General features: G+C 52.0%; 1 protein-coding gene across 8 annotated transcripts; it reads right to left on the bottom strand.

Moving 5' to 3' along the window:
• Positions 1–32,515: 32,515 nt before the first annotated feature.
• Positions 32,516–259,973, bottom strand: LOC133210912 (ankyrin repeat and fibronectin type-III domain-containing protein 1-like). 8 transcript variants are annotated; one of them, XM_061350762.1, is made up of 24 exons: positions 258,904–259,248; positions 254,358–254,483; positions 190,474–190,667; positions 188,070–188,287; positions 105,541–105,581; positions 72,373–72,501; positions 48,054–48,255; positions 47,531–47,738; positions 47,027–47,221; positions 46,661–46,774; positions 45,837–45,934; positions 44,384–44,474; positions 42,380–42,487; positions 42,081–42,180; positions 41,450–41,582; positions 40,166–40,285; positions 39,477–39,692; positions 38,988–39,154; positions 38,116–38,266; positions 37,753–37,921; positions 37,315–37,481; positions 36,591–36,801; positions 35,657–36,324; positions 32,516–33,704 (listed from the first exon to the last, which is right to left on the bottom strand). In XM_061350762.1, exons 3-24 carry the CDS (start codon positions 190,544–190,546, stop codon positions 33,417–33,419), a joined length of 3,867 nt encoding a protein of 1,288 aa, XP_061206746.1. In that variant the 5' UTR covers positions 190,547–190,667; positions 254,358–254,483; positions 258,904–259,248; the 3' UTR covers positions 32,516–33,416. The 8 variants fall into 8 exon arrangements, with proteins under 8 accessions (XP_061206746.1, XP_061206747.1, XP_061206743.1 ...); XM_061350763.1 differs by lacking the exons at positions 254,358–254,483; positions 258,904–259,248 and adding an exon at positions 259,717–259,973; XM_061350759.1 differs by lacking the exons at positions 254,358–254,483; positions 258,904–259,248 and adding an exon at positions 211,162–211,356.
• Between the last annotated feature and the right edge of the window lie 1,603 nt (positions 259,974–261,576).

Raw genomic sequence — 261,576 nt, 5'->3', positions numbered from 1 at the left:
GGGTGGAAATCATAGCATCCCAGAATCCCAGACCGGTTTGGGTTGGAAGGGACCTCAAAGCTCATCCAGTTCAAACCCCCTGCCACAAGCAGGGACACCTTCCAGTAAACCAGGTTGCTCCAAGCCCTGTCCAACCTGGCCTTGAACACTGCCAGGGATGGGGCAGCCACAGCTTCTCTGGGCACCCTGTGCCAGCGCCTCAGCACCCTCACAGGGAAGAGCTTCTGCCTAAGAGCTCATCTCAGTCTCCCCTCTGTCAGGTTAAAGCCATTCCCCCTTGTCCTGTCCCTACAGGCCCTTGTCCAAAGCCCCTCTCCAGGTTTCCTGTAGCCCCTTTAGGCACTGGAGCTGCTCTAAGGTCTCCCCTTAAGGAGACTTCTCCAGGCTGAAGCAGCCCAGCTCTCTCAGCCTGTCAATATCCATAGCAATTATTTAATTTTTTGATATCTAAATGAAATCTTTCCAGACTTTTCCTTTTCTCCAGAGAAACTGTGCTTAATTTGATCAAAATTCAGGACAAGCCTTGACTGCTCTGAATCTGCATTTAGTGAAAAAAGCAATAACATTAATCTGAAAAATCTCATGCAGCATCCTCCAGACCCAGTGGTGCTCCAGCTCCTGGCTGCAACTTGGAGAGTGAAGGTGAAGAAGGGGTAGGAGAAGGTGACCTCTTACAGCACACTGCATCTGGGGCTGTCTGTAGGCAGGGTGCTGTGGGCAAGGAGGATGTGAGCTCCTTGCTGGAGAAGAGTGAGGTTATGAGAGTAAGCTGCCCTTCCCTCCACATTGATGCGAAGCCCAGGCCTGAAACTGCTCCAGGGTACAGCAGGGGGTTGGCAGGGTTTGTCCAAGGAGTGAGTGATTTATTGACCTTCTGCGTCAAAGGACATTCCTCATTATTCAAATCAACTTGAATTGTCCAAGTCAACTGACAGTCGTGCTTCTCAGTGCCTTCAGACTTCCACAGGCCTTGTCCCATCACCTACTGGACACCACAGGGGCTCCTGCTGTGCGCTTGCACTCTTGACTCCTGCACAAAGCCAGAAACAAGAGTAACACAAGTAAGAGACAACATAAAGCTGACTCTCACAGCTGTGCCAGGGGGTATGGAGCACTGACTGGGACCTTGCTGGAGACTGGCTGTGCTGGACCCAGGATTTGCAAACAAGCTGAATGGGATAATTCAAGGGGGAATAGCTTTAACCTGTCAGAGGGGAGACTGAGATGAGCTCTTAGGCAGAAGCTCTTCCCTGTGAGGGTGCTGAGGCGCTGGCACAGGGTGCCCAGAGAAGCTGTGGCTGCCCCATCCCTGGCAGTGTTCAAGGCCAGGTTGGACGGGGCTTGGAGCAACCTGGTCTGGTGGAAGGTGCCCCTGCCCATGGCAGGGGGTTGGAACTGGATGATCTTAAGGTCCTTTCCAACCTAAATCAGTCTCGGATTCTATGCTCCAGGTTTCCCCCACTGCATCTCTGCTCAATTCAGGTGCAGGTTCTAGCCCTTCTGCTTCTTTTCTTGTGCCTCTGCTTTGCTTCATGACCTTGCCCTGATGTCACACACCACTCCTTGTCGCAAGCTTCATACCTCCAACCAGAGCTGCCCCTGGAGGCTCCTTGCCTTGGTCCCGTACAGGTCTCTCTGATCCTCTCCCTGGTGAAGAGCACCATCCGGCCCAGCCCCTCCACCTCACTGGCCAGGGCATCCTGCTTGCCTGAGACTCCCCTTGCTCTCCGTCAAAGTTAGCCCTGGCCATGTCTCTCCGAAGACTCCTCTAGCTAAAAAGACATCAGTCACAGGAGTCCCAGAGTTCTGCTGACTAATTTTGACTGGAATCAGGAAGCTGAGGTTACAGGCAGAAGTTATGAATGAAAAGAGCCAGCCCTGGGTTCCATGCAGACCAAAGGCATTACTATTCTATGCGATGTGTAATTAAATTGTGGACCTCATTGCCACAGGATGCCATGCAGGCCAAAAATACACACTGCTTTGAAATGAGATTGGATAAATTCACTTGGGCATTCATTCACTGTGTGGTGGCTGTGACGGGTGATGGCACGCAGACCGCTGCTGGCTCAGGAAGTCAGGCATCAATTGCTAGAAAGTGGAAGGGTATCACAAGGGCAGTGGCCTCCTCTATCTGCCTGCCCTTTGTCATCATCACTGGCTGGGGAAACACTTCCTCAGCTGACCCAGACACACTGCATCCTGCTCTGCTGCTCTCTGCAGCTGCATCCACAAGATGCCTTGTGCAGAGAACGGCACCCTGCAGAGTGGTGGGGATCTTGCCTTGTCCTAGCTGTGTGCTCTCCTGAATCACCTCACCCCCAGGTAACCTCTCCCAGATCAACCCTCCAAAACCAGGGCTCGAAACCTTTCTCATTGCACATGACCACCCAAAGGTGCTGCTGCTGCTGCAAGGTTAGCAGTTCCTGGCCGTTTATGCCCAGATCCATTCACAAGCCCATGAACCCTTTGGGCTTGTCCTTTCCTTGCACACTGAGGGTCTCCTGGGATGGATGAGCACGAAGCCAAACCCCTGGCTTGCACTACCTACCTGCCCATCCAGGAGTGGTACTGCCAAGCATCTGCTCTTCCTGACTCCCAGCAATAAAATCTCTGCAACCTCTAGTCTGGCACTTGCTATTGTGCCTCTGGATTAGGATGAAGGGAGCATAGGAGCATGTGCCATGAGCACTGGACTTTGCTGGCTGTGTTTACAGGGGACTGGCACTGGTGGTTCACACCAGTTTGCCCTGCTGCTGTCCTGCTGCTGGTTGGCCGTGGTGCCTTGCACATGGGCAGACTGGGGCATGGGGTGGGGCAGAGCCAAGGGCGCAACCTCCCCAGTGGGATGTTTCCTTCACTCTCCCTTTCATGAGCATGAAGCCCTGGATCCCCTGTGGAAGCAGAAGGAGTAAAATTCTGGTAAAAACTTTGACTTTGGGTTTTGGTTTTGGTTTTTGATAGATCATTGAGGGGAAAAAAAGATGAGAAATGGATAAGATGCTGGAGGAATAAGGCCCAAAGCTTGGAGGAGCTGATGAAGGAACTGTAGGGAGAATATGGTTTCTTTATATAAACCCCAGGAAAGGGACCATGCCCCTGCAGAACTGTGAGTTGTGCACGTCATTTTGGAGACCCAACTCATTCTCACTTAAACAGAGGGCAGAGAAGTGTGGCTTGAGAGTGTCGGTGAAAACATCCAGTGCTGAGGAAACTGTGCTGGCATGAGCAATTGGATGGCCTGCATGACCCTCACTGCTCCCTTGGCACGGTGTCTGTCACCTCCCACCCTACTCCAGTGTCACAGGCAGCATGGCAGCCGGAGCTTTGTAAACACTTTTGCTGACATAAATCAGGAGCACCACTGCTGGAGCAGTCATTGTCCCATAAGCATCAGTGACGGATGCTCCCAGGAATAGTTTTCCTGTTCTTCTCTTTTGGGCAAGGTTGCACATGTGATTTTGAGGTGGAATAGGTAGGTTTCGGGCATGCAAGGGACAGATGAACATTGCCAAAGCCATAATAACAAAGCAGATGCTGAGATGGGAGTGGGGCCATGCACAGACTGTAGCTGTGGTACAGGAGCATCTCAGACTGTGGGTGTTGATGGGACAGGTGAGGACCACAAGGATGGCCTTGGCTGGGTTATCAGTGGAGATGGAGGTCAGGAAAAGTGGCTAATGGGTGTTTTGTTGTGCTCAAAACCGTCCACCCTTCAGTTCCTCACTTTTGTTCTGGTTTCTCTTTTCAAAGGAATTACTTTTATTTTACTTCTTAAAATAATGATTTCCCTGTCCTCTCAGCTCCTCCAGAAGCCCTTGCTTTCTGGCATTCCTGCCTCATCTCCATCCTGCCTTTCCTCATTGCACTATTCCCCCTCGCCCTCATTCCCATCCCTCCTCCCACCGTCTGCATCCTTCCAGCCCTGCACAGCCTCCCCTGCCCCCTTCCCAGGCCCGGAGGTACAAATGATTAGATTTTCAGCCCAATTAAGGCAGGCTGTCTCCTGGCTGGGACAGAAAAGGTTTGGCTCTGTAAGGTGGGAAACAAGCTTTGACAAGTCCTGGCGTCCCCAGCGCCCTCCGATGGCTCTTCCCGCTGGGCTCCTTTGTGCTGCTCCAGGAGCAGGGCCAGGGCTCAGCTGGGGGTGCTGAGGGTCTCCTCTAGCCCCTCCTCTTCCCCAGCCCAGCAAAAAGAATAGCTAATTAAGAGGTCTAAACGCAGGCAAAACTAATTCCCTATTCAGAGCTCTGACGGGCAGTGGGGAAGGAGGGGGAAGGAGGCAGGGGTGAGCTGGAGATTGTGGTATCAACTTCTGCAAAAGCCAGGGACCTGGGGGAGACAGTTAACTCTCTCCTTCCTGCCGTCTTGGTGAGACACACCACCTCATGTCCCTCGCACACCAGGGCAAGGCCATGGAGTCCCCCTGTAGCAGTGATGCTCAGGCACACATGCTGCAGATCCCTCTCAGCCCCACTGTCCTGGCTCTATCTTGTACAGGCTCTGCAAAGAGAAGCTTCTGACATGTTTCCATCACCTACCACCCATGGGTAACATCAACTGGCCTCACTTGTACCCAGCAGCACCATGTCATTGCTGTGAGCCCCTGGACAGCCCCTCTGTCCTACTGCCAGGAGCACACTGCTGCCTGTTCCTGATCTGAGTCATGAGCCATCAACATCTCAAGGCACCTGGGGATGAGCCCAAACAGCTCAGCTTCCCACTTGTGCCTGTATCCTACAACCCAGGGACCAGCTCATGTGAGGCTGCAATACCATGGAGGCAGCATGGCTGCATCCAGTCCAGTCCAGCCCTGCCCCTGCCCTGGGAGGTTCCTGCTCTTTTTCTGGCTTTCCATAGCATGACCAGAGCCTAGCACAGTCACTTACCTGGCTCCAAGTGGTCAAACTTTGGGTAAATGGAGGTGAAGAGCTGAGGCTGCACTGGAAGAGGAACTCAAGGTGATGCTGCTGGGATTTAATTTTCTTTGCTTTAAATAAAGGAACCACATGCACCCAGATGAGGCGCATAATGAAGTGCTCTTTATGCACCTCATCTGGGTGCATGTGCAAGAGGTTCCTGAGCACCTATGCAGGGAATTACATGACTGCCACTGCAGGCAGGATACGGCCATTTCCTACATGCCCAGATCAACCTGTATCTGCAAAGCCAGGTACCCCTGCAACCCTGAGGCTGGTCATTGGGACATGACCCACACACCGCCCATGCCTGCTCCACAGCCAGCACCAGGATAAGCCCAGGGCCTGCTCCCATGTTCCCATGCAGAGGCACAGGACACAGGGAGCCTTAAAAATCTTTACATCTTAAAATAATGAGCCTTAAAAGTCTTCCAGAAAAGTCTGTCCCCTTGGTTTGTATGCTCTGTGTGAGCTGAGCTTCCTGGAGGCTGAGGACCTCACTGGAGTAGGGGTGTCCCCAGATAGGTGAGAGAGGAGATAGCAGATAACCTGTGGGTCACAGCTACTTCTGCCTCCAGTGACATCTCTCTTCCCTCCCTCCAGCTCCTGCCAGACACGTCAAAGTTCACATATGAGCGAAGGTAACTCCATTTAACTCCTGCCCTGAGCCACCCAGCCTCCAACTCCAGAGGCTGGACACTCACACAGTATGGACCAGCAAAGCATTGCTCTCTGCAGGACAGCATCATTTCATGACTGGAATTTGGTTACCTACTCCTAAACCCCAGCTGCTGTGCTCAGAGCCCAGCCTCTTCTGCCATGCATGGCACATTCAGCACCCCGTTTTCCTCAGCAGGACACCCCATGGCCATCAGCTGTGGTGTGTGGTGATGCCTGTCCTGCAGCAGGCATCAGTGTCCTGCACCAGGGGGGACACTGATGCCATCTGCACTGGCATTGAATGCACTGGGTGATGGCAAGTGATGAACATGTGGCCCCAGCCCATCCTCTCCTCCAGAGGTTATCTAGAGAAGGATGAGGAAATCAGTGATAATTAGCCTCCCGGCATGAATCCCTGTTGGGAGTGATGAACGGTGCCAAAAAGAAATCCAAAAGCTTTTGTCTGCCAGAGAGCTGGGAACATTCAGGCCAAACTGTGGTTAGTAGCAGAGTGGAATCTCCAGAGCTTCCTAGCCAGTCAGTGGCTGACTGGGAGCAGCCTCATCACACTTACCTGGGTCTCTGGAGGAGCTAGATGCAGCTAAGAGCTGGTGCAGGAGGCGTGAAGGGTGTCCCAGAGCCATGCTCCCAGCACACTTTGCTGTCCCAATCATCTGGTAGGAAGCAGGACTCAGCTCTGAGCAGCAGCAGACCAGGCTCCAATGGCTGTTCCTATCACAGAATCACACTGAATCACAGAATCATTAGCATTGGAAGGGACCTCTGAAGATCATATGGTCCAACCCCCTGGCAAAGCAGGGCCACCTAGAGCAGGATACACACAAGCCTTTCAAGCCTCCTTGAGCTTCTCTGCACATGCTGGTGCTCTGCTCTAGGAAGGGTTTCTCCCGTGAGTTTCCAGTAGCTTCCTGCGATACTCTATTAAAAAAAAAGTTCAACAGGGTCTTGCTCTGCCTCTAAGTGAGAGGCATGTATTGCAATTCTAGTTGTCTTTTCTGAAGGAAGCCCTCATCTAGTGACTGTTGAGCAATCAGGTCTCATACTACTATCAATCGTGGTTCCTTGTACTCGAGTTCTATCCACTGGCACCCTCCAAGGCAATGCCCATGTGTTCCACATGCTCACAGCCAGCAACAAGTCCTGCTGTAAATCTGCTCCAGCCTGAGGAGACAAGACAGACAGAGTGGGGGGAGACACCCAGCTGTCTATTTTCCATTAAAATGGAAGTACTTTCTTTGAAAGAAATTGGGTGAAAAGCATCAGGAAAAATCTGGAGAATTTCCATGAGGTTTTGTGATGTCGTGTCTTTCAAAGAGATTCCACAGAAAATACTAGCAGCCAAGTGCCTTCATACTGCTGGAAAGCTGGGGGAGATGGCCCTGGGTGATGTTATGCCTTGAAACCTTTGGGTGATTTCACCTAAGCAGGAAGAGGAGTTCAGAAAAGAAGCAAAAATGCCAGCCAACACCTCCAGGCCAGCCGGGGTGTTCAGCCAGCCAAGAGACCTGGGTATCCCCATCCTTGGCCCAAGGGTGCATCTGCTGAAGGGAAGCACATGAGCCAGGGCAGTAAGGAGGGGTGCTAAGGGCCCCTCAACAGAAACAGCCCTCTTCCTGCTTGGGCTCTGTGGTGTGGCCATTTCCTTGGTCTGGGCCCCAATTAAAAGAGCCAAATGGAAAGGGCTGGAGAGAAAGAGTGAAAGAAAGAACGTTTCCTGCCCGAGGAGATTAACTCTCCAAATTACATGTGAACAGAGAGGGAGGCGAGAAGGGAAAAGGAAACCCAGCTTCCACCCCAATAAAAGCCAGTTCATTTAATAAAGGAGGAGCAAGGAGGGGGAAGGTGGCTGAAAGAAAATGGGGCTGGGGAGTGTGGAATTAGCCTTGTCAAACAAGGGGCTTTGCTGTCCCAGAACTACTTCTTTATTGTTCCAATTTTTCATGCTTACTTAGCTCTCAATGCTGCACAAGACAACAGCTCATTATCGGGGGGGACACGACGACACAGGGGAGAACGGACACGACTGCGGCAGTGCTGAGAGTGGAAAGGAAATAAAATTTTGAGAAAAGGAGAGCTTTCCCTGGGGCTTCGGGCTCTGCCCCCCACATGGAGCTGCAGACGTCATGGCTGGGAGGAGTGCAGCAATTCCTAGTGGGAAAAAGGGTCTCCAAAATCTTTAGCACCAGCACCCATACAAAAGGAGCTGACCCTGAAATGCCATCTTATGGCCTGGGGAGGGGGAAGGAGGATGACGCAGAAAGCTCTTCCATCTCCTTAATGCTTGTGTCCCAGCGGCTGCTGGCGGAAGAGGGGCTGAAGTGGGGCCAGGGCAGCCGGGAGTGCAGGGACAAAGCCTCCTGTGCCCCGTGGCCAGGCTGTCGTGTTCATAAGGACCAGGAAGCCAAGGCACATCTGTGGCATCATTGTCTACTGAACAACATCTGCTCTGACTTTGGAAAGCTACTTTCAGCCTCCTCCCGGGGCTCCTTGTTTGCTTTCTCCCCAGGATTTTCCTGATCAGATTGGCGTGGCTTACAAAGCCGAACTCACACCAGAAAGGGTATCAGGATGTTTGTGGGGAGGAAGGTTATGCTTCATATTAATGATGCTGCCTTATAAAGCCCTGTTTGCACAGGCTCATAACTCTCTGAAAAATGCTGCCTTTTAGGATCAGACAGCAAGGACAGGGACTTGCTTTCCACCCAGTCACCTCCCAGCAGTACTCTTCGCTCTCACACACAAGATCAGCACTGCAGGACTGGGCAAGCTGGAAGACACAGAGAGGATGGAGGAGCACCAGAAGCAGAAGAGCAGCTATGGCCAGGCTGGACATTTTTCTGTGGTCCTTCATAGAGACACAGGATACAAAAGTGCAGCCCCACCTTCCAGATAACCACTGTTTGGAGCCTTCAGCCACCAACCAAAAGTGGCAGCCGTAGAGAACCAGTTAGGGACACTCCTGGACTGTGAGGAGCAGTGACATGGGCATTCAGGACTTGCTTGACACCTGTAGTGGATGGAGGGGTCATCTTATGTTTTTATATAGGTTCAGCTGTCCATCTATCCATAGCTCAGTTAGTCTTAGGATGACATAGGGGAGACTGAGATGAGCTCTTAGGCAGAAGTTCTTCCCTGTGAGGGTGCTGAGGCGCTGGCACAGGGTGCCCAGAGAAGCTGTGGCTGCCCCATCCCTGGCAGTGTTCAAGGCCAGGTTGGACGGGGCTTGGAGCATCCTGCTCTAGTGGAAGGTGTCCCTGCCTGTGTCACGGGGTTGGAACTGGATGAGCTTTAACGTTGCTCCCAATACAAACCAGTCTGGGATTCTATCATTCTGTGAGCAAGTACTCGTACACTGAAGCTGAACAGCTTCAGTGAGCACTGAGACTCAGCACTGCCATTGTCCTCAGTAAAATCTGTGGAAGGCTTCCAAATATGAAGATGTTTGGCTTGGAGATAGCTTGTAGTTGTGTTTGCACATTACAGGTTGGGTCACTCTTTCTCAATGGAAGATGGTTAACCCTTCCAAAACAAAAGCCTCTGCAAAACTCATTGATGTTCTCCAAGGGTGAAGCAAAAATATTCCCCCATTCTCCCCAGTCTACTTGAATTTTCCAGTTACTGGATCCAGTTTCCACTTGGGAAGCTGCAGGCCCAGTGAGGTCTGTTCTGGAGGCAGGAGGAGTGAGGGTCCCTCAGGACACCCTTAAACTTCCTGGGGTTCCTGTTCACCAGTCACAGTCCATTCAGGTAGGTATATGGTGCCATCAGGGACAAAAAAGTAGCAGAACGGTTACATGCCCAGGAAACCTTTGTAGGCCAAGAAGCTTCTGATGGACCAAAGCCACCATGGCCATGGCAGAGGGTGTACCCAAGCCATGGATACCACAAGGTCCCTTTGATCTATGCCAAATGCTGATGCTGGCTACCTGGTTTACAGCAAGCCACACTCTCGTAGTCCTGTGATAGGAACCCTGGAAACTTCTCAGTATTCAGAAACAGGTCCTTTTCTCAAAAAATGTGAGAATCTCTCGCTTGGAGAGCTGCAGACAGTCCCTCCCACCATGTACTGACAGTGTGTGGCAGCCCCATGCTTGGGCTGCAAGCCTGCGGAAAGCCTACCTGATTTTCAGGCTCTGAGGGGGAGACTGCAGCAGGTGGGTTATAGACCCAATGTCACTGCTCTGTCAGAAGTTTCCCTCTTTTAGAAGGTCTTTTTCTGCTCAGGAATGCTACCTCCAAACCTCTGCAGCTGTAAAATCTTCTGAGGCAGTAGATAGAGAACAAAGTGAGCAATTAATGCCATCGTGCCATGCACTGCAGTACCTGGATCACTCCTTGCATTGATCCCAGAAGCAGACTGCTTGGCTTGTAACAGCACCTCTGGGTAGGGTTCAAACAGTTCAATACTGCTGTCAGGGCTGAAGCTTTACCTGTCAGGGGTTGCTGTGGCATTTGCCACCTGCCTGCGGGGGGCTATGCGCAGTTGCACAACCAGACACAGCAGTGATGGGGCAGGATGGGGCCCTCACAGGCAGGCAGAGCCCTGGCACCCAGCACAGGACAAGAGTGTCTGCACAGAAGTGTCACTTCTCCCAGTCCCACTGGGTCTCCCCAGCATGTCCTGTCTGTATTCTTCCCAGTCTGGAGATGTCCAAGTCCCCAGAGCGGAGGGCTGTAGCTGATGCTTGGCTGCTCCCAGCAGCAGGTGATCAGTGGGAACAAAGTGCAGTCCCATGGTGTGAAGCGGGGCAGACAGACAGACAGGCTAAGTAAGCCTAAAGCCAGGCTGAGGCCCAGCATCCCTGCTCAAAGCCTCTCAGGATGATAACCCCAACCCCTCCATAAGAAACTTCTCCTCCCTGCTCAGGTGTGATGAGCTGGGGGAAGCTCTGGGGATGCATGGCCAGTACCTGGGCAGTTTGGATCTGTGCCCATATGCCCAGGGACTGGCACTTCCTTTTCTCTTCCCATCACTCCCCTCTGCACTCTTCTCCTTCGGCTTTGCCTTCAAACAGTAAGGAACAAATTCCAGGGATTTTGCCTGGGGGCCCACAGAGTGGGGATGCGAGCTGGTCTCCATCTGCCTGCGACCGAGTCTCTCCCTCTCACTGGAAATTGAAAGCAGAAGCCATGGAGCAGTGACAAAAATCTGCATTACGTTATGGCAACTGGATTTCTTTTTTTTTTTTCTTTTTTTTTTCCTGAAGATTTTATAATACATCGTTTTGAAACGCTGCCAGTGAGATCAGCATCAAAGTGAGAGGAGCGCCGCGGAGAGAACAATGGTGGCGGAGGGTGGGGGGAGCAGGGTGGCTGGGTATTGATGTGTAATCCTTTTTAGAGCCTGACCTAGAGACAGCATGGGATATTTTACTTAATTTTACCTTTTTTTTTTTTTTTTTTTTCCCTGAAGCGCAGATACCGTTTAGTCTGCTGAGGGCAGCCAGTGAGAGCACAGCCCTAGATAGAGGTGCTGGATTGCATTAGGGCTGAGCCGCAGTTAACCCGCCTTACGCTGCCGCTGCAGCCCCGGGAGGGCAGGGAATGGTGCAGTGGGGGGGGGGGGGGGGGAGACGGGACGGGACGGGAAACGCAGAGAGGTCCAAAACAGAAGCTCAGGAGAGACCAGATGGAGAGGAGAGCAGAGCAGGGGAGGAGCATGCTGCTGCCGCCAGGGCCAGGGCTCCGGATCCTGCTGGGAATTACAACCCAGAGACATCATCACCTTCAAGGGCAGCGGCTCTGGCGCTGCCAGCGCGGTCTTCTGGACTCTGCCACGGGCCGCCCCTATCCTCCTCCAGCAAAGCCCAGCCAAGCCAGGGGAGCACTCCCACGGCCCCCAGTGCCTTGACATCAACTCCTTGGCCCGTGTGCTTCCCTTGCTACCCAAGCAGTCAGTTTTACTGCCCTGTTTCCCTCACCATGAGGGTTCCTCCTTCAAGCCAAGAAAACACAGGACCTTTCCTAAACCGTGCCCTGCTAAAATCCTCCCACTGTACAGAAAGGTGAATAACAGATCCCAGCTCTTGTCCCAGTGGCAGTGAATGCTGTAAAGCCTGCTGGCTTGGGGGCTGGGTGTCAGGGTCTCGGGGTGCTAAGGTGCTTCCCAGAGCCTGAGTCTCTTTTAGGTTCTTTTGGCTTGAAAAGAAAAAGAAAGATTAATCCCCAAATTAGCCGTTCACTGTAATTTTGTCACAGTAGCTGTATCAGAAGCACTGATGGTTCTGAACAAATTCTTAAGGATAAAGGTTGCCCAGAGAAGCTGTGGCTGCCCCATCCCTGGCAGTGTTCAAGGCCAGGTTGGACGGGGCTTGGAGCATCCTGCTCTAGTGGAAGGTGTCCCTGTCTGTGTCACGGGGTTGGAACTGGATGAGCTTTAAGGTCCCTCCAACCCAAATCTATCTGGGATTCTATGATGATTCTCCACTCTGCATATGCAGCAGCCTCTCCAGCACCACATTCAGGGACTAGCCCTCTTTTTCTTGCCAGATGCAGGTGACATTACATAGCAGTAATTGCTCAATTCCTTCACACCATGGAGAATTGCTCTGCCCGTTGGAAACCGTAAATTTTCCATGTAAACTACAGCTCACCTCATTAGAAGTGACTGATGGCAGCAGCTCAGAGCTTCCCGGCTTAGGAGATAGCTTGCTAGCTAATGATATGCTGATAATTAAGTCCAATCCTTCCCAAGAAGAGCTTCCCCTACCAGTTAATCCCACCAGCAAATAATGTAGATTGACTTTGTCTTGGTGTGTAAATGCAGGACAGGCCATGACAGCTCTATCCCAAGAGCTCTCAGCTCTCCCACACGAACGGGTCCCTACTGCACCCTGTGGGCTGGTTGGGTGGGGAGAAGATGCAAAATGCCTTGGTGAAGCGCAAACTCAGCTGAGGTCCAGCTACCCCATCACAAACCAGTACGTGTAGAGACAGCCCCAGCCCACCATGTGGGTGTGAGGAGTGAGCACAGTGTGGTGGTCCAGGATGGCAGTGCTGGGGTGCAATGAGGAGCATCAGAGAGACCCCAGATTATGTCCATGTGCAGCTTGGGCTTGCCAGGGCAGCATGTACTGCAGAGGAGAGGCTGGCTGAAGGAGCAGTTCACCTCCTGCCACCCTGCCCTGCTCCTTCTGCGCATGCAGCACTGAACAGCACTGTGCCGTGAAGGCACAAGAGGCAAGAGATAGACATTTTGGTGCTCATCTCCCAGGCAGGTATGTCCCAGGCAGTGTGACATGCTACTGTTGGGTTGACAAGTACGGATCTAGAGAAAAACACTCCCTGTTGGGCCTGTCCCAGAGCTGAGCTCTACATACTGTCATGTCTGTAGGCCTTCCTCCAGCACTCCAGACCTTCCTGGGATCATGGAAGACATCTTCCTCCTAGAACCTCTCAGTGACACCAGTTCTGGGTAACATCTCCAGACCTGGAGAGCGGTGCAAGTCTAGTTCCTGAGCAATTTGTCTTCCTAGTGCTCTTCCTCCTCCTAGGCAGGGATGCCTGGTGCCTCCAAGAGGTGGTGAATGGCAGACTCTGAGGCATTGCCCAGCACTATGCCAGATGCAGATGCCCAGCCTCTGCCTGGAAGAGTCCTGCACCTGCTTAGCATGGACATCTTACCACTGATTCCACCATCATACATCAGGCAGAGCATGGTGCTGAGATGCTCTGGCTATAGGGCTGCGTGACGCAGGGAGCACAGGGAATGAAACCCTCCTGGAGAGGCTGCTCACATGGTAAGGCTTGATGGAGCTCCGCTGGGATCACGTGGAAAGATTTCTAGCTGACAGTGAAGTGCTTCCTACTTCTGTTGTGAGCCTGAGCTGTCCTGCCGTGCGTTGCACCCATCTGCTTCCAGCAGCTGCCAGTCCTTGGCATGAGTTTCTGAGAGAGACCACGGGGTGGGAGAGTGAAGTGGTCTCCTCAGCTCAGGGACGGCCTCAGTCACTAACATTAAACCCACCATTGTGCTTATGGCAAGTATCAAAAGGACCTTTGACTTCAAGACTGTCAAAACCTGCCTGCCTGCAGTTAAGATGCTGTGGCAAGTCAGTGGTGCTCTTGGTGGGGAAATGGGGAAGGGTACCAGCAATGGCAGCAAGTCTTTCAGGATGGTTGCAGATAGCCATGGCCGGAACAGGAAACCCTTTGCACTTGAGGTTTCAAACCACGGTCTTTTCCTCTCCACCTTTCCATCACATGCACCCATCTAATTGACAGTATACTGGGCACTTCCCCCAGACCTGTCCCCAACCCACTCATCCTGTTCCTTGCTCTGGGTGGATGGGGACATTGTCCTGCTGACACTGACCAAGCCTTCTGACCCCATCATGTGTGGATGTCAGCTTTCAAGGGATGCACCTTCCCCTCTGAGGCTCAGTTGTAACGCTAACAGGGCGGGTGGAAGGAAGGGGAATTCGGATCTGCCCTTTCACAGGGACACTTCACCACCCAGTACTGCCTGGAGGCAATGAGTCCAGCCTAGTGAACGAATGTCCTCCCAGAGACACCTTCACCTGGGACAGGCTGGGCACAGGCTGTCCTGGACAGCTTGCTGGAGAAAGCTCCTCCCAGTACATGTAGTGGGTAGCCAAGGCAAGGACCAGGCACTGAAATGCCACTTGGGCCTCTGTCACAGTGGCTTGCAGCCCACCCTTGGCTGTGGGCAAGGTGGACGCACCATGTCTGTATCCTCTCCTCCTGACCATGGAGCAAACAGCTGCTTGCTCCTCCCTTCCAGCCAGACTCTAAAAGAGGAAATCATCTTCTCTCCCCAGTCCCACCCCTTCACCTGCCTTTCTAAAGGTGGAAGGTGAGGGGAACCTCCTTCATCAGCTGATTTCAGGGATTTCCTCCACAGCAGGCAGGAAAAGGGCCATGCTGTGTGGGGAACTGACCTTCAATGTCCCCTCCACTCCTGCTGCAGCACAAGAAAGTCCCGGGGTCCCTGACCGCTGCCTAAGGTGGGCCACAGGTTTCCTGCCCCCATAAAGCTAAAAGAAGCTACAGATTTTTGGGAAATGCAGAAAGAAACTGGTTCCTCCATTCCCTGCCCACCAGTCTTCCACTTCTACTATCCGGCCCTGGGATGTCTTCTATCTCCCAGTCTGGGATGATTCCAGTTTGCTTTCTGCAGAATCCAAGCAGGACAGCCACCTCCTCCCTGCCACCCTCACGTAACTCAGAGGCTCCCAAGTCCAAGGCTCCACCCCATGTGCCTGGGATGGCTCCCAGTCCCGGGCCAGCAGCTCCCAGTAAGCAGGAGGCTGCTGCCCACCCTCCCTCTCCTTGGGTGTAATGATCGAGGGTGCCAAGGAGGGGCCAAGCACACACACACACTAACACCTCTGAAAGGATCAGGCTGTCTTTAATGAAAAGCAACAGATGGGTATAGCTGGCAAGTGCAAGCTTCCATGGTGGGGACCTGTAATGATGTCTTTAAACATTGTGAGTGTGTCTGTCTCTCACTCATGTCCCTTCTGCTGTGCAGCGTTGGGGATGCCTCTCCCCAGCCCTGTCTCCAGCGGGGCAGGTCAGGGAGATGAAAGCATGCCTTCGAGCCCAGGCTCACACCTCCTAGGAGACGGACATCGCCTCCCAGCCCGGGGACAATGGCAGGGTCTGGTTCCCCCGTGTTGTCTCTAGGTGATGTCACATCGATCAGAGCAGCCACACTGAGGGGAGGGGAACAAACATGCAGCACACAAAGGAGGCCTCTTTGAAGTCCTGCAGAGGAGTGTGCCTGCTGCCTCCGGGCCACGGCTCTGTGTGAACCGCACAGAGCGCCAGGAGGGTGCATGCGGTGGCTTCAGGGGAGGCTGGAGCCCACGAGTATCCACGGTGCTCCCAGGTTGCAGAGGGGATGGAGGCTTTGGTTTCCTATACCTGCAGTCTGGTTTGCACATGAGCCCTTCCTTAGCTTGGGCAATGCAAACTGGCCTTTCAGTAGCTGCAGAGATGTTCACTGACAGAATTCCAGAGTCCCAGAATCAGACTGGAAGGGACCACTGGAGATGATCCAGTCCAACCCCTTCCAAGGCAGGGCCACCAGGAAAAGGTCACACAGGTATGTCTCGGGAGAGGGACATGCCACAACCCCCCAGGCAGCCTGTTCCAGTGGAGGAAATTTTTTGTAGCTTAGTTTATGGCCATTGCTCCTCGTCTTGTCCCTGAGCACCACTGAGAAGAGTATGGCACCATCCTCCTGGCACCCTCATGTTAACCACACTGACTATACTGGGTTTCAAAGAGTTGCCCTTGGTTTGCAGCCAGTGGTGGTATCAGTGACAGGGATTGGTAATGGCTTCAAGGTGACAGAGGGGAGACTGAGATGAGCTCTTAGGCAGAAGCTCTTCCCTGTGAGGGTGCTGAGGCGCTGGCACAGGGTGCCCAGAGAAGCTGTGGCTGCCCCATCCCTGGCAGTGTTCAAGGCCAGGTTGGACGGGGCTTGGAGCAACCTGGTCTGGTGGAAGGTGTCCCTGCCCGTGGCAGGGGGTTGGAACTGGATGGGCTTTAAGGTACTTTCCAACCCAAACCATTCTGTGATTCTATGATTCACTTGGCCACCCAGAGCCAGAGCTCTGATTGCAAGCAGTAATGAAACACATTTGGGTTCTTCACATTTCTCTCCTGATGGAACAATTTTCTCCACATGCAGGAGTCCTGGGAGAAAAAAGAAAGACTTGCTGCAGGGGAAAAAGGAAAATCTAGGGAAAAAGGAAAGCCTTGCTGGATCTTACAACTCCAGGATCTGGGAGTTTGATGGGAAAGCAGCGGCATAGATGCCACATATGCTCACACCACCACTGCCTTAAGAGAGTCCAGTGTGTGACCAGCCTTCAGCAACTTGTAAAGCAGAAAAGGTAGGGGCTTATTTAAATTTGATGTGCTATATGTATCAGCAGCTGGATTTGCCATCATATTTTCTCCTTTGTTGTGCACAGCAGTGGTTCCCATCCACAAAAGAAAGAGCATATAGCACCCATCACTGTCTTTCTTGGTCTCGCTTCAGCCAATGTTACTGCACTGGTGGCTCATGGAGCAGCCTAGGACAAACCTTCCAGTGTCATAAACAAGCAAAAGGAGCTGTGCTGCTGGGAAAGCTGGGCAGAAGAGCAGCAAGCAGCCCTGGTGCGTGCAAGATGAGTGCATGGAGAAGGAACTGGACTGGAAGACCTCCCATCCTCACACTTCAAATGTGCACATACTTTGGCACAGGCTGCAGCATCACAAGCCATATCCCCAGCCCAATCTGGCCCTGGTGCGTTGGGGCGTGATTCCTATGGACTTCAGAGCTCATCTCAGAGGCTGCACTTCTTGGAGAATAACTCCCAGATTAGTATAATTCTCATTTTACACACTCACTAAATGCTGAATTGGTGCCAGCCACACTGGGTACTCACCTCCACCCAGAGCACAGCTTCTGGCTCTGGTCACATCACAGCTGAGCAGAGCAATAGAAACCACTGGCCACAGTTTGTTAAAAGTGACTAACTGATTTCAGCATCTCCCTTTTAATTAAAAAATTAGGGATCAAACCAAAAGCACCTGACAATTCAGTTTTGAGACGGAGCAGTGCACTTGTCATCTGGGAAAATCAGGTGGCAGGCAGCTAAAAATAGAGACCTCCTGAGCCTCAGAAAACTATGTCCACTTGTGATGGTTTTCCTCCACTCCAGCCACACATAAAACCATCAAAACCTTTTCCTCTGCTCCTCTGTTTGGGCAACAGTTTAATCAAACATCACATGTGTGCCAGGGCAGCCACAGACAGGCCCTACTAATGAGCAGGCTCTGCAAGCCGTGGCTGCAGTTTGTTTTCAGTGTTAGATGCTCATGAAAGTGGTGGCGATATTTAAAAATAAGGATGTTTTTTTCATCTCCTGAATGGAAGATGGCCTGTGCCTGGGTTCTTACAGAGAGGTACTTAAAGCCCCTCAGGAGCCATGTGGTGCTGCAGCAAGGAGGGTGGATACTTGTGCCAGGTCCTGCCAGCATCCTTTCTCTTCCAAACTACTCTGAACAAAGAGACTGGGGAACAGTTGGACTTGATGATCTTAAAGGTCTTTTCCAACCAAGGCTGATTCTATGATTCTATGAAAGAGACACCCCTTGGTACCAGGTGGTGGGCTGTGCACACCTTGTGCATTGAGGTTGCAACAGCGGGCAGTGCATGCCTGTGCAGTGATGTGCTGATTGAGGTGCAAGTGTTCAGAGCCCATGGTGTGCTGCTCTTCCTCTTTGAACCCACAGCACTGGCAGATGTGGCATCAGGCACAGCGTCTTTTTAAATGGCAGAGCATCTTCTGGAGCACCTCCACCTTTAAAGGAACTACCTTATAAGCTTGTAAATCTTCACAGCCAACTGAATAGACAGTCTTGCCTTGCGTCTTGTGTCTGCTGGCTTGCACTTGGAGAAGAGGCATCCGAATCCAAGAAACCAAGCAAAGAACACTGTCAGCACAGAGAATGCCTCTGGCTCACAGGGATGAGAGGGAAGATAAAAGAAATAAAAAATGAACCAAGCTTTTAAGCAGAAGTTCTATAGCATCTTTAAAGGAAGGAGGTAACAGCTATATGCAACATGTCATTCTCCTGTTGGATCCTCTTTGCTCCCAGCAGATCTCCTTTCTCTTAACAGTGCAGTGCATTATTGCCTGCATAAGCTACCAAACATGATCAACCGATAGAAATTTTTTCACCAAGCGGGTTCATTTCTCTGGCATCTTGGATGTCAAGCATTCCTGAGGCAATGTGGTGAAAATGCAGCTCACAAGCGGGGCATGTTTCGGGGCTGCAGTAAACAGCAGTGCTACTCCCTCTCAGGGACTTCTCCTCCCTGCTCCGTAACCCAGACTGCGCCACAAAGGAGCAGATGCTGGCACTGCTGCAATTTATTTTAATTCCAACCCCTGTCTTTTTCTCCCCCCCCCCCCCTTTTTTTTTTTTTTTTTTTTTGATTTTGCGTGTGTCTGGGTAAATTTAGTTCCCATAAAAGTGAAGGACTGTCATCACGAGCTCTGGAGCCAACCATACTGCCGGCAGCTGTTGTGCGGGCTGTGCACACACAGCCCCCGCTTGCACTTTGGTCTGTCCTCCCCAGCCCCATGCAGCCCTTTGGTAGGTCCAGCTCCTGACCCCCTCATCTCTGCCCCGTGGTCTGGACCCCCAGCTCAGCTCACATCACACAGCCTCCCTGCCTCTGCTCCTCCCAGCCCTCCTGATCCCCTCATCCTGGCTTCATCCTTCCTGATCACCATCTGCCCCATGCTGCAGCATGATCCTCCTGAACTCCTCATCCTGTCCCATCTCCTGCACCCTTCTGAGATGGGTGTCCAGGCAGAGGTTCCGTCCCTTCAACCAAGGCAGTATCCCAAGGGCAGCTGAACCCTGAGGGGCGACAGGACAAAGTCCTGCTGAGGGGTCTCTCCTCACATGGCAGATCACAGTAAGGTAGCTCTCCTTGTACGGGGATCTTGCCGAAGGGAGCTGCACATGGCCAGACAGAATGGCCATGCTGGAGGGTCCTGCAGCACTCCCCAGTCCCAGCACCTCTGTCTTGTTCCTCCCCTGTGCTGTGCAACATCCCTTGGCTCCTTCTGGGCATGAGTGGACCCTCCTCAGTGGGGTTCATCTCACCCAGGTCTGTGCTGTCATGGATTCAGGGCAGGGGCCCAAGGAACTCTACAGGCAGACTGCTTTTCATTCAAGTGCTGAGAGACCCCATCCCACCGTAGGCAGTCCAAGGGGAATCAAGGGGTGAGCGCTTCTGTCCACTTTCCCACAGCTCTAAGATCACAAGGGGATTCCCATTTCCTCCCCTGAGCCATGAGATGGGTCTCAATGCCTGGGGAGCCCTTTTCCTGTTTTCAGGGCTGCTCTTTAAATGGAAGAGTTTGAACATGGTTTGTGTTCTGACACACCTTTGTTTGTGGCTCTGCATCCCTCTTACCCTGATTGCTGGAATGGCCAAGTTCCCCCAGCTTCCTCTTGGCCTTTCTTACTCATTGCATTGCATCTGGTCCTACCTCCTGCACAGTGTCTGGGTGACTCCAGCTCCTTTCCCTGCCCAGGGCTGGGTCCTGCAGAAAAGTCAGCATGGGTCTGGATTATAAGGCTTCCTCCATCCTGCCTGCATGGAGACACTGTTCTCCGAGGCAAGGGGAAGGCAGCTCCTTGGGGATGGATCTTCTTCAGAGTGGATTCAGCCTCTAGCAGAGGGTTGAAATTGCCTGGGGCACAGCCAGAAGGACTCAGCCCACCGGGAGCTTGCTCATGGCAAGAAACACAACGCTTGCACCAGCAAGAACCGAGAGGCTTTTCAAAGCATCCAGACCAGCTCTCCACACACTCCCCTTCTGAAGCTCTTTAACACCTCAGACAGGAGACCCTAAAGTCTCTACCAGTGTCTGCTGAGCTGGGAGAGGAGTACACATGAGGAGTCCCCATGCAGGAGCAGGTAATGCTCAGCCTTTTGCTGGCCCTGCTTGGAGCTATGTTCTGCCAGCACACTGCATTCCCATGAGGATGCAGTCTGCTGGCAAGCCTGACCAGTCCCTCCAAGCTGCTGGTGGGCTGTCCCTGCCAAGGACTCATCCTGCTCCTGATCCACTGGGAAGCCAACTGCACAGGAAGCCAGGCTGAGCTTCTTCACCCTCTCCTGCTCTGCTGCGCCACTGGAATCTTCTCCATTCAGCATCTCCGGCATCCGCACGGTGCTCCTGAAGCCTTGCCATGAGTTTGCCTGTGCCCCCAGCTGCTTCCATCCCTCTCCCCATGGAACAAAGGGTGATTCACATCTAAGGGGCTTGGAGGGGCAGCCTGGGGGCACAGTGGGGTGAGGTGTTTGACAGGGGTCAGCAAAACTTCACCTTGTGTGGAGGAGATGGCTGGGAAGCGGTTAACACTTTGGTACTGGATTGATTTCTCCTGGAAGGAAGGAAGTGTCCTCACACAGAAAAAATGCAGAAATAACAGGGTTGGGTGTTTTTTTAAATTTTTTTTTTGTTTTTTCTTTTTTTTAAAAATAGCTATTCTTTTTTTTCCAGCCATCTGTGCCATTTGCAGCTGATGGGAGGGGGGATGGTGCTGGATGGGGGGAATCATTTGGGTTTGGGACCGATACTGCACTTACAGTCTACAAAACAAGAGAGGACATCTGTCCCCAGTGGAGTATTACGCACAGATCTAGGATTTTAGTATTGCGTTCACATCCAGTGCTATCATCACAGATGCACAGAGCTGAGATGGTCATGCACAGTCCTGCACTCCCTCCTCTTTCCTGTCTTTGTCTGCAATCTGCCACTGCTGCACCTGAGCAACAGTGGGGAGCATGCCTCTGCCTGGGCTACAACCTGATCCTTCGCACCTCTGCAAGGCCAGCCATGGAGAACAGCTTCCTTTGCAGAAGTTCTTTCAGGAGCAGCCTTCAGAGACTGCAAACTCATTCTCCTCCAGATAAGATGTCACTGCAGACAGCACCATCCCAAGTGCTAGTCATGTAGTGCTGCAGCTGATGTGCTGGCTACAGATGCCCCTCAGAAATGCTCTAACTCCTGTTTAGTGACTCTGGTCACTGGCTATGCTCCTTGTTAGCATGTCATCAGCCAAGTGTAAAACCTGCCAGGCTTGTTTGGGTGTTCTGCTGGTGCTTCCACACAGATCCCGTCGACTGGTGCAGAGGAGCAGAGCCATTTGCTGGGGAATGGCTGCTGGGAGCATCCCAAGGGAGCTCCCGCACAGGAAGAGTGTGCAGGAAGGGAGGAGGCTGCTCCTGCTAAAACTTGGTCCCACAGGGAAGACAGCAATGCTGAGGTGAGACTCTGCTGGGATGCCCTTAGTCACAGTCCTGGAACTGGCATGGAGGCCAGAGGTCCTGGATGGGTGCTTGCTGGCCCTGCCATGTGCCTGGAGTGGGGTGGGCTCTGTCTGCAGCAGTGCCTCTTTGCCAAATGCTTTTCAACAAAACCTTCATCCTGACATTGGTTTTTGCTTTTGGCATGTCTCTCCTCTGCCTTGCCTGGTCATTTCTGATGGTGTGATCACCCATGCAGCATTTTCAATCCCACCAAAAGAGCTCATTCAAGTTGTTAGCAAATATTCAAATGAAGCAAGATGCTGCTCTTGTTGGCTCAAGCGGGGCAACACCCAGTTGTGTGCAATGTGCTCAAAGTGTGAGGTCTTGAATAAAGAAGTGACCTGGGGAATGCAGCTCTGCTGGAGAGGTCCTAGGTCCCTTACTCCTGCCCTTGAATCTGGAGGGTAGAAGGTGGAGAGGAGAGGGGCAGATGATAGATGAACCATAGGAAGAAGAGGGAGTTGCGTGAGCAGATCATCCCACATGAATTTTATTATCTATAGATAAGTGTGAAGGTTTTCATGTGCCAACTGGAGGTTTGCATGTTGTCCAGAGCAGGCAAATGGAAGCAAATGTGGTGAGGAGGAGACAGGTAGAGTTGGCAGGGTAGAGAGGACTACCAGTGATTGGGAGAACCTGTTATGACAGCAGGGAAGTGAGCATGTGCCCCACGGTTCTTTATAAGCCCTTTTGTCAATTGCACTCACTTGCCTTGGGGCTTTGGAAGAGAGAAGCACCAGACTGGTGGCTACATCCCATGATTTACAATACATCTGATATTTCTAGCCCATTAATAAAACATGCAGTTGGCCATGAAAGGCACATCTGCGTATTTTGAAGACTATAATGGATAAAGCTCTGACACATGGATTTCTGTAAGAAAACTAGCGCTGTAAATAGCATTCCAAAATGATGTATTCCATCAGATTCAACGGGACAGTTATTGTATGCTAATTAAATACTACTGAAGTATTCAACGGTTGGATGGTGAATAAAGACACAATTTTAGAAAGCCACACAGTCCCTCAGAACACCCACAGACTCCCAAGACTTTTACTGCTGTCCTCAGCCTGCAACCAACTCTGATAAGAGGCTGTGGACAGGCAGGACAGGCTATTTCCCTAAAAACTGGATCCAGCTATCAGCAGTATTAACTGAGTCAAGTCACCTGTCTGTCAAGACCTCTGGGATCATGGGCACAGCTGCAATCCACTGTCCAGGTGGTTTAATGGTATCAAAGATTACACATCCTGTCTCCTGGAAATCAGGAAGCGGTAAATGCTCCACCCCTGGCAGTGTTCAAAGCCAGGTTGGACAGAGCCTTGGGTGACATGGTTTAGGGTGGGGCATCCCTGCCTGTGGCTGGGGTTGGAAGTGGGGTTGGAGCTTTAAGGTCTCTTCAATCCGAACCAGTCTGGGATTCCATGATCACTTGCTCCAGTTATTTGTTTTCTGCTGAGAGAAGAGCTCCACACACTCCTCATTGATGCCTCTTGCTCCTTCCCAGGATGACTTCCTGTGTTCCTTTCCAAGGCTTTCTTCACTTTAATTGGACTTTCTTCACTTTTAATTGGACTTTAAGCCCAACCTTATTTTGCCTTTTGAATGTGTGTTTTGGGCCCTTCAACCCACGCAGACTCTTACAGGCTACAAACAAACAAACAGGTAAAAAAGAGCGAACTGCAGAGATCTCCAGTGTTTGCCATGGGAGATGTGTGCCAAGAAAGGTCTTGCCCCAGCTCTAAACTGACCTGCTCAAGCCCCTGGATGTTGGCTGCAGGCATGGAGAGCCCCAAGGGAGTTCCCAGGAGCAGTACTGTGCTCCACAGTGCCACAGAAAACCCTTCTCCAAACTCCTGTGCTGTGGCAGACCAATTCTCAAACAACTCCAGCTTGTGGGGCTTCCTCCTCCTCAGCCCTTTTAGCAGACAGACAGAAAGCTAATGGAGACAGACAGACAGATAGACAGACAGATGTCCAAATCTTCACTGGTGCCTGACATCATAATATACATGTAAGATCTCATTCCACCCAGCACCTTGGTCTGGAAGCTTTCAGATGAACCAGCCCAGGAGTGCTATGCTCTCTTTATAAGAGCAGTGTATTGATAGAGCCTTTGGACACTTTCAAGTCTGCTAAAAAGATGTTTTGAGGTGACAGATCTTAAGCAACACACAGAGCTGAGTGCTGCTCTGCTCTCCACACCCTTCCCGGCTGCCAGGGGAAAGCAGCCACTATCAGTGATAGCTGGATCCAATTTATTAGGCGCTTCAAGGAGACATTCATCAGGCAAGGAGATAAATAATCTTCAGATGGAACAATTAAATTTAATTGCCTGAAGATTATTTGTCTCCTTCCCTGATGATTGTTTCTGCTGAGAGCCTTATAAATTGGATCCAGCTATCAGCAATATTAACTGTGTTTCCCCTAAAGACTGGTCCAGCTGCCCAGACCAAAACACTGGGCTCAGAATAAACTTTCACTCTTACACATGGAAAATGATGTTGCCTTGAGGCTTGTGTCTTTTTCCTAGCAGATAGACAGGTCCATCTTCTAGTGGCTGGGTTTTCTGGTCCATGGTGGGTGCCTCCTGAGCTCAGGAGGGCTGCTCCTACTCCGGTGGCCCTGTGGAAATGATGTCCTGCTTGGAAAAGGCTTGAGGAGGGACATGGTGAGTCCTGAGATGGACCATGAAGGGCTGCAGTGAGCTGGATTTCGTTGTGGCTGGAGTACTGAAGAGGGTGGTGGCATCCGTAGCATGCGATGGAGCAGTGACAGCATACGCAGGAGCGTGCTTGTGCTGCCTGCAAGAGAAATAGTGACAGAGCCACATCTCAGACCGGAGAGATCTTCACCATGTGTCAGTCTGCCAGGTCAACACCAGTAAACTGCAGGAGTTTTCCATGAAGAGAAAGAGACAGGGTAGCCACCATATTCATTTACTCCAGGCCAGGACCTGGAGTAAAGCTTGAACCTCCTCAACAATCCAGGAGCCATCAACTCTGTACATGTCTGAAGTCTGGAAAATATCCTAAACATGGGAGAGGAAAGGGAGAGAGTTGATCCTCAGCTGGTGTAAATCAACAGAGCTTCATTTGACGTTGTTGGACGATTACTGAGACTTATGTCCTCTGACCCCAAAAATTTCTAGGGAGGGAGGTAATGACTGCAGAGGATTCCAGAGTTGCAAGAGATTTTCCTCCAGCCTGGCTGCAGGGAGGCTCTAACTCAGGGGGTTGGAAATTGCAGGGATAAGTGTCTGGGTGAAGGAAGGGAAGAAAACGCCCCAAGATTCCTCACTCTGCATCCCAGCTTGAAGGTAAGCTGGAAACCAGAGAGGCTGAACTGCAGGGACCATATTCATGGGGAGATCTCACTCTCCTGAACCTTTCTGAATGTGGAGGATGGATGGCTCTGGATTATGAGCACCATGATCTCTGATCTAAGCCAACCTCTGGGCACCCATGGAGTCCAACACGTCTGCCAGGCAGGACTGAGCTCAAGTCCACACTGTGCACCATGGGAGCCATCAGCCACTCACCCCACGTTGTCCGCTCTCCTGTGCTGGGAGGACTTTGGGCTGTTGGCAGTCACCAAGAGCCATGGGCAAGGCAACATGCAGCTCAAATGCTGCTGATGCTCTGACAGACGAGCAGCGTCCAGACGTCCCTGAGCACAAGGCAGCGTTCGGTGGTGTGGGCTGGGTGCCAGCGCTGTGTGCTCCTTCCTGCGAGCAGCACAGAAAAGACCCTGGAATCAACATGTTTACTGACAGACTCCTGCTCTGTTGGCCTGGTTTTCTAAGGAAATGAAGCTTGTGCAATCACATTGTCTGGGGGTGTCTGTTCCTAATAACTTCTCAGTCCACCAGCCAATTCCAATCTGATCTGATGGAGAGGGAGAGGTCTCAAAATATTGCATTCTCCCAAGTGTCTCGGCAGTACACTGAGGTGTAGGTAACTTGGACAACGCAAGGAATGGAAGCATCTTCTACACAACATCATGGAGGAAAGCAATGAGGTCGTGGTCAGCAGGTAACCCACAGCCCTGTTGGGAAGAGGACCACACCAGCAGTAGACAGAGCTTGATGAGCATCATCAGCTAGGAGAAGCATGCATGTTCGAAAGGACGTCAGCTCCAGCTAGGCATAGCTTAGGGCTGCCTGCAGTTAGCGCATGTCTGGGCAGAGGAGGACAGAGTCTGCAGCAAGCCACGGCTGCCAGAACGTGTGGAGCTGAGCACTAAAAAGCCTCTAGCTCCCAAAGTGCTGGGGCTGAGGGATGCTCGACGACGGGAAGGTGTGTGATCCTGGAGGGCAAAGTCTCCCTTCCGCTGCGGATGGGCGTTTCCAGGAGTGGAGCTGTGGCATCGGCTCCTCCCCAAGCAGAGCGGGACCCACTGGCGCCCCGCATAGTGTCTTGCTTCAGTCTGGACAGGATCTGGATTGCAGTGCCTTGTTTCTCCTCTCGTTGCCTCTGGTTTAATTTGCTGAAGGCGCTCGATGGTGCACATGGTCTTTCTAGCTCAACCCTGCCAGTAATATGAGCTTAACAGAGCTGGAGAGGACTTTTTTTTTTTTTTTTTTAAGTGCTATACAAACATGATTTGTTTTGTAATAACTCTTCTTCTGTTCTGTTTTGATGATGGCTCTGGGATCTGAGGGACTCGGAGACAGCTCAGAGCAGCTCAAATTCCTCCCACATGTTATCAATTAACATCTTCATTAAACACCCAGATCAAAGCCCCTTCCAGCCCGAGCATGACAGCGCAACAGAGCTGGGCTTTGTGAAGTCACCCACAGTTGGTGACAAATCAAAAAGGGCTTGGTTTGTCCCTTACCAGCCACACATAGAAATGGGATGTAACTGCCCATGGAGGGAGTGAGTGTCCTCCCACAGCTCCTCATCACTACGTGGACCAGAAAACAAGACACAAACCATGGTGAGGGATGAAGGACCTGCTGCATGTGTGCTTGCTAGGAGAGGCACTGTCTGCAGCAGCAGATCACCACTCCTTGTCAAATCACTGGTCCCACTGGTGTCAAGGGCATCTCTCCAGTTGATTTCATTGAGACTTGACCTCAAGTTAACCCAGCAAAGCAGAAGGGCTGGGAAAGTCATCTGGAAGGAGCCACCACCGCAAAGTTGTCCAGATGGCTTTTTCCTAGAGTCTCTCCAGTGCGTCTTCTAGCTCTATTTTACTGAGCCTGTGGGCATTCAGGAATCCCAACTCCTGGTAGAGTACAAGCTGCTTGTCTGTACCACCTCACACATCCCTGTGTGATCAGGCCTGGCCAGCACAGGGCCACAGCTTTCTGGTAGCATGGCTCCATCTCAGCTTGCCATGGCAGTGAACCCTGAGCTGGTCAATACCACACCATGGACTTTGTACAAATATCTGTGCTTCAGCCTGGTACAAAAAGGTATGTTTCCACTTACAGTCAAAACACCAAAACATGGGATTTCAATCCCTGTGGCAGCTTGGGTGCACCGTTAATCCATGCTCAGTGCTCAGCCTAGACAGAAGAGACTGCAGACAGGGTGGTCCTCTTGCAGCCCTTCTTAGCAAGAAAGCCCAACCCCTCGGCAAGACCTGGCAGGACTGGGTCCCACCATGCAGACAGGTTGCTCAGCTCTCCCTTCCCACTCTCCTTCCTGGGTACCACCATCTCACTGTGGTTCTTACTTCGTGCTTGTGATGGACACAGCAGGAACAGGCAGCCACAGCAAGAGGATGCAGCTGGGCACAGCAAGGGCTTATCCACCAGCCTGGAGGTGTGATCCATGCTCAGGTTTTACTCACACTGACTGCAGGATGCAACACTGGGACCCTGGCACATTCTTCTTCCTAAGGTTCTGTGCCCAAGCACACATGGCATTTGTGCCTGTCCTCCCAAACCTACCCAAGGGATGCTTTCTTTAAACCTATGTGGATCTATAATTAGTTGGTCATTTCATGCATGCTTTAAAATAAATTTAGTAGACTTTCGCACCTGGTTTCAGCTTGCTGGTGTAATTACAGGACAAACTGTGGGCAGAGCGAAACTCCAGCATGCACAGAAGGGGTGCCCTAATGTAAGCCCTACTGTTGTATGAAAGCCTCCACCCCATGAACTGCTCAGTTTTTCACTGATGGACAGCACTGGTGAAAGGACTGGGCAGGGTTTGTTCTTAATGTAGATCAATCAGCTGAGTGTTTTGCTCACGAAGGAGCAGGAGCAGCATCCCTGGGTGTGGGAATAGCACAACACTTGGGGGCATAATGTCTCCCAGTACACTTCTCCACCACAACACACACCCATGAACCACAGCACACACTGCTAATCCTTTCTGGGACACTTCACCCTTTTCCACCTCTTTCTCCAAGCAGCATGGCCAGGAGCTTGGTGGGGTGAATTCCCAGGACCTCAGTGGAAGCATCTAGTGCATTTAATTTGAGGTATTGCTGTTGGAAACTAGCTGTCTTAAGGGAAAACACTGGGAATCAGGTCAACTGATACCATACTGGCAGTGGCATTGCAGGTATAGGAATGTGGTCCAGCAGCTCAAAAACAGTCAAAGAGCAAAATCATACTTTTGTTGCTATCTTAAGATCAAATTAAACTACTTCAGGACAGACACAGTTGCACCTCCAAAAGTTCTTTGAAGCCTCAGTCAGCACAGTGCATGCTTCAGCTTTAAGAACTTAAAGCTTTGAGCATGTGATCTACAATCTATTGGATTAAGCTGGAGTTTGAGAGAATAACTATACAAAAAGCATTGGTTTAACACATCATCTGTTAGGTTTTTCTTTTTCCTTCCCACCACAAAGGCAGTTTAGTCATAATATAACTGTCACAAAGGACTGCTGGTTTCAACACATGGTATCCTTCAAAAGTTTTGGGTTAGGACAAACCTGTAGATAGGCACTGGCCTGTTTTTGTGTTGTGGCTTTTCAAGTGAAAATAAGTTTGGTTAAAAAAAGGACACCACCTTTTTTTTTTTTTAAGTGGAAAATAAAATAAAGCACTATTGCTCCCTCATGAATTTTTATCTTTGTATTTTCAGTTCCTGTTTTCACTATGTTTTATTTTGCACGTCTCTTTGGGAACAGACTTTCTTGTGTCCTAGGAATTTTCATGGATTGGAAAGAGCTGTTTCCTGCCTAGTCTATAGGTGGGTTTGAAGAACCTGAAGCCAAAAAATCCTAGACACACCAAAGTCAGACAGAGCTTTCCAATGGTGATGTTACCAGGACTCTCATCTCCTCTAATCCAAGTGTCTTTGTGGTTGGGAAATTGCAATCTTGCTCTAAAATCTGCATTGTCCAGCCTGGTTCCACATGGGAAGTGGCTTTGCCCACAGCGTACAGAGTAGGCCAGTGTGTGGTTTCTCAAAGAGACCTGGGCTGTCTGACTGAAGGCCACTTGACAGCAAGCCTCAGGCCAACAGTGTTTTTGCTCAGTGGCTGCTCGGCAAAGCTGCATCCTCAGTGGGCATCTGTGCTGGGGATGGAAAGTGTGGGCACCCCGCAACTCCTTGAGTCACCCAGCATAAATCTGATCACACCACACTGCAACACAGCAACTCTATTTATAAGCTGTGTGGGCAAACAGTCCATGCAACTGCACAGTAATTGTACAGAGTTCCTACAGATGATAGAGCAATAATTAGTAATTGCATGTGCCAGAATAGCCCTGGAACTTCTACAGTGTTTTGGATACTTGCTTGCTTTCTCACCTCCTGTTTGAGGGAAGAAAGGCTTCCACTGACTTAACAGATCACACTCAGAGCATCTCTCCTCTGTGGACAGTGCAGCTGCTTTATAGAAAGGGTACCTCTTCAGCTTTTCACCATAACCAGAACTAAGGACAGAAGTCCAGGTTAAAAAAAAGGAGGGAGAAAAAAGCAACAAAGAAAAGAAAACAACATCAAACCCCTTCCATGTTTCAGACGCAAAGAGCCAGACCTTGGGCAATACAAAGCTGGATTTGTGTCTGATAAACTGAGCGACTCCCTTTGGATGTGAGGAAAGAACTGCAGATGCTTTAGAACTGATGCCAACAAGCTCCTGATTTTGAGGAGGAAATTCAGTCCCAGTTCAGGTTTATGATGAAACTATACAATGTGAGCAAAATGCCATGCAGGCATGTCTCTTCTGATGGTGTATATTAATGCATCCATTCACCTTCATGGAAAATGTGCCAGTTTTCTCCTGCTGAACCTCTGGACCTGGGTCTACCTCCAAGTGGAGGGAGGAGATCTGGTTGCTAGACTGGACGAGTTGATACTCAGATGAGGTTTTCAAGGATGCCCATCCACCAGGATGTGGGGTTGTCTGGGTTAGGTGGGTATATGGTACGGCTGCTGTGCAGGGTGTCTGGGGCCATTCGGAGGGGATGGTTGTATGCTGGAGGTGCTCAACTGGCCCTGTGTGTACTGGAGGAAAGGGAGTGCTCCAAGCAAAATGATGCCTCTTTCAGCTCCAGCTCCATTGCTTTACCATGCCAGGAGGGAGCAGGGCTGAGGCCAAGTGCTCTGGGGATCTTCCTCCATCACCTGTGCCATGGTGCACATGCCAGTGAGAGCCAGGATAGGTCCTCACTGAGAAAGCCCTTTCGTCAAACCTCTGCCACCAGTGTGAGGAGACCAGGGCAAATGCTGTCAGTCTTTGTGCTGCTGAGGACAGCCCTGGCTTCTTCTCACCTGACAGTACACCTTGTCATGTTGTGCCATTGCCCAGAGAGCCATCATGAAGGTGGTGGGAGGTTGTCAGCCCTGTGCCAGCCTTGCTCGGGCTACTCACCGTCAGATGCATGGCTTTGGGTTGGAGAAAGAAGGGAACTGAGAGCAGCTGAGGCACAGGGTGGTGAAGAAGTGACAGAACAAAGGTTGATCCACCTAACTCAGAGCCTCAGTGCCCCTTAGGGCCTTGAGCCACTAAGCCCCAGTCAACTGTAACACCAGAGCATGCATGACATAGCCTTCAAATATTAAAACCCAACCTTCATGTAAACAGCTTATGACTCCAGGCTGGTTCAAGGAGCCACATAGACTCCCCACAGCTCTTAGTACTGAAGTTATAGCCTTAGAGATTGCCACATGCAGAGCCTACATAGTTTCTGATGTTGCTCCTTGGCTATGAGGAAGGGCAGGAGAGTGAAGACTTCAAGACCTGTTAGAAAGAAAATAGTGGGGTGTGCCCATGAAGGCATCCAAGAAGAGAAGGAGAATGTGAAAGCAATCTTCCGATACCTCAGGGGGGCTACAAGAAAGCTGCTTTAGCGTCCCTTCCAACTCAAACCATTCCATGATTCTATGATTCCCTGAAAAGATGAAACCACCTTGCAAGTGCCATTCTTCAAGAAACTTTGTGCAGCAGAGACTGCCCCAGAAATCCCTCTTCTTCCCAAGGTCCTCTTTGCTCTGCTCTTCATGCTAGTGCCACCTCATCATGCACCGTTTACCAGCGTAGAACAGATATGCCCATAAAGTCCATCTCACAAGGCTGAAGATGTACTTGGCAAAGGGGTGAGGCTTCTATCAGGACATCACACATCCCACTACTGCTCATAGAGGGGTTTCATACACAACTGCTATGCAACTTCTACCCTTCTCACTCTGACTGCCTCCAACTCTGCTTCTACCCAGACCTCTGCTCTTTCCCTCTTCGTCTTCCAGGAGAGGGGAGGAGGTCCCATGGAACCATGTATTGCTTTTGCTCCCGGCAGCCAAGTGATACATCCTACTATGCAGCCAGAGAAATTCCTGCAGAAAAGCACTGCCTAGCCATCAAGATCCTCTCTGGTCGAGGGCTCTGCATAGAGAAACGTGGGGAACCAGGTCTAGCTGCAAAGCTTGCCCATGGCTTGCCCAGCCAAAGAGTCAGCACCCAGCTTTGGGTCACAGCTTCATCTGTCTTGATGGCTTCTAGAAGAGAGCAATTGCTGAAGAGGAGGCCTTTCTCCCCTCTGAGGTAAAATAAAAGGTCAGCAAGAGCTGCATGGATCCATGCTCCAGAGCATGAGGTACACAGATGTAGTTTTCAGTTCATAACCCTGCTCTAATACTGAGTTCACTCTGTGACTTCCAGAAAACCGCATTAATAGTTTTCCACCAGTTGTGCCTTCCCTCTCCTCTGCCCCAGGCTCTGATCATCAGTAGGTGATGCATGTGAACAGGCTTTTGACAGGGAAGGGCTCCTGCCTCTTCAGAACATCAATGCTCATAGATGCTGAACAAGGGGAACCTCTGCGCTTGTAGCTTACTTCTTCCTTGACCTGGAAAAGTGGGATTGGTTTGAACTTGAGGCAGGAGTCCAGTGAAGGGCAAAGGAGATGGGAGAAGTGCCTTTTTAAATGTTCCTTTGCCTCTCACCTCTGCATCCCATGGTGGTGTCACTGATGACTGAGGTCGACGCAGTGCAGCTGACTTGTACCAGCTGAGGGGCTGGCACACAGTCCTCCCCTATGAGTGACTCTGACATGGGGTGGAGAAGGGCTTGTGCTGGGATATATCCCTGCCTGCACTGCAGCAAGGCAAGGAATGATGGACCTTCATCCTGGCACTCTGCGATGGGGTCTGCTGCCCACCCCAAACCCCTCCACATAAAGAGAAGGGGAGTGAAGTGGCTGCTAAAGGGGCATCAACAACACGGGGCTCATCACACCAAGGGCCACAGGCCCTTCACCTTGCTTGGAAGTGTTCATGCCAGTGGCAATAGAGTTGCGAGCTGTCACTGGCTTCCACTCTCTATTGGTGTTCTTCCCTTCAGGTCTTCACACACTTCACTGCAGATGCTCAGGGCCTCCAACCATCAGGTGTCCAGCACCATGTGGAGGTGGCTGCCTTTGCACACCAAACTTATTTTACTGCCTTACAGAGCAACAGAGCCCAGAAAAAAACATTTTTAACTTGCACTTTGCTCTCACACATGTGATTTGGGTGTTAATGTAAGCCTCCACTGAGAGCATCCACAAAATGCTCCTGGGAAAGGTAAGCCCAGCCCTTGACAGGACCAGTCTGTGGGATAAAGAAAAGCTACCCATCAAGCCACAAGAAGGAACAGTGCTATGCAGTCAGCAGCAGTAATCTTTCTTTACTATGGACCACATGAGATCAGAAAAATAACCTTGTTAACAGGAGAACTAGTAGCTAACAAAATGTCATGCTATAGGACATACAAGAGAGGCGAAGCACAATTACCAGAACAAAATAGCAACCGAGTAGGCAAGGAAACCCCAGGGTGGTGTGCAGGGTGATGATGCCCTATAGCAAATGTGGTATCAATACAGCCGTGTGCACCCCGTGTGTGCATGGGGCCAGCTGCCTTTAGAACAAGTCAAAGGGTCTTCACCTCCTACACAACTCCAGTATCTCCAGCACAATGATTATAAACTTATCTTCACAGAAAAAAAAATAAAATTGTCCCAAGAACTATGTGCAAGGATTGTTTCTCCAGGTACAGTGAAAGGAGGGCAGATGGGAAAACACCGTTCTTAGGGCTGTCCTTGGGACTCCTGCCCACTCCTTACTGACACCACAACCCTCCCCAGCAACCCTCTGTGGCTTTGCCTTCAGTGAATCCCCAACAAGTCTTTTCAGAAAAAGAAGAAAGAAAAAAAAAGGTATTGCTGCTTCTTTTTGTCATATTTTTTTCCTCTCTCATTCCCCCTCCTTTCCTTAAAAATGTTTACTTTCAGAAATTCCATTCCTGCAGAGATTCCTCCCGGGTTCTGAGGTCTCCGCGCTCCACCCTCCTCTTCTGCAGTCAGAAAAACTGACTCTTGATGTCTCTTTGGTTAAAAAAAAAAAAAATAAAATAAAATAACACAAACAAATAACACACAGCCCAGTATGATCCCATCCACCCCACGACGCCTGATGAGAGGGTGTCTGTGGAAGAAGGAAAAATCAGAGACAAGCTGTCTGCTCTCTGGAAGCTGAGGTCCCCACGCTGCCTGGCCGGCTGTCCTGCTCTCATACAGTGGTTGCTGGCCCGTACTGGAGCACCAGAGGGGATGTCTCCTTGATCCGGACATAGAACTGCCCCTCAGGCCGGGCCGTTTGGAGGGACAGAGGCAAGAAGTCATCAGGAAGCCACCGCTCACTGTCATCGGAAGCAAACACCAGTCCAAAGTGCTCCAGCTGCTCCTCGCCATAGCAGAAGGCAGCTGAGCCACCCAGAACACCGCGGGACATCTCATTCATCTCGAGCACCACCAGCTTCACCACCTCCCCAGCGGACGTCTGGCTGGTGATGTGCAGCTGTGGAAAGAGAAGAGAGATGGGATCTAAAAGGGAGAAATGGATGTAAGGGGGAGGAACGAGGAGGAACTGGGGGCCAGAGCCAGCACGCAGCATGTCCTACAGCGGTGATTAGGAAGGTGAAGAACTGCCACCCCGTGGTGCCTGGTGAGCAAATAGCAGCAGCCTGGGATGGAGCTGTGGGCAAGCTGTGCCCCAGGGTACCAGAACTCCTGTACTGCTTCCTTGCCTCCACTACACTGAGTCCTTACAGCTCGACTCTTGCATGTGGTACCTACACTCACCTGCTCAGCTCAGGCTGCCCACCATTCCATTATCTGCCCTGGAGAGGGATAGTCCCAGCCCTGCTCCTGGAATCTGTATAAACTCCCTCTCATGAGCAGGATCCAGACCATCAGATCAGCTGAACCACAATGGCTCTGCCAAACTAGTGGTGCTGAGCTGAAGCCTCTTTGGGAAGTGGCGCTAGATTTCATCCCATTCACAAGCTCAAGGTTCTCCCACCAACAGCTGTTCCTCTGTTTCCTTGGGAACTGCCCATGAATCCCAAATACAGCCAAGAAAATGAGCTCATCTGGGATTCTGGCTGCTAATGACCATTGGGAGCCCGCTGCTTGACTTAAAAGGCCCTGAAGCAGGACATCCATCCTCACCCAGGCAAGGCAATGGTTTCCTTTGGCACATGGTAAGGCTTGTGGGAGTGACTCGGCAGGGTGGTCCAAGCTCTCAGCCCACGTGAGACCTGCCAGCTCCCAACAACCACTGCAGGGCTCAGCTGGTTTACACTAGCCCAGGAGCCTTTCAACTTGCTTTTCTTAGAGAAGAACATCATAAAATGCTTCCAAACAGGCATGTCCAGAGCTTTGTGACTTCAAAAGCCACATGGGCAGCCTGCCAGAAACCCGAGGGCTGCACTTCAGTGCCACAGAAATCTATGGAAATTTATCCCATGGAAAATAAATACCGTGAGGCAGATTCCCCCCTGCTCCTAACACCCTGCTGGGTGTGGGGACACCAGCTATCAGAGCTGCCCAGCAAAAAAATCCATCTGCCCTTGGCTCTGCCCTTCCTCTGCCATTTTATGGGCACAATGGGCACTCAGGCTACTCCGTCAGCCTTGGCTCTGGGCACTGGGAATGTTGGAAGGGATATTTCAACAGGGGAAGAAGCTTCATGGTGGGAGGAAAGGAGGTGGCAGAGACAGAGGGGGACCTGCCCAAGATGTGTGTCCTGGAAGACCCATGAGGCATCCCACCCAGAGGAGATGAGGGTGACCGGAGATGCTGGGTCAGCTCTCAGAAGCAAAGCCCTTGTGGAGAGGAACCAGGTCACATAGCAGCTCCGCAGACCCTAATGCCTGAGCGAGGAAGCAGCTTTGCCTGCTGCCTTTCATGAGCTGGAGATGAGTGGCTCCCACTCTCCTTTCCTCAAAGGCACACATGGCTGGAAGGTGAGAACACAGACCCTGGGGTGAGGGGAGGCTGTGAGAAGGCCAGGGCTGGGCCAAAGGGGACATGGCTGGATTGCATCGGCAGGGCCGATGTGGTTGAACACAAGGAAGTGGTGAAGGAAACTCACCTATGCTACCTTTGCTCACTGCCTGCCCACCCTGGATGGCACTAACCTACTGAACCATGGGCTGAGAGCTGAAACATAGCTCTGATGCCTTGTACCCCCAAAATTCCTGATCCCGTGGCCCTGGCTCATCCCCTCTGCAGCTACAGCTATCACTCCTGAAGAACCACACACCCTACCCCTAGGCAGGGACATAGGGACTCAGGGCAGGAGTGCTGTGAGTATGCAGGGGACCTCACCCCTGGGATGGTGGAGGATGGAGAGGGAAGTGTCAGGTGAGAGGCATGCAAGCCCCTGCTGCCCACCTCTCCATCCTGCCAACCCTTTCCATTTGTGCCCAGCAGAGCCGTGGCACTGCCCTTTGCAGGCTCCAGTACCTTGACACTGGTCTCTTTGGAGAGTCCAGTCTCATATTGAGGGCAGACCCACAAGGTGACAGAGCCCAGCTTCTTCCCTTGATCACCCAAGCACCCAGGCTGCTCCGACTGCTCCTGGAAGTTCTGAGTCCACTCAGCCGAGCGCGTCCGGAAGATGGGCTGGGAGCCCTGTGTGCTGCGGCCGCGCTCGGCCCTGGGTGTCACCGCAGCACCCAGCCTGCGCTGGCTGCAGTGGCCCGTGGTCCTGCCGTCTGTCGGGGAGCTGTCGACAGAGCCAGGGCAGGACTTCCTGGCTGCCTGGCAGAGCGGTTTAGGGAAGTCCAGGCTGCTGGTTCGGACACAGTATGCCTGCCGCTTCTCCGTGATGCGCAGAAGCTCGATCTGTCGGCTGGGCAGCACGAAGTCGCTGTCGTATTGCTCAGGGGGTGGTTGGGGCTCCTCCGGTGCTGGCGGCAGTGGTAGGGGGGTCTTGAGCTCGTGGTTCTGCAGGACGTCCGGGGCGCTGTCCTGCAGGGTGCGGGCAGCCCTCCTACCACAGCACTCAGGACCCAGGGAGGAGTACACCAGGTCGAGCTCCTTTGGGCTCTGTGCCCTACTGGAGTCATAGTCACTGTCAGTGGCCAGGAACACCTCTGAGGAGCCCTCCTCATCCGACAACCCATGTGAGTCTGCAAGGGGTGCAAGAGAAGCAAAGAGAGGTTCAGCCTTGGTGTTGACAACCCCAGCTGAGGGGTTGGACTCATTTGCACCAGATGGGAGTCCAAGAAAGCCCCAGAGTGTTCAATCCCTCGCTGTACACCCATCCTGTGCTTGCTAAGACACAAGCAGAGCAGGTCCTACCCCAAATGAGACCAACTGCCCTGCCTGTACCCCCATGGTGCAGGGGTAGCCCTGGAGCCCACCAGGCAGGAGCTTTGCAAAGCCAGGTCCTTACCAGAGTTGAGCTTACGGCTGGTCTCTGGTGAGGGCGCCGGGGAGGTAAGGTACTCGAGGTGGGATGAAGTGGACCGGGTTTTCTCCTTCATTGCACCTCCAGCCTCACTGAGGAAGCCACTGAGAGACACCCCACAGGAGGGCTGCTTGTACCGGGCATGTTGCAGGGCATCCATAATCCAGCGCATCTCACGCCAGATCTCCTCCATTTGCTGAGAAAATAGGACAGGATGGATCCCTTCCAAAAAGCAAACAGCAGCAACAAAAAGGTCCCACAGCAAAACATGGGCTCTCCCACACACCTTTCCAAAGGGGCAAAAGGGGGAATCCCTGAGCCAGGAAATCCCAAAGAAGTGCTCTCAGGTGGGAAGATGCTGCTTCTACCACTGCTGGTTCAAGGAGGGGTGCTGAGAAAGGGGTAATGTGAGGTGCTCTTTCAAACAGCCATCCCAAAATGTACTTCCAGGCCCTTTTCTAGCAAGGTGGGGAGCTGCAGAGAAGGAGCCTTTGGCTCTCCTGTCAGGATTTTTAATGTGACTATTGCTGCACAAAGCCCTGCCTGCTGCTGCCCCGCAGAGAAACCCCACAGGGTCCCAGCCAAAAGGACCAGTGAACAGCCCCAATGCAGATGCTTCTGCAGCTCATCCAGGACATCACTGTCCTGGCTACATCCCACAGGCACAGTCAAGTTCAGCTCCTTCCCACCACGCTCCCACTGTGCGCACCTGGATATAGTCGTGAACCTGCTGGTGCCTCTGCTTTGCAGTGGAGAGCTCAGCATCGGAGAAGGCTTCTCTGAGGCTCTGCTGAGAGAGGAGCGACTCCAGCTCCAGGAGTGCGGACACCTGACAGTACTGGGTGATGAACTCCCGGTCGTATGTGAAGAAGTGGACTGAGGAATGGAAAAAAAAAGAAGGGGGGATTGGAAAATGTCAGGTATTGGCTGTAGATGCCCTACAGGCTCCCCCCAGCTCACTGAACACAGGGAGGAGGGACTGCTGTCCTCTAGTCTACCTGGAGAGCCCTCAGCATCCCCCTCCATCCCTCCTCTCCTGGAGAAGGTGAGGGAGCTCCAGCACACCCCACTGCCCATCCCATCTCTCAGGAGTTCTCAGAGGACAAGGAGACCAGCAAGGTTAGTTTTTGGTATTCCTTCTCCTCACCTAGCTCGAAGATCTGCAGCGGCAGCGTGAGGAAGCCAGAGCGAGGGGTGTAGGGGTTGTTCTGGCCTGGGGCGGTGCAGACGTCATCTGATGGAGGCAGCAGCAGCAGAAAGGAGACCTGACCCCCGAAGTCCAGCACTTCTTGGCTGTACAGACGGAAATCTTTGGCCTGCAAAAAGACACTGCAGTAAGGCTGCAAACATCAGCTGGTGGGCCCTCCAGCAAGTGCTCATCCACAGTGGAGTCCTCAGGGACTGCTTGAGGCCAGGGGGCATTGGTGTTTCAGCACACAGCCAGCGCTCCTGGCTTCTGGCATAAAATGCACACTTCCCTATCTCTCTTACTTCTTCTAAGTCTCTCTACCTCTTGCAACGGGATGTTCACCAGGGTCATCAGCTCCTTGACGGCCACTTGGAGCTCATGAAACAAGCGGTTCTGGGAGGTCTCAGCCTCTGGTTCTGCAGGAACAGGCTCCTCCATGCTGATCATCTTTTGCAGCCATTCCCACTCCTCCCTGGAGAAGGGCAGAGAAAGATACATGAAGGAGGGAGCAGCTTAGGATGCACCTGAACACGTAATAACTACAGACACTATATTTGGTCAGCCATTCCTCCCCCAGAGAGTGCAGCATCCCCAGGGATGAAGGAGCTACAGTGGTAGAGGGGGACCTTGGTTTGCTTCAGATTCAAAATGCCCTGCATGGCAGGCAGCGGGGCTGAGAGGCTAAGAGAGCTGGGCTGGTTCAGCCTGGAAAAGAGAAGCCTCCTTAAGGGGAGACCTTAGAGCACCTCCAGTGCCTAAAGGGGCTACAAGAAACCTGGAGAGGGGCTTTGGGCAAGGGCCTGTAGGGACAGGACAAGGGGGAAAGGCTTTAACCTGACAGAGGGGAGACTGAGATGAGCTCTTAGGCAGAAGCTCTTCCCTGTGAGGGTGATGAGGCGCTGGCACAGGGTGCCCAGAGAAGCTGTGGCTGCCCCATCCCTGGCAGTGTTCAAGGCCAGGTTGGATGGGGCTTGGAGCAACCTGGTCTACTGGAAGGTGTCCCTGCCCATAGCAGGGGGTTGGAACTGGGTGAGCTTTAAGGTCCCTTCCAACCCAAACCTGTCTGGGATTCTATGATTCTAAGGCTCTCTGAATTAGATGCTGCTGTCAGGAGATGAAGAGCAGAAGCAGGAGGCGATGTGGGCTCTTATGCCTAATGGAACAGAGGAGCCTGGCTGCTCTGCAAGCCCTACCTGGAGATGTTGGGATTAGAGCGAATCTTGACGTGGCACAGGATGTTGGGGAGTTGCTCTGGCACCAACACTCGGATCTGATCTACGGCACTGCAGAGCTTCAGGTAGCCCAAGTAGAGGCCCGGGGAGAGAGCATGGCTGCTCCGCTGGTGGTAAGCCAGCTTGTCCTGAGGAGAAAGGCACCATTGAATGGAGCAAGCTCTAGCAAGGGGGTGTCTCCCCTCCCTTGATGCCAGATGCCATGGCACAGCCAGCCCAGTCAGCAGAAGGGAAGCAGCAAAGTACAATCTGTTGCTGCCTGATGAGCCTGGCACCAGCTTGATGCCTCCCCTTGAAGCTACACAGGGTTTCTGCAGGCTGACTGTGCTCTGCTTCCCCTCTGCCTGCAGCCAGCACTGAACCCTTGGTGGCCCAAGGAGGAGCAGGAGTGCTAGCGGTCCTGCAATTGAACCAAAGGCAATCCCCTGCAACAACAGCACCGGGCAGCACCTGGATGGAGATCAGCAGCATGTCCAGAGCAGTGGGCTCCTCTGGGGAGGACACGGACTTGCGACTGCTCTGCAGCTTGCAGATGGGAACCCAGCGGACACTCTCAAAGGTCTGGTTGGTCTTCACCTCCTTCAGAGTGAGGATGAGGATATTGCCCTGTTTGTCTTTGACAGGCTCAAAGAAGACCTGCCCCAGGTCCTGGATACCCAGCAGCCCCTGCAAAAAGGGATGGGAAGGCAGGAGAAAGACAGTGTCAAGTGACATCCTCAAGGTACAATGCACTGTGGGACGGGGCACCTGGGACATGACTGGCCAGCTTGTATGGGGCTTGGAGCAACGTGGTCTACTGGATGGTCTCCCTGCCCATGGCAGGGCATTGGAACTGGATGAGCTTTAGGGTCACTTCCAACCCAAACCATTCCATGATTCTATGACTGGCAGCTGCCTGCTGGAAAACAACCTGCGTGGTGAAATACCCACTGACAGCTCCCAGACTTTCTGCATGAGATTGCCATGAAGCCGGACATCTCATGTACTAGAGAGGACAAGGCAGGGGCATCCCAAGCTGCTACTGACCAAGCCTTTGGCAGGATCGGCAGAGCCTGCAGCTTTCCTGGCTGCAGCACGTCCACGTGCTGCTCCCAAGTGCCCCACAAGAGGCACTTGCTCCTCACCCAGACTACCCTCACCTGCATTTGAGAGATGGCCAGCAGCATCTTGAAGCGTGTCTGCAGGATGCACGAGCAGGACGACTGGGAGACGGTGACACACTGCCGCAGCCACAGGATCTCATCCCACATACATGACACCTGCAACACACCAAAGGACTGTCACCACTGGCTGCAACTGCTTCACACGAAGGTGTCCTGGGGAAATACATTTGTCTTTCTGTTTGAGCTGGGTTAAGGATGTGCCTGAACACATATTGCCTTTGAGCAGAGGTGAGATTTCCAATGCCACAGACACCCCAAGAGCCTGTACCTGAGGCAAGTACCACATGTGTCCACTCAGACGTCTGTCTTCATCTAGGACTAAGACCTTAAGTTTGAGTAGAAGATAGCCAAGGGAAGGAAGGAGAAGGTAGCCTTCTCCTTCACTAGGAGCAGAAGATTTTGTCCCTGAACTGCCCACCTGCCCTTTCACTAAGCCTAATGACAGCAAAGACCAGCAGCGCCCTGCACATCCTGCTTTGTACAGCAGAGGCAGAGCTGTGGTGGCAGGATCAGTTAAACAGCCAAGAAGCTGCTGGCATCCCTGCAAAGATGCAGCAAGCACCCACTGTGGTGGCACTGGTGCACTGTCCCACCTTTGGACTTCCAGGGGCTAGGCTGGAAGTGCCATTCCCTAGTGGCCTCTTGGTCCAAGCCTGTGCTGCCACAGCATCTGGGGTGGAGGGAATCTGCTGCCATCTGAAGGTAGCAGTGGTCCATGATGGCCACTTGGCTATCCCGGGGCTGCTACTAGCTCTTGGCATTGCTCAGCCCTGCAGTGGCACAGCGAAGGTCCTGGAGGCAGCACCGGGAAGCCCAGGAACTACCAGATGTTGTGTTGTCTGATGCTCACTTTGTGCACATGGGGTGTCCCCTGACACTTCTCCCAGCCCTGAATCAGACCCAACCAGCCCCAGTGAGAATGCTGAAGCATGATGGGCACTGCTGCCTGCACAGGCAGCACTGGGGAAGGTGCTGCAATGAAGGTGCTCTACAGATAGTGAGACTCTTGAAGGACAGTGTCCAGGGCGGTTGCCATCATCTCAGCAGCATCTGGGGTAGCAGTGTTCAAGGCCAGGTTGGATGGGCCCTGGGCAACCTGCTCTAGTGGAAGGTGTCCCTGCCCATGGCAGGGGGTTGGGACTGGATGAGCTTGAAGGTCCCTTCCAACCCAAACCAGTCTGGGATTCTATGATTCTGTGTGTCAAGAGACCCACTGCTGCCATGTTCCAGCACACAGCACAGGGTCTCTAGCCAGCCCACCTTGATGAACCAGAGAAAATCCTGCATGAGCAGGCAGGAGTAGGTGTCATCAATCTCCACCACAGGGATCTGGTCTTCATGGGTCACCAGGATGTTGTCGTCCTTGTAGAAGATGGCTGTCAGGTAGAGGCCCCTGCATGGGAGGAAAGACAGACTTCAGTGTCACCCCTGGCTGCCAGCTTCATCTCCTAAGGGTCTCTCTCCCGAGGGCAGAGGAAATGCCCTGCCCCAGGTCCAGCTTCTCCCCAGCAGCTTGTGTCACAAGAGGCACAAAGCCAGTACAGGAGCAGGAACAGGAACACAACACTGCCAGTGTGGCAAGCTTGGCTGATGCAGGAGACACACTGTGGTGCCTGCAGGCCAAGGGTGAAGGTGGGCAGTGAGAAGCTGGTGGGGTCTAGAGGAGGATGGAGTGTTGGGTGATACTCAGAGATCAGGTACAGGGCTTGGCCAGTCCAAGTGGAGACACCAAGAAGAAACGTTTGATTTCTTGGCAATGGGAATCCTCTCTGCTGACACCACCAGCTTGCTCAAGGCAAGAACCCACTTCTGCACACCTCCAGACTCTGCAGGCACACACAGCCCCATGTGCCCACTGGGAGAGGGGCTCTCCACCACACCAGCTTCTCACCGCTTCAGTGTCTTGAGGAACTTGCTGCCAGGATGGAAGAGGTGCTTGAGGCTCTTGGAGACTGAGTGTTTCCTGCTCTGGGGCTGGTTCTTGCAGGGCTCTGGGGAGCAGAGAGCAGAGGATGCTGCAGCAGAAGATGAAGAGCTGAACCAGCATGGCATGCCAAGTCTCTGCCAAGCTGTCTCCCTGCTGTGCTCATCCATGGAACAGACATACTCCTGGTACCACCTCAGCCCCCTGGACCACACCACAACTCTGGACACCCTCCCCCCTTCTCGCCAGACTCCCCATGCGCTCACCATGGCAAATGCAGTGCTGGTGGACAGTCTTCACCTGCCCCAACAGATGGTCCAGAGCTTCAGCTTGTCCCCTTCGCCGTGGGGCCCGGCCATCGTACTCCCGCCAGTCTGTGGGGGACATACTAGCATCACCCCTTGGTCTGGGGGCAAAAGGGGGTCCCATGCCCTCCTCCCCATGGTACATGGCATGGCATGGCACCGGATGTGAGTGCTGGGCATCTCTGGGCAGGCTTTGGAAGATTCCCAGGAGCACCCTCCCTCTGCACAGCACTCCACGGCACCCTGCAGCACAGCAGGGAACACAGCACAGGGGAAGAACAAGGTCCCATCTGTTGCTGCTGATCTTTGCTGGCCTTAAAAATTCAAATCCTTTCCAGTGTCTTCCTCCAGGTCTTCCCTGGAGCTGCAGCTTTCCGGGGCAAGTGCCAGGAGCTGGGCTCACCTCAGCAAACACATTAATAAGGTCCTGCCAGCAGCAGGACTCAGAACAGGGTTGTGTACCCACCAGCTCTTTGTTAGCTTTACATTAATTGCTTCAAACACCCCGTGTCCTGCCTGCTGCTGTTTTCCATGGGTAGTTCAGCTCTGTTAACACTGACTGCAGCTTGCCACTATTTTTAGTAGCTTTAAAAACACCCAGGGAGGTGCCTGACTATACTCTGCTGGGCCAGGGAGGGATCTTTACTGAAGGGAGAAATATTAATGGAGATAAAAATAAATAAAACCCACTCATGTCTGATTCACTTCTGCATCAGTCCCACGTGGGAACGTGACCCATGTGGGGTGGCAAAGGGGCTTTAAAGTGTGTGCAAAGGGACTTATAGTGTGTCAGACACGACTGACACCCTGCCAGGGCAGGGTCAAGCCACAGCCATGCAGCGCAAGCGCAGGCTTTCTACATGCATCCATTTACATACGTGCAAATGTGGTTTTGCATCTTGCACCCTCGTGCTTTGTCCCTTGTGTAGCTGCAGCTAGAGCCACACATGGGGCCTGCATGGCTCCAGCCCCATCACTACTCACTGGGGTCAGACTTACACCTTGGATGCTCCCAGGCAGCAGCGTGCCTGGTCCCTCACTGCCTGCACCCCAGATGCTCATGGTGACATTCCATACACATCCTGTGGAACCACTGTGCAGCAGAAACCCATTTTGGGATGAGTGGTGAGGGGCAGAGGCCACCTGAGGGACCACTCAGCCCTGAAGTTCAACCCTTGGGTCTGCTTCTTCCAGTTCAGTCCTTCTAGCCTGGCTCCCGCAGCACCCTGGGGTGCATGTGTGACACTGGGTGACTTTTCCCCACTGCTTGCCCCATTGCCAGTGTTGGGAGGTGAGTGCTGACAGTCTGGAGTTTGTGGGTAAGGCTCATGACCCCTATTCCACCTCAGTGCTGGGGAACACAGGTCCCTGGGGATCGGCTGGATGGGCCTCTTGCCCATCATGCAGTGGCACAGGGAGGGCTTCACACCCACTGCCAACCAGGACCAGGACAGCTCTGAGGCCTTGAGGATACCTCCAGATGGGGCATCCCACCGTGTCTTCCCTCAGCATGTGCCAGTGGTGGTTTTGCGCAAGTTTGCCTGCTTTGGGGCAGATGTCATTGGGATGGTGAGGAGCTGCCCAGCACCAAATGACAAACCTCTGCTGAAAACCACAGGGCTGTTTTTCCTTCCTACCGAGAAGATGGCTGCTCTGCTTCCCTTTTACCTGGGAAAGCAAAGTATCCTCTTCCCAGCTTCTTTCTTAGGATGAGCTGACACAGGTGGCCTAAAATGGCTCAGCCAGGAGAACTTCAGGTTGAAAAATTGCTATTTGGCAAAGCTCCGATTGCCTGGAGGCAGCACCTGCCTGCCTAGTCTGAGATCCCAAGTGCTGCCTCCGTTGTCGGGTCCAGCAGACCCTATACCAGCAGGGAGAGGGACCCTGGATGGCACAGGGAGCTGCCACTTCCCTGCATCGACCCTGCAGCTGCTCGCTCCTGCCGGTGTTCCCAATGGTACTTACTAGAAGGGATGGCGAAAGGAGGCACGGAGACTTGTGGGGGACCCCAGCCCTTCATGTTGTAGGCAGACACCTGGACATAGTAAGCTGTGCCCTGTGAAAAGGGGAACCACACTCACCATTCTGGCACTGATCCTGGCTCAGTGTGCAAGAGAAAGAAGATTCCCCCCAGCCCAGTACACCAGAACACCATGGGCAGTACTAAACTGGGAGCCTGCAGCCCAGGTCATCAGCTCTGACCTCCCCTTCACTGTACAAAGCTTGATATCAAACACTAGAGAATCTCCACAGCCTGGGTGGGTGGCTTTTGTGGGAGAGGCAGAGGAAGGATGGGACATTGCAAATGCTCCTTGCCAGGAGATGCTCTAGCCCCAAAGACACAGGACTTCCACAGCCTGGAGGGTCAGGGTGCTGCCTTCCTGCTGGGATGTGCAAGGATTCTGGAGACAGGGAGCTGGCCCAGCGCTGTTGAGGGCTTGTAGCACAGTGACAGGGATTAAAGGCCTCTGATTAAAGCCCAGTCAAGCTGCCAGATGTTGCAAGGCCTCCAGGCATTTTTGAAGGCATACAGGAGCCTGCAAAGCAGCTCTGAAAGCTTGATGGATGTGCTTGAGCCATGGCCATTCAGCAAATGAAGACTCAAGCCCCATCCCACCACACACAAGGGCAGCTTCTCCTGCCCCACAGTGGCTCCTGGGTTTCAGCACTGCTGCTTTGGCCAAGCCCCTCTAACCACATTGATGCTTTCCCTGCTCCTCGAGCGCGTGGTCCCTGCCTGCCCAGAGTTTTGGTTCTGCAACTCCCTGGTAAGGGCAACCCAATTCAACCCAGCATCCCAGTGTTCCCATTCCAAGCTCCATTCCGCTGCAGTCCCCGTCCCACCCCATCTTCCCTGCAGTGATCCAGTATGTGCCTGGATCAGACAGCAGCCCCTGGGGAGGGGACAAGTGACAGCATAGTCCCTGCTCTTCCCAGCAAGATAAACCAGCTCGTAACTGTGACAAGCTCCTGGAAATGGGGACATGGCTGGTTCCCCCTCTCTAATGGGTGACGGTGTGAGGGGTCGATGTGTGCAGGTGGCCAAGGAACAAGCCACTGATTTATTGCCCAGGAAGAGGATAGCTGGAGACAGGAGCAGGGTAGGAACAGACAACAAGTCAGGTGCTCTGTGAATGAACCCATTCTGCCTTTTACCCCAGAGCCACAGGCACCCCTTCACTGGCTTTCCCCATTGTCAGGGTGGCTGTGAAGAGACACATAGACGCCTCTTCCAGCCTCACACTCTTGGCTCTGCCCACAGGCTGTGCTGAACACAGCACATACCACGGCACAATCCCATTCCTCCCACTCAAGATGATGCCCCATTCCCTCCCCACACTGGCTGCAGGGAAAGACCCAACAGGCTGCACCGTGGCTGTGAGCTCTTCCCCCACAGACTAGACCCCCATGAGCTCACCGACACCAGCCCCTGTATGGTGAAGTGCAGGTTCTTCAGCTTGTCGATCACGGCCTCCCCCATCAGTGGTGAGAAGGTGGGGAAGCAGCTCCACTCCACTGAAAGGAGAGAGACCCCAAGGTGCTGTGTGGTCCCAGAGCAGATACAGGCTACCAGGGCTGGCTGCAGCATGTCAGTACCATGGCAGCATGGGAGCTGGAGACAGGGAAGAGGAGGAGCCACGGCAGGGGGCACGGCACAGAGCTGTGATCCTCCTCGCCAAACCATGTCAGACAGGGTTAGCACTCTCAAACTATGGGTCAGGAACTGGGGATGGAGGAAATTCTCCCAGAAGCCAAAAACCATCTGGTTTAAGCAGGTGAGGGGTGCAGGAGCAGCACAATAACAAAGCACCCCAGGGTGCATGAGGGGGCAGCAAATCAGTGGCACCCTGAGTTTTGCCTTGGTGTAGGATGGTGGAGCAGTCTAGCTCAGACTGTTCAGCAGCCCTGGCTCCTCCTATGCTCAAGCACAAAGGTGTATTCAGTGTGCAAGCCTAGGCTCGATGAAGCTTGGAGCAACCTGGTCTGGTGGAAGGTGTCCCTGCCCATGAAAGGGGCTGGAACTGGATGAATTTAAAGGATTTTAAAGTTTAAATTGAATTCCAATCCAATACAGTCTGTGATTCTGCAATTCTACAATAGGAGCTTGGCAACACTGCTCACCCCTTAGCGTGCTGGTGTGGTGTGCATGGGGTGAGCACCCCAGCATGCCCCACTGGCACACTCAAAGCACCTGCCCATGGCTGCGTGTCCTCTGCACTGTGTGGGGACCCCATTCCTTACCTTTGTACTTGGTGACAACAGCTGAGTTGAAGCTCAGGGGCTCCCCAAAGGTCACCTGCACCGAGGAGCTGCTGGCCACGGAGAGGTGGACATGGGCAGGGGCATCTGGCACTCCTGGGAACAGAGAGTGCAGGGACCACTACACTGAGGACGATCACTCTGAATCCCACAGTGTCCCTCCTGGGCCTCCCCTCATTCCCAGCAGCATGCTTCCAGAGCATTCATATTGTGAGTCCTGGCTACAGAGTGTGGGGATGCTCTGATGGGTGGTGGTTCAGCCCCATGACTGCACCACACAGCATCCTGCTCATTCCCCCAGTGCTGCAGCTGGCCCCCAGGACCCCCAAGCCTCCTGCGGGCACTCACGGGCATGCTCAAACCCTGCCTTCATGCGCTTGTAAAGCCGGTATCGCCACTCCCAGGCCTTGAGCTGCTTCTCTTTGTTGGAGCAGTCGGGGTTGGGCGCCTCATTCACCACCTGTGCCGTCAGCTCATTGACGCGCTGCTCTGCTTCCCGCACCAGCGTGGAGAGGTGCAGTGAGCGGCTCTCCAGGCTCACGACTGTAGGGTGGGCGGCATGGCCGTGGGTCCCAAAGGGGAGCCAGCAACAGGGAAGAGAAGGTGGTTAGGGCAAGCTCAGTCTCTGCTGGCAACAAGTCCCCTCCCTGAGACCCCATTCTGTGCTCCATGTCCTGCTACTGGGCTCCACTCCAGCGCATGGCTGCACTTGAACCCCTGGTGCAGCCTGCACCAGTTTCCCACAGCCCAGTGACCATCTCCCCACGCAGACCCCACTGTTTAAGCTGCCCCACTCCACCAGATCAGTGACCACAGTAACAAGCACAGCATGGCTTCCCCATGCCAACTCACAGTGTGGGCTCTCCTTTGCTCCCGCCTGCAGCAGGGCCCTGGCGATGGGAACATTGTTGGTCATGATGGCGATGTCCAGGGGCAGTAACCCCTCACTGTTGGGGGTGTTTAGGTCCAGCTCTTCAGGGCTGTACTGCTTCAGCAGGTCCTGGACCCTGTCTCGGTCCTGCAGCTCCACAGCTTCGAAAAGGGCAGCATTGCTCTGGAACTGGGTGGAAGGAGAAATGCAGGTCAGCATAGGGCACCTTCCTTCACCCCACCAAACACCATAGCCCCTCACCCCACAAACCCAAACAGGAAGGGTATGCCCTGGTCCCAGGGGCTTGGGAGCATCTGCACTTTGCAGACACAACTGGGTGACGCTGAGCAAAAACCCAGACCACGTCCAGCTGAACTTGCTCCAGGGTGGCTTTTCTTAACACACCTTGGTCTTCCACCCAGGGGACAGCACTGCCCACACACAGACCCTCCACTCCCACCTTCCCGGCCACAGCAGTGCTAGATGGAGCCAGTGGGCACTGACCAGGTAGGACTTGCGGAGCTTCTCCTTCTCGCTCCGTCCCGCCAGGCTGCCCTCGTCAAAGGATGTGTAGTTGACACGGAATTTCCCTGACAGGTTTCGGTAGAGCCTCTTGGCTGCGTTGGGTGAGGAAGGGCCCGGAGGCTTCCTGGCCTGAGCCAGCTGCAGGTCCCTCATCTGCTGCGTCATTTTAGGGGAGGATGACCTGGGGGAGGGCAAGGATGTATGGGGAAACAAGGCATGGAGGGCGGACAGAGAGGCAGAGGCACATGTGCAGCATCGGAACTGAGGCACAACCCAGGAGAGCCAGAGCAGAGATGGAGCAGGGCTGAGGTGAGTGGCTGCAAGACAGGTGCCAGTGCCAGTGATGCCTTCATCCATCTGTTCTCAGCTGAGGTTGGTCTGTTCCTCCTTCCCATCACTGCTACTGGCCCTGCGGAGGTCCTGAGGGGTTCATATGGACCCTGTGGGTGAGATATCTCCATCCAGACCCAAGGGCCCATCTGGCCACACTCTCCCCTTGAGTTGGTATGCCTCAAGCAACCTCAGGCTGCTGTGTTCTGCAGCTTATCCCCATCCATCACAACAGGGAAATCTCTCCTCACTCCCATACTCCACCACCCAGCTCCAACAGAGATGGGCTGTCCTATTCCGGGTAAACAGCCCCCAGCCCCATGCTGGATGAGTTCTGCCCACCATGCAGCTGGCTTGGGATGGCCTCACAATCCCTCTCCACGTCCATCATTCCAGCAGGAACCTGTCTCCTGCACTCATTGCTGCCCCTCAGCCCTCTTTACTATGTGACTGTCCTCAGGATCCATTTATTCCAGAAAAGGGCAACCTCTGAAAGTGACCCAGGCTTCACAGCTGCTCCTCCCTCACCTTCTCCATCCACATTAATTATTAAGCTACAAAATCTTTTATTCACTGTAAGTTTGGTTTCTATTTTAAATAGCAGTGTTACGTAGTTACTAGGAAAGCTGGGACCCACGTGAACCCTGGAGAGGGGCTTTTGACAAGAGCCTGTAGTTAGAGGAAAGGGGGAATGGCTTTAACCTGACAGAGGGGAGACTGAGATGAGCTCTTAGGCAGAAGTTCTCCCCTGTGAGGGTGCTGAGACGCTGGCACAGGGTGCCCAGAGAAGCTGTGGCTGCCCCATCCCTGGCAGTGTTCAAGGCCAGGTTGGACGGGGCTTGGAGCAACCTGGTCTGGTGGAAGGTGTCCCTGCCATGGCAGGGGGGTGGAACTGGGTGAGCTTTAAGGTCCCTTCCAGCTCAAACCATTCTGTGATTCTATAACCTTTTCTTGGCTTCCCAGAGGGGGAGCTGACCCTCTCCTGCAGCCGTGACTCCTGTGTCCCCACCAAAACCTCTTCCCACAGTGCAGCATGGCCCCGCTGCTGTGAGGGCCTTTTGCCCATGAGTCATCCCTGACAGCTCAGAGGGTTTCCACTGGCGTCAAACATCTGATCCCCTTCTTGCCGCAGCCCATGGCACAGTTCCCAGACGAGGAGCACCAGGTCTAAAGAGCATTCAGCACAACTAACACTCAGCACAGTTTCTCCCAGTTTTGACCTCATACCCCTGTGCATAAGGTCAGATATTTAAGAGCAAGGTCTTCCCCGTATCATTTTATTGGTTAAATATCAAGCAAGGGGGAAGCGTGATAAAAAGCATGACAGTTGTCTTGAAGGCCATGCCAAAATGCTACCACGAGGCTGTGCCTGTGATTATGGTGTTTATAAAGCCATCATCAGAAGGCAGGATATTAATAACAACCTCGCTACGTGCTCTTCACTGCCCTGATTTCAGATTAGGCACAGTGGGCTGCAGGAGGCCTTTAATGATTTTACCTTTTATTACTGTGATATTTTTAAGAGGAAAATGATAGGGAGGTTGGCTCCTGCCAATCACTCATCTCACTGGCTTCAGCCTATGGATTTAGAGGTCTTGAGTGTGGCCCAAGCCTTGGTGTGAAGTTGCTGCCCTGGATTCCTCCAGGAATGGGTGTTATCTGAACATAGGGCTTTACAGACCAGGCTGATGGTGAACACCAACCCCGTGAGCTTCAGACACCCTAAGCAAACCATGCACTCTGTGCAGTAGAGTCCTGCTGGTTCTGATGGGAAGAAAGAGGAGCAGCTCTCCACCAGAAGGGCATCACCACGGCAGGAGAGATGTGCAAAATGCAGGGGAGGGCTGAAGGACCGTCCTTGGGCTCACTGGGACCTGCCCAGCTCTCAGTTGTCAGCTTACAGCCTGAGCACATCGTGCTTCATCATGGACATGGAACAGCTCCTGGCACAGCCACTGTGGAGGGCTCCTTATGCCAAATGGCATAAATGGCACATGCAAGCCTCTACAGACAGCTAGTACAAAACCCCAGTCATAGAAGGAGTGGAAAAGCATCACACAGTTCTGCTGTCACTGGTGCACATAAACTAAGAGAGAAAAGCCACCCATGCCTGTGCAGGCAGGGCATTTTGTCAAGAAGAGGCGATTAGGAAGGCAGGTCCTGACCCACAGGCCAAGACCAAGAAGCAAAGTGCTATCTGACATACTTAGGAATGAGAAATGGATCGAGTTGATACCCTCCAGCAAAACCTTGTCCTTTCATTTGCGTTTAAGAGCTCCCTGCTGCCCAAGTCCTCCTCTCTCAACATGCTTGTCAACAAGTTCCCTAATTCTGTTGTACTTCCCCTTCATCCAAGTGGGCAACAATGCTCTCCCACATCAGTAAAGGAAGAAAGACCCCAAAAGTACATCTCTGAAAGCTGGAGTAGACCCTGCTGTAACAGATCCCTGCTCCCTTCATGCCTGCTGAATCAAGGCTAAAAATGGAGAGGTACTTTAGGACAAAAGCACTTTTTTTCTGTCAATTAAAATGTACAGCAAATGACCCAGTAGAGGCAGAGTGCACAATTTGGAAGAGGTTTTCTCAGAGATCGTAACAACAGAGGCAACAGAGAGAAATTTCTCACTTGTTTTCCCTCATCTGATTTGCTTTTAACGAGAAATAGAGACGGAAATTATTCAGAGCTCAGGAGTGAACATCCACCTATATTAAACTGGCTGTGTCAAAGATAAAAGAGTTTCCTGCCCTGTGGTCATGAGTCATCTGGACTCAGTGAAATGGTCTTGATTTATCCAGAGCTAAACTTTGCCCTGGCACAACTGATAGGTGATAACAATACTCAGAGATTCTGTGCCCTCAAGATACGACCAGCTTGCCCCATGGCAAAGCCCCATCCTGCAGGGATGTGGTGAGAGGAGATCCCAACCTCCTCTGCCTTTGTTGCCTCAGTGCAGCCGGACTAAATTTACCTCAGCCACAATCAGTTCTTGTTGCTAAGTATTTGCCAACTTCCCACAACCACCACGGCACTGGACAGGTGCTTTGCTTGCCCCAGCAGTTCAGTCTTCTGGCCATGGGATGTGTTTGTGATCATTGAGAAGGCGGTGTGGACATCAGGTCTGCAACGCCATAAAGCCACATACCAGCAAACTCCATCACCCCCTCCATGTAAAAGGTTGAGGTTCTGACACAGGATGTGCTAGGGCTGGCCAGACTCATGTCATGAAACCAATGTAATGAGGATTATTTTCTTTTAAAGCACATGAGGATGGATGTGCATAAGACAACTTCATTTTACTCCTCCTGCAGCTAACACAAGCAAATCCACTGGGTACTTTATAACATTGTGGTTCCTGCATATTCTGGGTTTTAATGTTTCCAGTGCTGCAGAGCTTGGCTCAGTAAACAGTGTTAATAATTCTTGTAATTATATGATTTTAAGTGCATTTTGTTTAAGGGTGTTGTCTTTCTGAGTCTCAGCAAAGAACCAGTCCATGTCAGCCAGGGCTGCCCTATCCCACTGGCAGAGCTCAGACTCTCGGCTGGCTGGAAGGAGCCTTGCTCGCCCCAAGCCCAGCAGAACCTGTGTGTCCTTCTTTGATCACCCCATGAGGATTCATGCACCAGGGAAGGAAGCCACCCACTGTGTGAACCCCACACACGGGGGCTTTGTCCTCCCTGCCACCATGTGCTCCCATTCCAGGCGCAGGGGCTGGAGGTACCCAGGCAGGCAGGCAATGACTGTTCTGCCCTAAACTCACCAGACTAAATATAAGGAAGAAATATTTTATGCTGCAAGCAGTGAGGCACTGGCACAGAGAGGTTGCCCAGAGAGGTGGTACATGCCCCATCCCTGGAAACATTCAAGGCCAAGTTGGATGGAGCTCTAAGCAACCTGGTCTAGTCAAAGATGTCCCTGATCACTGCAGAGCAGTTGAACTAGATGACCTTTAAAGGTGCATTCCAACCCAAACTATTCTATGACTCTACAGTTCTATGATGTGAGTGGTGGGGACCAGAGTGGCCGTTCCACATCACCTCCCACCAGTGGGAGCCTGCATGGTGCTTATGTGCAAGCAATGCTGCTGCTGGTAGCAATGGTCTTCTAGCTATTCCCCGGGGCTGTCTAGTCCCTCCTGCTCCACACGATGGCTGTGGAAAGGATCAGCTCATGGGAGTCTGCCCATGCTGGCTACGAGAGGGCAGCTCGAGCCCCCAGGGCTGACACGAACTCAGCACCATGCTCCTGTCCTTGGGGTAGGGGTGGGTGTCTGTCACTTTGGGAAGCTGCTTCCTGCTTCCTGCAGCCTAACGTGGCCAAGACAGAAGCCACAGGGCTCTGTGCATGAGAAAAAGGATGGAAGATGAAAGGTGATGAAATGCTTTTAAAGGACAGGCTTGTGGTGAGGAAGAGGAGAAGTGTCCTTGCAGAGCTCATTGTAGCCTCATGGCACTGTGGATGTCAGTGGTGCATTAGCACAAGTTGCCAGGGATGCTTTCCTGAACCACAGATCAATTCAGTGCATAGGGTTATCCAATGAAGGAACAGGCAAAGGACAGGAGAAGCCTAAAAACCAGTTATCAGGTAGAGCCAACCCAACCCAGCCAACCTCACCCCAAACTGGGAGCTTCCATCAAGAGTTCAGCTGGTAAGATCAACATACAGGCTGCTTCCAAAGGAATGTGAGCGTGAGGAGTCTGTCCAGTCTGAGCACACTCAGCCTAACCCCACTAGGGTTAGGACCACGCTGACCCTTGGTGCATGCAGCAAAACACTTGTCATGGCCACAAACACTGTGACACTAAATACTCCACAGCAGAGACCAGTTGAGCTCCTCATATACAGTGGAGCTCAGCTCATGGGGACATGAGCCAGAAGCACAGTGTCCAGCTTGAAGAGGAGCTGCTGATGCGCTCATGTTGCCCATTCTTTTTGTTCAAGTATAAGCGATTTTTCATGACTGGAAAAATAGAGGCTGGATCCAAAATGGAGAACAAGTACGGGTGCACTTCTAAGAGTGGGATTTCACAACCCAATGAAAGGCACACTCAAAACTAGGACAAAACCCTGTGCTTAGCATCCCTGCAATGCAGCAGGGCTCACAGGAGCAGCCTGCACACCAGCTGCCCAGCTGGAGGTGTGAGGACCTCAAAAGTGATGTTGTGTGGTGACGACCTGCCTGTGCAAAGATGGAGCAAAACACTCCTGCTCCGTGGAAACGTGCCTGGAAAATGCACTTGCTTATTGAAACCTGGGTCCAGGAAAGGCACCAAACCAGAGCCAGGGCTTTGTTAGTTTCCTACAAATTTTCCCTCTTTCCCAAACTTGGCAAACCCACTAGGTTTTGTTTTGAATGGAGCCGAAGTGAACATGCCTCTTTTGTTTAGCAATAACAACTAACTTATACAGCCCCTGCTCCTGCCAGAACATTTTTGTTCGAGCTCCAGAAGCCCAATGCCAACAGCCCAATGCTCAGAGGACCTCAGGATGGTGCATGGCCAGGAGCTGCACAGCACTCAGCTCACTGCAGTGTCTCCCGAGCACCAGGAACCCATTTGCCAACACTGGTATGGCTGCATGTTGCCTCTGCCATCTCCATACCAGACATGCCATGGTGCATGTAGGTGCTTCTTGAGGAACTCGTGGCCAAAGGCAGGAGAGAATGGATCTCATGGACACACAACCTCCCGCAGTGGACACCCAGCAGCCCAGTACCTGGAGCAGAAGAGCACACCCTGGGTGAGACCTGCAACATCCCACCAGCGTTCAATGCCCTGCACCTCTGCAGGGGAAGAAGTGGAGGATTCCTCTGCAGGGGCAAGAGGGGCTCAGCATCATGCTTCAGTGCCCAGGCATCCCAGAAAGGGACGTTCTTTTGCATCCCTTGGGAACACTTGTGCTGAGGGTGCAGCTGCTCCCGAGACCAGCCCTCGCTCAGCTGCTGGAGGAGCTGTGGCAGCAGGGAAGCACACGGGAAGCACACAGGAAGCACATGGACTGGACACATCATGTCCCACATCTTCGGCCCAGTTGGCAAGTCAGCACTGTCCTCCAGAGGCATGGCCACATCCCCCAGTGCAGTACAGCAGGGAAGAGCCTGCCCCACTGCACCTAACTCCTAAATCACAGGCTCTGAATTTGGGACAGACAGAGACTTCAAGACTCCAAGAGAGGCTGGAAGACAACCAAGTAGCTCATTTGCTGACAGCCTGCGGAGGGCTCCCATAAAACACTCCATTTCTGCAGGCCCAGCAGTACCTCTGGGGGAGGAAGGGAGCAGAGACACATGAGCAAATTCTGCTGCAACATGATAATGCTGATGCTTCTTTCTGTTCTTTCTTTTTTCTTTTTTTTTTTTTTAATTAAGCATCCCAATCATTGTTTTTAAGTGAGTCCAGAATCCCAGTGGCTCAACTCCCATTAAAATACAATCAAAATCAGACTGTCAGCTCTCTGGTCCCTATGACCATCACTGTGGGGACTGCAGTTGCACTCATGCTGCAGTCACAGTGTGGCACCATCCTGGCTGTGCCCACACGTGCAGGTCTCTCCTGGGCAGCTGCTGCCCTGCCTGCATGCAGACCTCAGCCAGCACTGCCAGAACACTGGGGCACTTCTAAGGGACAATGCACAATGGCTGGCTCTCCAGCCAAGGGAGATGATTCTGACAGTACCATCAGCCCAGCACTGAGCTGTTCTTAAGTGGAGACCAGCTCTGGGCACCTTGACCTATCCATCCCCTTCAGGGAAGGGAAACATAAAACCTCAGAGGCTCACACGAACAGGGGTTAGGAAGGAGATGCTGGAGGGGAGAAGAAATGTTCCTTCAGGCCCTCAGCTGTGCATCCAGGCCAGCTCTGCTGGCTTCACTGTTTTCATTGAACGGTTTGGGCTGGAAGGAACCTTAAAGCTCATCCAGTTCCAGCCCCCTGCCACAGGCAGGGACACCTTCCACTAGACCAGGTTGCTCCAAGCCCCGTCCAGCCTGGCCTTGAACACTGCCAGGGATGGGGCAGCCACAGCTTCTCTGGGCACCCTGTGCCAGCGCCTCAGCACCCTCACAGGGAAGAACTTCCCCTATTTCGGTTTAAACTGAGCTGACTGAGGGTGTCCCTGCCTGAAGGGGCTCAGGGAGGGTGCAGCATCCCCCTGTCACAAGACCCGTTGTCCCTGGGAAGCCCTGGTCCTCACCCAGCAGCAGAGTCCCTTGGTACTGCAGATGCACTGCTGGGAGCTCTGCTCAGCCTGGGGCTCCCCACTCCCAGTCAGGGTAAACCCTCCTCACTGCGTGTCCCACAGTGCCAGCCTGTAATTGCTGCTTGACATTAAGTATCTGAGCAAGGAAGTCTTGAGTAAATGTTCTTGCCATGGGAACACACAGTGCTGAGTCTCTTTAATTACATTGTTTTTGTTTGGCTTGTTTTATTAGTTGTGCTGCGGCTTCCCCTCCCTGACAGCGCAGTGAAGCGCACACTAAATATGGCCGGGTTTAAAGCCCGCCGTGAAATCCGAACCGCGGCACCAGACTGGCTGGACCCGGGACACACCAGGGTTACGCGGGACACGCAGTCCAGCTGCCCTGCGCCAGCCCTGCACCCCGTCCTGCTCCAACACTGCCACCGCCATGGCCACACCACAGCCACTACCCTCCAGAACACCCGCACAGCCTCCTCTCCCTCACGCCACTAAACCCCGCTGGGAGCACAGCCCAGCCCTTCACTCTACGGGCCCCAGGCTGCCCTATCTCCATCATACCCTTTGCTTCCACACTAATCCCCATCCCACCTCACCTCCATCACACCCATCACTTCTCAGCAGTCCCTATCCCCACCCCACACCTGCTCAGCCCACCTCTGGCTGCCTCTCAGGGCCCAAGAGCCCTCTTCCCACCAGCCACACTGCTTTCATCTTCCTCTGCCCCTCTTGTTATTTTAAAGGCATTCCAGAGGATGCTGTCAAGCTTGGATGTGGTTTGGTTGGGTTGTTTGTTTTCGTACTGGAGGTTTTATGATCGCATTGGGAACAAGCCCTAATTGAGCTGCAATTCGAATTGCAGTCCGTGGGTATTTGTTTCATTTTTGGAAGGGCTGAAATGGCAGCTTAAGCTGGAGAGCGCATTTGGTTTTAACTGGAACCTGATGGAGATGGAACTGAGCAGGATGGGCTGCCCCAACCTGTGACTAAAGCCCATGGGGAAGCCCTGTGCAGCCACCATGGTGGCATGTACCCATGGTGCACCCTGTAATCACCTGAAAATCCTTCCACTGAAGGACAGGAGGCAGCTGGAGCTGGTCCTGCCATGACAAGCGCCCAGCACATAGCCTTGGGGACTGGTTTGGTTCAGGCTTGCTACCGTCCTGCAACCCCTGCACCCTGCAAACCCATGTCCTGCAATCCCAGCACCCTGCAAGCCTCTGCACTGCAGGGTCTGTAACCTTGGGCTTGCTCAGCAACCCAGAGAGGGAGCTCAGAATCCTACCTTGGTGTTGGGGCTGGCTGGGTGCTCCCTGTTCCACTCAGGAGCTGTCTCCAGACCAAGAGCTGCTCGCAGGGACCAGGCAGCAGAAAGATAGGACCTAAAGGTCAGTGTATAAACTACTCTTCACAGGGTCGGTGTCAACTTCTGCTGACCGTGCCCCACACTGAGCGCCAGAACTAGCAGTTCAGCCCCGGCACCCAAAATGTGCCTGATGCTTCTGGCACAGGCAACCAGCTGGACATTTGCAGGTAGGGACAGGAGGACAGACAGATTTCCAGTGCACAGAGGGACTGGCTGAGCACCTGCTCTGCACTGCGATGGCACTTCCTCCTTTCCTTTCAGGATGCCGGAAGCTCCAGATGCTGGAGCAGGTCAACAGTGCTCTGGAAGACACCTCCAACCTGCTGGCACCATCCTGGCTAAATCAGACTTCCGCATATTAAAAGCAGATGAGCAGTAAGGACTCACGGTCCCTCTTTCAGAAAGAAATCCTATCCCAGTTTGGCTTGCCAGGAACGAGCACTGCTCTGTGCCACAGATGCATGTGTGCAAACTTTTCTCGGGGGTATCAAATGCAGAAGCTGAGTCATACGACGCCTGCTCTCAAAGATCACTGGAGGCAAAAGAAGGGAGAAAAAATATCTCCGTTGCAGGGCCCCAGCTCAGACCCAGTTGGAGCAGAACTCTCAGTGTGGGGATGCTCAGCAATGCAGCCATAGCTTGGAGGAGTGAGAAGAGATGTAAGGACACGCTCATCCAAGCTTGGTTCTGTCCCTTGCTCTGACACTCGCTTCCTGGTAGAGAGCAGGGCAGGCTCCTGGGGAAGCTGCTGTGGCCTCCCGCGGCTTCATCAGCAGGCTGCATCAGCATCTCCACATGGGAGAAGAGGCCATGGGGGCTGGGATGGCATTGTCCTAGCTCCTCTGAGGGTTGCCACCATGTACCTGCACCCAGGCAAAATGCCCTGGAGCCAGGAAGCAGCACTAACTCATCTTCCTCTCTGATGGCTCAAGTGTGTGCAGGAGAGATGTTCTGCACTTCAGCATGGCCTCACACCAGGGTAACATCCCATGTTGCCTCCTCCTCATCCCCCCTGGGACCCACTGGGGCTGTTCCCCCTGACACTGAGACAGAGAATGCTGAGGCTCTGCAGCACCTGCATACCAGGCCCCTCACTTGGGTTCAAACGTTAGTTCAGTTCCTTGCTCTGCTGGAAATGGGGATCCTGGGAGCTGCATGGTTGTTGCCTGGCCTTGGGGCTTCAGCCCTAGCATGGGAGCACAGCTACATGCCATGGTGGCTAAGACCTACAGACTCATCACAACAGTGAGAAGCTATACGAACCCATACCTGCGAGGATGAGCAGCAAATCCTTTAATCTCCTGCGCCACCTGGTGCCACCAGGAAGAATACGCTGGTGGGATCCGGCTTGCATGGGAAACCACCTCTTCTCCAAAACCATGAAATTGGACAAAACTGGCCCAAGGAGGAATTCTGGAGGTCACCTGATCTTACCCACCTCACACCTGTGCCTGGTCTCCATTCTCAACCAACTGCGTCCAACCTGTACTTCACAGACCTCCAGAGGATCTCCCCAGCCCATCACTGGGATGTCCCTTCTGGTGGAAACCCACCTCCAGTCCATTCTCCTACCCAAGCCACCCAGATAGACAGGGACCGAGCTGCTCAAGCACACTGAGGCTGCACGATGGAAACCAGCACCGCTGGCTGAAGACTTCCAGTGCTGAACCCAAAGGGGTTATAAAAGGCAGGCCACAGACATTGATCTCAGCAGGGAGGAGGAGACGACAGCCAAGACACAATGGAAGAACAGACAAACGCACACACCCGGCTCCAGAGCTGCTGCCCAGCTGGTAAATGTTACTGGAGTCAGAAAACCCCTTTCCTGCGGGAAGGCAATCAGCGGGAGCCAGCTGGTAGTGATGGGCACATTGGTTGCTACCCACACGGTGTTCCTGGCACCTCTACCAAGAGCTGCCACCCCCCCTCAGGGGTCTCCTTGGACTGACATGTCCTAGGCTGGCTCCCTTTCAGCACAGCTTCATGACAAGGTTTGCTGCTGGCTTGCTCCACTACCAGCACCCACTGGGGTCTTCTCTGACCAGCCCCACCACGTAGCCCTGGTGCCAGTCTCATGCCAGCACCACCTAGTGGAATGCCAGAGGATCACTGCCCCTCAGCTACAAAAGCACTCCCGTAGCCAGAGCCAACCTTCCCTCCATGCATCTCTAGGAAAGTCAGGGTCTAAAGACTGCATTCCAAGAGGAGGAGCCAACTGGTTTTTTGCCATTTTGCTAGGAAACACCCCACAAGTGCTCAAGTGCTCTTGCAGTGGCACCAGCTGGGGAGACCTCAGCCTCAGCCAGGCTTCCTTCCAGCCAAGGTTTGTCTGCTGCCTCCATCCGACTGGAGCTTTCCCGCCCCCTGTCTCACCCCTGTAGCTGCATAAACCTTTGAGATGCCATCAGGTAGAGAAGCTCAAGCTGAGGATAACAGCTCTACGGAGGAATTGTCAGAGCCCCCAAACAGTAAGTAGAAAAGATTCCCACACTACTATAAAAGAGCAACATTAAAAACCATGGCAATCACCAGGTCAAACCTGACCACCAGGACATGCTCATCTATGCATCGATGTGACCAGTACTGCCAAGCACACCCATGGGAGAGGCAGGCATGCATATGCCCTTTCCTGAGGTCTCTCTCAACATGGGAGCTCTGGGAAACACTATCTCTTCTTACCAAGTATTGTCAGCTGCTCGAGACACTACCCAAGTTGACCTGAGCTCTGTTCCTTGGTCTACCACTGGGAGTGAAAGGCAAGTGATGCCCACAGCCAGTGGGAAATTGAGATAAAGATGATGCTGTCTTCTGTAAAGTGCTTTGAGACTTGCTAATGAGGAGCACCAACCAACCCTTGCTCTCTCTGCAGTCACTACTCCTGACCTGGACTTGCATGGGCAAGGGGGTGCCTCTAGAGATGGAGCAGGAAGTGCTGGGTGCTGCTGGAGGGCAGAGGGTGCAGTGGCCACAGCCTCTGCAGATAGGGACCTCAGCAGCCAGCCACTGCTTTCCAGAGGCTAACAACTTCACCAGATCTGTGCCAATTTCCACCAGGAATGCACCAACCCTGCCAAATTTCAAGTCTCTTTTCCAAAGCATGGAGGCACCAGAAATCCTCAAACAAAGAGGAGGAGAAAAAATCCTGCTGAAACCTGGGGCAGGAGGAGGCTGAGAAGGAGAGAAAAAGTTCAGCCTAATGTAGAGCAAGCATGGAATAATTCAGCCCAAACAGTTAAAGTCTGGCAAAGGTATAAGCAAAGAAACTCCCACTGGAAAGTGTTCTACAGCCTGAACAACAGCCATCTGCTGGCTCTGTCTACAATCAGCATGTTGGGCCAGAGGTGCCCATCTTGCCCCTTGCCCCTCCACAGGAGCACACGAGGATAACTTCATTGCAAGGGTGGCAGGGACCAGTGCCTGTAGGTGGCCCTGATGATAGGAAGTGACAGCACAGGGCAAGAAGAGACAACTCTGACCCCAGCACCTCAAGAGATCTCTCAAAGCAATAGGGAGATACCTGTTTACATGTTTACACCGAGCAGGAGCTTCGAGCCAGACATAAGCAGTTTGGGTTCCTCCACCACCAAGGGGCTGGGAAGCATGTCACAGAGCTGGTGGCCCCACCACATGGTGGGTACTGCTGTGGCCTTAACTCCCCTGAACAGCAAGGCAGGCTGGAGACGCCCAGTCATGCTACCATGCTCCTCACCCTGTTTCTCCTGGCTGTGCACTGCAAGGCAGCTTTCTCAGGACCACAATGCCCACAGACCTGGAAAGCCCTCTAGGTGCCCAGTGCCCCTGGCACATGCTGGCCTGGGAGGTACCACCTTGTCCCCCCTGTTAACATGGGGGGCTGCTCAGGCTGCAGTCAAGGTGCTGCAGTGGGGTGCCTACCATCCCCCTTAAGATCAGGAGAGCAGCAGTTATGGCAACACGGTCCCAGTGTAGCGCAAGGACAGCTCTATCAGTCTGCTGGCACTTCTACCTGGAGCGACGAGAAGCCGCTCAGGCAGCAGATACCTCCTCCATGGAACAGGAGGAGGATGATGGTACATGAGGAAGGCAGACTTGGGTCCCTGTGCAAACCATCATCCTGTTCCTGACCCACCTGTATCGTCAGGAAAAAGGGCCAAAGAAACTTCACGAGTTCAAATGAAGTTCACCTCAGCAGAGCTCTGCTCCATAAGCAAAACTGCTTTGCTGCTTGCCACGAGCCTTAAAAAGCTCGTGAACAGGGCAGAGCTGAGCCAGGGAGGATGGGGGGAGGATAGACACTGGGAAGATAGGACCTCTTGCCAGCATCAGCCTTCCACTTGCACAGAAAGCAGGCCAGCAGTCCACTGTATTATCCACTCCTTGCTCAAGTTGCTCCAGACCCACTCTGAGAGTCAAGGTTTCCTCAGACCCCCCCTTGGACAGCCAGCAGACACTAGGCACAGACCGGGGAAGCAGGAGCATTAGCTAAAGGTCACACAGGCTTATCTGTGTCCAGAAGCAGCCTACTTACTTCCCAGGATTTGACCCGCTTTCTGTCGGATTTCAGCGCACTGGGAAACCTGACACCAGCACCCGACTGGCACAGGAAGGATGTAGCTCTAAGCTGCTCCCGATGTGCAACAGAAGGAAGAATGAAGTAGAGCCGGTCTGGAGGCCCACGAGGACACAGGGCAGGGACAAGGCACCCTTGGCATGTGTTAGACCTTAGATGAGCTGCTTGCACACCAGCACAGATATGCCTTCCCAAGTCCCATTTTCTGACAAGGTTCAGGGGCAGAGCAGTCCCTCCTAGCACCAGGAACCTCACTAAGCCTCACCGGGCTGTCTCTCCCCTCAGAGCGGTTCTCCAGCACAAGGTCTCTTCTTCAAGGATTATGTCTTCTGATGAAGGCCAAGCTTGCAGAAAAGCTGAAGGCTCCATCACACAGAGGGAGCAAGCACCCTCTGACTCCAGAGCCCAGTGCACACTGACATTTAAACCCAAAATAATTTAGGATTATACCTGCCTGGATCCCCACATCCCACCTGCCCATCTCTGCTCCTTTCACTGCTTCTGATCAGAACTGGCTCCTCTTCCCCAGCAAAGATCCTGATGAACGAGAACACCATTTGGAGGGGGATCGACTCATTTTTTTAGCATCTGCTCCCTGGACAGAGGAGGTTCCACCGCACAGGACACCTCATGCATCCCAGAAACTTTGACCTTTGTGCACTCTGATGAAGTGGTAACATAAGCTAACAGCTTCAGATTGTGATTCTAAAGTTACAAAGCCTAAGAGTAAAGCTTCACCTGCCAGCTCTGACCTTGGAGCCAGCCAACATCTTGTCCATGGGGCTGGGGGAACAGGTTTGCCAGCAGAAGACCCCATTTACCAATTGTACTGATGCAACAGTCAGCTCCTTCATCAGTAGATCTCCAAGTGCCTGAGAAAACAGGTCAGTGTGCTGTGCTCCTTTTATAGGGTGAGAAACCAAGGCACAAAGAGGGGCAGATCTCACCCTCAGTCGCTCAGTTGGCCAGGAAAAGCCAGGTCCCCTGTGCCCCAGGCCAGCCTTTGTCCCCTGCCCCCAGCCCAGGCCATGTTTCTCTGATACGGGTGAAGCTCAGAAGCTTTGATGAGTCAGTCTGGGTGAGCCTGGGGGTGGAGAGGAGAAACAATGCTGCAGGAAGAGCTGAGTCACCACACTGCTAGATCTACCTCCACCTCAGAGGATGCAACCATGTGCTTGAAAACCCATAGGGTTTGTGTGGAGAACATCAACTCAACAAGCCACAGCATCCTGCTGAAGGTGATGATGTCTCCCCTTGGGGCAGTGGGCCAGAGTCAATCCTGATAACACCAAGAAGACATGTTTTTTGGAGCTCTGCTCAGCTCAGCAGCTGCTTTGGTGGCCATGCGTAACAAATGCTGACATTGTCGTATGTTCATTTTTCAAAGCTCAGAAACAACAGCTTTCACAGTGGACCATCACGAAGGAGCCTGCCCTGTCTTAAGGCAGGAGATATTTACCACCCAGCTACTAACTGGTCAGCTTTTACAGGGCCTGTTGTCACATGTGGATGGAAGCCAAACTATCTGAAAAAATCTGTTGAGGGCTCAGGTGAACTTCCAAACCATGGGCAAAGTGAAGACCTTGTGCCATTCTTGTCACCATTGTGACTTTGTCATGAAGACCTTGTCACCATAATCATGATGACACTGGCAGCTGCTGCCAACTGTCCAATTCCACTTTGGACAAACCCAAGTATGAACCTTGCTTTTTCCTGGCCCTGAAACTGGAACTTTTATCAGATCTGCACTATTTTGCACTGCCGACATGGAAAAACCTCCTCCGCACTGCCCAACAGCTCTTCATAAAAGACCTTCATCCCTCTTCAGCCCTCCCTGATAATAGTGCCAATAAAGGCAACAAAGGCATAGTGGGATGGGGTATTCCCATAGTGGGAATGTCCCTGGGGAGTGAGCTATTGCAGGGTGCATGGGGGTAGATGGATGAGCATTTCAATATTGAGGGAGAATGGGAAGAAATCTGGAAGTAAGGAGCAGAGTGGAATATAACTGCTTCTCCCTGACCTCCACCAGGCATGAGGCTCAGGAGATGTGGACTTCACTTGGATTCACAAACCTTCTCTTAAAAGCAAGAAAGCCAGCAGAAGACCAGTGGGTAAGAGAGGTAGGTGTGAAGCAAAATAATGGGGAAGAGTGAGTGTGCAGGTAGCAGGAAAGACTCAAGCAAAGGTAGAGAGAAATCTCAACACACCCAAGGACATGGTCCTTGGTGTCACAAGTGTCCTGGGCTGACTCCTACATACAGTCTGGCCTCCCCACTGAGTGCTGCCCATCCTGCCAGCATCCAAGGCAGTAGGCCCAAGAGATGCTCTCCAGGAAGATAAACAGGAGGTTCCTGAAGTTCTGGCAGGCAGAAGTGTCTCAGCCAGGAGGAAACTACTGAAGAGCAAAGAAAACCAACACAACAGGGACTGCCACTGTTTAAGGGACAAGGAAGGATTAAAAGTACTCCAATACCTTGAAAGTGCTGGCTGTCAGAACAATCTGGAAATGCTGATGCTTCTGAGTTTCCTGACCCCAGTGGCCCCAGCAGCATCAGCAGCAAGACCAAGATCAGAAATCTTTTCTGCTCCAAGGGCAAAGCTGTCCCAGGGCTGCAGCAGCCCAGGGCAGAGTGCCTGCCTTGCTGGGGCTCTCCATGCACACAGCTCATCCAGACCATCCTTCCCCAGCTGAGAATCAGCTCAAGGAGAAGCCAGGTTCAAAGCCACTGGTCTGAAACCTGACCACTAATAGGAAACCAAGCTTACTAACAATATTCCCACTAAAAGACAGATATTGAGACACTTTGTGTGCTGGCTAAGAAGATTAGAAGAGCTAAGACCCTCCAAATTCAGTGCACTACGGGAATACTAGCTGGTGTGGAGGATCCATGGGCCAATCAGGAAGGGCTTGACTCATGCCAAGATACAGACATTCATGAAGTTTCCCTTCCATGCCAAGGACTGGGGCATCCCTGCAGTTTTTCTGCAGCATAACCATGGGGCTGGGGCTGCCTGCTGTACAACCTTCTGGGCACGGACACACATCCATGGAGAAGAATTGGTGGGGATCCTACAGGATAAAAAGCATCGTCCACACTCCTCAGCAGAGATCAAGACATCCATACTGCTTTGCAGATCCAGGCCATGGGAAATGGCAAAGAGATGATGAGAATAAACCAAAACAAATCAAGCAAATAGGCTATTTGAGAGCCATCAATGTGCACTGAAGATAACGGATATGCTGCACTGAGAAATAATCTTACTGGGGCTCAGAGGTATTAGCTACCAGCAGATAACCAGAGCAACACATCGGCACAATACCTGAAGCTTGTCTTTGAAATAAATGGTGTTTGCTTCATTTGCTCCCAGTGAGGAAGGGATCAGGCTGAGGGCTCCAGTCCCAGACAGGGAGAACCTGGAAATCAGTCTTCTATGAGCGTTTCACTTCTGTCACTTTCCCAGAGGGCTCAAGTGACACAAGAAAAAAATGCAAATGGAACCACTGGACCTGCTGGAGCCAGCGCCTGTGGTGGCTAGTCATAATGCTGCACACAGAGGGGACCCAGCCCTTGGTCTGCTCCCAGCCTCTCCATCCTCATTGGAATCTCAAGCTGAGCTGTCTCTCCCCAGGTGAGGAGTAAGTCTGGGCTGATGGAGGTTGTTGCACCGGGAGGGGAGGCTTTGCACAGACCTTACAGATATGGATGGTCCCAAACTCACCCTATGCTGCTCTCCTTTCCCACCAGTGTCCATGGGATCGGGTGATCCCACCTCCCTGCCAGCAGCACAGGATGGCAGGAGTAGAGCTGCATGGACCATGACCCCTCTCCTGTTGCAAAGCCCCTACAGCAGACACATCGCTGTCATTGTGCACAGCAGTTGCCCTTGCGCCTCTCTCTGTTTGCAGACGATTCAGGCAATGAAGATACAAGATGATTTTCTGCAAACAAATAATTTGTTTTAAATGCTTTCCTAAAGGCAAACCCAACATTCAGGGACATATTTTGAGGGCTTGCTTCTCCCCATTCCCATCAGTGAGTTCCTCACAGTCACTGGTGAATCACTGTCCCACCAACTCCTACCCCATACATTCAGAGGCATCAACCATAGCCATCCCCAGGGTGCTGGGGATAAAGCTAAGCTCTTGAACCACATTGCCCCATCCACTTTTCAATGCCAAAAGATCTGTGACTCCCTAACTGGCATCCAATTCACACATGGAGAGGTGTCCTGGGAGGGTGGAGGGGGGCAGCACCAGGACCAGGCAGCCAAGCCCCCATCCCGCCTTGGTACAGGGGAGGTCTCCACAGATAGAGCCCTCCTTGGTGGGACTACAGCTCCTCTTGATCACATTTATCGCCCATAAACTGACTTTCCAGAGGCCTGCTGATGCAACGTCCATCTGCTGTGCTGGGGGAAAGCTCAGGCTGTCCTTGGGCAAGGGGCCCAGATGGAGGCTGGCTCCCCAGGCAACCGGGACATGCTGGCAGACCACAGAATTGTGTGGAAGTCCAGCTCCCATATGGCTAATTCAAAAAGTCACAGATACCATGAGCTTGTAAGGCAGAGAGTCTCCACAGCTATTAGGGGAATAGGGCGTGGGGGGAAGAGGAGCTGAAATGGAGAAGGGATGGAGACGGGGAGGGTGGAGAGGGGGAAGCTAAGACAAGCAGCAGAACAAAACATCCCATAAATCATGAGGAGCTGCTGAAATACCAGAACAAATGACCCCATAGCTTGGCCATTGTTCCCGAGCGAGGGCTTAAAGCCCTCCCAGTCGAGACAAAGCACCTCACGTTCCATTTCAACACTGTGCTGGCTTGCCCAAGACCTGTCCTTGGCACAGCCGAACTACACCCCGAGTAATGGCCAGGATTGGCGGGATGAGGAAGGTGACACTCTGGGCAGGGCTGGGTGCCCCACACTAGAGCAGATGTGGAGCCCACATCTCAGGCTGCCCCTAGCATCTCTGCTCTCAGATGCCCACATACCTTGAGGCTCTGGCATTCCTCCCCTTCCACAGAAAGGCTCAGGGCCTTGGTTTTCCCTCTTATTTTCCCTCACTCAGGCTAAGAGCTTCCTCAGTGGGAAGAGAAGGGGGCTCCACACCTCCTCTGCTGTGTTGGATTTAGTTAGGGGAAAGACAGCTCGAGTAGGGCTGTGAAATCCATAGGAGCTCTGGGCGCTCTGTCTTTAGCGTGCTGCTTCTCCCCACCTCCCAAAAAGTTGCTGACAGTTCACTCTGTGCTGGTTGCCCCTGGCAAACCATTGACCGTCAAGCAAAGAGTGCTGGGACAAGTCCTGTAGACCACTGTGATGGAAACAGCACAAGGCTTTTGTTGAGCTTTGCAGTAGCAGCCCTGCAGTGTGCTGGCTTGGGAACAGTCAGATGGATCAGCTGGCAGCTCAGCACCTCCCCCAGGCTCTGCAGCCCCCCAGGACTTCAGCACTGGGGTGCCAGGAGGTGAGGAGCCTGCTGATGGGGACAGGTCACAGTGCTGCCTGCTGATGGCAGCTGAGGGCAGCTATGGAAGGAGCCCAGCAGCACCAGGCACCTCCATGGCACAGATTTCACACCGCAGCACAGCAACAGGGAGAATTTCCACACCACATGAGACCACTTAAACCCAAAGGGGAAATGTTACAATATAAAATTTTAAATAACTTTCATGAAAATACTTCCATTAAAATCTTTTGCTTTATGACCAAACCCAAAGCATGAGGCAGAGTGTGGCAGTGGAGCCACGTGTGCCATCTCTGACAGCCCAATGGCATCAATGTGGCTCCTGTGCTTGGTGGCTGCAGTTCCTGCCCTCATGGCACCACGGTCCCATAGCACACGGACATCCACCAGTGGACATCCCCTCCTCACCTTCCCACCAGGCAGGCACGGGCTGCATGCAGAGCTGCTGGTCCCAGCGCACCCCTCTCAGTGAGGAGCTGAGGTTCAGCAGCGTGCTAGGAGTCAGGCAGCAAAACAAGCTGCAGGCAGGGCTGAGCCAGAGCCAGCTGCCTGCCTCTAACCACCAGAACACATGCTCCTGCCAGCGCTGCTTCAATAGCTCGTGACTGGCAGCCAAGCAGCAGAACGAGATAACGGGATGGTGGAAGTGAGAAATGTACTGCATTTTTCCTGAGCCACCACGGGAATAGGCAATTCTGACCTTGGATCACAGGGAGGCTTTCCAGCATGAGACACTCGAGGAGCCCAAAGAGAACAGGCAGCAAGCAGAAGTAAAAAGCAAGAAGAAGAAAACGGTGAACAAGAGCTGAGCATGGGAAAAGGAGAATGGGGGAAAGGCAAGCAGAGGAACAAATGGAAGAAGTGAAAACAGACAGAGAGCTAGGAAAGGAAAAGGAAGAGGTAAATGGATGCCAGGAGAACAAATCTGCTGGGGCTGGAACTCCCGATGAGCACCAGAGCTGGAAGGATGCGAGAGGGGGACGAGGCTCCCAGGCTCCTCACATACAAGAGTAAACCAGTGGAACGCAGTCATTTTATTGGATTAAGGCTCTCTTAGGAGGAAAGATAAATGTGTCTCATTTCTCAGGTGACATGTGCAAGAGAAGAGGAGGCTCTTTGCCTCAATTCACCCTAAGGGGGTGAAAAGGGATGGCTGATTTGGGGGTTGCTGTGAGGACAGCAGGAGGTCTCTAACGGCAGAAGGCGATGAGCTTCAGATGAAGAGGGCTTTTGTCTTGCAGGCCTTCATGCTGTTTATGCTTTGGAGCTAGATTAGTATCACAGACTAGCAGAGAGCAGAACTTTAATAAATCAGACCCCAAATCCGTCCTTGCCTCAGTTACCAGGTTTTGCCTTACTTGGAGCTCAGGCCGCTGCGGTGCCAGAGCAGGCACCAAACAACAAAGAGGAGGAGAAGGAAACCAGCAAAGGGGAACAGAATTGGTCACCAGCAGGACCCACTTTCTCCCGCAGCTTGGGAAAGCCTGGCTCTACCCTGCTCCCCCAGTGCCTCTCTCCAGGCACCTTCCAGCAGCAATACACTGGCTGGGGGGAGCCCTGGGCTGAGGTGATCTGGCACATTCACGGGGCCTAACACTGGGCACTTTGTGGCACTGGCTTTAAAAAAAAATTGCCTAAAAAAAAGCCTAATAATGAAGTATTTATTTCAGTAAACAACATGTGAATGAAATAAGTGTTTTCTCAATACTTCACTTTTTCCCTGCCTTCACTCCCTTCCCCCCAGCAAGTTTTTTTCACTAAGTGGAACTAACGAGGCTCTGCTCATGGCCGGGCTGGGAGCAGCAGCACTGCGCTCCGCACAGACACATGTGCTGTGTGAATAAAGCGTGCCTTGTGCCTGGGAGAAACGGGACCCACCGGCACGTTCCAACAGCCAGTGGGGAAGATGTGCACCGGCAGACACACCAACGTGAGACCTATGATGGGAGCATCCCCAGCTCCCATGAGACATTCAGCACCTTGTTTTGACAAGGCCTGTAGGGACAGGACAAGGGGGAATGGCTTTAACCTGACAGAGGGGAGACTGAGATGAGCTCTTAGACAGAAGCTCTTCCCTGTGAGGGTGCTGAGGCGCTGGCACAGGGTGCCCAGAGAAGCTGTGGCTGCCCCATCCCTGGCAGTGTTCAAGGCCAGGTTGGACGGGGCTTGGAGCAACCTGGTCTGGGGGAAGGTGTCCCTGCCTGTGGCAGGGGGTTGGAACTGGAGGAGCTTTAAGGTCCCTTCCAACCCAAACCACTCCTGATTCTATGATTATTTATTGTGGCAGCAAATAAGTGCACCTCCTGGCCCAGAGAGCTGCCATTGCCTAGGGATGCTGCCCCACAGGGCTCCCTGTCTCCAGGGCAAGGGAGAAGGCCCAAACAGAAGTGATGGGCTCTCTTGTCCCCATCCTACCTGGCATTGCTCAGCTGAGGGGACACAGTGTCAGACAGACCCTGTGATGCTGTGAGCTCCTTCTCTTCTACCTCAGCTCCATCCATGCTTACCTGGGCACCAGAACAACTGGGAATGCTGTATTTGCATCAAATCTGTATTATTTATATGTAGTATGTACTTATAAGCTTAGGCCAAGGGCACCATGGCATCGTTTTACCTGCCTCTGTGCAGAGGGTGAACATCCATGCAGCTCATAATCTCTGCTTGCTCCCTGGCAACAGGTAATGCAGGTCCAGGAGCCCTTCCTTGCCTTCAAGCCTTGGAATTAACATGGGCAGGATTGTCAGAAGCCACCGATTTAGGAAAATATGGTCCATCATTTCCATCCCCCTCCTACCCACATGGGATGAGCTGAACCCCTCTCATATACCATGTGGACGTTCACCCTCTGCACAGAGGCAGGTAAAACGATGCCATGGTGCCCTTGGGCTAAGCTTATAAATACAGATTACATATAAATAATACAGATTTGATGCATATAGGTATTTGCTCAGGAAGCCAAATTAGGCATCTGTAGTTTGCAAGGGCATGAGCAATGTTTTTGATCAGCCACAGAGCCCAGGACCTCACCTGCCCGGCAGTGCTCCTTGCGTGCAGCAAAACTGTTTAGAGCAACTAACCAAAGATGCTGATCCCGCTGCATTGATCATGGATTCCTGGAGTTGTACAAGAAATGCAGAGAAATGATGTTTCACATGAGGGAAAAGGCCGGGTTCCCCCTTGGGAGGACGAGGTTGTGTAGGACGCCTGCGTGGGAAAAGAATCTGAGTGCCTCCCGAAAGCTGTGTGGAAACCTGCCTGCAGTGTGCCCATTCTGTGTTTCATGCACAGGTATCCCCAGCTGTTCTCTGGAACCTGTGCTCCGTGCACGTAAATGACAAATCCCTGTACTGCAACAGCACAGCCAGCACAGCTCCTGGGTTATCTGCTTAACTGCTGAGTGTCAGAGAGACCCAGCACACAAGTGCAGGCACTCCAGCCCACCCAAGCCTGGCTGCCAAGTTGGACAACTGATCCAGCTTGAGGTATTTCCAGCCAAGGATAAACCCATGACCAGCTATCGCCCTCTGGCCAGAGCAGCTCCCTGCAGAAGCCGTGACATCAGGTCGTAATTAAACATGTAGGCCCTTTACCAATTACTGTAGTGTTACCAGTTCAAACACCGGGGTGGTCTATGCGGTGTGAGGTAAATTAAAATGACGCTAAGCTTTTCCATCCACTCAATTTGGGTATCCAACTATAATGAAATGAGATAGCACAAGTGTGTAGAAGCAGCATTTCAGGACATGGTTTAGTGGTGGACTTGGCAGTGTTAGGTTTATGGCTGGACTCGATGAGTTTAAAGGTCTTTTCCAACCTAAATGATTGTCTTTCAGGAATCACACCTTCCAGCCTCTATCTCCAATGCAATGGCATGGGGCAAACTGCAGGCAAAGGCAATTCCTCCTCACCAAGAGCTCATTCCCAAGCTGGCTTACAAAAAACCCATAAACCAGCATCACCTTCCACTGCAGTCACTGCTCTACAAGGTGCTTTGCAAAATACTATAAGACAGATGGTTTCCCCCAGGAAAATGCTACAGAGTGAATGAAAATGTACCACAAATAACCTGACACCACAGGGTTAAAATGGGATCTGGGGGCTTCAGGGAGACATTTAAAGGGAGAAATGAGATTTACTGACTTCTCTTGCTTCTTCATTGCAAATAAAGAGAAACTTTGGTTGGTTTTAATGAGTTCCTTGTTTTTCTATCTGGTATATTACAAATTCACATATTTGTCTATTTGGAAGATTCATGGTAACTGCAGAGCAGCTTTCCTGATGACATCATTTCAGCAAAGGAAAGAAAATTGTGCAACAGGGGAAGAAAGCAATCTGTCATCAAATAGCTTAAATTCTTTCTTTGTCTGCCTTCATTAATACCTACTCAGCTTTGATGCTTAACTAACCTCACAGATAGAGGAAGCCTTTGAGGAGGACTCCACAACCTCACACTGAAGTGGTAAAACATACAATAAATGCCAGAAAGATCTCCAAAACAAGCAGGGAAAAACAAAACCAAGCTCGACATTCTTGCAATTTCTAAGCATTTATTTTCTTCTTTGTACCCTCCTCTAGCCATCTAAGCAAGCAGAAAGCAATGAAATTTCCAGTTCTTTTAGATATCCTTAGCAGGTCACCTCTAATGCTGGGAGGGTTGACTATGATCTGCTTCCAAAGGCTGTTGCATCAGAGCCTGGCAACCCAGGATGAATTGCTCCCTGCTTAAGCAGGGGCTGCAATTTCAGACCTATGCTCAGCACAAGGGGCCTTGAGGGCACTGTAGCAGCAGCACTGGGGCAGAAAGGAGCAAAGGGATGGGTGAATGGGGGGTGGCCTGCGCTGGGGCACCTCGGACCTTCACAACACCCACCCCAATGTGTTCCCTGCCATGGCTTCTGGTGCCCCCACACTGGCTGTGGCCATCCCAGTGTGGCTCTTGGATCTTGTTTATCCAACAGATACGTGTCAGGCAGTGAAGAGCTGCGGGATGCATCCTCTGGAGCACCAGCTGGGAAGGGAATGGGAGAGGAGCAGCCATGGAGGGGAGAGGAGCACCCATGGGTTGTGCCCTCATGTGCCCCAGTTCAGCAGACGTGCATGTTCACATCCCACATGAGCCCCAAAAGACCACCATGGCTTAGTTCATGGGGTGTCCTTCAGGCCTCCATGGAAGCAGCTGCCTGGGTCTCCCTGCTGCTCCCTGTACTGGAATGAGGGGGCATGTTTCAGTTTGATACCCTGGGAGAGCTTCTGCAGCAGGCAGAGGGGTTTGAAGAGGGGTTGTCCCACAGCACATTGCTTGGACAGGTACAGAGAGTGGCAGCAGTGGGGACAGAGGTGGGGATGAAGAGGCAGGAGCTCCCTTCCCCAGCCCTGTCCTGCAGCTCTTACCATTCAATGCTCAGAGACCTGGGGCGGAAGGCAGACAGATCAGCCGAGGCATACTCAGCTTTCCTTCTCTTCTCCTGCTTCTGCTTCACCGACAAGCGGTGGGCAAATCTAGAGAGGCTGCTTTCCGACCTAGGGAAGGGGAGAGGAAAGACGTTAATGTCACTGCAGCTCCCTGTGGCAGGTCCATGGCACAAAGTCAAGTAATGCTCAGAGCTGAAAAGAGGGTCAGCAGCACCAGGACAGTGAGGCACCAGCTGGAGAGGGAAAGGGGGAAAAGAAATGGGAGCAGCAGCAGTGTTAGCATCACTTCAGCAGGCCAGGACCAGCATGGGTCCATGGTGTGCTGTTAGCAAAGCTGAAGCTGTGAGCTGGGTCCCTAACCCACTGCAGCACGATCATCTCCTGCCCAAACACCAGCCAGTGATGGCCGAAGCTGGAGACACACCACCTGTTTCAGCTTTTTTCACTACCTGCCTGAGAGAGGCTGTGCAGCAAGGGAAGTATCTGTGGAGAGAATCAAAGCAGATCTCTGCACACCCACACTCCTTTGGGGAAGCCCCGAAGCCCCTGGAGCTCCCAGATGGGGTTTCAAACACTGGGACAGCTTCCCTGATGAGGGCTGACAGGGAAATAAGTCCACATCAGAAATGGCTTGGAGGAAGAAACAGAAATGCGTGTGAGCAAACGGGTTTAGCTGCAAAACCCATCTGTGCTGAGGACAAAGCCCCTTCCTCCTAGGCGGATACTCCAGCATCGCTCCCAGTCCCTGGGACCGGGAGAAAATCAACCTCTGGCTCCGGGGCCATGCTGCAACACCCTGGCTCCAACAAGAAGAGAACCACTGTCCCAAGGCACAAGCACAGTCTCCAAGCCACCCAGATGTAGAAAGCTGGCACTGAGATTTGCTTTGGAGCCCAGCAGAGACCTGGGTGCCACAGCCCACCCCTGCTGCCCATTCACTGGGAGCAGAGGTGGGAGCAAGGGAGAAGCAGCTTGGGGAGCTGGAGCTGGGACACCCTAACTTGGGCACATGACCAGGCTGGTGGCACTGGTGCCGTCTGCCAGTCCTGCCAGCATGGCCACTGCCTCCCCTCCTTCAGTCCTGTGCCAGCACAACCTGCTCCCACTGCTCAGCTGGGCAGGGCATGCAATGCAGCAGGAGTGATCTGACCGAAGTTCCACAGGATGGGGATCAAACCTGGGGGGAGCCTTTGAACCTACACACATAACACTCTTCCTCTCGAGTCCTGACCAGTTTCAACCAAACAAAACACTACCCAAAACAGAAGGAAGAAGGGTTTTCTCAGAAACAAGAGGTCCTTGCTTTTCCTCGCAATAATTAAGCCAACCACGACCAGCTAATAGTATTTTTTCCCGATACATTTCAAATGCAGACATCTTCAATTCATTAACTCTGGTTACTGATTTATTTTTCAGCTTATGAATTTCTGTTGCTGGGGACGGGGTGGAGACAGCTTTCTGGAGAAGGCTCTCATCTCTCCAATCACCAGTGGGAAAGAGCCACTCAGACCTTCCAGGGTCACTCTTTACATTCTTGAGAAGAAAAACTACTTCGATGTAAAGGATGAGGTTTGCCCTAAAAGAAACCCAACAGAAAACCCGAAGCACAGCTTTCCCCTGCTCACAGCTGGAGGAAGAGGTGTCTGAAGAGGAGCAATCCAGGCACCTTAGGAGAGCTCACCGAGCAGAGCACAGCACCAACACATCCCCACCACCACACCTCTCACAGAATCAACTAGGTTTGAAAAGACCTTTAAGATCATCAAGTCCAACCATTACCCCAGGGGACAGATGCTGTTGGCTTCTTATAGCACCTCCTTAGTAGCATTTGAGTGTTCACACTGCGATAGAGGCTTCTGGAGTGAGGGTTCCATCCCCAGCTGCTAGCACACTGGCGATATTGATCTCTGGAGATGCAGGGACTGCATGAGAATGCTGTCCTGTTTGTTATGCTAGCCACATCCCCTCCATGCTCCCTGCACGGTTATAGCCATCCCTCCCAAAGTGGTCCCCAGCCCAAATGATCTGCATGAATGCAAGAAGGCAGACACCCCCTGTAAGAAACAAGTGCCTCTGTCATGCTGGTTACATGTCTCTTGGGACCAGTAGAACCAGAACAATTAAGAAGAAGCTCTTCCCTGTGAGGGTGCTGAGGCGCTGGCACAGGGTGCCCAGAGAAGCTGTGGCTGCCCCATCCCTGGCAGTGTTCAAGGCCAGGTTGGACGGGGCTTGGAGCGGCCTGGTCTAGTGGAAGGTGTCCCTGCCTGTGGCAGGGGGTTGGGACTGGAGGAGCTTTAAGGTCCTTTCCAACCCAAACCAGTCTGAGATTCCATGATTCTATGAATTATACAACCAGGAGGTTTACTCAATGCATCCACATGCCCCAAGCAGGCTTGCTCACAGAGCCAACAGAATCCACTGAGAAGAGCTGGCAGGTGGAAAACAGGGTGATGTGCAACATTGCCTGGAATGAAGGAGCATTAGTCTCTGGGGACAGGCTGCACTGACGGGGCTGGAGAAGCCACCTGAGTGCGCGGGGACATGCTGCATGGCATTGCAGAGGAAGATGCAGGGAGAAAAGGGATACTCTAGGGGATGTTCCCCACCTCAGGGCAGATGCTGTGCAGACCTGCCTAACCCAGGGTGGGTAAGTGAGACAGAAGTTGACCAATGCTGCTTTCACTCCCAGACCAACCCTTCAGCCTACCTGTAACCCACCCCCTCCGACTGCTCACAGCCAGGTTAATGGAGATGGCTCTGACAAGCCATTACCTCACCTTGAGAGCTGTCAGCCACTCATCCAGTGCTCAGCAATGAACCAGCCTCCTCTCACCTCCGCTGGACCCAAAAGCTCCAGCAGAAGCATCACTAATTAGAGAGCCAGGAGGACGTTCATGTGTCATCTGGCTATTTATACAGTGCAGCTTTACATAAACTGTTCTGCAGAAAAAGTAATGAATCATACCTGCTGTGCCGTGGCTGCAGAGGCAAACACATCCTGGCACCGGCAGCCTGCTCTGCCCCACTCCCCTTGCCCCACTAAGACCCTGCTTGTGGGTCAGCTTCCCCAGCTCCTCTTGCTGGGGCTACTCCACCCCGCAGGATCGGGGTGCTCCCAGGGCCAGGATGGTCTCAGAGCTGAGCACTGAGCCCAGAGTCGGTACTCAGTGGGTGGCAGCAGCGGTTAGACACTAACATGGGGAGGGAGGTGCTGTTGGGACCATACTTTCACTGCCCAAGTGCTTTCCAAATGCATGTAGATGTCCCTACCCCTTCAGAAAGATCAACATTAGGGGTCTTAAGGTAGAGACAGGGAAACTGAGGCACAGAGTGGCTGTGTGATTGAGGCAGGATCCCAATGGCTGTCGGCATCCATCCTCTTGTGCACTTCACTGGTGGGCAAGATTTTCATGCCTTCGCCCATCAGTATGAGCACACTCAGCACCACAAGTGTCAGTCTGAGGAGCAGGCACCCCAGAGAGCCACTGCCACCTTGACCCAGCTTCATCCCAGCCACAGGATGGTGACAAGGCCAGCACAGCTCCCCAGTTCCCCATGGGAGTGCTCATGGCCCAGCCTGAGCAGGATTTGGGGTGACCTGCCCACCCCACCATAAGAAGCAGCATCCCTGCAGCAGCTCACATCAGTGCTGCTATGGCTTGAAGGACCCTGGCACCAAATGCACCAGAGCCTGCCAAGGCCACCGGTGCTCCCTGGAGCCAAGGGGACACACGGGAAAAACCCTCAATTGAAACATCAACCGCAGTGCTGGGAAGAATTGTCTCCTGACAACCAGAGAAGGTTGTTAGCTACTGTGCTGTAGCATAAATCACACCTCTATGACTTGCCATCTGTCAGCCAGATTACACATGTTCAGAGTCTCATGTCAGTGCTGAAGTCAGAACACAGCATCTTTCCTGCAGAAAGAATTACCAGCCCTGGATACTCCTGCAGCAATACCCATTCTCAGTCCTTCCCTCCAAAGCTCCCAGCACAGCAGAGCTGACACTGCCAAGGATCCCACATGTGACAGCTCCCCCATACAACCACCTCTTCGGGCATACAATGGAGTGTCAGGACCCCCTGGCACCAACAACAGCACCCAGCCCTGGCCACAGACAGGGGCAGCCAGAGGCAGATACTGCTGCTGATGGGAGACGGGGACAGTGGTGTCGCCAGCCTTGTTTGTGCTGGTGTCTCTCAGGGTGTTCAAACAGGATGAGCAGAGGGTGCCCAGAGCAGCACTTGGGCCCTTGATGCCACCACAACCCAGACTGGCCAAGGAGGAAGACTCCAGCTTAGCACTAGAACATGCCATGTAATACCAGCCTGACGGTCATCTTGTCACCAGGCACAGTTTTTGGGGGTGTGGCCCCAACCTAGGTGATTCCTGGCTCTTGGAGGCATTGGGAATGCAGGCACAGACACAGTGTGATGGCAGCCTCTGGCTCTGCCAGCTCCCTAAGCCACCACAGCATACAGCATCCAGCACAAAAATCCACTCAGCTGTCTTCCCAGATGAGGACAAGGGCCTGAAGTGCCTCCCTCCACCCCCTCGCTGGCCAGGCAGTGGGTGAGCAGTATCACTAGTACAGAAATACACAGGTACTCAATTCATCCCTCTGGCTTCACCCGCTGTGCACAGGCATGGATTTGGTCAGGGTCTGCAGTGCCTCACCACCACATCCCCCACACCATGCCATCAGTGGAAAGCGATGACAAGCACAATCCCTGCCCCCTGGGCTCTGCATCCCTGCCTCTCCCCCATAGTGTCCCATGAAGGGACACGATGCTGCCTCTGCAAGGAGCAACACTATTCAGCAGCCTGCAGCCACTGGACTGCAAGAGCTGGCCGTGCAGTGTCCAGAGCTGCAGGACACACACACCATGCTCTGTGCTGGTACAGTGCACCATGCCATGAGTGTGGGATGCCCATGGTCATGAGGCAGTGCTGGTGCAGGCACTGGCATGGGTCTGGCAGCACCAGCGATGCTGCAGCTCTACCAAATATGCCCAGCCAAAGCCCTCACCACCACAGGCACGAGCCATTCCATCCCACAGAGATGGACATCTCCCAGCCTGGGCAGGAGTAACTCTCACTTGTTGCCTTCCCTATCTAGAGAATCGGGAGCCAGCACATGCTTGAATGTGGTTCTGAACTAACCCAGCTCCTGGCAGGCAGCTTCCAGCCTCTTGGATCAGCACAGGCAAGCACAAGTCCCAGGACAAGCTGTGAAGCAGCTGTGGGCAGCCTTGGCACCTGGCAGCAGGGAAACAAGCAGCGTTTTCAGCTGGTCCCCCCTTTGGGAACAATCACTGTAAAACCAGCTTTGGAGTTGGACTTATCCCCACCACAGGCATCCTGGCTGCAGCCTGGCCTTGGAGAACTGGACACTGTCTCCGGGTGAGCACAGCTCAGTGCACTCCCTGCAGCAGCAGGGCTCAGCTCCTGTGAGTCTTTCATTTGCACAGGTGCAGTTAGAATAAAATAGAAGGAAAACAATGGATGCTGGAAAGGTGCCTCCAGAGCAGGCAGACTGTTGGGAGAGGGAGGCTTTAGGAAGCGGACGTGCACTCAGCCAGCTCCGGGCCAGACTTGGCCCTGCTCACCGGAGCACAGCACACTGACCACGGCTCCAGCCATGACTGTACACCCGAAGCAGAAGCCAGGACAGGAGCCTGGGTGAGCTGGGCACAGCATGGTGCCATGCCGTGCCGGGAAGGATGCGCGGTGCCACACAAGCAATGCTCACTCACCTGCACAGCCGCTGCTTCCTTCCCTCCTGGCTCTGCTGATTGCCTGCTGCTGGAAGAGCAGCTCATCCAAGAGTGGCTCTTTGAGAGAATCCCTGTCCCCTTGACGCACACAGCCACAGGCATGCTCCCATCCTGGCCAGCATCCCCTGCTTCACTCCTCATCTGCCACCTCGGCGTCTCTAACACATCACCTCAGGTTTCTCACTTGCTCCGGGCTTGGCTCTGTTTTTGTGTGGTTTTTTTTCTTTTCTTTCATCCCTTTTTTTTTTTTCTCCCAATCTTGTTTCTATAGAAACGAGATTAGCAGAGGGGGAAATAAACCAGCCCCATGTGACTCAGATTCCGACACTGAAGAATCTCCTGGTCACGCTTGCCAGAGCTTTACGTAACCACGAGTCTGCACGGGCTCGGCTGAGGGGACCAGGCTGGGATGGAGGGACCAGACTTGGATGGGGGGAATGAGCTCAGGTGGGAGACCAGGCTTGGATGGGGGAACTGAGCCTGCATGGAGGGACCAGGCTTGGATGGGGGGACTGAGCTCAGGTGGGGGATCAGGCTTGGATGGGGAGAATGAGCTCAGATGGGGGACCAGGCTTGGATGGGGGGACTGAGCCTGCATGAAGGGACCAGACTTGGATGGGGGGACTCTGCTTGGATGGAGGGACTGAGCCTGCATGAAGGGACCAGGCTTGGATGGGGGCACTCCACTTGGACGGAGGGACCAGGCTTGGATGGGGAGACTGAGCTTGGATGAGGGGAACCAGATTTTGCTGTAGAAGGACCAACCACCAGGCAGGATGGAGCAATGCTTTGGGGTTACCTCCCCTGGCTTTGAGCTTTCTGTGGCACTCCTGATGCAACAATGTGCCACCAAATCCCACCAGCATCCTCAGAAGATGTAAGCCCCTGCCACCCTGTTGCCACTCTATTTGGCTACTTGTTAATATTGAGAGGGGGAGAAAGCAGAGAGTGCTGAAAACTGCCTGAGTCCCACTAAAACTTTTGGGGTGCCCAGGCAAGGTTGGGAAGAGGGAGGCCCAAGAAACCCCCACACTGCCAGACTCTCCTGCCCCAGCCCTCACCACTCAGGAAAGTGGGTTTGGCTGGCTATCCATGGGGTCATGGGTGACCATGAATATGGTGAGCTGCAGCCAGCCACATATTTCACACTCCTCACATTCCTCCTCCACAATTTCCTAAATCCATGAGCACCGTCCATGAGTTGAGATGTTCCACCACTGCTAGAGTGAGCAAAAGGCACAGGACTCTGCCCACAGTGAATTCCTAAGCCCTCGATGTGTTCCCTTAGCTCACAGATGGACACTGACTGCACATGGCTATTGCTGCCTGCCAATGCTGCCCACTCAGGCTTCTGCTGATGAGCCCCACATCGGTACAGGACACTGCAGATCTGGGGCTCACCCCCACTGCCCAGATGCTGCCCAGGGCTGGAAATGGGAAGCTTGGGTGATCTCCTGCTAGCACAAAACAGTTCAACCCCCGGAGCAGTGCAGTGCCTTCCCCAAGGCAGCAGCACAGGAGCTCAGTTGAGCTCATACTCCCTGAGCAGGGCTGCAGAGAGCATCTCAAGGGGATGTCGACCCAAAGAGCAGGGCATTGGAACCACACAGGGAAAGGAACTCATCAGGAAATTCTCCAATTCCCATGTTTCCTTCAGGGATTCATTGTCCCATGTCTCAGGCTGACTCAAAAAGTGATTAGTCTGCGAGATCTGATGCCATTACAGCCCAAGGTCTGCCCACAGGCTACCACATTAGGGAATCTCTCCCCCACTGAGCACCACAGTGTTGAACAGTTTGCCTCGGAACAGATCAGCCATCACCTAACAGTAATTTCATAGGATCTCAGACTGGTCTGTATCGGAAAGGACCTTAAGGCCCATCCAGTCCCAACCCCCTGCCACAGGCAGGGACATCTTGTCCAAAGCCCCTCTTCAGCTTTCTTGTAGGTCCATTTAGTGACTGGAAGCTGCTCTACGATCCGTCTTTGGGTTCCTCATCAGCCAAGGTAACGAGGAGTGGCAGCTCCACATCCCTCTTGCATTGTTGCCCCAGAGCTGGACTGTGGGGGGGTGTGTGTGCCCAGTGAGGGTTTGCTGCAAGGGGAGGAGAGTTCACCACCATGCTGAGGCTTCCAAGGCCAGAGAGAGGGACAGTAGGGATGCTGCCAGGGGGGAAAGAGTTGCAGGAGTTGCAGGAGATGGTAAAGAAAGCAGATGGAGGTCTCAAAAAGAGACAAGGAGAAATGTCTGAACAGCCCTGGGACACATTGCTGCAACTCAGGACAAGTTGACCTGAGTCCCTGAATGGTTCAGAGAACCTGAACCATTCTTCCTTGTGCCACAGCACATGTCAGTGTAAGCTGCCTCTTGGTTGATGAGTACCCTAAAGCCATAAAGAAGACAGATCAAAACCCCAGTAAGCAGAACCCAGGGCAGCCCTGCAGTAACAGGGGCTTAGGGAAGGGGCTTTCTGGCAGCAAATTTCTTGCTAGTCATCAACATTTGCCATGAACTGGGGGGCATAAGCAGCACTTAAAGACTGACAGTGAGCACTGCTTTGGCAGGCCTGGTGGATGCAGGCACCAAGGCTGATGCTGAGCTGGCTTCTCTGGGAAGGACCAAGCTGGAGCCTGCAGGCTCTGGAGCAAAGAGCCAGGATAAGCAGACAGGATCCTCTATTTAAAGTATGAGAACAGGGTCACAAAAAACTTCCACCAGCAAAAATGCTTCGATACGTACAGCTAATTATAGTTGGCATTATCAGGCTGCATTACAGTTAGCAAGTTGGTGGCTGGTCTCTATTTCTGACCCGCAACACAAGGCGGGTAGGTACACACAAGGATGAAAGGAGAAGGGAAGCAGGGGGAGAAGGACAGAGATACCTCACGGATGTATTTAAATAAGCAGCACAGCTGTTTCCAAACTGGAATAGGAGGCTTTATTTGGAGGGTACTTACAAAGAAAACCAAGGAAAGAAACACCACCCATCCCTTCAGAGCACTCTCTGGCAGCAAGCGGAGTGCCTCATGACTGTGCTTGCTCCAATCCCTTCAGCACCCTTCAGGTGTGCTCTGAGGTCCCACCCCTCCAAAAGCAGCACCCTGGGCTGACTTTTCAGAGCAATTTAGAGGCCAAATTAAAGCAGCATTCAGGAAGAAACCAAATCAAACATCCTACTTGCACTTCCTAAAGCCTGCTCCTGTTGGCCTGTCCAGTATTCAGCACCAGGGAGGTTGCTTCATGAGAGCAGAAGCAAATGACCACAGCAGCAAACCCTGGAAATGGACAGCATTTTTAGAACCTTTTTTCTTGTTTTCTTTGAAAACCAGAGTTTTGTCAAACTCAGAGTATTTGCTGCACAGAATCTGGTGCTAATCCAAGCAGAAGGAACCATCTGATGAGTCCCAAATTAAAATGTTCCTTTGCTTTGGCTTTCAAACATAGTATTTTAATACCCATGAACGCTCTGAATGGAAGGTAAATTTGCATGTCCTCCCCTAAATATTCTTTATCAAAACAATGATTTTGTTCATTTGCATTTTGACAATAACTGTCCCCGCTCTGGCCAACAGCTGCCGGTGCAGGAACAGAGATGCTGGGCACGTGTGTCCACAGCCTGGTGCGTCACACTGCACCCTCAGCCCCCATCATGCTTGTGCCACTGATGGGGACATGATGTGCAAAAGCATCGTCTTCCTCCCTGGGCATCAGCATTACCCATGGGCACGCACAGTCCTTTTGGGAACTCATCTCTATGTGGGTACAAGCGGAAGCATCTCATGGGCAAGCACAGTAAGGACGCAGTGGGACATGCTGCCAAGAGACTCTGCCCCTACTGATATGAATGTAGCCCATGAATTGGGCTGTGGGACTTCGGAAGAGGTGGGATCCTGAAAATGATATAAAATGATACAGAAATTTCCTCTTGCTCCAGACTCTAAATGATATTTAGACTGAGATCTTCTTGCACATACCATGTCAAGTTAAGACCCTGTTACAACCAGTGAGCTGTAAAACAGCTTAGAAGAAGAGAAGGATTTGGGGGCACTGGTGGATGAAAAGCTGGACATAACCCACAGTGTGCGCTTGCAGTCTGGAACCCCCCATGTGCTGGGTTGCATCCCCAGAGCGTGAGCAGCAGGTTGAGGGAGGAGAGTGTCCCCCTCCATTGTGCTCCGGGAAGACCTTCCCTGCAGTCCTGATCCAGCTCTGGGGCAACAGCACAAGAGGGGCACGGAGCTGTTGGAGTGAGTCCAGAGGAGGTCACGGAGATGCTGTGAGGGCTGGAGCAGCTCTGCTCTGGAGCCAGGCTGAGAGAGCTGCGCTGGTTCAGCCTGGAGAAGAGAAGGCTCCTTAAGGGGAGACCTTAGAGCAGCTCCCAGCGCCTAAAGGGGCTACAGGAAACCTAGAGAGGGGCTTTGGACAAGGGCCTGTAGGGACAGGACAAGGGGGAATGGCTTTAACTTGACAGAGGGGAGACTGAGATGAGCTCTTAGGCAGAAGCTCTTCCCTGTGAGGGTGCTGAGGCACTGGCACAGGGTGCCCAGAGAAGCTGTGGCTGCCCCATCCCTGGCAGTGTTCAAGGCCAGGTTGGACGGGGCTTGGAGCAACCTGGTCTGGTGGAAGGTGTCCCTGCCCATGGCAGGGGGTTGGAACTCGGTGAACTGTAAGTTCTCTTCTAACCCAAACCTGTCTATAATTCTGTGTAAGCAAAGATCTTTTCCTGACTCCCTGCCACAAACCATATCATTGATGAGCACTGTTTCATGAATGGCACATACCAGTATGAGTCACCCTCAAAATTAGCTTAATCTACTTTCAAAACAGAAATCCAGCCATCTACAGGCAACCGTTAAATAAAATCTACAAAATAAAATAGACAAATATGCTTTTCCCTGGGAAAAATCTCCATCACTTTGCTTATTTTTAACAAGTCCATACTTTCCCTTTACTATTGTTTGTAATGAAGACATTGCTCCTTCCTGAGCAGCAGGACAGAGCTTGGGCTCTTCCAACTGGGCTGCGTGAGCATGCTTGACTGTATGCCTGCCAAGGCAGAGGAACAGACTTGTTCCCGTCTTGCCAGGGGACAGGAGTGCTCTGTATCCAGTCCTGGCAGTTTTCAGAATATTCCCCCAGCAAATAAAACTTTTATCCTAATTAAAAAGATGAAAAAAATAATAATAATAAAAAAAGACAAAATGACAAAATCCAACAAATCCTTTTGTATGTATGCAATCATTGTGGACAGGTGAGAAGCACCCTGGAAGGACCTTCACCTTTCTTCACCCACTCTGGCAGCAGCTTAGGCTGAGCCCATGCCTGGCAAGACACCACTGTGTTATCCCAGCATCCCTGCTATGCCCCAGCATCCCTGTCAAGTCTCAGCATCCCTGCCATGTCCCAGTATCTTCACCATGTTTCAGCATCCCCGCCATACCTCAGCATCCCGCCATGGCCCTGCATCCCCTCCACGCCCCAGTACCCATTTCATGTCCTGGCACCCTCACCATGCCCCAGCATCCCTCTATGACCCAGCATCCCTGCCATGTCCCAACATCCTTGCCATGCCCCAGCATCCCTGTCATGCCATCCCCCTCTGCCCTGGCAGCTGTGACTTTAGCCTGCTCCCCCTCTGGGGAGCACAGGCTGCTCTGGGGCTGAGCCGTTGTTTAGTCTGAGTGCTGCACTTGTGCTGGAGCCGGCTCTTGTTTGCCATGGCCCCACGTACCATGCTGCTGCAGAAATGGAAAAGCTTGTTATGTTATTCTGGGCTGCCAGGCAGCCCAGCTTTTCCAAGTGCAGGAGAGCAGTGATGTGGTTAACGCGAGCTGGCCGCAGAGCCACGATGGTTTTTCTTTCTGGGCTGGCCCTAACCTCCTTCTGTGGACCACCCCGTGATGGGAATGCAGGTGCCAGGAGCTGTGCATGCATGTGGGAGTTGCCTGTGCACATGGAGTGCTTGTGAGTGCCCGCATGCTTGCACTGGGGGCTGCAGAGAATGAGCCCAGACCCTGGAGGCACCAGGATGTCTGCCCAGAAACACACCTCCAGCAGCATCCCACTGGCCTCAGGGACACGTCCCATGGTGACACACTGAGCCTGACCCACGCATGCGTTGCCTCCAGCTAGAGCTGAGAGCTTGGTGGTCCTGGTGGCCCCCAAAGGGGCACACAGTACCTCTATGTTTCATTCACAAAGCTCCTCAAACTGGTGAAGTAGCACCTATAGAAGAACTACATAATAAAACCCAATCCATGGAGGATCCTGGGCTTTTTGTTTGTTTGTTTGTTTTGGTTTTTTTTTTTTTGTTAACTAACTAAAAGGAAAAAGGAGGAATGCACAATTACACAAGACTGACCCTAAGATATAAAACTGGTGTACATCAGCACCAGTTGGGAAAAACTCATCCATTTTCAGTCAGAAGAACAATGCCATAAAATGCCACCAAGTTACACACAGCTCTCTTCTGCCCTCTGTGCTGCCTCTCCTACAGAAAGTGAGCAGTTACAAGGGACAGCTGGGTCAGTCTACAGACCCCACTCTGCTGTCAGTACCCTCCAGGTGATGAGCAGCAGCGATGGTCCTGGAATGGGTCCCAGGATGGACAGCAGGAAGATGTGTAGTTGTGGATGCACCCATGGGACTCGTGCACAGCATGCAGTGCCCCTGATGGTCCAGCTGCCACAGGGGTGGATCTGTCCTAGGGACTGGGAGATGGGGACCCACCAGGTCAGTGTTGCAAAAACATTGTTCCATATTAAAGAACTATTTCCCTCAGGTTTTGGGAGCACGTCAGGATTTACAACCCAGCCCGCTGGGCTCTCTTGCACCAGTGCATGAATCTGCATCTTTTTCTGTTCCCAAAATCTTCACTGCTTCCCAGTTCAGTGAGAACCTCTCACCACCCTACCCAAGGCACTCACCCATCAGCTTTGCCCAGCAATGTAGACGGGGATGCAGCACACTGCTTAACAGCCCTTGAAATAACAGGGACCAGGAGAATGGAAAACGCATCCCTACAGGCAAACCGTAGCTCATCCAAACTTCCCCCCAGTCCAAAAGCCCCCTTGAAAAGGCATGACAGGGATTTACAAAGGTCCCTCTTGCAAGAAGGGGGAAAATGCAGGAGAGAAAAGCCCTTGGCGTGCCTCCCCCCACAGCGGGGATGTGCTGCCGGGCTGTGAGGGACTTGAAGAGATTTGCGATGCAATAAAAACATTCCTGCCTGCGAAGCATGAAACCCCAAAAGTTTATGGGAAACCACTGTCTTCGGGATGTCTGCATATCTTCAGGCATCCTGGGAGCTGTAGTTCAAAGAAACCAAGAAAAAGCAAGCGGTTGATAATGATGGTTTCTGGATGAAGGTTGTGTGACTATTGGCTCCCACATGAAAGCCTGAATTTCTGGGATGCTGAGCCCATTTCTGCAGCCAAGTGAAAGGATTGCTTCTCGGCGCCTGGGGCATGAGAGACTCCAGCAACAAGGCGAGGGAGAGCAAGAAGTTCTTGCTGCCCTCAAGGAAGAACAAATGGTCTCAGCTCCAATAAGAATGACCCAAAAGCCAAACATCCATGACTAGGAGGAGGGATGTGCTGCAATGGGAGCCAAGCAAGACAGGCCAAAGCCATTTCCAGGGCCAGGAGCCTCACTGTGATCCACCAGAGATGTGGTCCCTGTGTGGAGCACGTCTCCAGCCAGTATCCAGCCAAGGACCAGCTGGATGGGGTGACCTCAGCAAGAGACTGCGCATGGGGATGGGGTCCTCCTCCAGGCTGCAAGAAGACCCAGCACAGCCATTTTCACCTGGTACTATGAAAACTATAGGACACCAGTCTGGGCTGCACGGACTCAGCTAGAAGCCCAGTCTCTGTGCCTAGGTTTCCACATTAACTCTTACTATCCACCTGTCCCCAGGTGTATAGGGACTGTCCTTTGCTGTTTGAACACCCACAGGGAGATGAGCTCCTCAGAAGCCAGCTGTCTACGCTGCACCATGCCCAGCATCATTCAGTCACCGTCAGGCACATTTCCTCGGATCCCACCAGGCCAGCAAAAGGTGGTTTATTCTGACACAGGAGCCTTTTAATGTAAGAGTCACCCCCAGCAGGAAAACTAGTGGCACTTGACATCCTCCAGATGAGACATTGCCCATCAGCAGAGCTCTGGCACCTAAAATGCCCTTCATGCATGGCCACACTGAGGGCAGCAATGCGGGGACAAGGATGTGAGAGGGTTGCATCTCTTCCTAGACTGAGCCTCTAGTGATGCAGATGAAGACACTTCTGTTCCCAACCAAGGAATCCTGCGGCAAAGACCACAGCCATAGGGCAAAGGCAGCAGCAGGGACATGAGCCATGGTGGGTGACCTTCTCACTATCTGCCTTTCATCATGGGCTTGGGCTTCACACGTCAGACCACAGCACTGCTCTGTGGTTGTGCAAGGCCCTCTCTGCCTTTGGACAACATCTGCCCACTAACACAAGCACAGTGGAGACACACAATGACAAACCCGTGATGTGAGGCTTGGCACTGGCTGACCTGAAACCCTAGCTTGACAGCAATGAAAGATGAACCAAGGGATGGCTTGTCCTTGGAGAAAACCTGTAGCCCTGAAGCATCAAGAAGAGGTGGATTATTCATGCTGTCAACAGCATGGGTGTTTTGCACGTCTCATCTTCCCCCTCCATCCTTGAGCACAGAAAACATTGCAGGTTGTTGCTGTGAACATATCTCAGTGCACAGTGAATGATGCCTGTGGGCTGGGGACACCACGGCAGGAAGGTCCCACTGAATACAGCACCCTTCACACCTTGCTGCAACTCCACCCAGGCTATAGCCTTCCAGCTTCTCAGAGCAAAACCTGCCTTTTAATGCAACCAGTTGGCAGATCCACAGGGCGCTGCAGCCAAGAGCTGAGGCTCTGGAGGCTCTGAAGAAAGATGTCTGTTTTCACAAACAGTACAAAAGAGAACCTGAGACAGCCACGGCCATAACAGGTAAGATGAGAGACCTTGTCTCCAAGATTTAGGGCATCGTGGTGTCTTCTGCTTCCTTTTCCTTGACTGTCAAACTCACACACAGATCCTGATCCTCCCTGGAACTAAATCCCAGGTTTACTGAAACCATACCGTGGACTCAGCATTTCACTGTTCTGAGGTGTCTCAGCCCTGCTTGGTACAAACCCCTCCTCCACAGGAAAGGGTCCCACCAGGTAGGTGGCCTCCTGAACCTCCCCAGACCAGGCTCCCTACCTCCAGTCAATCCCCATGAGTCCTCAGCATGTAGCTGTCACTAATGCAGCACGTGGGTTCAGCACATGGGGCACTCCAACTCCCCAGGGCAGAGCATGGTCTTGCAATGGTTGTCCTGACTTGCTTCAAATCTCAGTCTGGTGTCCTCGGTCTGTTCCACAGTACTGATAAAACCCAACTGAGGAAGATGGTGGGGCTTCAGGAGCAGAACAGATGCTTAGCCTCCCATCCAACTCCAGCCAAAACATGGCTCCCACCTGCAGCACATGCAGCAGCTCAGCCTTTGCTACATATTCGCAGGCACCTTCAGTCTTCCCTTACACCACTCAACCCTGTTAGAATGGTTTTCATTGCACCCTGATCCTCAGCAATGGGTATCTCTGAAGCAGAACCTCATGGGGGAATGGAGGAGCAGGATGCTGCTGTTCAGCCCATTTCTGAAAGGAAAAGCAACCATCTGGGTTCAAAACATCTCTCAGCAGCTCGGAGGAACACACACATGCTGCCATGCTTTGATACAAGATGGTTCAGTGCTGCCCAGAAACATAACTTAGGCCTCATGCAGTCACTTCACCAAGCCCTCTCTTTGAATTAATGCCACCTTTCAAATCAGACTGAAAGTGCTGATGTCTGTCTACTATACAAGGAGTCCTTCCCCAGACTACTTTTTCCGAATGTGCCAAAGCAGCAAAGGGTTACTAACTAGGGACAAAATGAGGGCAGGAAGGGAATATGCTGTTCTTTGATACGGACTGCGCTAATGAGCGTTATAAAACTAAAGAGCAGAAAAGACTTAATGACTTCAACCCTAGAAAAGCTCCAGTCAAGCCCCAAAGCAAAACAGCAGAAAGAAGGGAAAGTCCAGTGTGGTTCCAGCACCTAGGGTGCTGGTTCAGTGCCTCTCGTGTCCAGCAAAAGGTCGCTTGATTAAAGTGGAGGTAACCCAGGCCCCTCTGTTAGTCCTGGGCAAGTTTTCAGCCAGCCATAACCTTGTCATGATAGAAAGATCATTACAATATGATCATGACATCATGCTGAGAGAGCTGGGCTTGTTCACCCTGAAGAGAAGGCTCCTTAAGGGGAGACCTTAGAGCAGCTCCAGTGCCTAAGGGGGCTACAAGAAACCTGGAGAGGGGCTTTGGGCAAGGGCCTGTAGGGACAGGACAAGGGGGAATGGCTTTAACCTGACAGAGGGGAGACTGAGATGAGCTCTTAGGCAGGAGTTCTCCCCTGTGAGGGTGCTGAGACACTGGCACAGGGTGCCCAGAGAAGCTGTGGCTGCCCCATCCCTGGCAGTGTTCAAGGCCAGGTTGGACGGGGCTTGGAGCAGCCTGTTCTAGTGGAAGGTGTCCCTGCTTGTCTCAGGGGGTTGGAACTGGGTGAGCTTTAAGGTCCCTTCCAGCCCAAACCAGTCTGGGATTCTATGAAAGGGCTGTTAGACGATGGCTGATCAATGGCTTTGCAAAACACAATTCACTAAGAGCACCACTGCAGGCACTGGTCGTTGTCTTCTTCAGCATGTCCTACCACTCACTTCCTGGAGACATGCAGCTGCTGTGCCTGCTCTCCCTACTCCTCCTTGCAGCTGGTTAATCCATGGAGAAGAGGAACTGCCACACCATGATGCTCAGGCCTTGATGCTGCAAGGGGATCGAATTCTTATGGCCTTGCGAGTGGCACTTAGGTTTGCTTGAATGGTTGGCTTTGGTTCCCTCAGCTGCTGCAGGGACTCTGCTTTTACAGGACTAAGTCCAACCAAACACTTAAGCATGTGCTCATCTCCCTGGTAAGAGGAGCCCATAGAGATCAATGCTTCAAAAAACACTTTCCTGGATCAAGGCCACAGTGATGGAGCTACCACCACCAAAGCCATACCTGAACAGGACCTCCCAGTGCTGTGTCTCCCTAGGAAAAACAGCAGAGCCATACTGAATATCAACCTATATTTTAGGTGTTTCAAAATAAGCAAACCTCCCTTCCCCTGCAAAATAAGAGAAATCCTAGAAAAAACAGAGCGCAAACTGTACCTTCACACATCCCCCACTGAGTGCCAGCCCAGGGCAAGCACAGGGAGCCTTGAGTCCAAAGACAGTCACATTTTCTAGGGAGCATGTTAGCACAGCCCTGGAGCTAGTGGCTACAGGTAAATTGGCTGCAGGGAGCCCCCGGACTCCCAGCACCACACCAGGCTCAGCAGAGACAGGAGCTGGACCCTGGCAGGACAGATGCTCTAAATTGGGAATGAAAACATTCCCCCCCCTGCTCAGCAGAAGCATAGGCTCAAAGTGAGCCCTTGTCTGGAACAGACAGCAGGCGAAGTGAGGCGACGACGACAGCTCCACCAGAGTCCAAAATATACTCGGCAACTTGTTTTGAGTTACCTTATGCAGGGCTTTAAAAAAATCACTTAAAAATTTCCACCCAACCTGGCTGCGGAGCAGCAAGAGGACCCTGGGTTTTGTTTCCATCGGTACAGTGATTCTGATCTGAATTCCCACCCACTCCACGCATCCTGGGGAGTGAACTAAGAGAAATTTCAGTGTGGAGAAGAGCCACGGAGATGACAGCCACCCAACATATGCTGATCTTGAGTGACGACCACAAAGGCACCTGGCTGGAGGTGGGAGCGGTGTGCTGTCCCACCACCCCAGTCCTTGCCTCACAGTGCCCAGTCCCCACAGGCCCATCAACCTTAGATAAACACCCAAAGGTTTATCTTGCTGCACAAACACCACAGTGCAGCCTCCCTTCCTCATCCTCTAGCATTGAAAGCTCCTGCTCATGGTTCAAATCAACACGGCTGCATTACAAACAAACCTGTAGGAGGGGGAGAGAGAGAGAGAAAGAAAGAATCCCTAGAGGGATCTGGAAGGCACTGGAGGAGCTAAAAATAAGCACTGCCAACAAGTCAGTGTAGAAACAGAAAGCTAAAATCCCTAATAATAGAGGGTTGCCAGCCGGAGGAGGGAGATGACTAGCACCTCACACTCTGGCTCTGCCCACCAAGGCTCCTGGGGAGAGCAGGAGCACGGAGACCAAAGGGCATTGCTGCTTCTCAAGCAGTGCTGGGTAATCTCCAACAGAGCTCAACTCTCAGGCTGGGCAATGTGGCACTGAGGTTCCTTGATGCCTTTTAGCCTTGTATTTTCAAATCACCTCTCAAGATAGGCCAGCAATTGTGAAGGACCACGGTGCTTGAGCCAAACGCCTCAATCCCTCCTTCTCTCCCTTCTAAGCTCCAGAAATCAAGCCAAATCCGGTGTCCTTTCCAGTGCTGGTCACCATTTTTCCCACATTCCTCAGGTGACAGCAGTCCAGTCTCAGGGCTCATCTCCATAGCTGTTTTCTCCCCTCCAAGGATGTGTGCCCTGACCCAGGCTTTACACCCCCATGAATATGTGTCATCATAGGCAGAAACCTCAGCACACGGGCACAGTGATCCCACAGCTATACGACAACAGAACCATTCTTGGAGAGTATGTCAGAGGCTAAGGACGGCAGCTCGCTTACAATGAGAAATTCAAATGTGAATTTCAAGATACCACAGGACCAGAAAAATCTGCCCTGGATGCAACTGTGGTAGACAAGGAGGGTGGAAGAGCCCTGGGTTTATCCACCAGGCTCTAAGAGAAATCCAAGCTCACTGGAAGGTCCCAGTGCAATGGCTTTTGTTCTCCATGTCCCCAAGGCCTGGAGCGGGAAATGCATCCCCAAGATAGATCGCGTGTGCTTGTGCTACCCCAAGCCATCACGCTGCCAGCAACAACAGTAGGGACCACCTCTGTGGCCAAGAGGACATGTACTGCTTACACCCATCCATCCTCAGAGCCAACATCTTCCGCCTGTCCCCAAGGCAGCCTTGGCACAGGCCTCCTGGTGATGAAGGGCAGCGCTGGAGGGACACGAGACAATGACAGCCCAAGTGGGAGCAGGGTAATCTGATGACTTGCACTTGCCTCCCCCAGCCCGGTGGCAGGCTCGGGTGACTAATGCTGCAGGAAGGGGATGCTGCTCTCCTGACACAATACACGCTGTTAATCCTACAGGTTTATCTGTCACTTCCGTGCCAGCTGCAGGAGCCAGCACCATCCTGCCCAGCTCCTGAAGCACTCCCATGGGAATTGCATGGCCTCCAGCTCCCTATGTGCCTCCCGGCTGCCCTATCCACTGTCCCAGCCCCAGCTCCTCCTTTCTCTTTCCTCTTCTTCAATAAAAGCTCTTGGAGGAACAAAGTATGTCAATGGAGTGTTTGCTTAAATAAAATGAGCTGGAAATGAGTGGGAGCCTGAAAGTTCATTGTCTGGGCTCAAAGGGGGAAATAAGACTACAGCATGGATGGAAACTCACACCTGGGGTCAATGCAGACACAGGGCACCCTGCTGCAAGGGCAGGGAACCACAGAAGTGTAGAAATCTCTAGATGGGGCAAAGTTCCCAGTAGCCCCCAGGCCTCCCCAGTGCCTCCCCACCCCACTGCTCCATTTGGGGACCCCCATATCCCCCACCACCATTGGCAAGCAGGACCAGGACTCACCCTGACCTGCCCACCACTTGCACACCAAGCACCTCACCTCCGTCTCTGAAGCAAGAGCCCTGGACAAGCCCAAAGGATGTCCCCAGGGACACAGACATCAGGTCCCACAGGCAGCACTAGCTCTTGGTCCAGGAGCCCCACAGGCAGATAACCTGCCACTGGTGACAGTCTGCACCATGCAAGTGCTGGGGCATGCGGCTCAGCAATAACCCAGCTCTCCAGCTCAAGAATGTCCAAATAAATACAGAAATATATTAAAAGGCCATAAATAAGGCTGCCTGAGATGGCTGTTTGTCTCCTGCCTGGCCAGGACCCCCTCTCCCCTGTTGCTGTTTGCCTTGGCAGATGACAGCTGGGTAATTTGTTTCCATTGCAATGAAGTCCTAATTAACTGGAATAAACTTTTTACACTAAGTGTGTTTGTTTAACAAACTGGCTCTTTCAGAGCCTCACCGAGACCTGATTGATGCATTTCAGGGGAGTGGAAACACGCTGGGTGCTTGCACATTAAAGCTGCAGTGTCTGAGCAGGCTGGGGCTGAAAGGGCTCTCTCTGTGTTTGGGAAATCAAAACTGACACCTCTGATGTCTGGCCTAGGACGGAGATTTCAGCATGGCCTTTGTGTACAAATATTCAGGGTTTCACATTCACTATGGCTGACACCCCACCCACACCCCCAGTGTCCTCACTGCTCAGGGGAACAAGGTCTTGTGGCAAGGAGATCCCCTAGGATCATGCTCTGCACTGGTGGGATCCATCACGTGGTCCAGCCTGATGCTGATGGATGATCCATCATCATCCATCAGGTCCATGATGCTGATGCTGATCATATAGCAGACCCACTAACTGTGATGGACGTGGTGCCTCCTAATGACAGCACTGGTGGCTCTAGCCAGCCAACAAAATGCTAAAGGTGGGACCTCCACAGGATGCTTTCAAAAAAGCAGGACAGATATCTTCAGCAGCAGCCATGCTGCTTCCTCCCTACCTTCAGAGATCAGCTTCATCACTTATGAAGCCAGTGATTTGCAACAGCGACACTAGGGCAGTTAGAAATCAGTCTGAGATGGTTAGAAACTGGTTAGAAGTCTGAGACTAGTTTCTGGTTGAAACCAGGACTTTCAGTGACACTCACCAGCTCTGGGGAGGCCAGGGACACAGAAGCTTCATAAGAGCCTAGAAGCAGATTCCTCCTCATCCTCAGAGCCATCCAGTTGGTCTGGAAATGGCAAAACCAAGCAGCCGCATGGCAGATTTGGTATCAAACACAACCAGGTTTGGCAACCTAGCCCTCACACAGGTGGTCAAAATGCTGTGTGCATCCAGAGAAGCTTACTGGAAACATCTGGGAACAAGGGAAACATCTGGAGATAGTAGCTCTTGTGCTGTACCTTCTTTGGGAAGATTGTTGCCAAGAGCTGAAGGACCCTCAAGACAAGCAATGCTAAGGGCACACATTTGGATCCTGCCTGGAATGCTAAGCCCACACCTGGTGCCTGAAACTGTAAGAACATGCAGCTTTTGGAGTGAGTCCAGAGGAGGCCACATAGGTGCTGCAAGGGCTGAAGCAGCTCTGCTCTGGAGCCAGGCTGAGAGAGCTGGGCTGGTTCAGCCTGGAGAAGAGAAGGCTCCTTAAGGGGAGACCTTAGAGCAGCTCCAGTGCCTAAACGGGCTACAAGAAAGCTGGAGAGGGGCTTTGGACAAGGGCCTGTAGGGACAGGACAAGGGGGAATGGCTTTAACCTGACAGAGGGGAGACTGAGATGAGCTCTTAGGCAGAAGTCCTTCCCTGTGAGGGTGCTGAGACGCTGGCACAGGGTGCCCAGAGAAGCTGTGGCTGCCCCATCCCTGGCAGTGTTCAAGGCCAGGTTGGACAGGGCTTGGAGCAGCCTGGTCTGGTGGAAGGTGTCCCTGCCTGTGGCAGGGGGTTGGAACTGGATGAGCTTTAAGGTCCTTACCCACCCTAATCAGCCTGTGGTTCTGTGATCTGCCAAACGGTGGCTTAGGATCCAGGACAAAAGCTTTGATTAAAAGAAGGACAGAAAAGGAACACAATAGGAAACAGATGACCAAACTGGTGCTTGAAGAGGGCACATGGAACTACCTTGCTGACTCTGGCAGGAATTCCCATGCAATGGGAAACTGCAATGCTGTGCAGCTCCATGGTAGGACCTAGGTCATGAGGAGCCCCAATTTGAAACTGTATTTCAGCTTTCTAATGAGATAGCTGTATCAGTAATAAGCATCTCTGACATCTGAGGGGCAGAATGAATGCAGCTGAGCCTTCCCTCCTTGGGTGCTTTTTCCTTCCTACATGATACCACAAAGAAAAACCTGTAACAGCTCCTGTTTGAGAGCTGTCAGCTCCAGAAGTTTTCTTGAAGCATTCAAGCCTTTTGGAAGGTTTGGCTTTTCTATTTTTAAATGTGGAAATGGGATTTTGCAGGCCCTGGGGTTCCTTTTGCCTCCTTCTCCAGCCTATTTCCTGAAAGCAGTACACACAATTCCATTTACTGTGCGGCAAGAAGGTGTTTTCTTGTGGCTGAGGGTTAGCAACCTCCCACAACCTCTCAGTAGAATGTGTCAAAGTCTTGCCAAGGTCTGTCTCCCTGTACTTTCCATAGTTTGATTCAGTCAGGTCTTTAATTAGGTAGAAATACCATTCTCCAGTGTTTCTTCAGTAATTATTATAGGCTCAGCCTACCTTCAGTCATACCTTCTGGATGTGTTGACAGCCATAAGTGGCAAGACTGATGCCAGAGATCTGAGCTAGCTGTCATGGAGAGATGAGGTACTTCTGGAAGAAGAATTAATTTCCCCATAAATTACACGGCGCTGCTGGAGGTGATGCCCTTTTACATGATGTCCCAAGGCTGAAGAGACAATGAAGCACCCGCACCCTTGTCCCTTCCCACAGCACATCTCATGGGAGTCACTGTGCTATTCTGAATCCTGTCTTTGATAATGCCAGAAAACTTGCAGAAAAGCTCTAAGCCTGAAATATCTGCACACACTGCGTTGTCAGGATGCAGTAAAGACAATAGCATTTTCCTCCTTTAATGTCCTCACACTGTTTCCTGAGCAAACTGGTGTTATCTACATGTCTCCTCACAGTCTGCTCAGTACAGACCAAGTAAATCAGTGTATTCAGCCTGATTATCCCTCCAGAGCAAAGAGCCATAGGATAAACACCAACTTCAGAGCTTGGGGACCCAGCCAATTGCCCTCAAGGTTAATGCTGTTATTTCCACCACCAGCAGCAATTTGTGCTTCTCAGGAGCTCTGGTGGCTCAAAGCCGCAGGGTCTCCACCCACAGCATACATCCTGTTCTGCTTGTGGTCCATACCGGTGCAAAGCAGTAAACAACCACGCTGGAGACAATCACAGAACTGTTTGGACTGGAAGGGACCTTAAAGCTCATCCAGTCCCAATCCCCTGCCATGGGCAGGGACACCTTCCACCAGACCAGGTTGCTCCAAGCCCCGTCCAACCTGGCCTTGAACACTGCCAGGGATGGGGCAGCCACAGCTTCTCTGGGCACCCTGTGCCAGCGCCTCAGCACCCTCACAGGGAAGAGCTTCTGCCTAAGAGCTCATCTCAGTCTCCCCTCTGTCAGGTTAAAGACATTCCTCCTTGTCCTGTCACTAAAGAGAGAGGATCAGCTTGGAAGGACATTGCAAATGGTCTTTCCCAACAGATGATGCCTGGCAGTGGGCTCAGGATGCTCTTCTACAGAACAGCACCACTGGCAGGCGAGCATAGGGCAACCTCCGGTGCTGCCACACTGCAAAGTGCTCAGATACTCTCAGGTTGGCCCTGGTGAGGCTGGTCTTAGGTGAGGACAAGCTGCTGAAGATAGAGCAGGCTGCTGTTGCTGCTGATGGTTCTGTGGCCCAGCTGTGTGACTAGCACCACAGATGAAAGCATGGAGAGAAAACATCAGAACTGAGAATTTCAGTAAAAAGACCCACTAATCTGTGGTTGTTCCAGGACAGAGTATCAGAGCCCTTGCTCGTGCTGTGCTGACAGGCAAAGCAGCAATCTCTTGAGACAATGTGCGGCAGTGAGGTTGAGAAAGGAGCATGAGGAACGGGAAAATTTCACTCACAAGCAGAAATTCAACACACTTGACATCACTGAAACTGCTATGACTATTTACGTGATCAGACGTCTCTGTGTAGGAGGGACGGCAAGGAAGAAAGAGGAGGGCACTCAGTGCTCTCCAGTACATGCCATTATACTCTTTTCTTTAGAACTACAGACCTTTTAGCAGTCAGTGCTTGAAGAAATACACATTTACCTTCTCACCAAGGACTGGGAAGAGGCACAGCACATCATACCTGAGCCAGCACAGAAGCTCAGCCTTAAATATATGTTCTTAATGGATTGAGAGAAATAATGTGTTACAAAGGATTTGGGTTTGTGAGTCACACACGCCAGGAGACTCATGAAGCCAGCAGTAAAATACCACATGCACTTCTAAAGACTGCAGTTGATAACTTTTCAATGCAGAAGTTAATGCACTGAATGTCTGTTAAATCCTAATTTCATAGTTAGGAAAACTCGCTTAGAAATCCTCTTCTCTAAATGAAGGCTAAAAAGTGGAACTGGAATGTACAATAAAGAGTCATCAATACAAATTTAAAAATACAATGTGTAGGAAACTGATCAGGGAAACTAAAGGAGGGGAAAATGCATGGCTGGAGATGCCAAATATGCTACCAAGAGACACACACTCTAGCAATAGGTCCCTTCCCAGAGAGCAACGGGACCATTTTTAAGCAGAGACTGTAGGACTGCTCATAATGATGCAGGAAAAGCAAACATTCAGTAGATGCTTATTCTGTGTTTGGGGAAAAAGGATAGTGAAGTACTTTCTAGTAGAGATGAAGCTTTCTGAAACCATTAGTATACTCACCTGCATCCAAATACACTAAACCAAATACACTAAGCAGCCAGCACAGATAATGTCCCTGCAGAGCTGGGGAGGGATTTCTGGGCTCTACTGCTTGTTCTGAGCAAACTTGAAGCTGCCACATTCAGATGGCAAATGGCTCCTTCACAGCAATATTCCCAGCCAGCAGTGAAGATGACCTAGTTATTTACTAAATGGTCAGCCTGATATAAGACCCAGAAGACAGGGCTCATCTGGAATTAAATTAAGAAATAATTAAAGGCTGTAAGTTATAATTAAAGTCACTCAGTGTGTCTTTGTTGAGCAGAGATCTCATCAAATGAGCCTGATGTCACTCTTTAACAAATACAGGCTGAGCTGAAAAGACACCCCATACGTTAGTGCTGTGCAGGCAGAGTGCACTAAGTGCTTCTTGACATCCTGATTTTAGAAGACAGGACTATACAGTACCAACAAAGCAAGTTAAATGATGAAGAGATGGCTGACAGGTCTCAATCAGAAACTCTCAATGGGGCTCCACAGGGAGCATGCTAGTCAACACCTCCATCGATGAGCGAGGAGAAAATACAAAATACTCACCCCCAAAAAATCAGAAGCTGACAGGAAGATTGATGTAACAGTAAATATTGATGGGGAGAGAGTGAAATGTGGGTTGCTTGGTAATGCTGAGACCATTCAAACACTGTACATGTTAATGCAGTCCAGTGCAGAATGACACACCTACGTAGAAGGATTTCAGACTGTATATATGAACATGGACTGTATCCCAGACAGGAAAGAGCCTCCAGAAAAGCTCAAGGTCACCACGGGTGACCAACCCAACACAAGGCTCTAATGTGATGCTGTGATGAAAAATGCTGATGCAGTTCTTGGGGGAGAGGAGAGTTACACATATTGCACTGTTGAGACAGACGCAGAAGTGCTCCAGTGATATGGGTCCCCACATTTAAAAGGGGACACAGAAAAAGCAGGCTGGAGGGATGAGTCACAAAATTGATCCATGGGCTGGAGAAATTATCTTGCTGCAAAAGATTTGAGCTATATTGAGCTTATTGTCAAAAACTCTGCCACCCCTCCACAAACCAGAGCGGCACCAACTTCTTTTATCCAGTGAGACACACAGAGAGCCAGAGCCTGGGAGCTGAAGACCAACAAGCTCAAACAAGTTTCAGGTCAGGATTAGGTACCTCTCAGAGATGCTCAAAGGATTAGGTCCCTCTCAGAGTGCAATCACAATGTCTTCAGCTTGCTGAGAAGCATGTGAGCAGCATTTACATCTCTACAGCACACAGGAAGCCAAGAGGCATGATCCCAGACCCTTTCACACCTAAACCCCATGCAAATGAATCCCAGCAGATAACTGGAGCTCTGAGGATAACCCTTGGCATGCATTATGATGAAGAGGGGTGACTCACAGGATAGCACTGGCTTTGGAGCGCTGAGGAGCTGGGAGGCACTAAGCAGCAGAGATAGGTGCTGGCTCACAAAGGTGAGGTTCAGAGCTAGAATCATAGAATCACAGAATCATAGAATCAGCCAGGTTGGAAAAGACCTTTAAGATCAGCAAGCCCAACCGTTCCTCAGCGCTAAACCATGTCACCAAGGGCCTCATCTACACGGTTTGTGAACACTTCAGGGATGGTGGCTCCACCACTGTCCTGGGCAGCCTGTTCCAATGCCTGAATACCCTTCAGGGAAGAAATTGCTCCTAATATCCAGCCTAAACCTCCCCTGGCACAACTTCAGACCGTTTCCTCTTGTCCTATCATTTGTTACTTGGGAGAAGAGACCGATCCCCACCTCCTGGCCCCATCACCCTTTCAGGTGGTTGTAGAGAGCAATAAGGTCCCCCCTGAGCCTTCTCTTCTCCAGACTAAACCCCCCAGGTCCCTCAGCCATTCCTCATCACACTTGTGCTCCAGACCCTCACCAGCGCCATTGCCCTTTTCTAGACCCACTCCAGCACCTCAATGTCTCTCTTGTAGTGAGGGGCCCAGAACTGAACACAGCTAGAAGTTCAACTTGTTGAGAGGAGTCCCCGTCAAGCCTCATGCCAGGAACAAAGCGTGTAGGAAAGGATCTCTCACAGCTCTTGGAGAAACACCACAAAAAAGTGCTGCCTGAGCACCTTGGGGAACACTTCAACTCACTTCTCCCTCTTGGCACCCAGCTGTGGAACCAATGGCTGCTGTGGGTGGAAGCATTACCTCCCATGTTAAAAGCATCTCCATGTTGACTCACTGCAGCAAACACATTACTCTCTCGCTCAAGGGAGAATGCAGCCTTGGTTATTGTGTTAAAAAATGCCCATCTTCCCACGCTCGATTCCCTTTTCATTATTAATGCGGAGCAGAGCCAATGTGAAAGGGCTGCAGCTGGTGCATAGGCTTCTGTGCCGAGCTCAGGTCTGAGCTGGCAGTGTTGTTCTCCCATCCTACAAGAAGGGAAGGCAACCCTGGGCTCAGGCCAGTGGAGCAGGCAGATCCCATTTCAGTGTCTTCACCAAAGGACCAGCAACTGTCATCAAGCGGCCTTGCACACTCAGTTCCATTGGTTCGGAAGAAGCAGCAAGGAGAGGAACCTCATGGTGAGCGAGGAGATCTTCTCATAGCATGAGGCACCATAGGAGATGGGCTGAGGATCAGCCCCAGTCTCAGCGAAGGCTCCATGGGGACAGAAGCACACCCAGCATTACTGGGAAAGTGCCTGGTTTGCAGAAACATGCACCCTTCAGTTGGGACAGAAGGAAGAATGACATAAAGACACCAAGTCCTTTTGTGGCAGGGACAGGGACAGGGAATCAGGGCCAGGCAGGTTTTCAATTGGACTAGAACTGAAATTACAGGGCGGGGGGGGAACCCAACTCTGCTTTGGTTGAAAGAAAAGGGCTGGGGGGATAGGAGAAAAAAGCCCTTCAAGTTTCTATGACAACCTGCACAGTGAAAGCCTACATGCAACCTCACTTAACACATTAAAAGCTGCACAGAAACAATGAAAACTAAAACTGTTTTACCTCCAGGTCTGGGAGGGCTGTTCCCAGCTGGAGAGCAAGAGTGGGCACCCAGAGCAGGGCAGACTGGGTTCCACCAGCACCAGCAACTCCTTCTCCTGTCCCCTGGGCTCAAGGGACTGCTGAAACCAAGTGGCTCCTTATCATGACCTCTCTCAGGCCAAGATATTTAACTTGTGTCATAGAGGGTCCCAGTGTCATCTCCGTCCTCATAAATCTGGGTGCAGAGCACCCAGGAGATGTAGGGGTCCAGGGTGAGCACTTCAACACAGCCAGCAGTAAAAAAAGGAAACGAATAAGATTTGGATTCATTCATACTCCACAAAACCCAGTGGTCTTCAGCAGGATCAGATCAGCCAGGTCTCCAGAAGACTTTCTGGACTGAAGGAATTACTGGGAGAGACTGGACCACCTTAGCTTAAAAGATTAGCACACCACAGGGCAGGGGACACCTCCTGAAGGCCAGAAGGAAAGCTGCACAACTGTTCATAGACTGGATCATCAGCCAGTCTCTTGCACCCACTGCAAATGTCTAATACAACTCTCTGCTACAGCATGACCCGTTTCTGCTAGAACCAGCTCTGCTCTCCACCATGGACTGTCATTTGATGAACCAGGACATTTCACCAATGTACCTTTCCAGGATTCCCTTCTTCTCCCAGCACTCGGACAGGCTTAAAGCCCTTCCACCTGCCTGGACCTCAGGCTCTGAATCCACTTCCCCCAGGGAAAATATGTTCTAAGCTTGCAGTAACGTTTCAGTGGCCCAGCCCCAGCTGCTAGCCCTGACCAGCACCATAATCTTTACTTAGCTCCATCACATGTTAACACCCCGACTCCCCGGAAAACTTCCTCAGCCAGAGTCCGGGATTGGAAGCTTGGAGCCTATGCTCATGGTCCCTTCTGGAGGGCTCCACTCCCTTTCAGCTGCCAACCTGCACCTTTCTGAGGGGCACCTACCTCACAGAGCCAAACAACTCTTCCACCCCACTGCTCTGCCCTCCCACTGCCACCAGAGATGCTGGGGATAGCGCTTCATCCTCTCCTACAACTGAAGCTGGGAGAAGCATCATCCAACCCTGTTGAAGGCATTTTAGGGGCAGTTTCTTTCAGTGTTGAGTATCCCATAGCTTCACTACAGAAGGGCAGCCTTGGCATTGCTTCTCCTTTCCCACTGTTTCCCTTGTCTCACCTGCACCATCTCTTACTCCCTGCTTTCCCTGTGTGTCCTCCTCCCACTGCTTGGCTCTTTCCAAGGGAACCTGAGCTACGTGAAGAATATCCCAGCTGAATGACTCTCAGTCATCACCAAAGGAGTTATATCATGTAGCATAAATGTGCGTTATTATCATCATTACCATAACAATTATGTCTGAGTTAAGGAGGCAATGAAATGAACACCCGGCTTAGGAACACATCTAGCTTATTATGATGGCCTTTAATGCTTCTAAGACGTAAATACCGATTTCTAGATCCTTTAAAACATCACGGTTTTACAAGATAATGATCCAGCAGCAAAACGCTCACTTTCATCTAAATGCTGACATGGAAAGGTTTTAACCTGAGAGATGAAATGTTCTGCTTTAAAAGCAGGTTGACAATGAATTAACTGCAGAGACAACTTGACGTAACAAAGAGTACAAGGCAAAACAAACATGAGCTGTTGCTTTGTGTAAGGTGGTTTCAAAGGTTCCTTGTGTGTTTATACATCTGAGGCTTAAGAACAGAAGGTGAGCAGCAGTCTTTAATCTGGAATGGAGACAAAACCACGGAGGTGCCTGTATGGAAGGGCTCTGGGAATCTGCTGGAGCAAGAATGGGCTTGGAGACATCAGGTCTCTTCAGCATAGCCACATCATCCCAAGGGACTGAAGAAGCAGATCAGTGGAGAGCATTCTGTGTCACTACTGAAGTGTCTCTCTTGACACCTCTAGTGCCTTTCAAATATTAACTGCTCCTGAGTGACAACTCTCTTGACAGATGAGCATTGCTCTCAGCAGAGGAGACAGCATGAGGAGGGAGCACCAGCAGCTCCTGCAGTAAATCAGTGACACTTTAATTAAACCCAGATATTCCAGTCTACATTTGCTAGGGGTTTGATGACTGGTATTATCACCAACATTTCTTTCTGGGTTTTTTAGAAACTGAGTCCCAGTTGGTGTCTGACACTGAAGAGCAAATACATGCCAGGGGGAATCAGCAAACACACCAGACTTCAGCTCCTGTCAAGACACTTCCAACCAGCCCTGGCAGGAGAGTTATTAAGCAAAAGTGTCTGCCCCAGGAGAGCCTATTCCTGTCTCTGAGCCTGGAGTCCCTGGGTTTTCAGCCAGCAGGTCCTCACTCAGGAGACTGTTTTGACAAAGCATTCAAGGCCCTCTGTGAGAAACAGGGAAGGACCTCTGCAAGCCTGGATATTCTAACATTACAGCTGCATTCCAAACTTGGGGTGACAAACTTGGGGTGATCTCAGCCCAAGAGGTGTTTCTTCCCTGGTCCCTGTGAACGCGGGCCAGATCCCAGATGCAGTGGGCCTGCTGTTCTATTCTGACATCTGAACAACCAGCTTTGGAAACACAGAAAGGTATCTGTACTTGTCCACATGAGACAGCTGGAGGAGCTAATGCGGGTGGGGAAGCCTGTGCAGATGTTGGCTTGCTGATGGACTCATGGCCTTTCCCAGGCTCCTCTCTCAGGTGTTTCAGCTACAGGAGCTATTTGGGGGCCTGTTCTTTCCAAGATGATCTCTAGCCCATTCAGTTCTCCAGTGATGTAATGTGCATCTGTACCTTAAAACCTCTTGGATGTTCTGGGCAGAGGGGAAGAGCCTCGGGTAAGGGCCATCAAAGGCTGGTGCATGAGAGTAGACACCTCTCCATATCACTGATGAGTGCTGGACTTTTCCAGGCACTTAAGAAACACCCTGCTGCTGGCTGAGATAGACCAATGACAACTCTAGGGTGAGGGAACATAATGACAGCCTTTCCATTTCTGAAAGGAAGAGGTGACAAAGGAAGGAAAGTAGTCACTCAAGGTGACACAAAGAAACTCAGATAATGGAGTACCTGATGTCCAGTGAGGAGGAGGAAAGCTTCTGAACATGGCAAGAACCGAGTGAGATTCATTCCTAGGTTAAGTGGTGATAAACCCCACTGTGCAGATTTCTGGCATGTGTATCTTTCCTTTTTCTTTTTCTACAATCTGCATTTGGTGTGAGAGCCCAAACCCACCAAACTGAGAGCAGGGATGTTCCAACCCTGCTCCTGCAGTGCAGGGGTTTGATGGGCAGGGTGAACTCCCACCTCTGAAGCACAGAAAAGGAAAAGCAGAGGTACAGCCAATGTGGTCTGGCACACGGGCTAGAGGACCAGCCATTCACTACTAGACTTCTCCCAAGCCCTTGGAGGTCCACCAGGCCTCAGGCAGCTGTCAGGGATCTTTCTCTGCTGAGGAAGACCAAGCTCCAGTCCTGCCAGAGGCTGAGGGACTCCCTAAGGTCCTTGGCCCAGCCATGAAGAGGGGCTACAGCAGTGGAAGCAGGTATGCCTGCAGCAGCAATGGTGCCAGCATCCGCTGGTGGATCAGAAAGCTGGGCTGGATAGGGTAGTGGTACCAGGCAGCATCACAGCCACTCTACCAGTCACAACCTCAAAACAGCCACTGAGGAACACTGTAATATATGATTAGTCAAGTCACAACTCGTATCACAAACTGCTTGGACAAATCATAGGGGTCCTGTAGTGTCATGGCACAGAGGAACAGGTCAACACTAATAAGACAACCTGTACCTACAAGACCTTCTACCCTCAACAGCTCCACAATGGAAGCCCATGTTCTTCCACTGAAGGTAGAGAAACACCATTTCTCTGGTAAGACGAGCTATAGAAGTAGCACTGTAATTGTTGCTACCAGCACCAAAACCACCCCAGAAGAAACAAAGAGTAGGAGCTACTTACATATTTCCTTCAAATCTCTTACTTAAAGCCTCAAAAGGCTTCATCTGGAATAGGGACGTGGGAGATGCTTTGATCCCTTGAGCCTCCTTGTCAGAACACACTAGTGTCACAGCAAGAAGCACCAAGATCTTGGAAGATTATTGGCAAAGGTCACAAAAACATGATTATAAGTCCTTTGCCAAACGTTTGTTCATTTTGTTGTTGCATCCACAATTACTCTATAGCCTCCTGGAATATGCCTCTGATCTCCCAGAAAGCCAGGTGGGATTAAACAGCCTGGGAAGTGGCTCTGGCTGTGCTTTCAGTAGTCTTTAGCTGCCAACAGCTTTGGGAAGCCAATGATTAGCACAGCCTTGGGATGAGCCACAGAGGAGCTCCCCAAAATCAGACTTTTCAGTACACACCTAGGAAACTTCTGGTGGAATAAAGGAAAAGGAACCAGGAGATAACTAAAGAACCTGAATGCACCAAGCACTTGCACACCAAGACAGCGAGCAGGCTGCTCCATAACACGCTTCATGACATTCCCAGTCTTTGACATGCCTCCAAATGTGTCAGAGACACGAAGAGTGACTCGAACTACAGTGATTCGCTGTGTGCTTAGGTACCGCTGGGCAGCAGCTCTGCAGGAATGTTTGGGAAAGAAACAAAGGAAGACCAAGTGCAGAAGGACAGTGAGTTTTGGAGGAGGTATCTCCTCAGCCCAGTTCCTTCTGAACCTTCCAGAAACACACTCCTCTGACAAGTGTGCACATCAAAGCACTGTCTGCAAATTCAAAACAATCTATGGTGGTTTTCTTCAGAAGAGAAAAAGTGATAACATGAAGATGAACACTTCCCTAACAGAGCAGGATCGACACAAAGTCTCACATGCAACTCACACACACACAACTGCCAGAACCAAACCTCAGCACGGCTTTTCATAGTTTGCCACTATCCAAATAACAGTAGTATGGGACATATACTTTAGGCAAAGAGACACACTGGTTGTTCCACACTGGGTGGAACAACACAACTGGCCTGCTACTGCAATGCTGTGCTTGTATCTTAATACAGGTCCCAGAGGTTGACAGCTGTAAGTGCTCCATGCTCATGCTCTCGCTTATGGACTGTTGCAGCCAGCTCAGAGCCATGGACAAGGGACTCACTAAGTAACAAACTGTTTATGTTAGTGGGGTGATTTGCAGGTCCTTTGTTCATGTTTATGAATATGGTGGCTCCAGAAAACCTCTTCCTGTCCTCTCACCCCTGCTGCTCACTGTGCTTTACAAAACACAACGGATGGAAGACGACAGGCATCAATGTCAAAGTATGGGCTGAAGGAGACATGCTTCAAGATCAGCCCATTGTGACAGAGAACGAAACCCTTCAGTTCTCCAAAGTGGCTCAGCTGTGCAAACCTGGAGCAGAGGGAGCCAGAGGTGGGAAAGATTACCCCTGCATTTCCCCTGCTCTCAGCCACCAGCTCTGTCCCCCAGAATCAGTCAAGTTGTCATGATTCCTTCTGACCTGACTGAATGCTTGCATATGCCTGAAACCCAAAATGATTGACAGCCTTTCCACTATTATCCTCACTTGTGTAATTGCAGCAGCTATTCTTGTACACTGAAATGTCTAATCTTAGCAAGCCACAGAGCTGCTCGGGAATACAGAGCAACCAGGAATTTCCATGCAATTACTCACCACAGCTACTGCACTTACTTTGGCTGGTAAAAGTCCTTCTTGTCTGCTGACCCCAGGCTCTGCAAGACACAAAAGACAGATGTATTGTTTTAACTCTTGACAAGCAAGTATCATTGATGAAGTTGTGGTGAAAAGAAGAAGGCACATGCTTCCAGCTGGCCGGTGGTGGGGGCTGGCTGGACAGGCAGTTAGGACCCCAGCCACTGAACATGATGTGGGCAGGGCCCCCGCAGCCAAGAATGTAAAAATGAACAGTCAAAGCAGAGGTGTGGAGATGCACTAGGTCTGATCCCAATGTACCCATCATGTCTGCATCTCCCATCACTTGTGGAACTATGGCACCTTATATTAGGAGGGGACTGTCCTGGGGAACCCAGGTATGAGAGGCTTTCTTTGAGCACACACCCAGGTATGTGTATGCCACAGACCCTGCTTTGGATGCACACGAGGGTATGTGAATGCCACGCACAGAGAGCACAGACCCACCTCTGTGCCTTGTCCTACTGCCTGACAGGGCTACAGGCACCCACATGCACCCAAGTCTGTCCCGCAACACGCCGTGTCCCAGAAGCACCCATGGCTCAGGCTGCCCTGAGACCTCAGTTCTGCTTGCCAAGCACAGGCGGGCCCCACTACCAAGGAAAGTAGAGGCACAGGCTGTGCTTGCACAGGCAGCTCTGAGACAGACCGACAGACACCACAGATCTGAGTGTCAGCAAAGCCACTGCACCATCAGAGCCCGCTCCTCCTCCTCCTCCTGGGGATGGTCCTTACCCTTGTGCTGTGCTGCGATGGGGGACAATGGGCAGCATCACGGGCTGGCCCCAGCACCTGTCAGGGTCCCGCTCCCGGTCCCTGCACGGGCACCAGGCGGGTGCCGGTGTGAGTGCACGCTCCCGGGAAGCACAATGGGGCTCTGGGGCTGCTGTTGTAGTTTTGCTCCGTGGTTGCCAGGCAATGGCGAGCCTGAACGCCAAAGCAGCGGGGCCAAATGCTAATGAGGGGCGCGGAATTCTGCCGGCACTCTCCAAAGCAGCCCAGCGCTCCCACCCTGGCACTGAAAAGGAAGGAGGGAGAGGAGGGCCCCGGCTTTTAAGCGGGTGGTGATCCACAGTCGCCACAACATCCCCTCGTCTCTGGCTAAGCCAGGGAGATGGGACCGTGGTTTGGTGGTGGCTGACCCTTCCCACAGCATGGAGGTGTTTGTTGACACCAGCATGGGGAAGCTGAAGCAGTGCAGGGTGTCTGGGTCTGGGTGTGTACTGTCCTCTTACACATCTCATGGGCACACACCAGAGCTCCATCCTGGGAGCGTACAAGGAGCAGTTCTTGGGGTGGGCAGATCTCATCTTGCCAATTGCCATGTGGGTGCGCAAAATCTCTGAGCGATCCCCACCACTAGCAGGATGCGCTACACAAGCACCCTTTGGCTCTCCCCACTGCTTCCCCCCCCTCTGACATGACAGCAGCAAGAAGCCACCACAAAGCCCTGTGGGATCAGTCGCCAGACACTGGTATGGGGTGGTCCAACACTAGCACAGGCTGTCCAGAGAGGTGTTGGAGACATTCAAAACCCAGCTGGACATGGTCATATCCACATGGTCATATGCATCAAGGAGAACTCAGTGCAGTGATCCTGCCTTGAGCAGGAGGTTGGAGTGGGTGATCTCCAGGAAATCCCAGATCTCCTCAACCACTCCATGCATTCCTGAAGTAACAGAGAAACAAGCACAGCAGTAACTGCACATGCCTTGAGCAATAGCACCTGTCCTCCAAGCCCACAGCACATGGAGAACACCTCCACTTCCTCAGACACAGCATTCCCGTGAGATATTTCCTTACTTATTTAAACCTGACACTTAAAACCAAGGGTGCTGGTTCCCAAAGTATGGATAAGCTGCAACAAGGTTCACAAGCCATGACAAATCCAGTTCCTTCTGCTACCTCTGTTAGCAGGGATCACAGATAACTGATGATACTTGAAGAGAAACCACTTGCAAACAGCTTTCTCAATGCTATTGAAACAACATGTGGGAAACCGGTATGTCCCCAGTCAGACACCCCACCCACCCGCAGCTGAGGGCCATGGTCCCATCAACCCCATAGCAAGGTCCAGACAGCACCTGACCTTTCTGATAATTAGTAACAGCAGAAAACAACATTGAGACTCTTCTACCTTTCTAAAGCACTGGGGTAACTATCACCATCACCAGCATTCCCAGCCCAGGAGACAACAGAATCTTCAGCAGTGATGGGTGCCACAGGTGTTAACCTCCTGAAGGTGCAGGTATTTGAAGCCAAACCCTAATGAGGGGAAACCACCTGGAAACTTGGAGGAAAAAGAAAGTCACGTTGGAAGTTCAGGTCCTCCAGGAAGCACTGCAGCTATGAGCCATGAGCAAGATGAGCTGCACGAACATGCTGAGAGAAGGGGCTGCCTTAAGCTTATCGAGCAATTATTTTTTAAGAGTCAAGGAAAACTGAGAAGGTTTTATATATCTGGAATAAAAGAGTGAGGCATTAACTTTGCAGAGAGGGGAAAACACCCCAGTGAAACAGGGACTCAATGCAGCAATGAATAGCCAAAATAGCTGACTAAAGCTTTCTGAGAAAATAGCACATGAGGCGGAAAAGCAGATGTGTGACACAGCAATGTGTCCAAGGAACTGGGCCTGCAGCAAGGCCAGGAGCCGTGGATCAGCTCCTGGCTCTACCACCACCCCAAGGTCTGGTCTTGAGCCATTTCTTCTCTCTTCATGCCTGGGTTTCCTCATATTGCCCCTGCACAGCTCTTTGCCTCCTTACTCTTCCCAGAAGAGAAAGGGATTATGCCCAGCAGTCAGATGAAGTTACACAGGTCCATCCTACCATGTGCCATTTCTTGCACCAAGCTGGTCCAGTGGAAGGTATCCCTGCCCAAGGCAAGGGGTTGGAACTGGATGAGCTTTAAGGTCCTTTCCCACCCAAACCACTCTGGGATTCTTTGAAAACCAAGTTGGCCGTGGACCCAGAGAGCTCCAGGAGAGTGGCAGGAAAGCACTTCGCCACAAGAATCACCAACAAATGGAGCAGAGCTTTCTGGAAGCTGTTAGAGGTGATGCCTGGGCAAGAGAAGGTGGTCAGGGCAAGCAGGAAGACCAAGGCAAGGACAAGTTTTTGAATGCCTCTAAATGAGATCCTCATGAAGAAGAAGTGAGCTCAGGCATACATGGTGTAACAACAGCAGCCACAGACAGGGACCTTCCACTAAGGTTAACAGACCACATAGAGGATAAACCAAATACTTTGATAAATGCAAGTAAAGCAGTGCAGAGCCATTGGCAGGAGGAAGAAGGTGAGAAGGGGGAGACCTTGGGGCACCTTGGGCTGGCCTGACTTTGTGCAGCAGTTCACTATAGGATGTAGCTGTAGTAAAAACATGCCCAAGACATTTTGCCCAGGGCAGGGACATCACAACATCCGTAACTATTCTATGTTTCTATATTCTGTGACTGGCCAGGAGCACTGCAAGAGCTCAGAGCAGCGCCTGGAAAGATCCTCCCAAGCAGGGGAGCTGGTCTCCACTGATGGATTGAGGGTATTCACCTGAAAGCACCCAGGGTGATGGGTAGCTCTGGGCAGGAGCTGCCTGCACAAAGGAACAGCAGCTGAAGCATCTCCCCAGGGGCATCAGCATGGGCTGTGACAGTCCCACCAGCCACCACGCCTGTCCCACCACACTGGGTATCACAGAATCAGGTAGCATCCTCAGGAGAGCAGGATTGTGGAGAAGTCAAGGGAAGGATGGGACATAAAGGAGCCGGGTAAAGGGAACATACAGCCTGGATCATAGGGAAAATGTCCTGGCACTGAACTTGAACTGAGTTGGAACCAACTCCAGCAGGAGAGATAGAGCAGTGCTTCAAAGGGCCTGCACATAGCCAACTAGATAAACCAGTGCAGAGGGGACAGTCACTAGCTTTCAAGGAGCTGGGACCGATTTTCCTTTTTCTGCCTGTGCCTGAGGACTAAAAGAGGCAGAAAGCTCCCCAGAATGAGCAAAAGGTAACCTGGCATTTTCCTCTGATTTCTGGGAGGAAAGACCAGTTCCTCCGGAACTGATATGAGATCTGGAGGCTTTAATCTACGCAAGTATATGATAAAACAGATGCCTGCCTGCACTGTTTGCTGATACACAGGCTTCTACAGGAGCATTGTCTACTGGTGGCTCCTTTGTATCAGGGCATGGGTGGGGACTCCAGAGAGGCACGGCTGAGTGTGGGCTCAGCTCCAAGAATAGATCTGGGCTCCCAGAGAGCTCCTGCTGCTGCTCTGGATGCAAGGGAGACTCTGGCCTTGCAGAGAGGTGAGGAGGGAGGATGGGAGACGAGCATCCCCTGGTTCATGAGTCCCCTACAAGCCCGAAGCCCCAGCACAGTGTTAGTCATGCTCTGGTGGGACCGGGTGCACTGCTCCTCACTTGCTCATTTTATTGATGACTCAGGATTTAGGAAGCACATTTTAAATCCCTTAATGAAATAATGGAGAGAGTAATTTTGATCCACGTGTCTTTCTTTTTAAAACAAACACTTCAAGTGAGGCTTGCGCCCATCTCCACCCTTTCCTCCCCAGACACGGAGGCAAGTGGCGGTGGGGACCGGGCACCTCAGAGACATCTGGAAGGACAGGAGCATCCTCACTACCCTGCACATGGAACTGGGCATGGCAGCAACTGAAACCCTGCCAGGCAACAACCTCTATCCCTCTGGCATTCACGGGCAAGGAGGGGGAGGTGGGACAGCAGGACACTGTCCAAGACGGTGTCCTCAGAGCCTGGCGGTGTTCCCAAGCACCTTGTTCCCCCCTGGTGTGTGCCTTCCAAGTGCCATCTCTTCTGGATTCAGCCAGGCACCATCTTTAATCTCCTTCCTCTGCAGAGGAAACAACCACCCAGGCAGAGGCAGTGGCAGAAGGGAATGTTGATGCCAAGCCCACAGCTCCTCGGCACAGCCTGCCAAGAAGCAGAATTACCTGCCAGTATGGTTAAGTGTTGTCTCAAGGTCATTCCACAGCTACCCTCTGCCCCTCCCCAAACAAGAATCATAGAATCACAGACTGGTTTGGGTTGGAAGGGACCGTAAAAGCTTATCTAGTCCAACCTCCTCCTGCAGTGAGTAGGGACATCTTCATCTAGATTAGGTTGCTCAGAACCACTTCCAGCCTGGCCTTGAACGTCTCCAGGGATGGTGCATTCACCACCTCTCTGGACAACCTGTGCCAGTGCCTCACCACCTTCCTTGTAAAAGATTTCTTCCTGAGCCAGGCTTCCACTGCCCTTGCTGTGGTGGAAAGTGCTCTCCTCTCCCCGACATGCTCAGAGCCCTTTGAGCTTGCAGAGAAGTGCAGCATCCCAGGAATGCCTCAGAAACTCTCTGGAGGAAAGGAAAGGCAGCAGGACACCAACTCCCCAGTACTTTTACCTGGTTCAAGATGGACTGAGAGGATTTACTAGCCAGAGGCACCCATGTCCCAGTTCTCAAAAAGCACCTTTCCAGGAGGTGTAAAAATGCAGCCTCCCAAACTAGCAGAGCAACACCCAGCTGCATCTGGGCTAAGGCTTGTCCAGTGCATCAAAACCAGTGGAGGGAGCAGCAGGAAGACTTCTCATTTTCCCAGTGGCATTCCCAGTGCTGCCCTTCCCATCCCTCCTCACCAGGCCATGGTGACCACAGGGACACGCATGCAGCCCCGGCTCCCTTTGGCCCAGCAAAGCACCTTTGTTAACACACTACATGTTGTACTGAATGTCAAAGACATTTTAGGCCTTTGCAAATCTGTGAGAGGCTGGGCCAATGTGCGTGCCTGAAGTTATTCTGTTAATTTCACGTTTCAGGCACTATGTCAGCTATTTTGTACATTGTTAAAATCATCTATTTAACAAGCCCAAGTTACACAAGGTATATAAGCCACAGGCAGGCTTCTCTAGGACAGCTCACCTCCACAGCTGGCCTTGCTGGTCCGTGATAAGAATTACAACATGCTGCAGACAGAAAAGATGAAGCCAATGGAAAGGACTGCTCTGAATTCCATACTTCAGCCAAGCTAGGTTGATAACAGACACGGGGTTGGAAACACGGATGCTCACGGAGAGGCTAAGGCAGAGGTATTGATGATTTATTTATCCCCACCAGCAGACATGAATCCTGTTGTACTTTTTTGTCTCCTAAATGTTGCCAAGCATAATCTCAGTTTATCCTTTTCTGGGCAGTGTCCCTGGGAGAGCGAAGTTATTAGTAAGGCTGAAGGAGCCTCATGCAATTATTTAGAAACTACACCAAAATAATCCCCAAGGACAAGCAGCTGCTTGCAGGTGGCAGCTTTCTAAGTCATTCCAATAACATCTGGCTCAGTAACTCCCAGCATAATCAATGCCCACACAAACACAAGACATAAGAACTGAGGATGAGCTATTTTCCATGCTAGAAGAGGATCCTGCAAAACAAACTTATGGGCCACTGCCGACAGTGGCCTGTGCTGCCAACCTCCCATGCATGTATGGTCACTGTCTGGGACCTTGGCACCCACCCCAGCACCCCTAAGCTGAGTTTCCAAGCCAAGCCAGGGGGATTCCAGGGGGATTTGGGCATGGGCAGCAGGCGCTTGGCCCGCAGGGTAGGATATGGTGGGGGGACTAAGGCTGCAGAGCCCATCCCACCCATCCTAGCTCCTCACCGCTGGATCCCGGCGGTTGGTGCTTTCAGGCACAGCTGCTCGTCAAGCTCCATGTCTCTGCAACATGCTGCAGTTATGAGTAATCGGGACTTGATGCCTGATTGTTGGAAGGGGAATGAAATTCAGAGCCTGGGATGTGAGAGGGTTGTTTGGAAGCAGGAAGGAGATGCCATTCCCCTGAGCCAGCTAGCAGCATCCCTCTGAGCAAAGGCCAACCCACCCAGAGCACCCCAGGTCTCGGTTCACCATGTACCCTTCCAAGCTCCCTGCCTCTGGCACGGGTTTGGCCGTGAGAGAGTCCAAAGGGCTGTGGGGTGCTGCCTCCTCCCTTGCACCAGTCCGGCTACCACCACAACCTGTGCCCAGCACCAAACCCCCAAAACAGCCCTGCCCAGGCTCCAGGCTGTTACAGACCCGAGTGACCCTGAAACATGAACTGGAGGCAGGATGAACCCTCAAATCCCCAAACCTGATTTTCCAGCTGGATGAACAAGATTGCTCAGCTGAAAATCATGGTGGTAACTCCTACCTTCTATGTGGTCGTGCTGCAAAGCAGCTCCCGCCTGGAAGGGAGCTCTGAGCACCTCCAAAGGCTGCCCTTGCTGAAAAGCAGGTCCCTCCTGCCTGTGTGCCAAAGGATGGGGGGGATTAAGGAACAGAGAACCCGGATGATTAAGAAAAGGTAGGTCACACAAAACTGGGTGGCAGGGGAACAGCCAGGCTGTGGCTGCAGCACTGCTTGCCCTGATGGTGGGAAGGGCTGGTTCAAGGGCAGGAGGGAGGATGTGGGCCACTGGGAATAAGAAAAGGGCCTTGGTCTGTTGGAGGATGGCATTTGGCAAAGCTGAACACCATGGCAGACCATGGGGAGATGTGTTAAGCCATCAGCATTTCTGCACTGCCAGCCCCCACCCCTCGTTGTGGTGATCCTGTCTCTTCTTGCCTTAACTCCAAAGGCTCCAAGGAGGGGGACTGAGTCCCTGCAGACCTGACCCAGCCAGGGGAGGATGCCAAAGGATCCAACACATTCATTCTTCAGCAGCTAGCTCATCCCACCAGCCCGGGAGCCTGAATCTGCTATCACACTTGCCTGTGAACAGCACCAACCCTGTGCCTGCCCAGGGGCATTGACGCTCATCCAGGTTGGGTTTGAGTCTAGTGGAAGGTGAAAAACATGCTAAGAACTATAGCGACCATTCAGCAGGGAAGGAGAAGGAAAGCATGGCTCTACACAAGAAGTAAATTGAGGTAATCCAGAGAACAGAAATGAACCCCTGCAGCCATCCCCCCTGCAGAGCAGCTCAACCCACACTTGCGAGCTGTAGGAGCTCATTGTGTCCTCCCAGTAGCAATCCCCACTAGAGACACCACAGACCCAAACAGGAAGAGGCCCCATGTTTCAGGGCCTTGCTCAGACTCCAGCCTGAACCCACCACCTCACCATGGCAGGACATCATCCTGCGAGCAGGTGGGCACCACCCTCCACCAGCTCATCTCACCAGAGGCTGAATTCTCTCTTCTGCTTGCTCATCAGCCCTCACATTTTGGACCCAGGAGGGGAGACCTTGGTGTTCTCCTAAGGGCTGAAATGCAAATGTAAACCTGGTTCTTTGGATAATTGGGCTTCATCTTAACCCAACCTATATCTGACCCCAAGACAGCGATGGGATGGATTCTCCTGAACAAGCAAACCCCATTACCAGCCTCTCACTCCAGAGCACATCTCAGCAGCTTGCAATGGCCCTGCTGACAGGTTGTATTCATGCAGGCCAGGCCATTAAATTTTGCTTCCTCTTCCTCAGAGCGCATACTTCACAGAGGAGCAGAGATCTGCCACATGTGTGCACTGGACCAAGGAGGAACGACAGAGCCAAACCCCAGTGCCACAAGCTGCACTGGCACAGCCCTGGTGCCCACCATTCCCACAGTACCCAGTGACACCCCTCTTCCCTCAGTATCCTTCCACTTGGCACATAAATCATAGAATCCCAGACTGGTTTGGGTTGGAAGGGGCCTTAAAGCTCACCCAGTCCCAACCCCCTGCCACAGGCAGGGACACCTTCCACCAGACCAGGTTGCTCCAAGCCCCATCCAACCTGGCCTTGAACACTGCCAGGGATGGGGCAGCCACAGCTTCTCTGGGCACCCTGTGCCAGCGCCTCAGCACCCTCACAGGGAAGAGCTTCTGCCTAAGAGCTCATCTCAGTCTCCCCTCTGTCAGGTTAAAGCCATTCCCCCTTGTCCTGTCCCTGCAGGCCCTTGTCCAAAGCCCCTCTCCAGGTTTCTTGTAGGCCCATTTAGGAACTAGAAGCTGCTCTAAGGTCCATCTTTGGGTTCCTCATCAGTCAAGGTAATGAGGAGCGGCTCCATCCCCAAGCTTGCCTTCCTACCAGGAGAAAAAGCAACTCTGCTAATGAGCATACACCAACACCCCCAAATACACGAGTCCATTTGCACTCAGACTTTCCTTCCCCTGCCACAACCCCTTCCCTTGCCTTCCCTCCTCCCAGCATCTCCCCAGCCTCTTTCTACCCTGCTCCCCCCAGCCAAGCTGCTCACCCTCAAATCCCTTGCAGCTCACATCACGCTATGGCAGACCCACACTTCAAAGCATTTCTTTACCGAGAGCTCACATCCAGGGAACTTTGTTTTCTTGACTCCCCTTGTACTGCTACACGCCTGTAAAAAGTAAGTCATGCATATATTCAGATGCACGCACGTACAGACGATTTACTGCAGAGCTTCTCCTTGTGGAAGGATCTCCCCAAGCTGTGCACTTGCTGCTCATCGGAGCTTCTCTTGAATGAAAGATCCTGTCAAAGCGCTGGCAAAACCACTGAAGCTTGTAAACTCTCAGCTCAACAACATCATCCAGGGCGACAGGCACGCACAGGCGTGGGCACCTTCTCTCCGTGTTTCCATTCATCAGGTGCCGAATTAGGCAGGTAAAGGTGCAGGGAGGAGCAGCAGACCCCCAGGCTCTATGTTCACCCACAGCCTGGGATCAACAGCGTGCTGCACACCCCGGTGTCCACCTTACGTTTTCTTCTCTTTCTTGATTACAGCCTGAAAACTATCACTGAGATTTGAAGGAGCTGGGCTTAACTGCTTGCAGAATCAGGGCCATGATGTGGAGCTGAACATGCTGCTATTTATAGCACAGAGCCCTGAGCTCGGCATGTGCAGGGGGTGCAGCATGGCCAGGTTGCTCCTAGAGCCTGTTTTCTTAATGTTTTGACTCATTTTGGTAAGGTGCCAGTTGCCTGATCTCCACATGGCATTCATGCACTGCCTGATACCCTCAAACATGACTTTTGTTTTAATCCTCAGGCATACCAAATTATACATGTATACACTGGTTTATAGGTGAAGTTCTGTGTTTTGTCATGGAAAACAAAAAGGAAAAGCTGGCAGCTGAGCAGTCAGCTCTCACCCCGAGGGCCAGCAGTGAATGACACTGTCCTTCAGCATGGAGTGTGTCAGCACCCCAACTGCAGCTCTGCCACCTCAGGCTGGGGACCACCATGCCCCTGAGGCATGCAGGGGGATGACAGCACAAGGATGAGGGTCTCCAGGAAGGTGCTTCAGGTGGTGTCCCAGGAACCTGATCCCCCAGGAGCACCTTGGTAGGGAGCAGACCCACCATCTCACCTCTGCACCCTTCACCCTGCCCTACAAGAGTGGGCTCAGCATGGCTGGTCCTTTCCAAAGCCTGGAGAAGAGAAAGCTCAGGGGAGATCTTCTAACAGTCTTCCAACATGTAAAGGGGTTGACAAGAAAGCTGGAAAAGGGCTTTGGACAAGGGCCTGTAGGGACAGGCTAAGGGGAATGGCTTTAACCTGACAGAGGGGAGACTGAGATGAGCTCTTAGGCAGAAGCTCTTCCCTGTGAGGGTGCTGAGGCGCTGGCACAGGGTGCCCAGAGAAGCTGTGGCTGCCCCATCCCTGGCAGTGTTCAAGGCCAGGTTGGATGGGGCTTGGAGCAACCTGGTCTGGTGGAAGGTGTCCGGAGCAGGAGCAAGATCTGGTGAACTGGGCCAGTCACCCACCCCCCAGTGAGCTATTAACAACCACCCCACACACAGGACCTGCAGGAATATGAACAAAGCTGTCCACAGGGGACCAAGTAAAACCCAGCCACTGCACTGGCCATCATCCAACCAGAGCTCAAAACACCATGTGAGAGAAGTTCTCTCAGTCTTCTGGCCCAGAAGGTGGTTCCCTGAGGTTACAGAACATCTGAGTCAAACTATGTAGATACAAATCCTCATTCCTGGGATCCCAGCTGCTGGGTTCGTACCCGCCAGCCAAGGCATGATGCAAACATGACCTGACCACGATATGCTTTGAACTGCTCTTAAGCCTGGAGGAACAGCAGAGCTGCTTGCAGAACGTGTCCAACACAAAATAATTGTGCTCCTCACAGCTGACCTCCTCATCATCCTCCTTGGTGGTCAGCAGTGAGCCCATCACACCGAGATGTGAAACCTGCTCATCTCCAGCGAGCTGATGGATCTGAGCAACCTGTGGGTCACAGGAGGCTACAATACATTCCTCGTGTGCTGCCTTGGCTTTGTTCTGTGCCAACTAGAGGGAAACGTGGTTTGGTCAGGAAGGAGAGCAGAGGGAACACCCGAGTGAGGAGGCTGTATTTATACAGACACTTTACAAATTAAAACTGCTGCTTAAAGGGCACAGACGTGACTTCAGCATCCAGGTAACATTTCAGGGCTGTGCTGAGCACCCCTTTCCCATCGTCGCCCAGTTAAGATCATAGAATCCCAGACTGATTTGGGTTGGAAGGGACCTTAAAGCTCATCCAGTCCCAATCCCCTGCCATGGGCAGGGACACCTTCCCCTAGACCAGGTTGCTCCCAGCCCCGTCCAACCTGGCCTTGAACACTGCCAGGGATGGGGCAGCCACAGCTTCTCTGGGCACCCTGTGCCAGCGCCTCAGCACCCTCACAGGGAAGAACTTCTGCCTAAGAGCTCATCTCAGTCTCCCCTCTGGTAGAGTTAACTCTTTCAGAGATAACTCCTCTAGGCCTAAAAATCCATGTTTAGTCTCATACCAAAAGTGATTCTTTTAAAAACAGGGCTTCAAGCATATCAACCAATCCATTTTGGAGCTGCAAAGCTCCACAAAATGAATATGCCACAGGCATTTGGAAGGAGATCCTAATGTCTGTGCTCCTTTGACCCTTGTCCCTCTGCTGACCCTGAGGACACTGGCCCTGCTCTTCATCCTTACCCTCTTCGGCTGCCTCTCTCACCCATCACTGCCCTGGGGCACAAAGATGGGTTCAGGAGAATTGGGAGAAGGATGGGGGAGCACAAAGTATCCCAAGAGCCCATGGGAGAACCACTCCGGGCCACTGGAGCCCATGCTGGAACCGCTCAGCATACACAGAGATTTTAGCCTGTATTTGCATCCCACTGCTTATTTGGAGGTTTGTAAAAAATGTATATACCCCCCCCAAAAAAAAAAAAAAAAAGTTTAAACAGAGGAAAATGTATCAAAACATTATCTATGCAGGTTACAGGTAAGGCTTTAAGTAGGAAATGTTCCTTGATGTTTGCAGGTTCTCTAGCAATGACATCTCCTCACCACTCCAGTGCTGTAGGAAAGAGGCACCCGTTCATTCCAGATCACCTGTTTCTCGTTCAGGCAGGCCAGAAGAAAGGAGAAGGGGGATGAAAAGAGGATGGGGATGGCCAGGCTGGGGATGGCCAGGCCTGCGCTCGCCTCCCAGGCATGAAAGATGGAGGCTGCAGCAGCATGAGAAGTATTTACAGGGGCTCCAGCCAGCCAACCACCACTAAATATTTAGGCATCAAACTCCATAAAGGAAGCACAAGACACACTACAGAATAAGCTGAGTACATTAGAAAAAGCCTGGAGGGGAAAAAAGAATTTTTGGAACATGTTCTCTATCTGATTAATTGGGAAGACAGCCTTGGAGGGGGAAAAATAATGATTTTATTCCTCCCGAAACCACTATCTGCTCTTCAGAGTGTATCATATGAAAACAGTTATATAAAAGAATAAATTATATTTGGAATGGCAAGAACCCCAGAATAAAGCTAGAAACTCTGATGTTCCCATATAAAGATAGGAGACAGTTATCTGTTCCAAATTTTCGAGTTTTCTGTTGCACCACTTCGAATTCACGACATACCAGCATGGCCATATAAAGGGGACTCCACCCATGTAATGTTGGAGCAAGCAGTAATCCCCCAAACTATCAATTTAATGTATGGGGATACAAAATGATACAAGAATGTACTCACAGAGAGAACAATGCATTAACAACATGGCAAAAGGCACCAGAACGTGCTCACAGGAGTATCTATTTAAAGTGACATTTGCATCTGGATCTGAAATTAAGATTTCTGCAAGCAGATGCCATAGATTCCTCAAATTAAAAGGCTCTTTCTAGATCCAATGTGAATTTTCTTTTCTTGTTTCATTTTCTCCTATTTGTTCAGTCATGTTTCTTGGCCAGCACCAGGGAAGCAGCTCTTCGACAGGGATTGTTAAATGAAGGTTGCTTCTGAGCAGCTTTCCAGCCCTTCTCGCTCAGGATCTCCTGGGTGCAGGGGCAGCTCTGCATGGGTGCAAGGCTGGAGCCATGTAGGGTCCCCTCTGCCTGCATCACACAGAGATGCCCCAGCCCCAACCAGGGGATGTGGGTGCTAGGTGCAGCATCCCCTGCACAGGAGGTCCCAAGCTCCCCTTTACCCTGCGTTATATCCGGGGTGGGTAAAATCCCCCCTTTTCACTCATTTTCAATCCCAGACTGGTTTGGGTTGCAAAGGACCTTAAAGCTCACCCAGTTCCAACCCCCTGTCAAGGGCAGGGACACCTTCCACTAGACCAGGTTGCTCCAAGCCCCGTCCAACCTGGCCTTGAACACTGCCAGGGATGGGGCAGCCACAGCTTCTCTGGGCACCCTGTGCCAGCGCCTCAGCACCCTCACAGGGAAAGAGGATGTAATCCCACAGGATGCCTGGTCAACATGCTGTCACATCTGAAACCACAGAGCTGGCTCCTCACCTAAACTAAATGACATTCAAAGTTCAGCAGAGATCTTTCAAAGTCCCCATTCCAAAAACAGAAATAACAGGCACACCAGGATCCAGGGAGCACCTCAGTATCTCCACGTGCCTCCCACCAGCCCTGTGGGCCCCCACGCCAACGGCACAAGGCAAGGCGGTGGGAGTGAGGGTCAGAGCCCATCTTCTGTCAGATCGACAAGCAGTTTTGAAACCAGCTGAATACTGGTGCACAGAGCCCCCTTGTCACCAGTCTGAAGAAATGGCTTATTTTCTCCAGCTCTAACAGACTAACAGAAACCATTAGAAATAATAATAACCTTCCAGAAACTTCCTCCACACAGACCATGAGGAGCACTGGCAGCACCACGTCCAGCACCACGCTGGCTCCAGTGCTGCAGCAGGAGAGCAGCACCAGGAGCAAGCGCCCTGGAAGGCAGCCAGCAGCCAGCAAACAGACCTGTCCAAGCCTTCGGGATGGCTCCACAGACAAACCAGGTCAGCTAAGTGTTTCCATCCAAGCCAGACAGTGACTAAGAGACTGCATTAATTTGTTACTCAGCCGAAGTTAAACTTTTCAGACCCAGAAGAGCCAAATGGTTGTTCCAAGTGAAAAAAATATTGCGGGATGCATTCCTTTATCCTGTCCCAGGAATACCCAGGGATTCATGATTTCAGGATGGAGCTGACAGCTCTTTCATATATCACAAAGATTAACAAACTAACCTTTCTGGTTTTCTTTTCACTCCCCAAATGCTATTTACTGGTTTCAGGAAGTCACACGTCACGTTTACGCAGCCCTCCTGGTGGGTGGAGGCTTGTTCTAGCTCCACATGCTATTACTGCAGCAGATCAAACGAGCACAGAAACAAAGATTTGTTTTATTGGCATTACTGCTGTCAGCACAGAGAAGAAAAGAGGGTGAACAAGGGAACATCCACCTTCCACCCCTTTCTGAATTCAACATAAGGGTACACAAGAGCTTTACTGAGGGATGTGAGGCTAAGAAACACAACTGGACAAACCCTTCAATCCTTGGAAGCCGTTCCAAATCTCTGAAATTCGACAAACTGCTCAAGCACCTGTGAGTCCTGCACTGCCTGCTTTGGACATCCACACACACAGCCGGGATAGGGCAGCACCTCCATGCGGGGGTGCAGGGACCAGCACACCTAGGCGACGGGGCAGTGCCCAATGCCTTGCTGCAGGGCAGGTGGGGGAAATCACCAGCAGCTTTCACTACCACAGCAACAGCCTTTTTATTTATTTTCTCCTATTGGACCTCTAGAAAATGATGCTTTCATGGGCCAGACCCAGAGCCAGGCAGGGCTCATGCAGAAAACCACGTAAGGTGCCAAGAAATGCCAAGAGGGTGGCACAGTGAATGCAGGGGGAGCATCTCCAGCACCAGGCTGAGGTCCCTTGGATGCCCCACAGCACTAGTGCCCTCCTGAGGGCAAAAATACAGAGGATATTTCATCTCATCAACCTGAAAAAATGCTGCACAGCAGAAATCTAAACAAAGGTATTGCCGCAGAGACCGCATCCAGCTTCATCTGAAACACCCACTTCAGGGAAATATGAGCAGAACACGCCTGTGATGTGACATAGCCTTGGTACATCCTTGTGAAGAACACAAAGTAATGCCCGTATCTTGGCTTATAAAGCTTTCTGGCAGTAGGTCAGTCCAGGGCTCTGGGAAGCCTCTCAGCTCCAGCATCCCTTTCTGCAAACCTTCAAACTAAGTTCTGCCAAGGTGCCACGCTGCAGAGCTAGGAATCAAACTCCCCTCTACCACAAATCACAAGACCCTGCACACCTTGCTGTAACCTGTCCCCTTATAAAGCACACCTGTGGATCAGTTTTAATTCATAAGCAAACAAGTTTAAGAAATCTCTTGGAAGTGGGAGGGTGATGGAAGTGCCCAGAGAGGCCACCAGCCCCAGTAAGGAGCTCTGTGGTTGCGTGCTGTCACCTGAGGGACAATGGTGCTCACACCCCCCTAGACAATGAAGAACAGGGAGAAAGGTGATGTACTGACTCCAACAGTCTCTAGTAAAGCTCTCATCAACTTCAACCAAGCTGGGCACCCATGCACAGGACGACAAGCACATGAGAAAGCAACTACGCTCATGCAGGACATCCCTCCGCGGCAAGCGATGCATATTGGAAGGCCTGAGCAGCTTGTATGTAGAAAGAAATGTAGCAGCTGCTGCAGTGGCAGGTGACACATCACATGCTGTGCGCACAGTGCTCACCTCCCCAAGCTGTTGGGGCTCCTGGGGCTGGGCAGGGCTCAGCTGCTCCTCCTACCACCACCCACAGCCCTTCCTTGTGGCACCTACTCCCTGGTCCCCAACCTGCAACTCCTGCCTGTGTCCTCACCTTCACCCTGTCCCACTGGCTCAGTGGGTTTGGGAAGCCCTAAACTGAGCATAGCATTGATCCAAACCAATGTCCCACTGAATAGCCCTGGTTGAAGCAGGAGGCCACAAGGGCTTGGGGCCGGCTGCTGCAATGCCCACTGGGGTGATCCCTCCTCCACCATGTTCCTCCTTCAGCACATCCTCCTGCTCGCAGGGGTCTGGGCATCAGTTGCTTCCTTACAGGCTGTCCACTGAGCCTATCTACCTTTCTGGCCTTCATTGCAGCCAGATCCACAACGTCTTCATGAACCAAGTGAAAAAAACAGCTGCCTTGAATTCACTTTCAGCAAATCTCTTTGGTACCCCCTTAATTCTGGTTTTAAATCACTCACCATTTCTATAAAGCTCAGAGCTGCACAGGGGCCCCTGCTTCTTCCTTATCCTCCTGTCCCTTCTCCTCTCCTTGTCGTCCTCCTCCCCTGCCTCCCTGGGCGGCTGGGCTCTCCCTGCCAGGAGGGCAGCACCGTGTCCCAAGATTCCTATCCAGCCATCCGCAGCCTCTCCCAGCAATTACAAGCCTCTGCGGCTGTCCCAGGGTAAGTGGCAATGACAAACCTCGAGGCAACTTCCATGTAAATGTCTGCGTTCAGAGGCAGGTTTATCTGTCCCTGCTTTTTCCTGCCTGGAGAAGAGCAACCCACATGCACCGGCAGCGTGGTGATCCAAAACAAGCATCTGGAGAGCAGCAAAATGACCTCAACCTGCTAGAAAACAAGGGTATGGGTATTGCCCTGGGACCCTGCATCACACCACCAGCCCTGGTCCCCAGCAAGGGCAGGTCTGTGGAGCCAGGGCAGCCACCCCAAAAGCAGGGTGACAGCTGGAAACAGCCCAGGGTTTGTGCAAGCTGCATTTGCATAAAGTGATCCTTTAATGGTGCACCGAAATAGTTACTGGACAATATTTGGCAGGCACACTCATGCTGTCCGGCTGCAGTAAGTTCCGGGTGCTGGGCTGCAGGAGAAGCTTCATATATCACAGCTCAGGGTACAGCATATCTGAAAGAGGCACAGCCCTGGCAGTGTTCAAGGCCGGGTTGGACAGGGCTTGGAGCAACCTGGTCTGGTGGAAGGTGTCCCTGCCCATGGGAGGGGGCTGGAACTGGATGAATCCCCAGTCTGGGATTCTATACATTTTTATGTTTTGTATAAAAGTGCAGGTTCTAGGACTGCTCCCACGGGGAGCCCACCCCTCACTGCCCTGGCCGGGGTCTGGATATGCAGGCAGCACGAGGAAGGCAAGCCAGGTCTGCCTGCAGGCTGGCAGTGGAAGCGGTTGCAAGGGAAGATATAAATCATATTTTGTCCACGCTCAGTAAACACTCGCTAGAGAGTCATGATTAAGCCTTGCATATGGTCTTCCATGGTGGCACTCTGAGGCTGTGGGGTGACCTAAGCCCCTGCCTGTCCCCTGCCCTCTGGGAGCATCCCAGCACCTTGGGAATCCTGGCAGTAGCAGAGTGGGTACGGCTGCCTGCTATAGAAATGGATTGGGAAAGGCAATATGGGGGCAAAAAGACCCTTTTAAGAGAGGAGGGGAGAAGGGGAAGTTCAAGAAAAAAGAAACAGGGAAGAAAAAGCTGCTGTGTAAGAGATGCAGGAAGGGAAAAAAGAAAAGAAAAAAAAAAGGAAGAAGAAAGTTGAAAAGAAATCCCTGGGGAACTCTGGAAGAGAAGAAAGAGAGTAGACATGCCAGGCGAGCCAGAGTGAGAGCCAGAGAGCAGGAAGCGCCTAACTAGGATGGAGACAGAGATACTACAGGATCGCCCTGACATCATGCCGGAGCTGCAGTGGTTTCCAAAACAACTCCAAACGCCAGTGCCCAGAAAAGGAGCAGGAAGTGGGCTCTGCGCTCAGAGGGAGCTGGAACAGAAGCTTGAAGGAGTCTGTGGAGCTGAGCCTGCTCCCGGCTCCCTTTTGGTTTGCATTGGCGGGCTGGGCTCTGGGGAGCTGGCAGACACGGAGACAGGGGTTTTTGTAGAGCAAGGCAGCATCAGTAAGGAAATTCCTGAGGGAGTTTTCCTAATTGACATCGACAATGAAGTTACAGTCCCCCAAAGCCCCTTTCTGCACGGTAAATGCTGGATGCTCCCAAGAAGTGAGCAACAACAGAGGCGATGACCCAGAGGAAATAAAGCTGCAGCAAATGAAACCACACACAGAGTTGTCCCGGAGGCAGCGGCATGGCTCTGCACCAGCCGGTTCAGATTAGGGGGATTGATGGCTGTGCTGCCCAGGGTGGAGGACATGTGAGGAGACCTGCCAAGGTGTTGAGCAGGCTCAGGGCTGTTTGCGGAGGGTAGAGGACAAAATGAGAGGAATAGAGAGCGAAGCCTCGCTTGATAAGGCTGTGGTCCCCCTTGCCTGTGATGGAAGCTGCCCAGCGAGTGCTTCCAGCCCATCTCAGTGGCCAGATCCTGGCAGGGCAATGGCAGGCCCATCTGGGCTGGGCAACCCACTGCGTGAGGGACTGCATGATTCAACAGTCACAAAGACACTGAAAAAGGACATTTCTTGTCTGCATGGACAACCTGGTGACCAAGCAGCTTCTCACCCATGGGAGGGGATCAATTCACCCTCATTTCAGGCTGGGAGAGTCCAGCACAGACTCAGAGTCTGTACAGGACCCCAACATCAAGGACAAGTAGCACAACTTCTATGAAGTCCTTCTGGAAGAGATTTCTCTGCCAGAAGGATGTCAGCCAGATAAGAGAAACTCATCTTGATGCCTTCACTGGCATCACTCTTTGGAATGATGTCCAAGCTCAGGAAGATGCCAAACCCCCAGGCAGGACTGGCATCATCAGTGCTCCCCAGGACCCCCCTAGTGAGGCTGGCCCAGGCACATGTGTCAAGGTTCCCTCTCACATGACTATGGTCCAGCCAAGACTGGGAGCTGGTCCATCTCAATGCCACAGCCATCACCACAGCACTCACAATGTCTCCATCCTTCTGCTAGCCCTGAAGGCAGCCAGGATGCCCAGGATGCTCCTGGCACAATGCAGGTGCCAAGTGATTACTTTCAACATGCATCCTCCAAGATCAGAGCTAACCAGGGCTTCACAAACTGCTGTCCCACCAGCTCTCTTACTTCTCTTATGCCTGTAACTTCAGGGAAGCTTTGACTTTTCATGTCTCCCCAACCGCAGAGGTGTTTCTAGCAACTCTGTGGGCAACCTGCCTTAGGCTGCAGGCAGCTCTGCAGCTCCTTCCCTTTCCTACCTGGCCAAAGCCAAGCCAAAGGTAGCAGCCTGAGTGCTCCCCATCTTTGCTCTCACAGCTTCCCCTACTGCAAAGCTGGAGCCCAGTGGCTTTCACAGGACCATCACTGCTGTTAAATTGGCAAAGCTGTAATTGGGGCTGTCCCTGTGCTGGGGTTGATCCTGGGGTTCAGGTATCTTCAGCAATCCAGGCCTGCATCCTGCCGGGACACACAGGAGAGCAGTAGCTGCATGCAGCTGACCTGGCCACGAGTCCTGCTTCCAAACTTCATCGCTGTGCCCAGGGGAATCCTTGAGGATGAAGCAAGACTCCTGAGCAAGGACAGTGCCAGGCAGGAGATGCAATAGCTGCTGGATTGGCCATGGGTGACTCGGAGCTGGCAGCACCTGGGAACAAGGTGGCCACCAACAGAAGTCCTTACCTGTCAGCTTCCCGTGGCCCTCATCCCTGCTCCTGTGTAAAGCTCATCCCACCCGGGGGTGAGGAGAGCCTGACTCACACACTATAAGGAATTAAAAAGTGAGCAGAGAAGCCAGGCTCATCCTATGCACCAGCAGCATGAATCACTGCAGCGCTGAGTGTCTCCTGTATTGTTCCAGCACTGAGTCAGTGATGCTGTGCAGGCTAACAAGGGGAGAAATTAAAAGTTATGGCCTATGAAACACAGCAGCACTGAGAAATGAGCAAAGAAGTGCTTCAGTAAGCAAGCTAATAGGACTGCGCAGAGGCCCAGAAAAGAGATGCTCTGTGCTCCATCTTCCCCCTCCACAGATGTGGCCCCCATCGTAAATCAAACTCTGTCACAGGCAGGCTCACTGCCTGCATCAATGCACTTCTCAGAACCAGTTTTCTTTCTGTTTCAGAAATGCCACCTCTGTATCTATCAGTTTAAATTTACAACCTTCACTGGATGACGTGGTCTGGTTGTTCTTACCACCCTGCACAGCTGGCACACACACAAGCCCATGGCTTCCTGTTGCCCCCTAATTCACAGGCCTGGTCTGTTGCTTCCTCCAGAAGTACAGAATGGGGCAAATTCTGTCTCAGGGCAGGGTAACATCCCCCTTCTCAAGGGCCAAACCCCTCCAGCTCCCCTCCAGCTGCCAAGCTTGCTCCATCTCTCCCTGGTAAGCAGAAATCCCTGCCTGCTCTTCCCAAGTGTGCCAGCCCCTATTTCCCATCCCAAAGCAGTTCCAGCCATGCCGTGCTGCCTCCACAGTGTGAACAGCAGCTACAGGTTGGGCCTTGCAAAATAGATCATACTTTACCTCAAAATAAAGCTAAAGACTCCTGTACTCAAACTGCTGCAACAGCCTCCTTAGTAAGGTGAGAACAGAGCATTTCAAGTCCTTCCAATGCCCCAAAGCCCCAGGAGCTTCCAGCAGCCCCCCTCCATCGACCCATGCCCCGCTCGCTGACCGTGGTGGTGGTGGTGGCTCTGGGCAGGTCCCAACATGAACATGATGTGATGCCTACTTGTCCGTCTTCCAACCCGGTGTCATCCAATCCTCAGTGACCCTTGAAAAGCTTATCTCAATGAACCATCTACTCAAAACAAACCAAAAAGCACTGAGCACGCGGTTACACCGTCCTCTCCTACAAGGATCTAATTCAGCTCTAATAGGACAGTTATTATTATACAGTAAATGAATGACAATTGATTATTAAGAGTGTATTCATTGAAACTGCGTAGCTGGGTAACAAGATACCTGCCCATTACATAGCTGTAAAACCACACTGAATACGCTTCTAATGATCAACTGGTATTTGCTTAACATTCAATATCCATCACTAAGAAAGGTCTCACTAGATTTAATAAGCCTCTGTTATTTTATGTTTAATTAAATACCATCCATGATTAAAAACATATTTAACTGAGGCTGAAACCAGTAAAAACTGTATCTTGTAACACAGCTGCTAAACCTCAAATATCTTCTTAATGATTAATTGGGTTTTAGCACATGATCACTGTCCTACTGAGAGTGAAGGGAAAGCGGAAGCTCAACCATTCGGGGAGCAAAGTGCTTTGCTTCTGCAAACAATTCTGCTGGTTAATTCATCTGGCTAATAAAAATAAAACTGAGCAGTGGGAGCCCCAGTTCCTACAAAGCCTGGCTTTGGAAAATTCAGACTAGAACACAGCCGCTTCCATAGCACCAGTCGGGCAGTGACAGGCAACTTGTAGGGCTGTGTCCTCCTGCACCCAGAGATCTGGGAACCAGGGGTGTATTCCTGGGTGCTAGGACATCAGCAGGACCTCTCCATGTCAGATCTACCCCAGCTTAAATGTAGAAGCTCTGGCACACTGGGCTGGGGGCCTCCTAGTGGGACAATTCCAGCTGGGATTATGAATGGTGCCTTGTCTGCTTGGGCTGGCCAGCTGGTGAGGTTCAGTGGGTCATCACACCTACCAGCTTCCCCAGCAGAAAGAAACGGTGTCTGGAAGAAGCGGAAGGTGGATTTGTCATGTGCCACAGTTTGACCCCAGCCAGCAGCTCAGCCCCACATAGCTGCTCACTCCCTGAGGTGGGATGGGGAGAGAATCAGAAACTGGATAAAGGCAGTTTAACGGGTAAAGCAAAAGCCACACACAAATGCCACATGGGCAAAGCAAAACAAGGAATTCCTTCACCATTTTCCATCACAGGCAGGTGATCAGCCATCTCCAGGAGAGCAGGGCTCTCATGTGTAACAATGACTTGGGAAGACGAATGCCATCACTACCAATGTCCCCTCTTCCTCCTTCTTCTCCCAGCTCTATAAGCTGGGCATGATGTCCTATGGCATGGGACATCCCTTGGGTCAGTTGGGATCAGCTGTCCTGGCTGTGTCCCCCTCCCAAATCCTTGTGCATCCTCAGCCTCCTCACTGGTGGGGTGAGGAGCAGAACAGGCCTTGGCTCTTTGTAAGCAGTGCTCAGCAGTAACTAAAGCATCCCTGTGTGAGCAGCACTGTTTGCAGCACAAATCGAAACCATCACCTCATATCAGCTACTATAAAGAAAATTACTACTTCAGCCAAACCCAGAACACCATGATGGTCCAAACCCTTCATGCTAAGAAACAAGAGGCATTTTCAGGCTAAGAGACCAAAGAGCTCCCAAAATCAAGGAGCCTGCAAGCACAAGTCCTGCAACAGCCACAGACTAAAGACAGATGCTTCTGGCACTGCTCCATGCCCTCCACAACAGTCAAATGGAAGTCACCCAGTCATCCAGCCCTGCACACCCACAGCCATGAACTACCCATCACCTTCATCACTGGGCTCAGGGACAGCTGATGGGGAAAAAAGGCCTCCTGGCAAGCTTGAACAGGGAATAAGGAGAAGTCCAAAGCATGTCAGCTCTTGGGAAAAATTCATTCCACCTCAGTGACCTCCAGCAAGAGGATTTGATTTTATTGGTTTTGTTTTGAAAGCCCTTGAAAGCAAAATCTGATACTAGCAAAGCATTAAACATAACAGCACATCCCCAAACAGACTGCACAAGAAAAAAAACTTAAAAATAGAAACAGCAAGAATGAATATGAATGAAGAGAAAAATATCAAGAGAGATAATCCAAGAGGGCCCTTCCCTTCTATTGTTCCCCTCCTAACCTCAGGCACGCGGGAGAAATCAGGGTTAGTGAGTGGGGTGAGAAATGAGTCAAGAGCCTGGAAGGTGCCCTCAGCACCAGGCAAACCCAGTGGCAACCTCATGTTATGAGCACACCCACTTCACATGGAGAAGCCTTGGTGTCAGAGCTTGGTTTGTGGAACTCTAGTGAGATGCACTGAGGAAGCATCACAACGGAGCCGTTCACCCCAGTGGGGCAGCTGGATGTGGTTGGAAGTAACCAAAGCTCTTCCCCAAAGTCATGTCCTAAGAGTGAATCATCATCCTGCCATGACTGACATACCAAAGGGATAAGAAAACATTCCCAGCATCTGATGAGGCACTGAGCTGTGCGTGCCAGGGGGGTTCTAAATATCTACCCTGAGCAGGCATCTTTGGAGGAAAACCTCTATGTTACTCAGTGTTTCTGAAAATAGGAGATCTCTGGAGTCCAAGCACCTCAACCACAGGGAAACGGTTCAAAGAAGACCCAGGTGGTTGCCTGTCTGCCTCGTAGTTAGAGGCTAACTCCGCAAATACTCCAAGGAGAGGACATAAATGAGAAGAACCTCTTGGGAGGATGCAAGTGGAACAATGACGTCACCAAAGAACCTGTCCCGCCTCCCAAGCCTGAGCATTGGGAGTAAAGTCCAGTTGGTTTTTATTTCCTTCTCCAAGCAATATATGTTTATGTATATATCCAAATAAACAAACTACCTACTTACTCTTCACAACATCCCTCCCATGAACTAGCCACACCACAATGGTAAACACTCCACAAGAGATTCCATTTGAGTTGCTTCAAAGCCATAAGGCTGATTAAGTAAATAGCAGAGGTGTATGTCTGAGGAATATGGTGATGAAGGATGTCTTGATCTCCAAATCAGCCTTGGAGACCTTGCTGCAATATTGACTACTGCTCCACAGTGCCACAGAAAGTGCTCAACACCTGACATGTCCTATGTCATTCACAAGTCAGTGGACGGGAAGAATCAGGAGGAGGCCTCTAGTGATGCCTCCTTAATCCACTGGAGGAGAGACACCTGCTCCCTACACATTCATCTCTACTGGACAGTGCTGGACTTTCCTTTTTCCCCTTGTTCAGACAGAAACCTTTCCTCATCTTAAAACAAGTTAATCTCACTTTTGATTGACTCTTCATACAATCTAATATTGTATTTTACTTTCTACAAATTACTCCCATGGGGTTTGGGAGGCCTCGGGAGCTGCACCAGCACAAGCACAAGGATTTGCCTGTTTCAGATCTCTTCTCTGCAACCTCACAGCCCCATGGTTTCCATGAAAAATTACTTACAAACACTTTTTCTACCAAAAGCAATATGATCCCATGCACATCTTCAGCTGGGGCTCCAGAATATGTCCTGTTGAGTTCAAGTGTTGCCAGGAAAACATAGCACAGCTGAAAATGGAAAGGGGCCCAGGTGGGCACCATGGACACATGGGATAAGGAAATGGAGATGGGTGAAGCAACCTTCACAGAGAACCCTCTGCAAGTTTACTTCCATAACAGCAAGTACAGTCCTTGGCCCAAAGCTGAGGTGAGGCGAGCCAAGCCCTCTGCAGAGGAAGACAACTAAAACACAGGGCTCACAACAGAGCCAAATCCCACTTCCATTTCTGCTGGACATTCCTTATGCTACTTGGGAAGTACCACCAGGCACAGGTTTAACATATTCCCTTCCATGTCTGCCACAGAGACATTGATCCAGTCAGTGCAAGGTGGGGCTATCTCCAAAGCACCATTTTTCTCCTCTGTTTTACACACCCATCCATATGAGCAAATGACACTCTGGTGATGCCCATTTCTCTCCATCATCTAATGAAAGGAACCGAAATACCCAGCCCAGACCTGTACGTCTGCACCGCCAGGTCTCTATTTTTACAGACAAACCCCACCCCTCCTGTTTCCATGCCTCAGTTTCCTCCACTGCAAAGGGAAAACAGGCTGTGAATGCCTTCCCAACCCAACCACATCAACAGAGTAAGGCTTAATTCATTACAGCCTGCAACCCATTTTGAGATCCTCCACTGCTGTATGAACCCAGTGCTGATATTTGTTTAACCTCGCAGCGCAGACAGAGGCAGGCACCCAAAGCCACAGCACTGCTGGCTTCTCAGAGCTGGCCCAGCCCCACCGTGGGCAGCAGATGGATTGGCTGCTGTGAAACAACAACTTCCTTCTTTCTTTTTGCTGGAGTTAACTGGGGTTTAGACTGGGATTTTGGTTACGTTCTGTGGCCAGCCTTGCTGGAGACAACCACCCCCCTGATGCTGGGGGAGTACAAGATGTCTAAAACCACACAGTTGGGTTTATTTGGATTCCAACCTTCCAATCATTCAAAACCCTGGGAAAATTAATATACACTGCTGGGATGAAATTTTTGGTTTGGAAATAAGTGTTAGACTGGGGGCAAGTGGTTGTCCAGCCAACTTGCCACTGGCTCCCTCCTGCCCTCATTTTGGCTCTCTTGTGCTTTCCCATCCATACAGTAGGGCAGGAGTTTGCAAGGATGACAGTGATGTGCATGGCCTGAGAGATGCTCAGGAGCTTGCAGGCCAAGTCAGGCACAGAGGCATGCACGGAGTCTGCCCTCACCAAAACCCGACACCACACTGGAATGCAGAAAACTGCAAACGATACTTTAATTCCACAGTCACTCAACAGTAGCTCCAGCCATGGGAAATACTGGGAAAGGTGCATGCTTGGGAGCACTTACACACAGCATGTCCAGCTCCAGCCTAATCCACTGGGTTGGAAACCAGGCTATCTTTATCAGAACTTCAGCCCCGCCAGGTCATCCCCACCTGCCTGCCCCTGAATCAGCAGGAAGCGCTGCAAGGCACCAGGCAGCTCCGGGTTAAAGCAGTGCTGGACCCAAGCAGATGCCTGCAGCCTCATCATGCCACATCACATCTCAACAGCCACAGAGCCCCTTCCTCCAACCATAAACCTCATCACTCCCCTCTCCACCTCCAGAACTGCTGTGCTGAATGGTTTTGTCCCTCCTCTCCATAAGGAGGATCCCAAAGCACATTCTAGGCATGGTGAACCCTCCTGGCACTCAGCAGCAGCTGAGCCCCAGCTCCCAGCACTAAGCCATGCCTCCATCCTGTCTCCCCATCCACCCCCAGCTGCTATCCCATGTCTGGAGCTGTGGGAGGATGCATACCCTGTCCTACCATGGGGATGGATGTGCTCAGCCACAGAGCCTGCATACCCTGTGAACACTACAGGACCCACACCCGTGTCTTCTTCTACCTCCAGGAGCTCATAGATCCTGTGTTTTTAACCTGCTCTGCACCATAAGCCCATCACCAGCAGACCTGTGGGGTGCGTGTCATGGTGAATAGTCAAGAATAGACCCAACAAAACCAAATGCAAGAAGATCTATGTTAGGACCTCAGGAACTGCCATGGCTGGATTTATTACTAAGAAGGAGGATCTGAACTTCAAAAGAGATCGCAGTTAAGATTTAACACCACTTAGTGTTCTGCCAAAAGCATTAGGAGAGAGAGGGAGGCTCAGCACATTGGGATGAAGGCTGCTCTCATGTTTCAGGAACTTCCTGATCCAGTTTCAGGTCTTCTTTCTGTCTTCTTGAGCTCTCCCTCTGAAGCTGATGGGTTCTGAAGAACAAAGAATAATGGAATTTGCTTCACTGCTGCTGAAAAGGGGCTTTTAGGTGCCCACTGTCATTTTATAAGAGCTCTCAGTGGCACCCAAGGGGCAGAGGAGGTATTCCCAAGTGGCATGCCACATTCCACAGTCCAGGAGACCTTACTTGGACCCTGCCTGTGCTCCTGCCTCCCCTCTGCCTGCTAACCTACAATGGGTAAGCAGCAGATAAGGTCCTGTTCCCCTCTAGCAATGTCCTGCACAGTGGAAGAGCTGTCCCGCAGTGTGTCACTCAACATGTCACTACAGAGAGCCAAGAAGGGGTATGAGACAGCCTGCACTGGCAACACGAGATCCCTCTCCACACTGCAGCCTACCTGGATGAACACTTGCTGTGCCCGCAAAACAGAAGGATTTAGTGCTTCTGCACTGAGTGGCACAGCAACTGTGGCCTTCTAACTTCACCTGCCCCAGGGACGTGCCATAGATGACCTGCACTGAATTAAGATTATCACGATGAGAAAAGTCTATTGCATTTCCTGTCCCTCTGAGTCATTCTGGCCCCTCAGCTGAAGTCTCCACACCATGACCACACAGGGCTCCCAACCAAGGAAAACTGCTGCTCCCTTTCCCTGGTCCCCATTGTCTTTGCATTTAGCACACACTCTAGAACAAAGCTTTCTTCTTGTGTCCTGTGCCAAAATACCAATTCTTCAACAGAAGAGACTCAGTGGGATACCTGAGGCTCTGCAGGAGCTTTTATTGATCCTGCATGAAGCTGGTCTCCAAGCATTTGGTCTGGTGAGGTCCCCTCCATCATGGGGGATAACATACAAAGGTGAAGTTCCTATCCCTTGAGGTACCAGCGCACATATCTCCAAGTGTCCAGACTAACACAAGCCCTGGGTATTTAGTATCGGGTGCCCAAAAGCCACCCATCAGCTCAATCCAGGAACCACTGCCTCTTTCAGGAGGTTCAGATCCCACTTGCATCTGTCGGAGGAGAACATCTCCCTCCTGCCTGAGCACTCCCCCCATAGCTCCTGTTTCCTTGGGAGGTTTTGCCTACAAGCAAATCCATCAAAACCAAGAATCAAATGAAGCCCTGACCATTTCAGGGAGTGGGTCACAGCAGACAGCGGGGAGAGCACTGGTGTCCCAGTACCACCTGTACTGATTTCTGCTCCCAGAGAGCCCCGTTTGCTACCTGGAGCTTCTTCCTGCCTGTGGGCTGCCGCTTCTTGGCACAAATCCCTCTTCAATGGGGAAGCTGGGCTTTACTTTGTGCTCAGTATCAGAGAGGTGAGAAGAGAGAAGCCCCTTCTGCCACCCAGCCAGAGCGCCACACCATGTGCTGAAAGAGGGTAACTCCATCTGTGGTTTTCCCAACATTCCCCTCTCTCCTTGAGGCAAAATAGCTGGAAGAGGGTCCCCCACAGTTCTTAGCCAAAGTCATGCTGGCTGGAAATGCTCATCCCAGATGGTTCCCAACACCATTCCCAGCACCCTGCTCCCCGCAGCAGCACCCAGAGTGTATGAGGCAACCCCGTGGTGTGATGCCATGGGGTCAGGCCACACAGGGAACATGTAGGAACAGGATGGCTGCTCCTGGCTTACAGAGATCAGTGCCTGGAGAAGTGCTGCTGATTTACACCTGTGGGAACAGGGGCCTCCGTCTTTATACGGCTTTAGAAACCTCCCTGAGATGAGCAAGTAAGAGGAAAGAAGATGGTGCTCCAGCAACTTCATCAGTTGTATTTGTGTTACCCAGCAGACACATCAGAAGCAGTGGGGCTTTCCAAGGAACACAGAAAATGAACTGGAAGGTGTCCCCAGCACAGTGTTCATGAGCACATGGGGCCCAGGAAGAGAGGTGGAAATCATGCCCCGAGGCTGCAGGGCAAGTCCCACTTGCATCCCCCCCATTCACCACCTTCCAGCAGCCCCCCAGCATCAGTACCCAGGCTCCTGCTATAGATACCACCCTACAGCTAGATGGGCAACCATGGGATGGGAAGCACAGCTTCTCTGGTCTCACCAAACACCTGAACCCACCATTCCATGCCATCCTACCATTTTATGGGACACACTGAAATGCAACTGGTCAGGAGGAAGCCAAATCAGGCTCAATCTCCAAACCACTGTGTCATGGGGACGCGCTGAGCCATGTCCTCAAGCAGGGGGAGGTGGCAGTGAGAGGAGTCCCAGCCACCAGGCATGGACAACTTTGACCTGATGTCCACCCAGCTGCTCTCTTGCTCCATCTCCTTAACAGCAGTCCCAGCGCAGGGGTCATGCTTCGTGAACCACAAACAAACAAGAGCTGACCTGCAAAGATGCGAGGTTTGCCGAAGTAGAGCTCAAAGCCCATCAGCCTATTTCCCGAGCCACCGTTTTGGCTTGAGCAGGGCAAAGGGGAAGATGACCAAGCACTCCGCAATGATGTCAATGGGCATGTTGAGCATTGTGACAAGGGGCTCTGGGGTTGGTAGGAGGAGGAAGGCAAGCTTGGGGCCTTGGCATGGTGATCCTAGAACAGCAGGTCTCTGGTCGGTCCAGGCCCATGGGCAGCACTATGAAAGTGGACCTTCATCACCCCAGAGAAGCCCTGGCACTGCTGCTCTTCAGGCAAGAGTGAGCTGGGTGCTGGGCACTGCTCAGTGCAGAGTCACCCTCCAGCCTGGGTATCTACTGCATACCTGAGAGCTGAGATTCTCTGCCTGAAATAGAGGAGCATAGATTTAATAATTAGAAGAGGTGAGAATGATTAGAAGAGGTGAGAAGTGGTACCAGTGGGAAGGTACAGAGGAGAGGCAGAGGCACTTCCCTGGTGGGGAACAGCCATTCTGGAAGTGCTAAAAGCGGCTCCTCCAGGCAGAAGAAGAATCAGAGATGTGACAAACTTCAACAGCAAGCAATGACTTGTCATTGAATGTGAGTGCACTGATAAGCTCCCAGCTAATTCAACTGGTTTGTGATAAAACCACACACCACCCTGCACTCACCAGCCAGCCCTGGAGCAGACAAGGAAGGGCAATATCCCTGGCGTTCCCACCCCTGATGCTGGAGTGCAGGGAGCAATCATAGGCTGAGGGACCCCCCCAGGGTTGGGTTTTACCATCCCAACCCTAGCCACGGGACCTCCACTCTTCCCCAAAGGCTCACTGCCTCAAGCTGCAGACTAGCGAAAGAGTTAACACTTCCCCCCAGTGCCTTACATTGTTATTCAATACATTATTGACGTTGAAAAGTCGTCACGTTACAAGCCAGCAGTCCACGAGTATTAAGAGTAAAATAGAGGCACGCAGAGAGAGACACACACCGCAGACACGTGGGCCCCTCTGAGCTACAGTTACGTTACCGCACAGAAACTCCGTTCCCAGACTCACTTTCCTCCCCCAGTTGGTGCAAAACCAATTCGTTTGTTATTTGTATTTAATGCCACAGTGAATCCCTAAATCCAGCTCACAGAAAGGATTACTGACTGGGGAGGGATGGCTGCACTGGCAGGTTTTTTCTCAGGCTTCAACAGTTCTGATGCCTTGTGGCTGAAATGAGGAGAGGGACGATGGTGCCGGAGGCTGAAGCCCCATCACGGCTGCCCCACAGCTGCTTTGCTAGAGCTGTGCCCCCCCACCCTGTACTCATGGACACCCCCCAGCACCTACAGACCCAACTCCAACACTTGGTGGCACAGCACTGCCACTCAACACAGCTCTCCCAGCCCCAACTGCCGTGGCTCTCAGGGAGCCAGGGATGGCAGCTCTCTGCAGTAGTTGGAACCATTTGTTACAGAGCACCAACACTGCTCGCAGGAAAAGAATGATTCCCTATCCCTTCCTCCAACCCATACTTCACCCTCCACCCAGGGCCCTAAGATGCTGCTTCTCTGGGAAGTTCTATCTCAGAAAGAAAGGGAAAGAAAAAGAAAGGGAAAGGTGGAAAAGCAGGTGCCCACAAAGGGGTCTCACACCTACAGCCATCACTGGGGGGGAGGGGGAGGCGGGGGAATCATACCATGCTATAGAACCTGGTCTGCCACAAAGACTTTGCCTCCCATCAAAGCTCCATCAAGGGCTTCAGGCTCCACTGGCTGCTCCAGGCATGGACATATCCACCCACGGGAGCCCCAGATTGCAGCATGTCCCCTGCCCACCCAAGGCAAGCCCAGTGCAGGAGCAGCCCAGGTGAGATGGGAAGTTCTCTCCTCATTTCTCACTAAAAGAGACATTGAGGTTTTTGGAGTGGGTCCAGAGAAAGAGCAGTGGAGCAGGTGAAGGGTCTGGAGCACCAGTGTGATGAGGAACTGCTGAGGGAACTGGGGGCATTTAGTCTGGAGAACAGAAGGTTCAAGGGGGACCACTCTCTACAACTACCCAAAAGGAGGATGGAGCCAGGAGATTACTGGTTTCTTCTCCCAAGGAACAAGTGACAGGACAAGAGGAAATGGTCTCAAGCTGTGCCAGGGGAGGTTTAGACTGGATATTGCAAACAGTTTCTTCCCCAAAGGGTGTTCAGACATTGGAACAGGCTGCGCAGGGCAGTGGTGGAGACACTGTCCCTGAAGTGCTCACAAACTGTGTGGATGAGGCCCTCAGTGACATGGTTTAGTGATGGCCTTGGCTGTGCTGGGGAATGGTTGGACTTGATGATCTTAAAGGTCTTTTCCAACCTGGTTGTTTCTATGATTCTATGTCTGCAGGCAGGACAGGCAGCGGATGGCAGCACCTGCCTACTGCAGGTTCTGCCATGGGCAGGGTGGAGGAGAAACAAAGGATGAGGCTGGACTGGGAGACAGATCTTGCCAGCCATGCTCCCTCCTCGCTCATATTTTATTTCATCCCCTGATGGGTGAAATGTGTCCTTAATTTGCTCTAAAACAAAAAGCGAGTGAGCTGCATTCTCACACCCAGAATGAAGACAACATGCAAAGCCCTTGCAAACCAGGCGCCACACATACTCTGTGCTGCCTTTTTCTAATTAGAGATGTCTTTTCTAGTTAGTTGGGGCTCATAATGCTGCTGGTGGGGCAAAGACCCATGCGCTGCCCACTCCTGTTCCATGGCCTGGCACCAGAGCTGCACTGGGCCTTCCAGCTTGGAGCATGAGCATGGGCAAAGGAACTCATCCAAGGCCTTTCCAGACAATCTGTCCCCAGAGGGCTGCTTCTGGCTCAGCTAGTGTTTGAGAAATAGTGGTGCATCTGGTTTTAATCTTACCCCTCGCGGTAGCTGTCATCATGGGTTTGCTGTCAGGGTAAAAGATGCTTTCACGTAGCCCCATGCCAAAGCAGGAGACATGGAAACCCCAGGCTACAGCAAAACCCCCATGTCCTGGGCTAGCCCAGCCCCAGGGCTCCGCACTTCGGCCCACTGCAGCCAAGCAGTGTGGTGAGAAGGGATCTGACCACCCCAGGGACCACAGCAGCAGCACCCGCAGTGGGACAGGCACCACAAACCCTCCAAACTCCAGTCGCCTGCCCCGGAGCCTGCTTGAGCCACAGATCTGTGCTGCAGACGCCTCTCCCCTTCTCCCAAAACACATAAAGAACCACAAGAACCACAAAAATGCCTCTTCTCCACAGCGCAGAGCCTCCCTGCGAAGGGCACACTGCCCTGCCCAGGACCAGTGCTCTGCTCACCCACAGCTCAAGCGCCTGGAGAGCCGCCAGCTCAGAAAAGCAGCTGTCACATAAAAGCAAACACTGAAATCCATTACATTTACAGCAGTTTATCTTTAACGCCAGCTCAGGTTTTGACACTGCCCCATTCTGACTCAGTTAAATGTTTTTTCTCCCCTTGCAGCCTACCCCTCCTGCATGTTCATGCCTGTCAGGACACTCCTCCTCATCCTCATCCTCCTCCTCTAATTTTGCAGTGCTGTGACACCATGCCTGGACTTGTGCAAAGCGTTCAACACTGTCCCACGACACCCTTGTCTAAACTGGAGAGACATAAATTTGATGGATGGTTCACCCAGTGGATAAGGAATTGGCTGGATGGCAGCACACAAAGAGTTACGATCAACAGCTCAATGTCCAACTGAAGAATGGTAATGAGCGGTGTCCCTCAGGGGCCAGTGTTGGGACCGATCCTGTTCAACATCTTTGTCAGTGACATGGACAGTGGGACTGAGGCACCCTCAGCGAGTTTTCCTGCAACACCAAGCTGTGTGGTTTGGTTGATACACTGGAGGGAAGGGATGGGATCCAGAAGGACCTGGACATGCTTGAGAAGCAGACCAATGCCAGTCTCATGAAGTTCAACAATGCCAAGTGCGAGGTCCTACACCTGGGTCAGGGCAATCCCAGGCACAGCCACAGGCTGGGCAGAGAAGAGATTCAGAGCAGCCCTGTGGAGGACGCGAGGGTGTTGGTTGATGAGAAAATGAACATGAGCCGGCTTCAATGTGCGCCTGCAGCCCAGAAAGCCAACCGTATCCTGGGCTGCATCAAAAGGAGCGTGACCAGCAGGTCAAAGGAGGTGATCCTGCCCCTTTATTCTGCTCTTGTGAGACCTCACTTGGAGTATTGTGTGCAGTTCTGATGTCCTCAACGTAAGGAGGACACAGAGCTGTTGGAGCAAGTCCAGAAGAGGCCTCGAGGATGATCAGGTGCTGCAGCACCTCCCATACGAAGACAGGCTGAGAACACCGGGGCTGTTCAGACTGAAGAAGGGAAGGCTGCGTGGAGACCTCATAGCAGCCTTCCAATACCTGAACGGGGCCTACAAGGATGCTGGAGAAGGACTCTTCATCAGAGACTGTAGTGATAGGACAATGGGTAATGGGTTCTAACTGAAACAGGGGAAGTTCAGGTTAGATATAAGGAAGAAGTTCTTCCCTGTGAGGGTGCTGAGGCGCTGGCACAGGGTGCCCAGAGAAGCTGTGGCTGCCCCATCCCTGGCAGTGTTCAAGGCCAGGTTGGATGGGGCTTGGAGCAACCTGGTCTAGTGGAAGGTGTCCCTGCCCGTGGCAGGGGGTTGGGACTGGATGAGCTTTAACATTCTTTCCAACCCAAACCAGACTCTGATTCTATGATTTCAGTGGGCACAGGATCAAGCCCTTCTGAAGCTGAGAACTGTGCTGGCAACTGTGACGGAAAACCTGAGCTGCGGCATCACCCCCCGCTGGTAACGCCAGATGGAGGGAATGAAGCACGGGGGAGTGCCACCGGGTGCCACTGAAGCCTCCTCTGACTGCCCAAGGTGTCCTGTGTCACCCTCGGCAGTGCTTGCTGCCTTGCCCAGAGCCAGGAGTTTTATTGATGTGGAAAACGAAGAGCACAGCCCCAGAGCCTGGGAATGAGCCTCCCTGTGCTCTGAACCCACAGCCACCCAGGCAGGAGGTGCCAACCGCCCCCAGTCCAGCTTAATAAACTGTTAACTCCCCAGCCTAATTGCGACCACTTAACATGTCAACACCCTTCACCTCTCTCCTGCTGAACAAGAAGTGTTGAACCCGCACAGCTCAGGCACACGCCTGTGTTTGATCCCAGGCTGTGTTTTCTTTCCATCTTCCTCCTCACTGTTGTTTTGGATGGTGTCAGAGCCCAGCTTATCCGTCCAGTTTCCCAACCCAACCAGGGAACAACATCTCCTTTTCCACCCAGCCACATTCCTCTTTTTCCACACACACCCCCCCAAAATGCACAAAGGGAACTTTACTTGCAGCATCCCAAGGTTGCACAGGTTAAAAAGGAACAGCAGGAAATTAAAAAGGTTCATGTAACACCATTAACAAAACTGGAATGCACAGCCAGTAGCTACGAAACAATGTGCCAGAGGAGCCCCTTGCAGGACAGTGCCTGGGCCTGAGCAGAAAGGGTTTAGCTGCAGGCAGAAGGCAGCTCTCACACATTTGCTACAATTCCAGGTGTGTTCTTCCAGTTTTCACCATGAGGCTTTTCTGAAATGCTGTTACAGTGTACTGTATCTACTCACATCGCTCCATCTTTTGCTTTTCAAGGTACAGAAGATGACAAAACAATAAAATCTCTCTGTGACTTTAGTCTTCTGCCCCATTTGACATGCACAGTTTCAGCACTGTTTCTCCAAGGCTACTGTTACAGACATCTCCTATTCACATCCCAACAAACCAGCAGCACAGAAACACTCCAAAAAGGATAATAATGCATTATTATTCTCAGAAAAGTCTACTTCTGAGAGCAAGAGCAGTACCAGGCCATCAACTCTTCCCTGTTGTACTGGGTTGGAGGGGCTGGATAGGTCAGAGCCAGCGCCAGCACTTCCACTTGCCAAATACCTGCCTCCTGAGGCTCACCAGCACCTTCAGTGTTCTGGAGAGCAGAAAACTCACGTCAACTCCGTAACAGTCAACTCTTCCCAAGCACTCCCCTGCATGGCTCCAAGGGATGAGCTGATTCTCTCTTGAGGTCTCAGACCTTTGAATTCAGGATGGAAACTCATTCTGGCTGATCAGGATTGTTCCTCACTCACCTCACTCCCTGACTTGGAATCAGGGAATTCTGAGCAGTGGTATCTCCCCACCATCATCTCAGTGGTCTCCCTGCTTGGCGGTGGCTTTGAAAGTCACCTCAAAGCTGGCAGAGCAAGCTGCTGCTCTGGAGGGTCACCTGCTCTAGGAGGTGGCAGCAAATTCACCTCCTAAAGTTACAGGGCAGATGCCAGCATAGCCGAGAGCTTCCATGCAGATGCTCCCTTCTCAAAGCTGGGATGACCTTGGAAAGCCATTGAACAGACTCTAACCACTGTGCTACTAAGTTAGACCACATCGATCTATGTATCTATGTGTGTTGGCTTCACCCCTTTGGGGGATGCACCCAAGCTCCTCTCAGTGGGCTGGTGCCAGCCAAGAGTCTCTCCAGCACATGGGCATCCACCAGTCCCACAAAAGCTCATTTTTCAGCACATTACGGTCCTCTCCTGATTCTCTTGCCCATTCCTCGCTGGGAAAAATGCTAAAAGCTGAGCAAGCCAAGCTCTGAAGAGCATTCTTTGCCATGGGTGGCACAGCAACCCTGGACAGATGACCCAGAGCCTGGCAGGCCCTCTCATGGCCCGAGAGAGGACAGCAGTTGAGATGACCTGATCCTCCAACCTAGTCATGGACATTCTTACAGGACTGGTCCCTCACTGACCTCTTGCAGACTAAGTTATAAACAGCCACGTCTCCTTCCTCAGCTGTCCACCTTCCCTGAGGTCCTCCCTTGAGTGGAGAAAAGAAAGATGAAGGGGCAGCATGGAATTACCCTGCTATAGTCGTGTGGGGTGGGGGTTGTTTGGGGTGTGGTTGGGTGTGGGGGTTGTGTTGGTTTGGGGTGTTGTGTTGTGGTTTTTTGGTTTGTTTTGTGTTGTTTTGTTTTTGTTTGTGGGGTGGTTTGTGTTTTTTTGTTTTTTTTGGGGTTGTTTTTTGTTTTTTTTTGTTGTTGTCCTGGGTTTCTACCTTGTGTTGAGCAGGGCACCACAGCAGAGCAGAGCAAGGGCACTGATAGGTGCAAGGGCTCATCCCAGTCTGGTCCACATGCTGGCAAGGTCATAAAGAAGCCAACCTGACTCACAGATGACACATTTGTCACTTCTCAAGCACCAGCATCTCATGTAAGCACCACAAGACAGCCACGACCTCAACAAGCTTCTACCAGCATCACAAATTAAAGTCCAGCTAGAAGTGAGGAAAGGGAAGAGGAACGTGTTCAGGTTCATGGGTGAGAGAAGGGAAAGTACGGAGGACATCAAGGGAGAGAGAGAAGGCAAGGTTTGGGAAAGCAGAAGCCAGACAGCCAAGGGGTTTCACTCCACTCTGGAGACATTGCCCTGAGCTCAGTGGGGTTGTGAACAGCGAAACCTGATCGCTGCTAGCCCAGGAATGCGTGGAAATGGCAACTGCACATAACTCTGGGGAATCCATCACTGGTGCCCCAGCACCCGGAATCGCAGGGATAACCGGCATGCCTGGCTCATGAGCTCATCCCAGGGATAATGCTCTCACATGAGCCCAGCCAGCAGGAATTCGCTGCACGCTTGGCGGGCCAGGGGCGGACACCCTTCTCCTCCTGCTCCTTTCCCTTTCCCCTCCCACCACCATCCCACATTTCCCACGGCCCCAGAACCCAGCAGGAACTCGGCTTCCCTTTGTGGGGCTGCAGAAAGGTGATGGGAACCCATAAAACACTATAAAGTCAGGACAAAAGGAAAGGAGGGAAGAAGCATCTGCTCTCCTGCATCCCTAGTGCCAAACCTTCTTCTTCCTGTTCCTCGAGATGGATAAGGCAACAGGAATGTCTTCTCTGTTTTCCCCATGTCCCAGCTGCTGGTGGTGCTTCATGCATCCAGCGCAGTGCACAGAAGGACCAGGAAGAGCCATGCTAATGGGAACACTTTAGCATTAGGTGTTGCACGACTCCATCCATGAGGCTTCTCTCCTCCCCTCTGCTTTTTTCCCTCACGACAGTCTACCTCATGGAAAGAAGCTGAAATCCACGAGGATTAGTATGCTCCACAGGGCAGATGTGGTCTGTGAAGCTAGCCTGACTCACAGATGACACATTTGTCACTTCGCAAGCACCAACATCTTCTGATGATGGTGGCTCTTCTTAGGGACAAATTAAGATTACAAATGGTAATTCAAATGGACCTGTCTGCCCTTTCCACACTTAGATGTGCCTCCTTCAGCAAGCAGCTGTCTTGCATCCATCCATCTTCCAGTGGGAACCAGGGGGAAACAAAGCCATCACAACTGGAGGGAAAGCTCAGATCTGAAAGGGTAGAAGTCAAGCTGCAGATCTTGGGGAGACAGGGATGCTCACACTGAGAGGGCTCAGCAAATCCCACGTCCATCGGGAAGACTGAAGATGGCAGAAGGCAGGCAGATTGCAAGCAACAGATCATAGAATCCCAGACTGGTCTGGGTTGGAAGAGACCTTAAAGTTCATTCAGTTCCAACCCCCTGCCACAGGCAGAGACACCTCCCACCAGACCAGGTTGCTCTAAGCCCCATCCAGCCTGGCTAACAGATACCCTCCCCCCCCAGCAGCTCCACTCCAGAGCCTCTGACATCACTCACCCTGGAAATGCCAGAGCAGGAACAACATGAGCCAGCCCCAGAATAGTTGAGCCATGACAGAGGTGCAGACTAGGCACGTGAGGCTCATCCAGAATATGTCCCACTCCAGCTGGACAGGCCCTGAAAGAGCACTAGAGATGCAATGGATGCATCAGCAGAAACACAGCTCATCTTACACCTGGGCATCTCTGCTCTAAGTGGTGCCACATTGGGTTGTGCTTCTCCTGAAGACTTTCTCATGTCCCACCCTCCACACACGGAATCATGGAATGGCTTGGGTTGGAAAGGACCTTCTCTAGTTTCAACTCCCCTGCCATGGGCAGGGATACATTCCACTAGACCGTGTTGCATGGGAGAGCTCCCAGCTTCTCCTCCAGCCCAGGGCAGGCTGACCCAGAAGCTGGCTCATGACCCAGGGGTTGCAGTGGGAGCAGAAAGAACCAGGCTTAAACTGTGAAAGGATCAAGAAAATGAAGAATTAGGACAAGAAAACAGAAAGCTGAAAAATAACACAACAGTGGAACAAAAACAAAAACCAAAGGTGAGACAGAGCCAGGAGAAGATGCAGACACTTAGGACCAGATGTACATTAGGTATAGCTCCTGGTTTTGACCCCTTCCAAGCCTCCATCCCACTCCAGCACTGGACTTCTGCTTGATCACCAGCACATGGGATACCAGGTAACAAGAGATGCTTTTCCCTGCCCAGGCAGTTCCCAGCTCTCTGATTCAAAAATGTTCCCCACAACATGTCACCACCAGCAAAGGCAGATTTTCCTCAAAGCCAGCCAAGAGCCCTGAGTACTGTGGGCATGGGAGACAGCACAGGGCTACAGAAGCAGGTTCTAGAGCTGGGGTAACCAAACACCTGGCCAGCTTGTGAAGGGAACGTGATTTAATACCTTGCCCAGCAGAGCAGGATCAGTGTGAGCTCTCCACAGGGAGGGGAAGCAGCACACCAAAGACTCCATGAGCAAAACAGGTCCCCAAGGCTGTTCCCAACCCATGGGATAAAGCCGTGCCAGCTCCTTCCTAACATGCTGGTGGCAGTTGCCACCTCATGGCAGCTGCGACTGCTCATGATTTGTCCCAAGCCAGACACCAGGACAGAGTTCCCAAAGTCAACAGAAAGCCAGACAGGAGGCAAGGAGGAGGAGGCCAAGGGCTAGCAGGGGAACTTGCCACTCCAGTGCAACACCTAAGGGACTCAACACCTGGATGCATGAGGAAGACTTGGCTGCTGCGTCCCAGCTCCCTCTGGATCCCTGCAGCTGGAGGCACCAGTGCTGCACACATGCACAGGCAGCTTATGCCAGGCTCAGAGGAGATTTAGGTGATGCTGGGCTTAAAATACCATAGTGACCACGTCAGGGGGTTGGAACTGGATAAGCTTTGTGGTCCCTTCCAACCCAAACCACTCAGTGATCCAATGACCATATGACTGCACGTGCCTCACCTATACCAGCACATGGTTTTTAGCTCAGTGCTGCCAGGAACAGATGACACCTACAGATAGGGTGCAGGAATGCGGGGTGCAAGGATGCTGCCACCAGCACTCTCAACAGCAGCTATGATTCCCCAGAAAGGAACTGCATTTGGGGCTCCTCATCGCACCAACATCTCATCAGTTCTTTGCCCTCCCTGTGCTGTGGAAACAGCAGCTCTGTCTCTTGCAGATACAACCTGGCCAGAGCATCCCAAAGCAGATGCTTCACTGGGGATCAAGTTGGAGGATGCCTTGGAAGATGAACATGTGCCAGGCACAAGGAGCAGGGCTTGGACTGCAAGAGCCATAGCAGGGTTTGCATTTTATCTTCTACAGTCTTGGGACACTCTCATTTCAGAGAGTACCTGAACAAAACACACAAAACTCGATGCTGAGGAGAAAAATAGGTGGGATGGATCAATGTGGTACTCATCACGGCCTGACACATGGTAGGAGCAGCAGCCCCCACCACTTCTGCTCCTCCCTCCCCTGTTGAACACATTGTTTCCCAGCGCTTCCCTGCCCACTGTTAAATGCCTCCCGGGCAGGTCCTGCAGGGATCCTGCAGGTATCAAACCAGTAGGCTTCTCCACAAATTATTTTGAAACCTACAGAGTTTATTATTCTTGAGAGTCTTTTCTGGGTTTCTCCTACACCAGACTGAAACGCTCTTTGGCAAGTACAATTTTCTGTACTAAACTCCAAACAAAGCTCTATTTCTAGCAAGTTACAATGATTTCTCTGAGCCAGCTGAGAACGGCCACAGTGCCAGGGCCTCACCTCACTTAAATGCACCAAGATGCCAATTTGCCATGGCCACACAGGACATTTCTATTGAAGGTAACAGGGTTTCTGGGACAGCGCTGGCTCCAGGAGCAAGGGCTGCTCTGCTCTGGGTACTTCCACCCCTGAAGCACTGCAGGTGGTGAGTTGACTGCAGATAGCACTTTACACTAAACCTCAGCCACAAAGCACTCATGGGTGCTACTAGGGCACAGCGCATTGCCCCAAAACTCCCTCCCTGTCCTCCCCATCCAACCCCATTCCAGTCCACCCTGGCACAGACAGAGTCATCGAGTCTCAGACTGATTTGGGCCGGAAGAGACCTTAAAACTCATCCAGCACCACACCCCTGCCACAGGTAGGGACACCTTCCACCAGACCAGGTTGCTCCAAGCCTCATCCAACCTGGCCTTGAACACTGCCAGGGATGGGGCAGCCACAGCTTCTCTGGGCACCCTGTGCCAGCGCCTCAGCACCCTCACAGGGAAGAGCTTCTGCCTAAGAGCTCAGCTCAGTCTCCCCTCTCTTTATCCATGAAGATCCACTCTTGGATGGGGGAACAAAGATGCTCCAAGCGCCTCAGGAACTGCTGCCATAGCACATACAGGTGAACAGTTATTTCAGGTACTGCTGGTATCTGACAGCCAGGTGCACACTGGCTGGTCCCACCAAGCACAACACCAGTGGCTACTGAGCAGGGCTGGAGCTCTCCCAGAGGTCCAAAGAGAGAGGAAAGGGCTTGACTGCTGCAAGTGAGCAACAAAGGAGGAGAGGAGACCAACATACCAGACAAGGGAACTTGGATGCCCCCAGATTCTTCCTAAGACATGAAGACCACAGCACTTTCCCATGGGCAGAGCAGTAACAGCCTCAAACTCCACCCTTCTGAGAAGGGGAAACCTCAAGAAATATTCTTCAGCAAGGGAAATATTGACATACATTTACCACGGGGACAGAAAGGAGCATGTATTGTGCCTTGCTGGGGGGAGTATTGTATTTCCAGAGCTGGTCTCTGGCCCTGCAGGTGAGCTGGGCAGTGCTGATCCCAGCAATCACATTTGGGATTGAACAAGCAGCATCCCAACAGAATCTATCAATACACATCACCCACGGGGAGCAGGCATCCAGCGGCTGCCACACATTAATGTCTGTGTATGTGTACAGAAATGTATATGCTGGGAAGGGAAAGTCCCACACTTCTTAGAGGGAGAGGAAAACCAAGACAAATTTACCTCGCTCATTACATGGGCTAATTCACCCATTGAAGCCAAAGCTGCCCCTTATGCATGGCCTCGGTGGAGGGAGGTGCCTCCCCACCAGCAGTCTCCTGTTCCTAAACACCTCGCCATCGTCCCGGGGTTGCATCAGCTCCTCACTTGTATTTATATCTAGCTTTTAAAACCTGATATTCCATTTCCAGTAGCTCTGGAGGTGGGGGGGCTGGGGGGGGGGGGGAACTGAATCCACAGGGGCCCCAGCCAAGCAGCTGCTGCCAGCGTGATCCCTCTTCCCTTCAACATCCTGCTCAGAAAAGCTCCCCACCGTCAACCTGGTGCCAGGGCTTACTGGCAAGGGCTCTTGAATTAGCTGCCCAAGCCACAGGATCATTAAAGGGGCAGCTGGTTGATTTGGGAGAGGGAGAGAGGGGGAGAGGGAGTTCAGGTGGGTTTCACACTCACTGGAATTGTATCAACCCTCAGCACATGGCTCCTCCCCTCTCCCAGCAAGTCTGATTCTATCCCTGAGATTTAATTTCCAGATTAAAAAGACCCTCAAAAGCTATTTTTGAAGTGATGGATGAGTGGAGAAGGGGTTTGGGAAGAGAAGGAGAGAAGTCCCTTTGGGACAGCAGGCTCCATCCCAAGCCTCTCAGCACTCCTTGCAAGACAAGTTGGAGACCTTCTGCAGAGCTCCTCCAGCACCAGGCTCTCCTCTGTCTGCTTCATCCCCATGACAGGGCAAGGGACACCCTGCTGGAGCCCCCATGGCTCGCAGGAACCACAGCTTGCAGCCAGCAGGATCCATCTCTGCCATCAGCCAGCACAAACCAGGGACCCCTGCTCCCTCCAGGAGGAAACCTCCAGCTCCTTTAGGCTATAAACACACAGGGACCTGATGAAAACAGGCAACCTTCTGGGCAGCAGGATCAATCACACACCTACTGAGTGAGTGTACAAAGCAACCTCACAAACTAAAACCAAGACTCCAGGAGCAGGTCTGAAGCTTGGCTGGGACCCATCACCCAGTGTGCTTCTGTGTAGCACCTATTGCCACAGTTATTTCATCTTCCCTATTTTTCATGGAGAACTAGAGACCCAAATCCAGCAGAAACAGTAGAGGAAAGAGAACTTGGGACTGACACTCTGAAAAAACCCTCTCACAGCCTTCTCTGAACTGTGTGTGTCCCCAGAGGCCAAGCAGCTTCCCTGTGCACAAGACCTCTTCCATAGAACAGGAAAAGAGAATTTGCAAGCCTGAATGGGGCAGTAAAAGGACAAATTGCCTATCATTTGAAACGTGCTGCAGAACCTCAGCTGAAAAGTAACTGGAAAATGCAAATTAGCCTGAAATTCCCCAGGCTCCTGCATGGATGCTGCAGTACTGTTCCGTCCCACCCTTGCAGAGACATAGCAGCCACTGAGTCCTCATGGCTGCAGCTGGGAGAGCAGCAGCCAATATGGGGTGAGCAAAACCATAACCTGCTTCCATAACGACCCAATGCTAACAAATGGGAATTGCCAATTTCCTGGTCACCCAGAAGAGGTTTCAAAGGAATCATTTCCAGCAAAGCCCTGGCTCTATAACCCTTTATCCCATCCTCCTTTGTTCTGGGACTCCCAGCAGCTGCTGTCTGAGGTGGAGCGGGCTGGAACCATGAGACTGTGACTTTCAAGAGCAGGATGTGACCTGTTCTGGAGAACATCGCTGTTACTGTCTGATAACCCCAGAGAAGAAACTGAGCAGACTGTCAGTGAAGATGACAAAGAAATGCAAAACCCAACCCTAATTCAGACGAGTGCATGAGCTCATTCCAAAACCCCACCTTTCTGATGGGAAGACGTTATGCAGAGAAAGCCTCTCCTGCCAACCCCAGAGCAGTGAAAGTACAGGAGTGTCTCTCAGGAGTCACCATTAACTGCTCTGAGCTGAACATCCCTTGGACTACAGCAGGGAGGCCACACACGGCTTCCTCTGATCCGCCTCCATGTAATTACCCAAAATGCAGCATCCCCAGCAGGGAGGCAGCTGCTGCCTTCAAAGCTTCCCATGGCTAGGGAGAGCACCAAGCCTCAGGGCAGCCAGGGAAGAAGCACAGCATCCACAAGAGCCTGTTACTGATTGTCTGTGCCTTTTTCTGACTGTAATCATCATCACAGAGATCCTGCAAGGGCTGGAGCAGCTCTGCTCTGGAGCCAGGCTGAGAGAGCTGGACTGGTTCAGCCTGGAGAAGAGAAGGCTCCTTAAGGGGAGACCTTAGAGCAGCTCCAGTGCCTAAAGGGGCTGCAGGAAACCTGGAGAGGGGCTTTGGACAAGGGCCTGTGGGGACAGGACAAGGGGGAATGGCTTTAACCTGACAGAGGGGAGACTGAGATGAGCTCTTAGGCAGAAGCTCTTCCCTGGGAGGGTGCTGAGGCGCTGGCACAGGGTGCCCAGAGAAGCTGTGGCTGCCCCATCCCCGGCAGTGTTCAAGGCCAGGCTGGACGGGGCTTGGAGCAACCTGGTCTGGTGGAAGGTGTCCCTGCCTGTGGCAGGGGGTTGGGACTGGATGAGCTTTAAGGTCCTTTCCAATCAAATCCCAGTCTGGGAATCTGTGATCTTCACCTCTGGGTGGCGAGGACAAGCCTACATGCAGAACACAGTATTCGTTTCTACTAAAACCTGGTATTATTTTATCTGTTCTATTTGAGGACTCCACTCCCCCTGTTAAAACTGCTGAACACTTGAGACGTATATACTTGAAAAACTTGAAAAGAGGAGGGAGCTCCTATCTCCAGCCCTGCCTCTGTTTGCTGAACCCCTTTATATCCCATCCTGCTCTCCAGACCTGCTGCAGAGGTGCCACCTCTCAGGAGGAGGGTAGGGCCTGCAGTTGCCTCCTTGCTGACTGCTTGGAGCTCCTAAGATAAAAGGCACCACAGGGCTGCAAACTACAAATGTGTTTGAAGTCAGAAGGATTTCAGGGACATTAATCTTTATCAGTTTAAAATTAACATAACCCTTGTACCTTGTAAACTGACCTGAATAGATACCAGTGCTCAAGGCAGGGAGGTGCTCTCTTAGATCATTATCTAGGAGAGCAGGATGCTTACACATTATAGCACCACCACATTCTGTTCATTATCTTGCACTACCCAGTGCTCAAGTTTCATTTGTGCAAAAATAACAACCAAGCAATTATGTTCATTCCCATTCAGCCTCACATCAGAAGCATTATCAAATGGAGCAGAGGCAGGTTGCTTACGCTCTTGCTTGTGCAGCAAGAGGAGCACAGCAAAGCACACACTGCTTTCACATGAGAGACCTTGATTGGCTGCATAAATTTGGCTCTCTGTCTTCATAGCAAGACTTTTTGGGTACCATCTCACATTGTGGTTAGCAGCGATCAATCCAGCAGCTGAGATCCGGATGGGAACACCAGACTGAATTAAACTCATCAGTCAGTCTAACCCCAAATCTGCAAGTGCTGCAGGACCCAGCAGCAGGATGTGTATTATCTCCCCTCAGACATCTCTATATCCTGAAGCCCCTTTTAACAGGGAAATACTAGTTTCTTCTCACCTGGATGATGTGTAGACTCTTGCCAATGCAGTACGTGGGAGCAGCCCAGAAAAAGTCTGTGCCTGGCTTCCAAGAGGCCCTGATGACCCAGATTCAAGATAGCCTGGAGAACAAGTGACTTCCCTGCACTTTTCACTGACCAGGAAAGGAAAGTGGAAACAGAAGCTGAAGCTGATTCGCTGTTATTGTTGCATGTCATAGATGAGAACAGCAACAGTTCTTAAGACACTTGCTTTGATTCCAAGTTTCTCCTGTAATTAAGAACAAGAGCTACTACAGCAAAATAAATTGCAGTACAACTCTTCTGCACGACTAATGAGGGCACAGGCACAAGGAATCATTACGCTGAGTAGGGTGGGGTGGTGAGCTGAGTCCTCCTCCACAGGGCTCAGCACCATGAGAATGTCCAGGTAATGGGCTCAAAATTAACATCAGGGTCTCACTAAGCTAAAGAAATGTCCAGAGGTGTCAATTCCACCTAATCTCAGCCTTAGGATCACACTTCCTTTCTCAAGGCATCTTCAGGCTGCCCACCCATTCCTACAAGCTGCTCCTGCTCAAGTGCAGTTAATGCTGGTTAACAGCCTGTATGCCTCAAGTATCTTCACAACTTCAAAACCAAATCCAGGGATCCAGAAAGAGTGCTGTGGAGCAGAAGCATCCAGAGCAGACCTCACAGACCACCAGAAAAGAGCTGTCTCAAGCCCAGAGCCTGCAGCGCATGCCTGTGTTCCCAAAATGCACTCCCAAAAGGCACTACATAGGAAAATGTCATGTTTTCCCCCTGGCAGGGCTGCCCAGTCCACACCAGCAGCACAGTCCCACGAGTCTGTGGGACAGGGGAGCACAACTGCTCCATGTCTGTCACACATGAGCTGGCTGGGCAAGGCAGAGCCTGTTTGCAGAGATAGGCATCTGAGAATGAAATAAGGGTATGAAAACCCACCAGGGCAGAGAGGAAGGTGTCTTCTGTCGGGAAATGCTGCCTGGTGATGTCCAGCTGGCTCTTGGCTGGGAGGAAGGAGGCAGCATGCTTTGTGTGAGGTTGAGTAAAGATAATAGGAGCTTCCTCCAATAAACCAGCTAAAGGCCACAAATCCCAGCATGAAAATGTCAAGTAACTTCACAACCAAGCAGCTGCCAAAACCATCAATACAGATGTGGCGCCTGCAGACAGGACTGTGCAGAGAACAGGCAGCACAGACAGACAGGAGCAGAGGCTTCTCCAGAGCTGGCACCCTGCAGAAGGGCTGCGGTGCCCCGCACAACGCAAACATGACCACAGAAAGCAAGTGCCAGAAGAGGCCTGTACTGCACATCCCCAGGATAAACACACAAGCCCATCTTTAGATTGATCCTGGGAGCTGGTCCAGCAGCCAGATGAGAGAGACCTCTCCTCCTCTGGCCAAGGGAGGACACAGAATCCCAGACTGGTTTGGATTGGAAAGGACCTTAAAGCTTATCCAGTTCCAACCCCCTGCCACGTGCAGGGACACCTTCCACCAGACCAGGTTGCTCCAAGCCCCATCCAACCTGGCCTTGAACACTGCCAGGGATGGGGCAGCCACAGCTTCTCTGGGCACCCTGTGCCAGCGCCTCAGCACCCTCACAGGGAAGAGCTTCTGCCTAAGAGCTCATCTCAGTCTCCCCTCTGTCAGGTTAAAGCCATTCCCCCTTGTCCTGTCCCTACAGGCCCTTGTCCAAAGCCCCTCTCCAGGTTTCCTGTAGCCCCTTTAGGCACTGGAGCTGCTCTAAGGTCTCCCCTTAAGGAGCCTTCTCTTCTCCAGGCTGAACCAGTCCAGCTCTCTCAGCCTGGCTCCAGAGCAGAGCTGCTCCAGCCCTAGCCCTCACAGCATCTCCATGGCCTCCTCTGGACTCACTCCAACAGCTCCATGTCCCAGACCAGAAAACACACACGAATGTGACAGTCAGTGTCTGGCTAAGGACAGCTCATCTACTGAACTTCCAACAGATGAGCTGCTCCTGCTGACAGCCTTCTCCTCACCTCTTGGCTTAGTCTAAGGCAATAGAGTACATTTTAAGGCATGACACATGTGATGATTTTTTTTTTATCTCTAAACACATCATCTCCACTTCCTTGTCCTCCTACAGCAGAAATTCAAACACTGCCTATGCTTAAGAAACCACAAAGAGCCAACAGACAAAACATCCTGACAGGAATGAACCACAGAGTAGGAGGGAAAGCCTGATCCTTTGGTTTTATTTTGCTTGAAGACCCAAAGAACCTAACATTAGGAAGCAAGGGACTTTCAATAATTAAAATCTTACATTCTTTAAACACAGAACTGAAAAAAGAAAAGAATCCTCTGGTTCTTCTTGAGTTATTGAGGAGAAGCCTGCCAAAAAAAAAAAAAAAAGCAAACAAGAAAAAAACAAGAATTCATGTTTCTATAGTAAAAAGCATGTGTGTGCACATATGCGTATGTTCTTATACCCTCCGCACCCAGATTCGTGACCTGCATGTTCATTAACACACAGGCCCCCCACTACAGACTGTGTGGAAGGGCAGCACAGGGCATCTCTGGAAGGTTGGGGTATGTCACCATGTCAGAGGTAGAAATTAATTTATTTCCTCTTACAGAGGCAGAATTAGACACTTATTTCTTCTCTGCTCCTTAATCAGCACTGGTGCCATCAGGAAGACTCACTGAGAACGCCCATGAGATCTCTCCTCCTGAGGGAACCAAACTTTCCCCTTGATGGGGAGGAAAAAATAGCACTCAACTAATTCTACAGGCACATCAGTAATAGATTCCTTTTGTAAGAAGTCATTTTTAAAGCAGATGAGATACCAGGCTGCCCTGTGTTTGCACACTCAGTATTCGGTCTTCCAAGAAGTGCTGTCCGCAGAGGATGGACCAGCTCCCTCTGCCCTGGGCTTGGCTGGTGGGAAGGGACCTGGATTCTATGGTCCTTCATCACACTGGGAAACAAATTCTTTTTTCCACACCCCCCCAGACACTCAAAGAGAGTCCTCTGTCCTGCAAGAGCTACTGTACAGCCCTGGCCAAGGGGCAGCACGGCACCCTGCCTGCCCTGTGTCATTTCAAGGACATGCTCCTTTCCATGACGCCACCAAGCACAGCCTGTCCAGCAGTGTGTGCTTTCCTTTGGATCCCCAGCTCATCCCTTCTTGCTCCCAAGCTCTCTCTCAAAGGTGAGTGGCCTTAAGAGCTTAGCGGGGGTCTGCAGATCCCAGCTCCTGCTGATAGCTTGGCTGTGCTCAGATGGAGTGAACCATCAGCAGCAATACCTCGAGCAGCCAGAAAAGTCAAGGTCTGCATCCAGCAGCATCAGCCCTGCCTCTCCAGCAGCAGCCCTGCTCCAGCATGTGCATCCCCTCCAAGGAGAGAGGCAAGAGCTCCGCAAGAGCTGAGGCCAGAGGCAACTCCTCTCTGAGGAGGACAGCAGGATCCAGTGGATATCCTGGAGCCATCCTGCTCCATACAGGCTTCAGGTACTCATGTGTTTCTGTGGGTGGCCTGGCACCCTCCCACACCTCGAGGAAGTGGGACCACTGCTGGCATGGAGAACACCCTGCTCCAGCAACCCATCTGTGGTCAACTGTGACCGCAGAGGGGTCTGGCATAGCTCCGAGCTGGGGGAAGCACCACAGCAAACCTGCGCCATCATCCTCCAGATGGGAAGATCTCACCACGACCCAGCGTGAGAACCTCCCCTCCTATGATACCGGAGGTGTCTGGAACTGTTTTGAAGGTGATCCCTGCACAGCTCTGTGGTTTCACAGCTTTCCCGCTGTAGCAGATGCTTGGGGGATGCTGCCAGCCCCAGACAGCCCTTCCAACTTGCTCCCACGCCTCAGTGGGAACTGTTGAGGTGCAACAAGAGCCAGAAGCCAGAGGGACCCCACGGCCAGCAAGGCAGGACAGGACCAACCCTGCCCTCTGAGGAACAGGGCAGACCTGGACATCATGGCCAAGCTCAAGCAAGAGTCTGGATCACCAGCAAGTTGGTGGTTATGAGGCAGGTCCGAGGTCACAGTGGGATGTCCACCCACAGCCAGGGTCAGGATTAGACGTGGTCTGCACTAGGCAGGTCTGCAGACATAAGGACAGGGTCACTCTGGCAATCAGCCTGCAATCTGGGGATGGAGCCGGAGGCTTCAGAGCAGGGCAAAGCAGAAGACCAGCTCTTCTACAGGGGTGTCAGGCAGACTTGTTTAGCACCACCCATGTAGACCATGCAGAACCATTCATGCCCCCACGCCAACAAGGCAGCAGTGTGGATTGGTTCTATGCATGCCTCTGAGACCAATGCACATAGAGTCCCAGATTGGTTGGGTTGGAAGGTACCTTAAAGCTCATCCAGTTCCAATCCCCTGCCATGGGCAGGGACACCTTCCACTAGACCAGGTTGCTTCAAGCCCCGTCCAACCTGGCCTTGAACACTGCCAGGGATGGGAAGATTGGAATAACTCTCTGTGCCACAACAGGGCTACTTTTCCTACCCGACGCAGACCACAGGTCTCCTGCCAGAGGCTGCCATTCCTGCGGAGCCACATTACTCCAGCACACATGGCTCAGCCATGTATGCAACCCAGATTCCTGACACTAGTCGTTAGTTCTTCCCATCTAGGGATGCCAAAGTGAAAGGACTCACTTAGCAGAGCATTTACTGAATATAAGCAGTCGCACAGTCAGAGCCTAGAGCACAGAAGAGCTCCACTGATGGCAGGCTACGGACTGTGATGATTTAATGACATTTGATTGCTGGTGCTCAGGAAGAGCCCTGCACCACATGGGACATGCATGGGTTTTACTGCTGCACATCATCTGTAGTCCAAGGCAGGCAAGTTCAGGCTCAGGAGCAAAGAGATTAAGTTCACAGTGCTGAGCAGCGATCATGGTTCTTTTATGGAATTCATGGATGCCAAAAGTAACCTTGATATTGGCTCCCACAGGCTACTGTGAAAAAGCTTCTGCCTACCTTGTCAAGGCCTCTAAGCAAAGCTGAATGATCCCTATAATAGTTGGGCAAGGCCAGCCCTCTGCCTGCCTCCTGGCAGAGGAGGAGGAGACACTATCTCACTGGAAAAGGAGATACTGGAAAAACCCATCATCTACTTAGTCATCCAGCCCCCAAAGGAAAAAAGGGTCAGCCACATTCAGAGGCAACACCATGCATGGGTCTTGGGCGGCCTCAACCACCTCCTCCTCCACTGGGCTCCGAAGCAACCTCTACCCTGACCTCAGAGCAAGATGCTCCCACAAGCAAATCCTCCTTGGCGTACATTAGTTTTCCTTGTGCTCCTCACTCACCATGTGGATACTGCCAGGCAGGAGGCCTGGGCAGCACTGGAGCTCCTTAAGGCAAGTCAGCACACTCCCCATGCCCTTCATCCCCACTCCCTGTTGTGACAGACCCCAAGATATTTTGACCCCCAGTGGGACCTCACTTCAACAAAGGACGTGACAGTCCCCACCGCAAAGCATCAATGCAGCAGGACAAAGATTCTGACTCACAAGATCTGCAGCTTTGGCATCTCCCATCACCACAGCAGGAGCGAAAAGCATCCTCAAAAGTTTCGCCATATCTAAGCCTGGTCCTAAGGCTGTACTGGGCTTCAAATGGTGAGAACTGCTCCCATGTTCTCTTCTGGTGAATGTCCTGGTGGAAAACAGACTTTGCACACAAAGCAAACCATGATCAGGTCAAAGGCTCACTGCTGGCAGGACAGCCAAGTCCTAGTTTGGTTTGGATTATTACACATGAGCCAGCATTGCTCCACCCCAGCCAAGCATGGAACAGCTCTAGGGTTGGATACATACAGGAGGGAAGCTGGGCAGTTCACATGGGCTTGGCATCTGCACATGGAGACAGGGCTCTCCAGCGCACAGAGGCCAAGTGGCTGCCCAGGGCCACCAGCAAAGCTGGGCTGAGACCATGCCTCCTCCAGGGCACCAGCCTGCTGCCTCCTCCCTGCACATATGAACCCCATGACTGTGCTGCTTCCACAGGCACAAACTGAGACTGCTACATGCCAGACCTCATCGCCCTTCCCTCACAGGGTGTTCCCAGGTCTCTGTGCTCCACCAGGCTCAGGTGGGCAGCTACAAGACCCTTGGAGGACCACAGTGAGGTGAAGCAGACCCTGGCCAAACCCTGGTTTGCCCTGCAAGTGCCAGCAATACGCAGAGGTGCTAGGGAGGAGAATGCACAGCCATCAGCATCAAGGGAGGAACCAGAGCCCAAGGCCTCACTATCCTGCAGCTGCTGGGTTGGGAGCTGATGGGAATTCCCTCTGGATACGCAGGGGTTAATCCATACTCAGCTGGAAACCAGAGGGACACATCCTGTCTTCAGACAGCACTGAGCACAGGCACAGCTACCAACAGTGGGGGGTTGAGAGCACTATCAGGGCTGGGGCTTTCCCCCTGCAACCTGCCAGGCTCACAGCAGCTCAAAGGGTTAGAGCAGCAGGTCTCAGTCCCATACTAATGCTTCAGCCCCTGACCATGCAGGAACGAGGTATGAGACAGTGCACTATGGAGAGCACAGACGTGTCAGGAGATGTGACCACCTGGAGATTAAGCCACAACGCACACATTAAGCACCATGAATCCAAAGGTCGGGTTGGAAGTGCTTGGCAGGGCAAGAACTGGTACTGAGGGTTTCAGACAAGAAGAGATAGGGTAGGGGCTTGGTATCAGCACTGAGACTAGTCCTGTGCATGGGGGGGAGACTAAAGAACAACTCTGTATCCTAGCACAGATGAACACCACACTTAATCTTTATAACAAGTCCTGATACCACTTGGAAAGATTCGATCCCTGCAGCCTCAAGCATTACCACAGATAACAGCTCTCTCCTAGGAGAGCCGAGAGCCTTTCCTCACAGATTTGCTGCCCATAGGAACAGCCACATCTTACCTCCTCTCCCAGACTCTCCCATCCACATATCCCAGAACTACACAAGATTTAGGGTATGTGGGTTTCCACATTTCAAGGGGGCCCCATCCCCTCCCACACATGCCCAGCTTTACTGAAGGAAAACATTTAGAACCAGATCCTCTGAAAACCACCCAGTTGGCCAGGCCAAGAGCAGTCATGCTGCTCAGAAAGGTACAAGAGCTCTTCCATGTCCATTCACACATCACCTGCCCTGCAATGCTGCAAACCAGGCACCGTCAAGGAGAGCCTGTGTTGGGCCACACTGGTGGTAGGGGACCAAGGCATGCGAGGCACCCCTGTGCCTCCCCCCTTCTCCTCACCAAACCCTTCTGGGTGGGCTCAGCTGGAATCACGCAAAGGCAAAGTTGAATGCAAAGTTCAAGCCCACACTGGGCAAGGGCACAGAGACCTCCAGGATTTACAGAGATGCTGACAGGCACCCAGAGGGGTGACCCTGGGGTCTGCATCCTAGCATGACCGAGCATTGGGGCACAGCAGCATGTGCTGGGAGGTGCAAGGCTGGCCCCAATAAACACATCATTTTCTCTTGGTGGCTCATGTACAGTAACGTCTAAATATATACTGCATGGAAAGTGTGGAGTGATTTATTTTTGTTATTGTTGGTCTAAAGTCATGCTGGCTGGAACAGCACTCCTGAGCTATGGAGCCTTGCTGGGCACACACGGAACATTATCAAAGATATGTCATAAAGCAAATATTAGCATGACTTGCAGTGGAGGTTCTACAGGGCCACTGCTGCCAAACATAGCCACCCCACAGCAGGAGCCACTGTGGAGGGTGACATAATGCTGCTCTGCCACAGGCAGGTCCTCCAGCTGAACAGCCACCATCCATCAGGGTGGAGGAGGAGGACCGAAAGGGGCCGACAAGAAACGTGGAGAGGGGCTTTGGGCAAGGGCCTGTAGGGACAGGACAAGGGGGAATGGCTTTAACCTGACAGAGGGGAGACTGAGATGAGCTCTTAGGCAGAAGTTCTTCCCTGTGAGGGTGCTGAGGCGCTGGCACAGGGTGCCCAGAGAAGTTGTGGCTGCTCCATCCCTGGCAGTGTTCAAGGCCAGGTTGGATGGGGCTTGCAGCAACCTGGTCTAGTGGAAGGTGTCCCTGCCCGTGGCAGGGGGGTGGAACTGGGTGAGCTTTAAGGTCCCTTCCAACACAAGCTATTCTATGGTCATCTTGCCCTAAGAAAATGACAGGATGTAACAGGCCCTGATAGATAAGGGTTGCATCAGGCTCCCAGCCAGCTCACACAAGGTGGGAGAAACACCCCCTTTCTGTAGAAGAGGTCTGAGCTGCATGGCTTCTCCCTGCAGCCCATCTCTGGTAGCAAGATGCAATCCCCTCGAGAGATCCCATACGGGAGTTATTAGCCTTTCATGAGCAAGTGTGCAGATGAATGTTATAAAAGCCAAAAAGCCGCCATGTACTGAAGCCACCCAACCACCCAAACTGAGCAGCACATTTCCCTGGGATGTCTTTCCAACATTTATTCTGTGCTGGAGGGAGGGGGAGACCTCTGACATCAGCGGGAACCTCTCCCTGTTCTCACCAGGATGTCTTCCTGCTCCCTTTCCATGCAGTGGTCATCACTGCCATGTCCCTTATGTTTTTAATGGGCAACAGTGACCCGAGAGCCCTCTCCACTCCTACCCCGGCCCCCACTTGCCCAGGAGAAATGCCCATCACACAGAGGGTGAGATAGAGGAGGACATGTTCACTCAGAGCTCACACCGAGCTGGAAGGCCTCTCTGCCCCTATAGATGAGCTGTGGTGCACGGCCATGGGCACCTGGGGGGTCCCTGAGCAGGAGGATGTCAAGTGCTCCCACAAGTCCCCACAGGCAGACCTGTGGTGCCCCACAGCCACAGCCCCACAGGGAAGCTGATTCCTCACCACACGGCAGCAGCAAGAGATCAAACTTCGGAAAGCTTTGCCTTTCAAAACAAAAATCACCTCCAACTGGCCACCTCTGCACAGATTTCCAGCTATGCCTTTGTACAGAAAGCCCTTATTACTCCTCTGGAAACCCTGCCATGCACACCCTGCCTGGGATAGATCCCAAAGATCTATCTGCTGGGATTCTGCAGGCAGGAGCAAACATGCAGATGTTGCTCCTTTCCCATTTGTAGGCCTCCACCTCTACCTGACACCAGAAGTCACTGGCACAAAAGACCTCACCATAGCATCCTCTAAGCAATCAATAGGAAACCCCCATTTAAGGAGTCCCATTTTACAAAATACTTACTTAAAGCCAGGGGTTTTGTGGATCAAGGCTTCACAAGACCTGTGAAACTAGTGCACAACACTTATTGTTGAGATGTTCCTTGACCTGCCCCCAGCACCAGCTTCAGGACCACACTGTACATGAGAAGCACCCTCCTGGATGGTCACCTGCCTGTGGGATGCACCAGCAGTGAACTCACCAGCAGCGCTGGCTGAGGTTAGCAGAGCAGCAAAGCCACTTTGAGGCCCAGCCAAGCCCTTGAGGAGAAACCAGCCCCACCAAGGCTCTACACAGAGTTAAACCTCCAACTCCTCCATGTGGGGTTGGTGGAGCCACACAGCCTGTGTCCAGGATGGGGATGGCAATGAACCCACTGCTTCAGATACCGCGTCATAACCCCACCCATGCTGATGTTCTGCCTGCTCTATCACTCCCAACTTGGGGCAAATGCCTGCAGACCCGAAGAAGAACACACAAACTGCTTACTCAAAGACGCTCACTGTTGTAATTTCCTCTCTCCTCCGGACAGAGGGGTGCAGAGTTCAATCTTCCGCAGCCCCAGCTACCCACCGCTCATCCCAAATTCCCCTATTAAACTTCAGAAGCCCCCTGGTTTTCCCTCTCTCAGCATCTCCTTCAAACACACTCACACTCCCTCTATGCAGGAGACAGGAGAGCTGAACAAGCTTCAGCTACAGAAAACTAAGACAGCAAACTCTCTCCCTACAGATCATCTTTAAAGGTTTTTTTTCTTAAATTGTCTTTCCTTATTAGTCACAGACAGAAATCTGAAACCCCCTTTAAAAAAAAAAAAGAGATATATAATGATTTTCAAAGCTGTGTCACATAATTAATGTCACATTTATCTCTTCAGTTGTAGAGATAAAAAGAAACCATCTGTCCATGTCCTCATTATGTTTTACTCTCCTTTTAAAGCCAGGTTTTAACTCCATGGGATGGGGGTACTTTAAGGGAGGGGGAAGTCTGACTTTCACTTTACCCCACACACCTATTGAAGTGATAGGAGATGTCTCCTTTCCCTCTTCCCTGTCCCCTTTTCTCCATTGCGGCTGATCGGAGGGTAGGATGGGTTGAGTATCCCTGGGGCAAACATCTCCTTCTGCCCCATGTAGCTGCTCCTCTTTCTCCCCACCACCTGAAGTTTAACGGGACATTTCAGCAGCCAGGAGCTTTCCTCCTGCATTCTTCAGCTGAGCAAAGAGCCAACCTTCCCAGGTCTCCCGTGACCCGCAGACCAAGTCCCACAGCAATACTAGTTTTTAAAAGCCACGTACATTTTCCATCATTAGCAGAGTTTGGATTCATCTCACGTTGCGTCCTGCTCCATTTCGGGGGATGCTGCCCACATTAAATCGACACTTAACACCACGGCGCTCCCCAGGGCCACGGGAACACCGAGCGGCCGCTCTGAGCGGGACCACCAGCACTTTCCCCATGGCTGCTCATTCCCACCCTGCCTCCTCATGGCTCAGGACTTCCTCCTCCTGCACCAGATAGCCCTATAATTATGTCCTAAGAAGTGATAAGGGCCCTTTAGGATATCTGGTGAATGCAGATAATCTGGTTTTGATCAGCTTATGACAGCTCCAAATTTTGCAGCTAGAGCTCTCCAGGGCTTCCAGCATGCTTTGTGCCCCATACATCCACACTCAGCACTCCACCGAGACCCATTGACTGTATTCTGCCCCCAGCCTCCGGTCCCACCGAGGACCTCTGTTATTATGCGGTCCCCAGAACGTGGGGGTTGAGTAACAGTGAGTATCATACAAAGCTATCAGTAGGAGAAAGGGCTGCCAGATCTCAGGAAGCACAGGGGCCCCAAGACCTCTCCCATAGAGAGAGACCTCTCATGCAGACCATGCTGATACCAGGGAGGTTTCTCATCTCCTTTACCACAACCAAACTACTTCTGTACTTTCTGCTAAGCACAAGCTGAGCGCTGCTGCTGCACGAAATCCACATGCTGAGTATTAGTTTAACAGGGATGAGCACTATTCACTGACCTTCTTCAAAAGGAACCCAGAATAGCCACCAAAAGCTGAATGGCATTTGGAAAGCTCCCAGAATCAGAAGCATCAGGTCCCAGACCCCTGCATTTGACTCAGGACAGCATAAGCCACTTGGCTCCTCCACACTGCTGGCCCTAGCAGACAGGCTCAGAAGCCAGTCCTCTCAGCCAGGAATGGCATTGGCAGAGGTAAAAACGTTCCCGACTGTCTGAAGAGTATGTGGGTTTACATCCCCTCTGCATGGTTTGAGACATTAGAAAGAACAAGCTGACCCTCCCTGCTGGCTCTCCCAGAGCTCCAAGGAAAGCTCTTTTGGTCAGTAGATAACCACAGCCTCAGGTGGCAGGTACTGAATGCCAGGCTCAAGATTGCTGCCTTCATCTCAGCTCACAACAGTAGATCAGAGAGCCCTTTTCATCTCATGCCTTCAGTTGAGCTGGGGTAAAGCAGCCACTGCTGCTGTCATGCACCCACTCAGGCACAGTGGAGGTTCTAACGGCATGGTCACTGTCCCCAACCCTGCTTGAGGGGTGCTGAGCCTAAGCAAAGTCAAACCAATTTGCCACAAACCATGGATAGGTTTAACTTTGCATTTCTACCTCCACTGCATCTTTTTTTCAGGTAGTAAATCAAACCCAGAGAAAACAAGTCAGTGAGCTTTTCCAGAGAGATGCTTTTGCTCCACATCCACTTGAGTGGACCGATGGTCACCCCAACCTTCCTTCTTTCCTCTCTCTCTTGAGGAAGGAGAAAGAAAAAGGGGCATTGCTGTTGCTGAAAGCTTCACCCATTAAAAGCAGGGGAGTCAAAGCCACTCTTCACTTGTTCACATCAAGCACACAGTCTTGAAATGAAAGGGTTGCCCTGAGTAAGATAACTTCAAAGTGCCCTACAAGCATATGGCTTCACAGCTCATGCCCTACCTTCGCATCAGCTCTTCTCCCTGCCCCAAAGCAAAATCTCAGCCAGGGAAAACCATTAGATGGAGCAACTCTGGCCTGCAGAGCTGCTGATAAATCAGAGTTACAAACTGCAATTGTGGCTTGTCCACAAAATCTCTTCTGAGCGAGCGGGTGAATGGCAGGAGGAAAAGTTGCACCAGTGAGGGAAGGTCTCCCCCGCTTCGGAGCGTGCTGCACAGCACGCACTGCCAGCATCTGCCTCGGGGTGTGCACGGAGAGGCAAGGCTGCTCCCCAGCGTACAGACAGACACACGAGTCACCAGCGCCGCCTAAGTGGCTCTGTGGGCAGCTTCCAATTGTCAGAGGTCCCTGGGGACAGAAGAGAGGCTGGTCTGCTGCGGCTGCTCCTTCTGCTGGGCAGGGACCAAACCTGCCCAGGAGAGGACGGAGCAGTTTGGAGCTGCAAACACCCCCCACCAGGCACATGATGACAAGTGGCAATAGAGACGTGATGGCAGCCTGTACACGGGGGTCTCCCCAGAGCGAAGCAGGGGAGGAGAATCCCCTCCCTCGACCTGCTGCTCATGCTCTGGGGATGCAGCCCAGCACACATGTGGCAGCATGTCCATCTGAATCCTTACAAATGAAAACAGAGCAAATTAAGTCCAACCCACTCACACAACTGGTTTTTCATGCAAAGCTTTTGGTGTTCAGGTTGGCCATGCGGGACATTAAAATAAGATCCACCAAGTCTTCAGCTCAGCAAGTTGTCTTCTTCCCCAAGCCCACACCACCCGGCATCATGCAGATGTTGGAGTAGACAATGGAGCATCCTCCTCATTTGGTGTGCAACTGCACACCAGGAGAAGCTCATAGCTTTAACCAGCCAGTCCCTCTCTCCAAAGATTCATCTTCTGTGGAGAAAGCCAGAGACCTGGGGTTACCCTCACAACAGGGATGGGCCATTCTGCCTTGGTGCTGCTCAGCATCTGCACTGATCAGCAAAGCAGCAGGGAGGCAAGAACCCTTCAAGCTCACAGAGGGAGTGTGGGACAAGCCCTTGCTCTCCCTGCTCCCAGAAAACCATGCACGAAGTAATCTAGATAGTCACTATGAGGAGCATTAATCACTGAGGACAAAGCTCTAGATGGCCTTCTCTTAAAATACAAAGCCCTGACACATGCAGAAAGCCCTGGCCGTGGGGACACGAGATCCTCTCCATGGCCAGCACCACACAGCGGGTAGCAGAGGGAAGGGATGAGGGAGGGTGGGTGGGCCAGCATGCCAAGCACAACCTGCAGAACAGCAATACAGGTCAGGCTTCACCCCACATTCCACCCCTGCATTAGGTGATTAAACAACTGAGAAATTCCCAAGGGCAGCAAGTGGAAGGATGCAGAGCACAGGGCAGTGCAACTGCCACTGGGGACACTGGCAACAGGAGACCTTGTGACACAGGGATGGGAAAGGACTGAGACACTTCACTTGCTTCTTTGCACCCCTCCACCATCGTGCTTGCACACCCATAGTGGGGGCCTTGCTTTGGTTCTCCTGAAGCCCTCACAAGGTTCTCCCCCAGCCCCACTCTCTTTGCATTTTCCTTAATGGCAATCAAAACCCACCCGAGAACATTCCTGTTTGGAGGACCTGGCTCCTCAGCTCAGCAAATTCCTTTGCCAATGCCCCTTCAGAGAGTCTGTCCTGCAAAAGAGAAAAAGATGAAAAACCAACCACCAGCCTCACCTCAGGCTGCCAGTGCTGCTGCAAGTGGCCGCTTGCCCAGCCTGCAGTAGATGGGGTACGTTGCAGCTGCTAACGGACCAAAACCCTTTTTCTTCCTGACTAACTCTCAGGTTGCATTACTGCTTTTGAGCCTGGATGGTAAAAATATGAGGGGATCTTAAACGTGAAGTATCTGGGGTGGACACTGCAGTGATAACAACAGAGAGCCCAGGAGACAGAGGGCAGAGAAATGTGGGAGAAATTGAGTGGTTCATGAAGAATTAACACGAGGGCTTACAAGAGCAGCCACTACCATTCTTTAAGTCTACCTGGAATGGTGGAATTTTCTTTAATTTAATCAAGTACGGGTTCCCTACCTCTTTTCCATCTAAAACAGGGGGTAGAGTTGGCATGCCTCTTAGAAACTGCCCCAAAAAAGACAGAAAAAATGCACACAGTTGCTGTTGACCAAGCAACTAATGGTGACTCACGTTCTTACATGCAGTAACACTCCCTGCATGGAACCACCAGCTGGGTTTTGCTCCCAGAGACCAGTCTGGTGGAGCTGATGAGACAGCTCGCTGTGTTTTTCTTGGAGGCGAAGCACTGGGATATGTGGATGCTGCTGAATAAAAATCATTGCTCCATATGAACAACGAGCCAGTCATCCAGCAGCAAAACATTTAGCACGAAAAAGAAGATAACTCTTTACGCACTTTCCTGTGTGGCTCTTCGCAGCCTGTGGAAATCAGCTTTGCCCCAGCCTCCCCTTCACATCAGGGCCAACATCAGACCCTTATACTGCATGGCCTGGCTTCAGATGACAAAATCCTTCCAAGCACCAGAAAATCTCATCAACACTGCAAACTTCAAAATCCCACTGGAAAAGGCAAGCACTTTTCCTGCCAAGCCCACCAAGAAGGGATGAAAGGGGAGCCCTGGCGTCTGTAATTTGTACCAAGCAGTACAAATGGAGGGCTGGGTGTTAGACCTCATTTGAGATACATCTACATGGATGGGGCTGACCTTGAAGCCATGTACCTGCCATTCACAGGTGTGATAGTGCCATGGAGGTGCCAACAATGGGTTCCTAGTGGTGGACAAGCCAGATCCAGACAATTCCAAGCACTGTGGTCCCCAGCCACGCAGGGTCCACACAGCCCCGTGATCCCTGCCCTCCTGTGCCAACCACCCCAATGGCTGTGCTAGCATTCCCCAAGGATTCCAGTCCATCAGAATCTTCGCTCCCACCGCAGGACCCTGACATGGCCTCTGGACCGCAGTGGGGGTGACACCAAGTAGATACCCACCCCCCACACTCAGAGCCGAGCATCAACACCTTTAAAAAAGGAAATACATAAAAATAAACCCCACGATGTTCTTCAAACATCTGCCAGTTTGCTCCTACACTAGCATTTGTGTGCCTGGGCTGGGCAATGCATTTTCCAGCTTGGCACCCACGTTTCCCTCAGAAATGCAAGTTTTCTACCAGCAATTCACAGCAGGAGAAATCAAGAAGAGAAAGGGGAGGGATGGACCACCACGCCCCTCCCACAAAAAAAAAAAAAAAAAAACCAAAAAAAAAAACACACACAAAAAAAACAACCAAACAAAAAAACCCACCACAACAGTTTTCCTGTTTTGTCCAGCACCAAAGCCTTTTTCAGCTCTACTTCCCTTTGGCTCACTTGCTTTTCTGGGTCTACCAGCACAGTTTAGATAATGAAATGCACATTTGCTGGTCAGCTCTAATATATCCAGAGGGACTGAGTTTCATGTGTGTTTGTTTTAAACTTAAGGGTGTTGTAAAGTTGTTCCAGCAGCCCAAGGACAGGATGATAAGACATGGCAGGCAGCGCCTGTTTAGTGGGTGGCTGTGGTGTTAATATTTATCAGATAATTCAAAGAAGATGTGACAACATGAGAAAAGCAAACTACCACTACGTTCCCTTACAAGGCACATGCTGAACCCTCTGCAGAGACCACCAGATAGGAGGCGTTTCATACACACCTTGCCTGTTGCAGAGAGAAAATTCTCTTACAAGGCAAGTTCATTAAAAAAAGAAAACAAAGCAGCACTCAAAGTCAGAATCAGGCCTGCTGCTGCCCTTAGTGCTTTTCCATCCTGCTCCTTCAGCTCCTGCATCTCCTTTGGCTGTTGCCAGAGCCCAAGCTGGATGCTGGACCATCCCCTGGAGCAGACCATCACAACCCAGCCCTGCCTGCTGAGGAGGACATGACTCCATCATCTCTGCACCACCAAACCACATCCCTACAAGTGCTGCTTCCACCTCCAGACAGTTTTCAGACTGATGGATATCATGCTTACAAAGGTACAGAGAACGTTTCCATGTAAATTGATTTTGTGCTTGCTTGGTAAACAACTAAAGATCTTTTGCTCACCTTGCAAAGCAAAACCACCTGCCCTTTCTAGAGCAGGTACTGGGAAAGAGCTCTTGCTCTGGAGCCAGGCTGAGAGAGCTGGGTTTGCTCAGCCTGGAGAAGAGAAGGCTCCTTAAGGGGAGACCTTAGAGCAGCTCCAGTGCCTAAAGGGGCTACAAGAACGCTGGAGAGGGGCTTTGGGCAAGGGCCTGTAGGGACAGGACAAGGGGGAATGGCTTTAACCTGACAGAGGGGAGACTGAGATGAGCTCTTAGGCAGAAGTTCTTCCCTGTGAGGGTGCTGAGGCGCTGGCACAGGGTGCCCAGAGAAGCTGTGGCTGCCCCATCCCTGGCAGTGTTCAAGGCCAGGTTGGACGGGGCTTGGAGCAACCTGGTCTGGTGGAAGGTGTCCCTGCCTGTGGCAGGGGGCTGGGACTGGGTGAGCTTTAAGGTCCCTTCCAACCCAAACCAGTCTGGGATTCTATGAATTTTGCAGAGCTGCAGATCATCCTCAAGCAAACACCAGAACAGTGTCAGAAAGGAGAGAACTCCAAGCAAGGGCCAGTGGGAAGCTGGCATTAAACAGGCTGTTGCTGCCAGACAGTGAACTGTGGCCTGTGGAAGCAGCAAGAGGGACAGTACTGTCCATGAAAACCCCCTTCAGCAGAAATGACAACGTGATGTAAAATTACCGTCCCAGTTTGGGGTCATCAGGGCCTGAAGCTCATGCTTTCCCTTACTTCTGGTTGATCGAAAAGTCCAGGAGAGGAAGAAAAAGGTTTCCTGATCCATTAGGCACATACAGAAAGAAAAGTTAGCTGGCACGGTAGAGGGGGCCCTGGAGAGCACACACCTGTGATAGAGGACTGGGAACACAACTGGAAATTGAGTCCATCTGCATGACTTATGCACCCACTCTGCACCTGGGCAGCTCCTCCAAAACTGAGCTCAACAACAAGGCAAACAGCAGAGCTCCCATGCTGACCTTCCCCCTCTTCAGCTCTGTCTTGCTCCACACAGCCTAACAGCGAGAGATGGGAAGGAACACAGCTCCCCGTAAAACCCCCTGGCTGTGGGCAAATTCAATGTAATTAATTATGCTTAATGATCATTGGGATAGGAAACAGAGATGAAGCAGGCAAGCGCTTAGAGTTAGTGAAGCAGAGATGCTGTTTATGAACATGAGGGTTTGGCATTTTCTGTGGTCAATTAAGTTAACTGTAAAGCAGCTTCTTCTACCCTCAGGCTGCCTAAGCCCCCAGAGCAGCCTGCTTTAACTCCACATTTCTGTGACTGTTTAGTAGACAAAGCCTACACATAGTCTTAATATCTAGGTGACATTTAAAGTCCCAACTGGGGATCTGTGATTTCTCCCACAGACACACACATCAACCACCTCGTCTTTGTTAAGGTCAGCTGTTTCCCACCTTTCACTCTCAGATCTCTTCCAAACTGTGCAGCACAGGTCCAGGTCCCTACATGGAGAATCCAACGTTAATTTGTTCCACCTACGTTCCCTGGACACAGAAGGAGATGCTCACTTCAGGGTCTTACCCATAATGATGCTCACATTCCTTCTAACAACCTCCACATTTTCCACCCCTCTCCTTTTTCCCCAGGACAGGCAGGACTTTATTTATGTTATTTTTCAGCTGCTGGCAGGAAGATGTGTGCACATCTGGACAACCAGAAACCCTGATGTCAATGGCTGGGGCACACTGATTCAGATTATCACAATTTTAAGCTCACAAACACCAGAAGACACCCCAGCCTTGTACTGCACAAGGTGCTCTGCAGGGGGTTCCTGCAGCTGAGCTCCCTCAGCTCCTTGTCTTTCTTATTTGGCTGACAATTAGGAGGCAACTGACCTCCAGCCCTCTCCCTGCACACAGGGTGCACTTGCTGCCAGACTCATTTATGGAGAGCCTCTGGGAAGAGGCATCAGCTGGCAAATAAATGGCTTCAATCAAAATATTTTAAGCCAACAGTACAAGCCCAACTATTCCGGTTCCACACAGGACTTGTCCATGGCAGACAATACAGTTTGTTCAAAAACTCAAGATTCACTGATCACAGTTAGATATGTAATAAATTTTCCTGAATAGTTTATTATCCCCAAAAGTTCTTATTAAACTATTTTATCTCATCTGGATTGGCAATTAAGCAAACTGTGCTCTGGTTACAGCTAACCAAGCCAGTCTCTAATGACAAGGCATGTGCTCCTCAGAAGAAAGGGGCATGAAGAGCCTCAGCACTGCCCAGCCCACACCAACACATCGTCCCTCCAACCACGTCTTCCCAAAACACACACAATACCCAAGCACAGCAAACCACCCAGAATAGACCTACTATCAAATAAGGGTTTTTTTCTCCTTTCTTATCTTTCAAATATGCTATTCGGAGGGGTGGGGAGGAGGGAATATATCTGAGAGGTTTATTCAGCTGGCTTTTGCCAAAATGCAAGCCCCGCATTTAATTCAAAGAATATTTTTCTTCTGGAATCACAGCAGCTACTTTATCATCAGTGTTTTATTGAGAAATACTGATATTTTATGGCCTTTTTATGATTTCTTTTTTTTTTTGGATTTTCAATTACATGACCCAGAAATAAATCCACTTCCTGGGTTGTTCTACCTGCTACATGACTTCCAGCTTTTCTGTACAGCCCAGTCTGGTTTTCCTTTATAATCAGGTCAGGCAAATGGAAGTGGTTTTCCTATAGGAAACAAATCACAGGAGCAGCCCATCCTGCCACACACAGGCCCAGGTGAGCAGAGCCAGCCTCAGGAAGCCAACAGGCAAAGCCAAGCCCAGCAGCTTAATATGACATCATGAATATCCCACCCAACAGCCTGCTGCCATGGTTAGAGCCAGGAACATTTTATTGAGACATCCCAAACATCAGAAGACATTTAAGACTTACCAGTGCTGGTTGACACCTTTGATTGCTCTACCCAAATACCAGCTTTTAATGCTTCCTGATTCACAGCTGTGTGGTGGTGGGGCACCCTCAGCTTTGACCCAGAGCTGGATGAGCAGCCACTTCCGTAGAATCACAGGGTTGGGTTGGAAGGGACCTTAAAGCTCATCCAGTTCCAATCCCCTGCCATGGGCAGGGACACCTTCCACTAGACCAGGTTGCTCCAAGACCCATCCAACCTGGCCTTGAACACTGCCAGGGATGGGGCAGCCACAGCTTCTCTGGGCACCCTGTGCCAGTGCCTCAGCACCCTCACAGGGAAGAACTTCTGCCTAAGAGCTCATCTCAGTCTCCTTCAAATACGCAGTGATTGTGGTGTCACCGAGCGCCTCCTCTAGCAAGACTCACTGAACAACTCACTGAATATCCTTCCACCTGGTGCCCAAGGACATGGCTGAACCACACACCTGTCACATACCAGTGACAATAACATCGCCCCTTTGTCAACATTTACAGGAGAGCTGCTCTTGCCCAGACACCCAGGCTCTGGGCTTGACCTCCAACCTCCTGCAAGACATGCCCAAGTGCTCCCTGCCACCACCATCCATCTACGTATCATCCCAAACAGCTCCCAGGACGCTGAACAGCAGTGTCCTGCTCCACAATCCCTAAAAAGCAGTACCCACAGAAATCCTACCACCACCCATCAAGCTTTCCTCTCACAATGGAGTTACGTGAAGGTTCAAATCTCCTCAGTGAAGCTTACAAAAAACATCCAATGCAATCACAGCAAGCAAGCAAGCAAGCAAGCAAGCAACCAAGCTTCTGAAAATCCAATAGCGACCTGCCTGCCCTCAGCCGCATCATGAATGTTAATGTTTGCAGCTGGTAAAGACAGCTCCTCCTCTCTGCAGAGACACCCCTCCATCCTTTCTGAGAACACACAGCTGCTGCTCATCACAGTCCTCATCACAGCCTCAGCCGCATGCCTATATTCAGGACCAGGTTACAGCCATCACCCACTTAAACCTCAGCTCAAAGGCAATGCCTAGTTTAAACACTTACAGCTTTGCTCATTGCCTCTGTTAAGTGTGCGTCCTGACCCACTCCTCCACTTCCTCAGCTAGATAAGGGCCCACAACCTTGGGGATATGGTTCCCACACAACCATCCTATGTTACACCACCATGTCACCAATGCCCTTCATGCCATGCCAGGAGAGCTAAGCAGCCATTCCCATTAACATCCTTGAGAAGGGACTAGGAGACAGTACAGGAGCCAGGGGAGAGGTCGCAGGCACCTCTGGGGAGTTCGATGGGCAAGTACCCCACACTGGTTTCTCAGACTCCAGGAAGGCAAGGAGCAGAAGTTGTAGCAACTTCAGGAAGCTTTACAATGAGTTGTGGGATAATCTACCAGAAGAACCTCACGCTAAGGCAACAGTACCATGGATGCAGGCTACAACTCCCAGAACACAAGCTGGTGGGACCAGTTTGTCGTGGAAGCCAGGCCCTAGCAGCCACAGAGAGACCTCCACGTGACTGAGCACCCACACTCCCATCACAGCACAGGCCACCACTGCCTACAGCTGATAAACTTCAGGCATGCAATAAAGACTCAAAGGCACCACTACAACATGCTGCACAGGGAGACTGCTGATGTGTCCCAGGCCCTGTGCCATGGGATACATGCTGACCTCCAGCCACCACAGTGTCGGTCACCGGCACAGCAGGAACAGTGCCACCTCCCAGCCAGATCACCACCACCAGCAGATCTGTCTCCAGCTCGCCACCAGGCAGAGGGAAAGGACTGGATGGCAATTCCCATGGCAACACAGGGATGCCATCAGCAGAGGATTAAACTCCAGCAGGAGGGAAGCGGGACCAGGAGGCAGGGGTTGATCAACAAGCACAGCAACAGGGATGCTGTGCAGGAGCAGAGCCCCACAGCATCGATTTTCACGCCCATCATCCCCTCTAGCAATAAAAGTCCCAATTTAAATGACAGAGTTTGACACTGTTAAGAACTATCAGAGCATTGAACACTGCCCCTTACTCCCACACCATCTCACCCACAGCAACAGAGAACTGCAGGACCTAGACATCTCCCCACAAGTCCCAGCATGAAAGTGCAGCAAATCTGCGTCACATAGAGAACCTTTGAAAGACGATAAAAGCAAAGTGTAGGGAAAAATGATTACTTTATTTGTAAAGACCATGTCTCTTGTCATTCTAATTCATTGCAAATCCTCCAGGCACTGCACAGATGCAGGTTTAATCATGAATATAAAAATTAGCAACACATGAACAACAAAGACTCCAAACACAAGATGTGGGGATGAAGAATTCAGTCTGGTTTGGCTGCTGCTCTCCCTCCTCTGTACTAAATGGAAGGAGGGGATGGGTGAAGCCAGGACTCGCCACCTCCTCTTGCCACCTCACATCCAGGAAGCCCAGTGGTGCCTCATCTGATCCCAGACATGGGAACACCAGCCTGCACCTCTCCCTCCTTTGGCAAAGCCTCCCCAGCTCCAAGTGGAAAGAAGCAGCAGCAGGCAGGACAGCAAAGAGGAGGAGAGAGGGAAAGGGAGAGGAAAAAAGGGAGAGGGAACCAGAAGGAAAACCACAGCGTTTAGTCTATGCAAAATGGATACATTAAGCACTGGGAGGTTGCTCACTGCTGCCTGAGCCTTGGCCGGGGCATAGCAGGGTGTCACAGGGGCACACAGAGGCTCTCAGCAGGGATGCAGTCTCACCTCCCTTGTCGGCACTCATGCCATGACACTTAATCTCAAACACCAAACCTACTAAAGGCGAGGACTGCAGAGGCTGCTGCTGCCAAAGAGGCTTCTCACACCTGCCTTCTGCTGCCTTGCATGCGTTTTCCACACATTACGATGCTACAAAGGTACTGTGCAACTAAACACAGGGCAGGCAGCAATTGGTACCTGATCTAATTGGAAGAGAGCTGGGAGAGGAGCTGCCCAAAGCTGGCCAGAGGGTGCTTTGCAGGACAGATTCTTTCATTTCTCATATGAAAAGGGCAGGGACAAAGTGCAAGACAGGGCTGAGCATCTTACCCACAAACCACCTCTCTCCTGCTGCCAGAAACTCCTGCAATGCTCCTCACACTAAACTCAGCAGCCAACACTCAAGGAATTTGCTTTCCAAGGACCTGAGATCCAGCACTGAGGCAGAGAGCTGACCAGCCTGCAATAGCCAAGGACCAAGTCCTCAGCGTTCATCCCAACACCATCTCTGCAGAATTACCTTCTTCAGCCTCTCTGCAGACTTATTGATCTATGCTACTGTTTCCCTAGAAGTGATGGGGGATGGAGCTGATGTGCTTCTAACGTGCAAGTTTTGGGAGGGGGGGGCACGACAGGGGAGAATCAAACCAGATGGGGAAAAAGTGGCTTTTGAGCTTCCCAGAGATCCCCTGGGGTGGAGGCAGGCTGTGCTCTGGGTGCCAGGCTGCACGCAGGTGGGCCATAAGACTCCAGAAACCTGAGAAACCTATTTCTGCCCAAGCCCCACCTCCCGGAGTCACCCCTAGCAACACCTTCACCTTGTTGACACTGCACCACATCAAGCTTCAAAGCCAAAACTGTTCTCCTGCAGAGGGAGAATTGCATCCCATTTGCCTGCCCACTGCAGTGCAGTCCCTGGACCCCAACACAGCATCTCCATCCATCCTGCTCCAGAAGGAATGGTTCCAGCTCTCCAGCTGCCTCATGCTGGGAAGGGCTCTAGCCTCTCCTCGTGCACAAGAGAAGCTGGCTCTGTATTTAACTCTGCTTGGAAAAGACACTTGAGTAGTGAAGCAGTGAAAATAAACCTGCCCCTGCAGTGCTCCCTGCCGAGACAAGCGAGGTCTCCCTGACCATCCTGACAAAGCAGATCTGGAGAGAAAGATACGGAGACAAGCAGGGGAACCCTGCGGAGACTGCAAGAAACCATGTGCGAGACAGTTTCACGTGTCCTCACTTAGATGTTTCCCAGTGCACCTGGTGAGTGCAAAACCCTGGACTCAACCAGGCCAGGGGTCTGTGCTTTAGCCTGGCACAGGATTTCTCACCTTTTGTGCAGGGACCTTGGTGGAAGACAGAAGCCACCTCACTGATCCCTGTAACTGGTGGCACCATCAGATCAGTGTCAGGCACACATCCTGCTCCCACCTCTGCACCAAGGCACAGCTGATGTCAGAGCTCCTTGCAGAAATGGAGCCAGCACAGTAGTGAGGGGACCCTGCCAGCTCTTCAAGCCCCACAGCCCCAAACAGGCTTGTACATAGAAGGTAAGACATGGTCGGGGGGGTTCAGATGAGCCTGCAAGCTTTCTGCACCATCCTCCTTCCTTTCTGCAGTCTCCCTCATAAAACATGCCAGGAGGAGAAGGGACTTCAGAGATATTTGAGCTTTGAGATTACTGAGACCCATCAGAGGAACAACATACCTGGTGTTCACCCTCTCCCCAGCACTCACTGCCTGGGTCCAGCCTGCCCTGACACCACAAGAGCCAAGGGTCCCTCGAAATACTAGGTCAATTCTTAGATGGCCAAACATCACTAAATGCAGAGTGCTGACAATAAGAACCAGTGTATGTAAGAAAAAAGTTCAGTTCCCAATTCTGCAAGGAAGCAAACAAGCACAACCTCTCTCCTCCACAGGCCCATTTGTAAGACTATTTTTCCTGATCCTCTTGGCAGAAGCATCTTACAGAAATGCCAGGACCACTGGTATTTCAGGATCCTTCCAACCCAAACCAGTCTGTGATTCTTATGATTAAAGCTCATTCACTTCCAACCCCCTGCCATGGGCAGGAACACCTTTCACTATACCAGGTTACTCCAAGCCCCATCCAACCAGCATACCCTACCCAGTCATGGCATTGCCAGCACAGGACAGAGATCCTGGGACACCCACATCCCCACAGCCACCAGAGCAAAACCCATCTGATGGCTCAACTGGTAAAACCAAAGTCCAGTGACCAGGAAAACAAACATATTGATGCTCACATGACCAAACCTCCCCTTCCAGCCTGCAGTGAAGCTAAGTCCATCAACGCCGAGCTCCAAGGAACAGTGCTGCTCCCAGCCCAGCACAGAGCTCCCTGGCCAGCTGCACACATCTGTGGGAACCATAATCTCAGCCATAAAACCACAGCCTGGGCCTGGGACAGGGTGTCAGAGCAGCACTCAATGCTGTGCTTGCCACTGGGAAACACAGACGCAAAACCACAATCCCCCTGTGCCAACTGCAGCAGCTTTAGCGGCTTTTCCTGGATGGCCTCATAGCCTCACCCTTGCCAGCAGAATCTTCCCGCCAGCACAGTTTGGACATGGCCCCAGCACAGCCGTGCCCTCCACCAGTGCTGCTGGACTGAGTGGAGCAGGGATGGGGACCTGAGGCTCAGGGCAGGGAGCAGCACCCTGAACACCCACCAGGACATGCTGAGAGGTTTAATCCCCACTACAGACATGGGCTGGACTTCATGTTCCCCAGCTCACAGAATCATTAGGGTTGGAAGGGACCTCTGGAGATCATCCAAGGAGGGCCAACCAGGAGCAGGTTACACAGGAACGTGTCCAGAGAGGTTTGGATGTCTCCAGAGAAGAACTCACAACCCCCCCTTGGCAGCCTGTTCCAGTGCTCTGCCACCTGCAGCAGAAAGAAGTTCCTCCTCATGTTGAGGTGAAACTTGCGTTTTAATTTATGGCCATTGCAACTCATCCTGTCGCTGGGCACCACTGAAAAGGGTCTGGCACCATGCTCCTGGCACCTGCCTTTGAGATACTGATCTGCATTGATGAGATCCCCTCTCAGTCTTCTCTAGTCTAAACATGTCCAGCTCCCCCAATCTCTACTTGTAAGAGAAACCCCTCTCCAGACCTCTGATCATCCTTGTGGCTTCCACTGGACCCTCTCCAGTAGCTCCTTGTCTTTCCTGTACTGAGGAGCCCAGCACTGGACAGAGGACTGCAGATGTGGCCTCATCAGGCTTTAGTAGAGGGAGAGGAATCACCTCCCTTGAGCTGCTGCCACAGTCCTCCCAGTGCATCCCAGGACATTCTTGTCCCTCCTGGTTCAAGGGCACTCTGCCAGCTCATGGTCAACTTATCATCCACCAAGACTCCCAGGTACTTTTCAGCTGAACTGCTCACTAGTAGGTCAGTCCCAACCCCTGCTGATACTTGGGGCTCTTCCTCCGCAGGTGTAAGACCCTACACTTGCTCCTCCATGGGCTCAAGAGGGAGAGATGAGAAAACACACACATCATCTGTCATGCACAGAGCACAAGGCCCTCTGGGAATGGCCACAGTGACAAACTCATTCCCCTCCCCATCCCAGCTCATCTCATCAGCCCCCAGCACAAGAAAGTGTTGTGTGTCCCCCCTTAAAAACTGCCTTTCTTTAAGAAAAAAAAACCTCCCTGAACAAATGGCAGCAAATCCCAATGCGAGCTGCACAATGGACACTTCAGGGAGGGAGAGACAGGACCTTCAATGCCTAAACAAATTCAATTTGCTCGTTCAGAGGGGGCTGGGGAAGGTTAGGCTGAGGGTAGTGCTGCTTATTCACTTCCCCCAATTAACATTCCAGTGGCACTGCTCTGCTTTCCAGGAACAATGACTTTTTGGGAAGGGGGAGCAACACTCCTGGGGGCTTTGGATGGTCCTGGAGAAAGGAAACACGGCCAAGCCTTAACAGGGTCTCAGTGTATATACGATGGGAACTGCTAAACAAAACCAACGAGAAATAAAGATTTGGCCTAGGCAAAAAGAACTTGCCAAATAAAACCCTTCCCATTCCTAGACCAAGATTATTTACCTTTGCTGCCGATCTAAATATTTTCTGCCTTGGCAACAGAAAAAGAAGTGCCTTGTCACTGGTTTCGTTGTAGAAGGTCTCCAAATGCAGGGTAACAAAAAACATTTAGACCAGGGTTTGAGCTGCACCATCCCCACGCCAGCTCCCTGCAGCCGAGGCCATTGACCAGCTGTGATTTAACCTAAACCAGAGCCCCCACCCTCTGGCAGGCTCCCCATTGCTGCCAGGTCAGGCTATGGAGGGATGGCCAGGAGAGTGGGATGCAGACAGGGTTACTTCATCACTCCACCAGTTGCAGAGGAAGGATCATAGAGTCACAGAATGGTTTGGTTTGGAAGGGACCTTAAAGCTCATCCAGTTCCAATCCCCTGCCACAGGCAGGGACACCTTCCACTAGACCAGGTTGCTCCAAGCCCCGTCCAACCTGGCCTTGAACACTGCCAGGGATGGGGCAGCCACAGCTTCTCTGGGCACCCTCTGCCAGTGCCTCAGCACCCTCTCAGGGAAGAGAGCTTACAGATCCACAGGCTGGGTGTCCTGCAGGATGAGCAGAACTGGATCCCACCATCTACTGAGCTTCCTTCTGCACTAGGAAGCTCCCAGGCCCCTTTACTGTGGTCAGCCCACTGCTCTGTGACAGCAACTTACTAATTTATTTCCTTCTCAGGAAGAAAAATCAGCCTTTTCCTAGCATGGTCATGAATTCTTCCATCAGAGCACACTCAGAACTCCAACTTGGCTTTTGCAGCTTCCCAATGTTCCCCCAAGGACGGCTGTTGTGCTTCAGTCCTCCTCAGGCATACAAGCTCCGGGATGGGGCACACACAGCAAACAAGGAGCATGAGCAAACCCAACTGCAATTGGGAAAGAAAAGCTCCAGCGGGGCTCTGTGCACACCAGATGCTGCCACCCCGACCATGGGACAGAGACCAGTTCCAGCTGAAGCAGTGCCCATGACCATCTCGTGATTTGGCCTGAAAAGAGCAGGCTCGCCTTTGTGAAACTGAAAGCAAGCACCAAAACCAAATGGGGCTGTCAATACCCCACGGGCATATGTGCTGGGGTGGATCTATTTCACCACTTCACAGTTTCAAAGGATTCCCATGAAAATCTAGCCCAAATAGACAGATGGCTCAAGCTCAGCATTCCCAGTCACCACACAGAAGGAGGAATAGGGTACCCTAAAGCAGGACACTCGTGCAACTGGACAGACGTCTCTGCAGAGGCACCACTGGCTGTTAAGCTTTGCTGTATCACCTATGGATGCCTATGGCCACGTATAAGGAAAGAAAAGCACTTTGATCAGGAACTACAGATAGTTTACCCTGCAGGTGTTAAATCGGTGTATAAGCCCAGGAAAACAGGCCCAACTAATAAAGCTCACATCAGCTTCAGCTCATTCTATCAAACAGGCACAAGGTAGACTCAAAGCAGGCAACATCTGACGATGCTCCAGTTATTTAAGTCACTCAGCAGCAATACTTGAGCTGAAGAGCTGCAATTTCTCCACTTGGGCTTCTCGGATGACAAAGCAGCTTGCTGATTTTCCAGGCACTGCATAATCATGGAAAACAGCTCTGTGGTGATAATGCCATCTCTCAGGAAGAAGATGGAGGATGGTAGGTAAGTACCTGGGAAGGTAGGTCTCCAGCACATCTCCTGCTTCCCACCTGGAATCCTGCCCACAGGAGAAACTGAGGTCAGCAACAGAAAGCCTCCCAGGGAAGCCATGTGGAGCACCATGAGGCATAAGCCCAGAGCAAGGAGTTGGTTCCTTTTCATGGCAAGCAAAGTCTGCAGCGCTTTCCCTACTTTTGGGGCAGCCAATGCTCTTGTCCTACCAGCCAAGCAGCAAGACCTATTGTCCCAGAGCCAAAGCCACAGATGCTGACCAAAGGTATGTTAAACAGTCACAAGGACCAGTGAATGGTCATTTGAACAAAAGCCTGGATGAACCAGCTGAGCTATGAGCTGGATTTGCTATTGTCTTTCAAAACTGAAAGAGGAACCCATAAAAACACAGAAGCCTACTACTGAAAGGGAAAGGTCCCCACCAGAGGGGAAGCACCATGAACCCAAGCCAGACCCAGCACATGCTCACCTCCACCATGGCGTACCAGAGATGTGTGTGCCTCCTCCTCTCCATGCAATGCAGTTAGTGCTGTAGTTGAATGTAGGAGTTGAACAAGGACCCAGACCCAGCATGGCCCTATCAGTGCTCCTTCCTAGGGAGCTTGCCTACGTGAAACTCCATACCTGGTCTCCTGCAGCAATCAGTTTCCTCCCTCTCCTTCCCAGGAGATTACAGGGACCCAGGACTGAAGCAGAAGTATCAAGACCCCACCACCCCACAGGGAAATTGTGTGCTTTCCAGGACAGCAGCTTTTTTACTGTTTTACTCAAGGCATCCAGAAGTGCTGAACCTCTTCAGAAGACAGGGCATTTCTGCTGGCAGAAATTGGGAAGATCTAGAAGTTGAATGTTGTCACAGTGGTAAGTGGGCATCTCAGAAAAGTTATTCTACCTTTGAAATCCCCTTCTGTAACAGCCAAAGAAATCAGAGGGAAATTCTCACCCCCACAAATGCATTGTTCTGCCTTTCTCGACTGCCAGTCATTCCTGGGTCCCAATTCACCTTCTCCTGGGCTTCTTGGAGGCTTCAGCAAGACGAGATTCAGCAGCTGGCACCAAGTGCACCCCTTTCCATGGAACAAGGTGTCAAGAACTCCACAGCCAAAGCATCCATCCCAGCTCCCTTCAGCACAGCCTACTCCCATCCCCCCTCCTCCTCCAGGGCAAGGGTCAGTGAGGCTGAAGGTCCCACAGCTGCAGCCACACAGCCACCCATCACCACCCCTGTGCAGCTATTCTTAGTCCTCTGGTGCGACCAGGCTCAGACCGGAGATGTGACTGCAGCAGCAGGAGGGAGGAAAACCAGCTCTTCGCATGTGACAGGCAGAGACCTCTAAATAGCGCCAAAAGAGATAAATCTCCTTTTCTTTCCAGGAGATCAAGGCACCACTATGCAAGTGGGGCAGCCTCCAAAGGCACCTTTCTCTCCATTGATCCGGGGCTATTTCTGCCTCCGCAAGTGCTCCCTTGCAGAGATAAGGTTTGTATTTCTGAAGCTCACAAACTAAGCAAAAACCTAAAACACAAGGAGGGAGATGAGAGATGAGCAACATGCAAATAGGACCCCCCAGGTCAAACCGTCTCCCTGTCACCAGGCCCTCCCTTTGCCAGCACATTCCTGCTCCTAATGAGGCCCCACCGCTTCCTCCTCGCTCCTCAAGTTGCTCCTGGTGATGCAAATCCATCGTCTTTGTTTCTATTCTTGGAGTAAAAACAGAACCAAAGTAAATAGCAAAACAGCTCTTAGGTTTCAGGATCCTTTCTTTTTCCATCCTTCCCAAGAGCTGCAAGGCTGTTGTTGCCGTCACAGCGAGGTGACACCCGACCCCAGACACCGTCTGGTTCCCACCGGAAATGCTCCGCTTAATCTTCAGCCTCTGACATCCTCTTTGAGATCACTGCCAGCTCCTTCTCCAAACCTCTGCTTCACTGTCAGGTTAAAGCCATTCCCCCTTGTCCTGTCCCTACAGGCCCTTGTCCAAAGCCCCTCTCCAGCTTTCTTGTAGCCCCTTTAGGCACTGGAGCTGCTCCAAGGTCTCCCCTTAAGGAGCCTTCTCTTCTCCAGGCTGAACCAGCCCAGCTCTCTCAGCCTGGCTCCAGAGCAGAGCTGCTCCAGCCCTCGCAGCATCTCCATGGCCTCCTCTGGACTGACTCCAACAGCTCCCTGTTCCTCTTCAGTTGGTGGCCCCAGATACGTGCCAGTGTCTGGTGAAGCAGCATGAAGACTGTCCTGTCACATGCACTGCCACTGAAGCTGTTCATACAGGGAAGAGGCGGGATTGATGATCAGCTCTGCCACTGCTAAGCTGCCACGAAAGCTGCAGACACAGGAGGGACAGATAAATGAGTCTTTATGCCAGAAAATACAGTTTCTGGTCTGCAACAACATCCCTCAAAGTCACTTGCTCCTTAGCTGAGGTCCAGCAAAGCCAAGCAGGCAGCAAACCCTACATGGGATTGTCTCTGCCCATGGCAGGAGTTTGGACCTGGATGTGTTAAGGTCCTTTCCAACCCAAACCAGACTGTGATTCTATGATTCTAATTGGTGCTGGGACTCTTAGTGCCTGGAGCAGGATGACCACACTCTGGGTGGCACCAGGCCCATGTCCCAGCACTGTCCTCACCATCACAGCTCACACTGGAAAGCTGACAGCAGCGAAGAGCCAAGCCTAGGATCCAGATGCAGATGCAGGGAGAGCACAGAGCTGTGCAGCTCTCATTTCAGGATGAGCGTGCAGATGTCACCACTGCATTTGGACACGGTGACCCTAGTGCTTTGATGAGCTCTGGCAGCTTTCCCCAGGCTCCCAGGGGCAAGGAACAGTGTGGAGACCGTGAGGCTGAAGGGAACTCCACGCTTTCCAGCGAGGGCAGGGATAGGTGAAGCGAAGCCCTTCTTCCAGAGAAGGGGAAGCAAAGTTAAAGCAGCCCGAGGAGCTGCTGCTCTGCCATGGGTAGCAGCATGCTGAAGTGCAGTGCTGCAGAGACCTCTTGCAGCACAGAACTGCTACTGCACCCAGCCCCTGACACCACCGAGCATCTCTTGGACCTGCACAGATCTAACAGAGAAAGCACTTCACAGCACTCTGGTGATTTACCCTGCACATCTCCAGCAAGCTGCACCTCCTGAGGGCTTGTACCATCCACTGATGGCATCCAGCACACACCAAATGCCACCTGCAGACAGTCACTACACTAAATTGCTCCCAGTTCTGCAGCTAAATCCACTTGCCAGAGCCTATACAAAGCCACAACAATGTCCAAAAGGGCTTATTCAGGCACAATACTGCATGGATTTCCTTGCAGAGAAGTGCTCTGAAGCATTTAAACCTCAGGCTTTCAAAGTATCTTCTTTGTTGGCACTCTCCAATACCTAATTATATGTATTTTGGGGATTGTATTACTCATGAACCTGGGGCACTTGCCTTCCTCAGATCAAAAACACTCAAAGACCTGAAGACTGAGAGGTCCAAGCTGTATAGGGACAGACTACAGCAATCAGATTTGCTGCCTGGTATCAGGGAAAGCTCAAAAGGAGAAGCAGATCTACCACAGGAAACACAAAAAAGGTCTGAAGGTGGACCAATAGGCCCTACGGTCAGTAGAGGCTGTACTTGGTCTGAGCAGCAACCAAGCTGGGATCCAGGGACCCACAGTCATGAAGCCACTCTTGGTGGCAAAAAAGCCACCACAAAGCCCAGAAGTGAGAAGAACACGAAATCAGGCAGACAAAACCTATCAGGCTGTACATTGTGGCATGAACAGGAACACTGCCTGGAGCCACATCCTCTCTGGCTCAATGCAGAAGCCAGGATGGGCCTCAGCAGCAGATATCTGGCCACTGTCACCATCACACCCAGTGGACAACTAGCCAAAGAAGGCAGGTAGAGAAGCCGTGCTGGGCTGAGACACCACATAACCTCAACCAGAAAATGGTCAGGGTCCTGCCAGCATAAGGCTTCATGTCCTCAGCAAGACTGAGCCATCCAAAAGTGTTTAGTTCTCCATGCACTGGGCCAGCTCTGGCTGCAGCCCAGAGCATCCCGAGCCCACCCTGATCATTGGGACCCAAAACAGGATGCAGCAATAAGCTGAAAAATCATCCCAGGTTCACATTGTAAGGCACTGGTCCTGTAGCAGAGAAGGAATACTCTAGCTCATGAAATGATCATGGAATCCCAGACTGGTTTGGGTTGGAAGGACCTTAAAGCTCATCCAGTCCCAAACCCCTGCCATGGGCAGGGACACCTTCCACTAGACCAGGTTGCTCCAAGCCCCGTCCAACCTGGCCTTGAACACTGCCAGGGATGGGGCAGCCACAGCTTATCTGGGCACCCTGTGCCAGCGCCTCAGCACCCTCACAGGGAAGAACTTCTGCCTAAGAGCTCATCTCAGTCTCCCCTCTGTCAGGTTAAAGCCATTCCCCCTTGTCCTGTCCCTACAGGCCCTTGCCCAAAGCCCCTCTCCAGCTTTCTTGTAGCCCCTTTAGGCACTGGAGCTGCTCTAAGGTCTCCCCTTAAGGAGCCTTCTCTTCTCCAGGCTGAACCAGCCCAGCTCTCTCAGCCTGGCTCCAGAGCAGAGCTGCTCCAGCCCTCACAGCATCTCTGTGGCCTCCTCTGGACTCCCTCCAACAGCTCCACATGCCTCTTGTGTTGGTGGCCCCAGAGATGAGCACAGCTAATGTCTCACTTGGTATAACTCAGTGGTTGTTTTCTTCTTCCACACGAAGCAAATACCAAAGAACACAGTGCACATTTTTAGTAAGTCTAGCTGGGAGAAGCAGAATAAAATTGGACCTTGGCTTAGGACTCTGCTTCCCTCCCCTCAGCCCCAGGGCTCTCTGTGCATTTGATGCTTCTTGCCCAGAAGTAAAATGCAAATTCATTGGACACTGGAAAGTTGCTGCTTTTCACTCTGTCAGCTCAATGGATTTTCTCTCCATCACCTCCCAAGCCAGCCTTGTGCTCCACCAGCATCCCCATACCCATGCAGGCTGGACACAGGTTGATCCTTCCCAACGCAAAGCCAGCAGAGGGAGCAAACACTGGGTTTGCAGGGAAATTGCAGCAGGCTTTAATTGCCTTTATTGTGTTTTGAATCTAGAAGTTATTTCTTAGCAGTTTGCATAAGTTAATTGGAAAGGCCCAACTTAGGACCAAAGCCAGCCTGCATCTTCTCTTGTAAGGGCGCTGGGAAATGAGATATAGTTCGCACTAAGATCCAGCCTGTGAAATGCCAGCATTCAAATCAAAACCAATCACAGAATCCCCAGCTCAAGTGTCATGTTATTTACCAGGGTCATATGTCTTTTTAAGACTTATAAATGAGCAATAGTTGCCAAGTGAGCATCATTTCGAGGTGGGGGCAGGCACAGGCATGGGACACACTGTGAGCATCTTCCATCCACCTTTGTATTTACGTCCTTAAGGCAGCCACTGAGGGCAGTACCACCTTCATCACTCCAGTGACCTCTTCATGGGCAAAGACATGATCCAGAGCAGCCCTGAGGAGAAGGACTTGGGGGTGTTGGTCAATGAGCAGCTTCCCACAACCCAGCTTCAGTGAGCCCCTGACCCCAGAACCCCCCCATGTGCTGGGCTGCATCCCCAGAACGTGAGCAGCATGAGAGGGAGGGGATTGTCCCCCTCTGCTGTGCTCTGGGGAGACCCCCCTGCAGTCCTGATCCAGCTCTGGGGCAACAGCACAAGAGGGATGTGGAGCTGTGGAGCTCCAGTCCTTCCAGCCCAAACCATTCCATGATTCTATGAAACACAGCTGGCCCGCTCCAGGCTGAACTTTTAATATTTGTTGCACTCAACGACAGGGCACAAACAAGTATCGAGTGGGTGGCTGCTCAGGTCAGGGATGAGAGAGCACAGTTTGCATCACATAACATAAAACGAGGCAGCAGGAGTGTTAGCACTGCAGTCACTTCCCTGGCATCGGTGGGATTACAGCGGGGCTGAGTCTGACTTTGCTGTCACCAAAGCATCACATCAGAGCCCCCAGCACTGCTGCACACAGGAGATAATGGGCTGCACCCAAGGAACTCAGAAAGTCCCTGCACGCTTTGTGGTAACACAGGGATGGGTCCCACTAAGCAGAAACCGTTCTGCTCCAGGCTCTGCCTGGCACCAAGCACTCAGTCCAGGATAGTCACATCCCATGGTCCAGTGCTACTGGGGCAAGATGGCTTCTGCACAGACTGCTCCAGCTCCTCAGCATCACTGCAATGTCCATCAGGAAGAGGAGGAGCCCCTGGATTGATCATTAGCCATGGGAATAGGAAAACCTGGATGGGTACATGTCAGTCAACACCTGCCTCTTTCTAGAGTCCAGGCAATGTTCGTAACTCCAGTGAGCACCGCATTTGACCAGGTTTCTGCCACAAAGCCAGTTTGTCTTCTCATGCCTCCTTTTCCCAGGCTCTACCATTCCAATTAGCCTTTCCTCCTTCATTACGGGTGTTGTAAGGCAAGGATTACCTCTGTGCAACTCATCTGCAGAGCTCCCAACACAAACAGTGCTCTAGGTCTTTCCTGGAGGGCACAGACATTTCCTAACAGCATAACTGCCTGGAAAAACACACCATACAGAAAATAATAATAATTAAAAATGAAAATTAATTGCTGCATGAGAACACAGACAGGGAAGCAACACAAACTTGAGTCTCGCTGAGTTGAAACACACATGATCTGCTGTAAACCAAGCTAATGGCCCATCAGCCAGCACCCAGGACCCCAGGCACTGCTGGCGCTTCCACTTTTGGGGACCAACAGGATCTGCACTAGCAGCTTAACAGGTTTCCTTGTAACATCACAGCGTCAGTGGGCAGGACCAGGAGGACAGGGCCAAGGGGAAAAACAAGAGTATAAATTCAGCCAGAGCTGTGATGTAATCTGCACTGCCTATCCTAGCAGTCACCACAGACCATGACTCAGTCCTGTGTGACCTCCTTTAATGCTCTGTAAGACTAACAATGAGTTCAATAGGGTTAATTCCACCTTTATTGAGCAGGCCTCCTGTGAAGCTCAGGAGTTTCAGCACAGCCTGTAACACAGCCAGCGTGCTCTTCTGCTCCCCCAGGAGGTCTCATCCCTGCTCCTCACTGCCATCTCAGAGGCAGCCCAGAGCCAGTGGAGCTAAAAACCCAACACAGCCCCTTGTCCATCACCAAGTGACCCAAAACCACACAAGCAGGTCCCAGAGCACAGCCCTGGCCATGGCCACAAGCCTCCATCACAGCACAGATGTGCTGGACCCACAGGGGTAAGGCTTGCGAGCCATGTGACAGGCAGGTATCAAAAGCCATTAGATGCTCCTCTTCCTCAAAGGTGGAAGAGGATCTCGCCAATGTTCCAAGCCTTAAAGGAGTTAAAGGAAAGGCTTATTAGAAAGAAAACTCATGGTGACAATCGCAAAAACTGGGATTCATTAACAATTCAAATTATGCAAATTCAAGTCATCTGTACGTGCAGATCCATCACATGCCAGCAGCGGGACTGCATGCACACACCACCCCACCATGGCTGGGGGAAATCTGCCCTCCACCACACTCCCAGAGGATGGCAGCCATGGGAAGGGCTGCTCCTGGGGAACAGGACCAAGCAGGATTTGCAGGTGCACCATCTGAGAAGCCAAGAGCTACCTCAGCACCCCAGCACCCCATCCCTGGGATCCAGGGAGGCAGCTTCCAATGTTTCCACATGAGCTATAAGAAATTCTCCCTCAGAGAAGCTTAGATGCCCAGGACCAAAATAAAGCCTCATTAGGCATAGAGGCTCATCAAGTGGATGCAAGACATCTGCACAGCACAGGGGGAATGTGGGCAGCAGCTCTGCCCCGCCTCCATCACCCTGCCAGGTTGGAGTCCTGGATGCCCCCTTAAAAACCCTGCATCTTCCCCCCCCTCACTCAGCAATTCCCAAAATAGAAAGCCAAGGAGCTGCATCACAAGGCAAAAGCAGCTCAAACTGTCAGCACAGCCAGAAATCTACTGTTACAAGCTGGATAAGTGCAACAGCCTGGAAAAATGAATCAAGCTTTAAATATGGACTTTCCTGAAAGGTCCCATATGAGCCACTGTGGGAAAGGCAAATCCTGTTCTCTCCTACAGTGCCAGCCAGGGACTGGCACAGGGTGCCCAGAGAAGCTGTGGCTGCCCCATCCCTGGCAGTGTTCAAGGCCAGGTTGGATGGGGCTTGGAGCAACCTGATCTAGTGGAAGGCGTCCCTGCCTCTGGCAGGGGGGTTGGAACTGGATGAGCTTTAAGGTCCCTTCCACCCCAAACCAATCTTGGATTCTGTGAAAGTAGAATGCCTCCAGCACGGGGATGGAAAACAATTGCCAAACCTTGGGAGGACATGGAGCTCAGCACTAGCAACCTGCTCTTGGAAATAACTTCCCTAGGTCAGCAGAACCATTAGTCTGAACTTCAAATCCAGGCTCTCTACCTGGGTGGGAAATACTGGTCCAGCACCAGCCCAAGCCTCAGCTGATGAGCTGCTGGCTCAGCACCCTGCAGCTCACAGCCCCAAACCTCCACTGAAGCGCCCTGCTGATGCCCTCTCCAGGTAGGATGAACCTGTGTTTCTCAGTAGGTCTCACAAGGTCTCAGCCCATGGCCAAGCCTACAGCAACATCTCATAGCTGTTAAAGCAAACATAGCAAGAAGAGGGAAATGACATAGCAAGAAGAGGGAAAAAAAAAAACACCCTAAAAAAACCCTGCTCTGTTTCTAGATGAACAGTCAGCTCCATGGGTTCACCAAGGAAAGCTAGAGATCCCCAAAACCCCGTGAATCCAAAGGCCAAAGCAAACTAGACAGAGATAGCACAGACAGGTGCTGACATGGTGCTGAGCAGCCAGCAGGGTGCCCCATGGGGAAGAGCAGAGCCCAGCTCTCTGCAGGCACCGGGGTGGTGCAGAGAGCACAAGTCCTTCCACACCTTTTGTGCCCATCCCCACTGCATAAGTGAGGCTGTGGGTGGCAGGTCCCACAGAGATACTGAAAGACGCAAAGACCGCAACATCTCAGTGACCTGCCCATCCTCCCACTGTCCTGGGGGCAGCTTGGTGCTGCAGATCCAGGCTGAAAGACAGATAAAGCAGACCCAGTACCTTAGCCGGCAGCAGGACCACCTCATCTTAAACACCTGCAACATCCTTCAGCCACTCACCAGAAGCCCTATCCCGCTTCTGCTCATGTCCATCCCTGAGGCTGTCACTGCATCCTGAGCCTGAAGGCAGCAGCTCCCACAGAAGCAGTTCACAGGCACCACAGGTAGCTCCCCCAGACTCACCTCCATGGACACCCACTTTTGCTGCACATGGAAAAGAATCAACACGTTGCTGAGGTCAGGTCTGCCCTCCTGCAGTGGGGATGTTCATCAGCCCATCCCAGCAGAGAGCCGAAAACCACAGTATGCAGTAGTGACACAGCCCCAGGGACACCAGAAGCAGCACAAGCCTGTGCAACCCGGTGGGGGATCAGCCTCTCCTCTGGGCTAGAGGAAGTTGAATGACATTGGAGGTCCAATGCCTCAGTTGGCAGCTCTTAGCGGCACTTTAGGTTACATGGATGTCTGATCCCATTGTATTGATGCTCCCACCCATTGCCAATCAACACCAAGTGCTTTTCAGCACAAGGACACCCGAGCCCTCATTACAACCCCACAGCCAGTAACAGGCAGGAGGAAGGACACCCGAACCCCCATCTCTGGTGTCTTAGGGAAGACAAAAGACAAAGCCCATGAAACATTGATCAGAGCACCTGCAGCCGCAGTGTAGCCCTGCCATATCCCTGCCATCCTGCCACCAGGATGGCCCCACCGAAGGCTGAAGCTGTCCAAGGTTGATCTCAGCAACCCAGCCCCTCACTGCACCCATTGGCTGGCCCAGGGCAGACCGCTGAATAGACCCAGTTGCTCACATATATGAGGCAAAGGATGGAAAACTCACTTCCTACTTCCAATCTCACTCCATCCTTTGGGCAGCAGCATCCAGATACTTGCCCTGCACATCACCCAGTAAGCAATATCATGGAGAGGGGCTCTGTCACAGAGTGGGCAACCTTGAGCTGCCACCATCTGCTCCACCAGGCTGGAGCAGCCTCTTTATGTGTTGTTTTGGAAATGCTGAGCATAAAAATAGCTCTCTGATGTGTTGATGGTTTCAGGAGGACGCACATATACAAATGCAGAGGGGGCAGACTCCCCAGTACTCACAAACTGCCGCCGTAGCTTGGTCTTGACACGCTCGGCCTTGGTCTCAGCTGGGTGGGCAGCATAGCTGAGGGAGCCAAGGTGGTTGTCCACCGACAGACTCTTCCTCATGTAGAAGGAGCGGGTGCGGAAGTAGCCAAATGGGGCATCCTCCACCGCTGTGCCAAGCTGGGAATCCTGGCGGGGGTCCGTACAGTCATCCTCCAGCCGCCAGGCCTCCCCTAGAAGGACATGCCACCCCATCAGAGCCAAAGCCCAGGACATGTTGTATCCCTCAGTCCACCTGGGGATGCCCACCCCACCCCACCAGCATGCCATGGGGATGGGTGATGCAGAACTCAGAGGAGGTTGAGGGCACATCCCTGCTGCAAGCCTCATGTACCCCATGCTCCACCATGTCCAGCCTCATGTCCCCAGTATCTTCCTGGCTGGGATGGGTCAAATGCAGTTGAGCACAATGAAGACTTGGCCAGAGGTGAAGCCTCCAGGCACTACTGCAGTTATCATAGAAACCTGGAATGGTTTGAGTTGAAAGGGATCTGAAAACTCATCCAGTTCCAACCCCTTGCTATGGGCAGGGACACCTTCCACCAGACTAGGTTGCTCCAAGCCCCAACCACAGCCAACTGCTCCATCTCCTGCCTCTCAACACACACCTCTTCTCCAAGCTTCCTGAGCTTTTTAGGGTGTAAAAACAGGTCACTGTGTGCAGAGTCCTACCAGTGGCTCTGAAGGCACCAAATCAGAATGATAAGAACCAAGAGGACAAGCTGAAAGAGGGGCAGAGAGCTGAAAACCATGAACAAAGAGGCGACCCAGAGCGCAGCACTTGCATCTCATCCTTTTTTCCTCCCCTACTTTAATAAGCTGCTCCTGCTCCTCTCCAAATGTCAACTCACACAACACAGGAACTGCTGTTTGAAAGCTGTGATTATTCAATGCACAAACACATCAATCGGAGCCCAGACCCAGGCTGCCAGCACCAGATCACATCGCTCCGGGGCCACGCTGGGAATGCTCTGACACAGGCACAGAGCCCTGGAGCAGAACCACCCAACATACAGGAACATCCCACGCGGAAGGAGGAACCAGCCCTAAGGCCCCTGCGCTCACCTGTGATGGCTCAGCCATCATCCCCTGTCCCCAGCCTCCCATCTCTTCACATGGGAGGTGCTCCAGCACCCTTATCATCCTCATGATAATCATAGCCTCACAGAGTTTGGGTTGGAAGGGACCTTAAAGCTCATCCAGTCCCAGTGCCCTGCCACAAGCAGGGACAGCTTCCACTAGACCAGGTTGCCCCAAGCCCCGTCCAACCTGGCCTTGAACACTGCCAGGGATGGGGCAGCCACAGCTTCTCTGGGCACCCTGCGCCAGCGCCTCAGCACCCTCACAGGGAAGAACTTCTGCCTAAGACCTAAAAAGAATGGAGTCTCCTCTAGTTACCTACCTACCTACCTACTCAGAAGGGTTCCCCCTCATGTCTCAAGGAGCCACCTCCGCCAGCTGTCCCACAGGTCTTCCTCCCATCAAAGACCCCCTCTCACAATAGGCTGTAAGGACAGCAGGGTCCTGTAGCAGCAGGGTCCTGCAGCACACCTGGAGCTCCACTGTGGCCAGCACAGGACAAGCTCTGGCCATGCCAAGGTCCTCTCCGGGCAGGACTTGACAGAGAATTAGGAACTGAAACACAGGCTGCAAACCATTGACATCAATCCAGCTCACAGTGACCTGACCACTAGCAGGGTAGATTTAAAAGAAATCAAAATAAATAGACAAGAATTCTGCTGGAAGGGAGCTGGGTTTTAAGGGTATATTTAGCACTGGACTATCAGCACTGGATTGCAGCCCTTATCACTGTTTCCGTGCTAATAATCTCTTTTCTCATCATTTTTATGGCCCTGGTGTGATTCTGCTGGCACCAAAAGCACTGAAACACTTCGGTAATCAGCAGGTTTTTGTAAATAAACTTGTTCAGAGCAGCTATCCCAACCCTATTGGTATTTCATCAGGATCAGCACACAAGTAGAAGAACATGAGGATGATCAGTGGGCTGGAGCACCTTCCATACCAGGACACACTGAAAAAGCTGGGGCTGCTGCTCAGCCTGGAGACTATGAAAGATGGGGAGGTTGAAATAACGGGCCCAAAGCCTCAGATAAGAGCAAAAATTAGCCCACACCTCACCAGGAAGGGCTGCTTTTAGAGGAGGATAAACTCCACAGAGGCTGGACCTGGATTTATTTCATCATTTCATAGAACCATAGAATCATAGTGAACTAGGTTGGAAAAGACCTTTAAGATCATCAAGACCAACTGTTCTCCCAGGAATTTGTGCCCCTGGAGAAGCAGGAAAGATTTGCCAGGATCTGGCAGGCAGGGTGGAACCTCAGCAGAAGCTACTTACCAGCAGAAGGGACTGTGCAGCCTTTCTGGGGGTCAGGGGCTGAGTGCTTCTTGTAGGGCTTCTGTTCTGGCATCTCCTCCCTGTACACGGCGGGGTCGAGGAGGGGAAGTCTGCTCAGGACTGGGGACTGTGGGATGCTGGGCAGCGTCCGGGACTTCCCCAGCAGCGGCCGCTGCAGCTTCCTGTCCAGAGACCTAGAGGGAGAAAACACAGGATACCCCTGTCAGTGGGGTGGCTTCTTCAGGCCACGAGCCTTCCGTAACACACAGTGCTGCCACTGGGCTGAGAGCATATAGGGCTTCCCAACACCAAACTGCACCTGCCATCTGAACGCTGGTCCTAAAGGAAAGCCATTTTCTTTCACCAGTGTATTTTAATTAGGATTTGCATCTCGAGATGCAAGCCACCATCAGCATGTGAAGCATTCTAGCAGCCATGCCAGCTCAAAGCTCACAGAGAATCAGGATTAGGCAAAAAAAACCAACCAGGGGGTTTAAGACTGAAGTGACATGAATTGTCTTGAAGAGAATAAAAGACCCACTTGGCACTGAGCATCATCTGAGACACCAGAATGCTTTTTGTGGTGGAAACCAGGCACCGTGGAGTGCTCAGGCATGTGCTATGGGAACATCTGGTCTATAGCAAGACAGAATCAGGCAGCAGGTACTGCAGAGGTCACAAAGGTATCATGAAACACATAGAAACACAAGGACAAGGTCTCCGTGGAGTCAAAACTGAACTGAGTTTGATGATGGGGTGCACAGGTGACCGAGACACACAATGTGTGAGCAGTGTGACCGTGAGCTGCCACCTTTTCCAAAACCCCAGAGCCTTGCAGTGGGCCATGGCAGCAGGTCCCCTTTTCTCCCGCTTCACCCCACAGTCTCCCTCAAGGGATGATCCTCAGGTGCCATCCTCAGGGATAAGACTGGCCCAGGCCATGCTGGGAAGATTCTGTGACAAATGGGTATGAGATAAAAAGGAACAGATGCCCAGCACTGCTATGGTGTGAGGAGACAGAATCACCGAAGCACAGAATCATTAGGAATGGAAGGGACCTCTGGAGATCATCCAGTTCAAACCCCTGCCAAAGCAGGGCCACCAGAAGCAGTTTGTAGTGGTGGGGTTTGAATGTCTCCAGAGGCAGAGAACACCACAAAACCCCCTTGGCAGCCTGTTCCAGTGCTCTGCCACCTGCAGCAGAAAGTTATTCCTCATGTTGAGATGAAACTCGTTGTGTTTTACTTTATGGCCATTGCTCCTCTTCTTGTCTCTCAGCACCACTGAAAAGGGTCTGGCACCATGCTCCTGGCACCTGCCTTTGAGATACTGATCTGCATTGATGAGACCCCTCTCAGTCTGCTCTTCTCTGGACTAAACAGGCCCAGCTCCCGCAATCTCTCCTCATAAGAGAGATGCTCCAGACCCCTGATCATCCTTGTGGCCTCTCCCAGACCCTCTCCAGTAGCTCCTTGTCTTTCTTGTATTGAGGAGCCCAGAACTGGACAGAGGACTGCAGATGTGGCCTCATCAGGGTCAAGTAGAAAGGGAGGACCACCTCCCTTTGACTTGCTGCCACAGTCCTCCCAGTGCATCCCAGGAGACAAGAGACAAGGACACCCAGTGCCAAGAGCTGTATGCTGAGATCACCCCAAAACTGTCACCTGTGCCCTGCTCCCCAGAGCCCACACCAGAGCCTGACTCTGCTCCCAGCACACCCTGAGGGGAACTCAGCAGTCTCAAGGCTGTTCCCAAATCTCACACTGAATGATACAAATCTTTAAAATTCCCATCCAAAATTGAATCCTTAGCTGGTTTATGCTCAGTTGTTCTTGTGACAATTTTAACCTTTACCTTAAATAATTATCCTCCCTCTCTGGTATTTGCTCCCATGATTAATTGCTATTACACTTCAGTCACAGCCCTTTCCAGCCTGTGCTTCTTCAGGCTGATTAAGGCAAGTTCTTTCAGCCTCCTTACACAAGATGACCTTGGGTTGTTTCCACTGCCCTCACTTGCCCTTCCTCCAGCTTGGACCAGCATCCTCATCCCATCCCAGAGCACCGCACAGAGCCAAGCTCCCGGCAAGAAAAGGGCGCTCTGCCTGCCTGCACCTTACAGCATTCGGGTTCATTCCATTTCCACTGCTCCAGGCCACAAGATCACACAAGGAACACACCATGCAGAAGCTCCTGCCTCTCGGTGGCCGCTTGTCACTGCTCCCTTTATGATAATCGTTTATCACTCCCATTACAAGTGTGACAGCAGCTCCCAACCGCTGTTGGCATTGGGTGCAATTCCCAGGCAAGCAGCCGCACTCACTGCACCGTGATTCCTGCGGGATGGCACTGCTGGTGCAGCAGACACATAGCAAGGGATGGGGTGGCTACACATGGGTGGAAGGCAGGAGCCACAGTACCGGGAGCCGGACACACCCTGTGTCCACCCTGGGGGCCCTTTCACTCACACCATGAAATACACATCCATCAGAGCAGGGACAGGGAGCACATTCAGATAGGGAGCACATTCAGTGTGTAGGTACAGAAATGTGTTAACTGCATTCACCCTTGTTTATCAGGCAATCATGGAATCACAGAATTTAGGTTGGAAGGGACACCTTCCACTAGACCAGGTTGCTCCAAGCCCCGTCCAACCTGGCCTTGAACACTGCCAGGGATGGGGCAGCCACAGCTTCTCTGGGCACCCTGTGCCAGCGCCTCAGCACCCTCACAGGGAAGAGCTTCTGCCTAAGAGCTCATCTCAGTCTCCCCTCTGTCAGGTTAAAGCCATTCCCCCTTGTCCTGTCCCTACAGGCCCTTGCCCAAAGCCCCTCTCCAGGCTTCTTGTAGCCCCTTTAGGCACTGGAGCTGCTCTAAGGTCTCCCCTTAAGGAGCTTTCTCTTCTCCAGGCTGAACAAGCCCAGCTCTCTCTGTGAGGACAGGGACAGCTCTGCCCTAGCCCTGGAGAGGCACTGTTGCAGCTGCACCAAGCACAGAACCATCCTGTCCACTCCAGGCGCCATGCCTCACTTACACTGACATGAAAACAAGATATGCCAGGAGATACAAAGCCAGAATTAGCATCCAGAGTTGTTTCTATTTCAGTACAACGTATGTACCTCCCATTGTAACATATTTCACTGGCACAAGACAACAGGGCTGTAACTTAACACATCACTGTGCTGCATAAATGAGTCCTGGGCTCTGCCAGCATTCAAAACCTTCCTTTTTTCTTGCATGTAAATCTCAGCTCTTTTAAAGGCACCTGGGTACAGCAGCATCACCTGCAGAACAGCATTAGCATTTTAAGTGCTAACATCCCCTTGTGCCTACAGTGCCACTCACACAAATCCAATGGGGGCAAAGAGGGAAGAATTCTCACCCTCTAAGGAGCAACAACTTTAATGTTGCAAAGCTGCAGACAATGATTTATTAATGAAAGAGGAAAGCAACTAGAAACCTGTTTATATCTGAAATCCGAATTTGAATTCCCAAGCACACTCCATCTATGTGGATCTACCACCTCATGTGTCCTCAGCCAGCAGCTATATACCAGCTCTCTGGGTGGGATGGGAAAGAGAATCAGAAAAAGGTAAATCACATGGGTTGAGGTAAGAGCAGATTAATAATTTCTAGAGTGGTTTGGGTTGGAAGGGACCTTAAAGCTCATCCAGTTCCACCCCCCTGCCACAGGCAGGGACACCTTCCACTAGACCAGGTTGCTCCAAGCCCCGTCCAACCTGGCCTTGAACACTGCCAGGGATGGGGCAGCCACAGCTTCTCTGGGCACCCTGTGCCAGCGCCTCAGCACCCTCATAACTGAAATAAAATGAAATATTATTATAACAAAAATGAAAAGAGAGATAACAAAAAGAGAGAAATGAAAGCCAGGAAAACCCCAGTGATGCACAATACAACTGCTCACCACTCACAGACAAATGCTCATCCCTGAGCAGCAAACAGTCCCTTCCAGCCAACTCCCTCCAGTTTATAACTCAAGCCTCAGGCTCTATGGTATGGAATACCCCTTCAGCTAGTTTGGGTCAGGTGTCCTGCCTCTGCTTCCTCCCAGCTTCTTGTCTGCAGCCCCACACACACACACCACCTCACTGGCAGAACATGAGAAGTCCTTGATCAGGGTAACAACACTTAACAACTTAAACCATCAGTGTGTTCTCAGTATCGTTCTCAGACTAAAACTGAAACACAGCACTGCACCAGCTACTAGGAAGAGAATTAACTCTATCCCAGCTGATACCAGGACACCAAGCACAACTCCAGCGGCCTCAGCAGCCCCTGCCTGCTGGAACCTGGCACCACCAGGAAGTCACATTGCACCTATATATGCTTCCCAAGCAGGCTCCACAGCTAGGTCTGATCATTACTAAAGATCCCTGATGGAGTGTAAAGCTCAATTAGAAAAGCCATAATCAATGCTGTTGCAGCCTACATTTAGTTGCTGTTTGGCATTTTGGTAGAAAGGAGAGCACATAATCAAGTCTTGACACGGGGGAAAAAATCCTTCTGGCTGCCTGTGAGAGCTCAGGCAGGAGCCCAGTGACAGCTCCATCACTCCCAGTCTGCAGCCAGATGGGGAAGTGTGAGGTGAGTCCCCAGGGCCAGGTCTCCTGCCAGCAGCCCTGGGACAGACGGGGAACAAGCCAACCCAGCTGAGTGCTCCAGCATCCCCCACCAGAGCCTGACACCCAGTGCAGCTTCCCAAGCTTTCAGTGAGGCCATCAGGCTAACCAACAAAGCCACTCTGACAAAAAAAGGTAAAAATGATGATCTTTAAGGTCCCTTCCAACCCAAACCATTCTATGATTCTATGAGAGGCAGAACACATCACAAAAGATGTGCTGTGTCCAAAGCCTTCCCCATGGTGATGTTGATGCGCGGATTGACTCCAGAACTCATTAAAAGTTATCGGTAGAATCAGGTGTCTGCTTTTCCTTGTCAATAGAACCAAGTGTCTGCTTTTCCTTGTCAATAGAACCAAGTGTCTGCTTTTCCTTGTCAATAGAACCAAGTGTCTGCTTTTCCTTGTCAATAGAACCAAGTGTCTGCTTTTCCTTGTCAATAGAACCAAGTGTCTGCTTTTCCTTGTCAATAGAACCAAGTGTCTGCTTTTCCTTGTCAATAGAACCAAGTGTCTGCTTTTCCTTGTCAATAGAACCAAGTGTCTGCTTTTCCTTGTCAATAGAACCAAGTGTCTGCTTTTCCTTGTCAATAGAACCAAGTGTCTGCTTTTCCTTGTCAATAGAACCAAGTGTCTGCTTTTCCTTGTCAATAGAACCAAGTGTCTGCTTTTCCTTATCAATAGAACCAAGTGTCTGCTTTTCCTTATCAGTAGTTAGTGCCTTTGTTCTGCTTAGTAGGCACGATAGGTACAGACAATACCTTTGCTTAAGCAATCGAATTCCTCTAACCCCCTTATACAACCCCCCTGTACAACCCCCCTGTCCAACCCCCCTGTACATTGGTCAACCCTCTGCATCAATGTCCTTACCCAACTTCTCCATCACCCCAGCAGAAGCGAGGCTAAGCAGAGATAGAAGGAAGGGAGGGATAGAGAAAAAGTTAATGAAAGTTGGAATGGGTCCAGAGGAGGCCGTGGAGATGCTGTGAGGGCTGGAGCAGCTCTGCTCTGGAGCCAGGCTGAGAGAGCTGGGATGGTTCAGCCTGGAGAAGAGAAGGATCCTTAAGGGGAGACCTTAGAGCAGCTCCAGTGCCTAAAGGGGCTACAAGAAACCTGGAGAGGGGCTTTGGACAAGGGCCTGTAGGGACAGGACAAGGGGGAATGGCTTTAACCTGACAGAGGGGAGACTGAGATGAGCTCTTAGGCAGAAGTTCTTCCCTGTGAGGGTGCTGAGGCGCTGGCACAGGGTGCCCAGAGAAGCTGTGGCTGCCCCATCCCTGGCAGTGTTCAAGGCCAGGTTGGACGGGGCTTGGAGCAACCTGGTCTAGTGGAAGGTGTCCCTGCCCGTGGCAGGGGGTTTGGAACTGGGTGACCTTTAAGGTCCCTTCCAACACAAACCAGTTTGGGATCCCATGATTAAACCAGGGAAAGCCAAATCCTGCATGCCTCCTTCAAGCAACTGCACACACCCCCTCAGCCTGTGCTTCCCCTTATTTCAATGTGATAGAAGCTGCTCCCCGGGCACTTCCCAGCCCAGTCTAGAGAGGACAGAGTCTGCAGCTTACCCAGGGGAAGGACAGAGGAGTCACTACACCAGCCACAGCACAAACCCAGCAACACAAGAGAGACAGCAAGCAGCAAGAGAAAAATAATCCTAAACCCACTACTCCCATGATCCAAAAATGACCCCAATAAACCTCACTACAATTTCCCAAGGATCTGAGCAGGAAAACCTCCTGCACATGCCTTGGAAATGCCTGAGGATGGTGACTCCCCAGAAATGTCCCGTTCCTGGGAGAAGGAAAGCCCTCACCCTGTCACAGCATTCAATCAGCTCTCAGAGAAAGCCAAACACACCCTGCACTAGTCCAATTTCCCTCTCACCCGTTTTCCTAGAGCCAGGCTGCTCATGGAAAACGGGAAGGAGAAGAGGTTAAGGCAGGGAGCAAGGGGGAAGAGGGAGAGGGGCAGAGCAGCAGGGACCCTGCCTGCTGCTCCAGGGCTGGGGACCGGTGCCAACCGCATGCCCTGTTGTGTGAGGCCATTTCCAAGCTCAGAGGGGAACAATGTGTGTCCCAAAGGACTCACAGCTCCGAAAAGCAAATAAGAATTCAGAAAAAGATGGAGATGACAAATGGCTGCTCCTCCTGCAGAACATTTCACAGGGAATTTTGCAGGGCTCCTCTATAACCCCAGTCAACTAGTTCACTACATCAGCCAAGCAAAGGAAGATCCTAATGCTGAATGTTTGGGGAAGAACAGCTAAATGAGGTACTGGGATTAGCCCAGGACTGGCAGAGGATGGCAGGGTATAGGGGCAAGAGAGACAGGTTATTGCAGAGGGACACCACTCCAAGATCTTCCCTCAAGACGTGGCTTAGCCAGCTCCTCCAAGGAGGTGTAACTTAGCAACCTGACCTTAAAAACTCCGCAAAGGTTTCTGATGGATTCAGGAAAATGAGAGATGCTGCAAGCCAGGAGGAGCAATTCCCCACCACAACCTGCTCCTAGGCTGGGGTGAGGGCAAACATGCCTCTGGCTGGGGAGGAGGGTGAAGGTGCTGCGTGCCTCCTCCTGCACATGGCCTCTTAGCATCAATGATGGTGCAAAAGGCAAAACAACAAACAGGGCACCATATCAACCCCTTGAAACAGCTGCAGAGACCAAGTTGGGGGCAAGGTGACTGGCACAAGGGGACGACATGTACCACAAATTGCTCATAGCCCTCCAGAAAAGATGGAAAAGCAAGTGCAGGGTGACCATGTCACTGCCATCCCTGTAGAGCTTCACCCCACTTTGAATCCATGTCCTGGGTAGAGGCAGAGCCTGCTCCTATAGGAAGCAGAGCTGGATCATGGACATCTCAAGGTCCAGGCATAAAGCAAGGCAGGGCTGTGCCTCAGCACCCCGGGTGTGAGTACTGCTGCTGGAGGACATGTGCCATGGGGAAGCTCTGGAGGCAACAACACAAGAGGGATGTGAAGCGAGTCCAGAGGAGGCCAGGGAGGTGCTGCAAGGGCTGGAGCAGCTCTGCTCTGGAGCCAGGCTGAGAGAGCTGGGATGGTTCAGCCTGGAGAAGAGAAGGCTCCTTAAGGGGAGACCTTAGAGCAGCTCCAGTGCCTAAAGGGGCTACAAGAAAGCTGGAGAGGGGCTTTGGGCAAGGGTCTGTAGGGACAGGACAAGGGGGAATGGCTTTAACCTGACAGAGGGGAGACTGAGATGAGCTCTTAGGCAGAAGTTCTTCCCTGTGAGGGTGCTGAGGTGCCGGCACAGGGTGCCCAGAGAAGCTGTGGCTGCCCCATCCCTGGCAGTGTTCAAGGCCAGGTTGGACGGGGCTTGGAGCAACCTGGTCTGGTGGAAGGTGTCCCTGCCCATGGCAGGGGGTTGGGACTGGATGAGCTTTAAGGTCCCTTCCACCCAAATCTGTCTGTGGATGATTTCAAGAGCAGTGATTTGCACAATGCTCTCCTTCATCCCCATCCAGACAGCAGCAGCAGACAAGAGAACTGGTTTCTGCAGCGGGGTTTTGCAGGGAAAGGAAGCAACAGAAGAGGTGAAGCAGAGGAGGCTGCAAGTGCCCTAGAAGCTGTTTCTGGACAGAAGCACATGGCAACAACAGCAGCATCCTCCAGATGCAGTTCAGTGTGGTCCAAAGCCCAAAGCAGCAGCAGGGCCCCAGAAAGGGCTGGGAGTGAAGGGGGGGGGGGCATTCTGCAGTGGGGAAGCCTAGAGAAGGGCCCTGAGAGGAAGCAAGAAAACCAGGTAAAACACAGAGTGGCCTTAAAAACCAAAGGCCAAGGATTTAGGAAGAGTGGAGCCTTCACAGGGCACCCATGTGTGTTCAAACCACCATCATTTGCTCTGGAAGCCTCATCAACTGTCAGCAAATGCCTGAGTCACCGGTACTTTTCCAGTGACCCTGTGAATTGCAGAAGTCAGAGAAAATCACTCAGAAATCTTCCCTTCACGTTCAGAAAACACCCAAACAGGAAACCTGTTCTTGCTGCCCAGTGTCTGCATCAGAGTTAAGTTCCCAGCAGCCAACACAGCCACACCAGTTCTCATCACACAGGCACTGAGGGGTGACAATCACCACCTCCTTGCAGCAGGACCTTCCCCATCTATTAGAGCCACATTTCTAGCAGGAAAGATGAGCAGCCCAGCCCATACTCATCATCTGGGAGCAGAGAGGAGGCAGGAGCATCCCCTCCTGCTCTGGCACAGGGCACAGCAGTACCCCTGAGCAGGAGGGGTTCAGCTCTGTCACATCTCTCTCTTCCCAATTCAAGCCAAGCTTCCACAAAACTGTCTTCCTGCTGTTAAAAGGTAACAGGGGCTGAAGAGTGGAGGATGATAGCTGAAAACAGAGTCTTTTATCTGGCTGTGAAACACTTTCAAAGCAAAACAAAACCCAAAACAGCATTCAGCTTGCAAGTCCAGAAAAGCAAAGCAGAAAAATAAACCCAAAGCATGTGAAGCTATAAAAATATCTTCCCAGGCTCAGCTGAGAGCTGGTAAATACCATGATTTCCACCAGCTGGGTCGCAAACGCTTCCCCTCCTGCCACCTCTCTGGCTTGAAGGGCATCCCTCCAACAGGGACCATCACCTGAGCACTGGACAAAACACTGCCGCTGAGATCATCTTCGAAAGGACACTGCTGCTCCTGACAAACACAGGACGGACGCTTCAGGCATGAGTTATACAGCACAGGAAGCACAAAGACACTCCAGTCAGTGCTGAGGCTGCTTGGCTTGTTTTAAATCCTATCGTTCCTGCAGCATGACCAGGTTTTCCAGCCCTTGAGGCTCACACTGGCAAAGCTGGCTTATCTCTGACTACTAACCCGTGGCAAAAAACATTATTTCATCTGTTTTGGTCAAAAAAAAGTATTTGTAGTCATAGGCTTGGCCCGCATAGTGCTGTTTTAAACCATCCTGTGCATCCAGAGCCTTACGCTGGTTCTCATTTTCCTCTGAAGCAGCAGCAGCACCAGCACCATAAGAGGAAGGTTGCCACTGTGGTCAAATGGACAGCAAGCCTGTTCAACAAGACAGATTTTTATGCTCCCAGTTTGGATGCTGGGGAGGGACTCTTCATCGGGGACTGTGGGGACAGGACAAGGGGTAATGGGTTCAAACTTAAACAGGGGAGATTTAGGCTGTATATAAGGAAGAGGTTCTTCCCTGTGAGGGTGCTGAGGCGCTGGCACAGGGTGCCCAGAGAAGCTGTGGCTGCCCCATCCCTGGCAGTGTTCAAGGCCAGGTTGGACGGGGCTTGGGGCAACCTGGTCTAGTGGAAGGTGTCCCTGCCCGTGACAGGGGGTTGGAACTGGGTGAGCTTTAAGGTCCCTTCTAACCTGAACCATTCATGATTCTGTGATGATTCTAATGTGTCACAGAAACATCCCTAAAAGAAGTGGCTTTTGGTGAAGGGATAATGGATGCTGCAAGGAGCTGGCAACAGAGCTGGAAGTAGAGCTGGGAGTGAAGACCTCCCTCAGGAGCGACTGCCCTCCCAGGATGGGGGTTAATGGGTGGGCTGAGGGTCCATTCTATAGAATCCCAGACTAGTTTAGGTTGGAAGGCACCTTAAAGCTCACCCAGTTCCAACCCCCTGCCATGGGCAGGGACACCTTCCACTAGACCAGGTTGCTCCAAGCAAAAGCGCCCATGGGGCTCCCTAAGGTGAGCAGCAAGGGCCGAGACTGCTGCCACAGCTGGCTCACCAGGAGCTGCTTATTCCCACCTGCATTCTTCCCATCAATGCACGCTAAAAATATGTCGCATAAATCTGTATAATTGCCAAGTATTCCTACTGTAGAAAACAGATTTTTGAGGGGAAAAAGATAATTATTATAGTATCCTTATCTTTACATTTGAACTATTCTGAACAAAGTCTCCTGTTTTTTCTTTCCTCTTTGAAATTTCTCCTCCTGGGTCCAGAAAAAGACTCCTCTCTCAAGCCATCCCCCCCTCTCCTTGCTCTCCAACTCTTCAGAGTACTCAGCTCAGCTCACCTCTGGTAGGAGAGCATCACCCAGATGCTCCCCCAGGAACAGCCAACTCCCCAGCAAGGGCTTTGGAGGAGATAACCCACCCAAACGTCCTCACAGGAGGGTGCCACTGCTGCTCTGTCTTCCATTTCCCACTCTTACATAGTGGCCAGGCCATGGCTGGTCACTTCAGAAGGTCCTTCAGCATCCAAGGTCAGGTAGAGGATGGGTCCTCTAGGGTGATGGATGGATGATACTGTGTGATCAGACCCCTCCAAACCATGATGGCATCACTTCCCTGCTCCCCAGAGCTCTGCCCACTGCCCCATAGCACTGCCATGCTCCACCACCACCATCTTCACGGAACCCCCACATGTCCCATTCAGCTCAACATCTCCCTGAGGCACACGAGGGCACAAAGCCCCTTCCCTTCCCCTCCACAGGTCAGTGATGCCAATGCAGGTAATTTGATGGCTGTCAGGAGGGAGCCACACCCCCCCCCCCCATTGCTCCCCTATGCCTGGCAGGGTCCCTTCAACCCCACTCCCTGCTCAAGAGCAGCATTTTGCTGCATGGTGCCCCACACCTGAGGCTGAGTAGAGCAACCAGGGACAATCTTTGCTCAGAAACCTTCCCCCTGCCAGCCACCACATTTAGTAGAAGCTGTTAAATTCACATCTGCTGTCTGAAGTCCCCCTCCTCATGTGCAATTCCCACTGTGTATTGCTGGGGCTTCTGTTTCCTACCTGTGCACCCACCCAGCAGTGACTCAGTGCCAAAACACTGGGGGAAGGAGGAATCAAACTGTCTTTCTAGCAACCATGATTCACAGGCCAAGGTTTCCTGCTGAAGGAGATGTTTGCTGAAGTCATGCTACAGATGTAATTCTCCTTAATACCAGTATAACTTCCCCTTCCTCCTGCTACCCCATCCAACTACTGTTCCAAAATAAAGGATGACAATCCATTCCTTTCTGCCTAATCCAGGCAAAGATTAACTTCAGCTTGCGCAGAAAATAGCTCCCAACCTCCTCACCCATTCCAAAGATTAGCTCTAAAGGATGCCAGAAGCGAAGCATGAAGGAAGAACATGGGGTGGCAGACACATCCTGTGGCTTTCAATAAAAAATTGCCCCAAAACCCAAAAAGACAACAGCAAGAGCTCAGACATGCCTTTCCAGCCTGCCAGTTCCAGGAAGTTTGATTTTCCCAGCCAGCTCCAACACATGCAGACAATTCCATGGGAAAGACAGAATTCCAGACTGGTTTGAGTTGGAAGGGACCTTAAAGCTCACCCAGTTCCAACCCCCTGCCACGGGCAGGGACACCTTCCACCAGACCAGGTTGCTCCAAGCCCCGTCCAACCTGGCCTTGAACACTGCCAGGGATGGGGCAGCCACAGCTTCTCTGGGCACCCTGTGCCAGTGCCTCAGCACCCTCACAGGGAAGAACTTCTGCCTAAGAGCTCAGCTCAGTCTCCCCTCTGTCAGCTTAAAGCCATTCCCCCTTGTCCTGTCCCTACAGGCCCTTGTCCAAAGCCCCTCTCCAGCTTTCTTGTAGCAACCTTAGGCACCGGAGCTGCTCTAAGGTCTCCCCTTAAGGATCCTTCTCTTCTCCAGGCTGAACCAGCCCAGCTCTCTCAGCCTGGCTCCAGAGCAGAGCTGCTCCAGCCCTCACAGCATCTCCACGGCCTCCTCTGGACTTGCTCCAACAGCTCCATGTCCCTCTTGTGTTGTTGCCCCAGAGCTGGATGCAGGACTGCAGGGGGGTCTTCCCAGATCACAATAGAGGGGAGAATCCTCCTCTGACCTGCTGTTCATGCTACCTACAGCCACAAGAGCAGGTTTTTGAGGAGCACGAAGCAGCAGAGATGACCAGAAGCAAGGCATCACTGGCTCCATCCACATCACTTCCCCTGCAAAGCTGCTGGTGCTCAGCACCACGACCATGAAAGGGAGGATGGAGGCAGCAGCCCCCACAGCAAGGCTGTGGACAGGACATTGGGTGCTGGAACTGGGAACACACCTAGGTGTCCCCAGTGCACAGGAACCCCCACGGAGAACCAGGATCTGCTGGAAAGGCCCCTTGTAATGACAGTCTTAATGGGGAGAGAGATTTCTTTTCCATGCTGCTCCCTTTTCTGATAGATCACAGCCACACTGATGCAAATAACTGGGGAGAGCAAAGCCAAAAAGCCTCTTGAGGTTTAAACATACAAAGCCCAGGCAGTTTAATCAAGCAAGAAAAGCTAAATGTCATTTCCTCCCATGGCACTGCCACTCTGCTCACAAACACAACCCTTTACATCTGATGGCTTGTCCTCTTGGTGACACACCAGGGATGCAGCTCACAGCCTAGGGGAAAGCTGACGCAGAGCAGAGGGGAAGAAGGCTCAGGCCACCACTGAAGGTGAGAGAAGCAGCTCAAAATGCAAGAGCTCCTGAAGCTGCTTCTCACATTCCTGCCCAGCCATGCAAAGGGAACCACTAAGCTGTGCAGGTGCCGAGTGTCCTGTCACAGGTAACAGCAACAACAGACACAGCTCTACTGCAACACAGCCATGGTCTGAGTCCCTCATACTGAATTTAGGACGCTGTCTCCAGCTCAGCCTGGGCACAACACAGAGCACATCCACCGAGCAGCCATGGATATCATTTATTCCTTTTAAATAGGTTACAATGATCTGTGGCTGCTGATCCAGCCACCCACATGCTTCCCTGCTGGCCTCTCAGCAGGGAGGGTGTCAGTTCTGGGCAGTTTGAAATACAAGTGCCACCAACACCTTGTTGAATAATCTCAGGTGGAAACTTCTCAACCCAAAACATTTCCAAGTTCCTTCCTTGTTTTCTCTTTAAAATACACAGGTACCATCTCATATTGGTGTGTCATTTGGAAGCAAGAAGGTTTTGTTCAAAACTTGTCCAAACCAAAGAGTAAAGTCAGTCAAACTAACATCCATGCACAAGACCCCCAGTGCCTCTCAGGGATGCCCCACAGCAGGGGGTGGTGAGTTTTACCTTGTGTGAAAAGCCTTTCACCTAGCTCAAGCAGCAGGATACAGTACCTGGGGAAAATGGTCCATGTACATCTGCGGTAGGTGGGTGCACAAGATGCCCCCAGTCACCCAGCAAGAGTCCCCTTAGCTCTACCTACCCCAACTGGCTTCTTGCTCCATCCTACCAGCTCTCAACACCTCCAAGCATTTAAAACAGCCAGCACAAGTTAAAACCCCCAGACTGGGACTTGGAAGGGGTGGGCTGAGTCCCAGTGCCATGTCCAACATGATACCAAGTAACTTGGTGCCACTGTGACACAGTGGGATGATGCACAAGGCAGGCATGCTCCGATGGTGGGACTGTTGAAAGGCCATGCTCTAAGCCAGGAGTGGAAGACACACTGCCAGTTTTCATCTGCCTCACAGACAAACCCACACAGGACTTACTCCTTCAGTGCCTTTTTCCAGCCCCAAAACTTGACAGTTCTTTCTCTTCCCTATCACAACCATGTGATGGAATGCAGATGTGCTGCCAGAGCTGAAGAGAGATACTTAAACATCCAAAACCAACTAAGCCAAACCCTGCTAGGAGAACACTGCCCACCACCCCTCCCCACTCACCCACCTCGAAGCCCATCCACTTGCACAGCAAGGAACACGAGTCAGGAAATCAGGGTGGGACATACCCGCAAAGGAGGGGAGGTTACAGCTCCCCAGTGCAAAGAGCTTCCTACAAGCCCCAGTATGGGCTCCAACAGCAGCAGGGACACCAGGACCCACCTCTGCTCCTGTGAGTGCAAATCAGGAGCATCACCCGGAGATTATCTAATGGCATGGGCAGAACAGGCCACGCAAGTTGGAATTTTTATGGAATTTTTAGATAATTTAACACCCTGCAGCTAACTCTGCTTGCCCACTCCCTGGTTCAGCACAAGCCAAGCATCTCTCCTCCCCATTTCTCAAGCTTAGCTTCCCTGGGATTCACTGCAGGTTGCTCCACTGCCTCCACCCAAGCCAGGGAAAAGTTGCTCTCCTGCAACCTGACTCTGTATGCTCTTCACCCCCCAAACTGTTGAGGGTCTTCAGTTCTGCTGCTTCCAACACTGAAGGTCTCCCCCACAAGAAGGATACAAGATCCAAAGCCAGCCACAATTCTCTCCTTCCTCTCCCTCCGCCCTGAAGATCTTGTTTCCCATAACTAGGCAGTGATCTCCAGATGAGTACATCAAAGCCCCTCTGCAGGGACCGCATGGGACTCTAGGGACAGGGCAACCTGTGCCAGCGCCTCAGCACCCTCACAGGGAAGAATCAAAGAAGGAATGTGCATCAACCTCCTGAAGCCAAGTGAGCAGATCTATCCTAGAACAGTACCGGGCCAAGAGAGAAAGCCAGGATATCAAACAGCCTCTGAGTCCCTGCCTAGAGGACAAGATACTTCCCAAAAGCCATCCCAGGCCCGTATTTGGGATTCCTAATGATGTGTCATTTGCCTTAGAACCATAAAACGGTTTGGGTTGAAAAGGATCTTAAGATCAGCTAATTCCAAACCCCTGCCATGGGGAGGCTTGTCACTGCTGCAGGTCGCAGCTCCCTGAGCGAAGGACTGGTGTTCTCAGGGGGGTCTGCTACCAGCACTGCAGTCAGGCTGAAACCAACCCCAACAGGCTCCTTGAGAAGTTCTCCAAGAGCCATGAACTCTGTCAGTGACACTGGATCCTGATCTTCCAGCAGCACTGCGAGCCCCTGGCCCTCGGCCAGCATCTGCCAGGCTTGCTGGATGCTAAGCAGCTTTGTCTGAGGACAGCAGCCAGGAGAGGTGCCAGCGGACTCCTGAACACTTCCAACAAGCCCCCCAGCCCACTCCCAGTAGATCACCACTGGCCTCCCAACCCAGTTACAGGACAACAGCCTTCCCCGATGTTCTGATCCACTCTCAAAAGCTGCAGGAACCCAGAACTGGCCTCCCAGACCTTCCAGTTTTAAAATAACTCACTAGATGAGCTGTTTTGTAGAACCTGACTTTTCCCCTCATTACTCCTCATGCCAGAAGCAGATCCTCTTTACCAGCACACAGAGAGCTGGGCACAAGCACCTTGAGGCTGACACCATAAGATAACACAAAGAACAAACCCCAAGAAGAACATCCAGGTCCTCCTGTCTTTTGCCCACAGGCACCTTCATCCAGTGCTGCAGAGAAAACCCCATCATCCTGCACAAAGCCATGTGGCTCCAAAGCCACTTAAGCCAGTTGTCTGGTTCATCCCTCAATGCTTCTATCAGACTGGAAAAAGTTACTGCAAATAAACCATAGAATGGTTTGAGCTGGAGGAACCTTAAAGCTCATCCAGTTCCAACTACCAGGTTGCTAGACCAGGTTGCTCCAAGCCCCATCCAACCTGGCCTTGAACACTGCCAGGGATGGGGCAGCCACAGCTTCTCTGGGCAGCCTGTTCCAATCCCTGGCTGGTGTGTTTACACTCCATCCCCATACCCTACACGCTGCATGCTAGGGACACTCTCATGGCCAGCGTGGCGCACCTGGAGCCTCTCAACCCCTGGAGAACTGACTGTCCAACTGATTCAACAACATGAGACAAACATGCCATGCTACTGCTCTTCCATGTGCAAGTTTGAGCCCTCAACTCCTAAATCCACCTTGCGCCCATTGCTCTACTGAAGGTGTAGGTTGAAAACGCAGGCAGATTACTTAGGAGCATAACTACACACCTGCTGTCTGTGAGGTCTCCCAGGAATGCATGGGACCACTATAGTTAGAATTTAATAACTCCAGTTAGTGCATCCTCCTGGCTGAGGACCTGCCCACATTTGATTGCTGCAGTCTCAGGGGGCCACAGGCCTTTGGCAGGAGTGGTGGGAGCCCAATGGGGCTGAACCATGCCAGGACTATGACATGGCTCAGACATCACACTATTGAGCTTGCATCCAGGATTTCCAGTACTTCTGTGCACATGGAAATGAGGGGTCTGAGCCACTTATTTCCCTGTTTAATTTGCCCCTATTAGCATGAAGAAATAAAATCAAACCAGAACATTGCTCAGCAAAGTGGGAAAAAGCCTCATCTAGAGTAAGGACAGCATCAGATGTGGCAGGAGATGCCTTTTGTTTGCTTTTGGGTCCCTGCCATGAAGTGTTTGGCTTCCTGGCTGGTAGCAGCCAATGCAGTTTGGGTCAGGGGGCTCAGGTGGGGCTTCTCAAGGTACAGACATTGGAGGGGAGAACAAAACCAGCGAATGTCTCAAGCAGCTTGGGTGGAAAGTGACACTGATTTCAAAAGCACCCTGTGCTTCAATCAACACATTTTTACTGCCATAATCAACCATGTGCAATCAAGGGAACGTGCTCAGGATCTGCAGGTGTACTTGAGCCCTGGGTCTGAGGGTGTTGGGACTGAGGAGCACTGCACACTCAGCGCCAGGCTGAGCTGCTGCATGGCACCAGGGCAGGGAAGCGCAGCTGTTTCATCTCCAGCTTGGCCATGCAGCACCATCCGGGCATGTGCAGAAGCTTCTGCTTGGGGGTGGCATGTCTGGCAGCCCCACACAGAGCCCCACACAACAGCCACAACGACACAGCACAAACCACGCTCCTGCTCTTAAACACATCCTCACTCAGCATCTCCCCAGCAGATTTGGTACCTTAGCTAGCCACCAGAAATGACACTTGTGTGACTAATGCCCCCAGAGCTAGGAAGGCACCACAGCATCTCCTATTAGATGGGAAATCACACAGTTCACCCCAAAACCCAAGGTCCAGAACAGCAGCAGGCTATGCAAGGGGGATGACGGCTGTCAAGCCCCAGGAGAAACTCCTCCCTCCCCTCATGACCAAGCCACATACTTGCTCTCCATGTGGCACTTGGGCGCATACCAGCGAGCCCCATGGACACACTGTGCTGGGCAGTGCCTGCAGAACTTCCACATGCCCATCACACTGGCACAGCAAAAACCAGAGGGCAGAAACCAGGGTTACTGTCCACAACACCAAAGAAGAGCAGAACAAAGCTCCTGGCTCAGCCAAGGATGGTTTCGTGTTTCCGGAGAAACCGCGCCAGGCTCCAAGCTAGTGGGGAAGAGGCAACTGAATCCTTCAGCCACCGAGTGAGGAGGGGAGACAGCAACAGCACATCACGTCTCAGCAGCAGCATTGGAAACAGCAAGAGGGGCTCAGACAACGGACCCCCAACTTCTTTTTAATCTGCCGATACTTCAATAACCTTTAGAGGGCATGAGATGCTCAACACCCAGGGAAGAAGGCAAGCAGTTATCATGGTGCTGTGTTTTCCTCATGTGTCCCCACACAGACCCACATCCTTCCAGCAGCAAGGAGTTGCCACGTGCAGGTCAGCAGAGGGTTTGGGGACACACACACACTGCTCAGGCTCTAACCCTCTGTCTCACCATGAGCCCACACAGAGAAAGGGAAAAGTATCAAGTGCTATCCATGTCCTATACAATGCTTGCCATTCCCTACACACTGCTCATCATTCCCCAGGACAGGTAAAGCTACCCAGGCACTCAGCAATTTGCTTCATTGCAGTAACTGTGTTGACATGCAAACCAAGGATGTGTGAGGCTGGCCCTGCTGCTTTCCACCACAACCCCAATCACTCCAACAGCAGCACGCTCCAAGGGGATTTCCAGTCCACCCAGTGCCACCCATCCCCATCCCCAGCATGTTCCCCTCATCAATCCACCCCCCCAGTCAAGCTGACAATGAACAGCTTGTCTGCTGCTCAGAGAAGCCCTTTTTACATTGCAGCCTGCCCCGAAGCACCACCAAGACCACCCCAAACCAGTCCCCTGCATGCCAGGAGGCTCCACCAGCACCAGGTTCATCCCTACCTGTGAAGCCACATCTTGTGCCTTTTCAGCCCAGGACTTGGCCCACAGCAGAGTGAGAGGCAGAGGTAAGAAAGGGCAACGGCAGCACAACCACCTCCTCCTCCAACCAGGAGACAGTGCAGCGGCACTACACAGCCAGCCAAGGCAGAGGCAGGCAGACACACTTGCAGACATCTGAGGTGCAACACCGATACCCGGGATGTGCCCTGGGCAGGGACACAGATGCCAGGAGCCTGATGGAGATGTCCCACGGCAATGAGCTGCTCAGGAGCCCCTCGGGACAAAGGTGATGCTTCCTGAGCTCTTTCCGTGCCCCCAGCCCCCTTCCCCAGTCCCAGGAGCCATAAAGGGAAAGCAAAGCCCTCAGACTGCATCTCCCAGCCCGCAGCCCCCTGGGGCACGCACGGAGGCGGCACAGGCCACCCTGTACCTGCACTCCAGGCCACTACAGCAGCAGCTCCCGCTCCGCCGGCCGCGCCGCCCTGAGCGCAGCTCCGTCCTCGACTTCCTCAGGCTGAAGTATTCCGTCAGCTTCCCAAAGGAAGCCATGGCCCCCTGGGCGCCGCTCCCGCCGCACGCTCATGCATGCTACATCCCTACTGTGCTCGCTACCCCGCGGGCTCTGGCAACCCACGGGACCAGGCAGGGAGCGCTGTGACCCAGGCACGGAGCAAGGCAGGAAGAGCACAGCCACGAATTACTCGTTGGAGGTTCGTTCACAGGGCGCTCCACGGCGATCCCTCACATTTGGGAAGCTCTGCCTCCCTGAGCCAACTGCAGGCGCCGGACTGCACGAGAGCAGCTGGCATCCGCGCGCTTAGATACTGCGATGCTGCAGAGCTGAGTTAAGGAGGAGGAAAGAAATAATACAACTACTAATAAGCATTCCCGCTGGAAAGGGTCCCTCAGTAGTAACGGCACAGGTCTGTGAGCCCTCAAGGCAAGCGGCCACCTGGCAGGGGTGGTGGCCCAGCGTGGCTGTGGTGGCCCTCCGCCGGGCAAGGGGATGCTCTCTGGATCAGAAGGTGATGAGAAAACCCAAGGAATCGGCTGTTCAGATGGCTTTCCAAAAGGTCTGTTTTTACGCCACAATAGGTGGAGAGGATCCCAGCTCGCTCCTCTTGTGGAAGATCCCCACTCGCTTCTCTTGTGGCTATTCAGAATTCAGTTTTTCCCTCCCTCCCTGTTTCCAAAGGCAAACGGCACCTCTCAGCCTCCAGCAGCATCTCCCCACCACGATTTTCCAGTCTGTCACCAAACACTAGTTGGAGATCATCTGCTCCCCAGGCTCCGGCACAACGCCTTTCTACAGCAGCCAGCAGAGAAAAGGATGCTCCAAACCCGAAAGGAAATCCTACAGCCAACCTCCCCTGGTCGGGAGCTCTCAGCTCTGCATCCTCAGTGCCTGATGCCAGCTGGGCGGAGGAAAAGCACGGGCTTCAGAAAATACACACCACACCCCCCCCTCCCCCCGCCCCAGCCCCACAGAGCAAAGCCAGACCAAGTCAGTGAAGCACATCCAGGGCAGGGGTGTGTGACGGGACTCACACGCCAGGGACCCTCGGACACAGCAAACAAAACCAACGTTAACCCAGCTGGCAGAGCTCCCCCTGCATCCTCTGCATCCCTCTGTTGTGGATGCCATGTTAAAACACACACAACCCCCTTTCATTGCTATTTCCCTGCTTAGAGCCATCCACGGCAACCAGCCTGCGAGCACCGAGGGACAGCGGCCGCCGCCGAACCCCTGCTGTGCGCCATGCCCGGCCCCCTCTCCACCCCCCTACCCCCCCCCGCTTCCCTCCTCCCTTATTGGCGTCCCTTTCCTCTAGGCTCCGGATCAGCTTCCAGCTCGGAATTCAACAGCGGACGGGTTCGCCCCACGGTCACTGGGGCTGGCGGCTGGTGGCTCTCGAATACACTGTCACCACCCCTGATGCAGTTCCTGGGGAGGGGTTGTAATTCCTTTGATCCCCCCCCCCAGCAAAACAGACCCAACCGGTGCAAACCTGCACAGGAAACGGGGGGCTGATGGTGCACAAGGGGTCCCCAGAGACATACATAGGTTCACGGACCTCCAGCACCTTCTACATTCCATTCACACACCAGGAGGGTACAGCTCGGGCTCTACCCCCTCTCACAGACGGGGACAATCAGCTGTCTACCCGCTGCTCAGCACAACCTCCCCTCCATCTCCCACCTTCTGCCTCCGATGGGCTTCACCGCTGCTGGGGAGGGCTCCAGGGCTCTTCCTGAAATGGGTTCGTTTGCTGAGAGCAGGGCTGATGCAGCGCAGCATGAGGCTCCTCCGGCGCAGCCTGAGTCGCTCACAACGTCGGGGCGGTCACCCCTCTTATCTCCCATCGGCTCCCCGTTACCAGTGAAATGCAACACGTCAAAGGAGGTCAGAGGAGCCGGAGCGGAGCGGGTTGGGAAAGCAGCCGGGGGGAGGGGGGGACATAGAAGCGGGAGATGGAAGGGGAAAACTCTTGTTTCCCTGCTAGAGACGGAAAGCACAACTTCGGCTTTGGGAGCAGCTGGGGTTCAGGCACACACATGCCTTCAGAGGAGAGTACCAGCACTTATCTGGCAGAGATGATGTTACTGGCTCCTCAGCTATGCAAAGGCCACGGGAGAGCGGCTGGACCGAGCAGCAGCAGGTGAGGAGAATGAGCAGGGTTAGTTTGAATCCTTATCTTCTCCTGATGGCAGGGAATGGGAGCAGCGATGCTGCCCTGGGGATTCTCCTTTAGCATTGCAAAGCAGAATTGTTTAGGGACAAAACGGCAATTTGGAAGACTTTAGGACAGACAACTGGAGGATTAGCCAGACTGACAGACACTCTACAGCAAGCCAGCCCTCCCCAGCACAACCCACATTCCAGGCTGGATGAGGCTTGGAGCAACCTGGTGTAGTGGAAGGTGTCCCTGCCCATGGCAGGGGGTTGGAACTGGATGAGCTTTAAGGTCCTTTCGAACCCAAACCACTCTGGTTTGGGATGATTCCTAACACCCCTCCTAGGTGAGCAGGAGCCACAGCTCTTTGCAGAGCGCCAGGCCTTCTGCAAGGCTGTGAAGCTTCCTGAGAGCCAAACAAACAGGAAGAGGCTCTGCCTTGATGAAACGTGTGCCTGCGTAGCTGGGGGTGGTGGGATTCAAGGTACCAACACCAGAAAGTTCAGCCAAGTCCATAAACACCTTCATCTGTTATCAAAAGGTGATCCTCCCAAAGGGACTGATGTCCCACAGCCCCCTTAGTGCATCCCAGTCCCCCATCTGGCTAGAAGCAGACCCAGCACAACCTCCCACATCTCTCCTCTTTTAGTGTCTGGTTTCCTCTGGTGACCTGGGGCAAGAGAACGGCTGTCTCCTTTCCCCCAAGCCAGAGGAACAGCCTCAGGCCTTTTCTTACTGAAGCAATGATGTGGTCAGGCCTTCAAGGCAGGGCTGTCACACTACTTGGTCTCCTAGAGGAGCTCTATGCCTGTTACGAAGCAGCAGAGGCAATGTGCTGAGAGACAGATAGATTGCTGGAATCTCTCTTATTTCCCATTACCAGTCTGCTGTGATGAGGTGCACAGCCACACACTCAGGGATGCAAACAGCAGCTTCCCATTGCCACTTCATAGTAGAATAAACAGCTCTGTAAGTGAAACTGTAGTTCAATTTGCAGGATACATAAACTGATTTTTAGGAGGATCTCTGGAGGAGACTGCTAAAGCAGAAACCAAGACATATGCAGTGTTGGGACAGTCTGTGTTGGGTAACGCAGAGCACTGCTGCACACAGCCATTACTGAGACACTTGCACAAGCATCTCATACCCTCACAGGCAGACATTTTGGAGGACAAAACCCCAAGTCATGAACACAGCCACAGTCTGGGTCCATCTCACACAATCCTGTACATATGCTTGTTCAGAGACCGCCGTTTCCCATTTCAAAACCCTCCACACACAGTGAAGCCATCACAGCCAGGGGAACCAGCACGGGTCCCAGCCTGAAAATCACCATGATGCTTCTTCAGGCCAGAGGGCTCCCCAGGAGCAGTGAACTGGGAAGCATCTGTGCCAGATCCCCTGCCCAGCCAGTGTGGGGGGGCAGTCTGGGCTGCACTGGAAGGTGGTGGCCCTTGCTCCATCCCAGGGAGACTCACAGCCCGTGGTCACTGTGCTTTTGAGGAAACCATATCTTGTTGCATCCTTGTGGCTTCCCCAGGAGGCTTTTATTCTGATTACATTCCTCAAACGTGGCTAGGCATAAGCAGGAAAGGAGGAAAAGGGCAATCTTCAAAGCTGACAGCTTCTCCATGCTCCACTGCACTGCCAGAGGAATCCAGCCCTGTTTCTCCAGGGCTTCAGTATCACTCCTCCACACCAAGGCCACTCAACACGACTTAAACCCACCTGCTCTGCCACCCTAGCTCATCTGGGGAGCTGCATCCCAAAGAGCCCAGGTGTTGCTCACCAAGTACCCGACCACTGGTGTCCGGGGTATGCAGGTAAAATGGAGTTAAGCTGTACTGGGAGTAGACACCCCATTGACAAGCAGAACCTTGGCTGTGTTAAGGCTCCCTTTCCATGTAGCCCTTTCCCAGCCTGGCTGCTATTCGGAGAGCAGCAGCTGCCACCTCTTTGAGGTCCCCCAGCAATAGGGAAGATGGAGCCCAGCAGGATGCATAAGCAGTCCCAGACAGCAGCTTTGAAATTAAAGTGGTGACAACAGCAGAACAGTCTGGGAAAGCAGAGAGCCTGGCCAAAGGAGGAGCAAAAGCCTGAGCAGCATACCAGGGACAGAGCCTGGAGCAAGACATGTCTACCTGCTCATCCTGAATGTCCTGTGGCCAAAGGCAGCTGTTCCCAGAGCCAGTTCAGCAGGGGGAAGGACTCTGTGGGTCCTGGCAACCCAGTTCTGATCTGTTGAGGTCCAAGTCCCTCTCCCCCAGCGGGAAAAAACGTCTGCTGAGATCCCAAAAACTGAGCAAGGGGAAGCTTCCCTATCCGCCAGGGACAGCTGGTTGGAGAGGGTTTCTCCTGAGCTGCCTTTTTATGCCAACAGGGGAGGAACCAGCTTCTCCAAGTTACCTGGAAGTCAGCTGGAAGCACCATGGGGACCTCAAAGGGGGTTTGGACAGTTTTCCAAACTCCGGAAAACTGGCCCCTGATGTCAGACATCACCTTCCTGCCAAGCCTTATGGGAACGAATGAATGAAGCCAATAATGAAGAATTTTGATAATCACCATTTTTTTAGACAGCAAGGTAAGTTTTGAGCACTAACTTGACCTGGTCTAGTGGAAGGTGTCCCTGCTCATGTCAAGGGGTTAGAACTGGATGATCTTTAAGGTCCCTTCCAATCCAACTCATTCCATGATTCTGTGATCCCCTACTTCAAGGGACAAAGGCACTGTACCAGTCCCTTCAGGACACTGTCATCACACCACTGTGTGAGGCCCTCTCTATCCAGAAGCCTCCACTTAAGAGAAGTGCAGTGGGAACAGGGGGCTCAGGCCACTGCTACCTCATATCCAGCCCAAGGTACAGCAGCTGCAGCAGCAGCTGCAGCACTCAGGATACAGGCTGAGTGCAGGATGTTTCTCTGACTCCAGCTCCTGGAATCAGCCACAGCAGCACCAAATGCACCCATGTTCATCAGTTCCTCCTTGGGCACTGGCAGCATTTGACACCACCATTTTGTGCCAGCTCAGACATTCCGCTGTGGGGCCCTATGAAAGTGCTAAATTTCATACAGATGTAATAAAAAGCAGAGTATACAGAAGGCTCTATAATTCCCCTCTAACTAGGCACTTTGCCTTAATTGTCACTTATATTGCATTACATACAAATTTCAGTGCTGATACCAAGCAGAACCCAACTGCATCAAGTCACTAATTTGCCTGGTGTGTCACTGCATTACAACTCATTTAGCACAATTACTCCAATTCCAGCAGCAAATCCAGATGTGTTGCCCAAGATACACTTAAAATAACCTCAGTTTTAGGGACAACATTGAATTACATAGGGGAAGACTTCAAAGCCACATTTCTTTTGTGATTTGGGCCACTCTCCTGGTGAGAAGGGATGGTATCCAGAAGCCCCTGGATAGGCTGGAGAGGTGGGACCATGCAAAGCTCCTGGAGTTCAACAAGGCCAAGTGCAAAGTCCTGCACATGAAGAGTCCAGAGGAGGCCATGAAGATGCTGCAAGGGCTGGAGCACCTCTGCTGTGGAGCCAGGCTGAGAGAGCTGGGCTGGTTCAGCCTGAAGAAGAGAAGGCTCCTTAAGGGGAGACCTTAGAGCAGCTCCAGTGCCTAAAGGGGCTACAAGAAACCTGGAGAGGGGCTTTGGACAAGGACCTGTAGGGACAGGACAAGGGGGAATGGCTTTAACCTGACAGAGGGGAGACTGAGATGAGCTCTTAGGCAGAAGCTCTTCCCTGTGAGGGTGCTGAGGCGCTGGCAGAGGGTGCCCAGAGAAGCTGTGGCTGCCCCATCCCTGGCAGTGTTCAAGACCAGGTTGGACAGGGCTTGGAGCAACCTGGTCTGGTGGAAGGTGTCCCTGCCCGTGGCAGGGGCTTGGAACTGGATGAGCTTTAAGGTCCCTTCCAACCCAAACCAGTCTGGGATTCTAGGATTCAGAGAAGCACCCAGAAAGTGGAGGTGCATCCATCACCAAACGCTGTTGGGCAGCAGGGAGGTATCTGCAGACCCCACCAGAGACACATGTGCTGATGCAGTAATTTGTCTGCAGCTCATTAGCATCAGTCCCTTTTCAGAGCAGCACGGGATGTGCACACTCATGAAATCCAGTTCCCTTTATGACCCTCTCAGATGGATGGGAATTACCAAACTATTTTACCTACTTTAAAGACGTTCTACCCACATGCCACATTGTGCAGTTAAATCCCTCCACACAAGGACAATTACCTCCCAAAGCAGTGACATCCCTAGTGCCTGCTCCTTGTTGGCAGCACAAAAATCTGGCTGAGGCTTGCAGGGGAAAGATAAGGGCAGGAAAAAGCAGACAGTAGCACAGCCAGCTGCAGGAGTCACAGGGGCCTCTATAGCTTTACTTTAAAGACAACAGAAATTGTTTAGTCCCTCCTAAAAAATAATTTCTTAAGATTAAAAGGACTGAAGAAAGTATCAGACATCAGCAGTAATGTGATGGGATGAAACACAGCAAAAGGAAAAAAAAAGGCAAGATAGTTTGAGGGCATTGGAGCTGCATCTTACATGTGAGGGTGCTGCCTCTGTCCAGCACCTTGGCTCTGCCACCTTACTCATGGGGATCCACCCAAAATTCACTTGATTCTTTCACATAAACACCCCAGTTCTGCGCAAGTGGAACAAACAGGGCACACGCCATCCCCCCATCCTCAGTCAGCCAGGGACAGACCCAGCTCAGCACCCACCAATTACAATCATAGAATAGTTAGGGTTGGAAAGGACCTTAAGATCATCAAGTTCCAATCCCCTGCCATGGGCAGGGCACACCTCATACTAAACCATGGCACCCAAGGCCTCGTCCAACCTGGCCTTGAACACTACCAGGGATGGGGCATTTACCACTTCTCTGGGCAACCTGTGCCAGTGCCTCACCACCCTCACAGTAAAGAACCTCCTTATATCTAACCTGAACTTCCCCTGTTTAAGTTTGTCCTTTGTCCACTAAAGACCAGCTGTGGCCAAACCCGAAGTAAGAATTGGAAAAGTCAGTAACATGATCTAGAGTTTCAGAAAATGGGAAGGAGAATCATTCCTGCAATCCCAGCCCATCAAACTTTGTCACTCTGTATTAATAACTATCAATATGTAGCAAGCCATCTCCAGGCTGGATTCTCTCAGGACTACGATCAATACAGCTGCCAGCATCCAGCAGCAGCTTCCAGTGCCTACCTGGATCTCTGAGGAGCAGCTCCCTCCCCACCATCAGACCTATGGGTGCTGACACAAGGGTTCCCTTAGCAAGCACAGAAACCCTACAGCACCCCAGCTCCTTCCCCCTTTCCCAAAGGTGCCAGGACTTGCAGTGGAGAAATGGACAGTCCAGAAGAGGTGGGAAGGCATGGGTTGGTTGTGCCCAGCTGCCAACCTGTGTTGTAAAAACACTCCAGTTCTCCCTTCATGGTGTTCTCTCCCCACTTCTCCCAGTGTCACACATACACCATGGTGGCTGCTCTCCATGCCTCTGCCATAAGATGCAGCTCCAATGTCCTCAGACTATCCTGCCTTTGTTTCTCCTTTTGCTGCCTCATCACTGGCACAATGAGGTAGCAGCCATGGGCTGGAGACACAGGAATATCATTAACTGCCAGGCCAGGGAGGTCACTCATGAGCAAGAGAAGCCTCCAACCTGCTCCCTTCAATCTCTCTGCTTTGAAGTGAATTATGGATAAATGCAACAACCCCACTGGGAAATTAATCATTGTGACCTCAAGCTTCCCTCTGACTGAAGCCCTTCCACTCATCCTAGAGACACAGCAGCTCAGCTCCCTTTCCCAGGGCTTCAGGACCCAAACTGCTCCGGAGCCAAGCCCCAACCCAGTGCTAACCAGGAGGAAAGGGGATCTGCATCCTCCCCACTCCCAAAGTGGTACCACATCCCTCCAGGAGCACAGGGCTCCCCAGGACCTGGGATACAACCCAGAGGGGTACAGGCATCCTCAGCATCCTACAAAAGGCACTCACATGCACCGGGGAAGCACATTTCTCCTTCCAACCTTTTCCTACTCTCGCACAGTAATTATCCCATTTCTGCATCAAAGAATCTATTAAAATCTCAGCTTCTTTCCCAAACAATAGATTAACATAATCCTCTTACAACACAGTGCCTGTTGCAGTCAATGACTGCAAACTTTCAAGCCTGAAGTCAAATTTTAACTTTTCATGTCAGAACTCTGAAGTGCACAACCGTGAGATAGACAGGGATGCTGGATTTATCCAGCACAAGACTTTCCACTTAAATTAAAGATTCCCCCCCACACACACACCAGGTTATAGCAATTTAATTAAAACAAAGTAAAAACAAACCTCTAAAACTTCCAAAAATGCTAGTTGTAAAATTAAAACCTCCAGAACTGCCAAACAGAACCCAAATAACACCCAAGGGGAAACAAACACTGCCACTTAGTTCAGCAAAATAAAAGCATTGACCAACCAGGGCACATTGTGTCCTTCAGAATAAAAGCAAAAATATGCAAAGCCCCCATTGGGCAGCACAAAGACACAGATGGCCAATGCCACCAAATGAGAAGCTACACATCGAGACACCTCACCTGAGATGATCTCCACGGCCACACAGCTCCAAGTCACCACTTTCCCTGCTCAGATGAGGAGGGAAAAACCTCTCAAAGAGCTGCTCAGGGGACAGCCACCAGCTCTTTAAGCCCTGAAGTTGGCGAGGAGATCAGCTGTGGCCTCATGGGGCTCCAGGGAAGTCCCCAACCTTCCAGCTCAAGCTGCTGCACCTCAAGTCAGTCTGCAGGAGCCCTGAGGAACCTCCCTGCTTCCAGACCTCTTCCATACCTCATACTAGGCTCATGCTGCGAACACATGGTCCAAGCCCGACACTGAAACCTTGTATGGTGTGACCAAGGTTTCTTCTGCTGGGGGAAAATAATGGAGAGAGGGAAGGAGACCCACACCCCCTTCCCTCATCAGTGCTTCCTATCCTACCTTCACCTTGCTTTTGCCCCCACGGGATGCTGCCTTGGTACCAGCAGAGGGAAAGTAAATCTTGCAGAGTCGCACGGGCAGGGTGATGGGGACTGGGAGGGCTCAGGGACAGACCTCTGTGGCACAGTGGGGCTTGCTGGCCCTGTCCCTCACCTGGGAACAGAAGTCATAATCTTGGGAACGGAAAACTCAGCACAGCATCAGCATAAACATGCCATGCAGCCCTGGGATGAGCTGCTGAGCTGGTCTGGTACAAATCAAAACCCAACCAGGTCCCCCCAGACTGTCAGTGCTCTGTGACAGAGCAAGTAGATGTATTCCATGACCAACCACTGGACCCTGGCATGAGCGAGGTGGATCAGTCCATGGTCTCAGGGGTCTGGACTGTTCCTCAGCACCCACCAGACTGTGAAGACATGTCCTGAGAACCTGGAGGGGACACCATGCAAGCCCTTGCAAAGCATCCTAGGATCCTGCAAAGCCTGGACCATGCAAGGAGAGGCAGCATGAAGTACTGCATGTCAAGGACAACTAGATAATGAAGCATATTTAAACCCCTAAACATTTAAGTACTAATTGACCATATGGTTTAACCAAGGGTGTTTCTGCCAACCAGGGTAAGGATCCACTGGATTGCTACCACAATTCAACACCCTCTCCCAAAGAGACTGTAAGGCAGCACCTTCCTGAACAACCCCCTGGGGTCTGTCAAGCTGTGTTTTGACACAGGGGGAAAGCAGCCAGCAGAGCCCACTGCCTGCAGCATGGGGGAAGGAGGCCCAGCACCAGACACCTTTCCCAGCAGCAAAGCCCCCAAGCCCCCAAACATGTCAGAGTGGCAGGAAAAATAACTCACATGCCCTGCACAGCCACTGCTGGGAAGCAAACGGGATAAACGCACCTCACAGTTAACAGATAAAGGGATTTGGAAATCAAAACTGATTCACCAGACAGGAGATGGTAGAGCACAAGGCATGGAGGGCAATGGTTCTTCAAAAGACCTAAACACCAGCACCATATAGGTGTCTGACACAGCAGGCTACGTAATACATGTCTTGTGTGCACCAGTCCTCAAAGCAGCACACCCCCTAACACAGAGGTCACAAACGCTTGAAAAATAGCCACAGAGATGTTTGTTCATCAGACTTCTGTGAGCCTTCTTCTCAGGTACAACATGTCCCTATACCCAAGCAGGGGCACAACCATCACATCACCCCTCACAGGACACAGCACCATGTTACCTGCAGGTTGAGCAGCTTCACAGTGACATACAGCACCTGGTAGGGGCTGGAGAACTCTGCAGGCACCTCTGTGAGCTGTGTCACGGCCTCCCAAACACTGATCAGCCCCAGCCGATGTGTCTGCTTTACCCTGGGCAGACCCACAGCACCCCTCACCGCCCGCTGCTTGTAAAAGCAATAGGTGAGAGTCTACGGGAGCATCATGACAGCACAACCCTCCCTCAGCTCCCTACTCAGCTCCAAGCCCGCCGAGCTCAGGCAGCGCAGAACCGCACATGAACCAACTAGGGTAGAGACCAGCTCTCTGGACATGGGCCCCTGGGAATTGCCCCGGACCTCACCACTGCTGGGCAGAGCTCAGCATTGTGCAGTCCCCAAGGAATTAACATTGGGATATACCCCCTCCCACAGGCCTGAAAGCAGAACTGAAGGTGCTGCTTCCCCTTCCAGGATGGGATCAATATCTCTCGGGCTGCACAGTTGCTCCAAGCCCAGCAGATCCCCAGCTGTGTGACAGGCTGCCACTGTGCTGTACACAGGAGCGGCTTCCCAGCTGCAATACCTCATCGGGGAAGGAGAGAAAACAAGAAAAAGGTGGCAAAAAGGAAGACTGCATCTCACTCCATGCTGTAATAGAATCCCAGACTGCTTTGGGTTGGAAGGGACCTTAAAGCACACCCAGTTCCAACCCCCTGCCAAAGGCAGGGACACCTTCCACCAGACCAGGCTGCTCCAAGCCCCATCCACCCTGGCCTTGAACACTGCCAGGGATGGGGCAGCCACAGTTTCTCTGGGCACCCTGTGCCAGCGCCTCAGCACCCTCACAGGGAAGAACTTCTGCCTAAGAGCTCATCTCAGTCTCCCCTCTGTCAGGTTAAAGCCATTCCCCCTTGGCCTGTCCCTACAGACCCTTGCCCAAAGCCCCTCTCCAGCTTTCTTGTAGCCCCTTTAAGCACTGGGAGCTGCTCTAAGGTCTCCCCTTAAGGTGCCCTCTCTTCTCCAGGCTGAAGAAGCCCAGCTCTCTCAGCCTGTCCCTGTGCTGGATGCCTCTGCTTGGGTCCCCAGCTCACTGCACTTCAGCCACATCCAATGCCAGACCCATAAACCCACCTCAGCCTCCACTTCCAGCAAATGTCTCTGTGAGCCCTCATGTGCTACCCACAGATAATGCCAGCTTGTGCCTGGGGCACACAGGTAAAACCCCTCACTCCTCAAACCTCCAAGAGAAATTCTGGACAAACAAATCCCAACCTCACCAAAATCAGAAGCCCCCATCATTCTCTTCAGACTCTTTCTAAAGCACCTGGAGTCTGGACAGCACCCAGCACCCATAATGACCATGGGCCAGCACCTGTTGCTCTGCACCGTTCAAGCTGCAAAACACAGTCTGGTATTTTTATTCTTTAGCTCTGGCTAAGCTGGGTGATATCTCAACTCAGCAGTGTCTTTCCATCCATCCATTTTCCAAACAAAACTTGGTTTTGCCTCCATCCATGTGCTTCTCTTTGCTATAGGGGCCACGGCAGAGGTACATAACAATCCATGCTGGCATCTGTGCTTGCAAGAGATCTGGCCACAAGCAGAGCAGGATGGGGCTGAACAGGTCAAAGGTTGGGTGCTGGCTTGGTGCTCAGAGCATCCCACCAGCTGCTACTGAGAGAGCTCTAAAAGTTCTTCCCTGTGAGGGTGCTGAGGCGCTGGCACAGGGTGCCCAGAGAAGCTGTGGCTGCCCCATCCCTGGCAGTGTTCAAGGCCAGGTTGGACGGGGCTTGGAGCAACCTGGTCTGGTGGTAGGTGTCCCTGCTCATGGCAGGGGGTTGGGACTGGAGGAGCTTTAAGGTCTCTTCCAACCCAAACCAGTCTGGATGATTCTGCTGGGCAGGTTTGGGCAGTGCTGCACATGGGATGAGCACAGGAATGCTGCTGAGCTGGGCCACACTCCTAGTCCCCACACCGGCAGGTTACAGCAGATGTTCTGCACCAGGGAAAAATCCTCTCACCCTGCAGGAGGAACAGTAACCAAACCAGCCCCAGCACATCCTCCCCAGCATGCTACAAACGACTTGGCATCACTCCTGCCACCCCTGGGGATGCAGAGCAGGCCCTCCACATATGCTATGGGAGATAAAAAGCACACCTTCACACACACCCAGAAAAACACATTTTCAAAGATCACTCTGCATCTAGTACAAGGAGCAGGAAATATTTAAAACAAGCAGTGAAGTACCAGGGGACATCAAACTGGTTACACTTCTACCACACACATCCTCTGGCAGGCCACCACTGGCCAAGAACCATGAAGATGTGAGCTGTGACCGGAACCAGACCTGTGAAAACTACATGGATGAATGCACTTGTAACAGCAGGAGGAGCCCCACAGGACTCAGGACTAAGATTAACTGGTAATAGGGCAGCTCTGGCAGATTAAGAAGCTTCCACATTACAGTCACTTCATGAGCCCAGAGGACTGGAGTGGTGATGTGTGTGAGACTGACCTGCTGCATCAGGTACCACTGCTTGGGAGATGTGGTCATGGCCCCAATCTCTCCAAACCACCTCCAGAAGTGGGCAGAGAGCTCACCCCAGGAGCAGGATAAGGGCTGGTTCTCTTCTGGCCCTGGTCTAGGCCCTGGCATCCCAAGAGCCCAGCCACACAAGCACACAGAGATGCTGAGAACTAAGACCTTCACAAGGCAAATAAAGGTAGGTAACATTAAGATAAATACAGCAAAGATTCAAACCATCATCCTTCATCAACAGCAAGGCCTTGTGCAGAAGTACAGTTACATGAGCTAAACTGTCCAAGTCCAAGTTCAATACAGGTTCTTCCAGCCTCCCAAGCCTGAAGATGTCCCAGGCCATCCTCAACTGCATCTTTGCAGGTGAGCAGCATCCTGCAGCTCTCTGCCTGATTTGGAGATCTGTCTGTTACCTACCTATTATTTGCAGAGGAACAGGAGGAGAGATTACTCCCTATTAATGTACACTCCAGGCAGTAGCTTCAAGTCTTTGATTTACTCTTTTACAGGTCACTGTCTCTGTAAATGTATATCAAAGGCAATTGCCAGCACAGTCAACAGCTGTGCTGGTGGTTGGGCATGAAAAATGAAGGAGGCTTTCCTCCCAAATTACTCCTGCCTTGGAGAGAAGGCTGAGAGGACACAAAGCAGGAGAGAGGAAGAAATAAAAGGTCAGAGCAAGCAAAGGCATGCAGCAGAAAGCAATATGGAAGCAGGTGAGCAGGAGCAGGCTGGGACAGTGGGAGCTGGACGAGCAAAGTCTTCTGCCTCCCTGCCCAACAGTTCAGCATTGTGTCAGCTGATTGTCAAACAATGTTGGCTAAACTAAGCTCTCCAAAACTGTCAGTGCTCCTGAAATGCTTAAGGAAATGGGACGGTCAGGGACTTTTGAGGATGGGAAGAAAAGAAAGGCAGAAGAGACCTGCTGGAATATGGCTGTTGGTAGTGATCCTGCACCATGTTTCGATTCCTATTCAGTTTATTCACCCTGCACAGCCCCAGCTGAGGTGACACAGGCACACACAGCACAGGGGAACCTGCCTGCCTTAGCACAATGGATGTGGCATCACAACAAAGCACAGAAAGAGAAGCAATGCCACCCCAGCTTCCCTCCAATGGCTCCGACTGTCTCAGCTGCAGCTACTCCAAGGAGTAAAGCCCTGGGGTAGCATTAGGGCTGTGTAAGAGATTAATAGCAAATGCAGGGTGTCTGAGTGTGCTCCCTTAGCAGCTTGCTGGATTAAAGATTTAATGCAATGTGTCCCTCTGGAAGAAATTACCCAGGCTATTAGGAAAGAGGCGCCTCTCAGCTGATGAAATCCAGCAATGGCTGCAGCAATACGTGCACACAACAAGCTCTGTGGAGCAAAGGGAAAGCTGCTCCGCTCTTGTGAGCCCTTTCTGGGCAGAGGAACCAATGAGGGAAGCAACAGCTCCATTAGCACTAAAGCAAATGCACAGACACAGCTGTGCCTGGAGAGCAAGATGGGCCCTGCTTCCAAGGGAAGAAGTACAAGGCTCAGCAGCAATCCCACAGTCCCTGTTTCCCACTGGCATTCCTCAGGAGGCTGCTGGAGCTGGGAGCAGCAGGGGGCCTTCAGCATCTCCAGGGGTCTTGCTTCCCTGAGGAAAGAGTGAGGGACATGCCAGTGCCTCCACTCCCGAAGTGGCAGCACTTTGGGAATCCAGGGTATTAGCTAATGCTTCCCTGATGCATAAGCAGGAATTAACCCCAGGTTCCTCACCCAGGGCCAGTGGGACAGGAGGAGCACAGGCTGTCACAGCAACAGGAACAGACATGCTAAAGCATCTTATTAATTGGGGGGGGGGGGGGATAACCACACAGTTACACAGCGTTACTCAGGGCGTAGCAAGTGCGTCTTCCTGAGAAGCAGTGTGGTGCTGCAGACAGCAGCACTGGCTCCAAACTCAGCTCCAGCATCCCTTCAGTGTTCAGTGGCTTCGCCACAAGGGAGCCTACAGTAAAAATCATCAGTCAAAGGGAGCAGGCACAGGGACAAAGCTGACAGCAGAGCTGACATCAAAATCCATGATCCCTTTGGTGCAGCAAAGCCTTCCACACAGCAGGAAGCCCATGGATATCTTATTTCCAGGGAACCTGTGCCAAGACCCATGAGCTCATTCAGCAAGGACCATGGATGCACGGAGCATTCCCAGGTCCTGAGACCCTGGTGTGAGCCAGTGAAGAGCTGCTCCCTGTCCTCAGAGCTACCAATTCCCACCCCTTCCCAAGGGAGAGCATCAGTTCAGATGCTGTGCCAAGCTCCGTGCCACAGAGATCCAGGCACCTTCACAAACACACAGGGCAGGCGATAGGCACAGCTCTGCAGAGCTCCCCTTCCCCTCCAAGCAAGGGTGGCACGTGGGATAACACCCGCTGCAGTGGCCCTCACAGTGGGGTTGGCTTCCCACATGCTGCATGCACCTCAAAGAATCCCAGACTGGTTTGGGTTGGAAGGAACCTTAAAGCCCATCCAGTCCCAAACCCCTGCCATGGGCAGGGACACCTTCCACTAGACCAGGTTGCTCCAAGCCCCGTCCAACCTGGCCTTGAACACTGCCAGGGATGGGGCAGCCACAGCTTCTCTGGGCACCCTGTGCCAGCGCCTCAGCACCCTCACAGGGAAGAACTTCTGCCTAAGAGCTCATCTCAGTCTCTCCTCTGGCAGGTTAAAGCCATTCCTCTCCCAACTCCAGATCTTCCCAGCTTCCCATCGCAGGGTGAAGCTGAGCCACTCACATACTCTCCCAAACCTTCCTCATGCCCATTAAACCCCCCACATTTCAGGAGCTTCTGTAGAAACTGGAAGTAGACTTACAGAAGAAAATAAAAGCTTACATTCAGAGTTGCTCTGGTCAAAGCAAGGGTGGACACAGCTTTCCAAACTCCAGTGACAAGTTCGACAACTCAGGCAGCAGAGATGCCTGTGAAGATGACTTGGTTTGAAACACCAACTCTTGCAACCTGTGCAGGAGACATAGTCAGACATGGCACCACACTTGGGCTTCCTCTGGGGAGCACAGTGACAGGAGTTGCTTTCCAACATCCCTTGGCTTCCCCAGCCAGCTCCTTCAAGGGTCCCAGGGGGTGCAGCAGGCAGAGCAATGGCCACCAGCAGTGAAATACCTTCTCAAAACCATGGTGCCCACTGTGCAACCTGTAATTTTGGGGGTGAGCTTCAGCCCCCAGGTCACTGCACCCTGCAAGCCAGCACCAGCAGCTTCACACTTCCACTCTTCCCATGGGATTGATTAGTTGAATGTGTCAGCTTTGAACACTGCTGTTTTCTGGCAGCTCCCTTCAGCCTAGGAGTGAGCACACAGCCAGGATGATGAGCAGATCTTTGCAGGTGATTAACGAAATCATTTATTGGTTATTGCAATGATTCTGCCAAAACACAAGCAAAAATCATCATGGTCACTACCAGCAAACCTGCCAGTTCACAACAGGTCAGTGAAGCAAAAGTTTCTGGTGTTGCCTTCTAAGATGTAGGTTTACAGGACCCCAGTGACTAGCCCAGGCTCCTCCTGTCAGAGCTATGCCTGTCCCAGGTACAAAGGTGTCCAGCAAAATCTGTCTACTGCACAAACCCCTCATAGAATCACAGAATCATAGAATCAGGCAGGTTGGAAAAGACCTCCAAGATCATCAAGTCCAACCATTCCTCAGCACTGCCAAGGCCACCACTGAACCATGTCACTGAGGGCCTCATCCACACGGTTTGTGAACACTTCCAGGGACGGTGACTCCACCAGTGCCCTGGGCAGCCTGTTCCAATGCCTGAGCAATCTTTGGGGAAGGAATTGTTCCTAATATCCAGTCTAAACCTCCTGTGGCACAGCTTGAGACCATTTCCTCTTGTCTTATCATTCGTTTCTTGGGAGCAGAGACCAGTCACCTCCTGGCCCCATCCTCCTTTCAGGTGGTTGTAGAGAGTGATAAGGTCCCCCTGAGCCTTCTCTTCTCCAGACTAAACCCCCCAGGTCCCTCAGCCGTTCTTCATCACACTTGTGCTCCAGACTCTCACCAGCTCCATTGCCCTTCTCTGGACCCACTGCAGCACCTCAATGTCTCTCTTGTAGTGAGGGCCCAGAACTGAACACAGGATTCAAGGTGCAGCCTCACTCACACAAAGGAACATTCATTCACTCCAGGAGTTTCATGGCAGAGGTGCAGCCAAGGCTGTAAGTATATCCTCCTTCCCACTACTGCATCCCGGTAACCCTCTGAGAGGCAGCTTAGGTCCAAACCCACCCACTGACACCCTCCGCTGCTGCTGCTCACACCCTCATCACAGTGTCTCCCCCCAGAAGACCCAGGAAAAGCAGAAGAGCAAAGGAAAACTGTCAACCTGCCCTAACTCAGCTGTTAAACAGGGAATCCTCTTCCTCCAGCACATCAAGAGCCTGCGGAGATCAAGGAAATCTATTTCTTCATACACCCCTCAGGGCACAGAGCTATTTGCAACCTGAAATATAGTTGCTGTCACTGCACATCTGAGGAATATCCTGAGCACAACAGTGTGGCTTTAAAGGAACAAGTACAACCTGAACTGCAGGTTCTTGCACGCTCCCTCCAAAGTGGGCCCAGATGGGAAGAAAGGGGGATGCGGACATGGCAACAGCATCCACCCACCGGGACAAAGACCAGAATCCCCCAAGCCCCAGCACTGTCACCAGATCTCTGCAGATCCACTGCTGACAGACCTTCTCCAGGGGACTCCGAGACCCTGCAGGCAGGAGGTGTCAATGGAGAGACCCCCCCCTTGCAGTCCTGATCCAGCTCTGGGGCAACAACACAAGAGGGATATGGAGCTGTTGGAGTGAGTCCAGAGGAGGCCACAGAGATGCTGTGAGGGCTGGAGCAGCTCTGCTCTGGAGCCAGGCTGAGAGAGCTGGGCTGGTTCAGCCTGGAGAAGAGAAGGATCCTTAAGGGGAGACCTTTGAGCAGCTCCAGTGCCTAAAGGGACTACAAGAAAGCTGGAGAGGGGCTTTGGGCAAGGGCCTGTAGGGACAGGACAAGGGGGAATGGCTTTAACCTGACAGAGGGGAGACTGAGATGAGCTCTTAGGCAGAAGCTCTTCCCTGTGAGGGTGCTGAGGCGCTGGCACAGGGTGCCCAGAGAAGCTGTGGCTGCCCCATCCCTGGCAGTGTTCAAGGCCAGGTTGGACGGGGCTTGGAGCAACCTGGTCTAGTGGAAGGTGTCTCTGCCCTTGGCAAGGGGTTGGAACTGGGTGAGCTTTAAGGTTCTTTCCAACCCAAACCATTCCATGATTCTGTGAACAAGGAGATGATCAATGGGCAGCTGACACAAACCTCAGAAATATCAGCCACAGGGTCTTCCAAGGGAGCACAAGCTGAAAACTTGTCACTGAAGAACTTAAGTCCAGAATTTGGTTTCCTGTTTAAGCAGAATGAAGACAAGCAAAGGACCAGAGCATCACAGAAATGCATCCAGATGTGTGTCCAAACAGCAGATGTGCCTCATGCAGGGCGAACATCCAGCACTCCAGGTGTGAAGGAGCTGCTGCAGAGCTGGGAGCAGACATCACCCTCCCTCCTCACACTCAATGAATAATTAATCCTCCAGAAATTAGTTAAGTCTTTAACTAAGCCAGATCAGCATATGCAGTGAGGAATTTCCAGGTCAGAACTATGAGGAGGGCTGGGTGAAAAAAAAGAAAAAGCCTTAGGGCTCTGTCTCCAGCTCATTTCCAAGGATTAGCACCTACTCTGCCAGGACCAGCACCTCTGAAAGGAGAGCTTGGATGAGGATCACACCCTGTCATCCCAACAACACCGAATGAGATTCCTGTGCAAAGCATGTCTCTCCATCTCAGTCTCCCTTCTCACAGCAGAGATGAAAGCACCTTATTACAATTACATTTCTTATGTCCTTCCTGTTCAGTGACTTTGACACCTTAACTGCCACCTTCTGCAGAGGGGCTTTTTCCCCCCCTTCCCAAAGCTGCAACCCAGGCTGAACCAGCCCAGCTCTCTCAGCCTGGCTCCAGAGCAGAGCTGCTCCAGCCCTCACAGCATCTCCATGGCCTCCTCTGGACTCGCTCCAACAGCTCCACGTCCCTCTTGTGTTGTTGCCCCAGAGCTGCAGCATTGCAGGTACTTTAAGACACACAGGGACAACCAGACCCCAGAGGAGGGCAAGGAAAAGCCATGCAGGGGGTTGCTTCCTCTACTTGAGGGGCAACACACAGCTCCAAAGCTGCATCCCTCTGTCCTACGGCAAGAGCACCAAAGCCTTGCTGGAGCATGAATATCCTTGCAGCAGCAAGTTGGGTGTCCATGGCAAGCATCACACCCTGCACACCCTGCCTGTGCCCCCAGGCAAGGGGGGCACAAACAATCCCAGCATTGAGAGGCTGCTCTGCTCGCCCCATCCCATCTGTGGCAGACAAAGACTCTGCAGCTGATGAGGAGCCCTGCCAAGGCGAGGTAGACAACCCACCCTTTGTATCTGCCGAGGCAAAGTTAGCTTTGGGGAAAAGGCTCCATAGCTCAGCAACCAGAGCCTGGGCTTTTTGGCTGCTTTCCACTTGGAGGGTTCCAATCCACGTGCAGATGACAGCAGCAGTCCCCAGCACTCCCCTTCTTGTGACTGCCCCACTCATGAGATGAACTGAGGTTCCCAGCACAGCTCCTCCCTCACTCAAGGCCCAGGAACTCACACTCATAGTGACAGGAGGAGTGAGATAAGAGGGTTTGACACATCCCAGCTTAAACCCATGTATCGCCTGGGGCTTGCCTCCAGACCAGCAGAGAGCTAGGGACTCCAAAACATTCCTCCCTCAGGTAAGCCAAGCAGGGTCAGCACTTCTGCCCTCAGATCCAACCCATCCTGTCCCTTCCCAACGCTTGAACTTCTCATCCATGCTGGCAATGATTTCCATATGCAGAAAAACAAAGCCACAAGGACAGCATGTTTCCCCTCATTTCCTCCCTTCCCCAGCTCCAGGACCAGAACCACTCTGCTGCCTCCAGCAAGGCAGCAGCTGTCTGTCCCCGCAGCACAGCACAGCACAGCACATGCACTGTGTTCACCTCCATGACTGGGCAAACACCCTCAAGTGATCTCAGCACAGATCCCAAAGGTAGGAAGCATTTAGCTGTGGCCACTGATGGCTTTTGCACAGCCAGGACAGCCCACCCCAGCAAATGCTTCCCAGGGGAGCCTCCCTGAAAAGGCAAATTCTGTCTGCAACTTAATGGGAAAAACAAGACCAGATAGAAAGGGAATCAGATTTTTTTTCTCACTCTGGAAAGCTGACAGAATGAACTGACATTACATACATGTATTTATGTATGGCTGTGACCACTCACCCCTTCAAGGAAAGGCACAGCCTCTCCCCATGGGCAGGGGTCTGCTTTGCAGCATCAAAATGGAGCAAAGGCCTTGTGCACCCTGAACGCTCACATTGGAGAGCCCTGCATAGGCTTGGCTTGCCCAGACACCAGTACATCTCCTCTGCCAACCAGTAGTGAAAGACAGGGAGCAAGGCTCAGCCCGACTCACCCTATGGGAGGGTCCATCCTGCCCCTCACCTCAGGCTCCACAGCAGCTCTTTCGGGGCTCCTGGCAGCCAAGAGATGGTGCGATGTAGCCCTCCATGCTCCACCATTGCTAGCCACCTTGTGCTGCTGGACGAGGAGAGATGGAGAGCCTGCCCATTAGTGGGACAGACAGAGCCCAGCACAACCTCAGCACCTAAACCAGAGGTGAGCAATGCCCTGAGGACAACCACATGCCCAGGACGGTTGCACTTCCCACCCAAGAGACACATGGGCCAGCATAGTCCCACCGGGGAACTTCAGCTCATCTCCTCCCTCAGGACTGAGTAATCAGCTCAGTTTAAGAGCTGGCAGCAGCTAGAAGCCTAGGCAGGCTGATGTAGGAGCACACCCTCTGTCAGCATAGAAACCTTCTGGGTACCTCTGGCAATAAACTGGGATACACTGTCCTGTTTGTAAATGATTATCAGTCACTGGATTGACAATGGATTACATTAGCTAATGGATTACATTAATTTCTTACTCAACAGTAAAAAGTAGATGCATGAGCAAGAACTAGGGCTTTTACTTCCATATATCCTTCCCTCTATTTGGCACTAGCAGTCAAAACATAACAGTGGTTCCTCCTGACCTCAGTAAACATGCCTGGCTTGGCAAGAGCGCCCGCTGCATTTACTCACTGCCATGCTGACATTCCACATGGATGTCTACTCATTAGCCTGTAACCAACTGCATGGTAAGAGAGGTGATATGCCCTGTTCAGAAACCAAGGCAGAAGTACGAACCTCCCACAAGGAGCAGGAAACTGGTGTGGATCAGTCATCCTATGGTGGGAAGAAACCCACTACCACACACATGGGTTCTCCATGCTCTGGGCTAGCCTGCCACTGCAGAGAACATGGAGATGGGAAGGAAAAGGAATTAGTGGGGTAAAACCATCAGCAGACACTGTTCTTGAGTGAAGCTTTACTGTCCAAGGGGAACACTAACACAGAGGGACACACAACCCCTCTTGTGGCATGATACAGGCTACAAGCACAGCACCTACCAGGCTTAGAAGAATGCTCACTGCTGCCCACAGCCATACAGAGAGCAAAAGCTCAGGGAGGACAGGGAAGTGCACAAAGCTATCAGGAGAGAGAGCTTTGCCACAGTCTTCCTCCATTAGGGATAATAGAAGAAAAACACCCCCAGTGAAGAGACATCTCTGTGCTTTTTTGCCTGTATCAAAACATTGCTCCATTTTCATCTGTTTCAGCTCACAGCACCTCTGCTTTTAGCCTCCAAGCCCTAATGTGCATATCACTAAGCTGCCTATTGCAGATTTACTCTGTGATAGAAAAATGCAGCTGCCAGTCTTCAGTATCACTGAAATCCAGACAAACACCTGCCTGGATTCAGTCTCCACTGTGAGATTGCAGGCTGCTCCAGCATTTGTATTCGAGGCAAATTTGTTGGGAGGAAAACATACAAAGAACATTATTTTCAAATCATTATTTTTGCTTCACTAGAGTTGGACACTGATGCAAAATATCTGAAGCATGTCCTCAGTCAGACCTGCTAATCAGAAGCCTGCTCTCCCCATGCCAGGACTGCACTTCTCAATCTGTGCTGATGTACACAACCAAGTGGAACACTTTCCCTGGCTCCTGTTCCAGCTGTGGCTGCTGAAGCAGCTGCAAGCATCTGCCCAAAAATTATTTACGCTCAGAAAAAAACAGATCAGTTGTCAGGTGGAAGCCTGGAAATCCCAGTTTGAGCTAGAAATACTTTTCTGCTTGTAAATTGGAGGCTGCAACCTCAGCCAAGTAGTGGCGGCTGTGTTTGACATGGAGAAAGATGCCAGGGAGATTTTATCTATGACACAGCTAATGGGGTTTGCCTTAAGCACTGGATAAATCTTCCAGCTCATTACCCAACATTAAGAATCCCTTGGACAAATCAGGAGTTGGGAAGTCAAGCCTGCAGAGCAGCTTTTTAAGTTACCTTAAGCTGTCCCCCATGCCCCCCCCCCCCCATCACCATCACAACACAGCTGCACTACCAGTAACATCCAGAATGCAGGACATGTAATTACAAAACTGTTTCCTCCCTCATTTTCTAAATTCCCACTCCTCAGCCTAGATGAGTTGTGAAGGTCCCCCCTAACCCAAACCTATGATTCTAAGGATGCTGGTTGCAGGTTTGGTTCCATGGCCTTGCAGCTACTGTTTCCCAGAAGGGGATTTAGTCCATACACCAGGACATTAGCACTGGTGGCCAGAGATGCAGACCCCAGCCCACACGGGACCCCATACAGAAACAGTCCCCCTCGTCTTCTCTCAAAAGAGTTCAGCTCAGACAGTTTCAAGCCGTTACATTTTTAGGCACCTCTCATGCAGGATTTGCAGAATGAGGATCGTTGGCCTGGCAACCACAGATTTTTACATTAATGGTTTGACTTCTTTGCATAAAATGGTCACAGCCAAGAAGAGTGCGGAAATAAACAGCTTCAGGAGCCTCCTTCAAAGAAAGGAAAGAAAATTCCCATCTGCCAAGAACAAACACGGACCATTCAGGCATCCCTGGGAGCTTGGGTTGGGTTTGTTGGTCTGCTCCCGCTTTCAATTCAGTCACTGAAAGGGTTTTGTGCCCTTCACTATTGCACGTGCCACCAAATCTGCACCTTAATGAGAAGGAAGATGAGAGTTGTGCGCTCACTGCTCAGGCATTTGCACGTGGATTCATACACAGGAGGAGGAAGCAGCAGCCATGCCAAGCCCTGCAGCCAGCCTGCCCCATGGAGCTGGCATGGGGCAAGACCTGCCATCCCCAGCAGCACCCTGCCCAGGCTCTGCCCCCCCCAGCCGTCCCTTTGCTGATGCAAGTACACGGATGCTGTGTAAGAAGGGAAAGCTTCATGCCACACCAGGCATGAGGGCAAACCCTGTCCCCCCACACAGAGACCCAGAGGAGCAGCCCCATGTCCCTGGGGAGAGCGCTGGTGTCCCATGTGCTGTACGCCCACTTAAAGAGGCTGCCCAGCTTCCCAATCCCCTCACCCTTCACAAGAGCAGCCAGCTGGGAAAAATGAAGGTGAAAGCAAACTAAGGAGAAAACTTCAGGTGAACACCTTATGTGGATTAAGAGCAGCGTCATAATTCATAGGCACACCATAGGCACAGGCCAGCTCAAGGTGGGTACCCAGCATGTGAGTTAAAGTCTCCCACTGGTCAGGGAGGGAGCAGAGATGCACTTGTCCATCGGGATGCAGACACATTGCTCATGGGACTGTACAAGACAATGTCCCCCTTAATACCTCCAGCAGAAAGACAAGACATCAGCCAGGTGAGGATGTACATATGAAGATAGGCTCCTCCTGTATGAAGATAGGCTGAGAAAGTTGAGGCTGTTCAGCCTGGAAAAGGCTGCGTGGAGACTTCATAGCAGCCTTCCAGTATCTGAAGGGGGCCTATAGGGATGCTGGGGAGGGACTCTTCATTTGGGACTGTAGTGATAGGACAAGGGGTAATGGGTTAAAACTTAAACAGGGGAAGTTTAGACTGGGTATAAGGAGGAAATTCTTCCCTGTTAGGGTGGTGAGGCACTGGAATGGGTTGCCCAGGGAGGCTGTGAATGCTCCATCCCTGGCAGTGTTCAAGGCCAGGTTGGACAAAGCCTTGGGTGAGATGGTTTAGTGTGAAGTGTCCCTGCCCATGGCAGGGGGGTTGGAACTTGATGATCTTAAGGTCCTTTCCAACCCTAACTACTCTATGATTCTATGATTCTATACACCCTTTGAGGCACTTTTTCTCTTTAGGCTGAGCTTTGCTCCCCAGGGTAAGATCACTGGGTGAGAAAGCTGCTGGTCTGCTCTGGTTTATGCTCCCCAAGATCACCACAGATAGCAGCAGGGTGGTGGCACCTGACGTGGTGCCAGCACAGAGGAGTCCAACAGGAAGGATTAACCCCATATTCCTCAAAGGCTTTTGGAGGAGCTCAGGGGTGGGAGCTGACAGCCAAGGTCTGCAGCAGACAAAGGCTGCTGCAAGCTCCAGTCCAGCTCTTCCCCATCTCCCCTCCACGCTGCTGCCCAGCAGGAACTGGGATTGCCACAAAGCCCATGGAAAGGACTCCTTCTATTAGGATTGGCAAGCACTCAGGAACAAGCTACTCCCTTCCCTGCCAACTCCAGAGCATGGGAGGAAACTCATTAAGAGCAAGCTGGAGTGGCTCTGAAGGCAGGGCAGGAAGGAGTGGGCCATCCCAGGCACCCAGCCACCTCCTCTGTGCTCCAGGCACACCTCAGCTGGAGGGACCAGCCCACCAGGGAGCCAGGATTGTGCCATGCTACAACAGTCGTGGATGGTATGAAAGAGCCTTTCATGCACTTCTGTGCACAAACATGAATTCTCTGTCCAGTTCCTATCCCTGGTGTTGCCAACAGCCTTGTCCCCAGCACGGTGTCAGGACATGGCTTCTGTGCCTGGTCATGGCTCCTGCAGGGGCATCTGCCCGTCATTACAGCATCAGGCACCGCAGAGCTGCCACAGCCTGGGGATTCCTTCAAATCAGGTTCCTCTGTCACAAAAGCAGAAGAGACCACAGACAGAAATTTCAACCCCAAGGAAAGCAAGCTCCATAACTCATACATCCCTGGGCAAGGCACCCAGGAAGCCACACGTCCCGGAGCAGAGCACAGCTCACCAACACAGCACATGGTCAGACAGAGCCGGTGGGGCTCTGTGCTCAACGAAGGGGAAGTCATGCTTTACCAATCTCGTAGCCTTCTATGAGGAAATAACACGGTGGATGGATGATGGCAGAGCGGTGGATGTGGTCTACCTTGACTTCAGCAAAGCGTTTGACACGGTCTCCCACAGCATCCTTGCGGCTAAATTGAGGAAGTGTGGTCTGGATGATCGGGTAGTGAGGTGGACTGTGAACTGGCTGAAGGAGAGAAGCCAGAGAGTTGTAGTCTATGGGGCGGAGTCTAGTTGGAGGCCTGTATCTAGTGGAGTGCCTCAAGGGTCGGTACTGGGACCAGTATTATTTAATATATTCATCAACGATTTAGATGAGGGAATTGAGTGTACTATCAGCAAGTTTGCTGATGACACTAAGCTGGGAGGGGTGGCCGACACGCCAGAAGGCTGTGCTGCCATCCAGAGAGACCTGGACAGGCTGGAGAGTTGGGCGGGGAATAACTTGATGAAATATAACAAGGGAAAGTGTAGAGTCCTGCATCTGGGCAGGAACAACCCCAGGTTCCAGTATAGGTTGGGGAACGACCTGTTAGAGAGCAGTGTAGGGGAGAGGGACCTGGGGGTCCTAGTGGACGACAGGATGACCATGAGCCGACACTGTGCCCTTGTGGCCAAGAAGGCCAATGGCATCCTGGGTTGTATTAGAAGGGGGGTGGTTAGTAGGTCGAGAGAGGTCCTCCTTCCCCTCTACTCTGCCCTGGTGAGACCTCATCTGGAATATTGTGTCCAGTTCTGGGCCCCTCAGTTTAAGAAGGACAGGGACCTGCTGGAGAGAGTCCAGCGCAGGGCAACTAAGATGATTAAGGGAGTGGAGCATCTCCCTTATGAGGAGAGGCTGAGGGAGCTGGGTCTCTATAGTTTGGAGAAGAGGAGATTGAGGGGTGACCTTATTAGTGTATATAAATATATAAAGGGGGAGTGTCACGAGGATGGAGCCAGGCTCTTCTCAGTGGCAAACAATGAAAGGACAAGGGGCAATGGGTACAAACTGGAACACAAGAGGTTCCACTTAAACTTGAGAAGAAACTTCTTCTCAGTGAGGGTGACGGAACACTGGAACAGGCTGCCCAGGGAGGTTGTGGAGTCTCCTTCTCTGGAGACATTCAAAACCCGCCTGGACACGTTCCTGTGTAACCTTATCTAGGTGTTCCTGCTCCGGCAGGGGGATTGGACTAGATGATCTTTTGAGGTCCCTTCCAATCTCTAACATACTGTGAACACAAACCGAGGTCCAACCAAATCCCCATGTGCTGGCATGACCAGAGCACACCATGATTTTCAGTTTGGTCTCTCACAGGTGGAAGGCAAAAAGGGGGATCTCAGTGGCTGGCAATGATTTCTGGCCAGAGCAAAGAACAACTGAGCCCGTTGCCACAACACATGGTGGCAGAGCCCTGTGGCTCACCAGGGACACCCCAGCATCTCAAGGAGCACCCAGCTAAGGAGCAAAAGAAGCAGGGCTACGTACTCCTCCTGCACCGGGGAGCCTGGTGGCCACTGAGCCAGTCTGGGGCAGAGCTGGGAAGCACAAGCGCTTGTCCAAGTCAGTCAACCCGATGGAGGCACCATAAGTACCTCAGCACCACAGCAGCAACAATTTAGTTCCCAGATCCAAGGCAATGCTCACAGAAGCAGCCGGGCAGAGCTGCACTCCCCCAGCACTCAGAGCCCAGCTCCCTGCAAGACTCCAGCATGTCAGCAAAGAAATCCTCTTTGCCTATGGGCAAGGGAACTGCATGGGGGAGTTAAAAAAACGCATCAAGAAACTCTTTGTCTACAAACATCCCGGCAGGGTGCATGTGCAGCAGGAGCTTCCTGACGAAGGTGGAGGGGGGCCTGAAGTTCAGAGGCGACATTTCCACCTGCAGCTCGGGCCGCTCACCAATTGTCTTCTAGAAATAAAAGTAAACACTGAAGAAGAGCCCTTTGGTTTTATTTCTTCTGTGTCAGAGACTTTTCTCTGATAGGAACCTCCTTTTGAATCACCAAAGAATGCAGAAAGCCAAGGCTTTCTAACACATAAAAATCATAACATCCCAGACTGGTTTGGATTGGAAGGGACCTTAAAGCTCATGCACTCCCAACCCCCTGCCATGGGCAGGGACACCTTCCACCAGACCAGGTTGCTCCAAGCCCCGTCCAACCTGGCCTTGAACACTGCCAGGGATGGGGCAGCCACAGCTTCTCTGGGCACCCTGTGCCAGCGCCTCAGCACCCTCACAGGGAAGAGCTTCTGCCTAAGAGCTCATCTCAGTCTCCCCTCTGTCAGGTTAAAGCCATTCCCCCTTGTCCTGTCCCTACAGGCCCTTGCCCAAAGCCCCTCTCCAGCTTTCTTGTAGCCCCTTTAGGCACTGGAGCTGCTCTAAGGTCTCCCCTTAAGGAGCCTTCTCTTCTCCAGGCTGAACCAGCCCAGCTCTCTCAGCCTGGCTCCAGAACCGAACTGCTCAATACACATTAGGAAGAGTAAGACAGATATGCATGTGTGTGTATCTCACTTGTTTTGCTCCCAACCCTTGCTCCTTGGGCTGCCAGTGAGGCCAAGCTCAAGCCCCGAATGGCCCCATGCAGCCAACAGCACTGATGAACAGCCAGCATAAACTTCCTCACCGGGCAGCTGCTGTCATCAGAGCATCTTACTGCTTTGCCTGTTGTTTATTCAGGTTCTTCCTTTACTACAGAGCTGCTGCACAAAACTGCAGGGTAACGAGACACACAATTACCTTCTCTTTATCTTGACCTGCACTAGGAGTCAATCCAGCTTCAACAGCCCAAAGTTTCAGGAATCCTCCCTGATTTATAAAGTTGCTTTTCTAAGCAAAACCCTGCAGGGACCAGCCCCACTATCCAGAGCAAAGCTTTTCTCCCTACATCCTTATTAACACTGTTTCTTCAACCTGCCAGCTCAAATCACAGAATGGTGGGAGAATAAGATAAAAATAAAATTAAAAATCAAAGAAATAAACCACAAAGACATTTGGTTTCCTCATTTGAGTGTTCCAACCCACTTCCCAAGGAAAGGAAAGCCGCATGGGACATGCACCACACTGCTAAGGAGCCCAGGTCCCTGGTGGATAGCACATGCCAGGAGGAACTGGGCTCCTGGAGACCAGGGTTATCCATCCCAAAAGCAGCTCAGAGGGACAGGAGAACAACAGACCGGTGCTCTGCTGCCCTCCACCCTGTGTGGGGACAGGTGCATTGGTGATAACAGATTTGACAGAGCCCTAGCTCCATTACAGCAGCTCCAAGGGTCAAAGAAAGCAAACGGAAAGGGCTTATCATTGCATACATCCTCCCCAGGGCCCCACAACCCCAACAGTAATAAGGTGCAGTAAAGTAGATCAACACAGCCCTGGGCAACAAGCTGATAAACACACCATCAATTCCCAACCCATCCACTTCCCATCTAACAAGTTGTGCCCAACATGTTCACCTGGGGGCTTTTCCGCCCACCCCTGGGCAATGACAGTGACCTGAGACTGAGTGCAGTCAAGTCATCCCCCTCTTCAAACACAACTCAACCCCCTAAAGCCCAGCAGGACTCTACAGCTGCAGATATATGTGCGTGCCGGAGTACAGAAAGCATCATCATTAAACACGTCCTGTGCACGTGGGCAGGAGGTGACTTTGCCACCAGCATCCCAGGAGAGCTCCATCCTATACTCCCCCTGCCCAGGCTGCAGCTTCAGACCACATGCTCCAGCCCAGAGGGAGGACTCAGCACTGGTCAACCTCCCCGGCCTCCTCCATCATTTTCCTGCCCTAACAACCAGGTGTAACAGGATGGTTCATTTTCCTCAGTTATCCAACTACTCCCTCTTGCAGCAGCACACAGGTGACCTGACACCATCTCCCACCACATAAAACCCAGAATCAAATCTATGATGCAACTCAACACACACCCAGAAAAGAGAAAACAGCTTTGCTGCTCATTAGTTCACCTATGTGCCAGAAAAACAAGTCACACCACTAGAATTTGTGAGCAACAGACAGCAACTGGCTGGCTAGTGAGCACTGGCACAAGGTGCCAGAGAAGCTGTGGCTGCCCCATCCCTGGCAGTGTTCAAGGCCAGGTTGGATGGGGCTTGGAGCAACCTGCTCTAGTGGAAGGTGTCCCTGCCCATGGCAGGGGGGTGGAACTGGATGAGCTTGAAGATCCTTTCCAGCCCAAACCATTACATGATTCCATGACCCAGCACCCTCCACTGCAGCAGGGTGAGTTCTAGGACCCAGCATGGGCTGAGCAGAGGGTGAAGCCCAGGCAAGCCACCAGTCCCACATGCCCAGAGGTGCCCAGCCAGCAGCTTCCACCTCTGCTCATCCCCATGCACTCACTCCAGGAATCCCAGAACCTGAGAAGCAACTCTGGGCACAAAGCTGGGGCCACACCAAACAGCAGCAAGGACATGAAGGGATCGACCCAGGGACTGACCTGGCCATGCCTATGCTGCTGGAGCACTGCCAGCCTGGATGGGACACTGGTAGGGCCTGGCTAAGAGCTGGCAGGAGCAGAGATGTTGTTAAACAGAGCTTTAACCTAACTTTAACCTTTGCTAAAGAAACCCAAAGATTTTGAACATCCTAGTTAAAAACTGATCAGCGGTGGTGTGAAAAAACAACACTGCCCTTACAGGAGGACCCACTTACTACAGCTGTAAACTTTTACAACACCCTTATGTGGCAGTGGTACCAGGATCAGCTGCACTGCCTTCTTAAGTTCTGCAATTACCATTTTACAGGTGTATGGATTGATTGACTCAAGGTACATCCCCTGGGAACCCAGGAGATGCTTGTCAACACCCATCACTATCTGACTCGAGGCACATAGGAACACTTGACTCCCTCAGCACTCCAGTGGGAGTGAATTCAGTGGGAGCCATGGAAAGGCTTTGGCTTTCCTGCAGTCATCTTAATATATTCCAGTGTGCTTCCTATATTGGCATTAGAGGCAAATCAAAGCAATAACTTGCCAAAGCTGTCGGCACCACCAAGGCTCCTGTCTGCTGCCTGAAGCCGTGGGCCCACAGGACAGCACCTAGGACAGGACTGGGTGCCAGCAGCCCTGCCAAGGCAGGTCCCATCCCACCACCCAGCAGCCTCCAAAGCTGCAGTACTGCCTGCTCTCATGGACCGGACAGGAGATCAGAGGAGCTGCCCCACGACCCACATACCCAGAGGCAGTGCACACCCACCATTCACAAGCCAGGAGACGCTCAGCATTCCCTGGAAAACACAGAGGAGGGCAAAATCCAGCCCTCACCCTCCTGCCCTCCACATTAAGCTATGTGCAGGCAGTGCAACAGCATCCAGGAGGGGTAATTCCTAGGACAACTGTCCCAGTTAAAAGTTACCTGGCCAGTTGTCTACATTTCTGTGCAGCAACAGGTTGCCCAGAGAGGTGGTAGATGCAGCATCCCTGGAGCAACCTGATCTAACTGAAGATGCCCATGTTCATTGCAGGGGGGATTTGGACTAGATGAGTTTTGACAATCCCTTCCAACCCAAACCATTCCACGATTCTATGCCAGCTCCACTCTGCACACCCTGAGGGTAGGACAGGACCCTGTCCCAGGGGAAGCAGGACTCTCAAGGGTGACACAGGGGGGGAAGTGGGAGTAACTGAAGTGCCCAGCCAAGCAGGGACACCACTGCCTTTCCCTGGTGCCCTGTCCCTTAAGGCTCAGCAGCTCCAGTCATGCTGTGGAGAGGCTGGACCACTGAAAAGCAGGACAGCTTTGCCAGCTCTGAGCCCCAGAACTTCCAGCTATTCTTTGTCTGCCATCAAGAGCACATGTCTCCCAGCACAGGAACTCTACTGAAGCACACTCACCTGCTCCTCTCCTCTTTCTAGTCCATGTCAGTGTGCTGCCCAGTGCTCGTGCCTGGCCCCTAGGCTGATCCCCAGCTTCACAGGGAGGATGTGCTGCTTGACAACTTTCCAGAAGCAGGACAGGCAGCTCCGGGAGCAGGGACCTCGCTGGCGCTCAGAGGGATGGAGGAAGAGCCCACAGTCAGGCATGGAGGGGGCAGGGCCCACAGTTCTGCCAAACCCAACAGCACACCCCTGCTAGGAAAGTCAGTTTCAGTTTGCAGACCAAAGACCCTTCACATGGAAAAGCTACTTCCAAGGGACAACAGCTCCACAGGTTACAGAACAACCCACATATCTGAGAAGATCCAGCTGGAGTTCACACCTCAACTGAAGCATAAATAGAAAGCCAACAGTCAAAAGAAGTTGAAAAATCTTCTTTTATGTCAGTATTAAAGGGAGGAAAAGGAGATCAAGAGGCCAAGATAAGATCAAGTGTGTGTTCGGTGAGCCTCAACCCAGCCTCAAAATTAAGTCCTGAGGAAGCAGAGCAAATTAATTATTTTTACCTCACTGAAAAGCTTTAGCTTTGCCTTTACTGTTGCCAAGAGCATTCATGTTTGGGACTGAGTGTGCCCAAGGGAAATGCTCTGTAATGTGCAGTTAGTGTGGTAGGAGGCAGGGCAGAGGCAAGCCCACTGCAGACCTTTCCTCCAGGGCATCTCATTTCTGCATGGATGCTGGTCGCTTATGATGGGGTGGTCCTCCAGGGCAGAGAGCAGGTTCACACGTGCTTTTCATCTCAAGAGCTACAGTCTCTGTGACCCACTGACCAGCAGCACCCAGTGCCCAAGCCCAGAGGCTCCAAGGAAGGGTGTCAGTGTCACCATTTAGTGAAAAGGCCTTTAAGCAGGTTGTTTCATAAATGCAGCTAGGGATGTCTCTGCCTGGAGGTGAGTAGGGTCCGGCACCCTGACTGAGTCACTGCTGCTGACTCACACACTGGCACCTCCAGCAGAGTTGGCTGGGCTGTAGGCAAGATGTCATGGTGACATGGACTCACAGTGACTCTCGCCCAGCACAGGAGTCTTGCAGCATCTCCAGGTCAGCAGGACCGGGGCTCTTTGTAAGAGCCACCACCACCTCCCCCACTCCCCTGCATCCTCTCCCACCTCCTCATGCCCCCCATACTCAACCAGGGGCCATCCTCACATGGCAAGTCAACTTCATCTGCTGTGACTTCACCTGCTCCAGTGACAAGAGAGCTCCCAGCACAAGCAGGTGAAGCCACAAACCATTCAGCTTACCAAGGAAAGGAATGGAGAGGAGCAAGAGGCCACGATGCCACCCAAAGCAGTGAACCCAGAGCACGGAGGCTCCAGCTGTCACTCAGACCCCATCCACAACCACTTGGCAGGGCACATGCTGGTTCCTGTGCTGGGCTCTCCTGGTGGAAAGCCTTCTGCATCACTGTTTCATCCTCAGGGAGAGAAGGGAAGAGGGATGTGAGGCTCAGCCAGCAGCACTGTCCCACCACCCCCTCACAAACACAAAGGTCTCTTCACAAGAAACACGTGAGAGCGTTGGTGTCAGCGCTGGCTCTGGGAGCAACACACAGAGAGGGTCAGAGCTCTACTATTAGAGCAAAGATGATGACAGAGAAGAAGGGAAGGAACCAGAAAAGAACAGTGTAAATAGCAACATTGTCCTTAGTTTCACAGGGCATCAGATGTCAAATATGATCTTTCCCTCAAGAGCTGAAGCCTCTAATTGATTCCCATCTGACAGTTTCTTATCCAGCAGTTGTTATCCATCCAGACAAGCTGAGTAAATATGCTTTGCTCTGTCATTAAAGCTGGCAACAAATCATGGGCTTGCAACAGAACCAGTGTAAACAGCATCCTCCTTCCCAGCCCAGGAGATCTCCTGTTCCCATTACCTCCTCCCGCTGCTGCACTCAATGCTCTGCCAACCCTGGTCCTGGCACAGGTCAAAGATCTACATGGTGGGGACCACCAGCAACCCCACAGCTTTGGGAAGAGACATTGCACATTCTGAAGGATTTGGGCTCCCAAAGCACCTTTGCAGACCTCGAGGGAAACCTGACACAGCTCAGACATCCAGCCTACAGCCTACAACCAAGAGTCCTCACAGGAGGCAAAACCTAAACCAGGTAGAGAATGTTTAGCCTGGCAGTGCCCAGAGATGTCTTACAGTTGGGCAGAGCTCAAGACTGTGCAAGTTCTTGCCCTGAATACACGTGTCCCAATTTTGGGGGTCCCCAGCAGACCTCAGCACCCTCACAGACCACAAACACCTGGCTTTCCTGCTGTTCTGCCCCAGCCTTCTCCAAAGAGACTGTTAAGGAGACCACAGGAGATTGGGCATCCCATGGTACATTCCCTTAGACATTCCCAGTATCCACAGCTATGGGATGAGGAATGTCAGTGGGTATATCCCAAACGAGGCCTTTCTGGATCCATCTATAGACCTGCTAGCCAGTAATCTGCTCAGTGCCTTTCAAATGAGCCATCTGCCTCCACCACCTACTGCAGCACCAAGCTCCAGACACTTGGTACCTGTGCAGCAAAGCGGTGCCTGCCTTCATCTTCTTTCAAACCCACTGGTTTCACTGCCATCTCCTAGTTCTGGCACTGAGAGATGAGGTGAGCAGCAGCCTTATCCAGCTCACCACCTTCATGGTTTGGGGAGCCTGGACCAGGTTATTGTTCATTCCTCTTTTCAGACTGCTGATGGAGCCCCCAAACCAGGGGCCCCACCACTGACTGTTCCATCTTTAATAGCCAAAAGGTAACCACACAGCCCCCTTCCCAGTACCTATAAGACCCTTCTTCCAGCGCCTGAGTACCATCAGGAAGAAACACTAGAGCGAAACCGCACTGGGGTGCCAAACACATGGGACCAAGGATGCTGCTGTCCCAAGAGCACTGCGCCACCACCAAGCATCTCACCACAGCCTGGACCTGTTGGCAGATACCACGCTCCACAAGAGAGCCAGCTAGAGCTTGAGGAAGCAAGGCACATGTGTACCTTCCCTTTGTGCTGCCAGTGGATTAATCCAGCTCAGAGGTTCTCAAACCTTCTGTACAGAGAGCACAGTGTCCTTCAGTGCAAAGCTCTCAGCTCACGCTCCTGCAGCTGACAACACAGACACAACTCAGACAAAGAGTTACCCATTCCAACATGAGATCCATGCAGCAAACACACCCACAGCTCTGCCACAGATCAGGCTGGAGTATCCCTGAGCAGTAGCTTCACCAAAGGCTTTGCTTAAACACTCCCTGATTCCAGTGTAAGCAATGGCTTTGCCTTTCAGCATTTGCAAAGCTCCAAAGCCCTGAGCTTGGAAGAGATCCAGAGGAAAAGGAAAAAAGGAAAAAAATAAGTAAGACTTGACATTTTTCAAAGATGATTGTTGAGAGTGAGAGAAACCTGGCAGTTTGACAGGGTCCCCAAAAGCACGTGTGGCTTTTAAACCTGAATGAGTACAACTGCAGAACTGCAGTTGTACCGATTGAAGCACAACGATCGGCACCCTCCAGTGAGGAGGAGGGAGATGTGGGGAAGTATGTGAAGGTGAGGAGAGAGGTCTGGAGCAGCTCTGCTCTGGAGAGAGGCTGAGAGAGAAGAGTTTGTTCAGTCTGGATAAAGAGAAGGCTCCAGGGAGACCTTAGAAAAGCTTCCAGTGCCTAAAGGGGCTGCAAGAAACCTGGAGAAGGGCTGCCAAGGACTTGGAGATGTGAAACTGAAAAGCAGCGCAATAAAAGACCAAATGTAATGCAAAAGCACAAGTTTCAGAGAGCTCTTTGCTCAGGGAATTGCAAATATTTGTAGTGTTTTATCCATTATGCCTTCATATTTGCCTAGTGCATAAAGATACATGAACAGGTAATGCACACTTAAGATAGATATAAAGATTTTGTAAGACTTTACGTGAAACATCAGTGAGGCAGTGCTCCACACTGCAACACTGAAGCATCAGCAGGCACATGCGAGCCAGACTGCCAGTGCCACAGCACTGCCAGTGCCAGTGCTCCTGTGCCCCTCTGGTCACTGTCGCCTTGCCAGCACCAGCCTAGGGAGGGGATTCTCCCCCTCTGCTGCGCTCTGGAGAGATCCCCCCCTGCAGTACTGATCCAGCTCTGGGGCAACAACACAAGAGGGATGTGGAGCTGTTGGAGTGAGTCCAGAGGCGGCCACAGAGATGCTGTGAGGGCTGGAGCAGCTCTGCTCTGGAGCCAGGCTGAGAGAGCTGGGCTGGCTCAGCCTGGAGAAGAGAAGGCTCCTTAAGGGGAGACCTTAGAGCAGCTCCCAGTGCCTAAAGGGGTTACAAGAAACCTGGAGAGGGGCTTTGGACAAGGGTCTGTAGGGACAGGCCAAGGGGGAATGGCTTTAACCTGACAGAGGGGAGACTGAGATGAGCTCTTAGGCAGAAGTTCTTCCCTGTGAAGTTCATCCCTGGCAGTGTTCAAGGCCAGGTTGGACAGGTCTTGGAGCAACCTGGTCTAGTGGAAGTTGTCCCTGCTTGTGGCAGGGGGCTGGAACTGGGTGAGCTTTAAGGTCCCTTCCAACCCAAAGCAGTCTGGGATTCTATGGGTTTTCAGATCACATGCACCAGTTTGCCTGTATCAGTGACCACTATCCCATAGCCAGCAGATGCCATCCCAAAGCACTCACACAGCACAGGCAAAGCAATAGCCAGAGGTGAGTGCTAGCACTTGTGGGAGGTGAGGTTTGCAGCAAGCACCTCCGGAGCCTCCTTCAAAGTGCCCTCACCCTGGAGTTTCCAAAACTGCCCAACAGCATCACACCAGCATCAGGAGGGGAGAATATGCTCAACGCACACCAGGCACGCTGCTAAAGGGGACTCTGCTATGACGGTCCCTTGCAGCATCTTTTCCCCCTTCTGTAAGATTTTCCCTGCCACACGCGCAGCTGTGACTGCCCATTCAGAGACACCTCCTGACCACAAAAAGAAAGAGCAAGACCACTGCCAAGGAACTGCTCCTCAAGTTTCTGCTTCATCCTTCAAACCTCACTCAGGGTCGGTACTGGGACCAGTATTATTTAATATATTCATCAACAATTTAGACGAGGGAATTGAGTGTACTATCAGCAAGTTTGCTGATGACACTAAGCTGGGAGGGGTGGCCGACACGCCAGAAGGCTGTGCTGCCATCCAGAGAGACCTGGACAGGCTGGAGAGCTGGGCGGGGAATAACTTGATGAAATATAACAAGGGAAAGTGTAGAGTCCTGCATCTGGGCAGGAACAACCCCAGGTTCCAGTATAGGTTGGGGAACGACCTGTTAGAGAGCAGTGTAGGGGAGAGGGACCTGGGGGTCCTAGTGGACGACAGGATGACCATGAGCCGACACTGTGCCCTTGTGGCCAAGAAGGCCAATGGCATCCTGGGGTGTATTAGAAGGGGGGTGGTTAGTAGGTCGAGAGAGGTCCTCCTTCCCCTCTACTCAGCCCTGGTGAGACCTCATCTGGAATATTGTGTCCAGTTCTGGGCCCCTCAGTTTAAGAAGGACAGGGACCTGCTGGAGAGAGTCCAGCGCAGGGCAACTAAGATGGTTAAGGGAGTGGAGCATCTCCCTTATGAGGAAAGACTGAGGGAGCTGGGTCTCTATAGTTTGGAGAAGAGGAGATTGAGGGGTGACCTTATTAGTGTATATAAATATATAAAGGGGGAGTGTCACGAGGATGGAGCCAGGCTCTTCTCAGTGGCAAACAATGAAAGGACAAGGGGAAATGGGTATAAACTGGAACACAAGAGGTTCCACTTAAACCTGAGAAGAAACTTCTTCTCAGTGAGGGTGACAGAACACTGGAACAGGCTGCCCAGGGAGGTTGTGGAATCTCCTTCTTTGGAGACATTCAAAGCCCACCTGGACACGTTCCTGTGTAACCTTATCTAGGTGTTCCTGCTCCGGCAGGGGGATTGGACTAGATGATCTTTTGAGGTCCCTTCCAATCTCTAACATACTGTGATACTGTGATTTGGTTTGAGGCTATAACAAGCTAACCCTTAATACCTCCTCTTCCCCCCACAATAAACTCATTCTTCCCAGACAGGAATCAACCACCCTGGGCAACCCAACTGCCACGTACATGCAGAAACCAGAGAAAGCTACACAGCAGAAGATGGTGGTGCAGGAAAGATGAAGCTACACTCGATACACGACTGCAAACCCAAATTACCAACTCCAAAAGCAAACAGAAAGCCGTAGGACAGGTCTTACCCCCTAACTCATGCCAAGGTGATACAACATAGAATCATAGCTTGGAAGGGACCTTAAAGCTCATCCAGTTCCAACCCCCTGCCACAGGCAGGGACACCTTCCACCAGACCGGGTTGCTCCAAGCCCCGTCCAACCTGGCCTTGAACACTGCCAGGGATGGGGCAGCCACAGCTTCTCTGGGCACCCTGTGCCAGCGCCTCAGCACCCTCACAGGGAAGAGCTTCTGCCTAAGAGCTCATCTCAGTCTCCCCTCTGTCAGGTTAAAGCCATTCCCCCTTGCCCTGTCCCTACAGACCCTTGCCCAAAGCCCCTCTCCAGCTTTCTTGTAGCCCCTTTAAGCACTGGGAGCTGCTCTAAGGTCTCCCCTTAAGGAGCCTTCTCTTCTCCAGGCTGAACCAGCCCAGCTCCCTCAGCCTGTTTTTGAATGGGAGGTGCTCCAGCCCCTGACCATCATCATGGCCTCCTCTGGACTCACTGCAACTCTTCGATAATAAGCTCCATGTCCTTCTTATGTTGAGGACACTATAACTGCACACAGCGCTCCAAGTGGGGTCTCACCAGAGTAGAGTACACATAATGTCTTCCCCTTTGGAGAGGCCCAGCAGCAGCAGAGACAGCCGCGCACTACAGACCCACACCATGTATTGGAGAAGAGCTGTACCAGAGCTGTGCTCAGGGTGTGTCCAGCAGGGGCTTTTAGCATCTATATGACTTCTGTCCACTTCACCACAAAGGAAGAGCAGCTAGAAGGATAAATTTGAGCTGCAGAAGGCGTCGTTAAAAAAGGAAAGAGCAAAGGTCCATGATGTAAAATGAATTAATTCAAACTTGGGTTATTAACATAAATTAAACATTCAAACCACATACAGCACTATACTTCTTCCCAAGTCATTTTCAAGAACCTAAAGTGCTGCAAGATAAGTCAATCCCTCATTCCATTCCTTGGCAGTGTGCACAGGGGAAGTTAACCTCCACTTAACTACAACTCATTTTAGTCTTGCAGGAATAGGGCAAGCACACTTTATGAGAAACCCTCTCAACATTACCCCTCATAGGGAGGGAACAGAAGCTCTTTATGCTGCCTCTTTCCCTTTCCTTACACACACATCATTCCTCTGCAGCTCCTTGTGCAGCCTTGGCTGGAAGAGCAGAAGCATTTCACAGGTGACTGACAATAGAAAGAGCACAAAGTCACATCTGCAGCATTCCTGCTCAGGGGAACAGGGAGGCACACGGACACTAGAGCCACCAAGGAAAGGGTCACAAAGAGCTGCTGAACCACGTGTGTGTTGTGCCCCAGTTTGCCTGCAAAGTAACGTAGGAAAAACAGTGCTGAACCTTGATGGAGTTGCGCTGCATGTGCAAAATGTGGCAACTATAGAGGAGGCAACGTGGAAAGGACCAGCCTTGGGACAGTCCTTCCCAAGCAGCCTGCAGAGCATGGTAAAGCTCACTGCCCTCCTCAATCCCTCCCTCCCACCTGGTGAGGCTCCGAGCCAAAGTTGCATCTGCCAGAGTTCCAAGAGTGGCAGTCCAGTCACGGCTCCTGTGCTGTCAGCACACCCAGACCTCCAGACCCATCACTTTTTTGGCAGCTCTGCACTGCCAAAGCACACAGCTGCCTGGCCCCAGGTAACCCAGATACATGGGCTCTGCTGCGAGTCCTCACCCAGCAAAGCAGCTCCACCAGGAGGCAAAGACTGAGGAGGCTCCCAGCACCTTCATGTGCCACCGGCTCTGCCTCCAGGCATGGCCAAGCCTTCCCCCATGGACCAGCTCTGCTTCTGCCCCAGCCTGGCCTGGGTCACAAAGTGCTTTCATGCAGGCTTTTGCTTTAACGTATGCAAAACCCCCCATGCTACAGGGTTGCCTCCAGCTCCATTAACATAAATTGGTGCAAACCATAATTCAAAGTGAGCTCAAAACATCCACTCTAAAACCCTTGAAATTTGTCTAAATCAGTTTAAAGACTCCCAGTCCCCATGCCTGGAGCTTCTCTGCAAAAGGAGAGCACTTCCATCATCCTGGACCAATGCCACCCCTGGAGTAGCCCAGTTCAGCAAAGCCAGTGCTCCCAGGAGCCACAGGGCACCCACACCAGCCTGAAATCATGCACAACTCACAGCTCAGCTGTGCTCACAGAGCACAGCCTGGGTTCTGCTCACACCAGTGGAGGGGAAGAACCAGTTCTTGGAGACCCCAAGATCCCTCTCTGGTGAAGGCTATGTTAAACACTGCCCACCTTATGTGTGGGACAGCCCAGCCACCAGTCCATGGGCTGAGAGCCAGGGACACACAACCCATGTGCCCGTTTGCATTCTTACTGCCCTTAACCTGAGCTTCTCATCCCATCCCCACCAGCACCACTAACACCACCTCCTGCCACCACCAAGCCAAGTAAACTGGTGACTTCACCATGGCTTCCTTCACCTAAATTGCCTCAGGAGATCCCACCACTGCTTGCAGCGGGTGCAGCATCCTCCCAGCACAGCTGCACAGCCCCCGCTTCCTTCCTCTCAGACCTCTGTTTTGCATCCACTGTGGTTTGACCTCCACCTCTCCTCCACTGATACTTGCTCCTGTGTGCTGCAGGACAAGTAAAAACCAGGAAGCAACCAGAACCCCTCCCTGGGTCCTCCTCTCCAGTGTTTACACACACAGCAAGAAGCTTCCAGAGGCTCTTCAGGGTCAGTGTGATCAAGATCAGAGCTGAGCAGTGCTGGTGAGAAGAGGCAGGGCAGGAACCATCGCCAGCCTGGGGACAGGCATCACCATCATCACCACTCTGCTCCAGGATCAGAAACTTCCCACAGCATCAGGCAGAGATATGGTTGCACCCAAGCCCCAAACACACACAGGATGGCATCAGCACACTAGGGTGGCAAAGTACATCCAGCAGGGAGGGAGAACACCCACAACCTCTGCAAGAACCCTGGAGGATTTTGGAAAGAGAGCTCCTCTGGGAAGAGCTAACCCATCAATGAAACATCCCCATTGATTCTGAGGGACTTTGGCATTGGAGCTGGGCACACAGGGACCAATGGGCAAGGCTCAGGGAGTGCCTTATATGGACATGTTGGATATCAACCTGCACTTGGGATGCTCCTTCAGAGCCCAAAAGGGACAGTTTCAACCAGCCCAAGACGAGATGGCCCACAGAGCCCAGCATCACACACTGCGTGCTGGGGGCTATTATTGGTTTTAGGTTTGCTGAGCTCTAACTAACAGCTCTATTTCCCCCTTAATCGGTGCAATTGCCTTCAGCCCTGCTCCTAGAGCGCTGTTGCCATGGCTACCCCACACAAGCCCCAGCAAGCGAGATGTATTTTTAGTATTGCCAAAATCTCCAGCAGAGGCGCTGTGGACAGAGGTCTCCGTGTTCCACCACATGGGTATTAAGGGCACTCAATGGGATTAAAAGGTGGGAAATTCAAAACCGATTAAAGGAGAGGCCCATGGTGCAGGGTAATGGGGGGAGCAGGCTTCCCTCCACGGCCCAGGGGCAGATCCAGGGCATGACTGAGGCTATGGCCTCATCAGCACCACAGGACACAGTGGGACAGGCGAGATGACAGTGCTGTGATGGATGCACATGGGACAGCAAGGAGGAGCTGCTTGGAGTGCATGGAGCTGTGCCCTGGGATAGTCAAGAGCTTAAGGCTCAGGGCTGGGAACAGATCAACACAGGTGACATTCTGGTGGTGTGCCTGCAATAGACCACCTGATCTGGCCAAAGCAGTTGAGACCTCCAGACAACTGGGAGAAGCTTCATGTTTGCAGATCCTGGTTCTCACAGAGGACTTGAGCAACCTCAGTACGTGTTGGAGGAACACCACAGTAAACCAAAGGGTTCTGGAGAGCCCTGACAGCAGCTTCCTGACACAGGAAAGCAAGGAGAGAAGACACTCCACTGCGCCTAGGACTTACAAACAAGGAAGCACTGGTTCCGGATGCAAAGGTCATGAGCAGCCTTGGCTGCAGTGGCCATGAGATGGTGGAGTTCAGCATCTCAAGGGGGGTGAACAGGACAACAAGCCTACAGCCCACAGCACTGGACTGCAGGAGAGCCAACACCAGCCTGCTCAGGGACCTGCTTGGAGGAATCTCACGGGACACAGTTCTGGAGAGAACAGCAGTCCAGGGTACCCAGCTGATTGTAATGGATCATGTCCTCCAAGCTCAAGAATGATCCATCTCCACTTTCTGGAAAGCAAGCAGTAGTGGCAGGGGGGCTGCACAGGTGAGCAAGTAGCTCCTGACTGAACTCTGACACTAAAAGAAAGAACACAAAGGATGGGAGCAAGGGCAGGCAAGCCAGGAGGAACACCGAGTCACTGAGTCTGTTCCAAAGGGTTGTGCTGTCACTAGGAAGCATCAACAGGCTGGAGAAATGGGCCAACAAGAATCCCACAAAGCTTATTAAGGATAAACATCAAGTTGTGTAGCTTGCCCCTTCCCCACACACACACCAGTGCTGCTGAGCTCAGGTCCTCAGTCACCAGAACACCACCACACAAGCCCAGTATGCAGCCTCTTGTCTGTGCAGCTTCTTGAACTAATTCAACACAGGAGGAGAATCAGAGTAAAGGTATGAACGGAGAAGGGAAGTTCAGCAACCACAGCCTCTGTCTGCTTCTCAGGAGCTTTCGCAATAGAAGCAGCAGCAGAGGAGCAGGTCCCTGCAGCAGTCAAATCTCCAAACCTGCATTTGCAACCCACAGACATGATATTGACTACACAAACTGATATACAAGTATTTCCTCCCAATGGTTCTTTAGGGAAGAGTCCATTAGATCACCACCTACAATACCCCATGCAGGTGGTGGGGAGCACTGATGGAGCAGTGGACCCAGAAAGCTGCCTGTGTACCTTGCACAAGTGATACTTCACTGTTCATGGCCAGTTGACAGGGAAACCCTAAGGTGCAGAGATCTCAGTCCAAAAACCACCTGAGTTCCAGTGCACCACACCCTCCTCCAAGAGAAAGACTCTACCCCACACCAGTTCCCTCAACTTCAGGGAAAAAAAAAAAAGACACCTGAACTCAGCCAGAAGGAAACACTAGGAAGAAAAAAGTATAGCAAGAATTAACAACAGTTTACCTGAGGTTAGCAGCGGATCAAGGGGAGGGAAAGCTGCAGCTCCAGCAGGAGCTCATGCTGTTGCAGGAAATGTCTCACAGAAAAGGACAACTTCAATAGCAGCTGCTGAGCTGTGAACTCTCAAAGAGCCTGACCCAGGCTCCTGCAAGGACCCATCAAGAAGAGAGAGCACAACGGAATGGAGACCACAGTGTTCGTTTTGTTACCGCACCACCACGCTCCCAGGAGCTGCCAGGCAGAGGTGGAAAACCACCATTCACCTCCAGCACATGTGGGATGGTCAAGCTCAGCCTGACTTCTGATCAGAAGCTACACTCTGACTCAGGTATGGGCCTGCTGAGACAGACCAAGAGCACAGTAGGTCATGTCTCACAGCCCATCCTGCGTTCCCTCTTAGCAAGTTACGGAAGGTGCCAGCTGCTGCTCCTCATCCCAGCTCTTCTGGATATGCAGAAGGCAAATGCACAACCATCACACCTCTAAGGAAAAGCATGACCTGCTGACAGTCATCTCTCCTGAGGCATGTGACTCCCACAGCAGCAGCTCTCAGTACCCTGTCCTCTTGAGATGAACCATCCAGCCCTGCCCAACCATCCTGGCTGCCACAGTGGTGTTTCCTCATGAACACACCACTGACATGAGGAAAAAACCTAAAAAAACCTAAAGAAAATACACTAGGGGTGCAAATGCCTAGGAGGACACTTTCTGGTTTAAAGAGCAGATGTGTTTGACAGCCCCTGGGGTCTCGACGACTTACATAGACTAGAGAAAGGAACAGTTTGGAGAGACAACCCAGCATGCTGCACATCAAATGGCATCATAAAAATCAAGCCAAAGCTTGCACAGCAAAGTCCAAGAATGCTGCTAATGCTCTTCTGAACACCCCTACAGACAGCTGTAAGGAGGACTATAACCATTCCTGGCTGAAGATGGATTCTGCCAGCACTGCTCCATGGGCACTGCACAGCTGGAAAGATGCCTTCCCAAAATCATCTGCACAACTAGCTGCAGAAGCCTGCCAGCAGCTATGCTCCTGCTGTCCCATCTTTTTCATGAGCACATGAGTAATTACTTAGCACTCAGGCTACTAAGACTGATTAGAGCAAAACAAAATGATTTCGTTACAAGGCAATGACCCGACCTTGTTAATGAGGTGAGTAACTCACTAACAGTGTTTTCCTCTTCCACAGTGACGTCTTTCATTACATCTCAAGCTGATTTATAAAGGAGCTAGAAACCCATTTTGCATAGGAGGAAACCCAAGCCAACATCTGCATACCCAGAGCACTGCTCCCTGGGAAGCAATCCATATTGATGCTGCGAGCATGGAGAACCACCACCCAGCCCAGCCAGGAGCAATAACTGGAAGTGCTGGTGCATGAAGCAGTCTCTTCCCTGTGTTGCTTCAAAGCAGGCACCAGAACAAGCAGGTACATCCCAGCCAAGGCAGATCCCTGCCAGACCTGCACAGCAGGTTTCTTACTCCTCAATAATAAACCCACACCTTGCCCCTTCCTTTTGAATGAAGAGAACAACTCTGGACACCCAAACTCACTGTAAAGCCTCACAGGAGTTAGGGATTTTGCCATCCTGTGATATTATTAGCCCCAAGAAACATCCTGTTGAGCCAACCAGCAGCTCCCAAAACCTCTCTCACATCTCTTAATAGACCTCAGTCACCAAATAAGAGCTACCAGCTGCCTTGGAGTCAGTCGCAACCTCCTGCATGAGGGACCAGCACAAGGTTTTCTTCAGCACTTGCAATGTAGGGACAAAAAATCCTCAAGATCCCGCTGCCACCTAACACATACACACACAAGCACACACAGAATCACCAGACTCCGCTTTGCCTCTGACCTGCAGCTGAAGCCTCCCAGCACCAGCTAATCACTAACTAACAAGGTCTTACAAGCTCTGCTCTGGGAAGTAAAACCAGTTCTCCCCATGTCCCAGATGAGAAAAAACCTGCACAAAAGGAGATGACTCTGTGGTCCCCATAGGCTACTGGCACGTCTGAAGCTCAGTCACCTGCACATATGAATGGCACTGCAGGGTTGCATGGGCAGGGCACAGTGCATGTCTGCATCTGCTATGAAGTTATGGGGAGGTTTGTGTGCATGTGCCTTGAAGCCCCAACCAAGCCCAATACATAGCTTATAAGCAGTACTAATACACTCAGCTTATGACTCCCAAATGCATTTATTACTCCAGTTTCCACTCTGTACTGTTAAAAAGGGATGTTTTTGCAGCAGAACAACAGAAGAAGAGGTCCAATCTAAGAAGTTAGAGGGCAGCTGTGCTCTTCCCATTTTAATGACGCACCAATAGAGGCAGAGGTGAACTTGCAAGTGAAAGAAGCAGAACTAACATATGAGGGACTTGTGGGGTCTCCTGTCTCTATGTGTACATTCTTAGCACTCTACAAGACACTAAACACAAGCCAGGCAGGTGCCCTGCCGGACTCTTACCTTTTGCAGGCTCAACCGTGTAGACAGCAATCTATGGCAATCCAGGGGTCACTTTGGATCCTCTGAGAGGCACAGTCACCCTCTGCCACAGCGGAATGCTGCACAACACCAGCACTGAGTGCCTCAAGGTGATGCTGTCTCCAGTTACCTCCTGTAAATACAGAGCAAGAGCTGGGGTCTATACGGCAGACATCACATCACACATGCCCAGAACCAGGCTGGATACTGGCACCAGTGCACACACAGGGTGTCCCTCCGGTTACTCTGTAACCCACAGGACAGGGACAAGTCCTCAGAGAGACCAGCAGGCTGCTGACTCTCATCTGGGAGAGGGCTTACAAATACTAAGCCCAAAGCACCCAGAACAGAGACAGCACAGACACTACATGCCAAGGAAGCTAAAGGAACAACAGGGGGAAACATGACAGCTCAGTGACAGCTACATCGATGTACCCAGAGCATCGCTGCATCTGCCAGCACAGCAGGACCAGATCCCCATGGCCATTGACACCACCAATGGGAATAGCATTAGAGGAGCCCCAGGGACCACAGGACTCAGGACCAAGCACTACTCAGATTCCAACATTTTCACATTTCATTTTTCCTCTCAAGGTGCTTTCAGTCACCAAAATCCGTCTGTAAGCCTGGGAGCCCTTGTGCCTTGTTGTCTCTCCATGAGCTTCACAGCCCCCAGACAAAACAACACTGCTAAATTCTCCTGGTTCCCCTTCTCATGCAGACACAGGATGCAGGATCTCCACTCCACCCCAAGCCTTGTTTCACACTAAATGAGCTCTGCCAGACATCCAAAAGACCACATCAGCCATTCTGCTTCAGAGCTAGAGCTCACCATTTCTCAGTGTGGAATATTCCACTTCTTACATGTAGCCAATGCAGGAAAAGCTTTCAAAGGTCAAAAATACAAAGCCATCAGTGTATCATAAGAAGTAACTTCCTACCAAAGCTCTGGAGAACCTGGGTTCTCTACCAGGAGCAAGGTATGCTGGAGCACAGTCAGGTGACTCAGCATCACCATAGCAACCTGAGGTACCACCAAACATTATTGCTCCAAGGGGGACCCAAGCATGAGACCTTTGGTGGTACAACCCGCCTGCCCATGCCAGGGCAGAGTAGACCCTCACTCCCACACCAGATACCCTATGGGCACTATTCTGGAGTGAGGTCATCCCTAGGGTGATCCCAGGTGGCTGCACCCTATCTCCTGCCCTCAGGGACAACATGCAGCTGACCAAGCACGGCTTGAAGGGCACCAGAGCACCCAGAACAGTGCCAGCCCTTCCTGCAGGGAGGGAGAGGAGCAGCAAGGCAGCCACATGTCCCCAGCCACAGAGGTCCCTCTCCCACCCTTGCCAGTGGCCAAAGGGGAGCAGAGATCACAGGGACTGGTTCCACTCACGCAAAAGCAGACAGTGCACCCCATAACTCAGGACAAATCAGTGCCATCAAAATGGCCCCACTGACCTGAGCTCCACACCCATCCTCCAGCTACACGGCCTTTCTTCGTGTCTTTTGGCATCCCCAAAGCCAAGCAGTGCCCTGGTTCTCAGTGGGAGGACACAATTTGGGTCAGAATGAGCCAACAAGACACAGATAACTGAGTGGGTTTGAGATAACCACATAAAATAGTGGGAGAATCCAGCAGCATTTATGGAGTAGATGGGCAGGGAGATGCAGGAAAGCAGCAGCAAGGGGCAGGGCCAGGAGCTGCAGGGGCTGGCAAGTGTCCCTGCCTGCCTTAGGGCCTGCAGCCCCAGCAAACAGGCTGTGGAATCTCAGAGAGCCTCAGCAGAACACAGCACAGCTCACCTGCCACCACAGACCAGAGAGGTGTCATCTAACATCTCAGAGTTAAAGCAGGGAAAGACTTGAAGCAAAGTCAGAAGGGAAAGGCAAGAACAGCCTGGAGAGGATGCAGGCTACAAGGAGGAGGAATTCCACCCCAACCTGAGCACAGCTCCAGGCCTCGCTGTCGCAGACACCAAGTTCAGCCCTGGGCTGGGGAAGCAGCCAACACACATTTCCCCTTCTGGGAGAGACACAAGCACCCAGGAGTGGTGGCTGCAGCATTCAGAGAGACACCAGTCACGCCCCAAAGAATGTCTCTGTGCCCTCAGCAGCTCCCATTGCCTGGAGCCAGGATGGACAGACTGGGACAGACAGATGGGGCTCTTGGTTATGCTTTGACTCAGCTCCTCACCACAACCAACATCCCCTGCAGGTCTAGTTCCCAGCACTGCCTGGGTTTCTGCAGCCATGGGTCCTCTGCTCCAGCCCTACACTGCTCCCTGCAATTCCCAATGTTAATGATGCGTAAAGGATAATTACTGTGGCTGAGCTCTGCAAATGATCACTTGCCCTCTTAAACAAATTAAATCCTTAAAGCTGACAAGAAAACTGTTTGCTCCCAAGTTATAACTCGATGGAGGTAAAGGGCTGGTAATTAAACGACCCACTGCCATAACGATGCCACCCCAAGGATAACAATCACCCTTTTCCAAGCACTGCTTTAATTAGCCTGTAAGGAACAGGAACAGACACAATCCACTGTCACCAAGCTCTCACCCAGATGAGCATCAAAAGCTCAACTTGCTCCCCACTAACATCCCAGATACCACTTTGGGAAAGTTATGACAGTTCCTTCCGCTGCACAGGGCAGGAGATGCCTCTGTCCCAAAGAAGCGCTTCTCCAGCAAGAGAAACCACGATTTCATCACTTTCCTGGACAGGTTCTGACTCTTCTGCAGCTTGGAGCAACCTCACCAGAAGCATTTGCTTTCCCTCCACCTCCAGCCCCCTCTCCTTGCACTGGAGAAGACCATCCAAGATGGACACTGCTCCAAAGCACAAACACAAAGGGAACAGAGGTGCCCTGGTTCTGGGAAGTATTTGAACAGTTGTTGCTGGCATCAAAATAGATGTGGGTTTTTGCTTAGCAGAAGGAGAGAAGAAAGGACATAAGGTAACTCATGCAACTATACCAAGAAACACCAAGTTCTCCACACTTCGGATGAGACAAGTAACTTAAAAATATATATATATATTACACAATGTATATCATATATATATTATCCAAGACCACCTTTGATGGGGTGAAAGCTGCAAAGGGCAACTTTCAGGTCCCTGGGGACAGGCCAGGATAGGAAATTTCCCACCTCAGGGCACTACATTTTAGGGAAGAAAATCGGCAAGTCAGCAAGTTCTGAACTCCTCAAAATGCAGGACGACATCCAGGGCCCACATGGGAGTTCTCGGCACCGCAAGAAAATTAACAGAGGCAAGTAAAGCAGAGCTGCCACACCCAGAGGATGATACCATCAGGGGAAGCCCAGGTTTGGGATGAACAAAGCAGCTTTCCTTGGCTTTAATTACTTTTAGAGTTACTGTCTGACAGGTGAAATATTTACAATAAAGAAGGAAGACAAACAGCTCCCTTCCTATTTTACTGCTGTAATTGTCAGCTGCAAGCAAGAAAAAGTACCTGTAGGGGAAAGATAGGATCAGAGAGATGCTCCCGAGCACCACACTGCGCTGAGAAGCATCTCTTCCCCTTCCAAAACCTCTTTTCAAGGGGAACATGTAGAAAAGCTGAGTATGAGACAGATGTAAATTGGTCCTTCACTTTCACACCTTGCAGCATGCAAACATGCATCCAGTCAACCCAAGGACCAGATGGAGATTCACAGAATCAGACTGGTTTGGGTTGGAAGGTACCTTAAAGCTCACCCAGTACTAAGCCCCTTCCACAGGCAGTGACACCTTCCACTTAGATCAGTCTGCTCCATGCCCTGTCCAGCCTGGACTCAGGTTGATGGATGAGATTGATCATCCCCACATTTAAGCATCCTCCTGGTACTTGGCCTAAAGGAAACAAAGTCCAGCACTTGCCCTCTCAGTCTTATCTCTTTAAAAAGACACATAACTTCTTAGAATCATGGAATCAACCAGGTTGGAAAAGACCTTTAAGATCATCAAGTCCAGCTATTCCCCAGCACTGCCAAGGCCACCACTGAACCATGTCACTGAGGGCCTCATCTACATGGTTTGTGGACGCTTCCAGGGACGGTGACTCCACCACTGCCCTGTGCAGCCTGTTCCAATGCCTGAGCAATCTTTGGGAAGGAATTGTTCCTAATATCCAGTCTAACCCTCCCCTGGCACACCTTGAGGCCATCTCCTCTTGTCCTATCATTTGTTTCTTGGGAGCAGAGACCAGTCACCTCCTGGCTCCATCCTCCTTTCAGGTAGCTGCAGAGAGCAATGAGGTCCCCCCTGAGCCTTCTCATCTCCAGACTAAACCCCACAGTTCCCTCAGCCGTTCCTCATCACACTTGTGCTCCAGACCCTTCACCAGCTCCATTGCCCTTCTCTGGACCCGCTCCAGCACCTCAATGTCTCTCTCGCAATGAGGTTCATGTTCAAGAAAAAGCTTTTCTAGGAGCACATCCCAACACACCATATTCCTCAGAGAGCCATTTCTGTTGGTTTCACTGGTGGAATTTAAATGCCATCTACATGATAACTTTCCCCATCCCCCCCATTCTCAGACAAACCTGAGGAACTCCAGCTTGCAGCAACAAAACAGGAAAATAAGCTCCAGAAGGATAAGAGAGCTCAGAGCTGCTCCACACCGTCAGGACCCGCGTGCAGGAGCCAGGCCACCAGCCGGGATGCTGGGAAGGGAACTGCCTGGATCTCACATTTTCTATAGAAATCTCGGAAGACAAGGAAAAAAGCCCCAGTGATGGGATTAACCTGCAGAAGAGGAAACTACAGGCACACAGCACCGCACCGGGGTGGCTGCAGGAACCCGTTCAGCCGAGCAAAGCTCTGAAACCAGCTACAGAGACAACGGAACCTCCCTTCGGAGCGAAGCCCCGGGCACAGCGGGAAGCGGCGGCGACGGAGCAGCGCCAGCCCCCTCACCGTGCTTTCGGGGCGGCCCAGCTGGTTGGGCGCTTTTCGGGCGGAAGGGCTGAAAAACAGCATTGCAAGAGCATGAAGTAATCCCACCCCGCGGCTCGCCTTTGCTCATCCAATTAAGCTACTCCAAGTGCAAGGGAAGAAGGGAAGGGAGAGGAAAACAAGAAAGCCAAGGAGAGCGTATTGCAACTCCCGGCAGCCGGGAGCCGCCGAGGAAGGAGGGGAAAGGGGGGGAATAGAGGAACAGAAGGGGGAACGCATCCCCGCCACCCCTTATTTGCTCCGCCGGCCCTCAGGCCTTTCCCTCCCGCCCGCCGGGATGCAACCGGTGGAGGGCAGCGGGTTGGGGTGGGCGGCGGAGGAAGAAGAGAGGGGCCATCCCTGCGGGGAACGGAACGGAGCCGCCCGGCCCCGGAGGGCCCCGGCCCGGCGACGGCGCCTACCGGGGCTCAGCCGGCCGCTGCCGTTGCTCCGCTGCGGTTCGTTCCTCGTTTAACGCAACCAGCCCGAAGTCGCGCTCGGAAGTTCTGGGAGCGCCGGGCGAGGCGGGCCGGGCAGAGCGGGAGGCAGAGCCCACAGCCGCCCCCCCGCTGCCGGGAGAGAACCTCCGGCGGCGCCTTCCAGACTTGCAGGGGGTGGATTTACGGCCCCGCTGAAGAGGCACCTGCTGGAGCAGCTCCCTGGGAAAGGGAACCGCCGCTCGGAGCCAGATGTTCCTGTGGAATCCAGCACCCAGGGCTGCGGCAGAACATGCACTGGCTGGGGAGCGCGGGTGTGAGGTCTCTGTCACCGAGGCAGAGTGCCAGCCCGCAGCCCGGAGAGGTGGGTCAGTGCAAACCTTACCAAGTGCAAGGTCCTGTCCCTGGTTCAGGACAATCCCAAGCATATACAGAGTCTGGGGGAGAATGGATGGAGCAGCCCTGAGGAAAAGAACTGGGGGGGGGGGGGTGTTGGTTGACACAAGAAGGGTGTGGAGGTGTTGAAGAAAGTCCAGAGGAGGCCATGGAGATGCTGCAAGGGCTGGAGCAGCTCTGCTCTGGGCTGGTTCAGCCTGGAGAAGAGAAGGCTCCTTAAGGGGAGACCTTAGAGCAGCTCCAGTGCCTGAAGGGGTACAAGGAACATGCAAAGTAATCCATTCCATCCAGGAATGCTGATGGGTTTTTTTTTTGCTTCAGTGATTTCTAGCAATGATGACTTCATTGCATCAAAAGCTGCCATTTGCCACTCTCTCTACAACTACCTGAAAGGAGGATGGGGCCAGAAGGTGACTGGTCTCTTCTCCCAAGTAACAAGGGGTAGAAAAAGAGGAAGCACCCCCACGTTGTGTCAGGGGAGGTTTAAACTGGGTATTAGGACCAATTTATTCACAGAGAGGGTGGTCAGGCATTGGAACAGGCTGCCCAGGGCAGTGGGGGAGTCACTGTCCCTGGAAAACAGTTCCAAAACTTGTGTAGAAGAGGCCTTTAGTGACATGGTTTAATGGTACCAGTGGATGGTACCTCCTTTGTGAAGCACCCATCAAAGAGCTGTGCTTGCTGGTTGTCACTAACAATAGTATCTACAAAATCAAGTTAAGGTTGATGAAAACTGCCAGGTCTGACAGCTCTGGAGTGTTAAGTGACCTCATCACCTGCAGCACACATACAGCATGAACTCAACACAGTGCCTCCCTTCCCAAGCAGAAGTATTTTAATTTCTTTCCCTTCAGCCTGCAACCCAGTGCCCAACCAAGCCCAGCACATGGGCTTGTAGGGCTATGGGTCTGCCCTGGGAGGCTCATAGGGCCATGGGTCTGCCCCAGAGGGCTCACGGGGCTATGGAACCATTCTTCCATGGTCTAGGCATTTGAAGGTCTTACACTGGCAGACACCGCTCACTTTGAGTCCCTGAGAGGTGTGGCACACATCTGGTGGGGATGGAGTGGTCTGATGTCAACAGCAAGCAAGGCCCTGGTCATGTTTTGGGAGATTCCAGCCCCAGGGGAAGGAAGAATGAGAGGAAAGACAGCTGCTCAATCCCCTGGAAGTCTTGAATACAACGAAGTCCAGGCAGTTCTTTGGTCCTGATACTCTGCATTTCTTGTCAGGTCACAAACTGTCAGGTTATGTTAAAGCTACTTGCCCCATGGTTCACTTATGACCCCTCAACACCCAGATACTTAATCCCCCTTCTCTGGAGTTCCACTTCACTTTGAGCCCTCCCTCCTCACTCTTCAGATTAACAGAACTTTTCAGCCAGGTGAGGACTAGAATGTGCAGGCAGACCCATAGGAGCAAACAGACACCAAACACAGGCTGTGCACA

This window comes from Neopsephotus bourkii, unplaced genomic scaffold (assembly GCF_033783945.1).
Source record: "Neopsephotus bourkii isolate Nb327-2 ecotype Australia unplaced genomic scaffold, CSIRO-AGI_Nbou_v1 NB_533, whole genome shotgun sequence".
NCBI classification, from domain to species: domain Eukaryota; kingdom Metazoa; phylum Chordata; class Aves; order Psittaciformes; family Psittacidae; genus Neopsephotus; species Neopsephotus bourkii.
Note: the sequence above shows the minus strand (reverse complement) of the source record. Positions and strands in the feature narration are given on the sequence as shown.

Coding starts and splice junctions, on each gene's coding strand:
- LOC133210912 (XM_061350759.1), bottom strand. CDS start 211,325: ATGGGAGATAAGAGGGGTGACCGCCCCGACGTTGTGAGCGACTCAGGC. Junction 105,582..188,069: donor CCAAGCTACGGCGGCAGTTT/GTGAGTACTGGG, acceptor TGTGTCTTGCAG/AGCCTGGGGTCAGCAGACAA. Junction 39,155..39,476: donor TGCTGCTGATCTCCATCCAG/GTGCTGCCCGGT, acceptor CTTTCTCCTCAG/GACAAGCTGGCTTACCACCA.